The sequence below is a fragment of the Chiloscyllium plagiosum genome, unplaced genomic scaffold (genome assembly GCF_037043375.1).
Source record: "Chiloscyllium plagiosum isolate Xiang-an unplaced genomic scaffold, Cpla_swu_hap1 HiC_scaffold_15, whole genome shotgun sequence".
Taxonomy (NCBI): domain Eukaryota; kingdom Metazoa; phylum Chordata; class Chondrichthyes; order Orectolobiformes; family Hemiscylliidae; genus Chiloscyllium; species Chiloscyllium plagiosum.
Genome location: NW_028270153.1, coordinates 52,478,699 through 52,724,032, shown reverse-complemented (window position 1 = coordinate 52,724,032; position 245,334 = coordinate 52,478,699). Strand labels below are relative to the sequence as shown.

Here is a 245,334-nt window from a genome sequence, read left to right as displayed (position 1 = left end):
CAAATTCCAAGAATTCATTGTTGTTTCATAGAAGTCTGTCAATTGCAAGGAAAGTTACGTCGAATCTACAAAGTGTTGTCAATCAGAAAATTTGTCAGTGAACCACATAGATGTGTAAATTAGTTCAGATTACAAGGATTGAATTAACCTTTAAGGTATGTATCTAACTAAAACAATTTCCTAAAAACTTTTTAGGTATTCTATGACAGAATTGAAGTAGGATTCAATTCATTCACTCCTTAAAGCAATGTTTAATGATAAAATCTTCCATATATAAATTGCTATAAATGGAACTGTCGTGATTAATTGAAGCATGAAGATTTATTAGATGGAAATACAAGAGTTCTGACATTTCTAAGCAGTATTCCTTCAATGATTACGTTATCTAACTAAGGGAATGAGAGAAACATAATGTAAGTGAAAATCCCACAATATATAGAGTGATTTATCTCATGCAAATTAAGGTTCTGTGTGTTGTGTGTGTAAAACAAGGAAATGAGAAGCCAGATGATAAGTGCATGTCACATTGACAGGTACTTCAGTAGAAGTGAAAGCTGCATGTACCTTTCACAGCATTTACTTCACTGCTAGAGCATCTTTCTCTTTTACATTTTAATTTGGTTAAGAGCACACTTTAACAACATAAGAATCAGAGTGGACCACTCAACGCTGGGAGCCAGTTTTGCTATTTTATTAAATCAAGGCTAATTAGTACATCTAGTAAATTTAAACTTGTTTTCTTTATCCCTTGTAACTTTTACTGACAAAATTAAATCTTAAAATTTCAATCAACCTAATTCTGATTGTGAATGTGGGAAAATTATGAATGATGCATTCCTTAATATATGTTTAATTTGAATAAAAATTATTAACAATTTAAAAAGAAACCTTATTCAAAATAGATATTTTAGAGAAGAAATCACAAAGATAAGATCCAAACGTTAAGTCAGCTTCTGATTGCAGTAACAGATTAATCACAGTAGTCCTCAGATTTTCCCAACTAATCAAATAGCTATGTGTAGATTGGTTGCAGATATTTCTCATGACAACAATACCACTCATCACTTTAAACCTGAATTAATCTCATAACCGTGAGTTGATATGAAAGGAATCCTAAGACTCATTGATATGAAACCAATAATTAACTCCATTCGCAATCCCTTTATCTTTTGCTCTGGGCTTTCTCACCATCTGTTCCACTCGGTCCTTCTCCACCTCGTCACCAGCATAAAGGACACCTTTCTCCAGCTCCCTTCAGTTCCAAAGAAGAGTCTTTGAACTTACAACATTAGCATTGTTTCTCTCTGCCTAGATGCTGCAAGACCACTTGACACAAATTGAAACCACCACTTTTGTTTTGCACCAGATGTAAATGCACAGGCCTTAAATGCTAATAGTTTCTCTCTCCATAAATATTACCAGAGCTGCCGAGCGTTTTTTATTATTTCAGATCTTTAGCTTCTGCAGTATTTTGTTTTTTGTGGTGGTTCCACTTTACTTTTCCTTATCACACTTAAAAGCAACTCATAGTCTTTCTTGAGTCATCCATGAGATGTAGGCATCACTGGCTAGGCTGGTATTTTGTTCCTCATTCATAGTTGCTGTTGAGAACATTGTGATGAGTTGTTTTGTTGAACAGCCACAGTCCATTTGGTTTAGGTAGATCCACAAAGCTATTGAGGAAAGTGTTCCAAGGCTTTAACCCAGTGAAACTGAAGGAATAACCATATATTTCCAAGTCTGAATGGTGAGTAGCTTGGAGGGAAAACTGCAGCTGGTGCTGTTCACATATATCTGCTATACTTGTTCTTAAAGATGGTAGTGGTTATAGGTTTAGAAGATGCTGTTAAAGCATCGTTGGTGAATTTTTGCAATGGATCTTACTGCACACTGCTGCTACTCAATGTGAGTGGTGGGGGGAGTAAAGGTTTGTGGATGTGGTGTCAATCAAGCGGGCAGGTTTGCCCAGAATGGTGATAAACGTCTTGAATATTAGATTAGATTAGATTCCCTACAGTGTGGAAACAGGCTCTTCGGCCCAACAGATCCACACCGACCCTCCGAAGAGCAACCCACCCAAACCCATTCCCCCACATTTAACCCCTGACTAATGCACCTAACGCTACAGGCAATTTCGCATAGCCAGTTCACCTGACCTGCACATCTTTGGACTGTGGGAGGAAACCAGAGCACCCGGAGGAAACCCACGCAGACACGGGGAGAATGTGCAAACTACACACAGACAGTTGCCTGAGGCGGGAACTGAACCCGGGTTCCTGGTGCTGTGAGGCAGCAGTGCTAACCACTGAGCCACCGTGCTGCTTGTTGGAGCTAACTCATCAAGGCAAGTGTGTATTATTCCATCACATTCGTGACTTGTGCCTGGTAGATTTTGGACAGGCTTTGGGGAGTTAGAAGATGAGTTACTCACTGTAGGATCTCTGTCTCATGTGCTCTTGTAGCCACAATGTGTATATAACTTGTTCAGTTTAGTTTCTGGGGGAAAGTGAGGACTGCAGATGCTGGAGATTAGAGTCGAGAATGTGGTGCTGGAAAAGCACAGCAGGTCAGGCAGCACCTGAGGAGCAGGAAAATTGAAATTTCGGGCAAAAGCCAAACATCAATTCTGCTGCTTCTTGGATGCTGCCTGAGCAGCTGTGCTTTACCAGCACCACACTCTCGACTCTAATCTCCAGCATTTGCAGTCCTCACTTTCCTCCAGAAACTGAACTGTACAAGTTATATACATACTGTGGCCACACCCTCGGCCGCAGTACAATTTCTGGTCAACCGTAACCTCCAGGATGTTGATGTAGGTATTTCAGTAATGATCATGCCATCGAATATCAAGGAATGATGTTTAGATTCTCTGCTCTTGCTAGGGCCATTGGTTAGTATTTTTGCAGCACAAATATTACTTGCCACTTGTCAGCCCAAATCTGAATACTGTCCATACTTTGCTGCATTCGGGCATAGACTGCTTCAGTACCTGAGGAGTTACAAAAGGTGCTGATATTGCGCAAACATCAGTCAATATGCTCACTTCTGTCATTATGTTGGGAGGGAAGGTCATTGAAGGAGCAGCAGAAGATGCTTGGTCCAGGACACTATCTCAATGAACACGTGCAAAGATGTCCTGGAGCTGATGTGACTGTCCTCTGACCATGACAATCATCTTCCTCTGTGAGAGATATGATTCTAACCAGTGAAGACTTTTCTACTTGATACCCTTGGACTCTAGTTTTGCTATGTCTCCTTGATGGAAATCTTTGAGGAGAAAGTGAGGTCTGCAGATGCTGGAGATCAGAGCTGGAAATGTGTTGCTGGAAAAGCGCAGCAGGTCAGGCAGCATCCAGGGAACAGGAGAATCGACGTTTCGGGCATAAGCCCTTCTTCATTCCTGAAGAAGGGCTTATGCCCGAAACGTCGATTCTCCTGTTCCATGGATGCTGCCTGACCTGCTGCGCTTTTCCAGCAACACATTTCCAGCTATGTCTCCTTGATGCCACACTTGGTCAAATTCAGCCTTGATATCATGTGCAGTCACACTCGCCTAACATTTGGAATTCTGTTCTTTCATCCATGTTTGAACCAAAGCTGTAATGAGATCAGGGGTTGATGACCCTGGGGACCCAGACCAAGTGTGGAATTAACAGCATTTGTTTTAATTTGCTGCTGGAAATCAAGGTCATTTAATGGACATTTAGAAATAGGTGCAGCAGTTCCTGCTGGAAGAAATGGAACATATCTGGTGAGAATTTCTCACCCATTGAAATCAGATTAATTCAGCAAGTGGGTAGCTAACAATATCTGTTTTACAGGTTGTGTTATCAATGATAGGGAGAGGGTGACCTGAAAATGTGTGTTCAACTAGAGACTAAGCATCTACTCTATTTAATTCATTGCCATTAGATTCCTGCACTATGTTCACTGACATTTTAATTAACTGAACAATTCTCTGGCACTTTACTTAAAAGCCCTAATGTGGTACTTATTTTCTGTTCTCATAATTAAAAATATTCAAGTTTCAATATTTAAATACACCTTTACAAGTACAAAGAAAACTGTAACCAACTAAGGAGTTAAATTCAATAACATTTTAAAACAACTCACACAAATAAACCCATTTTAAACTTGAATCATTTTTGGTTTCAATACTTAGTTTGATGACACATGTAAAGTTAGGCTTGACTTTGTACAATAAATCAAACTGAGCAAGTATTTCATGTCCATTAGTTTTGCTGAAAATAAAAATTAGGAAAGATGTAAAATGGGCAGTGAATTGGGTTTTACCAGTTTTAAGATTGCATGCTCTCAGAATTGACCCATAAAGGAATAATTAATTTGGTGCAACTATATAAGCCATCCTATCAACATATAGAAATGGCCAAGTCAGTGAGTTGAACTGTCAAAATTCAGCCTGCTGCTGCAATTTACCTACATGGCAACTAAGCCATCTGAGAAACACAAAATTTCTTTAAACTTAGGATAAATCTGATTAGTCAGATTTTTACATGTTCCAGAATCATAGAACTGTTAAACAAAAACAGAAATTGCTGAAAAACTCAACAGGTCAGGCAGGATCTGTGCAGGGAAAGCAGAGTCAATGATTCAGGTCCAGAGATCATCCTCATAGACTTCTCTAATAGGAAGAACAGTCTCATCCTTTCCAATCTATTATCATAACTGAAGTTTCTCATCCTTGGGACCATTCTTGGAAACCTTTTCTGCATCTCTCTGTAGTGTGTGCACACTCTTCCTACAGTATCGTGCTCAGAACTGTAGTCCAGCTGGGGTCTAACATGTGTCTTTTTATGTTCAGAATCCCGCCCCTGCTCTTGTACTCTGTGTCCCTTTTGATGTAGCCCAGAATACAGCATTAATAATCGCATTCTTGTGGCAGAGCAGTAGTGTCCCTACCTCTGAGGCAGAAGGCCCAGATTCAAGTCCCAACTGTTCTACAGGTATGTCATAAAGTATCTAAGTAGGTTATTTAAAGTATCTACAACTTTGTTAACTGCTCTCTCCAACTGTCCTAAAGTAGAACTAGCAAAATCCTATACAATAAATTCACTCACTGGATGGTAGAATTAATTAACATCTTCATCTTTCAAAGTACAATAACCAAAACAGTACCATCACCATTTCTAAAACCCGAATTCCTGACCTATACTCAGTTTATTCATCAATTTCCTTCAAATATTACAAGGTAAAAGGTTTGATTTCTATCCCTCCTCTGAGATTTTGAGAAGCTGTCCCTTTTTGAACTTCTTCATAATTTGATTTCTGGATCAAGAAGTTGTATTTAGCCATTCCATTTCCTCTCATAGGTCATTCTATTGTGGAATCTATTAGAGTAGTTCTGGTCCTGAATATCACAGTGGGAATTAACTGTTATTTCTTGGCTTTCATTTTACAGTTGCTGTTTTGCTAAGTTGGTATTATTGCTGTACAGTATTATAATTTGTAAGGATCAGAAGTCTAATTTCTAATTAATTGATCTCCTTAAAACAGTTGTCAGACTCATGTTTCCATTTAAAGTTTGAAAATACCTTCAGTAAATAGCAGGCATAGTAAATTCAAATGATTAACTGATTACTGTGTATAATTACTGTCCAAATAGATACTATTTCAACATAAATAATAATTCCAGCTAATAATTTTATTTAATGGTAGTATGACAATCATTTGCTCCAAACAACCTTTCCTCCAAATAATTTAGATGTCATTCAGTTGATGGTTATTCGGTGTTTGATGATACAATCAGAAAGCTCTATTATGTTGGTAGATTTAAATATCCCGTCAAAGCATTTCTGGTGCATGGAGCTTGTATTTATTCATATGGGAAGCTGGATTTGTGACAACAGAATGGCAAATAAAAAATCCATTTTCTGATCATAATTCAACATGTGCATCTTAGGTCACTAAGGGTTTTTTCTACTCTTAATAGCAAGTGAACAGGTGTCTCATTATCTAGCAGATTTCTTGCTGTAGATTTCACATTAGATTTAAATTCTGGAGAGATGACTGTTAATCTTCCATTTAGGTCAGTGCTCGCACTCAACTGTATATTTGTTTTAATGCAGTATACAGAAGATACACCAGGACTGTTGTTGCACAGTGGTAATGTCACTACTTCTGAGCTATGAGGCCTCAGTTCACATCCCAGAGGTGTATAAAAACATCTCTGAACAGTTTGATTAGAAAATACCTCCAGAAGACTCACCAACCAATAGAGGATTGCTAGGCTTGTCGCTATTTTTCCTTGCCTGACCTCTGTCTTTGCAGCTTGAAGAGATCTACTATTTTAAGCAGTGTAAAGAATGCAGACCTTTGACCAGTACCTTGAGGAACCCATAGTTGAAACACTCCAGTTACAGGAGTAAGCCTGGATTTATAGATTGATTGAATAACTCATCCTGACTTGTAATCATTTTGCTGGATGATGTGTTCAGCTTTTTATAGCAAAAGATGCCTCCAGTCAATTTAATTGGATTGGAAAGTAAGGTGAAACACTTTTAGTATAAAAATCTTACAATTAGAGACGAAATATTAGATTTTCATAATATAAGTGCATACAATGTAGAAATTATAATTAGAAATGCTGTCCTGCACTGTTACCCAAGAGCCCTTCAAAGGATTTATAGTTGATCCCTTCCTACTTCTCATCTATTTATCTGAGGTCCTATGCAGAAACTCGCTACAATTAAACACCAGAAAGACCAAAGCCACGATCATGAACTCAATCCCTCTTCCTGTTATTATCTGAAAATGAGCTGGTCTAACTGCATGCTTAACCCAGGATGTTAAGGAATCTCTCTTCAATTTTGTAATGGAGGCTTGTACAATTCCCACCATTGCCATCGTGCTGCCCTCCTGCTGGCCTGCCCTGGGTGCCATTTTACAGGCCATCCTTTTACAAGGAGTAGGAAGCTGTAGCACAGCCACACTGCTAAACGGTTCCTGCAAGAGATTACCCCCTACATAGCTCGTGCTAAGCTTATGCCCCTCAGACTTATGGGACTGCATGCAGTCCTCTCAATGTACCCATTCACCTTTGGTACAAGGTAGTTAGCAGTTAGTCTGATTGGCCAGCAGCTCCCTGAGGGGGAGGTTCTTCTCCAGAAAGGGAATCCAGCCAATTACATTTCTACAGTGAATAGCAGAGGGGCTACCATGAGCATCAGGGTGAGTACCCTGTCAACTTTGGCGGTAGCAGATTAGATGCCATCCAAATATTCTGCTCTTCAGAATATGTATTTGATCCTGAGTTGAATTTCTGACACAATTAAATCTTATATTTATTAAGACCTCCCTTTTACATCAGTGAGACATTACCTGGCACGTTGCCCTGCTGCTGAAATTTTCATCCATGCTCTTGCTAAGACTGGATGTAAAAACAATGACTGCAGATGCTGGAAACCAGATTCTGGATTAGTGGTGCTGGAAGAGCACAGCAGTTCAGGCAGCATCCAAGGAGCAGTGAAATCGACGTTACGGGCAAAAGCCCTTAATCAGGAATAAAGGCAGTGAGCCTGAAGCGTGGAGAGATAAGCTGGAGGAGGGTGGGGGTGGGGAGAAAGTAGCATTGAGTACAATGGGTGAATGGGGGAGGGGATGAAGGTGATAGGTCAGGGAGGAGAGGGTGGAGTGGATAGGTGGAAAAGGAGATAGGCAGGTAGGAAGAGCTTCAGGGCAGAGGAAATGATCTGGGAGTTGCAGTGGGAGAGGGACTCCCTGAGATTCTTGTAGAGAGAGGAGGAAAACTTCTTCAAGGCAGGCATCCTTGCAAGAGGATTCGCAGTAGGGTTAAAATCAATGAAGTGATGACTCTCGCAGACCTTTAGTTGGCCTTCAGATGTACCCTCTCTTAAATCTGAGGTCATTCAAACTTTGCTTCTATGACCTAACTCTCCGAAAATCCTATTTGCTATTGACTTTATTCCGCATCACAAAATTTATCTGAATGTCACCAACTCCATTCACTTTCCTGAAGCTGTATGATGCTGAGTCGGACTATTGACCACCTTGGTTTCCTATAATCTGACATGTAACAAGCATACTGGTGTTTATGCCCAAAAATGTAAAAAAAATCCGTATATTGCCATAGGTGTATGTTGTGTAGTCTTGAGGGAATGAGTTGGTTGATAAAGTTTATGGAATGGTAAAGGTACAATTAGATCCAATGGATTTATTTTAATGGATGCGGAAAATTATCAGTAACATTTGTATGGAGTGATGTCACAGTGTGAAGTTAGGCAGTCCATCTACAGGATATTCTAAGAAAGAAAGGGCTCTTGTGGTAGTATTGCTATCTCTGAGTCAGGAGATCTGAGTTCAAATCCATTCTACTCCAGTGATGACATCTTTGTGCAATTTGATTGGATATTACTTACTCTGAGAAAGATTATGCAAGTACCTACCACTCACAAGTGAGAAATAGTACTCACCATGCAACTGAATGTAAAAAAGACATTTGGAAAATTATAGAAGTAAGCAATATAAATTGGAGCGCAGTCTTTGCAGGTCTGTCATCCATACAAAAGTACCAGCTCTGACTTTCAATACTGGCTAAAATGTAACAGAAAATCAGAAATCTAAAGTCAATAGTGATCTGACAAGGATATGTCATACAATTATCTGTGTATTCTTTTACCACTTGTGATAGATCTTTCAGTGGGGTATGTTTCACATGGTCCAATGGTAGACCAAATGGATCCATTAATACCACAAGAAATGACTAAACAAGTGGTATTAGACAGGTGAGAGAGAGTGAAGCCTGAGCGGTATAATTGGAAGGCTCCTTCCCCTGAGCTCGATGTCCCAAGTTTGTCTTCTACTCAAAGACTTGTTAGGCACTGAAGAATCCAACCCCTGGACTAAGTGAGCTAGTAAATATCAATGGAATTCCAAACACCAGATAAATGATGAGGATTAATAACAGGAAGGACATCAGACTGTAAAACCTCTTCCCAAGTTCAAAAAAATGAGTGGGTTCTTTTTTGATTACATGTGTTTTATTGGGATCTGTTTCTTGAATAAACTTTAAAAATATAAGACATAGATGCTAAGTTAGCCTGGTGCAGTGTTTTTTTAGAGCAGTAAGCGTGCGCTAATTTACTGGGTCTGTAGATTATTAAGGTGCAGAGAAGACATTTAGTAGAGTGATGTGTTCTTCCTGTCAAATGTGGGAGATTAGCAAGAGGTTCCATGTTACTGATGACTATGTTATTTGTCTGCAGGAAGTGTGTTTGGTTACATATCCTATTGAATCACATGGATCAGTTGGAGCAGAAGTTAAAGGTGATGAGGAATTTACAGGAGCTGGGAATTGTGATGGATGGTAGTTGCAGGAAGGGAGAAAACCCATGGAGACAGTAAGAAAAAAGATCCGCCTGAGACTGGTGCAGTTGGAAAATTGGGCAAGTCAAACAGCCAGAACAAGCTGGAGCAAAGCAGAGAACATAGTAGGACTAACAAATTAAACCACATTTATTTCAATACAAGAGCCCCGATAAGTGAGGCAAATGAAGTCAGGGCAAGGAACATGGGACTGGGATATCATAGTGATTACAAAGGCATAGCTCAGCGATGGACATGATTGGCAGCTTAATGTTCCAGGGTGTACATGCTATAGGAAGGATCAAAAGGGGAGGCAGAGTGGCATTTTTGATTTGGGATAACATTACGGCTGTACTTAGGGACGATATTCCTGGGAATACAACCAGAGGGGTTATTTGTGTGGAACTGAGAAATAAGAAAGAGATGATCACTTTATTGGGATTGTATTGTAGACCCCACAATAATCAGTGGGAAATTGAGAAACAAATTTGTACAGAGATTTTAATTATCTGTAAGAATAATAGGGTGGTTATGGTAGGGGATTTTAACTTTCCAAACATAGAATGGGACTACCATAGTATTAAGGATGTGAATGGAGATGATTTTTTAAAAAATGCGTCAAGAAAATTTTCTGATTCGGTATGCAGATGTACCTATGAGAAAAGGTGCAAATTTGACCTTCTTTTGGGAAATATGGCAGAGAAGGTGATTGAGGTGTCAGTGGGGGAGCACTTTGGGGCCATTGACCATAATTCTGTTCATTTTATGATAGTAAGGGGAAAAGATAAACCAGAACTAAAAGTTAAATTTTTAAATTGGAGGAAGGCCAATTTTGGTGGTATTAGGCAAGAACTTTCCAAAGTTGTTCGCAGGTAAAGGGACAGCTGGAAAATGGGAAGCCTTCAAAAATGAGATAATAAGAGTCCAGAAACAGTATGAACAGGGTGTAAGGCAAGGCTGATAGGTACAAGGAATGCTGGATGACTAGAGAAATTGAGATTTTGGTCAAGAAAAGGAAGGAATCATTCATCAGATATAGACAGCAAGGATGAAGTGAATCCCTACAATGCCAATAGGAGTGTACTTAAGAGGAAAATCAGGAGGGCAAAAAGGGGAAATGAGATTCCTTTGACAAATAAGATTAAGAAGATTCCAAAGGGATTCTAAAAATACATTAAGGACAAAAGTGTAACAAGGGAGGGAATAGGACCCCTTAAAGATAAGCAAGGCCCCCAATGTTAGAACCACAGGAGATGGTGGAGATATTGAATGAGTATTTTGAATCATTGTTTACTGTGGAGAAGGATATGGAAGATAAAGAATGTGGGGAAATAAATAGCGACATCTTGAAAATGTCCATATTATGGTGGAGGAGGTGCTGGACGTCTTAAAACACATAAAGGTTGATAAATCCCCAGGATCTAATCAGGTGGACCTTAGAGCTTTGTGGGAGGCTAGGGAAGTGATTGCTGGGCTCTTTGCTGAGATATCTGTATCATTGATAGCCACAGGTGAGATGCCAGAAGACTGGAGGTTTGCTCATGTGGTGCGACTATTTTAAGAAAGGTGGTAAGGAAAAGCCAGGGAACAATAGATCAGTGAGCCTGACATCAGTGGTGGGCAAGTTGTTGGAGGGAATCCTGAGGGACAGGATTTACATGTATTTGGAAAGGCAAGGACTGATTATGAAGAATCAACATGGCTTTATGCATGAGAAATCATGTGTCACTAATTTGAATTTTTTGAAGGGGTAACAAAGAGGATTGATGAGGGCAGAGCAGTGGACGTGATCTTTATGGGCTTCAGTCAGGCGTTCAACAAGGTTTCTCATGGAAGAGTGGTTGGCAAGGTTAGATCACATGCAAAAGAGGGAGAAGTAGCCATTTGGATATAGAACTGGCTAAAACATAGAAGACAGAGGGGAGAAGTGAAGGGTTTCGGACTGGAGACCTGTGACCAGTGGAGTGCCACAAGGATTGGTGCTGGATCCACTGCTTTTCATCATTTATATAAATGATTTGGATGTGAACATAAGAGGTTTGGTTCCTTAGTTGCAGATAACACCAAAATTAGAGGTGTAGTGGACAACAAAGAAGGTTATGTCAGAGTACAACGGAATGTTGATCAGATGGGCCTATGGGCTGAGGAGTGGCAGATAGAGTTTAATTTAGATAAACATGAGGTATTGCATGGTAAGGTCTTGGGGAGTGTTGCTGAACAAAGAGACTTTGGAGTACAGGTTTGTAGTTCCTTGAAAATGGCATAGCAGGTATATAGGATAGCATTTGGTATGCTTGCCTTTATTAGTCAGTGCATAAAATATAGGAGTTGGGAGGTCATGTGCAGCTGTATAGGACATTGGTTTTGCCATTTTTGGAATACTGCATGCAATTCTGGTCTCCCTGTTGTAGGAAGGATATGGTAAAACCTGAAAGGGTTCAGAAAAGATTTACAAGGATGTTGGCAGTGTTGGAGGATTTGAGCTATGGGGAGAGGCTGAATAGACTGGGGCTGTTTTATCTGGAGTGTTCGGGGGCTGGGGCATGACCTTGTAGAGGTTTATAGAAGCATAAGGAGCATGGATATGCCAGTTAGACAAGGTCTTTTCTCTTGGGTGGGACAGTCCAAAACTAAAGGGCATAGGTTTAAGGTGAGAGGGGAAAGATTTAAAAGGGAACTAAGGGGCAATTCTTTCAAGCAGAGGGTGATGCATGTATGAAATGAGCTGCCAGAGGAAGTGGTGGAGGCTGGTAAAATTACAACATTTAAAAGACTATCCGAATGAGCATAGAAATAGGAAGGGTTTAGAGGGATATGGACCAAATGCTGGCAAATAGGACTAGATTAGGTTAGGATATCTGGCCGGCATGGATGAGTTGGACCAAAGGGTCTGTTTCCGTGCTGCACAGTTCTAAATGATTAGTGAGCAGAAGGCTGTTTAACTAGCATTGCTGGGACAACATTGATAAAGCCAAGACAGCAAGATTGGAGAGGGACAGAAGTAACAAACTGATTATGTTGAAGTCCTTGAACTGAAGGCTTCAACTTCCTTGAACTGTTGCTTGATCATATTGCTTCTCTGCTCTGATATATGCAGTCATCCTTATATATATGCAGATTTAATATCAGAGTGGAATGAAAGCATATTTTTGTCAAGATTCATTTTTTAAAATATGCTTGAATATTGTAATCATATGCAGTATTATTCAACTGTTAATTACAATGGGAAACAAAAGCATGCTCTGAATTACATGACGTGAGATGTAAAACTTGTTGAATCAATGCCGAAGTACCCATAGCCCATAAACTTCAGATTCCTGTGAGAGGAATTGTCTGTGTAAAATGTAACCAGTGGGTGCTATGAATCTACAATAGTTGTATACACCTTTTTTTTAAACACGGAACAGATTTTCCATAACCCAACAATTTAATTCTTAATTTACCATATTATAACATTGTTATGCTTAATAGCATTGAATACATATTAGGAACAATGGTCTGATATTTTAATGCAGGTTTGAGAATTGATAATTTTGAAAATGATCTAAACTGGTGGTGATATTACCTTTGTCTTTGCCTTATGCTTAACAACAATATGTTCAAGTGTCTTTAACATATCAAAGCATCACAAGGCCCTTCTGAAGAATTCTATCAAATGAAATTGACACCAAGTCACATGATGAGATTTCCTTTTAATAAAAGCAATAAAATCGTCTCTGGGTTCTTTCATTTCTTTGGAGGAGGCACAAGACAATTGGTACATTACTTGAGTCTTTGAGTTACTTTGAGTTTACAGGCAAGAACTGACTGCAACAAATGGGGGAAAATAATTGGCTTTCTTCATAGAAACTGAAACACAGAACTTTCTCCTTCAGCAGTCCAGAGGTTTCTTACTCTCTCTCTATTGTAAACTGCATCTACGATTGCACAAACTAATCAACAATCTATTGCTGGACAGATCTCTGTCTGCACACACCACAGAACCATGGTTTCTTATCTCTCCTCAATCTTTGTCTTGGCTTTATCAATGTTGAGTGGTGCTGGAAAAACACAGCAGGTCAGGCAGCATCCAAGGAGCAGGAAAATTGACGTTTCAGGCAAAAGCCCTTTATCAATGTTGTCCCAGCATTGCGGGTTAAACACCCTTCCTCTCACCATATAAATAATAGTATAAATACAGTTCAAATGCTTTCCAGTAGCTTGTTTTTATAAGTGCAGCAATTCCTCTTGGAGTACTTGCTGTTATTTCACAATTTAGTACACAGTCAAGAATAAAGAAAAATAAAACATCCATTCTTAGGAGGGTGAAACCATTGAGTGTGTTTTAAAGGATTGGAGGACAGCTATTCATTGACTTAAAACAACACCAATTAAAATGATTGAACATTCAAGAAGGTCCCTAACTGGCCACACACTCTTTCTCTCTCTCTATCCATCCATCTTGCAAGCTTTATTCCTGTCTGTTGTTTGACTAGCTAAATGCCACGGGCCATGTCTAAACATGAATCCAATCACTGTTGACTCCAAAAAGATAAATGGAAATCATCAATCAATATCTATATATGTTTGAGACAGATCTCTTGAAGGCATTTGTTGTGAGTTGGGGCAATTTCGTAACTTTCATTTAGATTGAGTGCTACATACAATTATCAATATTCTCTTTTTTTTAAAGAAAGGGCTCTGTCTCCTGACACCTCTGAGGTTTGGAGTGTGCACATGTTGTGATATGCCCTGCACTAAGACAAAAGGCTGCACTCACATAGACACAATAAATATGAGTGAATAGAATGACACAGTTTGCACATGCACACCAAGAACACTTTGAGGATGTCAGCAGATATTCTCCTTTTAAAATGTCTTTTACAGCCACTGCACTTAAACAGTTAGACATTCACTAAACTCACAAAGGCCGTCTTTTAAAAAAAAACTGTGCAGGAGTCGGGAAAGGAAGGAATCAATCTACTGCTTTTAACCTGATCATGTCGATACATCCATTCTCCAGTCCACTGGGAAACTACAGGAGCAATGTTCCCCTCTCTGGCTTGCTGTTGGCAATAGCAAGAGTGTTGGGAAAATATAGTGAAAATGAAAAACATTACAACCTCAAACTTGAGTTGAGGTTTTTCAATTTTCCACATAAGCTGCGAATGATGGCTTTTGAATCTCATGATTGAACAGCAACAATCCTATTTCCATGCATTAGCATCTTATTTCTATGCCACTTTGAATTCTCCGCTTCTTCCAAAAGAAACTAAATGGTGCAACTTCCCGACATGTAAAGCAGGCCGGGTATCTGCTGGTTGCAGTGCATCCATTTCTTGTCCCATCCATCATTTAAATATGTCTTCACCACAACATCGCTGATGCTCCATTCTTCTTGAGCTGTTTTGTTAGTGACATCATTAAAAGACTCGAAAAAGTTTGTCAAACACAACTTCCATTCACAGATCCATTCTCATTATGCCCAATCTGATCATTTTAATCCAAGTGTCCATTTATCACATTCTTTATGATAGATTCATTCTCCCTACTGCTGATGTCATGTTAATGGGCCTGTAGTTCACTTTTTTTTACCTTGCTCCTTTCCTAAAATGTTGGATGAAATTTGCAGATTTTCTCATCCGGACTGAGAATCTGAATGACGACCTTGTGTTCTGGTTGGGAACAATACCCCCAGGAGAGAGTGGGAGGAGCCGAAAGGGTTAATAACCTGGGCGAATAAGATGGGTGAGAGCCATTAACTGAACATGATGGTTGCAATAGTCAGAATTATAGTCCATTAGCCTCGGTAAAATGTGTGGGTAGAATTAGAGAGAGCTATGGTCTTGGGAGTCCTGTGATGTAGAGGAGAAAAGATAATGGAACTTAATCCTTGCTGAACGCATAAGATTAAGTTTCTTGGTTTGACGTGCGTTCCTTTAAATTTGCAAGACAGTCCTGACCTGGGCCATATCTGTGTCCAGACTGGTGTGTCTGGTAGTTTACCTCATTTAGAGAAAGAATGGGCCTCCTCTACATCACCCCATCCACCAGTACCTTCAGCTTCCTTTCATCAGAACAAGGAGCTGACGACTTTCTGGACCATTTCCTTAGGAATAACATGACCCTATTGTAAGGGCCAAGGCAAGCACATCTGCCTCTGCTGCCTCGCATTTCCCTAACAAGAGTGTCAAAGAGCATAAAGCTGCGTTGGTAATGAAGTGAAGAGTGGAGGAAAATCATCCTGAGCCACTTGTTGGCTCACTCAGAAAAACACTTAACTGAAAATGAGAGAATTCAACTCTATGTGACCTTCTGAAAGACGTGAGGGGCCACATTAAAACCCTTAGTCAAAAAGAGACAACGAATAGTCTGCAAGATTGCTCTTATTGCTCTTGAGGCAATGAAAATGAGTCCAGGATATGATTAGATTCCCTACAGTGTGGAAACAGGCCCTTTAGCCCAACCTGACCCTCCAAAGAGTAACCCACCCAGACCCATTTCCCTCAGACTAATGCACCTAGCACTACAGGCAATTTAGCATGGCCAATTTACCTGACCTGCACATCTTTGGATTGTGGGTGGGAACCAGAGCACCTGGAGGAAACCCACACAAACGCAGGGAGAACGTGCAAACTCCACACAGACAGTTGCCTCAGGCTGGACTCGAACCTGGGACCCTAAGGCAGCAGTGCTAACCACTGAGCCACCGTATTAATCTATGACAATTAGTGTGATGCTGAGTATTTTATATCTCCTTTGCAGAAGATGATATTTGTGCCAGCCAGAAATGAGTCTCACTTGCAGGAATTGAACAAATCAGCATTCTTTTTTTTCTTTTTTGTGCTACAAGAGCCTGTATCAATCTCATTTTTTTTTGGCCACTGCTACTGTGCTGCAAGGGGACCCAACAGTAATTCTTTTTTCTATTTTTCCCCCATGTCGCCCATGGTGATATATATTTTTATGCATAGTGAGACAGAAAAGAAGACACCATTGTGAATTAACTTTATAACACTTTTTATCCACCATCAGGCCCATTATAAGTTTACAAGAAAAGCGTGTTAAGGCAATGCCAAATCAGCATTCTTGCTTAAAAGTGTACCCCTGCTCTGAGTTTGTATGCTTCTCATGAGTTATTAGCTTTTTCTATAAAGACATTAGAACAAATTATTTGTGAAGTTTTGAATCTTAATTCAAAGTTTTGAAGCATTCATTTGCCATCAATACAGTTATACCATTGAGCTGAAGTCATGTGTCATTGCTTGCTAAGAATTGACTTATAGCCATGATTATTGAGGCAGAATGATGGGTAGGATCTTGTCGGAGTTTGAGCAATGTGAGCCAAGGTGTGATGTGGTAGAATTGGGCAACAGGTGCAGCAAGGCACATTTCAGTGCTGAGATCATCTTTTATGTTTATTACAAGTGGCAAGATGCCAATTGATAGGGAGTAGAGTTGTTAAATGCTTTGTTAGCACCACAAATCACTTTGTTAGTATAGAGAGTCCCACCATATCAAACTTACCAAACAAGCCTGACATGGGAAAATCTCAGCAAGGAAACCAGAGTGTGTACCTGGCAGATTCCATGCACAACTTGCTCTAAATAATTTCCATGTTGGACACCAGAGAACTCAGGGTGCAATCCATAGGCACCAGCTGAATGCACTCTTCCTCCACAGACATTGGCACCTAGGACCAGCCAACCTATCATGATCATTCTGGCACTTCTACATTGCATTGGCAGAACAGTCTGGAAGCACAGACACGCAATGCCCGTTGCACCTGCAACTTGCATTGAAAGGCTGCAGCAGGAGCACATTGCATACAGAGGCAGGTATCCAGCTCGCACACTGGACTGGACTACATCTCAGGGCTGCTCATTGCTCTTTTAACACTCACTCACTTGCTCTGCTTGCTTGCTCAGAGGTTCCCTTCCCTGCCTTGCCTTGCCTTGCTGATTAGGACAGGCACCTAACAAGGCAGGTTGCAGTGTGGCTAAGCAGTGTTCAGTCAAGGGATTCACAACCCCTTGAACAGAAACATGCTACATCAATTTCATGGCTGCTCCAAGTGACCACACGTTGTGCTCAGCAAGCAGCCAAATATCCAACACTTGTAGGAGTAATCTTCACTGAAGTCAAGGAGCCCAACATAGTATGTCAGAGGCAGCCTTCTATATCTTCCAAGGGAATTGGCTAGTTGAGGGGATGTCTCAGTGAGGGGTCCGTGCCTCTGCAGTCTAGAGATGGGCCATGACCAGTTTGTTGGCTCCACAACAACAATTCCAGGGGCGAGCGCTAATGTGGTTGGAGAGATTTAAAGACATCAAACAGGGAAATTGAGCTCGTTTTGTATGGGGCTGACTGATCATATGCGTTGAGGAGATATGTTGAGGAGAAGGCAGCCTGTTGGGTCCATCTATAGAAACAAATGGAGAAGGTGAAAAATAGAAGGCAGGAGATGTAGAAGCAGCTATAGCCACAGCATTGAGCCTCAGCAGTTTAGTTATTGGAACTAGGGGATGCTGGCTCTGGGTAAGGGGGCTGTATAATTATGAAAGGGGACAGAGGAATTGTAAGGGCAGAGGGGATTGGATACTGTAAGGCATTACCTTGAAGGATGTAATGCAGTAGGGGGTGTTCTTCTCCTCAATCAGGAGCACCCAGACTTCTAGAAGGTGGAGAGGGGTGCAGAATAGAACGCTGGTTACGCCACAGTTAGAATATTGTGTGCGGTTTGGAAACCACATTATAGGAGGGATGTGTCAGCATTGGAGAGGGTGCAGAAAAGATTAACAGGGACGTTGTCAGTGCTGGAGACTTCCACTTACAATGACAGAATGGGGTTCTTTTCCTTACAACAGGGGAGATTTAGAGGGAACATGATTGAGATGTGTAAAATAATGAACAGCAATAGATATGGTAGGTAGGAAGTAACATTTCCCCTTGTTGGAGAGATCAACGGCCAGGGGCATGATTGAAGGTAAGGAGCAGGAGATTAAGAAGGATGTGAGGAGAAATGTTTTCACCCAGAGGGTGGTAGGAATCTGGAACTTACTGGCTGTTAAGAGACAGAAATCCTCATAACATTTAGGAAGTATTTAGATGTGCACATGTGATGCCAAGACATACAAGACTATAGGCCAAGTGCTGGAACATGGGATGATAACAGTTAGGTGGTTGTTTTCAAACAGTCGAGATGTGATAGGCTGAAGGACCTTTTCCTATGCTGTAGATCTCTATGACCATGTGCCTCCAAATGACCACACCACGTATAGTCACCTCATATACCAGAGTGTGAATGGCAAGTGTAGAGTGGTGTTGGTGCATGTAGGTGGTTTAGGTAAAGACTTGATGATGTGTGAATCCCATAGGGTTGATGGGTTTACCTGCCAGGAAGGCAAGGTGAATACTTTGGGGCTCGGTAACACATTTAGGCTGAGGCCGGAACCAACTGGAAGAGGAACGCTCATTGTCACCTTCCATCGTGCTGGTAATCAAAACTGCATAATTGGAAGAAAATAGCTGTGATCATAGTGGGAGTGGGTGGGGTAAGTAATACCAGTCTAGAGTTGAGACGGTAGCACAAACCATTCATCGGGCTTTGAAAATATTGGCTGCAGGCCCATAAAAGGTAGTGGCACACATGCATAGAGGCTGCCTCCATCCTGGTCAGCATTAATTCCCTCTTTAGGTTGCACCTCCCTGCCACAGCCATTGCTGGGCAACTCTTTGGGAGCTGCACTTTTGTGCACAGATGAAGTCAAACGTTAAAGATGTTGAACAAGAAGGGGCAAAGGATTTCATGACAACCCAGTGCCAAGTGTACGCACTGTTCCCCCTACTGTCAGATAGTGCAGTACGCCCTCAGTGCAGACCTCCATTCATTGAGTATGTGTGTGGGCATGAACTGCTGTCAGATGGTGTGAAAATGCTCTTAACGCATAAACAGAGAGATTCACAAACAGATAAAAGAAGGTTAATATCGTCAGCATTTCTGGAGAAACTGCTTTTTTATGAAAAGACCATCTTTACCCATTCTATTGAAATGTCCTTAATAGGCTTCCTTCTTTCTCTCCCACTTTCCCAGTAGTTCTCAGTGTCCTCCCTGGTTCCACAGCCGGAGGTTTGGTGGGGTAATCCTGAAGGGTTTGAAGGATGGATAGACCAGATTTCTCAGGGGTCTTTTTTCCAGCAACAAGTTGATCCTGCTCTGTGTTGACTTCCAAGTCCCTGATTGCCAACCTCACTGGGTCATCTTCTATCTGGAGTTGAACATATGGCTGGTGTCTGGCAGTCCTCTGAGTGCCAGTGAGGCAGCTGTCACTGTGAGGTGCTCACCAGCTTGTGTGCCTATGCCTGTGGTTCCCAAGTGTATGTCTATACCCATGGTTCCCATCCAGGTGCAGCAGGGAGTCTGAGTGATGCTCCTAATGTCTCAGAGGTTTACAAGGGTAAACAACAACCTGCTTCCCCTGCAAATGTTGTGGGTAGGTTTACATGCAAGTCAAAAGAGAGAGAAAGCATTATAGCCACTAGTTAGAAGTGGTGTGCAATGCCTGAGATCAACATTAGGGTTAATAGAAGTCTTGGAGTGGCATGCAGAATAATACTTCGTTGTTTGGCAGAAAATGGATATTTCTGTGACCCCACAGATGACTCCAGAAGAAGCACTTGAAAAGTTGACTCTACCTCTTTCTTCAGAGATCTGGCCACACTTGCTGAGTCTCTCACTTTCTGTTTTTTATTTCAGATTTCTGGCATCCAGAGTACTTTGTTTTATGTGAGATTCACTCACATGTTTCTATTGCTGGTTTCCTGCCTGGCTGGAAGCATAACTCTATTGTTTAAGAAAAGAGTGTCTCAATCCTGGCAAAATCACAGCTGTCACCTAACAGGTAGAAATGCAAATATTCGAATCACGGAAATAAGCGTCTTCTCATTCTCTGAGCAGTCTAGTTTGAAATAGCTAGCTTTGAAAGATGCTCAAGAGATTGTACAAATCTACTGCACGTCTTTAAACCAATATTGACAAGGTTTGGGTTTAGGGATTCTGGTCAATTTCAATCTGGAGTATTTGAATCCTGGGTCCAGATTTACATTGTGTAGCACCAGTACTAAACCCACAATGTAAATGTTAGATTTTGCAACAGTGGCAAAATAAAAACAGTTGCATTCAGGTGCAGTGAGTGATTTTCAAATATCAGATCACGCGTTCTCACTCCTTGCCTGATAACATAGTATCGTGCCGAATCCATTTTCTTGGTTAGGCTTTATTTCAAGAAATGTGTGAGTTGTCATTGTTGGATGATTGTTGATGAACAATTTTCTGGTTAAATGAAGGTAGGAAATTCAGTGGCACCTCTTGGCTACAAAGAAATAATTGGAATGAGTGTTGCTTCTCTTATTTTAAACAGAGTCTAGATCTGCCCTGTCATAAAGCATTTTCTGACCTCTATTTAAACATTCTAATGGAATTCCCACCTTTTTAATTGGGATCATTACCTAACTCTTTTGAAAATTATATTAGATTACAAATGTAAGATCACTGCAAACCTTTTTTTAAAAATTCAATCTCCAACGGTTCATGCTGGAAAATGGATGATATTCCTCTGAAATTCAAAAATTTATATCTTCATAATTTACATATTTTGTCCTTTTATCCCCACGTATAATTAAGTAAAACAATCATCAATCCACTGATAAACTACATCTTTGACATGATTCCAACATTGTCCTTGTGTTGTCGAGACAATGCTTGTTGATTTTTGAAAATAAATAGGCAGACAAACAAAGAGATGTGATTCAATATAACTAAGATATTGTATGGTAAATAGCTGGGGGAGCTTCTTCATGTGCATATATTAGCCTTAACCTTACAGGCAATCATATTCCATTGTATATTTCATTGCAGCTATCCGATAATGAATACCTGAGAAAGCAAAAATAACCCGATAGGACAATTTTCATGCCTATTGAAGATTCATGTTTTCTGGGATTGACATGTTTAATAGTAATTTGAGATAATCAATGTTTATAAATAGACAGACATTTCTGTATATGAGTCTCAACTGGAAAATTCCAAAACCTGTGTACATCTTTTGTTTTACATATTGGCAGGTAGATAAAGTGTTGACATGCAATTGATGTTTGCCTTTGTTTAAAGCTGCATTTTTGCTCATGAATTTATCACTGGTGCAAATTTTCAGTACACAACAAGATAATTTTAACAAGCCATGATTGTGTCTCTGCAGCATGTTCTTTTATTCTGCGGTAATTGTTGTTTCTATATCCTGGTACGAATGGGTTTCTCAGAATTTTTCATTGCAACAGTTGCAATATTAATCGCACTTGTTATGAACAATTTTATAGTGTTATATGTGTTTTAAAAATCAGTCATTAATTTAATGGTAGGTATTTTGTTTTGTTTATACTGCATTTACATTAGAGTCTTGCTTTCAAAGGTGGCCTTTGTTCGCTAGCAGTGTTGAATTGTAAATGAGCTGGCCTCAAGGGCTGATTTCTCACTTGGTGCTGGATGGATGTTGCTGTCATTGGCAAACGTAACCAAACATTGCTGTTAACATTGGTGAAAGCTTACAGTCAAGAGTAAAGATGACTAATATGAATTGGAGATGATACATATCAATAACTGTGTCCTCACAGAAACCCCATTGCTCCGAAGCACATTTGAAGTTTCACATTTCAAATCCCAACAATTTTACATACAGCTCAAATACTGATAATAACATGCCTGATATCAATAGCTAAAACAGTGTTTGTAAATCTATGCAATTAGATTTTCAAATTGATGTAAAATGTGCCTCCTCCATACCTTTTCAATATATGGTTAATTTCTTTAACATGATCCATTTTGCCCAGGTGTACTTTTTAAATTGATAAAACTTTACTACAATATGTGATACTGTGGGTTCCATGGGTCATGGCTATATAACCCAACAGACAACAAGATAGCATGCAGGAGCAAGAACTCGCTGCTAATTCTTTTTAACCTACTGGACGAAAGACAAACCTTTCTAGTATATTTTCTGATCAGTTATCTTGGACTAACAGGCAAAAATGTGTGGATCCAATGTCTGCCCTGTTTTAAGCACAGTCAGTGTTCTGCTTAGCATTTGTATTGATTAGAAAATTTCCCATCGATTAATATTGAAATTGGATCCTGATGACATCATTAAGCATTCACATTATTTCCTACAATTTATACCAAAGAAGCGTAGTCATCACCTGCTGATTTAAAAGGGGACTCAAAAATTAACACAACATGCTATGCATAGAATGCATTTGAAGAACTTTGTATTAAGCTTTAGTGTAGGCTTTTAATGCTATTTGTAAATTATTTTTCTTTCAATTATTTTCAGATTTTGTGCAAAGCAATGTGGTTGCACTGTTTTCTGTAATTTCCATGACTCTTGAACAATGTTGGCCAACGAGAATCTCTCTTTGGAGAATCCTATAATCCTTTGGAGACAAAGATCTGTGGTGGCAGGCAGGTTGACTGCACCAGAGACAGGAGGCAGGACATGGACACGAGCCAGATATCAGGATAGCTTCCAATTCCTGGACACAGCCCCAGGGAGGAAGCAATCAGCAAGACTGGGTTTCCCCTATAATTTGCTTGGGGACAAGATAGATGACTGTTAGCTTGTCATTGAAATGGAAATGGAGATATCTGATTTGACTAGACCATGGCACCATTGTGGATGCCATACCATTACATTAACAATTCTTAAAAAAATAATCTCAGGAGAGACAGATAACTGGATGCTTTCTTCTGCAGAGGTATAACCCCAGCTGGGTGGCACAGTGGTTAGCACTGCTACCTCACAGTGCCAGAGACCTGGATTCAATTCCTGCCTCAGGCAGTTGTCTGTGTGGAGTTTGCACATTCTCCCTGTGTCTGCGTGGGTTTCCTCTGGGTACTCCAGTTTCCTCCCACAGTCCAAAAATGTGCTAAATTGCCTGTAGTTTTAGCTGAAGGGGTAGATGTAGGGGAATGGGACTGGGTGGATTGCTCTTCGGAAGATCAGTGTGGACTTGTTGGGCTGAAGGGCCTGTTTCCACACTGTAAGTAATCTATTCTTTATCCAAAATAATACTTGGAAGCCTTGTTCCCCTTTATTTGGCCTCACAGCTTCAGTAGGGTGAAGACTCCCTGCACTGACTGATACTTCAGTGCTCACTGTCCAAGCAACATCCACTACTCTGATGGTATGTGTGAGCCAATGGCTGAGTCCTCCTCTGCAGCATTCATTCTTACATTTTTTTTAAGTCTGCAGCTATTTTCCCATTTAAAGCACTGTACGTGGGCAGAGCTGAGAGCTAAACCCAGCTAAAATCATAAAGAGCTCAGCAGCACCATTGTAGTGGTCAGGCGGTAATCTGTGTCCAACACAGAGCTAAATTAATTTGAGAAGGACTGGAAGAAACCTGAATAGCTACCAAAACCTTCAATAGCAGTAAAGAGTCTGCAAAAAAATAAAATATGACAAAAACATTTCCAACAGAAAATGGATTTCCTATCTGAGCTTATTTTGTTTCAGCAATGCATTGAGCTATGTTTTCTGGACTACAATATTTTCAAACCAGATTAACAAGCTATTCAAATTGAAATTGCTCTAGGCAATGAAGATCTCCACAGACTGAACACAGGTCTGGCCAATGTTAATAATCTGGAAGAAAATATGGTCAACACTCAAAAGTCAATTGAAGTTAGTCTCATCTTCAGAATATGCTGTCTGGAAATTTTATCTTTCAGAATGCAACCAACAGGGATCATTGACCAATACATAGGTAAGTACAGTAATAGCAGTTGATTGTAGCTGAGCCAGCTGACTGAATAATCATGCATGTGACAGCATCCAGCGAGCAAAAGAGATCCAAAAGACCTCTTAGCTCAAGCCAAACATGGATGCACTAATCCTAACGGATACAAGTAAAAAGCCATACTAAAGCCTTACTATGTGCAATTAATCTATCATCCGCTCATTTGGCAATACAAGCAAAGCTAGTATGCACTGCAGGTAGTGCAGCCACTTGCATGTACCCGGTAAATTAAATGCCCAGCCTTTATACTTTACACAGGGCATGTGGCACCCTGAGCACACCGGAAGCAATGATGCAGGAAGCAAATGGTGGAATAAGTGATTCCATACTTTAGAAGCCAAAAAATGAAGCCAGAGAGGTACAACATTCAAACCAATCAACAACGTAAAGACAAGGTCTACAAAATGTTGAACCACTGTACACAGTCAAATGATGAGCATGACAAGCATATTACAAGGAGTGAGCAGCCATTCAGCACAGTGAACATCAATGAATATAATAATGTAGTGGTACCAATAGAAATCTTTACCATAATCTATATTAATTGTCTACAGAAGTAAGATCAGTTGGGTTATATGTGTAAGTATTGGTTTTTTCCAGTTTGCACATTGAAATGTATATCCTCACAGAAGGAGAACTGATGATTTGCCAAACAAACACCAACTTACCACATAAAGCAACATTATGATTCCTTTCTTGGAATCCATCATATTGTGTCATTGCAAAAACTTGTCATCGTCACCCAGCTATTTTATGTTAATAATCACTGTGTAATAGAGAACTTAAGAGTGCTGAATGAAAGACATTTTGTTGAAGCTTTTTGTCTTGCCGTCATCTCTTGATCACTTCTAGGCTGATCAAGCTTTTCAGTTCATTTCCTTGTCCGGTGGTTTGTAATGTTGTTAGCTGAATGCTGCTGAGCACTTTAAAAGAAAATAAATCCCAGCATTGATATGTTTGGTCCACTATGTGACTTCATTTCAGCATCATTGATTTCAATAGATCACTACTAGATATGAGGTGATGACTGAATGAACATTTTAAAAACATTTTTATGAGTATGGTAAATAATGTTGAGTGCAGAATGCTGTCAATTATTTTCACAATAATGTAACCCATCTAGAAAAAGGAGCCATTTCCACTTTTATTAAACATAACTTGGAGGTGAACCCTTCCTCATTTATCTAAACTTTTACCTTACGATTCAAAATGTCAGTTCTTCTTGAAAAATGAAAATGCTGTACTAAAAAGGGAAACATTGTTATAATTTGATTTAGTTTTAAAATGTAAATTGGAACAGAAATAAATTAGATATTCCCTCAACTTAAAAATCATGCCTCAAATCTTTAAACCATCTAAAGGGCATAATTACTGTTTTGTAATAAATTTGCTAATAAATTGGACACAATTAGAGTCACTTTTATTGGCGGTACCAATGTGAGGAGTTTGGGCCTAAGGGATTTCAAGTTTAATTTATATTATGCCATTAATATAAAGTCAGGTTTAACTGACTAAAGGTTAAATCCCAGAGACACAGAAGGCATTGAGATTGTTAATTAGGACATTCAGGTGGATAGCAGACTGGAAAGCCACCACTTGTGCACATTGTGTTGGTTTTGTGACAATGGATATCTCAGAGCATTTCCCATCAAAGTATTAGAATAGATTTTAATTGAATACATTTGACAGGGTTGGTTGGGGTTTCCAAATCAAGGGGATAATATTTAATCCAAAGTATTAGCTCTGGAGCAGAGATGAGAAGTCAGAGGGCATGTGATTTAAAGTTTTGTTCCTTTCTCTCACTCAAGAAATGAGTATCAGACAATCTAGAACAGATAGAAAGGGATCTTACTTTCCAATCGGTGTGAGAGACTTGAGACTAAGGCCTGACATTGAAAGAGCGAGTCTTAGTTTGATCATGGACTGCTAACTTATCAGTCTAGGTAGGAAATAAAATGTACAAAAATGGAAAATTGTGTTCTGTTCATTCTGTGTATTCTATATGAAAATGCTGTTGGTTTACAATCAGTTCCATCTGTCTTGAATGCTTCTCACTCTGTCTCTGAGAGAACAGTAACAAGTTTCAGCGGTTCACAGTTTGTTATATCTGATCATTTTATTTACATAACAGGAATTTCTTCACTCAAAAGATAACACTACCTGAAACATGTTGAAACATGATTAGTATAAAAGCTTGAACAAATGTAAATGTAAACTGCAAAAAAAACTGAAGCTATGAGATGCATAACATCTACTCCCCTGGAATTTCTTAAGATTTTCTCCTAGTCTATGGCTGCTACTTCAAAATAAATGGCAGAACCCTGGCAAAAACAAAATTACCAGCCAAATTTAGCCATGTCTGCCACTTAACTAAGGGTGTCTCTTGAATTGTTGTAGACCATCTGTAAAACCATGTAAAAATTCACTGCCACTGTATTATTAGCAACTTCCAGGATATTTACCACTTGGAGCAGTGTGAAATGGTGGAGTGGAACCCTTTTTTTAAGCCTCTTCAAAGAGAATTTATGGATGATGCAGTAGCATTATTGTTGCTGTGCTCTGACTGGCCATTTAATCAACTGTGAGTTGTAATATGGTACATTGATCTCCAGGAGAGCACAATCAGTTAATTAAAGAGCAAATGCAACCTGAGGAATACAGTTTTACTGCCAGATTGTATTTACCATGGTCTGTTAGTGGACATTGAATAAAATCTGACAAGTACACTTTTATGTTTTCCAGCTTATGAGATACTATGTAATTTTTAATTGACTCATTTATATTACTTTATTCAAATGATCTGCAAGGATCAATACAGGGTCCTGGAAAGCTACAGCCATGCCAAATTTAATATTGAATTTCATCAATTAGAAATTCCTATCTTATGTAATCAGGGAATGTCAATAGTCTCGATAGACTTAGTAGCATAATCATTCATATGTTCAAATATTATGTACATGTCTTGTGCTGCTAATGGAAATGGAGAATTATTTACTCTGCTATTAATTACATTCTTTTCCAATTCTACACCAATATTTGCTTTGCTACATGTGCAAAGCAAAAAGAATCCTTTCTTTTCAAAGATTTATCAATTTTAACTTTTAAACAGATATCCAATCTTTAGAGTTTATTTATGCATAAAAAATATAATTTTCCTGCTATTTCACAAGTGTACTCAGTTTATACTGTCACAACTGACAGGGAAGGAATAGGAGAAATTATCCCAACTCCCAGCCTGTCACAGCTGCTCCCACTGCTTGTTCATGAATAGTTTATACTACTTAAGCAACACAAATGTCTTTAATGGGTCCCAACAAGCTAATTCTGGTTTGAATCTGCTCATTTGATGTTCTTTCTATCTTGGAAGGATTCTGTCTGAAACTTAAAAAGAAATATGATAGCTGTAAAATTTTAAAAAATGGAGAAATGTATAGGTTTCAATGTGAACATTCTTAACTTTGCTGAAGAACTGCTTAGTCTACAATGTAAAGACAGTTGAAACTGGTGAGCAAATGAGTCAAAAGCTCAAGGAGGTTAGGAGAGTTAACTGTGATGAAGAGAATGTTCTCAGGCATTTATTATAAAATAATCCATGTATTTTATTATGCTTCCTCTCTATTGCTATCTTCAAATCCAAAATGCAAATTGTTAGGATGTAGCATGAGCAAAGGCAATCATGACGCACAAAAGATTGGAGATACAGCTAGCACCAGATTAAGGAATAGCAGGGTGTTAGGCAATGCCAAACTATGAGAGAATGAAGTAAAGACTACATTAGGTTAATAGTACATGTATATAAACACTTGAAATGAAATAAATACTGTTGATACACTACATGTGCAAATAGGCACACAGTGATGTGATGTTGTAGCAATAACAGAGGTCTGGCTCAAAACAAAATGCAGTAATGGGTATTAAATGTCCTGGGTACATGGTGTACAGGAATGATAAGGATGGAAAATAAAGGAAAGGAGGGATGCCAGTAATAGTTAAGGAAAATAGTGCTGCAGGAAGAGGGTAGTCTCGAGAAGTCAAGCACACAACTTATTTGGTTAGAGTTAAAGCAAAGAGTTGCTTCTCAGTACATATTGTATACCCTCAACTAGTTACAAGATATGTAGAAGCAAATGTATGAGCAAGTTATAGCTGACTGCAGAAACTATGGAGTAGTGAAGGTTGGTTATCTTAATATACTATGGTTGTAGTAAAGGGGAAAGAAATTGGTAAGAGTTTTCTAAGAGTGTTTCAGCGAATTTTCTTGAGAGCCAATGAGATTTCCAGAGATTGACATGGGAAAGCTCATTCTTCTGGATGTTAATTGATGATTTACATGGTGTACATGATATAATTTCCAACTTTTCAGATGAAACAAAGCTTGATGCAAGGTTTGTGAAGGTTTGTAGCTCAGGTTGAGGTTTAGGGTGTAGGTTTGCTCGTTGAGCTGTAGGTTTGATATCCAGACGTTTCATTACCTGGCTAGGTAACACCATCAGTGGCGACCTCCAAGTAAAGCGAAGCTGTTATCTCCTGCTTTCTATTTATATGTTTGTCCTGGATGGGGTTCCTGAGGTTTGTGGTGATGTCATTTCCTGTTTGTTTTCTGAGGGGTTGATAGATGGCATCTAGATCTATGTGTTTGTTTAAGGCATGCCAGAGAATTCCTAGAGGCCTGGCATTCCAACACAATGCAATAAACAAACACATATATCAACCCCTCAGAAAATGAACAGGAAATGGCATCACCACAAACCCCAGGAACCCCATCCAGGAGAAAGATATAAATAGAAAGCAGGAGACAACAGCTTCGCTTCACTTGGAGGTCGCCACTGATGATGTTACCTAGCCAGGTAACAAAACGTCTGGATATCAAACCTACAGCTCAGCGAGCAAACCTACACCCTAAAGTTTGATGATATTCTGAACTATGAAGTAGGTTGTGGTACACTTCAAGAGGATGATAGACAAGCTGGTGGACTAGGCCGACACTAGCTGACAAACTTAATGAGCAAGTATATGACTTAATGACTTTTGATCAAAAGAACAAGGAGTGATAAAATGAATTAATTGTACAAGTGTAAAAGTGGTGAGGAACATAGATACCTGTGGGTATATGTGCATGAATCATTGAAAGTGGCTGGGCAATTGAGAGAGCAATTAAAATGTCATTGAGGATCTTGGGCTTTACCAAACCAATAAAAAGCAAGAAATAATAATTACATTTTATAACCATCAGTTTGACTTCATCTGGTGTGTTGTTTTGATTCTGGGCATTGCATTTTAGGAAGAATATAATAAATTTAAAGAAGAATCAGCAAAGGTTTATAGGAATGGTTTCAATGATGGGAGACTTCAGCTTTGTGAATATAATTCAGCAGTTTGCGTGGTTATCCTTAGACAACGGATGTTGAAGAGGAGATTTGAGAAAACACACATACACAATCTGAGATAGATTAGATATAGAGAAATTCTTTCTTTTGGCAAAAAATATAAATAATTATGGATACAAATTGAAGGTGCTTCACAGTAGAAGCATGAGCAAGAATCATTTTTATGAAACAATTAGTTATGAATGCACTCCCAGAGAGTGTAGTGATGGCGGGTTCATTGTGACTTTCAAATAGGAATTAGATAAGCACACGAAGAAAAAACATTTGCGCTTTTACATGGAAGGGTTCTCGAGTGGGACCAGCTGAGTTGCTGTTGCATAGAGCTGGCATGGACACAAATGGCAAAATGACACTGTAGCTGTTTCATGATTCCATGCCAAATTTACAAACAGTCGTGCACAAAGTACTGAAAACGTGTAATTTGAAAATGTTAATGGAATATTTGGCTGGTGCCAATGATCTTTTAATATGAACGTATGACAGTGATATCTTGCCTATATTGAGTTTTGGTCACACTATCGTCTGGGGTATTTCATTCAGTTTTAGGTGCAGTTTTTAAGGAAAGTTACACTAACCTTGGAATTAGTAATATTTCTATTTGCAAGATGATAGCAAAGTGTGATAGCAAGTGTCATAAACTTGGTTTGTTAACTGTGGAATTATGAAAGTTGGAAAGTGATCAAATTGAATTAACTCAATAAAATTGCAAAGAATTTTATTTGGTTTATAGCGAGAAAGCATTGTGGAGGAATCCAGAATTATATGACACCATATTAAAATTAGAATTATGTTATTTGGAAGCAAGTCAGAGAATGCCATTTTATGCAAAGGGTGATAGAATATATTGTTAAGCACCAGATTTTGGATGCTGGTCAATTTAAACTTTGAAGAACAAATTGATTAATGCTTTACTCAACAAAAATCTAAGAATGTGAGATTGAGTTATAGATCAGCCATGATCTCATTAATTAGCTGATTGATGTTCAGATGTCCCTTTATTTCTAATTGTCTTTAACCATTAATCTAGGAGATCAACAACCACAGTAAAATATGACTGAATATTTCAGGCTTTAAAATTACATTTTGTCTTAGTTTTGTGGTGATCAAATGTTGGCTGGGATATTTAGTTGTTGTTAGGGTTAACAGGTGAGTTAGAGACGTGACATAAATTGTCTTGGGTTTGGAATGTGAACACGGATTTCAGCCAATGGCTCTCAATTATTAGTAGACTGCACCACAGTTATTTGAACAGTTGATATTGATATGCTCGATGAAAGGGACCAATGTATTGGGCATTCCCGGTGAGAGGTATAATGAGAGCTACCACACGGCGGCGCAGTTGAGAATTAAATCCAGGGGTGTGATTGGAAGCAGCACTGAGCTGAGAAAGGGTGACATTTTCTTGCGGCTGAACGATTAGATTAATATTATTTTAAAACAACACAATTTAAACTTGCTTAAATTTTCCATCCAAGAAACAAACATATCTGCAGAGCAATGGGATGCATGTTCAGTCGCAACTGAACTTTCTACCCATTTATAGATGTTTTTTGAAGATACCTTTCTAGTTCCCGAGCTTTCATTGCACAAAAGCGCTCGATTTTTGAAACAATCAGAACTTTTTTCGCTGCTTAGAAGCAAATTCGTTCGCAATTTTTTAAATTATAAATTATGGACAGCTAAACTTGGATAATGAGCACATGTGTAGCAAACTGTGAGACATATCTGGATATAAAATATGGGGACAACGAGGTAATTTTAGGGTAGGCACTGCCTGGCTGTTCCATTCCTAGGCTGATTGTTGCGTGCTTATGTCTTTTTCTTTCTTTATCGTGACGTCTTACTGGCAAAGATCATTTACATTCAGGCAGGATTTTTAACAAGATAAAGCAGAGCGTTCATTTGCAGTACTCTTCCCAAGCTTTCAAAGTGCAGTCGGTGAGTGACACAAAACCGGAGGGACTGTCTCTGACACACAGATCAGAGAAGGGAGCTCGTGAGCAGGACCAGGAGTGAACCTCTGGAATAAATAGATCGCCTGAAAACCCCGTCCAGACGAACTGATATGGCAGCGTCAAATAATGTTTTGTTTGGCTGTGGTCTTCTCCATCAATAATTCACACCGGGATTTATAGATCAAGAAGGGTTTGTTTTTTTTTGTGTGTGTGTGTGTCACACATTCCGGGGAGAGAGGTTTGCAAGGGACGGGGGACTTTCAGGTGCAGTGCCATGTTTCCTGGAGGGGGTTCTGCCGATTCGTACTGGGATAGCCAGGTGTAGAGCAGGTTAAGAGGAGCAGCTATCGTTCGTCCAGCTGAAATCTAGGAAGAGGGAAAGGAGGAAGACACGAGAGTGGAGAGGCTTGTTTCTGGTTGCTTGGTGTTGCCGCGAGGGTTGGTGGTGGCTGCAGTCGACAATGGTGCTGTCCATGGTGCTGACGGCGCTGGCTGGCCTGGCGCTGACCACGGTGCCGGTGCTGACACAGAATGACACGGAGCCCATCGTCCTGGAGGGGAAGTGCCTGGTGGTGTGCGACTCCAATCCGACGGGAGACTCCAAGGGCTCATCCTCCTCCTCCCCGCTTGGGATCTCGGTCCGCGCCGCTAACTCCAAGGTGGCTTTCTCCACTGTGAGGAGCACCAACCATGAGCCATCGGAGATGAGCAACAAAACTCGGATCATTTACTTTGATCAGGTAATCTCGGAGAATTGGAAACAAGAACAGCCAGTGGGAGATCTCACTTCCAAAGCCAGCGCTTATATCAAGGACTGGCTGAAAGATGGCCAGGTGTGAGTCAGTGTTAACCCTAACGTGGAAATGCAATGACATTGTTTTAAAAAATGGCTAAATGTTCAGTCAGTGTGTCACTCCACAAATCGATTTATTTGCGTGACTATCTGAAACTAGGAGAAAGTGAGGACTGCAGATGCTGGAGATCAGAGCTGAAAAATGTGTTGCTGGAAAAGCGCAGCAGGTCAGGCAGCATCCAAGGAGCAGGAGAATCGACGTTCCTGAAGAAGGGGTTATGCCCGAAACGTCGATTCTCCTGCTCCTTGGATGCTGCCTGACCTATCTGAAACTAGACCCGTATTATAAAACAAGGAGGATTGACAGTGTAGAGTGGTGCAACAAGTGTTAATGGGCAAAAAGGGAATCTCAGTTGAATAGAACTATCTTGTATTACTGACTCTAAATGTACTAGGATGTAGCTATAAACGTTTTGATGAAATGACATTGGATTAATTCAGGATTAATTGTAAATGAGAAGAAAAGGAACGGATGCGTTCAGAATGTATAATTACATAATCATTGCCAATAAATAGCAGTGGATGCATAGCCGCTGGCTCTCAATAAAATTAAAAGAAGCTAAATATAAAATAATTCATTCAAACTGTACATTATCTGCGCTTTAACATTCATAGGATCCAGTAAGTGAGAGATATTACAGTCATGAACTCAGTTTGATAATGTCGCGCAGTTTCGATTTTAAAACTGCCCGTGAGGGATATATATTTCAGTAGATAAATAAAGTTGCTGGAGAGAAGCGGATTATGATTCAGGTTTCAGATAATAGGATCTTACTTCGGAAAAGTTAGCTCAATGTGCATTTTCTAAAGTTGCATAGGGAATCACAGGCAAACATTGCGTTAATTGTTTCCCTCTCCTTAGTTAAAATGTCTCAGGGTTATTGTTATCGGATTGTGACACAGAATACGTGGCAACTACTAGAGGGGGAAACTAGCAGCCTCAATCAGATAACTCCAATATTGCTTTCCCCACAGAAATTATAATTTTAAAAATCTCAACTTTTCTTGATTTATTTTCAGCTAGTCGCCTTCTTCAGTGTGTTATTAAAAATGGCCAGTAATTGTGAGTTGTGACTTCCTTAGTATCACTCGACATGTCGGAATGTCGATTGACGAGAAATATATTGATCAGTTCAGCCCACCTTAAAGTTGAATTAATACAGCTGCCATCTATACCAGCTGCCAGATTCACATGGAGTAATGATTGGAAAGAGGGCATTTTATTCTACATTTGGTCAGTTTGGATTCGCATCAGCTGCGTATGTAAATATATATATCTCCTATGATTTGCCAATGTCTGTGAACGCAATGATTTCTCCTCCAGGCTGACAACACAGACTGATCAAATTATCCCCCTCTCTCTCTCTCTTTATTGCAGATCTTAGTAAATGTGGGCAATTGCTTTACCCTGGAGTCGGTCTTTGTTGCCCCAAGAAAAGGCATTTACAGTTTCAACTTTCATGTTATCAAAGTGTACCAGAGTCAAACTATTCAGGTTTGTATGTGAGTGTTTATAGCTATTGAAATTCCCATTGCAGCAATGTGGTCAGTTAACCCTATCCAACGCTATCCAAATACAAGCAGGATGATGTGTATGATTCATCCTGTAAACATGACAAGGGCTTTTACACATGGAAACTCATGACTTTGTACAGGTATTTTCTTGGGACAAATCTGCCACACAATCACTGAGAGATATGTCATCATTGCATTGTTTCTCTACATTGATTGTGATACCATTAGTGATGTAGTTTAAAAAAAAGAAATTAAATTTGTTACTTTCAACCTCAAATAAAAAGAAATAACTTCAAAAGCCATAATTGACACTTTGCATTTGCTTTGACAACTATCTCTTGCACTGGATAAGGAAACTGTGTTGAGATAAGCTAAAGGAAAATTCACTGCTCAGAGTATATCTGATTACAGATACAATGTGAGAGAGGAGACCCAGACCTCTCTTGCTATAGAAAATTTATAAGAAGCTTTTCAGTCAGCTGCAGTTCTTTTAACGTAATGGCTTCTACCCTGCAGCACCGTCTAACTCTAGCATTCAGTTCATCAGCTAACACTGATCTTAAGGCTGGACTTTAGATATCTGTCAGTTTGAAATGCACCAAGTGAAGTATTCCATTGACGTTTGCAATGAGACTTATTCAAACCCTCCATTTGAAGTCTGTTTATTTATGATTTTTTTGTTAATATTTGGTATGTATTGTGATCATTGCTGTAGGGCAGTTCACTTACTGTCATCATCAAATATTCAGGTATAGTTAGTGAATTTCATATCCATTTCTCTTGGATGAATCCCAAAAATATTAGCAACATTTTTCCCTTTACCACTGCATAAATTAAGTTTCCATTTTACAGAGTCTACCAATTTAAAACCATTCATAACAGAATCTGAATTGTTTAGATCTTTGAAATCTAGATGGATGAAGTCATGTCTTCCAATAATATGGTAAAAGAAATAAGAAGGACAAAAGATATTGAAGTCAATGGTGTGAATAAATGGGATGGGAATTATCAGACTAGCAGAGTTTACAGTGTTGTAGAAAGCTAGGCTATTGGAGCATTTAAACAACGTTGGTGTGTCTTTAAATGTTTTATCTTGTCTTACCAATGTTACTGTTCAATGCACTGATTTGGAATTAACTTCAATAGCCTTTGTCAATGCCAAACACCCACCCACAAATAGCTGCTATGCTCTGCTAACAGATCAATTTTGGTTTCCCAAATGGATTTCCCTCCACAACAGTTTTTCATTGGTGAATAAGGCCCATGCTATTCATGACCATATTGTGATTTACTATATTGCTAATCATTGTATAACCTACATATTTTACATTCTATGCAGTTTGACTTTGAATTGAATTTTAAAAAAACTAGAGGTATATATGTACGGCTCATTCAATCCTGTTAGGTTCCCATCAGAAGATGGGAAATGAGAGTTGTGCAACATCATTGAGAACTTTTAATTGTATTCAAATGTGTGTGATACATTTTTGCAATTCCAAATCTTAGTTGACGCTAAAGCTTAGTTAAATGACCAAAGTTTTGATCATAAGTTTGATATCTCCTTGGTTTGGCATCAAAAACATTTTTATTGTTAAAGTTTTTCCAAACACACTATGTTCAAAGTGTCATGCAAATTCATGTTATTATTGTCAAACATAATAACCATGTTCCAGACCACAAGCTCCTCATGGACAGTACCATAAGAAATATGATAATTGTTTAAAAATTAGAAAGAAAACTTAATATTTCAGTCTTGAGAAATTGAAGCAGTTGAATGTCAACTTTCTATAGTTCATGGAAATAACCAATAGTGAAGGTCACAACAAGATTGATAGGGAGCAGTGAAGAAAATTCAGCTAGACTGGTTTTGAAGTTTTAGTTTAGCATTGATGTCACAGGAATCATAATCAACCATAGCGTGGGACATTACATGCTGCATTAACTCCATAACATCATCAGCAGCACCAGCACTATGTTTTTATTATGTACAGATGTTGTCTCATTGTTATCTGTAAGTTGTTTTGATCTATTGTCATCTGCACTTGTTTTCTTAAAGTAGTATTTTCTGATGCTCTCAGCTCTTTTGTAATTCTGAAATGGAAAGAGTAATATTGATCTGATTCTGACCCACAGCATAAAACATGCTTTGTGAAGGACAATTAAATCTTTTACTTTTTTCACTTTAAAATCTGGGCATTGTTAGACTTCATTTCAATTGCATTATATTTCGCTTTGCTTTTCCAATGGTACATTGCTAAATTTTCTTAATTTTATTGACACTGTCCTCAGCTTGGGATATTCTTCCATTTCTTCTCAGTCAGTCATCCTATTTGTTTTTTTGTTCATCTCTCTTAATTTTCTCATAATTTCATTTCCTTGTGAATATCTTCATTCTTAGCAAATCTTCCCCTCCCTTTTCACATTCAGCACTTTCCTGATATTATTTCTGCTTCCTGTGTATGATGCACGACATCATCTGGTAATAATGTTACCTCTATTTCCTCAGTGCATTGCAGTTTTTCCTTCATTCTTGCTGAATTTTCTTCACTACTTTTTCTGTCAATCTTAATGTGACCTACGCCATTGGCTACCTCACAGTGCAAGGGATCTGAGTTCAATTTGAGTTTTGGGAGATTATCTGTGCGGAGTCTGCACATTCTCCCTGTGTCTCCGTGCGTTTCCTCTGGGTGCTCTGGTTTCCTTTCAAAATCCAAAGATGTGCAGGTTTGGTGAATTGGCAATGGGAAATGCAAGGTTCAGGGATGGAGTAGGGAATGGGTCAGGCTAAGGTGCTCTTCTGAAGGTTGGTGTGGACTAGATGGATTGAATGGCTTGCTTCCACATTGTAGGAATTCTATGATTCTATGATTGACTGCATCATCATGAATCACAAAACAAATATATTTGTTTCTCAGGACTACAAAACTAAGTTTTGCTTCTTTTTTTAAGCAATTCTCACATTTTCTGTGGTATTTTTCCCTGAGTAGCCTATGGTCTGGGACATGGTTGTCACCTTCGACAACAATAACATTAATTTGCATGAAAGTTTTAATATAGAACTCTTGTAAAAGCTTTATCAATAAAAATGTTTTTGATGTCAAGCCAAAGAAATTATCAAACTTATGATTGAAAGCTTGGTCAATGAACTAAGTTTTAAGGATCAACTTAATTTGAGAAAAAGGAGTGAAAAGTGAAAAGTAGAAAGAGGGCATTCCAGAGCTTGGGGCCAAGATAGCTTAAATATGGCCACCAATGGCAAAGCAATTGAAATTGGAAATATACAACAGTCTGGATTTAACAAGTGCTGTGATGTACTAGACTTGGATGTCTGAAGAGGGTTGTAAAGTTAGGGAAGGGTGAGCTCATGAAGGGCTCTGAAAAGGAGAATGAGAAGGCATGGCTGTGATTATTAAGGGATGAGTTAGGATCTAAAGATGTGCAGCTTGGGTGAATTGGCCATTCTAACTTGTCCATTGTGTTCAGAGATATATAGGTTAGATGCATTAGTTAGGGGAAATGTGGGGTAATAGGGTAGGGGAATGAGTCCGGGTGGATTACTCTTCGGAGGGTTGGTGTAGACTTGTTGGGCCAAATAGCCTGTTTCCATACAGTAGGGATTCTATGATTCTATGATATGTTTGAATGCATGTAGGAGAGACATAAATTATCAGTGGTGGTCAGCATCAGTCTGATGGTGGTTGGGAGTCTGGTGATGGTAAAGGGTTTTGAATTCTTATGGTGGTGCAGGTGGTGTTGATGGAAGAGGAGTTTATAGATGATAGCATTGAGGTAGGGGGCATGTGGTGGTAAGCTTTAATGTTTATATTGCTAGAATAAAGGCTATCATTGGGATACAGCCAGTATGCCATAAAGGTTGAAATTCCAGGTTATTGGACAACACAAATAATTGTGTTGCACAGAAATCATTGTCTCAGATATTATACTTCCTTGTATGGAGTGATATTCAGTTTTATGAGGAAAACCAGAAACATTTGATTGGGCTGGAAATGCAAGCAGCATACTCTGAGTAGATTCATCGTTTTTCCTCCAGGTTCCAATTATCCCAACCCCAAACTGTTTGCCTTTCGTGACCTAATGCAATATCTTGTGAGGCAATAGTTTGTACTCCTGCACCCACTGGTCTACAAGCTGTTTTGAAGTCATTAAAATAGAAATAAAAGGGATCTAAAAATGCAATACAATATCTATTAAAATAAAGGCATGATATTTTAAAATGACCACATTCCCTCCTGCAATTAAGAGGCATTTGGATGGGTATATGAATAGGAAGGGTTTGGAGGGATATGGGCCGGGTGCTGGCAAGTGGGACTAGATTGGGTTGGGATATCTGGTCGGCATGGACGGGTTGGACTGAAGGGTCTGTTTCCATGCTGTACATCTCTATGACTCTAGGAGTGCCTACTCCTCTTTCCCCAACTCTGTTCAAATCAGAAGTGAGTAGACTGTTTAAATTTTTATTTTGAATTCCAACTGCTAACTTGATCCAAAGTTGCCCATTTTGTGAATGAAAATTCATGTCAATCATCTCAATCTTCCTAATATTTACCTCATGAGTGACACGTTTGGAGTGGAAAGGTGGTTCAGTGATTATCAGTAGTTAGTGTCAGGGACCCAGGTTCAATTCCACCCTTCGGCGACTGTCTGTGTGGAGTTTGCCCATTCTCTGTATGTTTGCTGCAGGTGCTGCAGATTCCTTCTGCAGTCCAAAGATGTACAGGTTAGTTAATTTAGCCATGCTAAATTGCCCACAGTATCCAGGGATATGCAGGCCAGGTGGGTTACCCATAGGAAATGCAGGGTTACAGGGATGGGATTGGTCTGGGTGGGATGCTCTGCAGAGGGTCAGTGTGGACTCGATGTGCTGAATGGCCTGCTTCCACACAATGGAGATTCTATGCATTCTATGATCTGGAAAATGGTTGTGATGTTAATACATAGCCTGGAGATCATTGCAGTGAAGATTGGGAGAAATAGATAACAGACTGAGGATCTGGTATCTTGTCTTGTACATTATCATCCAGTATAAAAGTTGACAACAATCTTGATCCCACTCCTACTCTGCACCCATCCACCTTTGTAAAAAAATCAGCTGCTTACTTTATTTCTTTCCTTGCCTTATGGTAGTGACCATATTTTCAAAGTATATCATTGGCAACATAACACTTTGGGATAACGTGAAATATGAATTACACTGTATAAAAGTGGATCTTTTACTTTTCATTTTAATTTATTATTCAATCAATAAATATTGATTAATGAATATGTTAAATGTATTTTTTGCAGATGATTACATTAATAAATATTTACGAAATGAAATTTAAAGATTGAAAGAAAATAAAGGCTTGAGAATCATATTCTAAAAAAAGAAATCAATTATAGGGATAAAATGGCATCTTTAGATGTTTTATTGATATGGGGAGATGCCAGAAATCCATGAGAGTTTGCTCAGGATCTCTGAGGTGCTTCGGGGAGACTTAGAGTTTACATGTGGCATGATGATCCTGGAGGCTCAGTCTTAGAAAAGGTAAACTGCAAAAGATTTTCTATAAATTTATTGCAGAGAGGAATATCACTTTGTTGTAGTAGTCAAAATCCTTGGCGTTTTGTTTTGTAGAGACAACTGGACTGGGACTAAGAGTTACTCTGCGTTATTGCAAGCATGGAGAAAGAGGGGAAATTCCATGCTGACCAGCCACAAAAATAAATGTGTTGGGGAGAAATAATTTTCTGAGAAGGCATCCTTCTTTGTGTTGAATAGTATTTGGTCTTATAAGGAAAATAATGCTGAATTGGGTTGAGATTGATTTGAGGAGCATATTCCAAGTAAATTCATCATATAAGTACTTGCCTTCAACCATCCCGACTCCCTTTATTTTGCCTTTCATTGCCTAACATGTTGATCCATGTATTGTCGGTTAATAATGGTGAAGACAATATTCTCAGTTCTTGGATTACACTAGTGAGACCACATATTCACCAGGGCTGCTTTGTATTGTGGATTCCTTCCAGGCCTGCTATTTGTTGTGCATATGGTCAGAATGATTTTTGCTTCAGATTGCTTGCAGTAATGCCCAGTAAATTAATCGTTATCTCTGGGAGACTTCATGGCAATCTGAGAAGGCTAATGGTCCTAATGTTAGAACATGGGTGTGTTTTTTTTTAATGTCCATGGCATATGGGCATGGCTGACCAGGCCAGCAATCATTGCTTATTCCAAATGACACCAGAGAAGCTGGTGGTAGGCCGCATTCTTGAATTGCTGCAGTGCTTATAGGGTAGGAACATCCAAAATACAGTTAGGAAAGGTGTTACTGGAATTTAATCCAGTAACATTGATGAAATGACGGTATGGTTCCACGTTAGCACCATGGGTGACTTGGAGGGAAAACTACTGTTGATGGTGTTCCCAATTGTCTGCTACCATTGTCCTTCCAGGTGATAAAAGTCATACGTTTCTGTGCTGTCATAGCATTGTCGAGTCATAGAGTCATTCAGCATGGAAGAAGACTCTTAAGTCCAACCAGTCCATGCCGAACACAATCCCAAACTAAACTAGCCCCACCTGCCTGCTTCCGGCCCATATCCCTCCAAACCTTTCCTATTCATGTATCTATCCAAATGTCTGGTAACTTGTTGTAATTGTACCCACATCCACCACTTCCTCAGGAAGTTCATTCCACACGCAAACCACCCTGTATGTGAAAGAAATTGCCTCTTATGTCTTTTTAAACCTCTCCTCTCTCACCTTAAAAAGTGCCCACTCGCTTTGAAATCCCCCACCCTAAGGAAAAGACAGCTACCATTAACTCAACCTATACCTCTCATTATTTTATAAACTTCTACTAGATTGCATCTCAACCTTCTACATCCCACTGAAAAAGTCCCAGCCTATCCAGCCTTTTTTCATAATTCGAACCTTCCATACCCAGCAACATCCTAATAAATCTCTTCTGCACCCCCTCCTGCATAATAATATCCTTCCTATAACTGAGTGACCAAAACTGGAGACAGTATTCCAGAATAGGCCTCATTAATGCTCTTAACATTGATGACTTAGCTTTAACCTTAACATGACTTCTCAACAGCTATATTCAAACGGCTGAGCAATGAAAGCAAGTGTGCCAAACACTGTTTCCACCATCCTGTCTAGATATATACGCAAACCTGAAAGAATTACATACCTGCATCCCTAGGTCCCTCTGTCGAAAGGGTTTAGGTGAGTTACGTTTAGATGGTACACAGTGATGCCACTGTGTATTTGTAGTGAACATTGAATATGCTGGATGAAATTTCAATTACGTGCGCTGCTTTGTCCTGGATGATGTCAAGCATCTTGAGTGCTTTTAGAACTGAACTCACCCAGGCAAGTGTCGAATATTACATCTTATTCCTGCCTTGTGCCCTGTCGGCTTTGATGGATCACTCTGTGCAGAATTCTCAGCCTTAGACCTGCTCTTTTGTAACTATGTATATGGTTGGTCCAGTTCAGTTTTTGGACAAAGGTTACCAACCAGAATATTGATAGTGGGTGCAGTCAGTGTTGGTAATGCCATTTAATGTCAAGGGAAATTGGTTGGATTCTCTTTCATTGGATGTGGTCACTACCTGGCACTTGCAAGGCATAAATGTTATTTGCCATTTATTGGTCTAAGCTGAATGTGTAAAGGTTTTGCTACAGATATTGATACAGATTGCATTAGTATCTGGAGAGACATGAAATATATCGGACACCATGCAATTATTAGTATATATTCCCATTTCTGACCTGACAATGAAAAGAAGGCCATTGATGAAGCAGCAGAAGATGGTTGGGCACAAGGCACTATTCTAAGGAACTGCAGCAGAGATACCCTGGCATTGAGTTAATTGACCTCCAGCAAGCTTTTTCTTTTGTTCTTGGTATGACTTCAAACAATGGAATGTTTTCCCCAATTCACATTCACTTCAGTTTTGCCAGGGATCCTTGACAAATATTTGTCAAATAGTTATAAATAGTTATCCCAGGATAACTCTTATCCTGATCTCACCTCACTTCCTGAGTTCAGATCTTTTGTTCATGTTTGGAACAAAGTGTAATGGAATTAGGAGCTGACTTACCCTAGCAAAATCTAAACTGGGCATCAGTGAGCAGATCATTGGTCAGTCACTGCCTGCTTGCTAGTGACTCCATTCAACACTTTCAGGATGATTGAGAGTAGCCTCAGGGGTTAGTAATTGACCAGGTTGGGTTTGTTCTGCTTTTTACGGGCAGGACACGCCTGGGTAGTTTTGTACATTGCCAAGTAAATGCCATTGTTCTGGATACTAGCTGAGAACTGCTTGCCATAATGTAAATTCAGATGTGTCCCTTTAAGATCATAAAATATAATACTGTCATCTGAGGTCTAACAGGATTTACAAATTCTGAGGGAGGGTCACTTGACCCAAAATGTTAACTCTGATTTCTCTGTACATTTGCTGGCAGACCTGTTGAGCTTTTCCATCAATTTCTGTGTGTGTTAAGGTTTATTGCTATTTGATATAAATGGACACGAATATTTATAGCTTTAACTTTGATCTGTATTTATACATTCCATGTTTTAAAAAGGGAAATCATTTGTTCTGTTTGATTTCTGTATGTGATCCCAAATAGTCTAGAAAGTTGTTCCCATGCATTTACATGAGGCCTTTAAATATCCTTAAGATGAATAGCTCAGTGCTGTGGAAAACAAAGAGTAGAAGAGAGAAAAATTAATGTGCCTTTGTTTAACAACAACTTTTTTGCTTACCTAATGAGACAGAAATAGAGAAAAAGCTATTTTAAAAAGTCAAAACTAATCAGAAGATCAGTGAGTGGACAGGTCTTCTTCACAGAGAAACACATCATTCAGAGAGGAATTGGCCTGTAAAATCAGACGTGCAGTTTAACAGTCTCTAAAGCAGACACGACAGAAGCAAAGGAAACCTGAGTCGCTTGGAAGTTAGTGAGAGAAAATGATCCAGAAATAGAAGGCATTGGGTGTCAGAGAGGAAACATCCAACAAGGCTGTTGAATGTATTGGTTTAAGGAATTGACATGAAGAAGTGAATGAGCTGTGTTACCAATTTGTTTTAGGGTTTCATGAAGAGACATTAAATAAATAAGATAGCATAGAGTGGTTCCAAATGATTGTTAGAAATAAATCACAACAGCATTGTCAACTGGGCAAGAATATTTCAACTGAAAACAGAATGACTGTTCACTGATGTTTCAGAATCTATAAGGTTGTGGTTGAGGAAAGAAGAGTTAATTTTTTATTGTTGATATAGTACAGTTTCACATAATTTTTATAATGATGTTTTGTGAATGAGTACTTTAACAACAAGTGGCAAACAAATTATGGTTATCAAGTCAAGTTTCACTCTTTGACCTTACTTGTTCAGTATTAGCAATAGCTGAGATCAAAACAACTAAAAATCTTAAGTTTGTTTTGCAATATAATGTGTAACATTTGAATGGTGTTAGCTGCACATTATATGCATGCCACCTCCAAAATGTCATTTGTGTTACTCTACTGGTGAAGGCAACCTGACAGAAATAGTTCAGGTGTCATTCAGATTTACAAGAATAGAGCCGTATTGATATTCTGAGCGCCAGTAAAGATGCCTGAACACACCGCCCAAGTCGGGGTCTGGAACATTGTAGCAACAACTATGGAATACAATGGGGAAAGAAGACATGGGAAGGGTCCATTGCAGAAGAAAGGATGCAAATCTTCAGATTCTTAGAAGATGCGTTTTTATTGATGATTAATTCCATTCAAGGTCAATTGTTCAGATTGCTAAATTTCAGTGACTATGGTAGATCTCACACCACTACTTTTTTCAAAAGACTTCTAAGCATGTTCTGGGCAAACAATATTTCAGACAATTAAGTAGCCTTCATGGTAGCCAAGTGATCAAATACTTCTCTCTGTCTTTCACAAAATTATTCTTTAAGTTAACATTGTGGATTTCTTTGTAAAATTAAATTCTATTTACTTGTGAAAGAGTCATGGAGTTATACAGCATAGAATCAGGCCCTTCGGTCTACCATGTCTATGCTGACCAACAGACACCAAACCACACTAATTCCATTTACCTGCACTTGGTCCATAGCCTATGTCCTGGCATTTTAAGTGCTCGTCCAGATGCTTCTTAAATATTGGGAGAATTTTTGCCTCCACCACCCTCTCAAAAGCAGCATTCTCCATATTTCTATCACCATCTTGGCAGAAAAGTTATTTCTCAGATCTCCACTAAACCACCTACCCTTTACCATATACTAAGGCCACTAGTCTTATGCAAGTCTGCCATGAGGAGAAACATTCTCATGATCTACTCTGTCTATGCCTCTCAACATTTTGTATTTTTCAAAATATGTCCTCCCTCAGCTTCCTCTGCTCCAGGGAAAACAAACTCAACCTATCCAGTCTCTCCTCATAACTGAGACTTCTTGTCCCAGGCAACATCCTGGTGAATCTCCTCTGCCCTCTCTCCAATCCTTCTGATAGTATAGCAACCAGAATTTCACAAAGTATTCAGTCAGTAGCCTAGCTAATGTTGCATGACATTGTAACAAGACTTCCTCGCTTCTATATTCAATACCCCAGCTAATGAAGGTAAACATTCTGTACACCTTCTTCACCACCCTGCCCACCTATGCTGATACTTTCAGGTGACTATGGCATTGTACATCAACCTATTCCTGCTATTTAATTTTGTTAAATGCATATAATTAAACAATTATTTATGACTTCCAACAAACAAAAAGCAAATTCAGTCCCCAAAATGCTGTTATAAATCTCAGAATTGCATTATAAAATTGCATTAAATGTCTTGAGGCACTTCTGAGCCCTAACGTTATTCTGTTATGGCATAAATACAATTATTGTTATATATCGACAACTTTATTCACACACCGTGAGTAAAATCATGGGATATCTTTTAGTAGTTACAAAAGACTGAGTATATTCTGCTGAAATTCCCTCATCAGGCAAACCAATAAAATTTGGTGCTAACAAAGATCACTGCTTGGAAAATAATGAGCCTTCAGATTTTATCTTCCCATTTATTAAATCAATAGATGGAGATCCAAGGCCCAGTCTGTAATTTCCCAAATATTGCTGGTTACTAATACTGCTCCTCACCAGGGACGTCTGTTTGGTAAATCTGCTCTCATATGTGCTTTTAGTTGACTTGAGTATTCCTTTAGTTTGACAGTTAAATTCCCAATTGTCAAGTAAAAGCCTTGTCACCAACAATGTGGTATTTTGCATAATTTGAAAGTGATATTGCCTGAGAAATACAAGTAAAGTACTGCTGATACTGGGGATCTGAAATATAATAAATGCTAAAGAAACTCAACAGGTCTGGTAGCATATGTGGAATGAGTAACAAAGTTAATGTTTTGAGCCCAGCTTCAAAGAAGAGTCATTTCGGACTCAAAATGTTAATCCTGATTCTCCCTTCACAACAGTGTCAGAACTGCTGTGTCTGACCAGTACCTTTTGCAAAGTTTGTGAAAATTTTGTAGCTCAGGTTGAGGTTTAGGTTGTAGGTTTGCTCGCTGAGCTATAGGTTTGATATCCAGACGTTTCATTACCTGGCTCGATAACATCATCAGTGGCGACCTCCAAGTGAAGCGAAGCTGTTGTCTCCTGCTTTCTATTTATATCTTTCTCCTGGATGGGGTTCCTGGGGTTTGTGCTGATGTCATTTCCTATTCGTTTTCTGAGGGGTTGATAGATGGTATGCAGATCTATGTGTTTGTTTATGGCATTGTGGTTGGAGTGCCCGGCCTCTAGAAATTCTCTGGCCTGTCTTTGCTTAGCCTGTCCCAGGATAGATGTGTTGTCCCAGTCGAAATGGTGTTTTTTTTCATCCGTGTGTAGGGCTACGAGGGAGAGAGGGTGTGTAGGGCTACCAACCATCAAACCAAAAATCTGGGTCCGCTACATAGATGACACCTTTGTCATCACAAAAGGAAACAAGATAGAAGAGACATTTAACATCATCAACAACACCCCCACAGGCATAAAGTTCACCAAGGAGGAAGAAACCGACAACAAACTCGCATTCCTGGACGTCACAGTCGAAAAAAAGGACAACGGACAACTACAAACCAGCGTATACAGAAAACCGACAAACACTGAACAAATACTTAACTACACCAGCAACCATCCCAACACACACAAACGAAGCTGTATCAGAACACTATTCCAACGAGCCACCACACACTGCAGCACAGACGAACTTCGAAAAACAGAGGAGAACCACCTATACAACGTATTCAAGGAGAACGGATACTCAAAAAATACAGTCAGCAGATTCCTCAAGAACAAACCACGCCAAGCAGACCAAACACAACCAGAAACCCTAACCACCTTACCGTACATCAAAGAAGTTTCAGAAATGACAGCCAGACTACTAAGACCCCTCGGAATCCTAATAGCACACAAACCCACCAACACTCTCAAACAAAACTAACAAACTTAAAAGACTCAGTACAACCCATGGACAAAACCAACATCATCTACAAAATTCCATGCAAGGACTGCCACAAACACTACGTAGGACAAACAGGAAGAATGTTAGCCACCAGGATACACGAACACCAGCTAGCCACATCAAGACACGACCCTCTCTCCCTCGTAGCCCTACATACGGATGAAACACCACCATTTCGACTGGGACAACACATCTATCCTGGGACAGGCTAAGCAAAGACATGCCAGAGAATTCCTAGAGGCCTGGCACTCCAACCACAATGCCATAAACAAACACATAGATCTAGATACCATCTATCAACCCCTCAGAAAACGAATAGGAAATGACATCACCACAAAACCCCAGGAACCCCATCCAGGAGAAAAATATAAATAGATGCCAGGAGACAACAGCTTCGCTTCACTTGGAGGCCGCCACTGATGATGTTACCGAGCCAGGTAATGAAACGTCTGGATATCAAACCTACAGCTCAGCGAGCAAACCTACACCCTGACCAGTACTTTCTGACACAAGGAGGAAAAACCTGGCAAATTTCAAATTTACTGCTGTCTTTGAAATGTATGCACCTTGTGTACATGGCTTCTGTCTTACAAGTAGTAAAATCCTGATAAAACCATTTTAATGAACCATAATTATAATTGCATAAGATTAAATGGTTCTGTCCAATTATACTAAATATCCCGGTGGGAAAAGTTCCCGAGTAAGATTTCCAGCAATACTGAAATCATTTTTCACTGTAATTATTCATTCCAGTTCAGAACAATTGTCTTTGAAGTAACCTGTTTCTAAATTGTTCTTTAAGCAATCAAACTTTATACATTGTAAAGACAGTGATCACATTACAAATTGAAGCACTTTTGCTGTTCTATTATATGTGATCTATGCATGGCTCTAAATGCTGTTCTGTTTTGCATATTAACATAAGAAAGAAGGAGTATCATTGGTGTTGTTTTGATATACACTATCCAATGTCTTTATTTTACATATCATTTCCTGCAATGTAAGTGAGGACAGGCCAGTACTATGGTAAGGAAAAAATAATCTACTTATGTCCACATTGGTGCTTCTATTTTTAATATTTTAGGCACGGACAACTATTGTTTCTCTGAAAATATTGTTACAGTTTAGCTGTAACGGTTTGAAATTTCCAGTTTGTGGACTGACCCCTTTTAATTCCTTGTATGCTCTTCCTGCATCTTTGTGTGTACTACCTTTTTCTTTACTTAATTCAATCTTTTATTGATGACGATATTTGGTCCAGTGTCACAGTTTCTCCTGCACTTTGTTACAAAGCCACTAGAGATTCCCACACATCACTTTACTGACTGAATTTGCTTTTTTTCTGTAAGTTGGATTGTTGGTACATTGCAACTCCCCAATTAGCAGATGGGAATTGAATCTCTGTCAATCTCTCATTGCATGAAGATAATTTTGTTAGATCTCCAGGGTACAGTATAACAAGAAATACCACAATCTTTAGTTTTCTTCCATTATTTGATTTGAGAAGGATTGGCTAGTGTCAATATTCTGACTTCTGTAGTATCTGCTGCCTCATATGCTTTTGGAAGAAACTATAAGTTTACCCTGTGGACTTTATGCTCATACTTGCATGACATATGGAAAAATGTTCTGCTTTGTGGATCACAGGTGCTGCTTCAAAGCATTTTATCAGGATTAAAGTCAGCTCCATTCATTGCATTAAAATGAATTAGTTTCAATCCACTATTTAATATAGTTCCTGTTGGAGTTGCACAAATTTATTTGAATATCTGAATAGCAGGTTTCTGGTATGTTTAAAATTCATTCCATTTGAAGTTAGGTTTAAGGTTTCAAAACAACGGGGATCACATTGTCTCTGATAACAGGTGAGACTGTGTGAGGTAAGAAGTGATTTTTTTTTAAATCCCAAAGTTGGCACCAACTTCCTTCAAGATGACTGAAATAACTCCACAGCGGCTACCATCCTGTCACCCGTTATTTACACATGGAAAATCCTTGACTCTGGCACAGCCTCGTTAGAGTCAGCATCCAGGGTGTCAGGATCTCAGATACTCCTCTCTTTGTCTGTCAGACCAAATTAACAGTCCAGTCAGGGAGCTCACATTCTGTGGTGTCTAGCTGGCTGACTTCATCACAATCACAGTCTGAGGACAGGAGTTAGTCTTTTTTTTCCTTTGAGAGCCTTCTGGGGCGTTTTAGCAGTGGAACAGGTTCCTCCAACTCAGTGTCCAAAATGGCCGGCGTGTAACGCACTGGAGCTCACCTCTTGCACCAGGACTGCCCAGGTAGAAATTCACTCTCTTCTTCTGCTGGCAAAGGCATCAATGCAGCTACACTCATTATATCCATCTCAAATTCATAAGTCTTGAGAACACTTATTGGAGAGAGTTGCGGCTGCCTTTCTGACTGTTCCAAGGAGAAGGGCACATTTTGCTCCGTCACTGTTCATGAGTTCTCAGCTTTTATATAGTCCGCATGCTTGTTCAGGACTGTCGCACCAACCCAAACTTTATACATCATTGGTCCTGACCATGCCCTTTACCTATGCAGGACCATTACTGTGATTCTTACACCAAACTTTGTCTCCTGTAGCAAACTGTTTCTCTCACTTGATGGAGTCTTGAGTTCGACACTGGTATTCCTGATACCATTACACCCTCCACCCCCAGGTCTGGGATGACAAGATTTAACCTGGTGCAGAGTCTTCTACCCATTAACAATTCTGCCAGTTGCATGATGGGTGGTCCTATAATCAAATAAGAATCAGGACAATTTGATATCTAAGAAGCTGCAGGCTGCTTCTTCAAGTCTGCCTTCAAAGTTTGGTCTGCAGTTTCTGCCAGGCCATTGGATAACAGATGGAATGGAGCTGTCCTTATATTGAATCAAATTCGAATTTAGGAAATAATCAGAGTCCCTGATGATAAACGATGGTCTGTTATCTGTGACCAAGACTTCCAGGAATCCATGTATTGAGAAAAGATGCATGTAGTTTTTCTATTATTGTTCCCATATTTAACAAATGAACTCCATGCATATCCAACCACGTTGAGAGGGCATCCACAATGACTAAGAACATTGAACCCATGAAAGGAACTGCATAGTTGACGTGTAACCAAGTCCAAGGTTTTCCTGGCCATTCCCACAAATGCAGGGGAGTTGCTGGAGGTAGTTTTTGTCCTTTTTGGCGCTCTGGGCACTGCCTCACCAATATGGCTATGTCTGCATTCAAGCCACCAAACATAACTTCTTGCTAACAACTTCATTTTGGAAACCCCTAGATGACCCTGGTTGAGTTCAGAAAGTATCTGACCATGACTTTGTTTGGGACAATCACTCTTGCTCCCCATAACAATACGCCAACCTCTCCTATGATCTGGTCTCTCTGGGTCCAATAAGGTTTTAATTCTGATTGTGATGGGCCTTCAGTTTCCCCAATCACCATCAGCTGTTTCAGTTTTGCCAGAGTTGAATCTTTCTGCTTCCAAAATCTAATATTGTCAGCTGTAATGGGAAGTGTGACCAGAAAATTCAAAACCATTCAGATTTTTCTAGTGTATCTGGCAGTGAGTAGTGGCTCAATGCTTCCGCATTTGTTACTTGGCCTCCCAGATGCTGTTCCAACTTATAATTATAGGCAGAGAAAGTGGGGGCTGCAGATGCTGGAGATCAGAGCTGAAAATGTGTTGCTGGAAAAGCGCAGCAGGTCAGGCAGCATCCAAGGAACAGGAGAATCGACGTTTCGGGCATAAGCCTGAAGAAGGGCTTATGCCCGAAACGTTGATTCTCCTGTTCCTTGGATGCTGCCTGACCTGCTGTGCTTTTCCAGCAACACATTTTCAGCTATAATTATAGGCAGTTAGTATTAGAGCCCATTGCTGAATTCAACCGGAAGCCATGAGTGGCACTGCTTTGTTCTCTTTAAACAGACCTAGCAGGAGTTTGTGGTCTGTTGTAATTACAGAGTTTCACCCATTAGGTATTAGTGAAACTTCCTGGCTCCAAATATGATCGCCAATCCTTCTTTCTCTAATTGGGCAAATTTACCCTCTGCATTAGCCAAAGTCCTGAATGCAAGGGCTATCGAACGTTTGTTTCCATTGAGCCACCATGAGCTAATATCACCCCGATGTTATATGAGGAGGCATCATATGCCAGTATCAACTTGGGATTGTAGTGTGCCAACACCTTAGAGGATGATAGCTGTTCTTCACTTCCTATTATTTCCAAACATTTTCAAGGCTGACTCTGTTTTAGAAATTGATGCAAACGTACTAGGATGGAGGCCAGGTTGTGTATGAACTCTCCATAATAATTTACCAGCCAAAGAAATAACCTAAGTTCCTGGACATACGTGGGAGTCGGGACACCTTGGATCGCCCTCACTTTATCTTTCAACAAGTGTGACCTGGTCTTGTTGACACTTTAGCCAAAGTAGGTCATTTAGGATGTCTGAATTATGCATGTATCCCTTCTTAGGTGTATGCCTAAGTTTTCTATTAGTCTTCTCTGATATTAGCACTTCATCTAAATGAATGATGACCTAAGGTATATGTTACAAAATGTTCTCCATCATCCACTGAAACATTGAACAGGCTGATGATAACCCAAATGGCAGTCTCATATATTGTTACAAACCGATACAGGGATTAATTGTAGCATGAATACAGCATGTATCTGACAATCCTGAACTCCATTCTCCTGCCTTTTCCCCTAACTCTCAATTCCCTCATTGACATGTCTATCTCAGACTTGAATATAATTAATGACACAGCTGTATAGCCCTCTTTGGTAAAGAATTTCACAGATTCACTATGCTATGAAACAGTAAATTCTTCTTCATTGCTGTTTTAAATAGGTGACCACTTACTCTGAGATTATGCCATCTCATCCTAAATTCTCTCACAAGTGGTAACACACTCTCAGTGTCTACCCTGTCAAGTCATCTACCATACTTATATGTTGCAATAGGTCACCTATTATTCTTCAGAAGTCCAGTGAGTACAGACCCAACCTACTCACTCTCTCCTCATAAGAAGATATCTCCATACTCAGTTTCAACTTAATGAACCTGTCTGGACTCTTTCCAAAGCCAGCATAACTTTCCTTAGATAAAGGAATTAAAACTGTTCACAATATTCCAGATGTAGCCTGACCAATCCCTTGTATTAGTTTAGCCAAGACTTCTCTACTTTTATAATCCATTCCCATTGAAAGAAAGATCAACTTTCCAGTTTCTTTCTCTTTTACCTGCTGAACTAGTATGCTAACTTTTTTCTGATTTACACATAAGGACTCCCAAATCCTTCTCTGTTATAGCTTTCTGCAATCTTTCCATATGTAAATAATATTCAACTCCTCCATTCTTCCTGCCAAGGTTCATAACTTTACACCTTTCCACATTATATTTAATCAGTCAAGTTTTTGCTCACTCCCTTAAGCTGTTTATATCCCTCTGCAGACTCTGTGTGATTTTCACCACTTGCCTTCCCATATAATTTTGTGTCATTTGCAGACTTGGCTGTAGTACAGTTATAGTCCCTCATCATGATTACTAATATACATTATAAATAACTATAGCCCCCTGACACACTCTGTTAGTTACAGGTTACCTTCCTGAAATGCCTCTAAATCCCAACTCTCTGTCTTCCATGAGTTAACCAATCCACTAGGTGTGTGAACATATTACCTCCAACATCATAGGTTCTTACTTTATTAAGTGGCCTTATGACTGGTACGTCAAGGAAAGCCTTTTGGAATTCCAAATATGTTATCTACTGGTTCCCCTTTATCTACTCTGCTAGTTACCTCAAAGAATTATAATATATTATTCAAGCATAATTTCCCCTTCCTTTTAGCCATGCTGACTGTTTTGCATGAATGGCCAGGACTTTATGAAGCCCAAGGAGCTAAGTGGGATGTGGGGCGAGGCTGTAAAATTCAATAAAATGATAGAGGTGCTCTGCTCAATAGGCAAAAGTCAGGACTGCAGATGCTGGAAACCAGAGTTTAGATCAGAGTGGCACTGGAAAAGCACAGCAGGTCAGGCAGCATCCAAGGAACAGGAAAATCGACGTTTCGGGCAAAAACCATTCATCGTCGATTTTCCTGCTCCCCAATGCTCTGCTCATTGCCTTTCTGCTGAGGCTGGCATTGTGAACAGTGGGATATATAATGGATGGCCTATCCTTAGGCCAACTGAGGCTTTTGAGGGGCCAATAAGGGGTTAGTTCTGGGCCTCATTCTTCATTTGCTGGACAACCTTTCCAGTTTTTGCTTTGAAGTGAGGATGATGACATTCATCATTTACCATGTTCAGTATGGTTCCTGTAAATGTGTGGCTGATTGTTAAGATGAATCATTGCCCATGTTGCTAATAACATAAGATACCTTGTCTACAAAGGGGCCATACTATTATTTAATTGTGTTAGATACAGCAATCCTGGAAGAGCTTCTCCCTGGTCTCGAAGGTGATCTCAAAATTCCTACATGAAGGCTGCAAAGCATTTTTATCTACTCTAGGGATGTGGACATCTTTGACTGGACCAGCATTTATTGCCCTTCACTTGTTGCCTTTGAGAAGGTGGTGGTGAGCTGCCTTCTTAACCTGCTGTAGGCCATGGGCTGTAGGTAGACCCACAATACCCTGAGGCAGGGAATTCCAGCATTTTGACCCTGCAACAGGAGAAGAATGGTGATATAATTCCAAGTCAAGATGGTGAGTGACTAGGAGGGGAACTTAGAGGATGAAGTGTTCCCATGTACCTGCTGCCCTTGGCCTTTGAGATGGAATTGGTCATGGATTTGGAAGATGCCGTCTAAACAATCCTTGGTGAATTTTGGCAGTGCACCTTGTAAATATTACACACTGCTCCTACTGGGTATCGGTGGCAGAGAGTTTTGCTGTTTGTGGATATGGTGCCAGTTATGCTTTAACCTGGATTGTATCAAACATCTTGAATGTTGTTAGAGTTGCACCAATCCAGGCAAGTGGGATGGGTTCCACCATGCCCCTGACTTGTGCTTTGTAGATGATGGACAAGCTTTGGGGAGTCAGGAGGTCAGTTACTCACTGCAGTATTCCTAGCTTCTGACCTACTCTTATAGCCACTCTAGTAATATGGTGAGTCCAGTTGAGTCTCTGGTCAATGATAACCCTCAGGTTATTGATATTGGGGGATTCAGTGTCAGTAAGTGGTGGTAAGATTGTCTCTTATTGGAGATGATATTTGTCTAATATTCATATGGTGCGAATGTTACTTGCCACTTGTCAGCCCAAGTCTGGCTATTATCCAGATCTTGTAGCATTTTGGCACGGGCTGCTTCCGTATCTGAGGAATCACTAATGTGCTGAACATAGTGCAATCATTGGCAAACACCCCCTCTTCAGACCTTATGATGTTGGGGACAGTCATTGATGAAGCAGCTGAAGATGGTTAGGCTTAGGGCACCAACCTGAGGAATTCTTGCAGAGATATTCTGGAACTGAGGTAACTGACTTCCAACAATCACAGCCATCTTCCTATGTGCCAGATATGACTCCAAACAGTAGAGAGTTTGCCCCCGATTATCATTGATTCCAGTTTTTCTAGGGGTCCCTGATGCCACACTTGTTCGAATGCTGCCTTGATGTCAATGCTGTCACTCTCACTTCCCTCTTGTTCAGCCTTTTGTCCATGTTTGAAACAAGGTGTAATGAGGTCAGCAGCTGACTGGCCTTAGTGGAACCTGAACAGGACATAGTTGAGCAGGTTATTACTGAGCAGGTGCTGTTTGACAGCATGTTAATTATACCTTCCATCACTTTACTGATGATCGAGAGTAGACTGACGGAGTGGTAGTTGGCAGGGTTGCATTTGTCCTGCTTTTATGTACAGGACAAACCTGAGCAATTTACCTCATTTTTGGATAGATGCCAATGTTGTAACTGCATTAAAAAAGCTTGGCTAAGGAAGCAGCAAGTTCTGGTCCACATGTCTTCAGTACAGTTACCGGAGTGTCGTCAGGGCTTATCATCTTTGCACTATCCATTGCCTCCAACTGTCTTTTGATATCATGTGGAGTAAATCAAATTGGTTGAAGACTGGCATCTGTAATGCTGGAGACCACCGGAGGAGGCTGTAAAGGAATTATCTGCTCGGCACTTCTGGCTGAAGATTGCCGCAAATACTTCTGCCTTATCTTGTATGCTGATATGTTGGGATCTTCCATCATTAAGGTTGGGGATGTCTGTGCAGTACTTTCTGTGACTGGCATGAGAACACAGCCCTAACTCAAGCTTAGAGTTTATCTGGAGTTGTCTCAGGTTGAGCAGCTTCCCATCCAGAATATATCTGATTTTGGGACTAGCATCATGATCATAGAAGCATTGAAGAGCATGGCAGAGAAAAATATGCTGAAACGTGTTGGTGGTAGTGCATAATCCTGTTTAAGTCAAGAGTGACAGGAGATTCGCCAGCATCCAAGTCATGTATGAACACATGATCATCAAAATGTCATACCATTGTAATGAATTTCTCAAAGCAGTTGAGTTTCTCTGTTACTTTCCAAAGGCCTTCATGGCTGGCTACATCAAAAATCTTGGTAAAATCAGCAAACATGGTGCAAATATCCATGTTCAGTTCTCGCTGTTGCTCCTGGAGCTAACTGTAAGCACCATACCAATAGTTCCTCAAACATTTCTGAAGCCAGCCTGATGCTGGCAGCCCATCCTGCTCAAAATGTTGCACTAAATGACTCAGAAAGATTCTGGTGAACATTTTGGTGATGAGTGAGATTCCTCTCTGTCTGTTCCAAGACCGGTGAGATTATTTTCATGTGTTCATGTAAATAATGAGGCATCTTTGCATTTTTGCATTTTCTTGATTCCATGTAGACTGAAAGAGTTCAATGAGCTAAAACAAAAACAGAAACTGCAGGAGAAATTCAGCAGATCTGGAAGCATTCATAGGGAGAAAGCAGAGTTAACATTTTAAGTCTGATGACTCTTCATCAGAATGGATAGCAGCTAGGAAAACGTGGCATTTATACTGAAGACAGGGTAGGGGGACATTGGGGAAGAGGTGAGCGGATAGGTGGAGATGGAGTCCAGAGAGAAACAGATGTTAAAGGGGTAGGCAGATGAGAGACTACACATAGTAGGTCAGGACAGAAGAAAAGCTGAATAAGTGATAATGAGAGCTGAGAGTGGTAGGCTGTGCTGAAAGTGATAATAGGAGAACGAGTGGGTGACAAGGAGTTGTGTGTTCTGGAACTGACAGATGGCATGACAGGACCAGGGTGTGGAGATTGATAAAAACATGAAAGGATGGAATCAGACTCAAAATATATTCTACTGAACAGTAAGTCCTAGAGGCTGCAGGGTCCCCAATTGTTCATTTTTGCATACAGAACGTAGGTGTTTTGCAAAGTGGTCACCCTAGTGTAGAGCAGACCATACTATGAACAGTGAATACAGTAGACTATATTGAATGAAATTAAAATTCCCTTCCCGCCAGCCCTCAACCTCAAGCCCTCTCCTCCCTCCAGATCTAACCCCCACCCCACCTTGTCCCACTCCATAGCTGACCCACGTTATACCAGGAGCCTTCTCCTGCTCCAGACCTGACCTCCCATTATACCACTCCATAACCGAACAACTACCAGGAACTGACTAGACCCACTCTGGACCCAATAAGACTGATCACCACATTGATCACCTGCTCCACACCCAAAACCCATTCCCTTCAGTGAGACTGACCCCCTTTACTCTCCAGGACCCAATTCCCCCTCACCCCACTCCACACACTGCACCACCTTGTCCCAATCCAGACCCAAACCCCTGCTTCCAACACACCCCAGGGCCTGAAAAGCCCGAGCACCAGACATATCCCCACCCTATCCCAACCTGATACCCACCCTCCTAATCCACTCCAGACCCAATTATCTTCTCTGAGATGTGGATGTTACATACTTGAGGATTAATTTTTGCAATTACTCTAACAGTTGGATTGTTAAGTCTGATCTTTAAATTGGCATCAGACAGGGTGGGAGTGAAATAATAATAATATGTATCCCTAAAGGGGCTTTGCTCATTTGAACTGCAGTTTGAAGGATCAGACACATCAGATAACATGTTTGATTCATATCATTTCTAATTTTCCAGTGATTTGAAAGAATTGGAAAACATGTTTACTTTCAGGAAGTAGCATTTGAAGGTGTGAAACTGTTTAATTTAGAAATAGAGTACATTTAAGATCTCCCTGTTACTGGATCCAGCATCGTTTTCCAGCCCCTGTTGTGCACCAGCAATCTTAAATATTTCTATGCTAAATGAAATGTCCTTACTAGGGCGATTTGAGATTATATGCGTTAAACTACTAACTTTGTATAATGTAAGCAAACACCTGAAGCAGTATTCTTGCCTCCTGTTTCTGCAAATATAAATTCCCCTTTCCCAATAGGGAAGCCATGCTATAAGTAAGCATACATCAGACAAAGGACAATAACACATTAGCCTGATTCCTATGAGCATGCTTGCTCTAATAGCACTTGAGTACTGAACTTCCCTTGCAATGTGATCCAAATTAATTTTTAAGAAGAATTGTGATAATGTAACTTTTGAGTTTGAATTGCCTTTCAAGCCTTTGTAACCCAAGTTCATTTCATTTTCATTTGATTCAGTTTGATACTTACCATCAAAAGATATGGGGCAGTGATGTCCAGAGCTTAGGTACAATGTAGCATCCAGACCTTCTTCTGCCCAAGCTTGGTGTATCTCAGGCAGCAAGAAGATTAAATAGGATTAACAAGGTTTGAGGCTAAATCTCCACTCCTAATAAGTTTTCACGGTAATGTCAATGGCTGAAAGGGCCTAGGAATTGACTAAACACCACAAACTAAAGTACCATAATCCTACCAAAACCTCAGCAGTAGTAATACTTCAGAAGACTATGCTTGCTTATATAAGTTGCCAGCTTCATTTATATTCAGATAACACCCTAAATGTAATGAAACCTGACAAGGTGTTCCACAGAAGTACATTAGTGAAGTATGACGGAGAGCCATGCAAGGAGCTAATAAATCAGATGATGAAAAGAAGTAGGTTTTAAAGAGCATTGTAAGGAGGAAAGAGCGATGGCACGGTGAGGTGTAGGGAGTGACTTCCTTGAGTTTTATGCAATTGAAGGCACAGCCTCTTATGATTGTGTTGCACATGGGATTAAAATTGGAAGAGTGTGGATATCTCAGAGGATTGCAGGGCTAAATGTAATTACAGAAAAACTGAGCAAGTTGTGAGTTGTCATGATCTACACTGCCATTGCCCTTCACGAAGGCTATCAACTTATTCAGTAAGAAAGATTTTCAGCCAATGAATAGCAGCTGTCTATATTTAACAAATAATGCATGCCACAATTCTTCTATTTTTAAGGTTGTCAACTATACCACCATTGTATTCACCTTAACCCCAGGTATTTGAGTAGTCCTCTGCCGTGGTGGCTAACAATATCAGTTTAATTCCCTGTTGAGAAATTTTTCCAATGAAGTTGATGCCGCCTCCAGAGTCATAACAGAAAAGATCATTGATTTTCTGAGGGTATGTTCAGGTTCCTTGAGAAATCTGGGGGAAGCTCTCAAATAATATTTATCCTGGTATTGTCAAATGTAATTTGCTGCATGCTACAGCATTTTGCAATTCCAAGAGAATAGGTAAGTGCCCTGCAGTGACAAACTAAATTGCGAAAGTTCAACATGATGAGCAGGTAGCCAAGATCCCCTTCACGAGAGATTGCATATTTATAGCACAACTCACGAAATACGTCTTTCTGAAAACTACACTTGCAACTACTGTGGATAAAATATCCAGACGTCGTATCCTACCTTTTCTACAAATGCCATGTTGTTTATATGTGGACATCTTGTCCCCTCACTGCAGCACCCCCCCCCAACCCCCACCAACCTAATAATACTGCCTTCTGTTAGGGGGTATTCATCAATTGCATTTTTTAAGCTATTCATAGAGTCATAGAATCGTAGAGGTATACAGCATGGAAATAGGCCCTTCAGCCCAACTCTTCCATGCTGAACGGGTTTCCTAAACTGATCTCCCATCTTGTTCTAAAGCAATTCTGCACATACCAAAAAAAACTTTGGACTTGCAGCTGCTAAAGTGCATGATGCTGTATCTCAAACAAGAAACTGAAGATTTTCCCTATATTGAAGTTCAGAACAAGGTGGATATTAACTGAGTTAGCTATTGCACCTTTGTAAGGAGATCTACCATTTACTAATGTTGAATTTTGAGCTGCTTGTATTGCTGATGGAAAAAGACTAACCAGGAGGGCCAATAGACTGGCAATGGTAGAAATGATGAGTCTATGTAGTGTCGCCTTGAGAGTTGGAAAGGCAAAATTGGAAAATTTTTCTTTATACTGTTCTGCCACATGGGACAATTGTATACATGAAATCTTGTCTATTCCTTTTAGCTGTGATCCAAACTGTCAAAGTTTCTATTCACAAAAAAAGAGGATTGCATCTAAACAATGTGAGGAAAAGAGTCACGGATTAGCTGAAGAAGTGCTTAAACTGGAATTAAGTTATTTTAGAAACATAGTCTAGGGAAGAACTGGGCTGATAAGTGGCAGATGGATTTCAACCTGGAAAGGCGTGAAGTGTTTCATTTTGGAAGGTCGAATCTGAATACAGAATATAGGGTTAAAGGCAAGGTTCTTGGCAGTACAGTGTGGAGGAATAGAGGGATCGTAGGGTCTATGTCCATAGTTTCCTCAAAGTTGCCACTCAAGTTGATAGGATTGTTAGGAAGACATATGGTGTGTTGGCTTTCATTAGCAGGATTGAGTTTAAGAGCCGTGAGGCTATGCTGCAGCTCAATACAGCTCTCTTTAGACCATACTAGGAATATTGTTTTCAGTTCTGGTTGCCTCATTATAGGAAGATGTAAAAGCTTTAGAGAGGGTGCAGAGGAAATTTACCAGGATGCTGCCCAGACTGCAGGGCATGTCTTATGAAGAAAGTCTGAGGAAGTGAAGGCTTTTCTCATTGGAGCGAAGAAGGAAGAGAGGCGACTTGATAGAGGTGTGCAAGATGATAAGAGGAATAGATAGAGTGAAAAGTCAAAACTTTTTCCCAGGGCAGAAATGTCTATCACGAAGAGGCATAATCTTAAGGTGATTGGAGGAACGTTTAGGGGAGATGTCAGAGGAAGGTTCTTTACACAGAGAGTGTTGGGTGCATGGAATGCACTGCCGGCGGTGGTAGTAGAGTCAGATAAACTAGGGACATTTAAGCAACACTTGGATAAGCACATGGATGATAGTAAAATGAAGAGTATGCATGTTAGAATGCTCTTAGATCCGGATTAAAGATCAGCACAACAGCGAGGGCCAAAGGGCCTGTACTGTGCTGTCCTGTTTTCTATGTTCTATGTTCTAAGATTTTACAAATATCAGTATTTAATATTTCTATGGCTTCTTTTAACTGTATTTTAATCATGCATCTGTGATATAACATGATCAGAATGAACTTAGCCTCTCACCATTGAACACAATCAATGATGGATCATTTAACTGCAGAAGAAAATACTGGCATTAAGATCGAAAAGTCAAAAAAGCAGTCTCAAAAAGTATTGTCGCAATGCAATTGATCAGTATTCAAAGCTGGAATAATTAGTTACAATCAAGATGAATCATCAGTTCATTTCAAAAGCAGCAGCTGCCATTTGGTGGAATGAATAAGTCAAGTGAATTCTGTTGCACTGCTTCCTTGTCACACTGTACGTAACTGTAATGTGTGAAGAACTGCTCGTTCATAATCCTTTGGCTTATCTTTGTCGAGAATACTGGAAGAATCTTACATTTTTAAAGTTCTCTCCATTTGGGCAGCACCTCATAATTATGAGCAAAGTGCACCACTCTTTCTACCTCCCACTGACCGGCGATGTATTCAGAATTAATCTGTGAAAGCAGCAGCAAGTTCTGCACCCACACATCAACTATGCAAGTGTCAAAAATTTTACTTTAACTGTAGTGGTTGTTTACATTTTAGTCGGTTCAGAAGCATTTGATTAGCATCAACATGAACTCATTGACATATTATTAAATTTATATACTACTGCATACAAATGAAACTATTATTAAGTGACTTTACCTTATTTTTGATGGCTGATTTGTGCCCACATAGCATTACTGGATTTTCTTTTTACTTATTTGCAGAGAGATTTATCACAGAGCTTTTCAGGGGAGTGATCTGAGTACAAACTGAGCAGAAGTGTGCAGGGAGAGGAGAACTAGGTTGATATAGATAAATGCAAATTCCATACTCCCAATTAGGTATTAAAGGACAGGGAATAAGGTGCAGGTGGTGGTGACATGGAGGATTTAAGAGCCAAGTAGTGGGAGTCCATTACTGATGGGAAACAAGTGATTGGCAGATTTGATGACAAATGAATATGACTGGGGTTGGGGGTGTTGGGGTGGGTGATGAGTGGAAAGGGGTGACCATAAGAATTTGAGGAGCTTCAGTACTGCACTGAGGTCTTGGGCTTAATCCTGCTGGTATGGCTGCTAATCGAGTCAAGGCCAGTCAGATGTAGATGCTTTCAGGAGCAAAAAGAATTCTGAACATCCTTATATTTTTTCTGGAAGGTGTTTCAGCTCATCCAAATCTTGGGACTGAATTTTCAGCTTCGAGATGGAAATCAGTAATCAAGAGTTTTTTTCAACTGTGCAATCCTGCCTCCATTCTGGCAGTGGCTAACTTCCACAGTTTCATCTTCACAGTGGCTGGAATGGGGTCTGCTGCATTCTGAAATGGCCCTGAGATGGGCAAATGCCGAGGTGGACAACTTACAAGGCCCACCTCAATCTGCTGAGACCTCAGTACTGTTATAAAAAACATAGAACATAGAAAAATACAGCACAGAACAGGCTCTTTGGCCCACGATGTTGTACCAAGGTTTAATCCTAATGTAAAATATAGTAACTTAACCTATGCACCCCTCAACTCACTGCTATTCATGTGCATGTCCAGCAGTCACTTAAATGTCCCCAATGACTTTGCTTCCACCACCACCACAACTGGCAATGCATTCCATGCATTCACAATTCTCTGCGTAAAGAACCTACCTCTGACGTCTCCTTGATACCTTCCTCCTAATATCTTCAAACTATGACTTCTCATACCAGTCAATCCTACCCTGGGAAAAAGTCTCTTGCTATTGACTCTATCTATTCCTCTCATTATTTTGTACACCTCGATCAAGCCTCCTCTCTTCCTCCTTCTCTCCAGAGAGAAAAGTGCGAGGTTATTTAACCTTTCTTCATAAGGCAAGCCACCCAGTCCAGGCAGCATTCTGGTAAACCTTCTTCATCCCCTGTTAATGAAAGCCAAAACACCATATGCTTTCTTAACAACCCTATCCACTTGGGTGTCAACTTTGAGGGATCTATGCACTTGCACACCGAGATCCCTCTGTTCCTCCAAATTGCCAAGAATCCTGTCTTTAATCCTATATTCAGCATTCAAGTTCAACCTTCCAAATGCATCACTTCACATTTATCCAGGTTGAACTTCATCAGTCATTTTTTCTTCCCAGCTCTGCATCCTGTCTATGTTGCACTGCAGCCTGCAGTAGCCCTCTATACTATTGATGACACCTTTAACCTTTGTGTAATTTGCAAATTTATGAACCCACCCCTCAACCTCCTCATTCAAGTCATTCATAAAAACTACAAAGAGCAGAGGCCCAAGAACAGAGCCCTGCGGGACCCCACTCAACACTGACCTCCAGGCAGAATACTTTCCATCTACAACCGCTCTCTGCCTTCTGTCAGCCAGCCAATTCTGAATCCAGATAGCCAAATCTCCCTGTATCCCATACTTCCTGACTTTACGAATGAGCCTACCATGGGGAACCCCATCAAATGCCTTGCTGAAGTCCATATACACCACATCCACTGCTCTACCATCGTCGACCTGTCTTGACACCTCCTCAAAGAACTCAATAAAATTTGTGAGGCATGACCTGCCCCTCACAAAGCCATGCTGACTGCCTTTAATCATACTATGCTTTAACAAATAGTCATAAATCCTAACCCTCAGAATTCTTTCCAAAACTTTGCTGACCACAGATGTAAGACTGACTGGTCTGTAATGGCCAGGGATTTCCCTATTACCCTTCTTGAAAAGAGGAACAACATTCGCCTTCTTCCAATCCTCTGGTACGACTCTCGTGGAGAGAGAGGGGACAAATATCCTGGCCAGCAGCTTAGCAACGTCCTTTCTCACTTCCCGGAGCTGCCTAGAATAAATCTGGTCTGGCCCTGGGGACTTATCAATCTTAATGTTTTTCAAAATTTCTAGCACATCAACTTCATCGATCTTCATCTGGTCAAGACTGTATCCCAGCTTGTCTAAGTTTTCATTTACAACAAGTTCCCTTTCCTTGGTGGAAACTGAAGCAAAAAACTCATTTAGGGCTTCCCTATCTGCTCAGACTCCACGCACAAGTTCCCTACACTATCCCTGATTGGCCCTACCTTCTCCCGGATCATTCTCTTATTCCTCACGTATGAGTAAAATGCCTTTCCCAAATCTTTCTTGCCAAGTCTTTTTTGTGTCCCCTCCTGGCTCTCCTCAGTCCATTTCTGATCTCCTTTCTAGCAAGCTTGTATTCCTCTAAAGCTGTGCTAGATCCTTGCTTCCTCCACCTTACGTAAGCTGCCTTCTTCCTTTTGATGAGAAGCTCCTCTCTTCTCGTCATCCAAGGTTCCTTAATCTTACCCCTTCTTACCTGTCTCAGAGTAACAAATTTGTGCATCACTTGCAACAACTGCTCCTTAAATAGTCTGCTGTGCCCTTTCTGTAGAACAATTGCTCCTAGTCTGTACTTCCCAACTCCTGGGAGAAAGTGAGGACTGCAGTTGCTGGTGATCAGAGCTGAAAAATGTGTTGCTGGAAAAGCGCAGCAGGTCAGGCAGCATCCAAGGAGCAGGAGAATCGACGTTTCGGGCATAAGCCCTTCTTCAGGGATCATGTCTCTGCCGACTACATCTGCGTGAAGAGCACCCAACTTCCCAACTCCTGTCTGATAGTGTCATAATTTCCTTTTCTCCAGTTAAAGAGCTTCCCTCGGTAACTGCTCCTTTCAGTCTCCAAGGCTATGCTAACTGTGAGCAGTTATGATCACTTTTGCTGAAGTGCTCTCCCACCGCAGGATCTGACACCTGTCCTGGCTCGTTGCTGAGCACCAAATCCAAAATGGCCACTCCTCTCGTCAGTCTGTCTACATACTGAGTAAGGAAACCCTCCTGAACACTCCTGACAAAAACGGCTCCATCCAAACCATCTGCAATTAGGAAGTTCCAGTCGATATTGTGAAAGTTGAAATCACCCATAACAACAACCCTGCTACTTCTGCATTTTTCCAGAATCTGCCTGCCCATGAAATCTTCAATCTCTCCACTGCATGATGGCTCAGTGGTTAGCACGGCTGCCTCACAGTGCCAGGGACCCGGGTTCGAGTCCCACCTCGGGCGTCTGTCTGTCTGGAGTTTGTACATTCTCCCCATGTCTGCGTGGGTTTCCTCCGGGTGCTCCAGTTTCCTCCCACAATCCAAAGATGTGCAGGCCAGGTGAATTGGCTATGCTCAATTGCCCATATTGTTAGGTGCGTTAGTCAGGGATAAATATAGGGTTAGGAAATGGGTCTTGGTGGGCTACTCTTCGAAAGGTCGGTGTGGACTTGTTGGGCCGAAAGGCCTGTTTCCATACTGTAGCTAATCTAATCTAATCTATTCTAATGTAATCTAATCTGCTTTTAGGTGATCTGTAGAAAACCCCCAATGCGGTGGCTGTTCCCTTGTTGCTCCTAACTTCCACCCATACTGACTCAGTAGACAAACCTTCCTCAACAACCTTCGTTTCTGTAGCTGTGATGCACTCTCTGATTAGCAATGCTACGCCCCCTCCTCTTTTTCCACCCTCCCTGTTCTTTTTAAACGTTCTAAACTCTGGAACATCAAGAAACCATTCCTGCCCCTGTCAAACCCACGACTCCATTATGGCCACAACATTGTAGCCCCAAGTACTGATTCACGTTCTAAGTTTGTCACTCTTATTTTGGACACTCCTTGCATTAAAGCAGACACACTTTAACCAATCCCTTTGTTTCATCATGTGAGAAACCTTCCTGATAGATTCAGTATATCCTGTCACTGTCCTGTCTGCAACAGACCCCCTCTCAGACATGTGGCTCTGATTCCCACCCCCCTGCTAAACTAGTCTAAACCCTCCCAAATCACACGAGCAAATCTCCCACCCAGGACATTTGTGCCCCTCCAGTTCAGGTGTAACCAGTCCTTCATGTACAGGTCCCACCTTTCCCAGAAGGTATCCCAGTCGTCTATTTATCTGAAGTCCTCCCTCCTGCACCAGCCTCGCAGCCACATATTAAGTTGTATTCGCTGTCTGTTCCTCATCTCACTATCTCGTGGCACCAGTCGCAAATCTGAGATCACAACTCTATTCGTCCTGCTCTTCAGCTTCCAACCTAGCTCTTTGTAGTCACTTTTCAGATCCTCAATCCCTTTCCTGGCTACATTCCTGAAGAAGGGCTCATGCCCGAAACGTCGATTCTCCTGCTCCTTGGATGCTGCCTGACCTGCTGTGCTTTTCCAGCAACACATTTTCAGCTCTGATCTCCAGCATCTGCTGTCCTCACTTTCTCCTACATCATTTGTACCAATATGTACCATGATTTCTGGCTGCTCCCCCTCCCCCTTCAGAATCTTGTAATCCCGATCAGCAACATCCCGGACCCTGGCACCGGGGAGGCAACATCCCTTCCGGGAGTCCCGTTCCTGACCACAAAATCATCTGTCAATCTGTCTCACTATTGAGTCCCCTACCACTAGCGCTTTTCTATTTCCCCCCTTCCGTTCTGAGCCACAGTGCCAGGCTCAGTGCCAGAGACCTGACAACTATGGCTTTCCCCTGGTAGGCTGTCCGCACCAGCAGTATCCAAAATGGTATACTTATTGCTGAGGGGAACGGCCACAGGGGATCCCTGCTTTGACCGTCAGTTCCCTTCTCTCCCCCTGACAGTAACCCAGCTGTCCTTATCCTGTGTCTGGGCAGTGACCACCTCCTTGTACATCCTCTCAATTTCCCCCTCAGCCTCCTGGATAATCCATAGTTGATTCAGCTCCAGCTCCAGTTCCCTTACTCTGTTTTCAAGGAGCTGGAGTTGGGTGCACTTCCCGCAGATGTAGTCGGCAGAGACATGTACAGTGCCTCTCACCTGCCAAATTCTGCAGGAGGAACATGCAATTACCCTAACATCCATATCCCTCTACTCTGAAAGCCCGCACAGAACTAAACAAAGGAAGAGAAGAAAAAAAAAAGAAATCTGAAAACTTATCTAGTTTACAGACTCTTAGTAAGTTTAGAGGAGGTGGATGGAAGGGAGGCCCACCGATGTAGTGTCTCGGGTTTAGATCTCAGCCACTTAAAACCTTCCCAGAGGTCCTTCGCTCCTCTCTTGCACCTCTTGGCAAATGGAGGCCCCAACGCCTGAAGTAAGTGTTTTAAACAGTTAGATTCACCTTTCCAGCGGTCCTTTGTTCCTCCCTCGCACCTCTCGGTGCTGGACCAATACTGGGACATAGGTGGTAAACAGACAGATGCACTGGAAAGGGCTCTAACCAAACCATTGAAATAACTTTCCTGTTGTACTGGATGACAGGGAGAGAGTGGTGGGTGTGAGTTATAGTAGAGTCAAATACATTCGGGACATTTAAGCGACTCTTGGATAGGCTCATGGATGATAGTACAATGAAGGGTATGTATGTTACTTTGATCTTAGAGCAGGATAAAAGATTGACCCAACTTAGAGGGCTGAAGGGCCTACTCTGCTGTACTGATCTATGTTCTGTGATTAATTATTACACAATGTTTAGGTCAAAAAGGTGAAACCCTTGTATCAATCATAAACTTTGTTAAACATTGTTACTAGCACTATGCTTAATTGTTCTTTTAATAGAGGAAGAGAAATTGACTCAACTTTTATTATTTAAACTTTCATTAGCAACCTGCCACCACAGGTAATTTACTTTAAAAAAACTAAAATAAAATTCTTAAATTTGCCACAGATTTTTTTTTCTGAGTAATTATTAAAAACATGAATTCTGAATGTCGAAACTAAGTTATAACACAGTTAAAACAGTAGTCAGAAATCAACTATTCATTTAAATATAGCACCAGGTGGCAATAAATGAACCGCTGTTATTCCAATTCAAAGTTCAATTTAAAAATTAAATATTAGCTAATCACAATAAATATTTTTATGTCTAACTGCGCTGATAGATGAAGGTATAAATATTTTACTAATCTTTCAGAGCTAATTAATTTCTGTTTCGTTCAGTATTTTCTTGTCCTATCCATTTCAATTTTTTTCCATCGTACATTGGTTGCTACTTGGCTCCATAACTTTTAGATCTTCTCCTTAGCTTTGTTTTTAGCTACATTGTGTTTCTATGTGTTTTCTTTTTCAATCCATGTGTGTTAATGACATTTTTAGCAATCTAGATGCAGGGCGATTAAATAGGTTCCAACTACTTAGTAGGTACGTAACTCACCTCCTGACTCTTCAGAGCCTGTCCACCATCTATAAGGCACAAGTCAGGAGTGTAATGGAACATGCCCCAGTTACTTGGTTGAGTGTAATTTCAGTAACTGCCAAGAAACTTGACACCATTCAGAACACAGCAAAACATTGAATTGGCAAGTCATCCATAATCTTAAACATTCACACAATGATGCACAGTGGGAACATTGTGAACTACAAGTTCCACTCCAAGTCACATACCATCACTGGAACCACAGTACCATTTCTTCACTGTGCCTGGATCAAAATCCTGGAACTCTCTTCCTAAAGGTAACTTAAACAACAAAGACGACAGCATTCCTCGAAAGTGTCTCTCTACCATTATATCAAAAACAAATTAGGAATGTTCAACAAATTCTGGCCTGGGCATTGAGGCGCAGAGTAATAGAGCCATAGAGTCCTACAGCCCGTCAGCCCAAACTGGTCCATACCCAACCAAAATGTCCACCCATACTAACCCCATTTCCCAGCTTGGCCCATATCCTCTAAACCTTTCCTATCTATGTATTTGTTCAAATGCCTTTTAAATGTTGTTAATGTACCCAACTCAACCACGTCCACTGGCTGCTCATTCCATATGTGTGCTACCCTCTGCATAAAAAAGTTGCCCCTCAGGTTCCCTTTTATTCTTTCCCCTCTACCTTAAACTAATGCCCACTATTCCTCCATTCCCCAACCTGGGAAAAAGACTGAGTGCATTCACCCTATCCATGCCTCTCATGATATTATACATCTCTGTAAGATGGCCCCTCAGTCTCCGACGTTAGAAAGAAAAAAGTCCTAGCTTGTCCAAACTCTCAGATCCTGAAAAATAATTTTTAAAATAGATTTAAGCATTTCTGTAATTTAGACAAAGCAAAACAGCCTGCAAATAAGAAAGACTTCCAGATTAACATCTAGTTAAATGCATAATAAGTATATTTTGCTTAAAGTATTAAAAAAATCTATATTTCTGCAGATGTCATAGAGGACAGACTGGTGCAAAATGACTGCTATAGTTCAAACATATATATATTTCGCATACATTGTCATATCTTAACTACTTGAAGTTAGTAAAAACTTGACATAAGCAATCCCCTGGCTTTGTAAACCTTTCATTGAAAGAATTAGATTTACCACACAAAAGAAGACCATTTAATCCATTGAGTTTGTTCAGTTCTGAAATCTCAAGTTTAATAGTGAACAAAATAATCAATATTTGTGGTTATAGCCAGTTAACATTGGAGATATTTGGTACAGGTACATGAATATTATTCAATGTAACTTTGGTATGACACCTCTGCAGATAATTGTTTTGTTGTAAATTGCTATGAATTTCAGAATATTATTTAAACTATTTGTAAACCCATTAATAAAACAAATATCACTGTTAAGATCAAAGTTTTAAACAATACATATCCTCCAACATTGTCTATGGGACTATTATATATTACCATCTCCAGGAAAATAGTTGAACATCAGTGCTCTGGAAAGTGTGCTATAATACATCTATAAGTACTGGAGAATAATAATAAATGCTGGCCTTGCCAGCAACGTCCACATGGCATGAGTCAATAAACAAGTCCAGAAAAAGAACACTCATTCATTAGTTCTTGTAATATAGATTTGTAGAAAAATATGCTAATGTAATGATTAACTAGAGAGTATGCTGTCTTATTAAATCTCTTTGGTTAACGCTGTAATATATTTGAAGTCTGGAGGTAGTGCTGTAGCAAATTAGTGATCAAGACATACTGCTGGAATGCATTCATGTGATAACATGAATTATTAGTACAGATAGTGCTGTAATGTTTAATGCGCTGGAGATATGTATTCTCTGGGAATGGTGCTAAAATGTCTTAATGCTCTTTAGAAGGTGCTGGATAATGTTATCAGGTATCAGCACTTTGTAAGTGGTATTGTAAACCTGTGGAGAAGAACTATAACATTTCACCACTTTGGAATTCATGTTCCAGAGATTGTTGTTAATTACATAGTTATTTTAATTAACCTGTTTGGCCATGTTGGGTGACACACCTCCAGGGCAGATTGAGCTTGAGCCCTGGTCTCCTGACTTAGAGGTAAGCGTGTCACCACTGCACTACAAGAGCCCAATTTAATTGTGCCTATATTTTCTAATCAGCCTGTACTCACACACTCAGGAGCAGCTGGGACTTGAACCTGGGCATCTGGCTCAAAGGTAGAGATGCTACCACTGTGCCACAATACCCATTGTTAACTGAGTATCTATTGGCTGTTAATTGTGTCCAGGTAGTGACTATTAATTGCAAACACACCTGTGCGGATAGGTGCAGAATGAACGCAGGTTAATTTGAAGGTCTACAAAATATAACACATGATGACTCCAAGTGCAAGCTTGTAACTCAATCAAGACAAGGCTCCAGTATTGTATTCCTCAAGCCTAGTTATTGAGTTTTGACAATAGTGTTGAAACATAGAGGTGGTCCTGAGATTATACTGTAATATGTGAAGAAATAGCTTTCTGTTATATTAGCATTTTGCAGTTAATGTTTGGGTAGTATTAATGATCTGGGGATAGGGGCAACTATTATTAGTGGTGTGAGGAAACTGGTTGGTGTTACTAATGCTCTGGGGATGGTGGTCCATATCATTACTGCTCTGGAAATAAAGTTTTGTATTGTTCATGCTCTACAGGTAGTGTTTTGATATTATTAGTGCCCTGAGGATTGTAGCTGGTATTAATAGTCCTCTGGGGATACTGGTCAGGGTTATTAGTCTTCTGGAGACAATGGTCAATGTTATTCTTGCTCTGGGGTTAGTTTTGGATATTAGATTAGATTAATTACAGTGTGGAAACAGGCCCTTTGGCCCAACAGGTCCACACTAACCCTCCGAAGAGCAACCCACCCAGATCCATTCCCCTACGTTTACCCCTTCTCCTAACACTGCGGACAATTTTAGCATGGCCAATTCACCTAACCTGCACATTTTTGGACTGTGGGAGGAAACCGGAGCACCCGGAGGAAATCCATGCAGACATGGGGAGAATGTGCAGACAGTTGCCTGAGGCGGGAATTGAACCCGGATCTCTGGAACCCTGAGGCAGCAGTGCTAACCACTGTGCCACCGTGTTGCCCATGTGCCACTGTGCTGCCCATATTATTAGTGGTCTGAGGATTGTATTTGATATTATCAGTGTTTTGGGGATTATTGCCAGTATTATTACTGCTCAGGGTGCAGTGTGCAATATTATTAATGTTCTGGGGATATTGGTCAGTGTCTTTAGAGCTCTGGGCATAGTGTTCAATGTTACTAATGCTCTGGGTATTGTAATCAGGGATATAAGTGCTCTGGGAATAATATTAAAGCCATTGAGTATCTATTTTTCTAATTACTGGAAGAGTGAAATTTCAACCTGCCTATAAAGACATGGTTGGTTATCATTTAAGCTATCATTGAAAGTGCAACAGTTTTACATAAAAAATTGCACCATATTGCAGTAGGGATATGATTTAGTGGTGACAACATTGACTTAAAATAAACCATTTAAATCTTTGGACCAACATAATGAGTGATGGAAATTCTTGTGAACATATTAGTGTTCTGTCACTATTATTCTACAATGTGTTTTCAGGAACTAAAGTTATGAGAGTGATTTTTACACTAGCACATTTATTTAATCACTTACACTTATACTCATAACAATAGCTTTCCAATCAATGGAGTGCTTTCCAAGTGCGGTCACTATTACTAAAGGAACAAACTTTGCAATTTGTACAAGGCAAGTTTTCACTTAGATCAGATGAATGATGCAAATGTGTTGGGTGTCCAAATGGAGAGAGATACAGGGTTAACATTTCAAGTTGATGATCTTACAACAGAACTGGAAAAAGTTGGAGATGTAACTAATTAAATCAAATACAAAGTAAAGCATATTTCCTCTTGGAGGAGAATCTAAAACTAGGGTGAGCTATTTCAGAATAATGGCTGACCCATTTAAGAGACATAAGAAGAAATGTATTTTATGACTCTTTGGACCTTGCTTTCTCAAGAGTCAATGGAAGCAGAGTTCTTTTTTTTAAGACAGTGTTAGATAGACTCTGGATAAGCAAGGGGATAAAAGGTTATTGGGAAGAAATGCAAATTTCGAGTAATTAGATCAGCCATAATTTTATTGAATGGTGTAGCAGAGTCAAGAAACGAAATGTCCTTCTCCTGCTCCTAATTTGGATGATTGTGTGCAAGCAGTGTGAAGAAAATCAATGATCTCTGTTAGGGAGGGAGGCAGGAGAAATCAAGAAAATGATGATTCAAATAGAGGTGGTAATGGGACAAATGAGGGAAAAAAAAATGATAAGTATGGAGGATCAGTGAATTACAGAGGTGGAATCATTATCAACCTTTGCTGACCAAATAAATGAAGATAGTGGTACAACCTGAAATTGTTGAAAATAATGCTGAGTTAATAGAGCTGAAAAATATCTAATTAAAAGATGTAATGACATTACTTGACCCTATATTAAGTATCATAGGGACAATGTCCGAAAATGTAAATTAACTGGATGGTGGAATTGGTTCAGGGAGGAATGCTGGGCAAGACACCAAGAGAATTTTATGATCTTCAGAAGAGAAACAGGGATTCCAAACTGGATTAGCTCAAAGCATCCTGTAAAGCTGCTGAGATGCCAAGTTTTTATCACATTAAAAGATCTCAAGTCAATAAAATCATAAAGCTTCGAATTTTCTCATAACGTACAGAGCTTTGGACTACACTGAACTAAATCCCACTGGATAAATCATTTCCCTGTTATTAGTTTAAAATAGAATATATTTCCATAAAACAAAATGGTGAAAAAAAAAGATTTCAAAATGGCTTTGGTGTTGCAGCCACATACCTAATTGAGCTGTATGTGCAATCCAAGTTAACATTAGCAGCTTTACTACAATGGACCTCAAGCCAATCAATCTTTGATCATTATGGCTCATAGTTATGAAAGGAACCAAGTTCTCCTTGTCAGTCAAGGAAGCTATAAGCTGCTTGATTTCTGAAAACTTATTTCATGCTAAAGCAGCCAACGGCAATTTGTAGATCAAACAAAAGGTACTGAGTCACCTCCTTCAACAGAGCAGGCCATCATTTTTGTGGAGATTAACTTTTGGAAATGCTGCCGATTAGAAGCCCACATGCTGCTGAGCAGCTTTACCTTTCCAAATCAGAATAAATCATTTGTAGTTATGAAGGTTTAGATAAATGAATATTAAAATATCTGCATATGATTTGCTCTTAAGTAGCAGTGTTAATGTTGATATGTATCATAACAAATCAGATTTGTGCCTGATTTAATCTCTTAAGAGCTACAGCAGTCTAATTGATCATAAAGCATTAATGTAAGACTTGAATAAAATACAGTTTTCAAACCTTGCAGAAGTTGCAGTTACTATTTATATAGCTGTAACAGAAAATATTACCATGAATTTTCATATTTAATGTATATGTGTTATTTCAATCACCATATGTTATGATAGAATTCCAGGATCAAGACCGAGAATAATTTTAAAAATATATGCCGTTGGGTTATAGCAGAAACATCCACAAGAAAGGTTGATGTAATAATACTGTGCTATTTACAAGTGCAAGACTTTCAAAATCTACTCAAGCCTAAAAGTTAGAAGTTCTGTTTTAATTATAAGTTCATTGCACTAAATGTTCCACCTTTCCCTCTCCATCTCTTCCCTCAGCAGTTTCATTGCAATTGCCACTCGCTAGCTTTGTTCCTCTTTATATTGGATGTCTTTATTTTCCCTTGCTGCTAATTAGTTTTCTGTCGCTTGAGGGAAGTGGCTGTGACAGACAAAACATTATTCGAGATGTGCTATTGGTCTCAACGCTCCATTGTTACACTCAGCCCATCTCATTGAATAAAAGAGATTGAAACCAGTAGGACTTGTTGATAATAGACTAGGAATCGATGGTTACCAGTCACTAAACTATGTATTTGTGCTAGCACAGTGATTTTCATTCAAAAAGTAATCCATTACACCATTACAGACTGCACCAAGCATCCTATATAACAGAATGGAATATAGTGCGCAGCTGATTCAAAACCATGGTGGTAAATCCAGTGTCTGAAGTGAATGATTCTAGGTTTGTTGCCTCCTCTTATCTCAAGAGGGATTGAGAGAGTTAAACCATTATGATTGCTCATTGAAAGAACCATTGTGTTCCCAAATCATTCAGTGAACAAACCGTTTGATTGCAGTGTTCAGGAACCCTTATATTGCAATGGAATGTCAACACTCATTCATTTACTTGAGAATACAAGGAAAATCAATTATTTTTTTCAATCCAAGCACAGGCAATGAGTCACAGAAACAAAATAGTTTGCATTTAACCCTGCATTAATTATTCATCTGACTGTAATCTCAGGTACTCAAAATCAGCAAAGTAAGAAGAAACTTTCATATATATTGCTCCTTAACATATCCACTGATTACTCTGCTAATAAATAGCATTTTGAAAATTTATAGCCAAGTTGCACACAGTAAGATCCCAAGATCAGCAGTAGGATTACCAGTTTGTATTGGTGTTGTATAGAGAGTAAATTTGTTTAAGCTGCCGAAATAGTAGGCAGAATGTTGAAAGTGCCCTAAAGGGGGAGTGGAGGTGGACTACCTGGAATTGCCAGGTGCCAAACAGTAGGTTAGTGAGCTGGCCTGGTCCTGCCTCTAAGGCCTTTTTTAGGAAAAAGGATCAGGACAAACTGCGCACAATCAACTAATGATAGGTCGCTAAGTGAGACCATTTTGGGAGATGGTCATGCCCCTCGAACACCTTGAGGAAGGTTTCTCCATCCACAAAGTCTGTCTGATACCTATGGTCTTTTCTGCTCAAAGTGCTGAGAGGGTACTTCCATCGTGATGAGCTTTCTGCTCTTTAAGTGCTGCATTGCCTCCAAATGGCCATCTAGTGACAGATGACTGCCTGCTGGTCTGATTAGAACACAGCTGTTCAGGTCATTACTTTGTCCATCCAACAAAAATAATATTGTGCATGATATATGTATTCTGTAGGCTCAGGACCTGAGAAATAAAGAACTTTAGACCTACAGAGCCCCCAAGAAAAGAAACTGACAATGTATTTGGTTGAATACTGCATGTACTGCAAGTGTATGAGGCCCACAAAATCCTGAAACAGTTCTTAGCAAACTTTTGTTTTTTGCAAATTCAAACGTTAAGCAGCTAAACCTATAAAAGACCACGCAACAGTTTGGAACCATACTTGGCTTTCAAAAATGATACCTTTTCTTCCTTCTGGGATCACTGATGTAAAATAGGAAATAAGATGTTGCACTGGGGTGAATTTTAACCCCACTGGGTGGGTTTCAAAGCACATGAAGGTTTGAATCTAGCAACATTGATGAAATGTTAGAAACTGGCACCAACATACTGACTTCTGTGTTTCACTTGAGTGCATGAGGATTTCTGTTTATTGGCCTGTTTATGCAGAGAGATTTGTTCACAATATGTGCACTGAAAGCTTACTCTGAAAACTTACACTACACGCTTAGAAGAATTCTTAAATTCACTTTGAAGGCATGGTATGCACATTGGAAGTCATATCTATCAAATCAGTATGAACACTTTTCACACTGACTTATATTGGACCTCAAATGAGAACAAGGTGTTCAGCAGCAATATTAGGAGCAGCAATTAGCTCAGAATGAGAGAAGTAGCAGAGGAGGTGCAGTTTAAGTGTAATAATCATATCCAGCACACATCCAACATTTCTTCAATTGTAGGTGTTGGACTAATTACCCTATAATTTTCTACTTTTTGACTCCATCATTTCTTGAACAAGGTGTTTTATTTTCAGTCTGCTGGATACTATCTGAATCTAGCTAATTTTGGAAGATTACAACCAATGTAGATACTATCTGTGCAGAGACTTATTTAACACCTTACGATGGAGGTCATCAGATCCACAGGACTTATATGTCTTTAGTTCCATTTGTTTTCTGAGTACTTTTCTTTCTCCAGTAATACTGATGGTTTTAAGTTCCTCCTTTTTTTCCATTGCCTTTTTATTGCCTTTGGGATACTTTATGTATCTTCTTGCCGAAGAACAGATATAAAATACATCGGCAAAATCTCTACCATATGTTTTCTTTCTGTTATTAATTTTCATTGCCCATACCAATGTTAACATTGGTTATCCGCTTTTCATTTACTGGTAGGAGTTCCTACTGTATGTTTTATATTTCTTGTTAGTCTATTATCATGTTGTAAATTGTCCCTTTTCAACATCATCTTTTGCTGGTTTCCAAAATGTTCTCAGTCTTTTTGTGCACAAATCTTCAAACCTTGCATGTTTTTTTTTTCAATTTGATATGATCTTAAATTCTTTAGTTAGTTATGAACATAGGACATTAATTATATCATGCGTGATAAAGCTAATTCTAAAAACACATGGAATTTCACCGTTCCATAATGGGCTCAATCCAGTTAGGTTTATAAGCAATTTCCTTCTTAATGCAAAGGCTTTGGTTAGATATTGATAAATAGACATCAATGTGGATTTGAAGTATATACCTGTTTTGATTTATAAGGGTGAGTTTCAGTTGACAAATATTCATGTCTTATCAGACTATAATATAAATGAATGTGCTTTCTTCATTAATGATTTTCTCTGCCAGTATATTGCATCATCCCTGTTGTACCTGCTGTTGTCCACAGAAGTTGCATAGACATAGGACTGAATGCTATATGGGATATGAAAAGACATATGGCAGAATCAGCCAAGAAGTCTAGTGAGGTCATTCTTGATGGTGGAAGCAATTCATTGCACCTTCTAATTTAACATTTTGGAGGAGAAGGTGAGATTCTCATTGCCCAGCAGTCAGTTGCTTATTGAGAAGGGGTATTGCTTGTTAATGAGTTTATAAGCTGCAAATCTTGCCTTGTTGATATGCAGCTTTCTATCCTCACTTCCTCCATGAAAAAACTAGACATCAACTATTCTCGAAATGGAAATCAAAGCAGCTATCTGGTGACTCCAGCTGGCTGCTTGCTCCATCTTAGATAGCAGGCACCAACATCAATTCTATGGGTACTGGCCACATGCCCCACACTTGGACAAACGTTAGCATCCAATGTGCGTCAGTACCTAAGAACCCTCATGGTATATTTCTGATCCACACACAGGACACTTCTGACTTCAATGCTGCACTCTGTGCTGCACAGATAATTATCACTGTAATGCTGCAGCAAGGAACCATTGTGCTAGGTGAGACACACCTACTTCATGGTCTAGAACAACTTACATCTCCAAGCTATTTTCTTGCTCTTTTAGTGGTCTCTGAATTTACCTGGATGCTCACAACTTACTAGACACGTTATGCTTTTGTGTGTCTTGCCTTTTTGCCCCTTGGCCCTCAGCCAATTATATTTGGCTTACAGTACTGCTGTATTACTGTGTCATTTGGCATAGGCACACAGCCATGGTTGACCGCAGGCTTCAGTCAAGTCAAGAGAGCTAGGTCTTGGTCAAGTTCTATCTTGGTAAATAAAGAGGGATATCTGATACCACAGTTCATGGACTTGGATACAGTCACTCAGCCACTCGGGGTGGTCAGAATCAGGATCTCCACCTCATTAGGTGCAAGGAGTTGGATGGCAGGAGCACCCCATGTAGCTTGACTCTTTCTGCCCTTATGTGGGTTGCCTTCCTCCTGGAATAAGAGAAAGAGACAGAGATTAAGAAAGATAAAAATGGGGAAGTGTCCTGAGCAGGTGAGTAAACTGCATAGAGGGCATGTAGGATTAGTGTTGTTGGACATTCGGGTGGATGAGAATGAGTTAAGAAATTGTAAGCGTTGGGATCGTGATTCTTGGCAGGTGGTGGGTACAGTAGCATTGATGGAGTGAGTATGGTGGTGACATGAGAGAAAAGATGGTGACACTTATTTTGGCAGAGTGGAGATGATCATTGACCTTCTTCCTACATTACTGTGGAATCCTCTAGACAGCTGAGATTGCACTGACCCAGATGGGAGCCTTAACTCAGGTTAGTGCGGTTTGGTGTTGTGGTGTCCTCTGCCAGTCTTGGAGAAGGTGGAAGTGCTGCTTCTATACCACCTATCCAATAGGATGTCCAGGTCCTTGCCTACACAACAGAAAGTTGCAATATCTTAAATTCTTTAGTTAGTTAGTCTCTGCAATATCCAGGGCAAATATCAGGATCCATACAGGGCAGCTCCAGGTGAACAGTGCTTGTCCAGATGTGATTTGGAATAACTGGGGTGGACAGAAGTCACATGAAACCAGGTTACAGTCCAATAGTGGGTCAGGCAGCATCCAAGGAGAAGCCAGCACCACACTCTTGAGTCTGATCTCCAGTTTCTGCAGTTCTCACTTTCTCCTATAGTTCAACAGGTTTATTTGAAATCACAAGCTTTTGAAGTGCTGCTCCTCCACTATTATAATTTGCTCACTTGTGAAATGCAAAGTAACATGTATATACCCAACTATTTAACCAGTCCCACCAAATTTGTGAGTATCTGAACTATTGGCATATGGTTTTCATGTGAAGCCTAAGAAGATGTATCTTCAAGGGAGTGGTCTTCTCTAAGAAACACTTATCATTATGGATGATCTCTTGTACCTCTTCAAGTTAAGTGAGGCCCTGTGGAAAATAACAGGATGATTATTGTTTGCAGTAAGAATGACTGAACCTATCATTGTGTTCACAATTACATTTCACCCTCTGTTGATACCAAATAAATAGAAGTTCGCTAGGACATTGCTGTCAAATTATTCTGTTATAAGGTATGTATGCATATCGTATATACATAACACATGAAAAAGTTATAGGACTAATCTTGTACTGTGAAGAATTAAGGTTGAGTGTTACATTATATTTCCCTACTCGCTGGTTGCAAGTAACAAAAACACTGAGTTGATTATGATCGATGAGGCGCTATTTAATTCTAAGTCCTTGCTTGGCATGCACTCAGTTCATATTGAAGTTAAGTAAAATAAGGTAAAACACCTGATTTAAAATGAGAAATAATAACCATTTTCAAGCTAACTTTACTTGTCTTGCTTATACATACAAATTAATAAACATAACTTGTACTTGTATCTGTAGTTTTGTAGACTTGAACTACTTCCTACTTTATTGGAGCTATACAAGTCTAAGTGTTGTTGCAAGTTTAAACAAAGGAAGAATGACTGTCAGCTAGGAAAATCACAAACCAAATTATGTATTCATTCAAATGCTCTCTGGTGGTTGAATCTGTTAGATAAGAACCTTTTTGATAAGCTTTAAACATCAGTATGCCTTTGGCTATTGAAACAATGTAGGAGCATTGTAATATAAGAGTATAACGTGAAGTCAATTCAAATGTTATGCAAGCAGTTCCAAAGTGATGGAGACTCAACAATGACTAGTTGCTTAAGCATTTATGTTAAGAAAGTTCAAAGTTAACAAAACGAGAGTTCTTTGCAAATGTTAAATCATCCCTTTTGGAACTTAATGAAATTTTGGGGTGCAGAAGAATTCCATCACCTTTAAGTTTCCATTCAGCTCGTCGAATATCTTGATTTGGGCAATATATCACTGCTATGTCAAAATTGTGGAACTCCTTGTACACCAGCTGAGTCTAGGATCCTTCAGCATGCCAATTCCAATACTTTAAGAAGGTGAACTACTATATGGGCAACTAAGGATGGAAATAAATATTGGCCTCCCCAGTGATAGTCACATCCTGAATGTAAGTTAAGACAAAAAAATCCTTGAGCCTTGAACAGCTAGAAAGGAAAATTTATACACACTTTGGATCAAGTGAGAGAACAAAATAAATTAAAGCTAAATAAAAAAGTCACTGATTAAATATTTGCTTTCGGCAGGGTAATTTACATTCATAAATACGTTCATACATTCATCTGGTTATAAAAATACTAAATAGGGGAAGAAAATGTATATTGAATTGATGCCCTAATCAATCCTGCCAAAGGATTCAAAGAGCTCAAAGAAGTGACAAGCTGCTGCATGGTTTACTGAACACATCAGCCTCAGTGAAGTAATCAAATCAGCAGATCAGTAACATAGATAAACTGACTTGCAGGCGGGCTTGTAGATCCTCCTTCTGAAGCTCAAACTCTTTCTGTTATATATCATGGATTACCCATTGATCAGTAGCTATTTGCAATTACAGTACCAGCTGAAAAATAAATGAGTGATGAGAATGTTGTTGTAACTAAGATGGGACAGGTCTACTGTCTTCCCCTAGCCTCGCTTCTCCATGGTTTGCAATACAAATTTAAGTGTTCTACCATGCTTTCAATATGGTCAGTCATGTGATTTCTCTGTTATACTTAGAATAAAGAAGATTTAGGAAATAGTGTGCACTGCAGATGCTGGAGAGTCAGAGTTGATAAAGTGTGGCACTGGAAAAGGCACTGCAGGTCAGGTAGCATCTGAGGAGCATGAGAGTTGACGTTTCAGACATAATCCTTCATCAGTCCTGAAGAAGGGTTATGCCTGAAATGTCGACTCTCTTGTTTCTCTGATGCTGCCTGACCTGCTATGCCTTTTACAGAGCCATACTTTATCAACTCAGTAAAAAAGATTTGTCAACCTTTTTTCTTCAATAAACATCATATCATTAATTTATTATAAAGCAAAATTGACTCCACTAAATGCAGAATTAGTTAATTTTAAACAGTTTGCAATATGGCAAACAAATATTTATATTTCTAAACAAATCAAGACACGCACACACACATAAACCAGATAAAGGGGGAAAAAATGGATTTCACTCTGCAGATATTCATTTTGGAAAGGTGAAAAAACACTTTTGGCCAATTAGTTTTTGTACTTGAAAGCCAGAAGGACAGAGTGTGGAATGTTCAGCTGGCTCATGATCTAATTTTCTGGCATGTGTAATGTCACCGAATCTAGGCTGTTATCACTTGGCAGGTGCATCTTGCTCAAGAAACTTAATTTAAGTGAGTGTATGCTAAAGAAGCAAGGTGAAGACCCTGATGTATATCTTGTTCTGACGCATGCCATTCATTGGTGCTTGTCCCGGCTTGCAAACTGGTCTGTTGGCAATATTGTAATGGAAAATTTTAGAGTGCTCCAAAGTGTAATGGTGAAATGCTGAACTGTATTATAAGTGAGTTCAAAATCTGCCATGTTGATACAGTGAGGTTAGTGCTAGCAACCTCTGTGGACAAAGGGTGTAAGCAGTGCTGCCCATGGAGTATGCCTTGAGGAGCGGAGTATGCCTTGAAGAGATGGAGCATGCCATCCAAGGTAAATTTCCAGAGGAGACACTGGTGAGATGCAGCTGCCAGGTACTTGCTCAGACTCTCAAGTCAGGTCTTGTCATTGTTTAAGTTTCTGTCTGCTGTGAAAATTAGACTTGACAAGATTCGGTCATAATGAGAGGTTAATGCTTGCAAATAGATCCTTGGTTGCTCACCAGCAAAATTCTCATCTAGCTATTTAAATTGAGGGTGGAAAATTAAACTTTTTCTTAACATTGAGTCTCCTTTTTCTGTTCTTGCCATATTTTCTAAAAGAAAACATCATTACCTATTTAATTTAGGGCTTGGTAAAATCCAATTCTCTGTCTAAACTAAATGAATGGCTTTTGAGTGGGAGCATTTCTCATTCAAATTATTCTTTAATTTATTCATGGAATGTGGGTGCCACTGGCTGGGCCAGCGTCTATTATTCCTTGAGAGCATAGGAACATGATAGGCCATTCAACCCCTTGAACCTATTCCTCTATTCACTGAGATCATGGTTGATTTGTGGTCTAACTCCACATTCCTGTCTTAGGCACATTTCCCTTAATACCTTTACTTGTCAAAAATGTATCTATTTTAGATTTTAAATCAACAACTAATCCAACATTTACTGCATTTGGGAAAAGTATGTTCCAAACATCTACCACCATTTGTTGTAGTATTGCTTCCTAAATAGTCTGTCCCTAATTCTCAAACAATGTACCCTTGTTCTAGAATCCCCAACCAATGGCAATTGTTTATATTTCTCTACCCTCTCTTTTCCTGTTAATATCTTGAACACTTCAATCAGATCACCCCTTAACCTTTTAAAATCAAGAGAAAACAGGCCTAATTTGTGTCATCTCTCCTCCTGATTTAATCTCTGAAGTTCAGGTATTATTTTTGTAAACCTATATCGTACTCTCTCCAAGGCCAGTATATGCTTCCTAAGGTGGGTGTCCATATCTGTTTAGAGTATTCCAAGTAGGATTCACTAAGACCTTAATCAGAATGTAGTGTTGAGCTGCCCTCTTGAGCTGTTGCAGTCTATTTACTGTAGACAGACCAACAATGCCATAGGTGGGGAGTTCCAGGATTTTGGTCCAGCAACACTGAAAAAACACCAATAGATCTCTAGGCCAGGATGGTGAGTGCCTTGGAAGAAAACTTGCAATAGACTGTTATTCCCTGACCAGGAATCAAATCCCAGGCCAAATCAATGAGAATGCTAAATCCTAATTACTTAACCATGAGCAAAGTTTATATATTAAGTTTCATACATTGAAACTTGGTCATTCAGAAAGGTAGATGCAGGTTTCTATTGAGAAACAGATGTGCCAATAAATTTGTTGGATTGCCTATCAGTCATTTCATTATATTATTATCATCATGGAGATTGAGCAGTGTTTAAATCAACATCTCAGGGAATAAAAGGACAAGATTCTAAAAAGTTAAAAATCACACAACACCAGGTTATAGTCCAACAGGTTTAATTGGAAGCACACTAGCTTTTGGAGCGTTGCTCCTTCATCAGGTGGTAGTGGAGGGCTCAATCCTAACACACAGAATTTATAGCAAAAATTTACAGTGTGATGTAACTGAAATTATACATTGAAAAATTGATTGTCTGTTAAGCCTTTCATCTGTTAGAATACCGTGATAGTTTCACTTCTTTCATGTGTAAATCACAAAACCATTTTTTTAAAGAGTTGCATTCTTGGGTTAGCTGTTAACAATGGTGATAGCGAGACAATATGTTGAAGGTGTTGGCTCCCTGTGTTCTCTGTCAATGCCATGATGTTTAGATTGATTCTAATCTAAAAAGTGAGATAGCGGAGTTTTACATGAATTCATGCAGTTTTTGAGCTCAGAGTTCTACATGAATGCATGCAGTTTTTGAGCAAAGTACAATGTAACCCTGAAAGTACAAATTCACCCCACAAAATATATGTGTGCATGTGGGTCTTTGTCTGTATGTGTGTGTGTGTGTGTGTGTGTCTGTCTGGGTTGGGGGCTGTGAGTGTGAGAAAATGTATGTGTGTGTGTAGTGAGTGCAGAGTGTCTTAAGTCTGTGGGGGGGGGAGTGAGTGTGGGAGTGTGTGTGTCTGTGAGGGTGTGTGTGGGTTCTGAGTGCACGTCTGTGTAGGTGTCTATGTGCGCATCTGTGTATATGGGTGTCCGTGTGTATGTGTATATAGGAGTGCCTGTGTGTGTGAGAGTGTGTGTGTGTAGGAGTATCTGTGTGTGTGTATAGTGCAATGGTGGTCACCTATAATGTGACATGAACCCAAGGTCCCAGTTGAGGCCCTCCCTATGGGTACCGAACTTAGCTATCAGCCTCTGCTCAGCCATTTTTCTCTGTTGCCTGTCCTGAAGTCCACCTTGGAGGATGGTCACCCGAAGGTCCGAGGCTGAATGTCCTGGGCCCCAACTGGGAGGGAACACTCCTGTCTGTTGATTGTTGTGCGGTACCCATTCATCCAACACCGGCATCTCCAAATCAAGATTTAAAAGCATTGAAGGAAAATCTCTGAGCAGTTGCAGAAACGGCTATACAAAAAAATGGGCTAACATGTTTGACTATGGGGAAGTATATTGCAGCGCAGTTCAATGAACCATCATTATGTAACTGGTGATTTCTTTCAAATATTCAATGTCATACCCCCACAGAAAAAAAGTTTCACATTAATTCTGTCTGGCCCTAATAATAATTAAGCTTATTTGTACAACTATGTTTTACATAGTCATATAACATGATTTTACAGTCAATCAGTAAAAGTTTTACAGCACGACAAGGGAAAGTAATGTTAAGAATCAGTGACTTAACCCTTTAGTTTATCCTGGCATTTTGAATAAAATAGCAGCAGATCACCATGACTAGAATCCTACATCCTCTAGTAAATGCTAGTAAACTATTTATGCTGTGGAGAAAAAAGATTTGAGCCAAGGGACATATACAAGTGCATTTGCATTGAATTGAATTTATTGTCAAGTGTACCAAGGCACAGTGAAAAGCCTTGTCTTGTGAACAATACAGGCAGATCACACAGTTAGGTTGTATAGATAAGTAAATAATAGGTAAACAGTGGCAAAAACAAAAACATAGGTGCAGGTGAATGTTAAGAGTTTGTGAATCCATTTAGTATTCTAACAACAGGAGGGTAGAAACTGTTACGAAACCATCTGGTGTGTGTGTTCAGGCTTCTGTACCTTCTCCCCGATGGTAGAGGTTGTAGAAAAACATTGCCAGGGTGGGATAGATCTTTGAGAATGCTGGCGACCTTTCCTTGACAGCAGGCCTGGTAGATGGGAGGTTGACCATTGTGACTATCCAGGCTGAGTTCACCACTCTCTGTAATCATCTCCGATCTTGAATGGTACAGTTGCCATACCAGATATATCCAGACAGAATGTTTTCGATGATGCACCTACAAAAGTTGACAAATTTCCTCAGCTGCCTGAGGAAGAAAAGAAGTTGTTGGGCCTTTGTAACCAGTGAGCCACATGAAAAGTCAAAAAAAGATTGTTGTTGATGACCACTCCCAGGAGCTTGACACTCTCCACTTGTTCCATCTCTGTGCTGTTAATGTGTAGGGGAGCATGAGTAATATCCTGCCGAAAGTCCATAATGAGTTCCTTGGTTTTGCTGGCATTGAGAGCTAGGTTGTTCTCAGTGCACCATTGTTTCAGGTCTTCCACCTCCTGTCTGTATTCTGTTTCGTTGCCATCTGAGATTCAACTGACTATGGGTGGTGTCATCAGTGAACTTGTAAATGGCATTAGTCTGGTATTTGGCGACGCAGTCATGGGTATACAGTGAGTACTGTAGGGACCTGAGTTTGCACCCCTGGTGGGCTCCAGTGTTGAGTGTTAGTGAGGATGAAATATTGTTCCCAATCTTCAGTGATTGTGGCCTGTGGGTCAGGAAACTGAGGATCCAGTTGCAGAGAGTGGAGCTCAGTCTGAGATCACTAAGTTTAGTAATCAGTCTCAAGGAGATAATAGTGTTGAAGGCTGAAATGTAGTCAATGAGTAGGATTCTTGCGTAGCTGTTCTTGATGTCAAGATGTTCAAGGGAGGAGTGAAGGACAAGTGATATGGCATCTGACTTGGATCTGTTGGTCTGATAGGCAAATTGGAGTAGCTCAAGAGTAGGGGGGAAGCTGGAGTTGATTAATTCCATGCCCAACTTTTCAAAGCATTTCATGACCACCGAAGTTAGGGCCACTGGGCGGTAGTCATTGAGACATGCCGCATGAGCCTTCTTGGACACAGGGATGATGTTGGCCCTCTTGAAACAGACAGGGACAGTGACCTGCTGTAGGGAGAGGTTGAAGATGTCCGAGAAGGCCTCTGCCATTGATCTGCGCATGCTGTGAGTGCACGGCCTGGTACTCCATCTGGTTCCATCACTTTCCTTGGATTGTCACGAAGGAAAACTGATCTGACCTCTGATGCAGTGACTGTTGGGATAGGTCCGTCAGCACTTGTCAGAATAGGTGTTTCCTCTCTGACGGAATTCTGCTGAAAACGAGTATAGAAGTTGTTGAGACGATCTGGGAGGGATATGTCATCATCTGCTATCTTGCACTGTCTCTTTTTAGAAACTGTGATATCATTCAGTCCTTGCCATAGTTGCTGGGTGTCTGTCTGGCTCTCTAGTTTCGATCAGTATTGGTCCTTGTTGTCTTAATGGCTCTGCGAAGGTCATATTTGGATTCCTTATATTTGAGTGGTCTGCTGGTCTGAAGGCCTCACACCTGGTTTTTAGCAGGTTCCGTATGTCCTGATTCAGCCAGGGTTTCCTGTTGGGGAACACCCAGATTGACTTCCTCGGTATGCAGTGCTCCGCACACTTGCTGATAAAGTCTGTGACGGTGGTGGTGTACTCGTTCAAAGTACCTGCGGACTGTTTGAACATGGCCCAATCAGCCAATTCCAGACAGCATCAGAGTTGATCCTCTGCCTCCTCCAACCAGCACTGGACCTGTACCCACGAGGGGGGGTCTCCTGCTTGAGCTTTTGCCTGTAAGCCGGGAGAAGAAACATGGCACTGTGGTTGGAGTTCCTGAAATGAGGGCGGGGAATGGAGCGATAGACATCCGTCACAGTTGTGTAGCTGTGGTCTAAAATGTTCGGGCCCCTGGTGGGGCAAGTAAGTTCTGCAAGGGCAATATCTTCCTTAGATTGGCTTGATTGAAGTCACCAGTTACAATAAATAGGGCCTCGGGGTGTTCCATCTCCAGTGTGTTAGTGGTGGAGTACAGCACATCCAGAGCTTCCTCAACCTTTGCTTGTGGCGGTATGTACACAGCAGTTAGCATAGCAGCGGTAAATTCCCATGGTAGATAGAAGGGACAGCATTCGATGGTAAGGAACCCGCAGATTGGGGAGAGTTGCAATGTCAGTGCACCACAAGTTGTTGATTAAAAAGCAAATCCCTCCACCCTTTGTCTTACCTGAGGATGCTGTACGGTCCATATGATGGATAGAAAAACCATCAACCTGAAGTGCACAGTCAGGAATGGATGGGTGAGCCAGGTTTCTGTGAAGCAGAGTGCACAGCAATCCTACTGTTCATCCTGGAAGCTAAGCCATGATCTGAGCCGTGATCATATCCATAGCCTGTGTAGAAAGTTGGTTTTGTTGTGGAGTCATATGAGGATCTGCTTCCAGATAAAACTTCAGCATTGGTGCACAAAACCAAAAGTTGCCAAAATGATAACTGTAACATAATTGCAGCCCACATCTTGCACTTAATGAAATGCAGCAGGTTCTTGGTTCCTTGAAAGTAGAGTCACAGGTAGAAAGGATAGTGAAGAAGGCATTTGGTATGTTTTCCTTTATTGGTCAGAGTATTGAGTATAGGAGTTAGGAGGTCATGTTGCGGCTGTATAGGATATTGATGCGGCCACTTTTGAAATATTGCACGCAATTCTGGTCTCCTTCCTATTGGAAGGATGTTGTGAAACTTGAAAGGGTTCAGAAAAGATTTACGAGGAGGTTGCCAGTATTGGAGGATTTGAGCTATAGGGAGAGGCTGAACAGACTAGAACTGTTTTCCCTGGAGCGTCGGAGGCTGAGGGGTCACCTTATAGAGGTTTATAAAATCATTGAGGGGCATGGATTGGATAAATAGACAAAGTATTTTCCCTGGGGTTGGGGAATCCAGAACTAGAGGGCATAGGTTTAGTGTGAGAGGGGAAAGATATAAAAGGGACCTCAGGGGTAACTTTTCACGCAGAGGGTGGTGCGTGTCTGGAATGAGCTGCCAGAAGTAGTGGTGGAGGCTGGTACAATTACAGCATTTAAAAGGCATCGGGTTGGGTATATGAATAGGAAGAGTTTAGAGGGATATGGGCCAAGTGCTGGCAACAGGGACTAGATTAGGTTGGGATACCTGGTCAGCATGGACAAGTTGGGCTGAAGGGTCTGTTTCCATGCTGTACATCTCTAGGACTTTATGACTCTAACACATTTAAAAATAAATTCCTGGCACCGGTAATTTTGACTTTGGCAAAGTCAATAAGAATGTAACTCATAAGAAATGCATCATGAACAAATATCTTCTATTTTACACAATTGTCCCATACCAAAATTATGCCATATACCAACTATTGGCTCACATAACCAATGTATGGATGGTCATGGATGTACATTTCTGCCAAAGATTTCACCACTTCGTTTGTGTTTCAGTTTCATGTTTAATATTTTCATGGCATCTGCTTGATTGCAGCTCAGATAAACAACAGGCCAGTTACGTTACGCAGTGTGTGAAATGCAAATAATTCAAATTCTTTTGGAAGTTGTGCTTTTCTTCATGATTTTAGTATATTCATGAGTAAGCATCAATGTTACTGTGACTAGGAGAATGTAAGGACTGCAGATACAGGAGATCAGAGTTGAGAAGTGTGGTGCTGGAAAAGCGCAACTGGTCTGAGGAGCAGGAGAATCATTTTTTTCAGAAAAATACCCTTCATCAGGAACGGGGGGGGAGTGGGGAAGGGGCTGAGAGATAAATAGGAGACTGGGGGTTTGTGGGGAAGATAGCTGGGAAGGCCATAGGTGGATGCAAGTGGGGGTGATTGAGAGAGAGCTTCAAAGTGGTCTCTTCTACCCCGGGGAGACAGGACGCCAACTCGTGAAACATTTCAGGGAGCATCTCTGGGACACATGCACCAAACAACCCCATCACCCTTTGGCCAATCACTTCAACCCCCTCCCCTTCCATTCCACTAAGGACATGCACCATCCTAGGCCTCCTCCACCGCTAAATCCAAAGCACCCAATGAATGGAGAAAGATTGCCTCATCTTTCGCCTTAGGACCTTTCAACCACACAGCATCAACCTTGACTTTACTAGTTTCCAAATCTCTCCTCCCCTAGCCTCACACCAGATCTAACCCTCTGACTCAACACGCCCTCTTGGCCTGTCCTACCTGTCCATCTTCCGATCCATCTATTACAACCACCCCTCACCTGCATCCACCTATCATCCTCCCAGCTACTTTCCCCCCACCCCCAGCTCTACCCTCCTAGTTATCTCTCTGCTCCCTTCCCATCCAACTCCCCCACCTCCTTCATCTCAATGCTGCTGTGGTACTACATGATTGTGAGAGTGGATTAAAGTTCCCAGAATTGGTTTGCTTTGAAGGCTAAGTATTGTAATATTATTTATGATTAATTTTCTTCTCCCACAGTTATTTACAACTTTCCAACTTGCAATTTTAATTAATGTCAAAGGGGTTGTTATGCATTACTACAACATGCTGCTACTAAATACCCTACAATAATAAGAAATGTATTATCTTCTTGAAAGCCTAATGTTTGGCCTTGGTTAAAGGAGGGGAACCAAAGCGTATACTTGTGAAGAAAGAAGTAATAAAAAATGATTTTATAATGTTGTTTGGAGAAGAAAGTACATGCTGGAATGTTTCTGCTACATTTATGTTCTGCATTAATTTAATGTTTATGTTCCTTGCATATCATTTTATGACTTAACATGTAGTTAATTGTTATAATATATTATAGACATATTATTATAATTCCCAATCATCTTTCAATCAGTATTCAGAAACTTTGGGCTGCATTTCCCCAGTATTTGGCTAAATGTCAATTTTGGGCCATTTCAATGCGTTTTCCTGTCCATGAAGGCATGCAGAGTTGGTCATCTGGTGGGGATGGAGTGGGTGAGAGCCATTGAGGTAAAATGCTGCATCCCTTACTGAGAGTGGTGGACCATGAACCTTTGTGAAAGGTGGATGTAGAAGCTGGGTTAGAGTAAGCCTGAGGTCACAGAGAGAAGCATTTATCTTTTTTTTGGAGTACAAAGTCATTTACCTTTTTTCAGCTTTACTGGGCACTCCTCCAAATTGTTGACACTATGGTGATCCAGAAGGCAACTTCAGACCAGGCTGGTATGATACAGTGCTGTGTTCTCTTCTGGCAGTCCTGAGGATAGAGAACAGCTCACCTGTTCAAAAAATGTTTGCGGGACCCCTAGGTTTGTGTCAACGAAGTGAAGGGCCACTTTTGCTCTATCAACCATTTCTTATAAGTCTTCAAACACTGGAACTGTGAAAGACAAGTTATGGTCTGCAGCATTCAAACTGGTGCACAGTGAGGTTTTGAAAATGGTTGATTTTGGGGGTTTGTGATCACACCCACCTACTACAGGCAGTTGGTCATTTGTAGGCAATTTTCAGATAATTTAGGAAGAATGTTAAGAAGCATCGGTTTAGTTTGGTATATTACATAATTGGTCAAAGAAAGGAAATACATGACCCATTGGATTCACCCAAGGAGTTGGTGGCTTTTTTCCCTGGATCATATCTCTTTTTCTCTTTCTCTCTCACACACTTGTCCCACCTATTCTTGTTGATGTGCTTTATTTTGGAGTCTAGAAATCTATACTGTGTCAATCTCCTACCTAAACCCTCGTGGTCAATGACCATAGGAAGCTTCTCACCACACCAGGATGACAGTTGTCTCCGCACCAGCCTTCATCTGAGGGATAGTTTCGTAGGTACTTTTCTGTAGGTTAAGGCTTATTTTCTTCAGTAAAACATTGTGTGTACTGTATATATAGTTCCAGATATATTATTAATGTTAATTCAATAGGATATTATTACTTTAGTGATTCTTGTGAAGTTTCCTTGTGTTTTCATATGATAGAAATTTGGAAAGCTACATACTACTGTAATAGCAGTTAAATGAAGTCTCTTGCTTCACAGTAGAGATTAGGACCATTCAGGTTTCACAACAGAGTGTCAGAAGGATCCAATTTCCAACATAGTATTGAAAGGACCCAGCAGTGGTGAGTAGCTCTGCTTCTGGTGAGTGCACAATGTGTACTCGATCTGCAGGAATGATCGTGGCCATATTCCGGGAATGCAATGAGATGGATCCCCTGGACCTAAACACTCAAAATGGCCAACTGGCTGTGGACAAGGCCCTGGGCTAAGAACACACAATGCCCTTGACTGTGAATAATGGCTATCTCTGATTATTGGTTATCCCACTTGACTAGACTAAGGACTACTCCTAGGAGAAAGTGAGGACTGCAGATGCTGGAAATCAGAGTCGAGAGTGTGGTACTGGAAAAGCACAGCAGGTCAGGCAGCATCTGAGGAGCAGAAAAATCAACATTTTGGGCAGAGGCTTCCTGATGAAGTCCTTATGCTCAAAACATCGATTCTCCTGCTCCCCGAATGCTGCCTGACCTGCTGGGCTTTTCCAGCATCACACTCTTGACTTTGATCTCCAGAATCTGCAGTCCTCACTTTCTCCTAAGGATTACTCCTCTTACATTTTGAGACTTGGCCACTTGGTTGAGCCACAATCAGTGAGTTGCCTTGTAAGCTGCTGGCACATGGTGTAGGTCTGGCCTTTATGAAATATGTCAAACCCCTTGACTGATAATTGTGGGCAAACATGACAAGTTGCCAAACTTCCTGACTATGCTAAAAAACAAGGCAAATCAAAAACACTGTGAGCCTGTAAGATTGAACAAAATGGCAATGTCAGAAAAGACAAAACCAGGTAAAGATGTGGTGAACATGCAAGTAATCACAAAAGTAACTTAGCAATAAGAAAGCAAGTTGAGTCCTAATATGCACCCTGTTCTGATGCACAGGACAGATGCTTTTTCCTGTGCATAAAATGATCTAGGGCAGCACTGGATGCTCAGAGAAGACACCAGCAAGCTGCAGCCATCAGGTACCCACTCTATTTTCATGTTATGAATTGGCACTGTGTAGTTTCTCTTGGTTGCTTGATAATATGGCGACCTGTATACAGGTGTCATTAGGGAATGATAAGTTGTCAATATATGCAAAATATATGCAAAAAGGTCCCTTGTTGGTCATGAGCAAAATTGTCATCTGGCTGTTAAAAACTTATGTGGCTTTTGTTTTATTTTAAAGTTGAGAAAACTTTAGATTTTTTTCCACATGTTCTCAACTTTCTTGCTGTTGTCTATACCATTCAGGGGTTGGGAATATTCTGCCTGTTGTCTTACTCTTATTTGTATTGTTTTCATTGAAATGGTGTGATATATTAAAATGTGATTTTTAAAATGTGATGTATTAAAATGTTTACCTATTTACACATTAATTGCAAGTCAGTAATACACAAGATGCTTTGAGAAAGAATGAGAAGATCAGATAGAAGCAAAGCACAAAACTTCCTAATCTATTTTATTAACTAACCATTGGAAAGATTGGCAGTGATAGCTTTGCACCAGTCTCTGATTTCAGACGATGTAAATTTTCCAGCTGGAATCTTGTTCACAACATTGTGTTTACTCATTACATTACACTGTGTTGTAAAATGTTAGTACAAACATCGCTGCAACCTTGGAATGTTGAATAAAACATTATTTTGAAAAATCAAGGAAGTTTGCAATAATCAAAGCCTCAGCTTGTCTTTTTTTCTCATATGCAACGGTTATGTTTAGTAAGGCCAGGACTTCACTTCAGGAGTTTGTCAGGGTAGTATGCTACCTTCAACCATCTACAGTGGCTTCAGTAATGACCTTTTCTTCAATATGAAATCAAAGGGAATGTATTTGGTGATAATTGTAATATTCACACATGTTCACAATTCTTCAAATAATGAATCAATCCATGATCGCATACCAGACAACATTCAGACTTGAGTTAATAAGGATTGAGGAATATTTGTATCACAAATTTGACTATAAATGACTCCCCACCCAACTCCCCTCTGTTATCCCTCCCCATCATGAACCATCACCAGCAACAGTAATGTTTAAAGTGATCAAAAGCACTTATATATAGAACATAGAACATAGAAGAATACAGCGCAGTACAGGCCCTTTGGCCCTCGATGTTGCGCCGATCCAAGCCCACCTAACCTATACTAACCCACTATCCTCCATATACCTATCCAATGCCCGCTTAAATGCCCATAAAGAGGGAGAGTCCACCACTGCTACTGGCAGGGCATTCCATGAACTTACGACTCGCTGAGTGAAGAACCTACCCCTAACTTCAGTCCTATATCTACCCCCCCTTAATTTAAAGCTATGCCCCCTTGTAATACCCGACTCCATACGCGGGAAAAGGTTCACACTGTCAACCCTATCTAACCCCCTAATCATCTTGTACACCTCAATCAAGTCACCCCTAAACCTTCTTTTCTCTAATGAAAACAGCCCCAAGTGTCTCAGTCTTTCCTCATACGATCTTCCTTCCATACCAGGCAACATCCTGGTAAACCTCCTCTGCACCCGTTCCAGTGCCTCCACATCCTTCCTATAGTATGGCGACCAAAACTGCACACAATATTCCAGATGCGGCCGCACCAGAGTCTTATACAACTGCATCATGACCTCAGGACTCCGGAACTCAATTCCTCTACCAATAAAAGCCAGTACGCCATATGCCTTCCTCACCGCACTATTTACCTGGGTGGCAACTTTCAGAGATCTGTGTACATGGACACCAAGATCCCTCTGCTCATCCACACTACCAAGTATCCGACCATTAGCCCAGTACCCCATCTTTTTGTTATTCTTCCCAAAGTGAATCACCTCACACTTAGCTACATTGAATTCCATTTGCCACCTTTCTGCCCAGCTCTGCAGCTTCTCTATATCCTGCTGTAACCTGCCACATCCTTCCTCACTGTCAACAACTCCTCCAACTTTCGTATCATCCGCAAACTTGCTCACCCAACCTTCTAACCCCTCTTCCAGGTCATTTATAAAAATGACAAACAGCAATGGTCCCAAAACAGATCCTTGCGGAACACCGCTAGTGACGGCACTCCATGAAGAAACTTTGCCATCAACTACTACCCTCTGTCTTCTTCCATCCAGCCAATTCCTAATCCAAACCTCCAACTCACCCTCAATGCCATATCTCCGTATTTTCTGCAGTAGCCTACCATGGGGAACCTTATCAAACGCCTTACTAAAATCCATATATACCACATCTACCGCTTTCCCCTCATCAACCTCCTTCGTCACCTTTTCAAAGAATTCAATAAGGTTTGTGAGGCACGACCTGCCCTTCACAAAACCATGCTGACTATCCTTGATCACATTATTCCTATCCAGATGTGCATAAATCCTATCCCTTACAATTCTCTCTAAGACTTTGCCCACAACAGAAGTGAGACTCACCGGCCTATAGTTACTAGGGTTATCCCTACTCCCCTTTTTGAACAAGGGAACCACATTTGCTATCCTCCAGTCTTCTGGCACTACTCCTGTAGACAAAGAGGACATAAAAATCAAGGCCAATGGCTCTGCAATCTCCTCCCTTGCTTCCCAGAGAATCCTAGGATAAATGCCATCAGGCCCAGGGGACTTTTCTATTTTCACCTTTTCCAGGATTTCCAACACCTCTTCTCTACATACCTCAAAGCCATCCATTCTACTTATTTGTGACTCAGTATTCACATCGACGACAATGCCCTGTTCCTGAGTAAATACTGAAGAAAAGTATTCATTCAGTGTCTCCCCAATCTCTTCCGCCTCCACACGCAACTTCCCACTACTATCCTTGACTGGACCTATTCCTACCCTAGTCATTCTTTTATTCCTAACATACCTATAGAAAGCCTTAGGGTTTTCCCTAATCCTACCGACTAAGGACCTTTCATGTCCCCTCCTTGCTGCTCTTAGCTCTCTCTTCAGGTCCTTCCTGGCTACCCTATAACTCTCAATCGCCCCAATTGAACCTTCACGTCTCATCTTGAGATAGGCCGCCCTCTTCCATTTAACAAGGGATTCCAATTCCTTATTAAACCACGGCTCCCTCGCATGACCCTTTCCTCCCTGCCTGACAGGTACATAATTATCAAGGACACTCAATAGTTGCTCCTTGAACAAGCTCCACATATCATTTACACTCTTGCCTTGGAGTCTACTTTTCCAAGCCACACATCCTAAGTCATGCCTCACAGCATCATAATTTCCCTGACCCCAGCTATAACTCTTGCCCTGTAGTACACACTTATCCCTCTCCATCACGAGAGTAAAAATCACCGAATTATGGTCACTATCCCCAAAGTGCTCACCTACCTCTAATTCTAACACCTGGCCTGGTTCGTTACCCAGAACCAAATCCAGTATGGCCTCACCTCTTGTTGGCCTGTCTACATATTGTGTCAGGAAACTCTCCTGCACACATTGAACAAACACTGACCCATCTAACGAACTTGAGCTATAGCTTTCCCAATCAATATCAGGAAAGTTAAAGTCCCCCATAACAACCACCCTATTACTGTCACTCATCTCCTGAATCACCTTCCCTATCCTTTCTTCAATGATTCTAGGACTATTAGGAGGCCTGTAAAAGACTCCTGACAGGGTGAGCTCACCTTTCCTATTCCTAACCTCAGCCCAAACTACCTCAGATGGCGAGTCTTCATCCATCGTCCTTTCCACCGCTGTAATACTATCTTTGACAAGCAATGCCACACCTCCCCCTCTTTTACCCCCACCTCTGACCCTACTAAAACATTTAAATCCTGGAACCTGCAACAGCCAATCCTGTCCCTGTTCTAGCCATGTCTCCGTAATAGCCACAACATCGAAGTCCCATGGTTGTTGGTTTAGTATTTCTGGCTACTGGTCAAATTGTACACATTGTTGGCGTTCTCATATACTGAAATACAGTTGAATATTTTACAAAATGCACTCCCATTAGTCTTGATCCAGTTTTTTGATCACACGAAATATTGTACTGATATAACATGCTTTCTTGAGGTGTATTGCCCGTTGAGGTTTTATCCTGGTGACTGTGAGAATGAGCTGGCAGAGAACACGACAAGCTGCTAAAAGGGGGAAGAGGAGATGGGCTCTCAACGCGGGTTTATAGCCAGCAAGGGACTTCAGTGAGCAATTACCCATAGTCTTCTTCAGCCAAGTTCAATATATAATGTTGATAAGTCCAGTTCAAAATTTATATGTTTTAGAATAAGACTTTTAGTTTCAGTAACTAAGTTGTAATTGTGGAAAAATGGGAGCACCTGCTTGAAAAAGTAGTAAACTCAGCAGGGATGTAAAGGCAATTGAAAAAGGCTTGGGTTTATTGAAAGCAAAGCTTATAGTATTTATACAATATGGGCAAAGTTGACAGTGGTAAAACTTGAACATTGGATGATCTATCATTAGACTTTAAACAGCCTTTCGTTAACTTCAACAAAATATTTAAATGATTTATGTAGTTCCTCGGTGAAATAAAATCCAAAGGCTATTGGTTAAAAAAGAGTTTCTGGTAGAAAGTCATAACTTCATTAGTGATTGTTCATTTGGATTACAAAATCAAAATGTTGTGGTGAAGGTAAAAATTATCAGCTTGCAGTTCTGTTCGAGTCATTCAAAGCACTTCATGTTATCCTGGAATGGATTGTGGGGGCTTAGAAGATTCTTTAGGTTCTCTGATTTTTGATGATAGAAAAGAATCAAGTACCAAATAAAAAAGCTAAGTCATAGTGTTTTGCGCAAGCTGTAGCTTAGTGAATTGGGAGAAACAAAGGAAATAAATATTAATCAAATCTGCATCTTAGGCAAAAGGGAGTGCTATCTTTGTCATTCAGAGTAAGGAATGCAGCTGAACTTACAAGAGCTATTGTTGTATCATTAAAAATGCTTGGCTGGATCTCAAAAACCACTGTCATCTCAATAAAATGTTCACAGTTTGATTGAGAGGAACTGAGTAAAGTATCAAGTCAAAAATGATTCTCTTTCACTGAATGAAATGAAGTCTTATTCAACACAAAACATTAATTCTGCTTCTCTTTTCACTGATGTTGCCAAACTCACTGAGTATTTCCAGGAGCTTCTGATTTACTGCAGAAATCTATGGCAGATCTGAATTCCAATGCTTTTTCACCTCTTTATGCCTTTGCCAGAGCAGATTAGGAATGTATTTGGAAACCTCATTGGCTGGGGCATGCAGCGTAATACTGCATTAGAACGACTATTAGAAGCAACTTTTTCCTCGCAATACTTCTTCCCCAAAGCCAACATATTATACCTATCTCAGCAATTCTGCAGTTTTGAGATGGCACATTCAATCAGGAAGTCAGTGAGGTTTGAAGCTAACATGACCTCAGCAGTATAAAGGGAGATGCTGAAAGGAGCTTGTGATAAAAGAAGCGGCTACTGAAAGCTAATCTCAGTGACATTCTTTTAGGGAGAAAGCAACTGGGTCCCATTTCTGTCAAATAACTTGGAGAGTTCTACAAAACCCTTTTTTAAAACCTGTAAACCAGCTCAGCAGCAACAGTGGCAGGAGGAATAGCTTTAAGAAGAGCATTGGATACAGCAGGCAACACAATCATGTGCATCTGGATGTAACAAGATGGAATGGCTACTGAGCAGCACCTGGAATAAAGCTGTAATCATCTGAATGTGATCTCTTCTTCGAGAATCTGGTTTCTTGATGTAATATTAAATCTGCGATCAAGTGATTTTGAGGTCTGTATGTGGAGATTTTGGTGGAAGATTTAAGGCTTTTTGCAGTAGGTAGTTGACTATTTCCAAATGGCATTGAGTCTGTCAACATTACTCCATGACTTCCATCTGTGACACATACCCATCAAGGCAAATGTCACTGTGGTTGTGGACGTTTTTATGACAGTGCATTATCAGATTGATGTTCCTCCACTGAGTGTGACACTGCCTCCTCTCTCATCTCTTGATGTATCCCTGGCAATGCCCATGCAGGTGATGCAAGATACTCATTAGTGCTTCATGCATGGGGAGAATGGTTTAATTCTTGCACTGTGCTGCCAATCAGATTTGATACATAGCTGTAATGAATCAACAGGGATAACAGGTCTGTGCCAAGTGTGATTTGTGATGCTTTCACCAATCCTTGGCTACTCCCATTTCTCTATCAGAAATAGCCTGTTCAGGTTTGTCACCTTTCTGATTTCAATCCCTTCCTCCTTTGTTGGTCCCAAGGATGCAATTCTGCTCCCACTCCTCCACCTTTCCTACCATTGTGGGCTCCCTTCTGTGCAAATGAGCCGAGGCAGACAGTTAAGACCATGAAGGACAAGTATGTAAGGCAGCTCACTGAGCTGGAAGGTTTGATTTCAGAAGTTTTGTCTCCATACTAGGTAACATCATCAGTGACAGTCTCTGGTGAAGTGCTGGTGGTATGTCCCTCCTCTCTATTTATTGGTCTTAGTTCCTTAAGGTGGGTGATGTTATTTCTGTTTTTTTTCGAGGGAAGGTAGATAAGATTTAAATCGATACGTTTATTGATGGAATTCTGGTTAGAATGCCATGCCTCTAAGAATTCTTGCGTGTATGGCTTGCATGAAGGACAATTGAAGGGGTCACTATGCTCCAATTCCACAAATCCCAACCGAATTGAAATCACATGTTGAGACAGTGTCTAATGGACTGGCACTCTACTCACTCAGATCAGACCCTGAATCTGTATTTTGTTTGTACTCTCACTGTATCTGAAGCTTGAGTGGGAAGAGAAACAGTGTCACGTCTACAGTACATTTACAAATAAATACACATTTACAATTTAGGCATTTATAGTATATTTCAATGTGTTGGCTTACTTCATTTATAGCCTATGATTGTGGACAAGCTATGAGATTTCGAGAAGAATTTAGAATCCTACAGCATGCTTCATTTTCCAACTTTGGAACCTTTAACTTGGAAGTTAATTTAATTTTAAGTGTCTTCTCCATTTCTCCTCATATTTCAAATGGGACCAACTATAAATTTAGACAATTGGTCGATATTGATGTTTTGCACAAATATGACATTTAGTTTGTGCATATCTCATAAATGTTTGAAACAACTAAATGGCTCACCAACTGCTGATTGGAATGTAAAACCAGCTTGAACAAATACCTAAATAGAGAGCAATAATTTGGAAATTGCCTCCATAAATTCATTCAATCAGTGCAATCGTTTTTTTAATCAAAGTAACCTTTGTCATATCTAAACTGGAAAAGTATATTGATTACTGAATCAAATAAAGCTGTATTTGTCTTTATTACAGCTATGGCCAGCTTGGTGCTACAGGCGTATTGAAGCTTAAAGTCTCTGGCCTTAGGAATTTTAATGGACTATCAATCAGCCTCAATTCCTTACGGTAGTGTTCCAGGCTGGCAGCCCTCTGCTGAAATTTCTAAGTACATGCTGTCTGTCAGCAATTCAGCTGAGGCCATGAACGTCTTTAAATACCTTAAACTGGAAGGATTTATTAAAAATATTACAGATACAATAACAAGTTGCAAATGCCACATTGTGAAATTATTTTGAAAGGTCCCAACCAAAATGCAGGTGGTCTTTTGTCATTTACCCATTACATTTTCAGCACTTTGTGCTAAAATATTGTTCCTTTTTTTACTTCAGCCAGACACAGTTTCATGAGAGAGAAATGTGTCATAAAACTAAAGGTTAGCCTATCTAAATTAGTCCAGGAGAGAGTTTGAAGCCCTTTTTAAGATGTCACCCTGCTAACCTCAAATCTCTTGATGTATCTTCACTATAAATTATAAATATTGTGATGAATTCCCATTGATGAAACAATGGGCAGAATCTAACTGCCTCAGTCTCTTGTGCAATATTGGGGTCATTTGCAGGTTGGGAACCTGAACACTCCAACACAGCCTTCTTGCTGATGTTTCTGTGAGGCAGGCACCAGCAGCCTTCCTTTAGAATCACTGTCCAAGTCAGGATAAGAGTTGGAATACGGGATCAGAAGAACAGATGAAGGAGCTGCATTTAAAGAGACACTGGTAGCACATACAGTTAAAGCAGATTGGCACAAAAAAGGCTAAGAACAGACGAGAGACATGAAGGAGCTGCCCTCTACTTCATGGACAGTTCCCTGGAGGTGATTTTGGAAGTAAAAGAGTTAACAAGGGTAGGTATTTTTCCCAGAGGATATTAGAAGGCAGACAGCCTGTATCATCAAACAGGCTTGGCTGAAGATTCAGAGGAGGTGAGCAGCAAAAGAGTGATGAAAATGACACAGATCTAAAGCTTTGTTGACTACATGAGATTCAGCTAGGTGAATGGCAAAAAAATCTCAACTGGCAGCCATTACTCTTGTCATCTCCTTAACAGACATCAGCACCATGTCTTTTGAGGTGCATAATTTTCAGTCACACAGAATAACGTTTCCCTGGAATCCTCCCTAATGCTCCAATTCCACAAATTCTGCCTAGGAACTTGAAATCTAACGTGCACAAGTGATTAAAACACAAGTAAGAAAACAAAACAAGTGTGAATGCACCCTTAACTGATAGTTTAAAAAATAGGTGAATAGCACAACATTTTTGATATCTGTGATATTAGGAAATTGATTTACTTCACATTAGTTGTAAGCATGAAGAGACCATTGTTACAATGGTGAAATTTACTTATTTCTTACCACAACTTGTAATATCAAAAGCAATAAATTATGAAAATTATGCCAAAATGACTGACTTTACAAGCTAGAAACACTGAAATGGCAAACACTACCTTACAAAATTAGTTTCTTTCCAGCCTCAAGTTTGCTGCAAATATCCCCCTTTCAGGAAAAGATAGACCTAAATTTATCCCTCTCCAATGCAAATTTGGAGATGTGCTTCATAAAAATAGTAAGAACAAGATTTTCAATGGTCACACAGAGGTCCTGAAAGCAGATCACCAACAAACCTGGTGAAGATATAATGTAATGTTGGTTATAATGGACTAACTGCTGAAAATGTGTTGCTGGAAAAGCGCAGCAGGTCAGGCAGCATCCAAGGAGCAGGAGAATCGACGTTTTGGGCATGAGCCCTTCTTCAGGAATGTGGAAAGTGTGTCCAGCAGGCTAAGATAAAAGGTAGGGAGGAGGAACTTGGGGGAGGGGCATTGGAAATGCGATAGGTGGAAGGAGGTCAAGGTGAGGGTGATGGGCCAGAGTGGGGATGGGGGCGGAGATGTCAGGAAGAAGATTGCAGGTTAGAAAGGCGGTGCTGAGTTTGAGGGATTTGACTGAGACAAGGTGGGAGGAGAGGAAATGAGGAAACTGGAGAAATCTGAGTTCATCCCTTGTGGTTGGTGGGTTCCTAGGCGGAAGATGAGGCGTTCTTCCTCCAACCGTCGTGTTGCTATGGTCTGGCGATGGAGGAGTCCAAGGACCTGCATATCCTTGGTGAAGTGGGAGGGGGAGTTGAAGTGTTGAGCCACGGGGTGGTTGGGTTGGTTGTCCAACCAACCTAACCAACCCAACCACCCCGTGGCTCAACACTTCAACTCCCCCTCCCACTCCACCAAGGACATGCAGGTCCTTGGACTCCTCCATTGCCAGACCATAGCAACACGACGGTTGGAGGAAGAACACCTCATCTTCCACCTAGGAACCTTCCAACCACAAGGGATGAACTCAGATTTCTCCAGTTTCCTCATTTCCCCTCCTCCCACCTTGTCTCAGTCAAATCCCTCGAACTCAGCACCGCCTTCCTAACCTGCAATCTTCTTCCTGACATCTCCGCCCCCATCCCCACTCTGGCCTATCACCCTCACCTTGACCTCCTTCCACCTATCGCATTTCCAACGCCCCTCCCCCAAGTCCCTCCTCCCTACCTTTTATCTTAGCCTGCTGGACACACTTTCCTCATTCCTGAAGAAGGGCTCATGCCCGAAACGTCGATTCTCCTGCTCCTTGGATGCTGCCTGACCTGCTGCGCTTTTCTAGCAACACATTTTCAGCTCTGATCTCCAGCACCTGCAGTCCTCACTTTCTCCTATAAAGGACTAACAACAACTTATATTAATATACATAGTTGCAGTACAGAAAAAGACCTCAAGACATTTTATAAGAATATCATCAGACAACATTTGACTCTAAACCACTCAAGGAGTATTAAGACTGAATAGAGGGAGAGAGATAGAGAGATTTCTTGAGAGACTTCCAGGCTTGGACCTAGCCAGCCAATGGCACAGCCACTAATGGTGGAGGGACTATAGTGAAGAGATTATGCTCAAGAGGTCAGAAGTGAAAAGAAACAAGATCTTGTTCTGTGAAGGACTGAAGAGATGGAATTGGGGGGAATGAGACAATGAAGGGATTTGAAATAAAGATGAGTATGTTAAAATTAAGTTAAATGTTACACAACACCAGGTTATAGGTGTGTGAATTTTAACTTTGTCCACCCCAGAACAATACTGGCATCTCTACATCATGTTACAATTAAGACATTGCAGGAACATGAGTCAATCTATTGAGGAAGTACAGTGATGATTGCAGAGGGGCTTGGAGGTGAGAACTTGACTGTACTGCAATTTCCTCTCTTGCTTCCCACATAATCCTAGGATATATCCCGTCAGGCCCGGGGAACTTGTCTATCCTCAAGTTGTTCAAAATGTCCAACACATCTTCCTTCCTAACAAATATCTCCTCTAGCTTACCAGTCCGTTTCACACTCTCCTCTTCAACAATACGGTCCCTCTTCAGTAAATACTGAAGAAAAATACTCATTCAAGACCTCTCCTATCTCTTCCGACTCAATACACAGTCTCCCACTACTGTCCTTGATCGGACCTACCCTCGTTCTCGTCATTCTCATATTTCTCACATACACATAAAATGCCTTTGGGTTATCCTTGATCCTATCCGCCAAAGATTTTTCATGCCCTCTCTTAGCTCTCCTAATCCCTTTCTTCCCTGTGGGAAAAGGAAAAAAAATCAATACTGGGTAAAGAAAAAAAATAATAAACAGGAGTGTTGTTTGACCACACAGCATTGCTCTTTGATGTGAAGGACACTGCTTGTCACTGCCCACTTGGGTGTTTCTTTCCTTCCTGGTGGTGGAAACTGAATAAAGATTCGTGCACCTTGAAAAAAAAAGGGAGTGTCAGAGATTCTATTCCATCTGAGGGAGCTGGATTAGTGTCAAGGACTCTCCATGTGCAAATAAAGGGTGACTTGGTGATGGGTTACCGGCTTCCGTGGTGTGATTTCACTGCCGTCAATGGATTAAAAAATAGCTATGAGGAATTTGAAATTGGAGCATTAAGGGATATGATTTAAGAGCTCTTCAATTTGATTTACAAAGCACAAAAGGTGTGGTAACGTGATTTAAAGATTCTTCAGAAGATCAGGGTACTTAGCGCAATAGGTAGAGTATTTACAAGAGGCAATTGAACGGCAGGCATGACAAAAGTGAGATTCCAAATCACTCAGAAGAAGATTAAGACATGAAACTTACATGCAGACTGTAACAATATAAGCGTAGACATGGGAAGGTAGGAAGCAATTACCTGCATTTGGAGTGGTAGCTTTTAGTTCTTGTTGAAAGACAATTCTGAGCTCGCTTCCATTTGTTCCAAACGATATTCTTCAATCTTTTTAAAAACAATTTAAACCTGCTGATTTTCATTTTGTTTACTTCAGCTGAGTGAGTAATGCTATAGCAGCTGAAAACCTTGATAATAACACAATGGCATTTACAAGGAGCAAGTTTCAAATAGTGAATTGATATTTCTGTCACTAGTAATAGACAAGGAAATCTTCTCTGGGATTGCTAATTGTGATGCTGCTTATCTTGTGCTCAAGTTGAAATTTTATCCTGCCTTTTTTTCTTTGTTAGAACATGTCTTACATGATGATGTAAAAAGGTTTTCCCCATCTATAATAAGTAAAGGATTTTTTAAAAATCAGATAACCCAGTGACATAGAACTCAGGGTCATTCTTGTGTTTTGCAATGATTGTAATAACATCATGGCCAAAATGTTGGGCTCTATGGAGGTTGGTTTTCTGGTAGCACAAGTGCTTCTCTCTCTCTCTGATATGGTGCATGCCTCATTTTAACAACACTGGATGCCAATTTGGTGACAGTATTAACACAGGGAGCATTGACCAGAAATATACGCAGTAGGCAGAATATGGCATCAGCAGAGTGTGTAATTCGGTGCCATCCTGGCAGTTGATCATCCTGCTTATCCTTTCTCTATCTGAGTGGCATGATAGCACTGCTGCCTCACGGAGGGATTGATAACGTTTCTAAGGTCGAAAATGCAGTAGACCTGTGACTGAAGGGCGTTTTCCTGACTTCAAGGATTCAACACAAACCATTTGCTCCAAGAGATGGGCACAATAGTGCACCTTCTCCTTTGTCTGCAGTATGACAAGGGGAATGAGCAGAGGGAACACTGAGCAGAAAGGCTGCTGGGAGAGGCAGGATGTGGACGAGGGGAAGCAGGACTTTTCAGTGGGTGCCATATAAATGCAGGATATTCAGGGATACATTCATCGCCCTGGAGCTTAGTGAGGAATGGGTATGAGGCACTATTGTCAAGAGTGTGGTGCTGCAAAAGCACAGCTGGTCAGGCAGCCCCGGTGAACAGGAAAATTGGTGCTTTGAGCAAAAGCTCTTCAACAGGAAGATGAAGGGCTTATGCTCGAAACATCGATTCTCCTGCTCCTTGGATGCTGCATGACCGGCTGTGCTTTTCCAGCATCATACTCTCGACTCTGATCTCCAGCATTTGCAGTCCTCACTTTCTTCAATGAGAGACCAGCACTTCACTGAGGATGTTCTCACTGAATCTGCCATCACTCTGTTACTGACCATCAGAGTCACCACAAAATAAAATATTTCAAAACAAATTGATAAATCAAACCTTGCCATGTTGCACATATATGGTATCCTTGTACATTTCCTTTGCTCCTGTCTTGTTTAGCCTGCCTTTCAGAAGGTGTTAATGCAGATAGCCTTGGAGGATGATGTCGAGCAGTTCCACCCTTCAAACATCTGGCTTTATTGCACCACTTCAGCACAAATGACAGCAGTCCACTTTGTCTACCTGATGAGCAAAAGCAAGGGTGTTGATGGAGTGGCAGTAGTAGGAGGATGAATACTGGTTTCCTGAGAAAGGGTAACAGTCATTTACTTTGATAAGCCAGAGCCTTTCTCAAGAGAGGAGCACTTCAGCAAAATTAAAGCTAATAGAGGACAGATTGATGGACATCTGTGACAGCCTACAAATGTATCTGAGCAGTGGTATCTGCAGCTACTTTGGCAGCAGTCTGAGTGCCTGTGGCAGCAGGCCGAGTTGGCATGACTCAAATTGAGCTTCCACTGCAGCACCCGGTGATCTGGTGATTCTTCTGGAAGTATGATGGAACAAATCCTAATTGATTGTCTGCCACTTAATGGTGTAAAGGATGGACAACACACTGCTCAAAGTCAGGTGAAAGGATAGGCTGGTAAGTATCGGGAATGTTGGATGACGAAAAAAACTGAGGGATTGGTTAAGAAAAAGAAGAAAGCATATGTCAGTATAGACAGGATAGATCGAATGAATCCTGGGATGAGTATAAAGCAGTAGGAGTGTACTTAAGAGGGAAATGAGGAGGGCGAAAAGGGGACATGAGATAGCTTTGGCAAATAGAATTAAGGAGAATCCAAAGGGTTTTTACAAATACATTAAGGCCAAAAAGGTAATGTGGGAGAGAATAGGGCCCCTCAAAGATCAGCAAGGCAGCCTTTGTGTGGAGCCGCAGGAGATACTAAATGAGTATTTTGCATCAGTAATTACTGTGAAAAGGACATGGAAGATATAGAGTGTAAGGAAATAGATGGTGATATCTTGAAAAATGTCCATATTACAGAGAAAGAAGTGCTAGATGTCTTGCAAAGCATAAAGATGGATAACTCCCCAGGACCTGATCAGGTGTACCCTAGAATTCTGTGGGAAGCTAGGGAAGTGCTGGGCCTCTTGCTGAGATATTGTATCAACAATAGTCACAGGTGAGGTGCCAGAAGACTGGAGGTTGGCTAACGTGGTGCCACTGTTTAAGGAGGTGGTAAGGACAAGCCAGGGAACTATAGACCAGTGAGCCTGATGTCGGTAGTGGGCAAGTTTTTGAAGGGAATCTTGAGGGACAGGATGTACAAGCATTTGGAAAGGCAAGGACTGATTGGGGCTAGTCACCATGGCTTTGTGCATGGGAAATCATGTCTCACAAACTTAATTGAGCTTTTTGAAGAAGTAACAAAGAGGATTGATCAGGCCAAAGCAGTAGATGTGATCTATATGGACTTCAGTAAGGTGTTCAACAAGGTTTACCAAAGGAGACTGGTTAGCAAGGTTAGATCTCATGGAGAACAGGGTGAACTAGCCATTTGGATATAGAACTGACTCAAAGGTAGAAGACAGAGGGTGGTTGTGGAAGGTAGTTTTTCAGGCCGGAGGCTTGTGATCAGTGGGGACCACAAGGGTCAGTGCTGGGTCCACTACTTTTCGTCATTTATATAAATGATTTGAATGTGAGTATAAGAGTTATAGTTAGTAAGTTTGCAGATGACTTTAAAATTGGAGATGTAATGGACAGCGAAGAAGTTTATGTCAGATTACAATGGGATCTTGATCAGATGGGCCAATGGACTGAGACATGGCAGATGGAGTTTAATTTAGATAAATGTGAGGTGCTGCATTTTGGGAAAGTAAATCAGAGCAGGACTTATACACTTAATGGTAAGGTTCTAGGGAGTGTTGCTGAACAAAGAGACCTTGGAGTGCAGGTTCATAGCTCCTTGAAAATGGAGTCGCGGGTAGATAGGATAGTGAAAAAGATGTTTGGTATGCTTTCCTTTATTGTCAGAGTATTGAGTACAAGAGTTGAGAGGTCATTTTGCGGCTCTACAGGACATTGGTTAGACCACTGTTGGAATATTGTGTGCAATTCTTGTCTCCTTCCTCTCAGAAAGACGTTCTGAACCTTGAAAAGGTTCAGAAAAGGTTTACAAGGATGTTACCAGGTTTGGAGGATTTGAGCTATAGGGAGAGGCTGAACAGGCTGAAGCTGTTTTCCCTGGAGCATCGGAGCCTGAGAGGTGACCTTATAGAGGTTTATAAAATCATGAGGGGCATGGATAGGATAAATAGACAAAGTCTTTTCCCTAGGGTGGGGGAGACCAGAACTAGAGGGCATAGGTTTAGGGTGACAGGGGAAAGATATAAAAGAGACCTAAAGGGGCAACATTTTCACACAGAGGGTGGCATGTGTATGGAATGAGCTGCCAGAGGATGTGGTGGAGGCTAGTATAATTGCAACATTTAAGAGGCATTTGGATGAGTATATGATTAGGAAGGGTTTGGAGGGACATGGGCCGGGTGCTGGCAGGTGGGACTAGATTGTGTTGGGAAATCTGGTCGGCATGGACAAGTTGGACCAAAGGGTCTGTTTTTATGTTGTACACCTCTATGACTGTATGTGCTAGATGTTGCCAGACTCCCCAACATTTGTTGTCCATACCCCTGAACATTCTTCTGTAGATTGTTGAGGTTTTCATCTGATTTCTTTTTTGCAAAACCCATGGAGTCATTTAGAACAGAAACATACCCTTTGGTCTAACCAGTCCATGCCAAGCATAATCCAAAACTAAACTAGTCCCACTTGCCTGTGTTTGGACTGTATCTCTCCAATAATTTCTTACTGGAATCATCGAGTTACAGAGTAATGCAGCAATGGAACAGGCCCTTCAGCCCAATCTGGTCTATGCTGACCATGGTGCACACTCAGCTAGTTCCAATTGCCCACATTTGGTCCATATCCCTATAATCCCATCCATGTACCTCTTTGAATGTTTTTAAAATATTGCTATTGTATCAGCCTCAACTACTGTCCCATATATGCACCACTCTCTGCGTGAAGACCTTACCCCTCAGGTTCTTCTTAAATCTTTCCCCTTTCACCTTAACCCTATGCCCACTAATTTTCAATTCCCCAATCCTGGGAAAAAGAACTGTATCCATTCATCCTATCTATATACCTAATGATTTTATACAACTCATTAAGGTCTCATTCTCCTACATTCCAAGGAATAAAGTCCTATCCCGATTAACCTCTCCCTATAACTCAGGCCTACTAGTTCTGGCAACATCCTCGTAAATCTTCTTTGCACCCTTTCCAGTTTAACTATGTCTTTCCTATAACAGGGTGATCAAAGCTGTACACAATACTCCAAGTGTGGCCTGACCAATGACTTATAAACTCTAACATAACGTCTCAACTCTCCTATATTGAATGTCTTGACCAATGAAGGCTCACACACTAAAGGCATTCTTCACCATTCTGTCTACCTGTGATGCTGCTTTCAAACAACTGCGTACTTGTACTCCTAGGTCCCTCTGTTCCACAGCACTCCTCAGGCCCTTACCATTAATTGTATAGGTCTTACTTTGGTTTGACTTTGCAAAATGCAATACCTCACCAATCCGCATTGAATTGTATTTGCCAATTCTTAGCCCACTTCCCCATCTGACCAAGATCTCTCTGTAACTTTTGATAACATTCGTCTCTATCAATGATACCTCCTAATTTTATATCATCCACAAACTTACTAATCATGCCTTGTACATTCACATCCAGATCATTTATATAAATAACAAATAACAAAGGATCCAGCACTGACCCCGTGACACGCCATTAGTCATAGGCCTCCAGACTGAGAAACAGCCTTCAACCATCACCCTCTACTACCTACCATCAAGCCAATTTTGAATCAAATTAGCTAGCTCTCCCTGGATCCCATAACCTTCATGACTAGCCTGCCGTGCAGCATCTTGTCAAAGGCCTTACTAAAGTCCATACACAACATCCACTGCCCTACCTTTATGTATCCTCTTGGTTACCTCTTTGAACAATTTTAAAAGATTTGCCAGACATGATTTTCCATGCACATATCCATGCTGATTACCCTAATCACACCTTGACTATCCAAAGGTTAGTTGATCCTATCCTTGAGTATCCTATCCTTGAGTATCCTCTCCAACAACTTGCCTACTACTGACGTCAGGCTCATTGGCCTGTAGTTTCCCGACTTATCTTTGTTACTTTTCTTAAACAATGGAAGCATATAAGCCACCTTCCAGGTTTCCGAAATTTGTAGCTAAAGGTGAATCAAAAATTTCTGTGAGGACCTCTGCGATTTCTTCCCGATTCTCCCACAAAATCAGAGAGTGGACCTGTTCAGGCCCGGGGATTTATCCACCTTAATGTGCTTTAAGGCTGTAAACACCTCCTCTCTGGTAATATGTACATGGTCCAAAACATTCCTGCTTGTTCTCATTATTGCCTTAGCTTCCATGATTCTCTCCCCAATAAACACTGAGGAGAAATGTTTTATAAAAATCTCCCCCATCTCCTATGGCTTCACACATAGACAACCATGTTGATCTTTAAGGGGACCTATTCTCTTCCTAGCTCCCTTTTACTCCTAATATAGCTGTGGAAACTCTTGGGATTATCTTTAACCTTATCTGCCAGATCCATCTCATACCCTCTTTTTGCTCTTCTGATTTTGCTCTTAAGTGTGCTCTTGTACTTTTTATAGTCTTGAGCCTGATAGCTTAAACCCATTGTATGGCTTCTTCTATTTCCTGACCAGAGCCTCAATATCCCTCATCAGCCAGGGCTCTGTAAACCTGCCAGCTTTTCCCTTCAGCCTAACAAGGACCACTGTCCCTGGACTCTTGATATCACACTTTTAAAACCTCCCATTTGCCACTCGTTCCTTTTCTTTCAAACAGACTCACCCAACCGATATCTGCTAGGTCCTGCCTAATGGCCCTGTTCCAGTTTAGCACCTTAACCTGTGGATCTGTCCTATCTTTATTCATAACCATGTTAAAACAAAGACACTTTAGTTGTTTGCCCGACCTTTTTTCCAATTCATGTACATATGCAAATGTATTTTAAATATTGTAGCTGTATCCACATCTACCACTTCCTCTGCAGGTTCATTCCACACATGAACTACTTCAGTGTAAAACAATTGCCATTCATGTCTTTTTAAAATCTTTCTTGTCTCGCCTTAAAATATGCCCCCTAGTCTTGAAATAACCCCACCCTCAGGAAAAAAGACACATGCCATTTACCTTATCTATACTCCTCATGGGTTTGTAAACCTCAGTAAGGTCAACCTTCAACCTCCTACACTCCAATGAAGAGTCCCAGCCTACCCATGGGGCGGCACAATGCCTCAGTGGTTAGCACTGCTGCCTCACAGTGCCAGGGAGACGTATTCAATTCCACGCTCGGGCGACTGTCTGTATGAAGTTTGCATATTCTCTACATGTCTGCCTAGGTTTCCTTTGGGTGCTGCAGTTTCCTCCCATAATCCAAAGATGTGAGGTTAGGTGGATTGGCCATGCTAAATTGCCCATAGTGTTTAGGGCTGTGTAGGTTAAATGCATTAGTCAGGGGAAATGTGGAGTAATAGGGTAAGGGAATGGGTCTGAGTGGGTTACTCTTTGGAAGGTTGGTGTCAACTTGTTGGACCAAATGGCCTGTTTCCATGCTGTAGGGATTCTATGATTCTATGATTTATTTGAGTGCATGTAGGAGAGACATGAATTATCAGTGGTGGTCAGTATCAGTCTGATGGTGACTGGGAGTCTGGTGATGGTTATGGTGGTGGAGGTGGTGTTGAAGAAGGAGGAGTTTACAGATGATAGCATTGAGGTATGGGGAATGTGGTGGTAAGATTTAATGGTTGGGATACTCCTCAGAGGGTCCTTGTGGACTTGTTGGGCCGAAGGGCCTGTTTCCACACTGTAGGGATTCTATGATTCTAAACCTAGCATCTCCTTATATCTCAAACCCTTCATTCCTGGCAACATCCTGGGAAATTTCTTTTGAATCCTCTGCAGTTTGATAATATCCTTCATAGAACAGGGTGACCAGAATTGGATACAGTATCCCAGAAGAGGCATCACTAGTGTCCTGTACAACCTCATCACAACACCTCAACTCCTATACTCAAAGGTATGAGCGATGAAGGACACCATGCCAAATGCCTTCTTAATTATCTTTTCGATATGTGATGCAAACTTCAAAGAATTATGTACCTGAACCTCTGTGTCTCTCTGTTCTACAACACTAACCAAGGCCCTACTTTTACTTGTATAAGTCCTGCCCTTTTTTGTTTTACCAAAATGCAATATCTTGCATTTATCCAAATTAAACTCTGCTAATCTTTCGCCCATTGACACAAATGATCAACATCTCTTTGTAGTCTTAGATATCCTTATTCACTGTCCATTGTCTCATAATTTTTGGCGTCATCTGAACTATGCCTTCTATATTCTCATCTAAGTCATTAATTAAAATGACAAAACAAAAGTGGACCCAGCACCGATCCCTGTGGTACATCACTGATCACAGACTTCAAGTTCAAAGAATAACTCTCTACCATCACTTTCTGTCTTCTGCCATTGAGCCAATTTTGTATTCCATTGGCAAGCTCACCCTGAATCCCATGTGATCTAACTTAACTAATTAATCAACCATGTGGAACCTTATCAAAGGCTTACTAAAGTCCAAGTCAACAATGTCTATCTCTAGGCCCTCATCAATCTTTTTTGTTTCACTTCGACAAAAAACTTAATCAAGTTTGTGAGATACAATTTCCCTCATACAAAACTTTGCTGACTATCCCTAATCAGACCTTGCCTTTCCAATGCATATAAATCTTATCTTTCAGAATCAATTCCAACAACCTACCCATCACTGAAGTCAGATTCACAGATCTACAGCTCCCAGGTTTCTACTAACAAAGGTAGAACATTAGTCACTCTCCAGTTATCCAGCACCTCACCCATGGTTATAGATGATACAAATATTTCTGCAAGAAGCCCCGCAATTTCTTCCCTAACTGCCTACACAGTACTCAGATACATTAACTCAGGTCCCAGAGATTTATCCACTTTAACGTTTTCTAAGACTTCAGCACTTCCTCTTTTGTAATGTGCAAAGTTAAAAATCACACAACACCAGGTTTTCATCCAGCAGGCTTATTTGGAAGCACTAGCTTTCGGAGCGCTGCTCCTTCATCAGGTGGTTGTGGAACATAAGACCACAAAACACAGAATTTATAGCAAAAGATTACAGTGTCATGCAACTGAAATGATATATAGAACAAATCTAGATTGTTGTTGTCTTTCATCTTTTAGAATGGGTTGCAGGTTTCGATTCATTAATATGTAAATCCGAGAACTTCTTTTAAGTCGCCTTCTCGAGATAATTTTAAGTTTTATAACAAAAGGTGAAATCTCAGCTCAGACAATGCATTAAAGGTGTGAGGTTAGAGTTGTCTGTATCCCAGTCTTGAGTCAGACTGGTTCTATTTCCAAAATGGAATTTACAAAATATGACATGGATTGACTATAGGCAGTCAATAGAAACAGTCATCATTCTGTAATGTGAACTGTTTTCAAAACATTGATATTTATTTCCCTGCATTCTCTCGCCTCCAGTTCTTTCTCAACAGTAAAAACTATTCATTAGTATCTCTCCCATCTCATGAGGTTCAACACAAAGATGACTTCTTTGATCTTTAATGAGTTCCACTCTCTCTTTAGTTGCTCAGACATAACATTGTCCTCCAGCAAGCTGGCATTGGCAATATCCTTGTCCCCTGACCTTGCTGTATCTCATCTGCTTGATGTCTCACCAGTTGCATACTATGGCTTTAATTTATCCTTCAAAGTATATGCAATATCTGAGTTGAGGTCATGAATATGAGAGTGGGCTTTTTTCTTCATCACCATTTTCCTGTTCTGCCATTGCCTTGCCAGTTTCTGTGCCTGGGCATTCTAGGAAAGGAGAAAGCCACAATATAATGAATCATGGATGAGGGAAGTGACAGATCCATGTTTAGTTCATCTGCAGTTTGTAAATAAGAAGAGATTTTCAGATGTGGTCAAAGTGGGATTCGTGATGTATGGAAACTCCACTGATAGCAACACCTTCTCCATTAGGGTCAAAACATGTAACTCTGTCAGTGCTGCTTCTGGTTAGTCACTGCTGCCTCTGGTTAAATGCCTTCTTGACCTGTAACAGTGTCATTTAACATCATGCAATGTATTTGGTTGTTGTGTCTGACATGTTTGAATAACTAGCAGTATGTGTGAGTTGTTATGTGTATATGTTAGGTTTGCGGCAATGCTGAATGTGAATGGGAGACCTGAAGCTTTGGTGCAAAGGATGAATTCAAATTGACAAGAGATTGTTATTAAGCAGTGATGGAGGTGGTCTGCATTAATTATGTGTGAAGCTAGTGGTACAGTTGGTGAGAAATAGCATTCACTGACCTTAACCTTTCACATGAAATTTTGTGGCTCTGAATTCAGGTCATTTGGATAAGGTTCCTAGCATTGACTTTTATAGCTACTTGGCCCCTCTGTCTTTAGAAAATTTGTCTGGAGGGCCTTTCATACCTTTTTGATTCAGCATAGCTTTCCTCCTCTTCACCGTATGTAAGAAAAACTCAAATAAGCATTAAACATACTTTTGAATCATGCTTCTGCCACTATGTGCTATTCTTGTGTCTTTTGCACAACAGAAGTCTCATTTATTCTGTCTTGTAGACCACGCTTCAGCCATAAAGCAGGCTGAATTTAAATAAACCAGCTAGAACTTGTCATCGCAACTCATGAATTTGCAACTCCTGCTCAGCCATGCACCCAGTCCGTTGTCTGGTGAGCATTAGTTGGACATTTCAAGCATTTAAATGAACAGGCAGCACAATGTTTATGTACTGCCTGCACTAGTGTGGTTTGCACTGAAGGAACAGGCTGGAGTTTTTGTGCATTGAGGTCTTTGTCCCTGTTTTGTGGTTTATCAGACTTAGCCATCGTGGTTCATAGATTTTGTTTTGCACAAGAATTTATGTATGAGCTTTATACACCAAGGGTATAATATGCTATGAGCCCATTTTGCTGTTGAAATTGTTGCCTTGATACTTTTAGTGCATTGCAATTATTTCAGAAAGTGCTATATATTTAATCAATTTGTTCAGACCAGTATGCCACACATTTGGAGCAAGTGGAGCATGAACTTGGGCCGTTTGACAAAGAACCTCAGCCCAGAGTTTGGGGGAGGGGAGGTGGTGGTGGGGGGGATGGGGGGTGGGGGGGGGGGGAGGAGGGGGAGGCAGTGGGCAGCTGCGAAACATGACACAAGATTTTAAATAGACATTTTCTACTCAACATGTCCAGAGATGTTATTACAAATCTCTGGAGCGGGTGGGATTTGAACCCAGGGCAATTGGATATTGAGTAGAGACACCAGCAGTGTACCACAAGAGCTGAATTATATTTTGTCAAATTAGTTCACAATTGCTGAACTGCATTATTGCTGGTTTGTGTGAATAGAACAATTAGATTTTAACAACCTCAGAGGCACTGCGTGTTGTGGTTCATTCACATCCTATTTTCTCAATCCTTCCTATTGTCATTCTCCTATTTCAATGATTTGGAGGTGCTGGTGTTGGCCTGGGGTGTACAAAGAAAAAAATCACACAACACCAGGTTGTAGTCCATCAGGTTTATTTGGAAGCGCTAGCTTTCAGAGCACTGCTCCTTCATCAGGTGGTTGTAGAGTATAAGGTCGTACCCATGAGGATGGCCTTAGCCGGGACCTTGGGTTCATGTCACACTACGCGTGACCCCACTGCACAACACACACATACACACACACACACACCTACAGACCCTCTTCATAGACAAGCTCTCTCTCATTAGTTCACACATACACTCCCACAGTCACCCTCTCACAGACTAGTTACTCTCTCACAGACTAGTCACCCTCTCACAGACTTACACCCCTTTACACTCACACTCACACACACGTACTCTCTCTCACAGCCACTCACAATGCATTCGCCCCCCCCCCCCTCCCCCCCACCATACACACACCCACATGCACACACACATACATAAATGTTTGTGGGCTGAATTTGTACTTGCAGAGTTTCATTTTATTTTGCTCAAAATTTGTATGAATCCATGTAAAATTCTGTAAATCCCTTTTTTAGATGAATATCAGTCTGAACATTGGGGCACAGACAGATTCACACAGGGCACCTCACACATTCAATGCATCATCTGGGCCAACATGGCACCTATTGTCTAAGTTCAGTTGAAAATGTAACTTTAAAAAAGTTCAGGGATTTACTTACAAAAGAACTGAAAGAAACATGGTCATTCTAAAAGATAAGAGACTTAACAAACAATCCGGTCTTTTTCAATATATAATTTCAGTTACATCACACTGTAAACCTTTGCTATACATTCTGTGTCTTACCATCTTATACTCCACAACCAACTGATGAAGGAGCAGTGTTCCAGAAGTTAGTGCTTCCAAATAAACCTGTTCAACTATTTATAGAGTCATAGAGTCATAGAGATGTACAGCATGGAAACAGACCCTTCGGTCCAACCCGTCCATGCCGACCAGATATCCCAACACAATCTAGTCCCACCTGCCAGCACCCGGCCCATATCCCTCCAAACCCTTCCTTTTCATATACCCATCCAAAAGCCTCTTAAATGTTGCAATTGTAACAGCCTCCACCACTTCCTCTGGCAGCTCATTCCATACATGTACCACCCTCTGTGTGAAAAGGTTGCCCCATAGGTTTCTTTTATATCCTTCCCCTCTCACCCTAAACCTATGCCCTCTAGTTCTGGACTCCCCCAACCCAGGGAAAAGACTTTGCCTATTTACCCTATCCATGCCCCTCATAATTTTGTAAACCTCTATAAGGTCACCCCTCAGCCTCCGACGCTCCAAGGAAAACAGCCCCAGCCTGTTCAGCCTCTCCCTATAGCTCAAATCCTCCAACCCTGGCAACATTCTTGTAAATCTTTTCTGAACCCATTCAAGTTTCACAATATCTTTCCGATAGGAAGGAGACATTTGGTGTTGTGTGAGTTTTGACTTCCTATTTCAATGTTACACTGTCAATTTTAAGTGTCAAGAGTGTGGTGCTAGAAATGCGCAACAGGTCAGGCAGCATCCAAGGAGCAGGAGAATCGACATTTCGGGCATGAGCCCTTCTTCATTTTCAGCTAGTTACTCAGTGTCTCTTGGTTTTATTTTGGAGATTAAAAGTCTTGGATTAGATTACCAATTACCTAATGTCCGCCCTTCTGTGTAATATTCAAATTTAAACAGTGTGACTAATAAGACAGTCGTAAGTAAAAATAACAAAATAGTTTCTATTAACTTCATTGTATCACCCAATGAAGTGCAAGTGTAACAGAAGTGATGATAGCAATTGCAGCACCTATTTTACAACAAAGTCTAAACAGCAAACAACAAAAAAGATCTATCTAAATTGTGTACTACAGCAATAAGTTTGATATTTACAGCAGAGTCCATTTAAAAGTGTCTGTATGAGCTGCAGTGAACAGAATGCATGAGCAAAATTACATCATGTCTTCCGACAAAATCAGGATTCTTTCTTGGGTAAGAATCAGTAAGTCGGGAGCAATTCCATATTGCAAATTATGTGTGTAAAATCAATTCCAGTTGCTTACAGTAGTGCAAGTTCCAGATATGATTGGGAAAGAAATTCCAAATTATTTCCATTTTGGCTGAGATTAATTATGCTGGAATATTGCACTCATTCATGGGCAATTGTTCATTTCTTTAAAAAACGTTGACTTCAGCTTGTCTTCTATCATTGAAGTAAATAGCTGTCCAATATATTGTAGATTGTTTATTTGGTATGTTAATACCTTGATAATTAGTCCTGATAAAGAAATCTTGATAAAATGGTTTTTGAAATTAAAGATGAAAAACTGCAATTGTCTACCTTTCTATTTCCAAATCACTCTTATTTATAAGACAGAATGGAACCAATGGAACACCCATGGGATATCCATTATCAGGGTTCTTAGCAGAGGCAGTAATGCAGAGACTTGAGCAAACACCTCTGCCAACCATCCAACCCAAATTCTGGGTCCACTACATGGATGAAACTTTTGTCATCACTAAACGAAACAAGTTAGAGGAAACCTTCAAGACCATCAATTATACCCTTACTGGCATAAAATTCACTAAAGAGGAGGAAAACAACAACAAACTGCCATTCCTAGATGTCACAGTAGAGCGAACAGCCAATGGGGAGCTTCAAACCAGCGTCTACAGAAAAACAACACATACAGACCAAATATTGAACTACAGAAGCAATCATCCCAAAACCCACAAATGAAGCTGCATCAGAACATTATTTCATTGAGCCAACACACACTGCAGCACAGAAGAACTATGCAGAGCAGAGGAAAATCACCTATACCATGTATTCAAAAAGAATGGGTACCCAATGAACACAGTCCGCCGATTTCTCAGCAACAAACCCAAACAAGCAGATAAAACATGGCCAGAAACCCTAGCCATTCTCCCCTACATCAAAGACATCTCAGAAATGACTGTCAGACTACTCAGACCTCTTGGCATCATGGTATCCCACAAACCCACTAACACACTAAAACAGCAGCTAATGAACTTGAAAGACCCTATACAGACAATGAGCAAAACTAATGTCATTTACAAAATACCATGCAAGGACTGTAACAAACACTACATTGGACAAACAGGCAGAAACTAGCCACCAGGATACATGAACACCAACTAGCCACAAAAAGACATGACCCTTTCTCACTAGTATCCTCACATAAGGATGAGGACGGACACCACTTCGACTGGGACAACACATCCATCCTAGGACAAGCCAAACAAAGACATGCACAAGAATTCGAAGAAGCATGGCATTCCAACCGGAACTCTATCAACAAACACATCGAGTTAGACCCCATCTACTACCCCTGAGAAAAGGAACAGGAAGTGACTTCACCACCGGAAATAACATCACCACAGGAAATGACATCACCAGCCCAAAGAAACCCAAACATATAAATAGAAAGCAGGAATTTTCAGCATTGCTTCGCGTGAGGTCCACTGAAGATGTTACCTAGTAAGGTAATGAAATGTCTGGAAATAAACCTTTCAGCTCAGCGAGCAAACCTCCATTCATAGGACAGAACTCACTTTTCACCCTTGTTGACTTACATACAAATTTCACGAGATTTTCTTGCACTGCTTTCTTTAATTATAAACTTTGCATGTATTCTCATTGCATATATCAAACCAACAATTTGGATCAACAGTTTTAAGGATTATGTACAATTTCTATTGAAGTATTTCTTAGTGTAGAATTTTTCAATCCCTGTAGGTAGTGAGTGAGAAGAAGAAATACTTGGCTGAATTGGAACGAAAGAGATACTCACATCTTCTTGCCACCTACCAGTTAACATCTAAAATAGAAGGTCCATTTGGGACTTTGTGGACCACCATCAATTAAGAGCTTTAAGTGGTCAATTAATGACCACTCAGAGATATCAACACACCATCTCCCTGATTACTTGTCTTCCTGACCAACCAGAAAAGGGATTAGTTTCCTAACCAAGGATGAGCTGCCTGTCAGGTTGGAGAAGTCTGCAATTGTCCCACTCTGGAGGTAATCAAGGCATAACAAGGAGTAGAGTGTACATCAGAAATCCACCTCTGTACTTGGCTCCAAACACTCACCATCCGGTGAGAAAATGTCATGCTTTCTCACCATTGTATGTCATGCAGAGTAGGCTCATCCAATATTATCAGGCCCAATAATAAGCCAAAATACTTGCTAAAGCTTGCCACTCAGGTCTTAACCAATTGATTCATGTATGATCTGTTGCATTTTCTCAGTGGTATGAAGATCTTATGTTTGATAGTTGTATTTTTCTTGGAGTTTGATGCAATCTCCCCACTGTTTTAGTTGCTGGATTGGGAATATTCCAGATGTGTTATGATAGTAAACTGTAAAAGCTTTCTTTTTATTTTTCTTCAGTTTAAATTGTGAACTCAAATAGGGAAAGAACTGTTTTTAAAAAAGGATAGGGGAAAGAATTGCTGCACTTTTGAAAACAAATTACCGTAACTCATTGTAAGGTTAATTTCAATTGCTGGTTTTCAAGCAGTAGGCCAGGTGAGATCAGAGGGCATGGTGCTGGGGAATGTGTGTAGAGTGAGATTTAACCAGCAAGAAGTAGCTGAATGGTTTGTGTAATTATGACCAGATGGGAGGAGTGTGCAACAAGTCAGTATCACTGTAAATCAGACTGGGAGAAGTGTGCAATGCAAATCAGACTGGGAGGTGTGTATAAAAGGTCAATATCACTGTGAATCAGACTGGGAAGACTATAAAAAATGTCAGCATCACTGTGAATCAGACCATAAGAGCAGAACTGTGAGAAGGCCAGCAGTAGTGCGAGATAAGGACCAATGGTAGAGAGCTTGCAACATATTTCAACCTATCAGAGTCAAACTGTGTTGTCACAGGAAAACAAGAAGATGATTGGTGGCTTTTTTTTTGTTTCTGTTTTAATTGGCCAAGTGACTTAAACAATGAGACTTTGTTAACACTGAAAAGTACAATTGGGAAACACATATTTAAAATTTATCGTATCCAAATGAATGAATTAAACCGAATAGAGATGACTGGAGAGGTGATGTGTTGCAGCTGTATTATTTAGAGCTGGTGGATCCTACCACAATCCACAGTGACTATATCTGCAGCAAGTGTTAGCTGTACAAGGAAGGTCAGCTGATGAGTGGAGTTGAAGCTGTGGATGCTGTGACTCATTAAGGTGGGAGAGAGTTACTTGGGGACTGTGCTTCATGAGGTAGTCACGCTCTTTACATTAATTACATCAAATTTGATTCATGGCCAGTGATAGAATGTTGTGACTATTGAATAAAACAGATCTGGGGATGCCAAATTTATCTTTGGAGGAAGTTCAGTCATTGATAAGGTACTTGCTCCTAGTGTGGATAAGGATACAGATTGCAGACAGGATGAGCAAATTGACCAAAACATCATGGTGGGGAGAAGAAATAGGAATAACATAGCAGGGGGCAGTATAATTAGACGGATAGATACCATTCATTGCAAAATTAAGTGAGCGTCCCAAAGACTGTGTTGTCTGCACGGTTCCAAGGTTTAGCATATCTTCACAAGTCTGTAAGTTAGCTCGCTGAGCTTGAAGGTTTTTTTCAGACATTTCGTCACTATACTCGGTAACATCATCAGTGAGAGTCTCTGGTGAAGTACTATTGCTATGTCCCGCCTCTCTATTATTAGATCTTGGTATCTTAAGGTGCGTGATGCCAATTCTGGTTCTTTTTTTAAAGAAAGGTAGGTAGGATCTAAGTTGATGTGTTTTTTGATGGAGTTATGGTTAGAATGCCATGCCTCTAAGAATTCTCGCACACGTCTTTGTTTCACCTGTCCAAGGATGTGTGTGTTGTCCCAGTCAAAGTGGTGTCCTTCTTTGTTTACTTGAGCTACAAATCTTCTCAAAAATCACTAATATCTTCACAAGGTTGGAGAATAACTTAGGGAAGAAAGTGAGGTCTGCAGATGCTGGAGATCAGAGATGGAAATGTGTTGCTGGAAAAGCGCAGCAGGTCAGGCAGCATCTAGGGAACAGGAGAATCGACGTTTCGGGCATTAGCCCTTCTTCAGGAATGAGGAAAGTTGGTCCAGCAGGCTAAGATAAAAGATAGGGAGGAGGGACTTGGGAGAGGGGCGTCGGAAATGTGATAGGTGGAAAGAGGTCAAGGTGAGGGTGATAGGTCAGACTGGGATGGGGGCGGAGAGGTCGGGAAGAAGATTGCAGGTTAGGAAGGCGGTGCTGAATTTGATGGATTTGACTGAGACAGGCTGGGGGGAGGGGAAATGAGGAAACTGGTGAAATCCGAGTTCATCCCTTGTGGTTGGAGGGTTCCTAGCCGGAAGATGAGGCGTTCTTGCGGAGCGTTTCAGGGAACACCTCTGGGACACCCGGACCAACCAACCCAACCACCCTCTAGCTCAACATTTCAATTCCCCCTCCCACTCCACCAAGGATATGCAGGTCTTTGGACTCCTCCATCGTCAGACCACAGCGAAACGACGGTTGGAGGAAGAACGCCTCATCTTCCGGCTAGGAACCCTCCAACCACAAGGGATGAACTCGGATTTCACCAGTTTCCTCATTTCCCCTCCCCCCAGCCTGTCTCAGTCAAATCCATCAAATTCAGCACCGCCTTCCTAACCTGCAATCTTCTTCCCGACCTCTCCGCCCCCACCCCAGTCTTTCCACCTATCACATTTCCGACGCCCCTCCCCCAAGTCCCTCCTCCCTATCTTTTATCTTAGCCTGCTGGACCAACTTTCCTTATTCCTGAAGAAGGGCTAATGCCCGAAACGTCGATTCTCCTGTTCCCTAGATGCTGCCTGAATAACTTAGGGAGGCATGAGAGGAATTCTGTTGTCATTCCTCCACATTGGTTCCAGTGACTTTAGTAGGACTAAAAAGGAGTTTCTGCTGAAAGAGTTTGAACAGTTAGCAGCTAAATTATAAAGCAGACCCTCTAAGCTAACAATCTCTGCACTTCTACCTGAGTACAGGTAAATTGGTAAAGGATAAATGATGTTAAGTCGTTTAATGCTTGTCTTACAATTTGATGTAGGTGAAAAGGGTTTCAGTTTGTGGGGCACTGGCACCAGTGCTGGAGTAGAAGGAAGCTGTTCTGGTGGGACTAGCTTCACCTGAACCATGCGGGGACTAGAATGAAAGGGTGATGGGTTAGCTTTATTGGTGTGAGATGGAGTAAGTACAATAGCACGAAATAATCTTGGATTGGAAGACATAGAATCCATAGGACTGAAGGCAAAAAATAAAAATTGAAAGAAGACACTGATCAGAGTAGACTGTAGGCCACCAAACAGAAACTATATGGTAGGACAGAAAATAAATCAGGAGAAAATGAGGGCACGAGAGAAAAGTAATGCATTTGTCATGGCTGACTTCAATTTTCATGATTGGTAAACTCAAATGGATGCAGGAAGCCAAGAGGAAGAATTCATACTGTGCATTTGGGACAGTTACTGTTCCAAAGCTTACATCCCTTGGAAGGTACTTGGAGAGATAAAATGCTGAGAAGATCTTCTTGAGCGCATGTTGGGTATTACCCCAACCATTACCATTTGATCAGATTGATGATGCAAGAAGAGAATGCTGCCTCTGAACTAGACTGGAATATCCTAGCCATCCTGGCACAATTGAATTTGTTATCATGAAACTGCTGTGCAAGTGGACACTGTGTGCTAAATATAGTTGCCAGGACAGATAATTTCAAACAGGGCAGTGTGTATTGAGACCTCCAGCAGCAGGTGGCAACAATGAGGGAGGGTGCTGAGGAAGAGCCCCAGTAGTTGTCCTGGACCTTGAGGTGATGATGATGATAATGATGACGAGAGATAACATAGTTTAATGGACTCTTATTTGGAAAAAGGATATCTTTAGAGGAAGGAGGCCTTATGGTTAGAAGGAGCTGATAGATAAAGCATTACTCAATCTCATGAATTATTCCATGCACATACTCTTTTCTTTGACTTTAATTTCCTTTCATGTTTGTAATGACCTCTTGCCAGTAGAATAAAGAATCCCTGCTTTATGGTCTTTAGGCCGTCCGTGTATTTAAATTTCATGTTACATTTCAATAAACAAAATTTTAACTTTTTGGATTTGTCACTTGAACCTAATTTATAATCACAAGTGAGATAAAAAGAATAAAGTCGATCTAATTTCATATAAAATTAAAATGTTAAGCTGTTGATGATATTTCAGTGAATTATATTAAATAGAATTAAACAACTATATTCCTTTGATATCTCTGAATAGAAAATATAATGTATGAAAATGAATGCATTTACTTGGTATGCAATTATTGAATTATATAATGATAACAACAGACATATCTAGTTCTAAAATTAACATTGAATTTTGATTAAGTAGTCTCTGCTGTCCTTGTTCTTTTGGATGGAAGTGGTTGTGGGTTTGTCAAAAGAGCCTTTGTGAACTTCTGAAATTCTTCTTGCAGATGGTACACACTACTGCTACTGAGCATTGATGGTGAAGGGAGTGAATGCTTATGATGTAGCCCTAATCAAAGAACTGTCTTATTCTGGTTGGTGTCAAGCTTCTTGAGTGCTGTTGGAGCTGAATTCATCCAGGCAAGTGGGCAGTATTCCATCACACTCCTGACTTGTGCCTTCTTGATGACCACCAAGCTTTGGGCAGTCAGGAGGTGACTTATTTGTTGCAGGATGCATAGTTTCCTGAGTTGTTTTTGCAGCTACAGAATTTATATGGCTGGTCTTGTTCAGTTTCTAGTTAATGGAAACCCCCAGGATTTTGATATTTGGGGAATTCAGTGATGGTAATGCCATTGCATTTCAAAGAGTGATGGCTAATTTCTCTCTTGTTGAGATAATCAATGCCTGGCATTTGCATGCTGAAAATATTACCTGTCATTTGTCAGCCCAAACCTGGATATTGTCCAGATCTTGCTGCATTTGGATATGGACCACTTTAGTATATGAAAAAATCTCAAAACGTTATGCAATTAAAAGTGAACACCTCCACCTTTGACAATATGATGGAGGGAATATTATTTTGATAAAGAAGCTTGAAGATATTTGTGCTGAGGACACTACCTCAAGGATTTCCTGTGATGTCCTGAGCTGAGGTAACTAACTTCCAATAACCATAACCATTTTCCTTTGTGTTAGCAGAGAGGTTTCTTTCTGATTTCCTTTGATCTAGTTTTTCTAGTTTGCTCTTTAATGCCACATGCAGTCAAATGTGGTCTTAATGTCAAAGATAGTGGCATTCACTCACTTCTGAATCTAGCTCCTTTGTCAATGATCTCTCTTACTTTTTTACAGATTTTAATTGATTTGCTATCAGATAGACTGGCTTGAATTTTGTGATGGAAGCAATAGAAAGGGAAACAGTATTCACTGTTATTAAAAAGCAACATGCAGAGACAGCACGTGCACAGTTCAAGGGGAAAAACAAGACATTGCTGGCTGTACGCTTTGTATCTCCAAAGGTTACTCTTGAATCATATCTTGCTGAGATTGAGAGCTCTGGAACAGAGTGTGAAGCTGGAGTATGTATCCACTAGAAACTCTTAAACAAAGCAGAAAAGTTAAGATCTGTTGCAATATATCTTAATTACTTCCAAACATCCTGCATGGAAAATTAACTTTTCTAAGTGTGGGATATGTGTTTTCATTTTTAAATTCTTGAGCAACTTTCAAGAATGTATTTTTAAACTCCTACCCTTATTTAAATTGCCTCTCATTTTTTTTTTAGAAATTGTCCTTTCTTCCTTCTGTCTTGAGTTTGGCCTCCAATGAAATATCCAAAGTGAGACATCTTGCTTCCAACCCGGTTATTACTGCACTGGGGTTCTGGACACAGATAAAAAAAATTCAAGGTCAGGAACTATATGGGATTTTAACTCAATGGTGCACATTTTTTTTATTTCATGGCTTGGCTGCCTGTCACTCAGACTGCACCAAATAAGGCTGTAACTAGGTGCAGATAGGTCTTGTGGTGATTGAACATTGGAATCATGTTGGTACAGGTAGCAAGGTGATTAGGGAGGCAAGGAAGATCATGAGAGTTTGGAGAGATTGATGGCATTCAGATCAGATCTTAGAGGTGATAATGTATTACGTTTATTGGCTGAACAAAGAAGGATGTGGACCAGAAGGTCTACAAGCTCCTGCATGCAAATTTGTGTTTTTTTATATTCATGGGATATGGCAAGGCCAGCAATAGCACTTCTGAAGGTGGTCCTGAGTCACCTTCTGGAGCTGCACATGCAGCACATTTGATCACAGAGCTAAGAAGGAGGGAATTCCCTGTTTTTGATCCAGTGACATTGAAGAATTGGTGATAGAGTTTCACGTCAGGATAGTGTGCAACTTGGAGGAGAACTTGCAATTGGTGGTGCTGTCGATACCTTTGGCCCTTTTCTGCTCAGTGGTAGAATTTACAGGTTTAGAAGGTTCAGTTGGAGGGGTGGCAATTAGCTGCTGCAGGGCATGTTGTAGATGATGGACACTGTAGCCACAGTGTACAGTGATGGAGGAAATAAATGTTTAAACCCTTTTAGCTCAGGCTCTGGTAAAGTATTCCTGGAAACCATTTAAAATTGGCTTTTGAATGGCCTCTTAGACTTCCAAATGATAGATTTAATGTCCCCTTCAATTTGAAAATGTATTTACTCTGCAAGCTGCAGATGCTGTCTTTCTGCCTGTGGGACTAATAGATTATACATGTTTCTTAACTAGTTATGATTAAAGGGACTGCTGAGACTGCTGCCAAAGTACTGATTTTTAACTGGTTGTGGAGCCAGTATGAGCAGGACTGGTGTCTTAGAACTATAATAAAAAAATATATTCCTCCCTCCAAGTATCTACCATTCATGTTACATTGTCAGCTACCATCCTGATCATCTGATCTTTCTGCTCTTCCTTGACTGAACTGCCTCTAGGATGGTGATAACCATCAATGGCTCACTGTGGACAAGCTATTGTCATAAACAAAAGAAGCACTGGAGCATTTTCCTTTGGTATTAACTCCTGCCATTTTAACCAGATACAACATGAATTACGCCTGCATCCATCTTAGTGTAAACACAATCAACTTTCTTGGCCATCATCTCAGTGTTATTGCGCCAACTTTACATTTCGATGTCAAATTTGTTTGATGGTTAGTCATTTAATTTCCTCCAATTCACCAAAATTTATGTTTTTTTTATATTTCATTGGGGCCTTTCTACTATGGTTATTTACCATTGATACACAGTTCTGCAAGTTGTGTTTGAGATTGCTTACAGCATGCTTGAGGTTGCATCTGTGAATGTTCCAGCTTATCATCAATCATTAATTCTTCTTGAAGTGGGCATACTGATATCTTTTTGAGTCCTTCCAGTTGAGACAAGTAGCTCAGGACTTAGGCTGAGATCTCAATTGGCGGAAATTTTAAAAGGCATGAATCCCACTTCGTGACATAGACATGTTCAATAATTTTCTAATAAATGATACCATTTTTAATGTCTTTTTATTACCACAAAATGCAAGATGAGTTTTCAGAAATGAAGAATAGAGTCATGGAGGCTTACAGCATTGAAAAAGGCCCTTTGCCCTCCAGTTTTCACAATTAATCTAATGGTGGTTCCCTGCGTTTGGTCCATGTGCTTCCATGTCAAAAGCACAGCAGCTCAGGCAGCATACAAGGAGCAGGAGAATCAATATTTTGGACACAAGCACTTCATCGGGAATGATGAAGGGCTTATGCATGAAATATTGATTCTCCTGCTCCTCAGATGCTGCCTGATCTGCCATGTTTTTTCAACACCACACTCTTGACTCTGATCTCCAGCATCTGCAGTCCTCACTTCCTCCCACATCCTTCCATACCTATTCCATCCATGTACCTGCCTAAATGTTCCTTAAAAGACAAATTGTCCTCACCTCCAACACTATACTGGCAACTTGTTCCAGACACTCACCACTCTCTATGGTAAAAATTGCCCTGCTGGACTCTTTCATATCTTGCCCCTCTCACCTTAAATCTATGCTGTCTAGTTTTAGACTCCCCTACTATGGGGAAAATCTGTTGGCTATCTGCCTTATCCATGCCTTTCATGATTTTATAGATCTCTATAAGGTCACCCCTCAGTCTCCTCTGCTCCAAGGAAGGAAGTCCCACTTTTTACAATCTCTCCTTATAATTCATTCCTTCCAGTCCAGGTAGCATCCTAGCACTCTTTCTAGTTTAATAACAGTTGAAATGAAATAAGAAACATTTACAGTACATAGCTGTGTGTCACCACCTGTGTGACTATCAGTTGAGCAGATTTAATTGAACAGCAAAGCATCTCACAAATAAAACATGTTTATTTTCTCATTGGAAAGTATGCATCAATCTGAACACACATTAGACATAAAGAAACATGGATCAGGAAACATTCCATGAAGTTATGAACTATTGAAGAAAATTTGACATCAGGTAAATTATTAATGTTATTTATGCTTCAAACACTGAATAATGTATTATATTGTGTTTTATTAATTATATGCAAATATGTAACCAAATTCATTTAAGCAATTACTAGTAATTCAGTCCCTACTAACATTTTGGATAAAAACAGGGTTCAATAAATTTTTGAGCTTACAATCCGGTGAATGGAAGAATGCATGAAACCCTTATTCATCTATCATTGTTTGGATCATCTCATTTATATTAATGATCGTTACCAATGAAAGTAAGATAATTATTTTACACTTGACGCTCTACTTATGTCAAAAGGATTCAAAATTAACTTAATGATATTTTTTTGAAAATTATTATAGAAGCAGTACATTGAACTCAATTGTCACATTATTCTAAATGTCTCTTCTGTTTAAGGGACAAGATCTCATTCCCTTTTATCAGTATTTTTCATGTTTTAGGTCTATTGCTCAGAGGCCAATCAAGAGCTAATATTTGTACATAATGATGACTGCTGTTCATGGGCAGAGGGATGTGCTTCAATTAATTAATAAAACTAAGCCTAAATCTGTGCTCTTCATCTTAGCTAAAATGGTGCCTGAAGCACATATCCTGTTCTCTCTTCACTTGTCCCCTCCCTTTCCTATTTGTATAGCTGTGCATCATGGAGACAACAACACAAGTTAAAGTGCAATAACCCCAAGCTGATCTGAATTTCACTGGCAGTCTGCTCTTGTGCTCTTTAGCTGTGACTGGAAAATGTTTGCGCTTGTCAGATTTCTTTGACGTGATAGGGTCCTCTTTTAGAGAGGTAGTGTACCCTCTAGATATTGCCTCAGGATGCCTTTGGAGGGGGTCAAGTATTATTTGAGAGAGGTGAGTTTTGTTTTGATTGTTGAAATTAGACAGGAATGTGCATAAAACATTTCAAAAATATATTAGAACTCTCAGGCTCATCGGATCTGTCAAGAGATCTGTAAAGCTGACAAGTCATTTAAATCACTTGCCCTTTAAAAAAAACTGCAGTGTTTAAAAAGTGCTCATCATTATAGGATTAATGCTACATGACATATTCCACAATGTATTATTTGCAGTGAGGTGCCAGTCAGTTCACAGTTTGATTCACATCTCTAAGTGCTTGTTAGCTGGAAGTGTTTGGTCTTTTGAAATTATGAATTTATCAATAGACATTTAAGTTAGTTTTATTTTATCTCGGCATTGAACTTGAGATCTTCACATGATTAGTTGGTATGTCAGGTGTAAAGGCAAAGAGTGGATCGTGTGGGTTGATATGAATTTTTATTACGTTAGCTATTGAATACCAAGTGGGAGGTGTTGGTAATATGTTGGCATGAAAACATGAAGGGTCGTGGACAGTTGATGAGGTAGTGTGGGCAGGCATAAATGGAGCATGGGGATTGTGTGGGTGTGTGTGTATATGGGGGGAGGGCAAGGGTATGGGCTGAAGGGATGTTTTCTGTATATTTCTTTCTTTCTTAGATAAAATGTGCCAATGTGAATGCCAGCCTTTCGGCCTTCCTGCTTCCACAACTGATACAACCCGTGGCTACCTGCAATCCGTTTGCTGGGTGAGGCCATAACTGCCAGTTTCCATCCCCTGGATTGGCAACTAAAACTATTGAGGTATTTTCTTCTCAGTTGGATATGCAGAGCCAGGAATTATCCAGCACACCCAATCAGAGAGAGAAAAAAATGTTGGGCCTCAGTCTCAATAATGATAACTGTACAGAAATTTGTCTATGGCCATCAAGACACATCCATTCACCAATGTCTTTCAGGGAGGGAAGTGTCTCCTCCTTAGCCTCTGTGGCTCATATATGATTCCAAACTCCCAACAGTGTGGTCAACATTTCATTGTTCTCTGAAAGGGCCTAAAAAGCCATCCAATTCAAGATCAAGAAGAGATGGTCAACAAATGCTGTCCTTGTTAGCAATGCACATATTCCATTAAAAAATAAAATGTTTGTCATTATCAGTGTTGCACTGCATAGCCAAAACAGTCAGAGAGGCCATACCACACACACAGTCATCAACACACAGAATTATGCAGAAGCTGCGTTGAGAATGCAGAAAATAGATAATTACAGAGAGTTGGAGAATTCAATGAAGATCAAACATCTACTAAAGGGAAATGTTTCTATCCAATTAAATCCAGCTTGATGCATTCTCTGAGAATATTCTCCAGGTTGTCAGATGAAGTTAATTGTGTTGATAATCCTGGCAGAGGGGAGTATAGGTGCCACTATATATCTGACTTATCCTGAGAAGACAATTCTTTAGTGTCTGTTTCTCTGTCTGTCACTTCTCCTCCCTGTCCATGCACAATTGTTACCTCCTCCACCGCTTAATAGATTGGGGCTGTTGGAGTGAAGTTCAGGTTTACAATGCCCCTCTCAGTGGAGTTAAGGTCAGAGTGTATATCCAGCAGATGCCAACTGCTCTGCTGGACCTGACTGTCCCCAACAACATCACTCAGTCCATAGAGGCAGCCATATTCTCAAATGCTGGAGCCACAACATCAGACAGGATGTGGCATACCCTTCTGCCCTTTGCTCCTGTCTAAACATGACCTCTACCATCTCTGCTGACAATCCCTGTTGTCTATGCTTCTGTGTCAGATTATTAATGGAAAAATCCAGAGGCTCATTATTTGCACTGGATTCAGCAGGGGTCCATTATCTAATACTCCTCAAGTGTCAGACTGCTTAGCCATATCATCATCCTTTCACACTGGACCATGTCAGTGCTGAGCTCCCCAACATGTGACAGAGCGCCTTCTCTAGTTGCAATGCCCACCAGGTGTACCTCCAATGCTGAAGGGTGGAGTGCAAGACCTTGACAGGGCTTTGTCTGAGGATTCTGGCTCTTCTTCCTGAGGGTTGTATTCTGTGATCTCAGAGAGATAGGACTGTGGGCTGGGACACTTCCTTACTCTTCTAGCTCTGAATTACAAGTGGGAACCAAACATTATGGGCACGAACGTAAAGATTTGTTCATGTTACATGGCACTACCATTACTGAAGGTTTTAATAAGACTTGGATGTTTGATGTGTATCTGGAGTAGCTGCTTGGGGGATTTCTGAGTAGATGCTCTCCTGAAGCTCCTGAAATATTGTGAGCATGCTGTTCCCTGTGTGCACACACACAACTGGTTATTCTGCAGAGTTGTAGAAGAATTAAGAGATGTTTACATTGCTCAGCTCAAAACGTGCTTTTGTGGTCTCATTTTATTCCATGCGAGGCTTTAGTGATTAACTATGTGATGTTCTCTAAGTTAAGATGAAAGGTCAGTGAGCTTGCGGTATATGAACGACATAGGGTTATATCTTCTCATTTGCTTTAAGTTTGGCAAATGGGGGAGAGACAGAAACACTGTTATATGTAACTATGAACAGAAATGCTAGATTAAAATAGTATATTGAATAAGGACAGCAGATGCAATTTTGAACTAATGTTGTGTATATGTACTTCTTTATATCTTATTAAAATTATATATTTACACTCACCCCACTGTTTAACTGCACTTCACTGAGAAATTCCATACGTTCACACCAGGAAAGAAATAGTTGTGAGGTGATATAACTGATAGCTTTCGGAATTCTAAAGAGAATGCAAACATATCGTGACATGATTTTTTATTCTGCACAGAATAGTAGAACCAAAGGACATAACTACTATTTGAAGTAGGTCAAATATTTCAGTAATTAAGTAGTCAACCTATGGGACAAGTTCCCTGGGAAAATGCTGGGAGAAGTTAGTACTGATTTTTTTCAAAGACTAATTGGTTAGATTTGTTTCAGAAAATCAAACTTTGAGAACAAGAATATCAATGGAGTGACTTCATGGGCTGTTGAATGGTCAGAAGGGAAGGATGCACCTCCATTTCAGGAAGGGACTGGCTGACCACTTTCATGTACTTGGTGGTCTCTTTATGAGGTGGAATCTTCCTGCTGCTTGTAAAATAGCCATTAAAATGTCGATTAATTGGCTGCCTTCATTAGGTCAACTTGTGGCTGAACCACTTACATTCTTGCACTTGGCAATATCCTGTGGGAGAGAAAACAGGTTGGACTTTCCTCCTCATCTCTCTCTCGTCTTCAGTTTGAGCCTCCCACCTCCAACTCTTTCCCAGTGGGTTTTGACTGTTTAATTATGCAGCATTGCTCTTTGAGAAGGGCACTGTTTGTCACTGGCCACTCGGATGTTTCTTTTCTTCCTGGTGGTGGGATATAAACAAAGATATACACACTTGTTGTTCTTCACTGTTTCCGACACCTGCACACACCCGACATGGGTGCTGTGGAAAAATAAGCACTATTGCTGCTTGGCAGTAGTGTGGGGACAAGGAAGAGAAAAAAACACAGCCTTTTCTTTCATGCGATGGCAGTTTAACTACCACAAACGTAGTGAATTATAGAGTCATACAGCACAGAAACAGACTCTTCGGTCCAACTCATCCATGCTGATCAGACATCTAAATCTGACCTCGTCCCATTTGCCAGCATTTGGCCCATATCCCTCTAAACTCTTCCAATTTATATACCCATCCAGATGCCTTTGAAATGTAGTAATTGTATCCGCCTCCACCACTTCCTCTGGCAGCTCATTCTATACACACATCACTCTCTGGAGGTGAAAAGTTACCCCTCAGATCCTCTTTTGAATCCTTCCCATATTATCTTAAACTTATCTCCTCCAGTTTTATACTCTCCCACACCTTGGCTATTCACATTCTCCCTGCCTCTCATGATCTTATAAATCTCTGTAAGGTTTCCCCTCAGCCTCCAGGGGAGAAAAAGCCTGGGCCCATTCATACCTCTCCCTATAACTCAAACCATCCAGTCTTAGCAACATCCTTGTATATTTCCTCTGCACCCTTTCAAGTTTAACAGCATCAAAACTCATTGCAAAAGTTACAGACCACTCAGAATTAAGATGTGTTCTGAAATTTATTAAACAAGAATATTTAGAAACCAAGGCAGTGCTGAGCTCTTTTATTGAATGTGTCTGCTAGAGAGTTAGATGTCAGTCAGACTTGACAATAATGACAAAATCTCCAACCAGGAAAACATATTACATTTTGAGAATGTCTGTCAACACAACTTGCAGCCATTCTAAGTGGAGCAATGTGCATGATGGATTACAGTGAAATGTGAGTTTCCAATGCTGTTCATAGTAAATCCAAGAGTTGACACTATTTTCACCATTATTACTGTTATGGATGAGCTTAACATTGAAGGATACATTTCTCTATATTGATCAACAATGTAAAGGCAATTGATGTTCCAAAAATATTACTGGCAATTAAATTCCTATTAGCAGAATTACTACATTTTAAGTCCCATCATGACAATGTTTGTCTAGGAACTCTCCATGCAGAGAACAAAAAGACTAGAGGGCATTATGAAGCAGTACTAAGAAGATGATAATTCAGCGTTACCCATTAGAGTCATCTCATTGCTTAGTGAGTTTTGAGAAGATTTGTAGTTCACGATGTAAGAAATGTTTACTTCTGAGTCAGGAAGCAAGTTTGGATATAAATTTGCTCACTGAACTGGAAGGTTTGTTTTCAGATGTTTCATCACCATACCAGGTAACATCATCAGTGAGCCTCAGATGAAGTGGTGGTGGTATGGCTCGCTGTTTATTTATCTGTTTAACTTTCCTTGCATTAGTGATGTCATGTCCAGTGGTGATATCATTTCCTGCGGTGATGTAATTTTCTGTTCCTTTTCTCAGGGGTAGTAAATGGGATCCAAGTCAATGTGTTTGTTGATATGTGTTCCACTGAACCACCTGATGAAGGAGCAGCACTCTGAAAGCTAGTGCTTCCAAGTAAACCTGTTGGACTATGACCTGGTGTAGTGTGATTTTTAACTATTTAACAACAAGTTTTATCTTTATTTTCCTTAGCATTCTTTTTCACATAAAATGAAGACTGGGTGTTTTCCTACTTTAAATGCCCTCTCCCTGTCTTTATCTATTTGATCCTCTCTAATTGATCTCCTCCCCCTTACCTTGCAACACCTAAAGTCCATCTGAATATTCTTCAATGATTGCTGTAAGAATGTGCAGGTATGTTGATATTGAGATGGTTTAAGTGTGATATGCCCATTATTGAAATGTTTATCGGTCCTTGTTATCAGCTTGCTGTGCAAAATCTAGACAGTTTAGAGGAAACATAACACAGGAAATGGTTCAAAGAGGGAGCGTGATAATACATTTCTGTGTGGCACACAAGTGGATTCTAAAGTCACTTATACAAAGAACCAAAGGATAATCTTAAAGAAAGGTGGGTCAATATAGGACAAGATAAGACATTTATTTTCTAAAGATGGAGGCATGACTAAAGTACTAAATGAGTACTTTGAATGTAAATCAATTGTAAAGGAGGCAATGGATTGCAAATTAGGATAAAATGGTTAATGTTGGAGGATGGCCATTTAAATCAGAAAAGCAGCCTAGACTGGATCTTTACGCAACAGAAGTTCAAATTTACTATATCCACTGGTTCCCCTTTAGCTACGTTACCAGTTATATTCTGAAACAATCTCTAATATGTTTGTCAAATATAATTTCTCTTTTTTAAAACCATGTTAACTGTGTATGATCATACTATAATTTTTAATGTGCATTATTATTTTTAAGTGATTATAACGCTTTCATGAAGACTGAATTGAATTAGCTTTTATTGTCACATGTACTCGCTCACATGAGTACAGTAAAAAGTGTACAAGCTGCCACTTATGGCACCATCATTGGTACAAATGTACCTCGGCACAGAATTTTGCTACAAAGCAGTGAACTAAAAGAAAGCAAGTTAAGAACTTAAACATTGTACTCCTTACTGAAACATCGAAAAACAAAGAAACACAGTTAATAGTTCAACATCACAGTCCATAAGCACTTGGGCTCACTGGGCTCACCTGCTGGGCTCGCACTCCTCACAAGGGCTTGACCTTGACCCCACTGCTGCCTCAATCTCCTTCTTCCCTCTCTTGCTGCCAGCTCCAAGGTGCTGCCTATTCCCTCTCTCGCTGCTGGCCCCCAGGGCCCCCTGTTCCCCTCTCACTGTTGGCCCCAGGGCTGCCTGTTTCCCCTCTCACTGTTGGCCCCAGGTCTGCCTGTTCTCCCTCTCATTGTTAGTCCCAGGGCTGCCTGTTCCCTCTCTCGCTGCCAGCCACCCGCTGCTGCCTGTTCTCTCTCTCACTGTTGGCCTCAGAGCTGCCTGTTCCCCCTCTCACTCTTGGCCCCAGGACTCCATGTTCCCCTCTCACTGTTGGCCCCAGAGCTGCCAGTTCCCTCTCTCGCTGTTGGCCTCAGAGCTGCCTGTTCCCCCTCTCACTGTTGGCCCCAGGGCTGCCAGTTCCCTCTCTCACTGTTGGCCCCAGGGCCGCCTGTTCCCCCTCTCACTGTTGGCCCCAGGGCTCCATGTTCCCCTCCTCACTGTTGGCCCCAGAGCTGCCTGTTCCCTCTCTCACTTCTGGCTTCCAAGGTTCCCTGTTCCCCCACTCACTGTTAGCCCCAGGGCTGCCTGTTCCCTCTCTCGCTGCTGGCCTCTAGGGCTGCCTCAGCCTCCTCTTACTGTCGCCTGGAATGACTGACATCGACCTGTCTTGCCACGGGCTCGTACCTGACATAAAGTACATAGATTAGACTAAGGAAAGAAAGTAGTGAAAGAACAAAAAAAAAGTAAAATAATAAAGTGGACAGAGCAGATGAGCTACATGTGAGCAGGAGCCCACTGCTTTACTATTCTGCCATCTTGAATTTACAGGCTAACTGGAACATAGTTCCCTTTTTCTTTCTCACCTTTCTTGAAAAGCTGTTCCATTTCCTACATGCATTTCCACTAGGACCATTCTAGAATCTGGGGAAAGTTTGAATGTCATAATCATCTGGGATGCACTACCTCAGCAGCTACCTATTTTAGGGCCTTAAGATGAAGACCATCAAATCCTGGGCATGTGTCAGATTTTAATCAATTGTTGACATTCCTCCATGAAGAACTTACAAAGTTCCTCAATTTTTGTAACCTTGTGGTTATCCTCTATTTTGGTTTACTATTGATTATCTGTTATAATTGTTGGTGTGGGGTAAATCTAAATGAAAGCAATGTCTGCCTCAGTAGTCCAAAGTTCATGAGTAAGAGCGCAAACTCCTAATGTTTGTTTCAATCAGAGCCTTAGGGAAGGCAAAAATATAAGAATGACTGAAATTAGTTGTACACGTTAATTATTGATCCAAAATGATGTGTAAAATATACTGAAAGTTTCTTCAAGTTTTCTTTCTACTTTAATTATATTTGAATAGTGGGGCAGAGAAGAGGGAAGAATAATAAATAATTTCACATGGATAGAAAGATTATGGAGAAGGAGAAGACTGTTCTGAATATGTCAGATGGTTAGAATTAGAGGCAAGTAGCAAAACCAGAGAAGACACGCATAAATGGCAAGGGGAAGGATTAAATCAGATTAACCTTATTTTTTAAAATCTGCAATAAACAGAAGTGTGCAAGTAGTGTGAGGGGATAACACTAGGTCTTGCGACAAATACAATAAGGATCAAAACTTTTAGATCACATTACCTTAGTTGTGTAGTCAGGGGAAATGAAAGACAGAGAATGACAAATGGGGAGAGTGCCACAGAAAACATATAGGAAGGATGGAAAGAAGGAATTTTTTTTAGAATCCCTACGGTGTGGGAACAGGCCATTTGGGCCAACAAGTCCACACTGATTTTCTGAAGAGCATTCCACCCAGACATGTTCCACTACCCTATTCCTTTAACCTTGTCAATTCATCTAACTGGAACATCTTTGAACTGTGGGAGGAAACCCACGCAGAGATTGGGAGAATGTGCAAACTCCACACAGTCACCCATAATGAAACCACAGTGAGACAGGCACCAATAGAAAGAGCGAACACAGAAATTTGAATTAGCGAGTCTTGAAAAAGAAATAGAGTAACAACAGAGAAGATATGTTATAAGTTGAAAAATATAAATCAGTCAATGGCAGATTCTATTGAAAAAGTGAGAAATGGATTGTTCTTCAATGGGTTAGTGAGGGGATTGTGTGATGAAACTGAGGTTTTAATAGGAGTATTTTGTCCTAGTCTATTTTTATGAAAAAAAAGTTAAGGCAGAGGTGGCAATCGGTCTGCTCCAAAGCTAATAAAGTAAACAGCCCTTATGAGGCTTTGGGTTTTGTTTTTTAAAGTTGGAACACTAGAAGCAGCCTGGATGGGTGGGGTCAAGCTGCAACTGAACCAGGTTTTTTTTTAGTTTTAACCTTCAGTAGCAGATGCTGGGGTCTTGAAGCTGGATGTGGAAGCTCTTATTCCTCACTCTTCCTGCTGCTGGAATTGCACGTGAGACAATCTGTTTCCCTGAATTTGCCTTTGCCAAGGGTGCGTTTATGGCCAATTACGATATTGGAACAGTTAATTAGTAATAGTTAATTCATGTGTTATTTTGTTAAGCATTTGGTAGAGTTATTGTTAAGCCAATTATTTTCTTTTCATTTTATTTTGTCTGTATTTTAATTATGGTGTTCGAATAAAGTGTGTTTTGCTTCAAGCCTGGTAGTTTGACCAATTGAATTGCATCAGAACCACAAAACCTCACACTTCCCTTTAAAATAAGAAAAGGTTAGGACCTAAGGTTGTCTTCTTAATATATTTTGAGAGGGTTTGGTCTGGTCCATAACAAATTGTGATCAGACAAATGAGAAAATTCTTATTATGGACATGGGGAATTTTCAGATTTACTGAGAGCCTGTTGCAGCATAATGGGCTTATGCAGTAAAGCAGTCAATTCTGCAACTCTCCTGGGAAATGTCACAGGAGATTGACTATTAACAGAAATGCTTTCCAATAGGCATTATGTGCTTTTTTTAACTTTTTTGTTTTAGTGCTTTGAATTTCTGTGTAAAGATCTTTGCTGTCTATCACATCAAGTTGATAGGCAGCATGTCTTACAACAGAAGCTCAGTGTATTTCTTCAAAATGTCACTGTTGAGCTTAATGCTTGTCTTGTAACTCAATGTGGATTAGAGTTGGCTCCAAAAGATTTAATGCAGGACAAACTTTATGAGGGAAAATGATTTGTCCCTGAGGGAGATAAATTACAATTTCTTATGTTAACTGACAAGCTCAGAATATTTATTTTTTTCCACTTTCTGGACAATTTCCGTTAATATTGGACAGACTAAGTTGGATAGCTGTGAAAATGGATCAGTATGCACAATTATCCTGTGTCATTCATTGTAGAAAACAAGCAAACGTCGTGCTGCTTGCTGATTTTGAATGATTTCAGTGTTCTGTCAGCATTAAATAGATGGCTGATTGATTGGCAATATCAAGAAGGTGGTCAATATTATAAAAACATTGAAGCTAAATAGCCCTGCTTAAAACTAGACATTGTAGTTCAAGCAGATATTGGTAGTTGTGTTGGAGGTGACCTGAGAAATATTGAAGAAATGACATGAGATGGAGTAGGATCCAAGGTCTTCAAATGCTGTACCAGAAATCTTGGCAGAAGGGATGAAAAGAGGGAGTAACCTCATGGATTCTTATGAGTCAGGAAACCATATGAAAATATGCTCACAACACAATGGAAGTGAATAGCTATGGAGGCCAATGCTCGGAGTTAGGGACCTGGATGTAATGTTGCAAGAAGTTCAATGACCTCCGCTAAGTGGTCATGGTCAGTGAATGTATCTTCAATGCCATTTCCCTTCAACTGCACTTGTTCACCAACCAACCAATAAGTTTTATCAATCACCACTCATGCCTAACCTTCAGTAACTCCATCACATCCTCTCACCCACAACCTCATAGTTTCACGTAGCCAGCTATGCAGTCATGACAGCAACATCACCCAATACATTACACATCACTCATTGACAGCTTTCTCTCTCTTATGCAGGCAAAAGCTGGATATAGCAGTTTTTAAAGTACAGCGCCATCTTCGTTTCCAACAACTACCCCCCCCAGCAACACATCTAGACACACATGCGCGCTCGCACACACACACGTGTGGATGCACTCACACACACGGACACACCCATATGCAGACACATGGTAAACACACCCAAACACACCTAGAGCAGGGACGCATGCACGCACACGCACACTTGTTCTCCCTCTCTAATGGTATTCTAAAACTAAACATTTTCTCAATCTACTTCCCTGGTCATCCAAATATACACTCCAATATAACATCAGGATTGGGCATGTTTGCTGATTATTGCAGGGTTCAATATAATTCTCAATTTCTCAAATATAGAAATAGTCCATGTCTGCTTGCAGCATGATCTGGGCAACATTTCACCATGGGCTGATGAATGCCATGTAACATTCACATCACGCATGTGGCAGGACATGATTATCTATTGGTGTTACCAATCAAAAAAACTGAACAGGGCCAATCACACAAAACAAATGACAATCAAGACAAGTCAGATTTTGGGAATTCTGCAGTGAGTGATGAATCTTCTGACTGGCCAGAGCTGTCGAGCATCTACGGCTACTGGAGTATTTTGGAATATTTTCTAAATGGCCGAATGAGTGAGTCCATCTTCAACAACAGTCAAGAGGCTTGATACAACTCATGAAAGAACAGTCTGCTTGACTGGCACCACATCCATCAAGTTAAATGTCTCCACCACCTGTGCGGAGTAATAGTAATGTGCACCATCTATACATCATAAGGCACACTGTAACAACTCACCAAGGATCCTTCTACAGCACCTTCTCCTTCAACAGCATCTTCCAAGCCTATGACCTTACCAACTAAGATAAAATCAGAAGTTACATGACACCAAGTTATAGTCCCACAGGTTTATTTGAAATCACAAGCTTTCAGAGTGCTGCTCCTTTGTCAGAAAGACTCGTGTGCTTTCTGATTTTGATCATCCCAGTCCAACACTGGTACCACAACACCATGGCATCTTAGACAAGGGTAGAGTGTACATTGGAAGGTGCATGTGGTGCACTGGGCGTGTCCCTAACTCTGGACCAGAAGGCCCAGGTTCATGTCCCACCTGTTCTACGAGATATGTTGATTCAAAATATCTGGAACATACAATGGAATAATCGCACCTGCAAGACACATCCCATTCTAACTTGGAACTACATCACTGCTCCTTTGTTGAGTGAAAATCCTGGAACCCCTCACAAATGGTACAGAGCAGCTGTTTAACCACAGCATCAGCAACTGTTCAGTGACAATAAAATATGGACTATTATTGGCTTGTCAGTGTCACTTATATTTCAAGCACCGCTAAAAAAAACACACTCAGCTGCAATGACATAAGCATGTACCCTTTCTTTTACTCCTTCAGCACTCAGTTGTGCAGGTGCCTATTCTCCGGAGGGCAGGATTGACAAGTCTCTAGCTGCAGAGGACTCAGATAAGCACTGGATATGGTAAAGTTTGCACAACTACATGCTTACGATGCCTGCCAGAAAACCTGAAAGAGCACGGAAGAGTGTAGCACCAAAGTGGTACTGAGTTTTGCACAGAGCTTGGGGCACATCTGTTACAGCATGGATATGGTGGGCAATGCATCAGCACATTTGTGGGCCTAATCATCTCTCATTGGCTGATGTCACAGCTTCCAGTGCAGCAGAAGTAGAAGTCACTAAATAACCGAGTGTGGGCACAGAAGCTCAGACAGCTGTCACACAGGACCAGGTTGTACACAAGCGTGCTAGTCATGGCTATAGATTACAGTGTTGAAATAGGTTTTGCAGACTGTCACATGAAATTCGTTCTCCAATCGTAGAGCTGTTGAGACACCATCCCAGGGGATTGGCAATTCTTCAGTGGATCACATTCCTGCTCTCCTCTCTCAGGATGACAATGTTCATCTTCAAACACCTGCTACTTCATCAATTTCCTTTCTGTAGCTTGTCAACAAATCAGTTCAGGTTACTGCTGTCCAAGACTGAAATAATTCAATCCAGATCTGGGTCCTGCAGTCCCAAAACTGCTCAAGGTTGTCTTCCAAATCCATTTGGAATCAATTGGTTTGGTGTACTGAAAACAAAAATTCCTAATGCTTTTATATGGACTGTTCTGACATCAAGCCCTTTTCAACACCCTTGAATATCAAAATACCAATTTATTATGTATATGAACAGTATCCTTTGCTATTTTGCAAATAGTTGTAGCCTTTGGGCATACCTTCATTTTTATCCCCCAGTGTTGTCTTGCATTCAAAGATTTTAGAAACTGTGGATGACTAATTATAGGGTACATGGTATTTTTCAAGATGACCACTTCTGAATATCTTGTTGTATTTGCCACTTCCGTCAGTAGTACTGTGTAAAGCTTATTTACTCGGTTACTTAAAGTTTGTTTAGAGCAGTTCCTCAGTGGGGGTGGAAGGTTTAAAAAAAGAAGGTAGAGAATATTCAATTGTAGTGTATGTAAAGTGATAGCCATAGAGTTGTACAGCAGAGAAACAGATCCTTTATTCCAATACATCCATGCTGACCAGATATCCTAAATTAATTTAGTCCCATTTGCCAGCATTTGACCTGTATCCCTCTAAAACCTTTCTATTCACATTCCCATCCAGATTCCTTGAAATGTTGTAATTGTGCCAGTCTCTACCACTTCCTTTGGTAGCACATTCCATACATACACACAGCTTCTCCTTGAAAAAAGTAGCCCTTAGATCCATTTCAAGTCTTCCCCCTTTCATCTTAAACCTATGCCCTCTAGTTTTGGATTCCCCATCCTGTCTATTTACCCTATCCATGCTCCTTACAAGGCCCTTTCACAAGAAATTTCTTTCAATTTCTTCATTTTCTTCTAAAACAAAAGCTGAAATCTTCAAAATTCGATAGCCCTAATCTAAATTTCTTCCCTGGCCCTTTCACGGTCCCCTGCAGTTGTGCCTCATTGAACCTGATGTTGCTCATGGCAGTGCTTGTTGCTGACCCTGTTTTACACTCCCTTTTTGGTCTTTTTGCAATATTTCATCAACTTCTTGCATTTTCCCTTGAGGATCATTAACTTCATCTCCTCAAAATTCTGCTTCCATTAGTCTGTACAGTGCTTTCTTCTTTAATGGCTTTTTCTTCTCTATTTGTGCCTGGCTTTGGAGTACTGAGTTTGCCTTTTTTTTCTGTGCCCACAGGCGCTGCTATCTCCCCTTGTCAGTGGTTGCCCTTCAACTACTGACCAACTAAATGTTTCTTCTTACAGCAGTACTGTTCTTAAAGTGGTAAACTTCTTTGCTTGATTTTTTTCCTTCCTTTTCTTTGGCACTTCTAGATTTCTTTTCACAATGCTGCTAGTCAAATCCAAACCATGAGAATCATGTCATATTTTTCCAAATGACCACTCTTGGTACTTTGTAATATTTGCTAGTATGTGCTCCCGGGTCAGGATTGTTTGAGGTGTTTTGTTGCCACCAAATTTGCTTCACCTTTGTTTAGTCTTTGGCCTATCATGTGATTAATAGCAGAAGATGCCCCACTGTAAACTATCTGCAGAAGAGGTACTGTTGTTCAACAGTATGAAGGTTTATTGCGTGATAACAATAACTGCAAGCACATTTGGTCAGAAATAATTGCTAGGACCTTTGGAAGTTGCTATAGATACATCTACAAGCGAAGGTAGAACGTATTGTGTCCACTTTACAGATTGTGATGCATCAACGTAATGAATGGATCCACTATAACAAGACGAGTTAACCTCTTCAGAACCATTACCTTATATAGCAAAACAAACATTGAGGAAGGTCCTATTCATCTCTAGCTCTGATCTCTTTTGATGGATCAATGCTGTACATGTTTTATTTTTCTTCAAGCAAGTTTTGGTATCGATCTCATCCAAATTCTTTTGAACAGAGGTACCTCTCAATAAGAATAACCTAAAAATATTGTAAATGTTGTTTCTTTATTCTCATTTTGTGCATTAATCTCAAGAAATCAATATCTGAGTTCTTCATCTGGTAGCATTCATCGCATTTTATGAGCTGACTTGAATCTTTTACTGATTTGCTGAGGGCGAAGCATAGTCTGAAACTGCCTTGATCTCATCTGTACCATTGAGATTACCTATATCCACAGAAATAGCATTTGCAAGTATCTACCATTGAGTCTTGTAGGATTTCCTATAGTATGGTTTCAGTAACAAGAAAAGAAAGAGCAGGCAACCAATGAAATAAAATTTTATTTCAAATGGGAAAAGGAAAGCATTTGTTTTTAATTGTACAATAGCGATGCAGCAAAACAAAATATACAATATTTGTGGTAACTGAACTAGAAAATCATGTGAAAAATAATTTAAACTTTGCAATATCATTGGCTGTGCACACACTTTACTGTATGAAAAGTATGAGCAAACTGCCAGACGCATTGCTTGAACTGAGCAATTTAAAAATGAGGATGGTTCATATGCATAATAAACCAAAAGAAAGCATGAAAATTGTGTTAGAAAAGAGTTTTACATCATACAGATGCCAAGCGGAAGGATAAACATTCAATGATAGTGTTTTTGTGTGAAACTGATGAGGCATGATCACCTATCATTTTAGTGTACTGTTGTGTTAGTGCTGATCCTTTGAATTTAATACTGCATCAAAATTTCTGACTCACTGTACGCATTATCAATGTTTATTTAGAATGAAAGTTTCAACTGTGTTTTTTATAAATATCAGTTTTGCTGAAGGCATCCTTAATTTGAACTGAAATTCATTTTGGATTTACTTGCTTAAGCAGCAGCATTCCAGCTCCTAACTAATTCATAAACCATGTAACAAAACAACCAAACTTGCAGGAACACAACTGTGCTATTTACTTCACATGCATGAGCATTGTTGCAACTAAGCAATGAGATATGTTCATTAATTAATTATTAGACTTTGTCATTTTGTAATTTCACTTAAAAAATACGTTCAGCAACATAACTTACAGCAAGTGCAGAGTGAAGTTCATTACACTCCACTGGACATTTCTGTCCAGAGTTGACAATTTGACGTAACAAACTAAAATACCAAGTAGACTCCATGTGACTTAGTCGTATCACCTGTCTTTGCTAATTTCTGTTTCATGGACTTTTGTTTGTTATTGATAAATGAGATCAGAAATTACAGAATTGCATTAAAAATAAAGAAGAAATATTGAATACAGCAATTAAACCATTAGTAGATCAAACCCCGGCCTTGTCAGGTTATATTTGTACATTTGTACATGTGAAAAAAGAAAAAGATTAAGTAAGACAAATTCATCACTGTCTGAAACAGGAGAATTAATAATGGAGAGCAAGGCAAGGCAGAGAAATTAAACAACTTACTTTAGTTTTGTCTCTACAGAAGGGCATACAAATAACTTTAAAAGGAAGGATGAATTGAAGGATGTTAATATTAGTTAACAGCTTAAAATTGATGACTTGGTTTTGTATTTATGTTATGAAGGACAATGGAATCCCTACTAAAGAGGAAAGTGGAAAATTTGAAACAATCTGAAACATAAATGTGAATGATCAGCATTGATTTCAAAAGGCACATTCTTGTTTGAACAAGATTAAAGAATTTTTTTAAGAGACACATGAGAGAATGATGTTGTGTTGCAGTTCACTCGGACAGTCTGTTGTTGTGGTAAAATGTATGTTGTAGACTGGAGTTGTGAATAGTCATTTCAGTGGCTCTAACACTCTTTCCATCATTACAGTGCTCAAAATACACGGGGTGGCAGGCAAGATTAACCCTCAAATCACACAGGAAAATGAGCTCAAGGGGGCAACCAATAAGTGAAATTGCCCCCATAACCACAGAAGTATTACAATGTGGAAAGAGGCAATTTGGTCCTTTGTGCCTGCACCAACCCATTACATGAACATTGTTACTAAATGCCAATGTTCTGTTAACCATCCAATGCCCAGTTGATTGCCTGAATTGAATCCATGTTCACCATGTTTCCATACAGTGCATTCCATTACCTGAAGTACTCGCTGTGTGAAAGAATGGGAACATATTCTCCAAATGTACTCTATCCAGACTGCTCATGATTTTGAAAACCTCTATCAGATCTCTTAGCCTTCTTTTCTCCAAGGAGAACAGCCTAAAGAGAATTAATAGAAATGATGAGGAGAAGCTCATCCAATCATGGGCTGAGTCTCTCCAGTGCTGGCTGCTTATAGGTTAACTATAAAGCAATAAACACAGGACAAAAGCAATCTGTGACTGGTGACTGAGAACCAAAGGCCAGATGCTATCAACCAGAAGTGGGAGGACAAGGATGGGCCTGGGAGCTCATGTCTGGGGATAGGCAGACAGGTCAGTGAGAGGAGCCAGTTGTCATTTTCCGGAGGATGTGAGAGGGAACCGGAGCTGGAAGTATACTTGTTTAGCTGAGGTGGAATTATGAGGAGAGATTGGGGAGAATGAGGGAGGTTAAAGATAGCAAGGCTGCAAGGAGACTCAGAAAGATAAGGAAACTGAATATTTCCACAGTTGGAACTCTACCTGGAGCCCTGATGCAATGTGGCACTGCACCCCATGCCACGATCCAGGGGATGTTAATGGCCTGCTGTGAACAGAGCAGTCTCCTTCTGTATTTTTGAATGTAGTTATCATCACTTGCACAAAAATAAAAGAGAAAAGTCAGATTACTCCAAATACTGTGGGAACACCCTCCTTTCTAGAATAGATCTAGTCAGCTTGTGCTTACTATTTCAGAAGAAAACCCTTCAGGTAGTCAGTTTGGTTTTAGAGCAAACTGAGGCCCCACAACTATGATATTTGTACTGAGGCAAATGCAAGGAAAGTGTCATGAGCTGAACAAGGCCATTATGCCACTTTTGTAATCAGTACTGTGTATAGAGATGGACTTTGGAAAATCTTTGATAAACTGGGGAACCAACCAGGTTTTTGATTTGGTGAAGCAACTTTATGAACATCAGTATGAGCAACTCAGGCAAGACAATTACCTCTTTAAAATGACATGACTCTGCAGTAGCATAAAGCAGGGATGTGTGCTGGCCCTGATCTTATTCACCATTTTCTTTAGAATACCGTTGCAATAGACAGCAGAAGATCTTATGGAGGACATTTACTTATACTTTCAAACAGAGAAGTCTTCTCAACCTCTGGTATTTACATATTCACAAATAAAAAGAGAAATATCTCATCTGTGGACTTCTTTTTGCTGATAATTGGATTCTCCTAGACTAAAATCAATCAGGCCTGTAATGTACAACAACACATTTTTCTGAGATGGCACAAACCCTTTGGATTAAAATGAGTTGAAAGACAACTGAAGTCCCCCATCAGCCTGCAGCACCCCCAAAAATGTAGACTTATCAATTTTTGTCATCAAGAGCTGAATGCCATCAAGTTTGGGAGTGTCATCTATTTTGTGGCATTGTAGACAAGGAAGTGGACAAATTCAGAAAATTCAGCCGATTCTGTGACTGAGTATGGAGCAACCACAGACTCAGAAAACTGACTAAAATCAAAGTGGACAAAGCCATAGTACTTCCTATGTTCCTGTGCATCACTAAGTCTTGGGTCTTGTATTGGCATCATATATGCCTTCCGGAACAGTTTCAGCAGTGCTGCCTCCACAGCATCCTCAGGATCTGCTGGCAGAACCGCATCACAATTATTTAAATTCTGGAAACAGCCAACGTTACTAGCATCGAAACTGTCCCCCTGAGAAGCCAATTGCGTTACATGGGTGACATTGCACAATAGATGATGGTCGCTGGTTCAAGATTGTGTTGTACTGAGAGCTATTCATGAGTAAACAAAACGCAGTGCAACACACAAATTCTTCAAGGACTCTGAAGAAATTCCTCCCCGTGTGCCACGTCAACCACTGCCAGCAGGAAATGCAGGTTATAGATCACGATGCTTGGAGATGCTAATCAGGAATGCTGCATTGGGAATGCTACAGAGATCCTTGATCCTTGAAGAGCTTACACAATAGAGAGAAAGAGGAGAGGGATAGATTCAATTGTGTCCAGCATTATCTATACCTTCACTTACACTCAGTGCAGGTGGGAGTATTTGTTAGTCATGGAGAAGGCTGAATAGCCAGTGATGAGCTTGCACCAACTTCCTAAAATCTTTGCCGCATAGAAATACCAAGAAGACTGGAATGATTTAGAATTTGCAATCGAAAGCATAGAAACTGGAAAACATAATTAATGCTGACATGGGTTGCAAAAAATTAAAAGAAAGAAGACATTACTGACCTTATAAAATGCATATGTTTTATAATTGGCAAATTAATTTCAATGTAGTTAAGTATATGATACTACTTTTTGAGAAATATATGGTGGTCATATAATAGGCAGGAAATATGAACAACTGCATGAGAATACACACACAAGTATTAAATGTATTAGCACAGGTTAGTTTCACCACTGAAAAATGCCAAAACAAATGCAAGCATTTACATTTAGGTGGGAGAGTTAAAATGTAGGGAGACAAATTTATATTGAATCTTCTTTAGACCACGCTTTCAGTATGTATATACCATATCACCAGATAATAATAAAATATAGAGTGCAAATAAGATTTACATGATGATAACAAAAATCTGGGGATTGTATCTATTAGGAAGGGGTGAAATGATTGGCCATTATTTCTGTTGAAAGAGAAGGTAGATGAATGACCAGATCTTTAGCTTTCTAACCAAAGATAAATCCAACCCACAATGCTGTGCTCTTCACCACAGATAGGGAAGAGAGTCAGGTCCCAAATCCTGCATTTGTATTTATCCCAAATTGCCCTTGAACTGAGTCAATCATGTTATTGAGAGTTTGGAGTCACAAGTAAACCAGACCAGGTAAGGAAGGTGTAGTGATTGTAATGAGGTTGGCCAGGTGGACCTCATAGAATACGAGCTCTCTGGTGGAGCTATTAATCTGGTCCAATCAGGAAGCCCTGGCTGACAGATATAAACAGGAGTTTTGGAGGTTCTGGTCACTCTGAGAGCTGGCTGTGAGGGAGCTGGATCAGTATTAAGGGCTCTCCAAGAGTAAATAAAGGTTACTTTGGTGATGGGATATCGATTTCTGTGGAGTTATTTCAGAAAATAGATTTTCTTGTAAAAGGGATGATAGTGTTTTCACAATTGTTGATTGTGGCTGTTATCATTATGAACTTTCTAATAGAGATTTAAGTTTCCAGTAGCCATCAAAGCAAGATTTTGAACCCATTCCCCTATAGCATCTACCTTTGATTACTAATCCAGCAATATTGCCACTGTGCCACAATTCCCCCAATGGCATTTCAGCTTTTACTTTTATCTCATGTAATTTACCTTGTTCTCTCGTCAGTTGAATGAAAAATGATGAAAGATCAATACTTTTTAATTTCTTGGTTTGCTATTTGTGAAAAGCATTTAATGTGATTGGCTAAAGTAAAGAAAAAGAACTGTGGATACCAGGGATCTAAAATAAAAGCAGAAATTGCTGGTGAAACACAAGAAGTCTGGCAGCATCAGTGGGAAGAGAGCAGAGTTAACGTTTCAAGTGTGGTAACTTTTCATCAGCACTGATAGCAGTTATGAAAGAAAGTGGTATTTATGCTGAAGCTGAAATGCCTGTGATGGGGAAGTGAGCAGATAGGTGGAGATGGAGTCCAGAGAGAGAGAGAAATATGAAAGTGGTAGGTAGTCAAGGAGATTACTCATAGAAGGCTAGGACAAAAGAGAAACCGAACAAATGATAATGAGAGCAGAGTGTAGGAGAGAGTGGGTTGACTGTGCTGAAAATAACACATGAAAAGACAGGATGAGGGTGTGGGGTGGGTCAAAAGCATGGATGGATGGAATAAGGCTTTAAAGTTATTGAACTCGATGTTGAGAGCTCGAGGCTGCAGGGTTCCCAAGTAGAAAATGAGATGTTGTCTCTCAAGTTTGCATTGATGTTCACTGGAATGCTGCAGCAGGCCTGTGAGAAATGTTAGCATGGGAAGACAGTGGTGTGTTGAAGAGGCATGTGACTGGAAGCTCAGTTTTGTTTTTACAAAGAGAACGTTGGTGTTCTGCAAAGTGGTCACCAATCCACATTTTGTCTTCCCAGTGTAGAGGAGACCACACTGTGAAGAGCAAATACAGTAGACTAGATTGAGTGAAATCCAGGTAAATTGCTGCTTCACCTGCGGCATGTGTCTGAGGTCTTGGATAGTGAGGAGGACTGGTTATGCGCTGTCTGTGATTGCTTCACAAGGTAAGATATGCCTGTGGGAAGGTAAAGGGGATAGAGGAGGAGTAAACCAGAGTGTCCCAGAGGGAATGGTCTCAGCAGAATGCCAACAAGGGAAGACTGGGGAGAATGTATCCTGTGGCCTCTGCTGGAGGTGGCAGAAATCACGGTTATAATGCTTTAGGGAGGCTGGTAAGGGTCAAGGGGACTATATTGTTATTGTGGAAGGGAAGAGAAAGAGTGAGGCAAAAGTGCAGGAGATGGATCAGACCCACTTAAGGGCTCTGTCAACCAAGATAGTGAGAATTCTATTTTGAGGAAAAAGATGGACATTTCTGAAGTCCCCTTGCAGAAGGTGACATTATCAGAACAAATGCAACTGAGACAAAAAATTGGGAGAATGGAATGGTCTTTACAGGAGGCAAGGTGTGAGGATAAAAAGTCCAGGTAATTGTGGGAGTCACTGAGGTTATAGTGGATATTAGTGGCCTTCCTATCCCCAGAAATGGAAACAGAGATGTCAAGGAAGGAAAGGGAAGAGTCAGAGATGGACCAGCTGAAGGTGACAGCAGGGTGGAAATTGGCAGCAAAATTGATAAACTTTCCAATTCCACCAATGAAGTAGCAATGACTATGCCATTGATATACTGGAGAAAATTGTGGGGAGGGACCAGATTAGGATTGGAAAAAGGAATACTCCACGTACCCCAAAAAGATACAGACTAACCTGGGGCTCATGTGAATACCCATGGCCACACATTTGACCTGAAGAAAGTGAGTGGGAGTTAAAGGAAAAATTGTTCAAAATGAAGAAGCGCTCAGGCAGGCAGAAGAGGGGAGTGGATGGGGATGGTTCAGGCTATTTGTCCAGAAAGAAGCACAGAGCCCTAAGACCATCTTGATGGGAGATGGACACAGAAAGGACTGCACATCCACGATGAAGACAAGGTGGCTAGAGTCTGTGAAATGGAAATTTTGAATTCAATGGAAAGCATCAGCAGATCCAAGTAGGGAGAGACTGGAAAGAGGGAGAAAAAAATTGAGTTGCGATAGGAAGAAATAATTTCTGCTTGGGGCAGGTACAGGCAGAAACAATGTGTCTACCTCACAGTCCTGTTTGTGGATTTTGGGGAGAAGATAGAAGTGGGCTTTGCGAGGTTGAGGAACTATAAGCTGGGAGGCTGTTGTGGGGAGATTCCCAGATGAGATGAGGTTGATGACAGTCATGGACAAAATGGCATGATGTTCAATGGTGAGGTCATGATTCAGGAGGAGACAGGAGGAGATATCCGAGAGCTGGCACTCAGCATTGAAATGAAGAAGTCAGTCTACTATATTCGCTGTTTACAGTGTGGTCTCCTCTACAATGGGGAAATGAAACACAGACTGGGTGACCACTTTGCAGAACACCTACATTCCGAGCATAAAAACAATCCTGGGTTTCCAGTCATCTGCCACTTCAACGCACCACCCTGTTGCCATGCCAATATTTCTGTCCTAGGCCTGCTGCAGGGTTCTAGTGAGCCTCAACGCAAACTCAAGAACAACATCTCCTTTTCCACTTGGAGATCCTGCAGCCACTAGAACTCAACATCAAGTGCAATAACTTTAGAGCCTGATTTTGACCTTCCAAATTTATTTTCCCCAGACGCTGGTCCTGTCACGACATGGATTACTTTCAGCAATGCCAACCCCTTCTCATACATTCTTGTCCTATTATCATTTGCATGGGTGGCCTTCAGCACAGCCGACCCATTCTCTCCTCCTCTCAGCTGTCATTATCACTTATTTAGCTTCTCTTTTGTCCTGGCTTACAATGAGTAATCTCATCTGCCTATTCCTTTCATATGTGTGTATGTCTCTCTCTCTGGGCTCCACCTCCACCCATTTGCTCACCTCTCCTCCCATGCTCCCCAACCTCGCTTTCAGCTTAAGTGTCACTTTTTTCTCCTTGTTGCTGTCAGTTCTGATGAATAGTCTCTGGACTCAAAGCTTTAACTCACCTTTCTCCCCTTTGATGCTGCCTGACCTGCTATGCTTCACCATGTGATGTGATTCTGGATTAGTGGTGCTGGAAGAGCACAGCAGTTCAGGCAGCATCCAAGTAGCAGTAAAATCGACGTTTTGGGCAAAAGCCCTTCATCAGGAATAAAGGCAGAGAGCCTGAAGCATGGAGAGATAAGCTAGAGGAGGGTGGGGGTGGGGAGAGAGTAGCATAGAGTACAATAGGTGAGTGGGGGAGGGGATGAAGGTGATAGGTCGGGGGTGGAGAGGGTGGAGTGGATAGGTGGAAAAGAAGATAGGCAGGTAGGATAAGTCATGGGGACAGTGCTGAGCTGGAAGTTTGGAACTAGGGTGAGGTGGGGGAAGGGGAAATGAGGAAACTGTTGAAGTCCACATTGATGTCCTGGGGTTGAAGTGTTCCGAGGCAGAAGATGAGGTGTTCTTCCTCCAGGCATCTGGTGGTGAGGGAGCGGCGGTGAAGGAGGCCCAGGACCTCCATGTCCTCGGCAGAGTGGGAGGAGGAGTTGAAATGTTGGGCCACAGGGTGGTGTGGTTGATTGGTGTGGGTGTCCCGGAGATATTCCCTAAAGTGCTCTGCTAGGACCCCAAGATGTTTGACTACTTCCCCTGCCTGATGACATCACTGTTGTTAGGTTTCTAAAGAACCCCTTGACTTGCAGCCAGGTTGAAACTAAAACTAAGAAGAGGAAATCCATGTCAAAGAGATGGCCTGAGTTTGTAGACAGCAATTTTAATGTCAGCAGCATATCTAGACCTTTGCTGTTTATTGTTAGCATATGACTAACAGAAATTAAGTTAGTAAACTGCTATTATTGATACTCACTATGTATAATTTGCCACATTTTTGAGAGATTTTCACCGCTTTCTACACAGCAGAGTTAAAGAAAAGTTACATATTAAGTTTATTAAATGCAATGCATTTATGCACATTTTAAAAAAAGTGACTAAACCTAAGAAAAATGCTAAGGTAGCAGACAACCTTCAAGACTGAAAGTAAAAATTTAATTGTTAGACTATTTTTTAAATAATTGTTAAAGACTCACATCCTCTATAATCCTGTGCAGATTTGTTTGGCAAAAACACTCCTGTCTGATTGTGAATATAAATGCTATCGCAGTGCAAGACCTGAATTTATTACGTTCTGATTGCCACTAGGCAGGATTCATAAAGTATTATGAGCACACTTCAAAGATTTGTTAATGGAAAAATGGAGAGTGTAAAATGATTAAAGTATAATTTATTCCCTCAGAATATCAGTTACTTTTTTAAAGTAACATGTCAGCACTTTGTGACATTATTTCCTTGCTGAATTATTGCTCATCTGACATCTTAATGGACATAGCCCTTACAATTTAAAGAAGAGAGTGATTGGATTAAAATAAATTATAACAGGTGAACAGGAAACTGTGATGGAATCTGTTAATATTGAATATAAAGCCCTCCATGTGATAGGGGAAACTAGTATGCAAGAGAAATATGAACCAAAATAAACAAACCCTTTCAACCTTCGAGACTGAAAATAAAGTACAAATGCCAAAGTCGAATAGATATGTACAATCCATAAGCAGTAAATATTAGATGCCTTGGAATAAGAGCCACAACATTACCGAGCAGATGTGTTCTTATTTTATGTTTTCTTGTTTTTATCTTGTCTGTGCAGAGCAGAAGTAATAAATAATTAATCACTTGAATTTGATTGGTCATTTGAGCAGTTGCGGTTAATGTCATGTTAAACAATTTTGACCTTGCTTCACACAAAGCATTCCTCAGCACTTGACTCATAAATGTATCACTGATTAAATTATTTCCACTTTCATCTACCTTAAGAGTGAAATTAATTTTATAATTGCATACTAAGAGAGAATCTGTATTTTTAAAACATCAGACAGACCCTAACTCGAAATAAAAACTGAACTGAAAAAAAAATGAAAAGGGAAGCAGCAAAGATAAATCTTGCAATGAAGAATGAATTCTCATTTTCTGCTGATTGTAAGCCACTTTCTTGAACTGCTTGTGCAATGAACCAGATTTGATCACAGACCTCGAAGTAAAGGAACCATTAGGAGGTAGTGACCATAATATGATAAGTTTTAATCTGCAATTTGAGAGGGAGAAGGGAGAATCGGAAGTGTCAGTATTGCAGGTGAACAAAGGGAACTATGGAGCTACGAGGGCGGGCTGGCCAAAGTTCAATGGTTCAATACCCTAGCAGGGATGGCAGTGGAACAACAATGGCAGATCTTTCTGGATATAATGCAGAAGGTGCAGGATCAGCTCAGTCCAAAGAGGAAGAAAGATCGTAACGGGAGGCAAGGGCGACCATAGCTGACAAGGGAAGTTAAGGACTGGATAAAGATAAAAGAGAAGTATAACATAGCAACGATGAGTGGAAAACCAGAGAACTGGGAAACTTTTAAAGAGCACCAGAGGATAACTAAAAAGGCAATACATGGAGAAAAAAATGAGGTACGAAGGCAGAAAACTGGCCAAAAATATAAAGGAGGACAATAAACGCTTTTTTATGTATGTGAAAAGAAAAACAAAATGGTTGAGACTAAAATTGGGCCTTTGAAGACAGAAATGGGTGAATTTATTATGGGGAACAAGGAAATGGCAGAAGAGTTGAATTGGTACTTTGGATCTGTCTTCACTGGGGAAAACACAAGCAATCTCTCAGATGTAATAGTGGCTGAAGGACCTAGGGTAATGAATGAACTGAAGGGAATTTATATTAGGGAGGAAATGGTGTTGGAGAGACTGTTAGGTCTAAAGGCTGATAAGTCCCTGGGACCTGATGGTCTGTATCCCAGGGTACTTAAGGAGGTGGCTGTAGAAATCATGGACACATTGTTAATCATTTTCCAATGTTCTATAGATTTAGGTTCAGCTCCTGTAGATTGGAGGGTGGCTAATGTTGTCCCACTTTTCAAGAAAGGAGGTAGAGAGAAAAGAGGGAATTATAGACCAGTTAGCTTGATGTCAGTAGTGGGAAAGATGCTGGAGTCAATTATAAATGATGAGATTATGACTCATTGGGTAGTAGTAATAGGATAGGTCAGAGTCAGCATCGATTTACCAAGGGGAAATCATGCTTGACTAATCTTCTGGAATTGTTTGAGGATGTAACTATGAAGATAGACAAGGGAGAGCCACTGGATGTAGCCAGTGGATAACTGGACTTTCAGAAAGCCTTTGATAAAGTCCCACATAGGAGATTAGTGACCAAAATTAGGGCACATGGTATTGGGGGCAAAATACTGAAGGATTGACAATTGGCTGACTGACAGGAAGCAAAGTGCAGTGATAAACGGGTCTCTTTCGGAATGGCAGGTGGTGACTAATGGGGTACCATAAGGTTCGGTGCTGGGACCGCAGCTGTTTACAATGTACATCAATGATATAGATGAAGATATTAAAGATAATATTAGCAAATTTGCTGATGACACAAAGCTGGGTGGCGGGGTGAAATGTGAGGAGGATGTTATGAGAATACAGGATGACTTGGGCAGGCCAGGTGAGTGGACGGATGCATGGCAGATGTAGTTTAATGTGGATAAATGTGTGGTTATCCACTTTGATGGCAAGAACAGGAAGGCAGATTACTCTCTAAATGGAGTTAAGATAGGTAAAGGGAAAGTACAATGAGGTGTTATTGTACATCAGTCAATGAAAGCTAGCATGCAGGTACAGCAGGCAGTGAAGAAAGCTAATAGCACGCTGGCCTTGATAACAAGAGGAATTGAGTATAGGAGCAAAGAGGTCCTTCTGCAACTGTACAGGGCCCTGGTTAGACCGCACCTGGAATATTGTGTGCAGGTTTGAGGAAGGACATTCTGGTTATTGAGTGAGTGCAGCATAGGTTCACAAGGTCAATTCCTGGAATGGCAGGACTATCATATGTTGAAAGATTGGAGCGACTGGGCTTGTATACACTTGAGTTTAGAAGGATGAGAGGGGATCTGATTGAGATGTATAAGATTATTAATGGATTGGACACTCTGGAGGCAGGAAGCATGTTTCCACTGATGGGTGAGTCCAGAACCAGAGGACACAGTTTAAAAATAAGAGGTAGGCCATGTAGAATAGAGTTGAGGAGAAACTTGTTCACCCAGAGAGTGGTGGATATATGGAATGCTCTGCCCCAGAAGGCAGTAGAGGTCAAGTGTCTGGATACTTTCAAAAAGAGATGGATAGAACTCTTAAAAATAGTGGAATCAAGGGTTATGGGATAAGGCAGGAACAGGATTGTGGATGATCAGCCATGATCATAATGAATGGTGGTGTTGGCTCGAAGGGCCAAATGGCCTACTCCTACACCTATTGTCTATTGTCTATTGTTTGCTGCAGACCAAATGGTTTAGATACATACACAGTACTGTTAGGAATTTTCAGGAATTTGGCCCATTGGCAGTGAAGGAACAGCAATATATTCCAAGTCAGGAGCTTGGTGGGAAACTTGAAGGTGGTGGTGTTCCCATGTTCAAATGTTTCTGTAACTGGAAGACAACATTGGTGAGTCTACTCCATCCAGACCAAGTTGAAAAGGTTCTGTAGGTGTGTGACATTCATAGTGAAGATTGTACCCATGGAACTCAAATTGGCTATATCCTGCTGTTGACTGGGGATCAGACTACCTTCCAGAAGAGATGAAATTAAGTTCTTTATGATGAAGTCCAGATTATGAAGAATATTTTAATTGAGTGTGATCATTACAATCTTAGTGGAGAGCTGATCCAATTTATAAGTTCTGTCTCTAAATCGCTACTCTTTTCATGTATTTTGTATAAAGGTTGACTCATTAGTTTTGGTCAAAAAATCCTTGATTTTCATATACCTCAATTCTTAATTAACTAAAACAACATTTACAAATGCCAATACAGTTAAAGGTCCCAGTATGGAATTTTGTTTTCATTGCAATTGCCATTCAAGGTGTAATATAACTCATAAAAAGTTTGGACTGTAATTTGCATATTCATTTATGTTTAACTTATTGATTCTGAATGTAAGAGCAAATGTTGATATTATTTAACATTTTTGATATTGACCCTGTATTGTAAAAGCTCTTCTTTTAAACTTCAGAATCTTGCAGATTTATTCTTTCAGTAAATTATCAGGATTTTAAATTTTACCTACCATGTTATACTTACAGAAAAGATGAATTTTAGAGATCCAGTTTTAGATGAAAGGATAGAGAGTTAATGTTTCTATAGGGTACAATTTCAAGGGATTTAATTTCAAGCGAAAGTTACAGGGGGAAGCCATCACAAGATGAATGGAAACACTCTGCTAGAATTTTCATCATTTGTGTATTTATCGATGAACAGTTTTAAACCATGAAACTTATCTTTGTTTCAAAAAATATGTCAGGACCCAATAGTACTTTGTGTACCAGATAGCTAACCCATTACCATGAAGATATTTTTAGCCTCATCAACATTGAATTACAAATAGAGTTCCCATGGCATCTGGTTTCAGAATGATCCAATGTTACTGTGTTCAACACAATGGTCTGTTACTCTCACCAAGACGTCATAGAAGCATCAAACTCAAGTCCATTTCTACATACGCTTTCAGCAAACTGTGGTGTTGCACCAGGGAGCCCTTCAAGCTCTTCCTTGAATCCCATTGACTCTGACCTTCGCTATCAGTCTCCCATGCGGAACCTTCTCAAAAACCTTGCTGAAGTCTAAGTCAAAGATGCTGAAAACAAGCATCCCTATCTGTTCCGAGAGTTGAACACAGCTTCTGTTTGTTTATTGTTTGCTTTTGCTGTTACCTCATAAAAGTGAACATTTGGAATACTTGGAAGGCTTTCCAATATATGATAGTCATATATTGAACAGTGAGAAGATGTTGGACTACATTGGGCATTGGGGAAAGGAGACCACTCCCTTAGGGTTCTAAGATGGGATAATACTAAGGATGGGTAAGCTAAGTAGTCTGTTTCTTAAATAGTAATAGACTTATGAGTGTGAACTTGTATGTGCAATGACATATCAGCAGGGTGAGCCTTTATTTTTGTGTTCCCCTTACAATATATGCCCAGTGAAGGGCAGATCCTGGCTGGCAATGCTTGACCAAGTGCACTGCTGGGCTTTAAAGATGGTACGAGCACCAGCGATCCCAGGAGGTCCTGGCAGTGGTGAGTTCTTCTGCCTGTGGCAAGAGGGAGGGTACAATGATTGGGATGCTATAGATTGCAGTGTATTGGTCCTGAGGAATCTCACTAGGTTTTGTGCAGAGAAACCTTCCATGAAATTAAGCAATATTGACACTTTGTGATTTCTGGTAAGATTCAGCCCATTGTTGTTGTGTGCGGCAACAATTATTGATGTTCTCTGTACTTCCTCACATCTTAGCCTCACAGGTAATGTTAACGCTAATTCTCAGTTTAAAATGTGCCTTTTTTAAATACTTCAAGCTACTGATAGGAGATGTTGCATATGTTTATTTTGTTTACCACCGCTCACCATGTTGTATGATGTCATTGTAATAATGCACACTATAAGGTAGATTTGCTGCTACCACTCTCTTTCTGGTAGGGATCTACAGGGCTGGTTTGGTCTGGTGTGGTAGAGTCATAGAGATGTAGAGTGTGGAAGCATACCTTTTGGTCCAACTTGACTATGGCGACCAAATATCCAATGTAAGTCTAATCCCATTTGCCAGCATTTGGCCCATATCCTTCTAATCCTTCCTATTCATATACATTCCTGATGAAGAGCTTATGCCCGAAATATCGATTCTCCTGCTCCTCGGATGCTGCCTGACCTGCTGTGCTTTTCCAGCTTCACACTCTTGACTCTGATCTCATCTGCATCTGCAGTCCTCACTTTTTACTGTTCACATACTTATCCAGATGCCTTTTAAACACTGCAATTGTACCAGCCTCCACCACTTCCTCTGACAACTCATTCTGTACATGCATCACCCTCTGCATGAAAAGGTTGCCCCTTAGGTCCCTTTCCCCTCTCACCTTAAACCTATATCATCTAGTGCTGGACTCCCCACCCCAGGGAAAAGACCTTGTTTATTTATCCTATCCATGCCACTCATGATTTTATCAACCTCTATAAGGTCACCCCTCAGCCTCTGATGCTGCAGGGAAAGTAGCCCCGGCCTGTTCAGCCTCTCCCTTTTGGTCAACCACTCCTATCCTGGCAACATCCTTGTAAATCTTTTCTGAACCCTTTCAAGTTTCACAACATCCTTCTGAAAATGAGGGAGACCAGAATTTAATGCAATATTCCAAAACTGGACTTACCAATGTCTTGTACAGCTGCAATATGACTGGGAAACCACTTGATAGGTTAATAAGAAGAGACTCTCATCATAAATAAGATGTACTTCATTACAGGATAGCAACTTAACTTATATTAACATGATAGATATTTTCAGAGACTAGAGGAAGACCCAAATGATTGGTCTAACTCCTTCAAAATCCTCAGATATTATCCACTCAAACCCATGTATCATCATCGTAGTTGGCAATATTTAGGGTAGTCATCCTTCCTGATTCTTGCACCCAGTGTACAAAAAACATTTACTACAGTGAAGGATGCATATCCAATCATTCAGCCTGTACTTCTGTAGCTTTGGTTTTATCTTCAAACCTTGCGTGCTGCTGCATATTTATTGAAAAGCAGAAATCATTACTTTAAGTTGGTAAATGTTGTTCACCATTTTCCAATAATGATCATAGCTCCCATGATAACATGACCTCTGCATTTCTTAGGTTGATATCCTTTCGTTCCTGTCAACATGAAGAGGAATGGTTAAGTGACTGTGGTCAGCAACAGGGGCATGAATATTAACAATCTAAGCTAGTTAGTGCAGATGCAGAGGTCTGATCTCATGGTTTTTTTAATGGTTCTACTGATTTATTCTATCCTCTTTAGATTATTTTCTGATTTTGAATTTTATGGAGAGAGGGTTTTATGTGACATTGAATTGTACCACACCAGAAGCAACGTGATCACTGGGACATTGTGGTGAGAAGCCAAACATTTTTGATTGCCAGTTCTCACATTAGTATTGATGATTGGCAGCTTACACCTTAGAAGGATCAGATATCTCTTGTGACTGATATCCATTTGAAATGGGCTTGCAGGCCTGAAAGTGAAATGCGTAATTTTTTTAATTTAAAATTATGCACTGTTTTGAACATGCATTGATTAGTATCTTTAGTATTGAAGTTTACCTTTGGACCTAAGATGTAAGGGAAATCTCATAACTTAAAGGGGTGAATCAGAACCAGGATAAATACCTTTACAAACCCTAGCTTGTGAGAGGATGCCTTGGAGTTCATTGGGACAGGGAACAGAAGTTTTAGAGATAGATTGACTGCTGCAGAGTGCCTGCTTTTTGCTCTTTCCCCATTTTCCTTTCTAAAGAAATCCCATATGCATTTAACATGGCAATCTGACAAGAAAGTTGCTGCTTAGCCTCTGCTGCATAAATTTTCTATTACTTGGTACCATTGTCTCTCACATTTTTCTAATGTTAATTCCATGGTTTGAACATTGTTACACAAATAGAACAACATCATTTGCTCCATTAATATCAGCACTCAAAATCAGCTTTCCAGTTGGAATAAAGTGAATGCGAGCTGCCTGCTCATGATCAATTATTTAAGACTGGAGCACTTCTATAGGTGAGACTGCTGACTGGTCACAAGTTTGGATCTTAGTCATAGAGTTGTATGGCATGGAGAGAGACCCTTCAGTCCAACTCATCCATGCAGACCAGATTTTCTAAATTAATCTACTCCCATTTGACAGCATTTGGCCTATATCCCTCTAATCTTTCCTATTCATAGACCTATCCAGATGCCTTTTAAATATTGTCATTACACCAGCCTCCACCACTTCCTCTGGCAGCTTGGTCAATACATGCACCACCCTCTGCATGAAAAGGTTGTCCCTTAGGACCCTTTTACATCTTTCCCCTCTCACCTTAAACCTCCGCCCTCTAGTTTTGAACTTCCTTACTCTGGGAAGAAGATCTTGACTAATCATTGTATCCCTGCCCCACATGATTTTATAAACCTCCATAAGGTCGCCCCTCAGCCTCCAGTGCTCCAGCAAAAGTAATAATCCAAGCCTATTCAACCTCTCCCAATAGCTCAAACCTTCTGACCATTACAACATCTTTGTAAATCTTTTCTACAAAGTTTCAATTCTGCTGAAGAGGACGGGGATACTCACTTTAACAACCCAACCTTTTTGTAAATAATTGTCTGTGCATGCAGGACATTGGCTATCTGCTTAAGAGTTGTCATACCTTGCTGGCAAGTATAGATATGTTCACTTCCAGCTCCATGACATGCTGTTATCTGACTGAGCAATTTTGTTATGTACTGTGATGTACTATGTGGTCAGCTCTTTAGAAGCAATATTTATTGCTGCTGCCCAGGTGATTGTGACACCGATTCTTCTTGGATCAAAGCCCAGCCTGGTGTCTGAGCACCAATAACATTGAGAAGCTGGGGGAATACATTGATGTGAACTTCACTGTCGCTGATATCATGGATCTCCTCCTGTGCACTGTTCACCCTCATCTGTGGAAGTACTGAGGTACAGCCTCATCAAAGTGACAATGGAACAATGGACATGGTATGCTTTGACCTTGTTCATGATTGCAGCTGTCATCTCTGTCACAATTCCTACAATGATCTTGGCTACTGTGCCAAAAACCAAGGTCAGCTCTTCCTTGCTGAAGTGTCAATGTAGAGCTCCTGAACAGGGTAAATCTGAGCTATGCCTCTCTTTGGGGGTCCTGCAGAGCCAGAGCTGCTCCTTAAGCTCCCATACCTGTTATTGCTGATACTGTTTCTCCCGCTTTCCTTCCTGCAGTTAAAATGGGATGACCAGTATTCCTCCCAGTCTTCAGTGAAGCAAATAGCCTTCTGTGCCAATGCTCCAAATGGCAGTATATAACATGAAACATTAAAGTACTACATCTGTTAGAAAACGCTCTCAGTAAATCTTCTTCAATTGGATGAATGTTTCTTTTCAATTGTTTTTGTGAGTGAGTATCGCTGGCAATTAAGATCAGTTTTAGTTTCTAATCCCTAATTGCACTTGAGGGATTGATGGTGAACTACCTTCTAAGCCACTGCAGTTCATGTGGTGTGGTAGATATTCAATGTTGTTGATAAGTGAATTCCAGGATTTTGACAGAATGATAATGGATAACAATATATGTCCGAATCAGATGACATGTGGAAATGAGTGGCCCTTCAAATGCTATCAGAAGTGATGATTTCTAACCTCTACTCCTGGGCAAATCATTTGCTGAATGTTCATAATTAAAGTAATACTGATATCATGGGAAACTGATTTGCATGTATATGGAGACTCCCACCACTTTCAGTCATAGAGCTGGTGTCTAGGTTTTGCTGCAAATAGCAGTTTTTAGATCAGCAGCAGGAACAGGGAGGGAAGTTTTGTGCTTTTATTTTTGGAGTGTTCCTGCTTCTTTCTGGCACAAGCAGGGTCAAGCTGGTCCCACAGCACTTCCAAAGACATCACACAATTTGGATTTCTCGTGATTGATTAGAGCCTTTCATGGTGTACAGATAAATTATGGAGAGGGGAGTGCATAAGAACTGCTGCCTATGTGATTTGCAGATATTATTGTTTTAATTTCATTGTCACAATATAATGACAGTGAAGAAGATGGAAATAACATTCATTTAGTTCTATAATAAATGTCTTTCTCATTTCTTTCAGGAAAGTCTTCTTTGACTGCCACACTTTCCATCATCCCTTCCACTTTAATTTGCTTATACAAACTATCTTACTGACAAATGTGCATTTTGTCGAACGTATTTTGGCAAGTTAATGATATATTTCTTTGAGTACAGTAAACTATTGATGTATGTGTTTTAGAAGAATTATATCAAAATTTAAATACCAATTCTTATATGATTTATTAACTTAACCCTTAACAGTTAAAAATTATCACCAAGGGCTTCTGATTTCATTAATGAAAGTTAATATTTATCTAAGTCACAGAATCGCTACAGTATGGAAACAGGTCATTCAGCCTAGACCAACCCTCTGAAAAGCATCCCACCCAGACCCATGCCCTACCTTTTCCCATTGCTAATCCATCTAGCCTGCACATCGTTGTACTATGGGAGGAAACTGAAGCACCCAGAGGTGATCCACACAGACACAGCGAGAATGTTCAAATTCCACACAGATAGTCACCTGAGGGGGAATTGAACCCAGGTCCCTGGTGCTGTGAGATATAAGTGTTTACTACTGAGCCACCATGCCACCCTAAGTCATTGAGCTGTGGAGAGCAGTTTTCTAGGAAGCATGTCTTCCCTCAGCGATTGCTTAACAGATGATTGGCAACTTCTTCCCTGCCGTTACCTTCGCTTCATTCACTCCCCTTCAGCTGCTGTTCCCAAATGTCAGTCTTCACCATCTTGCTGTGATGATGGGCAAGAGGAGAGGTTATATCAACACCATCAGCTCCAGCAACAAGATAGAAAACACCCAGCTGTCTCTCCCCCAAAGAGGGATGGACACAGAGATCTTGTTGGGAAAGAGGTGAATCTCCCAACACAGTTTCCAGAGGTCAACTTTCCCTTGACCTGTCGGAGCACCAGTAGCTCAGGAAGCTCACACTTCCATGACAGGTTGTTGTTTACATCTGCAGCCTTGGAATGGGGCTTCTTTCTCAGTGACACTCATGAACATGGATGGAGGATAGCAGAAGGGTGCTTCGCATTGGAGGGCTAATTTCTCTCCTTAAATCCCTAGCTATTGCCAGGTTGTGTGGTCATTTCTCATGCAAACAGAGAATACAAAGGTGTGAGCCTTCATAATGACTTGTGTGAAGAGGAAAAAAAAGACCCTGCTTGTGAAGTGTTGTCAAGGATAAGCTCAAGAGAGCATTGGGCAACAGTAAGTGTGACTGTCAGATGTTCAGACAGGAATGCACAGAGAGGAATGAAGGGAGGTATAAAGTATGTTTGTGCTTTGCTGGAGAATGATGGACAAATTAGCCTTGGACGTGTATATGTTAGGCCACTCACCTGTCAGGTTCGTATTGGGTTCTAAATCCACTTGGGTCATAGTCTCTAGGTTGGAGGGACCACATTCCTGCTACTGACTTCTTCAATCACTTACATCCAAACCTGTTTAGTACAGACTTCTTCAATCACTTACATCCATACTTGTTTGGTACAGGAGACTGCTCTTCTTTCCATCTTTGGCAGAGTTCAGAGTTCACTGAGGCCATACAGAATTCAGAGCAGGATGTTCAGGAAAGAGTGAGAGACCTGGAAAGCAGCCACCTTGGACCTCCTCTCTTTTACTGCGGGTGCTGTTGATGTGTCCCTCAAACTAATTTTGTTGTTCCTTTAGTTAGCAGCCTTTCCCTGACGTAATAAGTCTCCCACTATTTGGTTAGGAAGTAGGTCCACAAAATTCCTCTGTTCCCTCTGTAAGTGATGTATCAGTTATTGTTTCAAGAGATTTGATTGTTGCTGACTAGTCCATCTCTCATTGCCTCTAAGAAGGTAATAATGAGCTATTTCCTTGAGCTACCATATGATGTAGGTATGTCCACAGTGCTGTTCGGCGTAGTATTGATGGAATGGTGATATCATTCTAAGTCAGAATGGTGTGTGGCTTGGAGGGGAATGTGCAGGTGGTGCCATTTCTGTACATCTGTTAAATTTCTCCTAGGTGGTCATGATGGATTTGGAAATAATACTGTGGAAGTCTTGGTTCATTGCTGCAGTGCATCTGATCAATGGTACACACTGCTACCATTGGGAGCCAGTTGAGGAGATAATGAATGTTGAATGTGGTGTATGAGGTGCAAATCAAATGTGCTGCTTTATCCTGGATCATAGCAAGTATGTTGAGTGTTGTTGAGGCTGCACACATCCTGGAAAATGATGAGTATTCCATCAAACTCCTGACTTGTGCTTTTGAGATTGTTGGATAGCTTTGGCAAGTCACAAAATGAGTTAATGTCCACAGAGCTCCCAACCTCTTACCTACCAACCTGTTTAGGCCATGATACTTGCATAATTAGACCAATTTCCAGTCAACGGAAATGCTTAGGATCTTGATAGTAGAGGATTCAGTGTTGGAGAGGCCATTGAATATCAATGGGAGATGTTCAGATTGTTTTTTGTTGGAGATTGTCAATGCTTGGCACCCATGTGTAAATGTTACATCTTACTTGTTAGCCCAAGGCCGGACAATGAACCACTTCAGTGTCTGATGAGTCAAGGAAGATTCTGGACAATGCACAACTACTTGTGAACATCCCCACATCTGATATTATGTTGGAGGGATAGCCATTAGTAAAGTAGCTGGAAATGGTTTGACCGAGGACACTATCCTGAGGAACTCATGTAGAAATGTCCTAGATCAGAGCTGATTGATCTCTAACAACCACAACATCTTCTTTGGGCTAGGCATTGGCTCCAGCTGTGAAGAATTCTCCCCTTGATTCTCATTGACTTCACTTTTACGAGGCATCCTTGCTGCAACAGTCAGTTACCTTTATCACCTCTTGTGTTCAGCTCTTTTATCTGCATTTAGCAAAAGGTTGTATTGAGGTCATGAGGAGAATAAGACTTGCAGAACACAGATTGAGCTTCAACAGGTTGCTGCTAAATAATTGTCATTGGAAAACACTGTTGACGATCCTATCCATAACATTGCTGATAATCGCTAGTAATTGACCACATTTGATTTGTCCTGTTTTTTGGAGTCATAATTTACTTGGACAATTTGCCACCTTGCAGTGTAAATGCCACTGTTCTAGCAGTACTGGATGGAATGGGTGGTGTCATTACTTAGAACTACTTGAATAAAATCAGAATTTTGTGTTACTATTATATCTGGGCACCTCACAGTTCAAGCCAAGCGAACTGTTAGAAATGAAGCTATCAATACAATCCTTGAGCAGCTAACATTCTTCAGATTATGCTTCTCACAGGAAACTGGCAAAGAAAAAAGCATCACTGTACAATCCCATGAATTTGATAAGATTTTGGAGTTTGCATTTATAAAATATATTAGCCAGAAGTACTGTGCCATCATCTTGTAGAAAAATTTTCATGTTTAAAAACTGCTATTGTCATTCATTAGTGTGGTGATGCTGCCCTTTTAACAAGGTATTTCTGTCTGTGGTTCTTTGTCAAAAGGGGTTGTAAGGTCAGTGGTGACGAAATGGCTAACAGACACTGCCGAAGTCAACAATCAGAGGTGGCCTTCAGGTTTTTTTAAAACAGTTGTATAATGAAAGGGGAGTGGCTAGTTCTCCCAGTTCAGCTTTTTTCTAGTTTGGTTTAGTTTTTAGCAGGTAGTCAGAAGCTACGGGTAGCAGAGAAGCAGCTACAGCGAAAAGAGGTTCAGTGTTTCAACAGCAGTCTTGCCTGAACTTTCTCTCTGAAATCTCTCCTGCCTGTAAGACCCTACGTTTGAATTTACCATTTGCCAAGGGGTGTGTTTAGGGGGTGTTGCAGGGATTGGAACAGTTCCTTTGTTAAGTTGCGATAGAGTCGGTCAGGTTTTCAAATAGGTTATTCTAAATTTGGTTCTCTTTTGATTTTGTTTTATCCGTAGTGTGTGAATGAATCCTGTATTGCTTAAAGCCGAGTGGTTTGACCAGCTGCATCACTCCTGGAATATCCACTTTAGATTTGCCTTTAAAAAAATAAAAGTTAGGGTCTGGGCTACCTTCTTAAAATATCTTGAGGGGTCTGGTCTGGTCCAAAACAGACAGGGGGCTCTAAGTGGGATTAATTCTATATTTCCAATTTGGGATTAGGATTGTTGGACTCAAAGGCAGTGAGTGGTAGGTGCTAGTGTCTTTTGTTCTGGGTGTTGAATTCAGTTGGTTTAAACAATGCTCTGTGTAATAAAGGCTCTTTCAGTCACTACTAGTTTTCCGGGGGTGGAAGAATTGACTTTGGGGGCTTTACAAAAGATGAACAAGACAAGCTGCTGGAATTAGCAGACAAGCTGGAGTTGGAGCCTGTCAGGAAAGGAGAGATAATTACAGCAATAGCTCAGCATTTAAATTTGCTGGAAACACCATCAGATTCTTTGGAAATGGCTATAATTCAATTGAAAATGAAGCAGCATGAGGCAAAAGAAAATGAAAAGAGAAAAATAAAGTAAACAGTTTGAATTCTGATTAAAAGCAGAGCAAAAAGTAAAAAGACAGAATCGCTTTAGCAGAACAAAATGTAGAGAGAAGAAAGGGAGAAAGAGAGAGAGTTTAAACTTCATGAATTGGCACTTAGACAGGAAAGTTGGCTTAAAAGGATGGAAGTGAAGGCAGTTGGTAAGCTTAGTGAGGATGGACAAACCATGGTAGCCAAAGGCCTGGTGAGGATCTGTTTAAATATATCCAACCATTGCCTAAATTTGATGAGAAGGATGTAAAAGGCTTTTTCATCTCATTTCAGAGGGTGGCTAAAGAAATGAAGTGACCAGTGACCATGTGGGTTTTGTTGATCCAAACAAAGCTGGTAGGTAGAGCTAGTGAGGTATTTGCATCACTATCAGAGGAGGTAGCTGGGGCATACAAGGAGGTGAAGAAAGCCATTTTAAGTGCATATGAGCTTGTGCCAGAAGCCTCTAGACAGTGCTTCAGGAAATGAAGGAAGGACCCTGGTCAAACAGATATTGAGTTTGAAAGGAACAAACAAAATAATTTTGGTCAGTGGATAAGGGCATTAAAAATAAAGCAAACGTATGATGCTTTTTGAGAGATGATTATTTTGGAGGAGTTCAAAAATTCACTTCCTGAGGTAGTGAGAACTCATGTGGAAGAGTAAAGAGTTAAGATGGTAAGATTAGCAGCATTAGAGTATGATTTGGTCCAAAAATCAAAGTTTGGCTTCCAACATCAATTTCAATCCGTGGGGAATAGAAATTGAGGAAAAGGGAAATCCTCACGTGGAAAGGGAAAGGTAGATCTCAGTGAAGATCATAAGGATAACTTATCACGGTAAAAAGGAAACCAATGAAAGGGAAAAAGAAGTTAAAAAGCTCCAGTGTTTTCACTACAATAAAGTGGGCCACGTGAGATCACAGTGTTGGTGGGTTAGGAAAAGCACTGGGAAGATGAATGAAGGAAAACAGGATTAAACCAGTGAATTTTGTTGGAGTGATAAAGGAAAGCACAGTGGAGGCTGAAAAGCTGCACCAGAATGTACAACCTGGTCAGGAGTTGGTTAAGGAGGAAGTGCCAGATCTTCTCAAATCATTTACATGTGAAGGTAGGCCAGGAGCAACAGATAAAGAGGTTACAGTAGCAATAGATATGGCATCATGTCAATCTTTGATGTTGAGAGATGAGGAGATATGTAACTCAGATGGACTATTGCCAGAAGAAGTGTTAGTATTGAGACAACAAGTGCTCAATTCTGCAGAGAGAGGTTAGAGTGTCCTGTGAAAAGTGAAAAAGTGGTGGTAGGCGTACTGGAAGAACTCTCAGCTCCAGGAATACAATTTGTCCTTGGTAACGATATAGCTGGGTCACAGTAGCAGTGCTGCCTAAGGTGGTTGAAAAGCCAATGGAAAACCAAGCAAATGTGGTATTACAGAAAGCATAGCTGAAGATTTTTCCTGACTGTGTGGTAATGAGGTCACAAAGTCACCAGTTGAAACAGAACAGATAAGAAAGTTGAGGCAGACTTATCAGAGACCATATTTGATCAAATGATCAAGATAAAGGACAATGTGGATATCTTTAGCTCAGAGAAGATAACTGAGTTACAACAGAGAAATGAAAAATTGAAGCAAGTGTATCAAAAAACATATGTGGAAGAGGAATTTGAGTATATTCCTGCTTGCTACTATCTTAAAAATTATGTCTTAATGAGGAAACGGAGACCATCACATATTCTGGCAGATGAGAAATGGGAAGTATTGTTGTATTGCTAGTGGATTATAGAAAGCTTATGAACTCCCAGTAGGAGGTCATTTAGGGGTAAGAAAAGCTCAAGCCAAAATACGATTTTACTGGCCTGGAATGCACAAGGGTGTAGTTAAATTTTGCCAGACATGTCATACACGCCAGGTAATTGGAAAACCGAATGGAGTAATAAAACCCGCACTTTTAATACTCATTCCTGCATTTGAGGAATGTTTTTACAAGAATCTTAATTGATTGCATAGGACCCCTACATAAAACAAAATGTGGGAATTAATATTTGTTAACAATAATGGATGTGTCCAGTAGATTTCCAGAGGCCATTCTATTACACCATATCACAGCTAAAAGGATTGTAGAAGAATTACTCAAATTTTTCACTAGATACGGACTACCCACAGAGACACAATCAGATCAAAAGTCAAACTCTACATCAAAATTATTCAAGGAAGTTACGGATAGCTTAGGAATAAAGTAATTCAAATCCATTGTGTACCATCCAGAATCGCAGGGAGTGCTACAAAGGTGGCAACAACCATTAAAGACCATGTTAAGGGCTTATAGAATATAGAAAACAGTCCAGCACAGTACAGGCCTTTGGCCCTCGATGATGTGCCAACCTTTTATCCTACTCTAAGATCAGACTAACCTACATACTCTTCATTGTCCTAACTTCCATGTGCCTATCCAAGAGTTGCTTAAATGCCCTAATGTATCTGACTCTACCAGCACTGCTGCAGTGCATTCTATGCACCCACCACTCTAAATAAAGAACCTACCTCTGACATTTCCTCTAAACCTTCCTCCAATTACTTTAAAATTATGCCCCTTCATGCTCGACATTTCTGCCATAGTTAAAAAGTCTCTGGCTAGCCACTCTATCTGTGCCTCTCAACATCTTGTATACCTCAATCAAGTCACCTCTCATCCTTCTTTGCTCCAATGAGAAAAGTCCTAGCTCCTGGTAAATTTCCTCTGCACACTCTCTAAAGCTTCCATGTCTTTCTTATAATGAGGCAACCAGACTGAACACAATATTCCAAGTGTGATCTAACCAGGACTCTATAGAGCTGCAGCATAACCTCGTGGCTCTTAAAGTTAATCCTCCTACTCATGAAACCAACACACCATACACCTTCTTAACAACCCTATCAACCTGAGTGGCAACTTTGAGAGATCTATGGACATGGATTCCAAGATCCTTCTGTTCCTCCACACTTTAATCCTGTATTCTGTATTTAAATTCGACCTTCCAAAGTGAAGGGTTTCACACCTTTCCAGGTTGATTGGGATTAGGAATTCCATTTGTACTTTTTGTCATCAGAGATGCATCAAAAGAATCGACCAAATTCAGTCCATTTTAATTAGTTTTTTAGGCGTGAAGTGAAAGGCCCAAGAAAATTGATTAAGGAGAAATCTGGTGAGTCAGAATTCGGAACCACATATTTGGACTATGTGTCAAATTTCAGGAAATGATTAAATAAAGAGGGGGAGTTGGCTAGACAGCATTTAAAAATATCACCGCATATGATGAAACAGGAAGCAGACAAGAAATCAAAAACTCACTATTTTGCTAACGGAGATAACGTGATAATGTTACTTCCAGAGACAAGTGAACTTTTAAAAGCAAGGTTTAGTGGACCTTATCAAATTGAAAGGAGACTGAGGGAGCTGAACTATTTGATAAGGACTCCAGACAGAAAGAAATCTCAATTAGTGTGTCATACGAATATGCTCAAAAGGGATTTTGATGGAAAAATGAGAATGTGTTCCTAGTTACAACACAAAAAAAAAACAAATTCAGAGGATTCTGATTTAGACATTCCTCAAATTAAATTGGACAATGAAGAAATTGTCAAAAGTTGGAATAAAGTATTGAGGTGCCTTTCAGAGAAAAATTGAAATGACCTGAAGGAGTTATTGCTAGTTGGAAAGATGGAAAGGAGATCTATGGAAATAAAGCTGGGAAGTACTAATCTAATTCTGCAAAATGTAGATATCGGAAATGTTTTTCCAATTAAGCAACATCCTTATAGACTTAACCCTCTAAAGTTGACACAGGTTCAAAAAGAGGTTGAATGCATACTCCAAGATGACATAATCGAAGTGAGTTGAAATGACTGGATCTCACTCATAGCAATAGTGCCAAAACCAAATGGTACTTAACGGTTATGTGTGGACTATCGCAAAGTCAATGCAGTTACAAAGTCTGATTCGCATCTGATTCCATGTTTGAAAGATTGTATTGAAAAGGTGTGACAAGCAACGTATGTTTCTAAGTTGGACTTACTCAGAGGATACTGGCAAGTCCCTTTATCTGAAAGAGCTGGGACAATTTCAGCTTTCATAACATCAGATAGACTGTATCAATTTAAAGTCATACCCTTTGGCATGAAAAATATACCAGCCACATTTCAAAGATGAATCAATAAAGTCATTTCTGGATTACCCATTTGTGCGGTTTACATCAATGACCTGGTGATTTTTAGTCACACATGGAAGGAATATTTGCAACATTTATCCGAATAATTTGATCAACTTTAGAAGGCAGGCTTAGTGATAAAGCTGGCTAAGAGTGGGCAGCACGGTGGCACAGTGGTTAGCACTGTTGCCTCACGGTGCCAGAGACCCAGGTTCAAATCCCGCCTCAGGCAAATGCCTGTGTGGAGTTTGCACACTCTCCCCGTGTCTGCGTGGGTTTCCTCCGGGTGCTCCGGTTTCCTCCCACAGTCCAAAACTGTGCAGGTTAGGTGAATTGGCCATGCTAAAATTGCCCGTAGTGTTAGGTGAAGGGGTAAATGTAGGGGAATGGGTCAGGGTGGGTTGCTCTTTGGAGGGTCGGTGTGGACTTGTTGGGCCGAAGGGCCTGTTTCCACACTGTAAGTAATCTAATCTAAAAGAGTGAACTTGTCAAAGCCCAAGTCACCTTCCTGGGCCATGTTGTTGGACACGGACAGATGGCCCCATGGAATGTAAAACAATGGTAGTTGGGGAGTTTCCCATACCATCAACGAACACAGCAGTACTACAATTCCTGGGATTGAGTGGATTTTATCAGAAATTTGTACCGAATTTTAACAGTGTGCCTGTTCCATTCACTGAATTGTTAAAGAAAGGCAAGAAGTTTCAGGGGACATCAGACTGTCAGAAGGCATTTGACAGCCTGAAAGCTGTGTTAACCACTGCCACACCGAATTACACAAAGCCATTCAAGATGGCTATTGGTGCGAGTAATGTGGGTATTGGTGCTGTTCTCATACAGGAAGATGACGACTAGATAGAAAGACCGAGTGGATATTTCTCCAGGAAATTGAAAATTCATCAACAGAAGTATTCAACAATTGAGAAGGAGACTTTGAGCTTGGTATTGGCGTTACAACTCTTCAACATGTATCTGAGACAATCATAATACTAATCATAACTCATTAAAGTTTTGGGCGAAATTTAAGGACAAACATTCTAGACTGTTTAGATGGAGCTTATTATTGCAGCCATTCAGTTTGAAAATTGTGCATGTAGCAGGGCAAGGAAATATGTTTGCTGATGCATTGTTGAGACTTGGTGAGAAACAGAGGTGTTCAGTGGCAGGAGTATCAGACAGAAATGGAATGTAGTAGTTCATGTTTGCATGGTTATAGTCAATGTAATCAATGCGATGTATATTTATTGTAGTGTACGAACAGTGTAAGGCTAAGGGGTTTTAAAATGAAGCATCTTTGTATATTGATGGGTTTTTTTTAGGGGGAGGTGTGTTACTGCTCTTTTAACAAGATTATTCTGTCCTTGTGTTTTTTTAAAGAAGGGTTATAAAGTCAATGGTGCCGAATTGGCTAACAGACACTGCCTAAGTCAACAATCAGATGTGGCCTTTAGGTTTTTTTTAAGAGACAGTTATATAATGAAGGGGAAGTAACTAGTTCTCCCAGTTCAGGTTTTTTCTACTTTGGTTTAGCTTTTAGCAGGCAGTCAGAAGCTACTGGCAGCAGGGAAAAGATGTTCAGTGTTTCAACAGCGGTCTTGCCTGAACTTTCTCTCTGAAATCTCTTCTACCTGTAAGACTCTATGCTTGAATTTACCATTTACCAGGGATATGTTTAGGATATGTTGTGAGGATTGGAACAGCTCCTTCATTAAGTTGCAATAGAATGGGTCAGGTTTTCAAATAGTTAAAGTACTTTAAATTCTGTTTTCTTTTATTCATGTTTCAACCGTATTGTGTAAATAAATCCTGTATTGCTTAAAGCTGAGTGGTTTGACTAATTGCATCACTCCTGGAATATTCACTTTACATCTGCCTTTTAAAAGAAAAGTAAAAGTTAGGGTCTGGGCTACCTTCTTAAAATATTTTGAGGGGGTCTGGCCTGGTCCATAGCATTAGCATTGCTTTAACAATGAGAAATACCGTCTGCAACTGGAAATCAAAGTCCATGAGGAATTACTAAATTACCATTTAACCATTAACAGCTGTCATGGATTTTGCTTGATATAACATTTTGCAATGACTTGAGTCTGAATTTAATGGATGCAGCAGTATTCCTATCAACTAAGCTGCCTCGTGTCTGCTGTGCCAAAAGCTGTTTGCAACTCCAACACTGCCAATTCCTGACAAGACTGAAGGTTTTCAGGGAGTCTTTGAATGAAAAGAGCTTGCCTCTCAAAACTGCCGGACAATCAGTGAGTCAGCATATCTTGAGTCCCAGCAGCACAAAGAGAGCCATTGCTGAGACTGCAGAAATGCATCAATGACGAGAAACTGTCTCTGGAAGAGAAGTGAGTTTGGCAGGCTCACCGAGGCTGGTCAGGGGAATCCGAGCAAAGAAGGTTGGAGGCTTAGGTGGACAAGGAGTATTCCTGCAGGGCCAACACCATACTTCCCCAACCCCTAATACCCAATCCACCGTTAAGATGCCGGTAATAGGGGAATAATATCTTAAGTGGCCATTCATTTTCCACTTGAGTCCTAATTGGCCTCGGGGTGAGAAGGCAGCATCCGAGGAGCAGGAGAATCGACGTTTCAGGCATAAGCACTTCTTCAGGAATGAGGCTGGTGTGCCAATCGGCATGAGATAAAAGGTGGGGGGGGGGGGATGAATGTAGATTTCTGCAGCTTCCTCATTCCCCTCACCCCAACCTTATCTCAGTCCCAACCCCCGAATTCAGCACCGCCCTCTTGACCTGCAATCTTCTTCCCGACCTCTCCGCACCCACCCCCTCTCCGGCCTATCACCCTCACCCTCACCTCCTTCCACTTATCGTATTCCCAGCGGCCCTCCCCCAAATTTCCCTCCCCCCCTACCTTTTATCTCATACTGCTTAGCACACTAGCCTCATTCCTGAAGAAGGGCTTATGCCCGAAATGTCGATTCTCCTGCTCCTCGGATGCCGCCTGCTGCGCTTTTCCATCATGACACTTTTCAACTCTGGTCTCCAGCATCTGCAGTCCTCACTTTCTCCTAGGGGTGAGAAGACCAATTCAAGCGGTGGGAAGTGATGGCCTAGTGGTATTATCACTGTTTTTTAAATCCAGAGACCTATCTCATGTTCGGGGGACCCAGGTTTGAATCCTACCATGGCAGATGGTGGAATTTGAATGTGATAAAAATCTGAAATTAAGAGTCGAATGATAATCATGAATCCATTGCTGATTGTCAGGGAAAAACCCGTCTGGTTCACTAGTATCCTTTAGGGAAGGAAACTGCCATCGTTACCTGGTCTGGCCTACATGTGACTCCAGGCCCACAGCAATATGGTGGACTCTTAACTGCCCTCTGGGCAATTATGGATCGGCAAAAATCGCTGGCTGAGCCAGAGACACCCTCATCCTGTAAATGAATAAAAGGAAGTTAATTGGCGAGGATCTGGAAGGGAATAGTCTCTTATTCTCACACTTTCTTGCCTGATTCATGCTCATTCCCCCAAAGCTCCAGGCTACTCTGAGGGTGAAGCAAATTAAAGAGAGTCTACTCCTGAGATGCACCAGAGCAAAAAAAAATAAAGTTGTTTGGTTCAGGATCCTTTGAAAGGAAAAGCATTTAGTATAAATATTAACACAAGTTTGATGAGTCCATTTGTAAAGTACATGTTTGTTGCTTTGGAATTGGATCTGCCTCAGGTGGAGTTCACCTCTTGAATTGTTGAGTTGTACAATGAATGGTTCCTTATAGCAACTTGTTATACCCTTTGGCTGAATCTTGCTTGTAGTAATAACTGATCTTGCAATTTTTAATATAACAAATGTTTCTTTTTTAATCATAGGTCAATCTTATGCTTAATGGTAAACCAGTAATTTCTGCTTTTGCTGGGGACAAGGATGTGACTCGTGAAGCTGCCACTAATGGAGTCCTGCTCTATTTAGATAAAGAAGACAAAGCATACCTGAAACTGGAGAAAGGTAACCTGGTTGGCGGATGGCAATATTCAACATTTTCTGGTTTCTTGGTTTTCCCTCTGTAAATCCCAACAAAATATCTTTGAATCAACATGCATAATTTTCTTGATTATAAACTGATTGTCCTATGTGTTGGTTTTGAAGATCATTTAAAAAGTGTGGATCATTTGTCCCAAATATTAATCTGGACTATACTTGGTCGTATGATACAAATACTCTCAGTGGATGTGAATTGTCTGGTTTATTTGAACCGCTTTAAAGACTTCTGGAGGGAAAGAAAAGTTTACAACATCTTAGCTAATCTGCACAAATGAGAAAGGACATAAAGTGGAAAATCATAAATGAGAGGAAGACACCCTAACTGCAGTTGACGTTAAGATGGAACAGTTTGCCTGCAAAATTAGTGACAAAATGTCTGGACTGGATACATCTGTGTACATTCACAAATATGTTTTGCCTTTAAAAAGCCTGTCAATGAGGTTAGATGCATTTAATAATGGCTTAAATTAAAGTTGCATTATTAATACACCATTCAAAGGAGGAAAAAAAACCTGGTTTACCATAGTATAATGGTGGATTTGGGATATGTATGTAAGTTCATTACCATGCTTCATTTGCTTACATTGCCTTAAAATACATAGACTTATATGTACAATTCTGCTTTGTCATTATTTACCTTTAATATTTAAAACAAGGTGTTGCTTTAGGTTTGCAATGCACTTTACCTGAACACACTTTTCATTTTTAATGGAATAATTTTTCAATGAAATGAGCTTTCATGGGCTAATGGTGATGTTGTGCTGCCTTCAGGGTGCTGTATAATCAAAACTGATTTCATAACAATTTAGTTGGATGGCGACGTCATTCTGAAAACTAGCCCCAGCTGCTGGCATTGTTTCCGACACCTAACCCCATTTGTGGAACAGCGAACCACCAAACTAACACTTGGGAAAGTGTTCACTCTGTCTCAAACCTGTAATCATTTCACCTTTGCTTCAGTTCATAATCCATCTGCTATTAAGAACTAGGCAATTGACCAAATTCTTATCAAAGCTACAAGAATGCTGTTAGATTCCATACATATTTTACTTGAAGTTTATTTTAATTTAATGTTATTATCTCTGTCTCACTGAGCTGAAATTTGTGGCATGGGTTTGGAATATAGACATTGACTATCTTAATAATGGAGTACCAACAGTTTCAAAGCTGACTTAGCCGGAGAGTTGAATTCAAAAATTTTGTTGAAACATCCACCTAACATTACTTCCAATCTGATCTGTTTCCAGCCAAATGAACATCAAGCAAAATATTGTAACTGAGATCAACATGTCTTACACAGTTTGCACCTCTAAATTTAACAGGAATGAGTTAATTGCTGTCTCACATCAAGTATAAGCCATACTTTACAATGTAACATTCCTGAACAATCAACCAAACTTTGATAAGAAAACTGCAACAATCAGTGTTGAAGTTCCGGGATATGAATATACTCATTAAAGTCTGTGCTGAAAATATATTAACTCAAATAATCTATTATTTATATTCTAAAATTGTGGTTGGAGTTAATACTTTCTTTTATAGAAGACATCCAGTTTGGGTGTATTATAGGAAAACCATTATGACAGCAGACCTATTGAAAACTCAGTTTATTAACCACTGGAATTGCAAACTTGAAGCTGAGGGAATAAAATTTAAAAAACTCTTGCCACATGCTGCTGGTTGATAAGGCTCATGAGAGAATTAGTTTCATTTTTGGAACTACTTTTGCCTTATTGAATAATAAACAAAATAACATTGCTCAAGGTGACATGTGTAATGGTTGCATCATAAAGTGACCTATGTGTCTATGAAGTAGCTTTACTTAAATATGACAGCCCTGACAATTTTCCACAGTTAAAGCATCATTTCCATACATTTGTGTAGAATTCCACTCTATTGTAGAAAAGAACTTAAAACAAATATTGTTTGGTGTGGTTAAAAAGTCAAGCCTTCCAAGTGTCCTCATGATTTAACAAAATGTGTACAAGTGACATTTTCTCATGGGTATTTAGTGTCTTACTTTGATAAGCCTCACTGTATTTGCAGGCATAGTTTCTATGAATAAAGGCTTTTTGATTCAAGTATATATGACAATGAACTAAATTGATTTTATGGAGTACAAGTTCATGTCAATAGAATTCCAATGTTCAGGAAGCAATCTTCCTGTGACTGAACATTTTTGGTGGTAGTCTGGAAAGCAGTGAAAATAAAATAATATAAAATGGTGTATATGATTTCGGACAGCACTCTAAATTATACATGTATTCAACTCATGATTCAGTTTCACAATCAACTTAATGACAAAGGATATTGTGGTCAAGCCATCCACTGAGATGTTTTTGATAGTTGCATTCGTGATTTAACATTTCCACAATTGGTCTTTGAGAGACCTGGCTCTCACAGAAAGTAAGAATAGAAATGGAAAGATAGTGGATTCTTTCGCTTTACTTTACCAATTTTTCCTCATGTCTTGACCAGAGTTGTTCATGCCCCATAGTTGTTGACTGACTTGTCATATAGTTATCCAATTCCTACTTTAAATTTGCAAATACAGCCCCTGTGACAGACTATGAAACTCTAAAGGTCAGCAGTTTTTTCCTAACCACTAGATGCTTGCGTGTCTGTTCAGGTCAATTGATAGTTCTGGAAAATGCATGGGGGCACCATGGATCTTTTGTTCTGGTCTCTAATGAAGTGACTTATCAAAGTGCCACCACTGTCACCCAAGTTGAGATTGACTAATTATTTCCTGGTCTCCATGGGCTAGGTCAAGAGAAAGAATGATTTCTCACTATTTTATTGTTTCCTCCTAATTTCTGATCCTGTTATTTATGGAAATAAATAGATTTGGTGAGGGGTGGTGAGGTGAAGGTAAGTTCAAACTTCAAGTGATATCATTCCCCATTTTAATAAGAATTTTTAAAAAGCATTACAAAAGAAGAGACATTCAGCATTTGTCTCACCTCTTTGCTGAGCTGTCTTTTAACTTAAAGCCTTGACAATATTATTACAGTGCCACCACTGTTGTGAGAAAATGCTACTTGTATATTCTGACAGTAATAGTGGTCTTTTAAGAAAATACATTGCTGTTTAAATTAGCCTGTGACTTTTCTGTAAATCAATATAGTTTGCTGTCACAAAGCTTACGGAAAGATTTGGAATAGTATAACAGCCAAACTCAGTGTGTGCCTGCGTGTGTAATATGCAGTACTGAAGAAATAGAGTTGATCAGATTGAATGGTAAATATTTTCAAGTTTGTATCCATTATTAGCAGATACACATCAATTATTGCTCAATTCAGGATAAAGTTCATTTAATAAAGGCAAATGAAAAGATTTCTTCCATGCTACTATCAACCAGACAAACTTATTCAATTCCATAACATGGCTAAGAACTCTTAACCAAACCTCTGTCTAATATTACACAGTAAGTGGCCCTACTTTGATTCTGATAGGGAACAGGGTTTTCGTTAAAGATTATTTAATATTCGTAATATAACTCAATCAATTATTCACTACACAATCCTACCAATTTGTCTAAAATTGTAGGGGTTTTCTATTTTTCTTCTCAAATTCTGAGAATCACACAAGACTGGAAATTATCAGAAGCCAATTTATTTCAATTCTACTTGATACAAGTCTGAGTTTAGAGACATTTGTGATGTTTGAAATAAATCTTCTTAAAATTAATCGTTACCACTATAGATCGATGCGGAGGTACTTGTGTGACAGAATATCTTCTCATGTTAGACCAACAATGCATTGATTGACATATATATATATATATATTTAAAATAATACAAATAAATAATGGATAAACTGCATCCATGCATATTTCTTTTTTAACTAACACACAAATTTCTATACAGAGCTATAGAGATATACAGGACGGAAACAGACCCTTAGGTCCAAATGTGTGTCTGTATATATGGTATATTGCTGTTCTTATTCCCCAGTCTTTCTTCTATAATCCTTTTATCATCTCTTTCTAACTCCTCCTACCTGAGCTATTTCCCTTTTGGCATGTTTCTCTGTTTTGGTATTGTCCCATTCTTACCTAAAGTACATGTAGGGATAGTTGGCCTTATAAATCAACATGATAGGTAGGACCTGTAGATGGTTTGCAACTGTGCAATGTGTTCAAAGCACACAAAAATTTAGATGGAAATACAAATTCTCAATGCTTTGTTTTAAAGAAACTACATCATCAAATTCTCACAGTTGACTCACTTTGACTGCCAACTGAATCGCCATTATCCAGTAGCCCAGGATGTCAGATACATTACTTATGCTGTCCCCTTTTTAAACAACAAACATGTTGTCAATTTTTCCACTCTTCCTGAATATGCAGTCCCATTACTGAGGGAGCAGGTAGAGATCCATGGGAGTTAATTAACTTTCAGTACCGTATTCAATGAGTAATTTAGCCGATTGCTTTTTGGAAGACTATTTGACCATCAGAGGCCAAACCATTCTTATCCTTAGCCAACATCAGCATGTGTGAAGTTGCTGTAAAATAAGAATTTGCTATGCTAACCTCGGAAGCAATGAGGCCCTTTGGCACACAATTTTGTCTTTCAAGCATGCAAGTTATATAAAACATCTTACCCCCAATAAAATTTTGAATAGACCAACATGTTTGTGGCTCATGGTATCTTTGTGGGAGATGGCTCTGATGATGCCTGTCCTCCAGTTCCTTTGGAGCTGTGGTATTCATATTGTGTAGCTCTCAGAGATATTCTTACAAAGGATTCTAATAAGTAATATGTCTGTGTGCGGGTCGTACTTGAAAACAGTACTGAAATATTCATAGAATATGACATTTGGAATTTGAAAAAAACAAATTATCTCTGTTTCTTTTTGGATCTATAAAAAATTCAATTACGTTTTCAATAATGTGTCTAAAAAAGATAGATAACATTTTCTGTCCATATCTGTTTAGGTGGAGATAACTGTGGAACTGTTGAAACTTGTTAAAGGATCCTTCTAATGAACAGTCTCCTGAGAACATTTTTAATCCTTTTGGGCTGTCTTTCACTCCAAGCCAAGTGCAGAACTTAATCAGAATTGAGAATACAGCTTGATTTGTATTCTTTACCACCATTGTTGCCTTGTCCTTTTGTGTAATCATACCCTATCTAAAGTAAAAAGAATATGGACTGAATTTAGTGACTACAGTGGTGACCCTGAAACCCAGTATGGCCATCTCCAGAAGCTCTGACACGTTACTAGGCAGTTCAGGCTTCTGTTTCTCTAAGTGTACAAATCCCACTTTTAAGAACGACTAACATTCAGAGAACTGGCACCTCTTACAGCTCCAGCAACTAAGACCAATGGCCATTATTAACATTGCAGCGATCTGGAAACACCAACAAGAGAGCAGACCCTAGAATGGAGATAAGAGTATTGCACTTGTTGGGGCCAGTCAGGCAGGTCATGATAGGAGGTGCAGTGTGGGTCTTTGTTGAAGGAAAAGGAGTTGTGCTGTCTGACAGGGTGGTTCCTTGCTGCTAGTGTCCATGCATGGACCCCAGCATATGTGATCAGGACTGCCCACCCGCTGATCCTACAGGGATGCTGCCAGTCTTCCCATGTGGCTTAACTCCCATTCTCAACCAACCCCTTCCAAACATTGACAGAGTATAAGCAATGATAAGATGAGGCCTTTAAGTGGGTTCATTTTGCCACTTAAGCCCTCAGTTGGTCTCTGTGTGGAAAGATCCTTTACAGCTTTTGGTAACCCTGAGTGCATTGCAAGGTATTAGGAAGGTGATAGATATTCCGTTTCATGCCTTCCCTTCTGCCCTGAGTCCCCGTTCCCAGTCTGCTGCAAGCAAGGAGATGAAATTCCTTCCAGCATGTGGAAGCAGGGCCATTGTTGTTAAAAATGCCAGTAAATGGCTTTTTTAATCAACAATCCCATCTCCATGTTGACTAGAGATCCATGGTTGAAATCATGACAATCCTTGGAAATCTCTGAAGTTGCAAATCACAAAAGAAAGAGGCATTGAGTGTTGGAACTTAAAGGTATTCACACATCAAGTTATTTGAATTCTATTTCTGAATGTCATCATTCAATTTGAATTTAGAAATGCTGAGCAGAGACCTACTCAAATGGTAGGAAATTGCCCTTACAGTTTACGCCTTCAAAGCAATAAAGGTTCATTTTCATAGCGGGAAGAGGCATAGACCATACTTCCTAATCTGATTCTTCAGCTTTGAATGGATACAGTACTAGGACAGCCTTTAAAATGGTGAAGAAAGCAAATTAATGCTGCCTTAAAAGAAAGAAGGGAAAAGGAAGTCAAAATCATTTGCCTTTGAATATGCAAAGAGAGATATGAAACCAGTATTTGGTAATTTGGATGATATTTACAAAGTGTGAAAAGGTTCATGTGAATCCTAGACTTCAGCATGAACCCATTCCATTGAGTATTTAACTTCTGTGTTGTATAATTTACCTCCTACCATATTAGTAAGGTATCTGTTTGGCTGCTTGCAGCTTGCTGAGAAAAGTTAGAGAACAGTTTAGACATCTTGCCTATAGCATTGGACACACTCCAAGGACAGGCTGCCAATATCTTGACTATCAAGTTCCCAGAAAATCACTGCCCTCTTCTCCAACTCCGCTGAAGTTGGCTCAGAATTCTTAGGTATGACAAGAAATTGTTGACATGAAACGTGCTGTTGAATGAAACTATCTTCAAAAAAAATGTTCTTTAGCATCATCCTTCCCCTTAATGAGAAATTGGAATAAAAAAAGAAAAGTAATTGCTTATTTATGGTTGATGTAGAAATAAAAGATTGGACAGAATGGGGAAGGTCCTCTGTGATTACATTTTGATGCATGAGGTTAATGTATGCTGCCTGCCTGCCCATATTTCTGAGTTAAACTGCAAATCCATTTTTTTTCATTTTGCTTTACATTACTTTTATTAAATATGAATAAAGATTGGGCTCATTCAATAAGCAGGTATTTTTCCTTAAATGTCTTGACTTGTTTCTGCCTAAAGGCTTGACAATGCCTAGCCAAACAGATTGCTAATTTTAAAAATATTTTCTTTGTTGTTTCAGACAGTTTGTTTTCATATTATTGTAATAATTTACTAAATGCTGATGGCAACTTCACACTGTTTTGCCGTCCAATTTGAATAAGTTTTGGTCAATAGAAATACCTGCAAAGAAGTTGAATATCAAATATTAAGTGTACTAAAAGTGGTGCACAGAAGAACTGTTTGCATAAATAAAACTTGAATTCTCTTGTGTATAGAAGGCTGATGGATGGTTTAATCTTATTGTTCAAGATGATTAAAGGAGTTGGATAAGTAAAGGGAAATTATTTTGCTTAGTGGGGAATTCTGAATGAGAGGGCAGAAATCTTAATAATAGTGGTAGATCATTGATTGCATTCACAATACTAAGTCACAAAGGGGAGGTGGAAACCTGAAACGTTTGTCAAACAGCAATTAAGATCAAATTTATTGGGAATTTCAAAAGTAAAATTGATAAATGTTTTAAACAATTTTAGCAAAAGTGAAAGGTTTATGGTACCAAAATGGCTGGATACAGTTAAGGTAGAAATTGCCCATGGTTTATGGTAATTAAATGACGCAACAGGATTGAGAGGCTATACAGCCTACTTTGTTCCAATTGTGGAAGTGGAGCTTCAACAATGTAGGAACTTATACTTAATTACACTTCTATGAAGCATTCTAGGATAATGTTGTGGGAATACTTTCAGCATTGTGACTTCTATCTACTGCCTTTAGCAGCTTAACATAAAACTATTAATGTATCTATTTAAGTTTTGAAAAGCCTTTGGTTGAAAATGACAGTTCCACATCAGTGTCATCAGTAAGATTGGCAAACTGCATTGGGTTGTGTTTCTTGTTATGTATAAACCTATTAACCTTGGGTGCAAAGTGTTAAACCCACCCAAAAATCATGTGAAATTATTGTTATCTTCCTGTTGCAAGTCCAAATGATGAATACCTTCTGACTTACCATTACTTGCATAAAAGTCCAAAGATCTCGGTCAAGTGTGATAACACTTAGAATGAAAAGTAGTTCCAGTCTAATTGCTACTCAGGTCTGACACAAACCCATTAACAGTTTCACCAGCTCAGTGCAAGAAAGCAATTCCCTGGCAGATGCTCTATTGCTTTTGTTTTAACAATGATCTACTGAAATGAAAAAATGGATCAGGTATAAAAGAGAGCTTTAAATTGCAAGCTTGTCTCTGTTTTTAATCTGTCACTTGATCGGTCTATCTCAAGCTTCCTACAATGTCAATACTTCTTTGTTTAAAGTGATATAGCCTTTGTCCATCCTTTGGGTTAATAATGGAGCATAGTCTGGAGTTCAGCATGGCAGTTAGTATCTGCATCAGAACAGCCTAATTTGATTTTACCAGTACAAAAATGTATCCTCTAAGCTTAAAGCTGAGAACCATGTTAAAAATCTCTGAAATATAACTCATTTCCAGGTGATAATTTTTTCCTTTGGTTTGCCAGAATGTTTAACCCTGCTGAGTGCTGTTAAGTGCTAACCACTTTGTACCACTTGCCAAACTCAAAAATCAAACTAATCTTAATGGTCATTAAATGATCTTGCCAACACCAACCCCTGACCGTTTGTTTTAACCTGGCTACAATGTACAATTATGACAGATAAAACTGCACCTCTCTGTTTAAACATCAATACTGTCAACAGCTGCCATTCCAATGCTATTACTTATTCAAAGTTGTTACCACTGTTCAATTATAATCACAAGATAAGTAAATGAAATGTCTGACATGACAGATGGAGAATTTCTCCAAATCAGATGTGTTTATCTATGAAATAAGTGGAGGTTAATGTGCCAGTTCTTCCTTAAGTGTGTAAGACCTGTAATTTACAATCACCACAGGTGTGAGTGACTTCAGATCTTTATTCTGCATGAAAGAATGCTGTTATGTATGATCATTGGTATGGCATTTTTGATACACTTTTTAAAGACGTTTTGCAATGCAACACGTAAAAGATATTATTAAAGGATAATTCACTGCAATTGTTACTTTAAAAATAATTGTGCTTAAATTTTAAATGTTAAAAGTATTTGCTAAGAACGTGCGGCAGATGGGAATGTGGATTGAGACCAATTTAAAAAATATATCATTTCAAACTTTTAATAGAGATTAGAATGCTGAGACCTTCTTTGTTACTGTCCTGAATTTGAATCTAATTCTTGAAATGATGTGGTTCTCAGTCCTTGTTTCACTTTTCACAGCAGTGAAGCATCACATCTATTCACAGTGAAAATGTACCATTATCATTTGAGAATTGTACAATATATATCAACTGCAATGTTAGTTTTATAAGTCTTCTGATACTCATGGTGTATCCTAATTTGTCTGTTTATTACATATCCGGTGCATAATGTTTTTTAGCTTGCTTAACAGTAAATAAAAATATATATGGTTAAAGATGGATTGGTCTCGTAATATTTAACTGTTGGCAATCTCAGTGACTAAAGTGTGCAAAATTGATACAAGAATTTGATTATTAAATTCTTTATGTTTAGATCAGAATGCTGATTATATTGAGAAACATTGTGCTCCTGCTTCAATTTAAAGGTAATGTTTCATGATACAAAATCTTCCCCTAATCTATAAAAATAAAATTATGGAATAATTCTTGAAACAGTTCTGGATGAACAGGAAAATGTTTCTCAAGTATGGGATGGCTTACCAATGCATCAGATTTGCCAAGTTGACAGCACTCTTGCTTTAAATCAGCAGGTACATGTTCCAGGCCCAGCACGAAGCTCAGCACATAATTTAGGTTCAGCGTTTCCATGTAGGACTCAGGGTAATGCTACTTCTCAAAGGTGTCATCTTACAAATAAGTTTTTAAATTGAAGATGTACCTCCCTGTGAAGGTGGATGTAAAAATTTTTGTTCGCTTTGAAGGAGACAAAGAAACTCCGAGTGCCCTGTCCAACAATTGTCTATCATTGAACACCAAAAACAGTTCAAATTTTGATTGATTTGGTGCCTGTGGGATCTGTTGATATCATCAGATTCATTGGTTGTAGCACTGAACAAGCGGAGAGAGTGAACGTCAGTAAATAAGTACATTATTTTTTCCTTTGCAGGTGCACAATTGAGTAGTGGCAACAATTTGTTTGCACCAGTGGAGTTATGTGCCAGCAGGCGTTTTGTTTCATTGGTGCAGAATGGATTTGTTCAAAATAACATAAATCTATCCAAATCAAGTTTTAAAGCCATGCTTCAATTATTTAAATACAAAGCATAATCAATGATATAGTTACAAAGTCATACTTTTAAAAATACATTATCAACACTTTGATTGTGAATGTAGATTTTGTTGTTTATCTGTTGTGGTTCTTTTATATAGATCACACCCTTGCATTTGATTGATACACGTTTATTGCTTTCTGCAATTTCTTTCACTAGTTTTAGTGCATGATACATTATCACACTTTTTGCAGATGGATCATGTTTAATTCTCTCCAATGTTTATAACTTAAATGCCACTGCATATGTTCCCATTATGGCACCGATATTTGTTTTTAATTATGATAATTAGAATGTGCAAGGCTTTTGTTTGTGTTAAACTCTACATTATTTTAGTGTAAATCACAAAATATTTGGAGACTAGCATCCTCCATCTGGCCAATTGGGGAATTCATGTTATTGCTTGATTTGCCTGAAATAACTCCAGATTATGTATAATGGTAACATATCATTTTGGTGGCACATTATGAGTTTGTATTAAGAGATGAACTGGAAAAGCACACACAATAAAAGTGAAATGTTCACTAAGATCTCATAAAATTAGCAAGCAAAAGCTATATTCCATCTGTATATTGAAGAACAACAGAAATACCTCAAATGGCCAGATGGAAGATGTAGCTTTTCATAGCTAATTTAGTGAGATATTTCTGAATACATTTTTTAACTTTAAGTGAATACAAATAAATGCTAGCAATAATCTTGGTACAATGGCCTGTTACATCCTGAAATCAAGTGATCATAATGCACTAAAAGGTTCATTTTCTAGCAGAGTCTATTCATGAGGAGTAAGATAAAATGACCTTTCTCCAGTTGGAAATATAATTTTCCAAACTAATCATGCTTTACTGTAAAACAGGGACATTTAAAACTGATACCAATCTCAACATTCTTAAAAGAATTGTTCTGGTGATTGAGAAAAATACCAGGGTTAAAAGCTGCAGGGAGGGCGAAATGAGTTCACAGTGGATCAGAAAAGCTGGACTTCCATTGCAGAGAGAGCAGCTTTAACCCTATCTTACCAAGTTAAAAAGATAAGTAAACTTTGAGCTAAACCAAATTTAAGGAACACTTTATTTATTTATTTATGAAATGAATTGCAATCTAGAAAGTGAGTCATTGTTTTTGAATTGTTTAGATGATGGAACAATATTATTGAATATAAAGATGCATAGACCTGGAACAAAAACTGGAGGAGAAGAAAATACTTTGTGTGTGTCCATCTGGATCAAAAATCAAGATTACCTGGCAAGCCAGATGGCGCTGTCTCCCTATGTGTGCTCTTATTGACACCATATATTTGAATAAAGATAGTCAGGATAGCTATAACTTGGATGATCTGGCGCAAATAAAGGAATAGTGTTACTAAAATGCTTAAAAATGCTGAATGACTTTATTTGGGAACCAGGACCTTGATCTGACCTCTTTTCCAGAATTAGTGATTTCTACCAATCAGCTATGCTAGTGTTAGTATCTCACTATATGATGTTGTTTGAATCATGTACAGGATAACAACTGAGTAACTTTGTAGTATGCAATTCTCTTCAGAAAACCTGGTGATATCTTGTGTATATTTGTGCAAAAGATGTTAATGTCAAGAAATAGTTCAGGTAGAGGAGTGTGTTATTGTGGATGATGAGAATTACTGTCAAGGTTGAGGATGTCCATAGTTTTTATAAAGTGAAAGAAGCTTTTATGTCAGTAAAGGATTGATACAGTTGCCAAAGAAATGTGTAGACAGGATTTGTTTTCATTTACCTTGCAATGTTGCTGAAAGCTGCCTGAATGTTCTTATATCTTGTGGTTCTATTCCCCACATCTGAAAGTCGAGTTCAAGACAGACTGGTTGAGAAGAAGGCACAACCAAGAACTGATTGCAGAATTAGACAAATTTAGAACTCCACTTATTGCATATTCATGCTAAATGCAATTATACATGGTAGTCTGGTATAGCCAGGCTCAAATTTTAATAATTGTGAAGACACCAAATCATGAACTATATCTACGTTCAATCTAACTAACTCTGCCCAGACTGTGCTATTTATATTGAATGGAGGGTACATCCATGACTTCATTGCAAGATGTCTCCAGATTCCTAAAACCCTTACAGAGCAGCTATTAAAACCAGTGAAGATATTTTTGCAGTTTTATGGAGACATGATTTGCCTGTAAGAGCTAGTGTAAAGAAGAGTGAAAAACATACATAATATAACAACCCAAATGACCTAACTTAGATCTGCATGCAAACAAAAGAGTGATTTGTTACCTTTCCATGCAACACCATATTGTTTAGTTAACCATGGCAACATGTCAAAAAAGTCTAAATTGGGGTGACGTCAAAACTGGAGAGCCTGAGGTCGCCCATTTGAAATTTGGTCAATATGCTCTGCTCAACCTGATCAACTCAAAGAAATCTGAATTGGAACAAGGGCCAGTATAAATCTGAAGCTGCTCTGGTCACACGGCCCAAATTGTATGGGATTAAACATGTGCAACAAGAACATCTGATTTACATACTTGTCCACATACTGGAACTGTAGTACTGGATTTGCAAATCAGCAGAAATTAATGAAAAATGTGATAATGCTTGATCATTTTCACACATAATGGTTCAAGCATTGAAAATAAATATAAATGAAGAAAACTTCAAATCAATTTGAATATTGATTAGTTGTAGCTGAGTCTGAAAATAGGGCTTATAACTTTTCTGGGGCAACCTATTTTAAACTGAATATTACATTCATAATTAATTAGCTGGTAGGTCCTTAAAGGTTTCCTTATAAAAGTATTAGACAATAAACTGGTATAGAATTTATTTGATTGATCAGATCATATCTAGATTTTGTATATGCAGATTAGACAATAGACAATAGGTGCAGGAGTAGGCCATTCTGCCCTTCGAGCCTGCACCACCATTCAATATGATCATGGCTGATCATCCTTAATCAGTATCCTGTTCCTGCCTTATCTCCATAACCCTTGATTCCACAATCCTTGAGACCTCTATCCAACTCTTTCTTAAATGAATCCAGAGACTGGGCCTCCACCGCCCTCTGGGACAGAGCATTCCACATAACCACCACTCTCTGGGTGAAGAAGTTTCTCCTCATCTCTGTCCTAAATGGTCTACCCCGTATTTTTAAGCTGTGTCCTCTGGCTCCACTCACCCATCAGCAGAAACATGTTTCCTGCCTCCAGAGTTCCAATCCTTTAATAATCTTATATGTCTCAATCATATCCTCTCTCAGTCTTCTAACTCAAGGGTATACAAGCCCAGTCGCCCCAGTCTTTCAGTGTAAGGCAATCCCGCATTCCAGGAATTGACCTCGTGAACCTACACTGCACTCCCTCAATAGCCAGAATGTCTTTCCTCAAATTTGGAGACCAGAACTGCACACATTATTCCAGGTGTAGTCTCACCAGGGCCATGTACAGCTGCAGAAGAACCTCTTTGCTTCTATACTCAATCCCTCTTGTTATGAAGGCCAGCATGCTATTAGCCTTCTTCACTATCTGCTGCACCTGCATGCTTACCTTCATTGACTGGTGTACAAGAACACACAGATCTCTCTGTACTGCCCCTTTACCTAAATTGATTCCATGAGGTAAAACACTTTGTTATATTTATCAGCTTTTTATATGTGTCACTTTCCCCTTTCCGAACCTGTCATACCCATTATAATTATGTTTGCCTTGAAAACTATCTTTGTTTGGGTGAAGCTGTTTCTTCTCAGTTCCATCCAACTTTTTAAATGAAGTAGGACAATTGGAGAAAAGATGGTAACAGATGTATTTAGATACCACATCCTCAATGGTCAAGGGATGGTCTATTTTCAGAATTGCAGTGATTTAAGAATTGCGCAGCAGTGAGAATGGGAGCATCAGACATAATCGTTGTCAACTGAATATTGTTAGTATAACTAAAATAAACTATAGAAATACTGAAGAAGGACTTATGCCCGATAAGTCGATTCTCCTGCTCCTTGGGTGCTGCTTGGCCTGCTGTGTTTTTCCGGCACCACATTTTTCAACTCTGGTCTCCAGCATCTGCAGTCCTCACTTTCTCCTATAGAAATACTTCCTCAGAATAGACAATGGATAATAGACAATAAGTGCAGCTGTAGGCCAGTCTGCCCTTCGAGCCAGCACCACCATTCATTATGATCATGGCTGATCATCCTCAATCAGTATCCTGACCCTGCCTTATCCCCGTAACCCTTGATTCCACTATCCTTAAGAATGGTTTCAATGTTTCATTTTTAAAAATGTTTGATAAGTAATTAAGAATTCAGCTGGAAGGTTATTCTTTATTTCCTCATCAATTTAGCAATGTTTAATTTAAAATCCAATATTAAATTTCCTATTATGTTGTAATTCTTCAATTTTCATATATTCTATTCAATTGAAGATAGTATGGAAAAGTTGCATGATTATATATGGAATCATTTTTAATACTAATTCACCAGAATAATGGTATCATTGAAGTATTAATTTTTCTTCCAATTGCTCAGACCTACTTAGTCAAAATAATTAGCTGAGGTATGTTTCAGGTAATTATCTTGAATATCAATGTAAATATTGTAATTCTTAATTACATTTAACATAAATTCAAAGTCATCAAATTACGTACAGATATCTGCTTAGGTCAAAAGCCAGGCTGGCAAGGTATACCAGGTGACCAATTCTGCCCTCTTGGCATTTTACTATTTTCAAGTTACAATTCCTTATTTGCCTAAGTCTTAAATTGGAATGGATATCCGGATAGCAAAGAACATTAACAATTGTGTTCTTTGCAACCATTGAAGTTTACTTAATCGTTTGGTTGCCCTTTGCTGAGATATTGTATCATCGTTAGCCGCAGGTGAGGTGCCAGAAGACTCAAGGTTGGCTAATGTGTTGCCACTATTTAAGAAAGATAGTAAGGAAAAACCAGGGAACTATAGACCGGTGAGCCTGACACTGATGGTGGGCATATCGTTAGAGTGAATTCTGAGGGACAGGATTTACATATATTTGGAAAGGCAAGGACTGATTAGGAATATTCAGCATGGCTTTGTGCATGGGAAATCATGTCTCATTAACTTGATTGAGTTTTTTTTGAAGAAGTAATGCAGAAGGTTGATGAGGGTAGAGCAGTTAACACAGTCTATATGGACTTCAGTAAGGTGTTTGATAAAATTCCTCATGGGAGACTGGTTAGCAATGTTAGATACAGGGAGAACTATCCATTTGGATACAGAACTGGCTCAAAGATAGAAGATAGAGGGTGGTGGTGGAAGGTTGCTTTTCAGACTGGTGGCCTGTGACCATTCATATGCCACAAGAATTGGTGCTGGGTCCATTGCTTTTCAACATTTATGTAAATTATTTGCATGTGAACATAGTAAGTTTGCAGATGACACCAAAATTAGAGGTGTAATGGACAGTGAAGAAGGTTATCTCAGAGTACAACAGGATCTTGTTCAGATGGACCAATGGGTAAAGGAATGGCAGACAGAGTTTAATTTAGATAAATTTGAGGTGATGCATTTTGGAAAAGCAAAACTGGGCAGGAGTTATACACTTAGCAGTAAGGTCTTGGAGAGTGTTGCTGGACAAAGAGACCTTGGCATGAAGGTACATATTTCCTTGAAAGTGGACTTGCAAATAGATAAAATAGTGAATAAGGCATTTGGTATGCTTACCTATATTACAGACCATTGAGTACAGAAGTTGGGAGGTCATGTTGCGGCTGTTTGGGACATTGGTTAGACCACTTTTGGAATACTGTGTGCAATTCTGGTCTCCTTCCTATTGGAAGGATGTTGTGAAACCTGAAAGGATTCGGAAAAGATTTACAAGGATGTTGCCAGGGTTGGAAGATTTGAGCTGTAGGGAGAGGTTGAATACACTGGGGCTTTTTCCCTGGAGCATGGGAGGCTGAGGGGTGACATTATAGATGCTTATAAAGTCATGAGGGACTTGGTAGGGTAAATAGACAAGGTCTTTTCCCTGTAGTGTGGGAGTCCAAAACTCGAAGGCATAAATTTAAGGTGAAAAGGGAAAGATTTAAAGGGACCTGAGGGGCAACTTTTTCACACAGAGGGTGATGTGTGTTTGGAATGAGCTGCCAATGGAAGTGGTGAAGGCTGGTACAATGACAACATTTAAAAGGCATCTGGAGGGGTACATGAGGATTAAGAGGGATATGGGCCAAATTCTGGCAAATGGGGCTAAATTAAGTTAGGATATCTGGTCGGCATGTGCGAGTTGGATGGAAGAGTCTGTTTCTGTGCTGTACATCTCTAAGACACTGATTAATCAGTCTGAGCTGATTCTAAAGATGGGAGTTTTCCCTTTCCTAGAAGTGGTGGGCAAGGTGATGGTTAGGTAAATAAGTGGCATCTGGCAGATAACTTTCCTCTTTCTGCAACCTGCACAATTAAGTTCTGAGTAGGAAGGTCCCTGATTGACCTTCCCAAACTGCCACCAATTAAGGCCCTTAAGTCGTCAGATAATGCCCAGCCTAATTACCTACCTTTGTGGTATGTGACAACAGTGCTGCCTTCTGATTTGAGGAAACTAGGCAGCCAACTGGTTGTGGTGGAGGTTCAGTACATCCCAGACCAAGGCCCTTCACACAAACCTGTAAATGCACACAATATGGCCTGAAGATTAAGTGTTTAGGAACAATAGATAGTTAAATGTACATTAGTAATTGTGAGGTAGCTTATTACATTTAATAAGAATGAGTGGTTATGATTCTCACGATGTATTGGCTAAATGTGCAGAAAAGCTATCCAACCTGTGAGAGTGAAGAGCATTTCACTGATCCTAGAGGACCAATAATGGTTGGCACAGATAGTGATCACAGCATTCTGCTCTCCAGCCAAAGTGTTCAGAAATTTCATCTTCCTCACTCTTCCATGCTCTTCTCCCACCTGAAAAAGTCATCTACCTGTTAAGGATTGCCTCCACACCTCAAGCATCTCTTTATATATTTTACTTCCAGAGCCTGGTAGCTTCCCTCTGTCAATTTCTTTCTCAGACTGGATTAACCAATGAAGATGAGCCAGTTAAGATGTCAAGTGGTTTCCTCCCATCTTGTTCATCACATTAATTCATGGTCACCTTTTAGTTCACCTCCTATCGAGGATCTTTTTTTTTCTGGGCCTTACTTGTTACTCGTATAGATAAAAGAACAACACACTGTCCTACTGAGCTGGCAATGGCAACACATAGAAGTCTGAAAAAGGCACCTGGACATTTCTTGGAAATGGTTGTGTTTTTCCAGTGAGAAAATAAAATTATTTTTCTACCTAAATGGCTTTGTGCTATGCCTACTCATTTTGCAGGAATTCTATATTTATTCACAGATGGATCATTGAATAAAGTTTCCTTTTTTTTCAGTCTAACTCATTCCCATGGTAGATCTGAATCTTTGCTCTTTGATACATCTAACCCCTCTCCTGCAATATGACCCATCTCTCCCCTATGGTAAATCCTTGGACTGTCCCCACTGATTACCAATCCAACACTGATCCACTCACAGAAGCTTAAAACTTAGGAGTATCCTGTTTAAAACTGAGTAGGGGATGTTGTTTTTTGAGTTGATAGGTTATTAGTCTGTGGAATTTTTAGCAGAGCGCAGTGGAGGCTGGATCATTGAAAATATTCAAGGCTGAGTTATGTAATAACTAACTTAGCTTTGGTATTATATACACAAGACGTGAACAACTTGATACTGAAAGATTCAGCACAGATTTATGAATATTCCTAATATATGCAATTATTACAGTTGCAGGCATTTCAGTGTCTGGACTAATATTAAGCTATTTGGTTACAAAGAGTAACATGTTTTCAGCAATGTATCATGCTTCCAATGGTCCTCATTACGATGGAGTCTGAGACCATTATATACCAGGTCAAATGCTATGATACAGCATTTCAGCAAGGAAGCAGAATTCTTCAAATAATTCTGACCTTTCCAATATTTCAGCTGGACTCACAGAAAGCTTAACATTCACATTTCCATTGTTAATCTAACCCTTACCATTCCCTGCACCCTTCTGTATGGAGTATTGCACTATTTAGATCTGTAGCATACAGAAACTGTCAATTCAGAAAGTCTTGGATATGAAATGATCATGAGCAAGGCTAATGAATGATGGAATACTGTTTGTCTACCGCAGCCACTGTGAACTTCGGTCCATTGTATCAGAAATAATAATCAAAATAGATGATACAAACGACATGTTAAAAGGACGGCAAGAATTCCTAACGTTTGAACAGTTCCAGCTGTAAACTGGAAGCCTAAAACAGAACAGGATAGTGTTCGAATGAAGGTGGGTGAATTATGAACCAGCTGCAGATGTTGCTGAGAAAGCAAAGGATTTGAGGGTCACTGCATTCTTTAATGTGATAAATGAGAAAATTACTGATCTGGAAGGTACATATATAAGCAGACTAATGAAAAGAAAGTGCAGGAAATGTAATAGCAGTTATAAGTCCTCTTTGCAGGCAAAAAAAAAATTGATCTGAGAGAAATCTATTAAATTCAAGAATTCCAAGGGGCTTGAAGTAAACAATGGAATATGAGATGATTGCTATGTTATGCTGTTAAATAATCCTGCATGTATTTGTGTCTTTTATAAAGTGCAAGTGGAAGGAAATGGCTATATTGTGGTGTGGGAAGGGCTAGGGTGGGGAGGAAGCTGGAGGTATAAATATTAGTGACTGTAGTTACAGCCCTGCTCGTTTGTAACAAATCTGCATGTTTAATGTATAGTGGCAAGGATAAACCCACTGACAGGAAATCCAGAAAACAGAAGCCAAGCCAGATTGGACAGAAATTGATTGACAACCTGTTCTGTGGAAAGAAATAGCTTGAGCACATGAATCATGGCTGAGTATTGATTTCTCTGTGTAATCCCAGGATTGAAAATCTCATGCTCAAATAAAGAGAGATGGAGGGGAACAACAGTGCCGCATCGAGGCAATTGAAGAAATGGTAGGCACACACAAATCCATTAGTTTTGATATTAAAGTGTAATAAAGAGTGGATAGACTATAGTTGATGCTTTATAACATGTTGGAGTTGATACAAAAGAACCCTGTGGTTAAGCTTATCATGACACCAGAAGAGATTGAGCACATTGGCATGGTGCAAAGTCATGATATGTCCAAGCTGCAACTTACTGAAACACAGCTAAATACTGAAAATTAAAGCTCCAGTAAATATTGAACACATTGGGCTAACTTTTTCCAAAAACCAGCTCTGTATCAATTTTGGTCATAAAAATTTTCTCTCTGTCAGCGTTAGTGAGATTTCTCACACTATTCATTGTAACTTGCCCTTTTACATTTGAATACACCTCTATGGTACCCTGCTTAACACATCTTCCCTCTCAGAGGCACTTACTATAGCCAGGACTTCCAGGATTGCCTGGCTCAGTACCATCTCTAAGGCCTAGCCACATACCAGGTAAAGTGCTGCCAGCTAGGAGTTGCCCTTCACTGTGCATGTAGTGAATTCAAATCCAAGTACTTGTCGGGGAAAATCAGTGGCATGGTTGACAATTCATTACAAATACACATTCACAGAGTGTTGCTATTGAGGAACCAAGTTATACAAGTTGCCTATCGTTAGCATCATCCCATCTTAGCACTTTCTAAGGGAATGCTATACTTGGCTCAGCAAAGACTCTTTCTCATCATCTTATTGTGTGGGAGCATCTCATTAAAAAGAAGCCTTCAAATGGATGAAAATGTTCACTTTTATTTCCCAACAACTGAAGCAAAGGCAAAACAAAAAAAAATCCGAAATTGCATTTACTCCTGTTGTCTTTTGAGCAGCAACAAATTTACAGTTAGTAAGTGACTCCTGCATCCAGCTCACATCGATTCGAATCAGCCGTCAATTAAGGAAAATACTGCGAATGCGGAATTCTGAATTAAAAATAGAAAATGCTCTTGGAAATGAAACAGAAGACAGAATCTTATAGAGAGCCTATAAGAATCGGTTGAGAAGACCAACAAGACTCATCTTGGTGGTAGGAGCGACTCTCGCCATCGCTTATCACTCATTAATATTCTGTCTCCCTATGTACCAAACTTGTCAAATAAGCTCAACGTTGAGAATATTCAACAGGGAAATCAGAGCAGGTACTTGGTGGATTCAGATCGCCACTTGCTCTGAACGACCTCCATGTTGGACACCAGGCACTATCATGTCACATCAAACTCCATGGGTACTGGCCGTCGGGACCCCATGTTAGTGAAGATTAGCAGCTGATGTTTGCCAGCCTTTCAGAATCCTCATGACACAACTCCATGTACAGTAAGCTTCTGCACTTCAATGCTACACCTTCGCTGCACTAGCATTTATTATAATACTACAGTAAGGACACTCTGTGCTCATGGACTGGACCAGGCTATATCTCCAGGCTCTTTACTCACTGTCATAGCACTCATGCACTCTGAGCCTACCTGAATGGTTACAGCATCCCTGCCTTGGATTTCCTTGCCCTTTATGCATTTTGCCTTCTCAGTCAAATATACCATATTACCTCTGTTTAGTTCTGCTGTTTAACAAAGGCACAAAGCCAGGAAACTTGTCATTCATGTCAGCAGAGTCAAGTCAGTAAAGTCAAGGGGGATAGCCTTCGCTCAAGGATCCCAGCACAGTAAGTCAAGCGCACCTTCACATACAGTCTAGGGCTTTGAAAACATTCCATTTGACACTCAGAGCTCTTAGAGTCCGGATGTTGTCCACATAAGGAGTAAGGAATAGAATGTCAGGCAACCTACCTCCCATCTTGAGACTTTCTGCCAAGTGCTCAGGGAGATGAAACTAGGTGGCACTGTCATTATGTTTACTGCACCTGGGGAGGTGTCACTGGTAAGTGAGTGGATACACTGAGGATATACAGGGTTAGTGTTGTCAGGGTTGGAGTGGCGAACAGTGGGTGAGGGAAAATATTGCAGGCATTCATGAGGCTAGGTGTGGGGTGGCAGAGATAAAGTGAATGTGAGGTATCAGAAAGAAGATGGTGTCACTCATGCTGGCACAATGGAGAAGGTCATTGATCTTCCTACAATGTTGGTCACTTCTCCATGTAGCTGATATTGCTCTAACTTGGGTGAGAGTCTCTTACCAGTCTGACATGGTCCACTGTTGTGGCCTTTTCTATTGGTCCTGGGGGAACAGGAAGTCCTGTGTCAACACAGGTTTGTCCAGCAGGACCTCTGAGACCCTGCTTGCAAAGTACTTCTGTCTGCCTGTGACTCACTGTACCAATCTGCAGAACTGAGTTTCTCAACTTTCCAGCAAAGCTCTGGTTCCTGATAACTCCTTGGACTTTCATTGAGTTGACCCCTAAGACTGCTTGTGGCCCATCTCTATAACTGGCTTCAATGGACAGCCTTGGTGGATGACTGACCATATCCTGACTGATACCCATGTTGCTCCCCGCATCTCCATTGATTGGTTGATTGCATTGGACCTTCCAGATTGACCATGACCCATTCTTAAAGTTGTAGTGGTAGGAACCACCTGACCCTGGACATCCCTCATGACTAACTGACCTCCTGCAAGCCCCGGGAATGATATTAGATACTGTTTTTATTTTATTGTGCTGGGACACCCTGACCTAAGTCTGTCTCTCTTGGTGTGACTAAATCCTACACCTCTTAGGCTTTGAGAGATGGCCATTTGACTGAAGCGCATGTAGTGTGTTTGCTGTGTATACTTCTGGTACATGGTGCAAGTATGAGACTAGTGCCACACACTGACATGCAGCAACCTGTCCGTGCCCTAGATGGTCACTGTTGACAAAGATGACAAGTTGTCTGGCTTTGTGTCTGCACTAAAACACAAGACAAGCCAGAAATACTGTGACTCGTTAAGCTCTGACTGAGAGCCAAAGCACAAAAAAGCAAGGCAGAGCAAGGATGTTATGAACAGCCAAGTAGACTCAAAAATGTGTGAGCACTAACAGAATGTGGGAGGAGCTCTGTGATGCACCATGGTCCAATCCTTGAAATGAAGAATTGTCCCTTCTGCAAAAAAAAAAAGTCCTTACAGCAGGGTAAGTGCTGATGCACTCCAAAGTGCAGTTTTTGATGTGTAGAAACATAACGTAAATGGGTCCAAGATGTGCTGTAAAGGTGCGGTGAGACTGGTGTCTGATCCAACATCCAATGAATGGAGGTTTGCAAGTGTCAATACATATTGACAGTGCCCTGAGATGTTGGTGCCTGCTGTCCTCTGGAGTCTGATGAACTGGACTTGTCAGGTACTTGTTCTGGCTTCCATGTCAGCAATTGTCACTGTCTAGTTTCTATCTGACAATGTGCGAGAATAGTGAACAACAGATCAATGCGGTCAGACTAGATAATAATGGCATGTTGTTGCAAGCAAATGGATGCAAATAAGCTTCCGGCCATTCATTACTGAGATTCACATGTTGCCATTCAAAACATGGCTGGAGAATCAAATTTTATTTTCTTGATGTTGGCAGTATTATTTCTGCCAATCTCCCCCTATTTTCCCACTGACTCACCAACATTCACATCATCAGGGCTGGGTAGATCCTGCTCATTGTTTTGACTGAGTGATCAAACAGAATATGAAAAGAAGGGAATAATTATAGTTTTCTTCCAAAGGCAAAGATTTTAGAATTAACTTTCTGCTCAAGTGTAAATAATCATCAAAGAAAACAAAAGTATTTTTCTGAGAGATGTGGGATCACAGAATATTTGATCAAATCTGCTCCAGTCACATTGCGATCAAACACACATGCTGACATGTAACACAAAGCCCTGACTTGAATGCAGAAATCAATGATTATATTCCATTCGTCAACTACATACCAAAGAACCACAGAGACAGCACCTGAAAAATTCTCAAATTAAAAAGTGTCAGTCTGCTCTCTTTGTTTTAATTCAAGATTAAGTCAAGCAACTGTTCTAGTCTACAAGATGGAAAACTAGGCAGGATGTTTGGTGGACAATTGATACATTGCTGCTCATTTTCAGTCACTGTTCAGAATTAGAATCAGCCAGATGGGAGTCACAGTTTCACTTAATATCTGGATATCCAATTGACCTAATTTAGGAGGGGACGGAATTTGGAATGGATTTTAAATAGATGATAAAGCACAGACCAATGTCGAAGAAAAATCAAGCCAGCACAAAAGACGGATCACATGGACTTATTAAGGCACAAGAGAGCACAAATGTCTTCTTTTAATGCAAGGAGTCTTGCAAGTAATGACTTGAGGGTGCTGATTAAGACACAGGAGTATGACATTGTTTTCATGGAAAGATTGTTGAGGAAGTGACAGGTCTGGGAGCTCCATATTTCAGGGGATGCCTCTTCAGGTGATATAAGCAAAGCTGCTGTAAAAGAGGAGGTGGTGTGGTCATATTAATCAAAAAGTGAAGTATCCCTCCTACAACAAGGAGGGATAATTTCTTGACAGGTTGTGTAATTGAGGCCTTAGGGGGAGAATGTAAAACCAAAAATAGTGTAATAACATTATTGGGAGTGGAGAACAGAAAGTGTCAGGGAGACATAGAAGGACAGATATGTAGGCAGATATCAGAGAAGTGTTAAAATAATAGGTAATTTCAACTTCCCCAATAGTAACAAGAAGAGGCAAAGTGTGAAAGGCTAAGAGGGAACAGAGTTTTAAATTTATACAGGAAAGCTTTTTAAGCCATGTTGTAGAAACTTTTCCAAGTGGGAGTGGTACTGGATATAATTCTAGGGAACAAGTCATAGAGTCATAGAGATGTACAACATGGAAACAGACCCTATGGTCCAACCCGTGCTGACCAGATATCCCAACTCAATCTAGTCCCACCTACCAGCACCTGGCCCATACCCCTCCAAACCCTTCCTATTCATATACCCATCCAAATGCCTTTTAAATGTTGCAATTGTACTAGCCTCCATGACTTCCTCTAGCAGCTCATTCCATACACGTACCACAATCTGTGTGGAAAAAGTTGCCCCTTAGGTCTCTTTTATATCTTTCCCCTCTCACCTTAAACCTATGCCCTCTAGTTCTGGACTCCTCCACCCTATGCCCCTCATAATTTTGTAAACCCCTATAAGGTCACCCCTCAGCCTCTGACGCTCCAGGGAAGACAGCCCCAGCCTGTTCAGCCTCTCCCTATATCTCAAATCCTCCATCCCTGGCAACATCCTTGTAAATCTTTTCTGAATCCTTTCAAATTTCACAACATCTTTCTGATAGGAAGGCGACCACAATTGCACACAATATTCCAACAGTGGCCTAATCAATGTCCTGTACAGACACAACATGACCCCCCAACTCCTGTACTCAATACTCTGACCAATAAAGGAAAGCATACTAAACGCCTTCTTCACTATACTATCTATCTGCGACTCAACTTTCAAGGAGCTATGAACCTGCACTCCAAGGTTTCTTTGTTCAGCAACACTCATTATGACCTTACCATTAAGTGTATAAGTCCAGCTAAGATTTGCTTTTCCAAAATTCAGCACCACCTATTTATCTGAATTAAACTCCATCTACCACGTCTCTGCCCATTGGCCCATCTGGTCAAGATCATGTACATTCTGCCCCTCAGTATTCCCTCCAACAACTTGCCCACCACCGATGTCGGGCTCACTGGTCTGTAGTTCCACGGCTTGTCCTTACCACCCTTCTTAAACATTGGCACCACTTTAGCCATACTCCAGTCAACAGAAACATTAAAACTAAAGTGGGTAGCGGGTAGCGTACTCTATATGGACAGAAAGCCGGTTGGCAGATAGGAAACAAAATGTAAGAATAAATGGGTCTTTTTCTAAGTGACAGCTAGTGATGTAGCACAGGGCTCAGGGCTTGGGCCCCAGCTAATCACAACACATATATTAATGATTTTGATGAGTGAACCAAATGTAATACCTTTAAGTTTGCAGATGACACAAAGCTGGGTGAAAGAGTAAGCTGTAAGAAAGAGACAGTTTTGCTTCAATGTGATGTGGGACAAAAGCATGCCAGATGAAGTATAATGTGGATAAATGTGTGATTATCCACATAGCTGGCAAATACAGGAAGACAAATTGTTATCTGAATAGCAATAAATTAGAAACGGGGAAGGCGAGACTTGGATGTCCTGGTACATGAAACACTGAAAATAAGTGTGCAGATGCAGCAGGCAGTGAAGAAGGAAAATGATATATTAGTCTTTATAGCAAGAAGATTGCAGTACAGAGGCAGAGATATTCTTGCAGCAGTTTCACAGGACCTTAGTGATACCACATCTGGAGGATTATATACAGCTCTGATTGCCTTATCTGGGGAAGGATGTTCTGATTGTGGAGGGAGTGCAACAAAGATTTACCAGACTAATTCTTGGGTTGGCAAGATTGACGTATCAAGAGATTTTGGATCTGTTAGGTCAATACTCCCTGGAGTTCAGAAAAATGAGGGAGTATCTCATAGAAGCCGATAAAATTAAAACAGGACAAGACAGGGTAAATGCAGAAAGGATGTTTCTGATTATAGGAGAGCTCAGAACCAGGAATCAAAGTCAAAGGAAAAGGGCTAGGCCATTTATGACTGAGACAAGGAGAAATTTCTTCATCCAGAGAATGGTTAACCTATTGAATTCGGTGCTACAGGAAACAGTTGAGGCAAGAATATTCAAGAAGGAGATAGATATACTTCTTACGGCTAAAGGGATCAAAGGGTATAGGGCAAAAGCAGGAACAGGATACAGAGTTAGTTGATCAGCCATAAGGATATTGAATGGTAGAGCTGTTTCAAATATCTTAATGGCTGAATTTTGCTCCTACTTTCTAGCTTTCTATGTTTGAAGATAGCCTGCTTAGAATTGCATTGTCAGACTTAGTTGGTATTCCCTTGTTCACCACTATTTGCTCTATTTTCATGCCACACGCAAGCAATCCTTTTTAAAAAATGCTTGTGATTTGACATTCTTCCAGAATCACAGATGCAGAGAGCAGAGAGCTGTCTAATTCCTGTCTTGTTGCTGCATAAAGATATCTGCTGTTATCACATTGAGTTTCTATGGAAGCCCAAAGTGAACTATGTTGCTGAGACAAGCATGCAACAACAAGTCACCCTAAGGTTTAGAGTGATTTTTGAGTGCTGGAAAGAAAGATTATGCCAGAATTATTAATAAAATACACAGCATTTTAATACTTCTTATACAACAACGCATTGAAAATCAAATTCCTGTTGTGAATTCCCTTTTATTTTCAATGTAACAGCATAATATACATAATCGTTTCTTCTATCTTGTTGTCAAACTTGATCACGTTTGTAAGGAGGAGCAGGTTGTATTTTAGCTCATGTTTGCTTTATTTCAAGTTGGAAAATAATAAAAGCCAACCTTACTGGAACAAGGCATTGTGTTTTGATGCAGTTAAATGAAAGCATAGTCAATGGAAATGAAGTGCTGAAAACCTAATGCGGATTTCGTTTAGAATATGCAAACTGAGCTGGCAGTATGTTTCCTGTGCATTCTAAAAGCTGAATAGTCTATCAACACAATTGGAATTTGACAAAATATTCGAGGAATGAACTGACTTACAAAATATCAGGAGAATTGTTTAACAGACTACAGGATGTAGTCACTCATTTAAGAAAACATCCCACTGGTAGCTTCACCAGTTTGACACTTCATCTTTAGGTATATCTGATGCTGCTCCTGGCATGCCTTCCTGCACTCTCTATTGTTCTAGGGTTGATCCACTGGCTGGATGGTAGTGGTTGAGTGGGAGATCTGCCAGACCATGAGGTTACAGGTTGTGCCAGAGTACAATTCTGCTATTGTTGATGGCCCACAGTGCCTTATGAATGCCCAGTCTTGAGTTGCTAGATTTGTTCTAGCAGGAGGGATAGACAGTTCATCGGGCAAAGTTGCAGTCAGTGTGATGGGTTGATGTGTGTCTATTTTGATCAGGAATAAAGGTGATGAACTTAAAGCATGGATCAATACTTGGAACTATGATATTGTGGTCATTACGGAGACTTGGGTATCACGGGGCAGGAATGGTTGTTGGATGTTCCAGGGTTTAGATGTTTCAAGAGGAATGGGGGAGAAGTAAAAGCGGTGGAGGAGTGGCATTGTTAATATTGGATAGTATCACAGCTGCAGAAAGGGAGTTCGTTGAGGAGGGTGCATCTACAATGTCAGTATGAGTGAAAGTGAGAACCAGGAAAGGAGTAGTCACTTTATTTGAAGTTTTCTACCGAAGCAACAGAGGAGGAGCAGATTGGGAGGCAGATTTTGTAAAGGTGCAGAAGTAACAGCGTTGTTATCATGGGTGATTTTAACTTCCCTACTATTGATTAGAGCTTCCTTATTTCAAATAGTTTGGATTGAGCAGTTTTTGTCAGGTGTGACCAGGAAGGATTCCTGACTCAATATGTAGATAGGCCGACTAGAGGGGAGGCCATATTGGATTTGGTGCTTAGCAACAAGCCAGGTCAGGTGTCAGATCTCTTGGAGGGAGAACATTTCGGTGATAGTGATCACAACTCCCTGACCTTTATTGATGGGAAAATATTTAATTGGGAGAGGGGGAATTATAATGCTATTAGGCAGGAACTGAGGGGCTGAAACTGAGAACAGATGTTCTCAGGAAAATGCATGACAGAAATGTGGAGATTGTTTAGGGAGCATTTGCTGATAATGCTGAATAGGTTTGTCCTACTGAGACAAGGAAAGGATGGTAAGGTGAAGGAACCTTGGGTGACAAGGGATGTAGAACATCTAGTCAAGAGAAAAAAGGAACCATACTTAAGATTGAGAAAGCAAGGAGCAGAGAGGACTCTAGACGGTTACAAGGTAGCTGGGAAGGAACTGAACAATGAACTTAGGAGAGCTAGAAGGGGGCATAATAAAGCTTTTGCAGTTTGGATTAACGAAAACCCTAAGGCATTCCACATTTACGTGAGGAACAAGAGGATGGCCAGAGTGAGGCTAGGGCTGATCAGGGATAGTGGAGGGAATTTGTGCCTGGAGTCAGAAGAGGTAGAGGAGGTCCTTAAAGAATACTTTGCTTCAATATTCACTACTGAGAGGGACCTTGTCGTTTATGAGGACAGCATGAACCAGGCTGGTATGCTCAAACCGGACTTTAAGAAGGAGAATGTGTTGAAAATTTTAAAAACATATGAATAGATAAATCCCCTGGGCCAAATGGGATATATCCAAGGTGTCTACAGGAAGTGAAGGAAGAGTTTTCTGTGTCTTTGGCAATGAGTTTTGCTTCCTCACTGTCCATTGGAGTAGTGCCAAATGATTGAAGGGTGGCAAGTGTTATTCCTTTGTTCAAGAAATGGAATAGGGATAATCCTTTGAATTATAGATCAGTCAATCTTATGTCTGTGATAGTCAAATTATTGGAGACGATTGTGAGAGACAGGATTTATGTTTACTTAGAATACCATAGAGTGATTAGAAATAGTCAGCATGGCTTTGTGAGGGGCAGGTCATGCCTCACAAACCTTATTGTATTCTTTGAAGGTGTGAAAAAACACATTGATGAAGGAAGAGCAGTGGATGTGATACACATGGATTTTAGCAAGGCATTTGAGAAAGTTCCCCATGATTGGCTCATTCAGAGAGTGGAGTCTAGATTAGAGTGGTGCTGGAAAAGCACAGCAGTTCAGGCAGCATCCAAGGAGCAGTAAAATTGACGTTTTGGGCAAAAGCCCTTCATCAGGAATACAGGCAGAGTGCCTGAAGGGTGGAGAGATAAATGAGAGGAGGATGGGGGTGGGGAGAAAGTAGCATAGAGTACAATAGGTGAGTGGGGGAGGGGATGAAGGTGATAGGTTGGGGGTGGGGAGGGTGGAGTGGATAGGTGGAAAAGAAGATAGGCAGGTAGGACAAGTCATGGGGACAGTGCTGAGCTGAAAGTTTGGAACTAGGGTGAGGTGGGGAAGGGGAAATGAGGAAACTGTTGAAGTCCACATTAATGCCCTGGGGTTGAAGTGTTCCGAGGCGGAAGTTGAGGCGTTCTTCCTCCAGGCGTCTGGTGGTGAGGGAGCTGCAGTGAAGGAGACCCAGGACTTCCATGTCCTCGGTAGAGTGGGAGGGTGGGGAGAGTTGAAATGTTGGGCCACAGGGCGATGTGGTTGATTGGTGCGGGTGTCCCAGAGATGTTCCCTAAAGCACTCTGCTAGGAGGCATCCAGTCTCCCCAATGTAGAGGAGACCGCATTGGGAGCAACAGATACAATAAATGATATTGGTGGATGTGCAGGTAAAACTTTAATGGATGTGGATGGCTCCTTTAGGGCCTTGGATTGTCCCCATGACTTGTCCTACCTGCCTATCTTCTTTTCCACCTATCCACTCCACCCTCCCCCCGACCTATCGCCTTCATCCCCTACCCCACTCACCTATTGTACTCTATGCTACTTTCTCCCCATCCCCACCCTCCTCTCATTTATCTCTCCACCCTTCAGGCACTCTGTCTGTATTCCTGATGAAGGGCTTTTGCCCGAAACATCGATTTTACTGCTCCTCGGATGCTGCTTGAACTGCTTTGCTTTTCCAGCACCACTCTAATCTAGACTCTGGTTTCCAGCATCTGCAGTCATTGTTTTTACCTCATTCAGAAAGTAAGGAGGCCTGGGATACAGGGAATTTTGGCTGTCTAGCTATAGAATTTGCTTGCCCATGGAAGACAGAGAGTGGTAGTAGATGGGAAGTACTCAGCCTGGAGCTCGGTGACCAGTGGTGTTCCACAGGGATCTGTTCTGGAATCCTTGATCTTCGTGATTTTTATAAATGACTTGGATGAGGAAGTGGAAGGGTGGGGGGCTTAGTAAGTTTGCTGTTGACATGAAGGTTGGTGGAGTGGTGGATGGTGTGGAGGGCTGTTGTAGGTTGCAACAGGACAATTGCAGGATGCATATCTGGGCTGATAAGTGACAAATGGAGTTCAACCTGGATAAGTGTGAAATGATTCATTTTGGAAGGTTGAATTTGAATGCAGAATACAGAATGCATATTCTTGCCAATATAGAGGAACAGTGGGACCTTGGGTTCCATGTCGATAGATCCCTCAAAGTTGTCACCCAAGTTGATAGAGTTGTTAAAATGGTGTATAGTGTGTAGTTTTCATTAACAGGGGGATTGAATTTAAGAGCCGCAAGGTTATGCTGCAGCTCTACAGAGGCATGCTTAGATCACACTTGGAATATCGTCTTCAGTTCTCGTCATCTCATTATAGGAAGGATGTGGAAGGTTTAGAAAGGATGCAGATGAGATTTATTGGGATTCTGCCTGGACTGCAGGACATATCTTATGAAGAAAGACTGAGGGGGCTAGGGCTTTTCTCATTGGAGCAAAGAAGAGTGACAAATGACTTGATGGAGGTGTACAAGATGATGAGGGGCATAGCTACAGTGAGTAGTCAGAGACTTTTTCCGAGGGCAGAAAGGGCTATCATGAGCGGGCATAATTTTAAGGTGATTGGAGGAAGGATCAGGGGAGATGTCAGAGGTTGGTTCTTTACACAGTGAGTGCTGGGTGCCTGGAATGCACTGCCAGCAGTGCTTCTAGAGACAGATACATTAGGGACATTTAAGCAACGTTTTGGATAGGCACATGGATGATAGTAAAATGAAGGATATGAAGGTATGTTTGATTTTAGAGTAGCTAAAAGGTCAGCACAACATTGAGGGCCGAAGGGCCTATACTGTACTGTTCTATCATCTTTTCAAAGTCTGTCCATTTAACATGGCGATAGTACCACACAACACGATAGATGTTATTCTCAATGTGTAGGCAGTACTTTGTCGCAACAAGGACAGTGTGGTTGACACTCTTACTGATACTGTTATGGACAGATGCATGTGTAAACTGGCAGATTAGTAAAGATGAGGTCAAGTATGTTTTTCCCTCCTGTTGGTTCTCTCACCATTTGTTGCAGACCCAATCTACTAGCTATGTCCTTTGGGACTCAACCAGCTTGATCAGCTGAGCCACTGTTAGTGGTGGACATTGAAATCCCCTACCCACTGTATATTTTGTGCCCTTGGTGCTTCCTCCACATATTGTTCAACATGGAAGAATACAAATTCATCAGCTGAGGGAGGACAGTATGTGGTAATCTGCAAGAGGTTTCCTTGCCCATGTTTAACCTGAATCCATGAGACTTCATGGTGCCTGGAGTCAATGTTGGGGGCTATATATCAGTGTGCCACCATATCTGAATATGGTGATCGTGGTGTCTGGTACATTGCCTGTAAGGTAGGATTCCATGAGTATGACGACATCAGGCTGTTGCTTGACCAGTCTGTGAGCCAGATCTCCAAATTTTGGCATTTGCTCCCAGATATTATTCAGGATGACTTTGCAGGGTTAACAGGGCGGCTTCTGCCATTGTCTAGTCCAGTGCCTTGGTCGATGCCAGGTGATCCATATGGTTCCATTTCTATGAGATGTTGATTGGTATAATTGAATGGCACATTAAGCCATGTCAGAGGGTGATTGAGATTCAACCACATTTCTGTGGTTCAGGAGTCACAGGTAGGCCAGACCAACTGAGGATGGCCGATTTCCTTCCCTATAGGACATTAGTGAACCAGATGGGTTTTCTGACAATCAACAGTGGTCTCATGGTCATTAGTTGATTCTTAATTCCAGATATTTTTATTGAATTCAAATTCCAACATCTGCTGCAGTGGGATTCGAACCCGTGTCCCCAAATAGTTATCTGAGTTTTTGGATTAATAGTTTAACAATAATATCACTAGGCCATCACCTCCCATTGTCACCCCTGTCAAACATCTCCAAAATCTCAACACAATTTTAGTTCAATTCCAGCATGTTCCCTCAGAGGTGGGGCTTCTTGAGTCATTTTAATACGCTACAATTAAACAGATCTTCTGTTGTATAAGAAATTAGTGCCATGAAATGACATGACTGAAATGTAACTTTTACAAATTTTACACAAATATCTCCATAGCGTTTAGGATTATTGTTAAAAACTTCTGGAACATGTTAATATGTTTCAAAATATTCTGCGAGAGAAGTAGCTAACTCAATCCTTTTGCCAAATTGGTCAGTTTAATTAACACAAAGGAAGACTGTGACAAATTACAAGAAGACATTAATAAATTTGCAGAATGAGGTGTAATTGGCAAATTAATTTCAATAGAGATAAGTGTTAGATCATGCATTTTAATACATAGAATAAAGAGCTCCAATGCTAATTACAAAATAAGAGTCTAAGTGGAATAGAGCAGGAAAGGGATCTAGGGGTAGTGATACACAGAGTAACACTTTTGGTTTTATATTTATAATAAGGACATGGATGCACTGGACAAGACTCAAAATAAGTTCGACAATGATAACGCACAAATAGAAATGTGACACCCGGTAAGACAGATTAAATCGCCTCGGGCTCCTTTCCTTCTAGAATACAGGAGGCTGAAGTATAACTAGGCGGAGAGTTTTAAGATTATGGAAGTGTTTGATTGGATAGACATTGAGAGGATGTTCATGGCAGGAAGTAGAACCATAAAATAACACAGCCATTAATGTTACTTGTATTGTTATTAATTGTGTTTAATTATGGCACAAGTGCAAGATAGGGGCATACACTTTTGTTTCTCTAAATAGATATGGATTGAAACTATGATTGCTGACTTAGAAGGTTCATATTTGTTAAGTGTATATCTATACAAGAGAAGCTTACATATTGTTCACCATTGTCCACTAACTGACCTTTTCGAATGCAAAATGCGATCAGTCCAATTCAGAGAATAATGAGAATGTGAAACCTGTGACTTGTAATTATTCACTCGGGGGTTGTGGTTAATGCTGGCAAGGCCAGTGTTTTTTTCCCATCAAATGTTGCTTTTGAGAAGGTGGCAGTGAGCGATTGTCTTGAGCGATTGCAGTCCTCGCCTTGCTAAGGTTTAGAAATGACTACCTTTGATGCCAGCTTGTTCCTTACCTAGATTTAACTGTCTCTATTATGTCACATCACCGCTCTGTTCATGTTCCTTGGCAGTTCCAGATCTTTCCATTACATAAATAGCCATTGTAAGAAAAATCCATTTCAAACATTGTTGACAATAAGAAGAACCTTAATATGAAATAAGATACTATAGATGTTATCTTAATAACACGTTGTTAGAGAAAAAAACTGATAACCAAATCACATTAAACTGCAATTCAAGAAATAGGAACATTCACAGAGAAACTAAATCAGTAACCAAGGACAAATCCGGGGTTGCTATGTGATCAGCAGAACAGAGTGGTACAATCTTGACATAAAACGCCTTTAAACTGGAACAAGCTAGAAGCACGTTGAAGGAACCCCACTGAACTTTGAGTCACTTGTGAACAACAAAGTATAAGCTTAACGGCCTGAAGAGCCAATTATTAAGATAGACATGAAAGAATCACAAAGGGAATGTGGATAGAAAGAATATAAGAACTAGTACAATATCTAACATTTTTTATTGCAGTGCACTCAGACAAATTGGCCCCAGTTTTATTGGAAAAAAAGATCGACGAATTCAGCAGATTTTGAGTGATTTTCAATTTAGTCAGACAAGCTCTTAAACATTCCAGATTGGGTGTGTTTTCATTTTTTAATTTAATATATATTTGCCATTAACCAAAGATAACTTTTACAGAACATTAACTGATAAGGGGAGATGGGACCAGGAGCATGCAGATCATTAGATCCCCTAAAAGCGGTATTAGGACAGAAATTCAAATATGATTGTGCCCATTTTCATAACACCCTGGAACTGTCAGGTAAGAGTAGGTCATTAATTACAATTTAAAATGACTATTCTGACATGAATAGCCAGAACATCTATTTTTGTCATCTGGTTGTTGTCAGCGAATTCCCTGTGTCAACAAAGTGAGTTCACAGTAGACAGTTCCATCCCAGTCAAACTGATAGGCTTGGCAGGCTTTAAACACTGGAGAAAGTGAGGACTGCAGATGCTGGAGGTCAGAGTCAAGAGTGTGGTGCTGGAAAGGTGCAGCAGGGCAGGCAGCATCCGAAGAGCAGCAGAATCGGTGTTTCAGGCATAGGCCCTTCATCAGCAATGAGGCTTGTCGACCGGGGGGGATGAGAGATAAATGAGAGTGAGGTGGTGTTGGGGGGAAGGTAGCTGAGAAATCGATAGGTAGATGAAGGTGAGGCAGAAGGTGATAGGTCGTGGGGTGGGGCGGGGGGGGTGGGGGAAGTGGTGTGGAGTGGATACATGGGAAAAGCACTGGACAGATCAGGAGGGCAGTACTGAGTTGGAGTCTTGGGACTGGGATAATGTGGGGGGGGGGGGGGGGGAATGAGGAAACTGTTGAAATCCACATTCATCCTGTGTGGTTGCGGATCCCAAGGCCTTCCACCAGGTGTCGGGTGGTAACGGTTTGCTGGTGGAGGAGACCCAGGACCTGCATGTCCTTGACAGAGTGGGAGAGGCAGTTGAAGTGTTCATGGGACGATGGGGTTGGTGGTTGCGGATGTCCCGGATATGTTCTTTGAAACGATCCGCAAGAAGGCGTCCTGTCTCTCTGATGTAGAGGAGACCACATTGGGTGCAACGGGATACAGTAAATGGTATTGGTAGAGGTACAGCTAAATTCCTGTCGAATGTGGAAGGATCCTTTGGGGCCTTGGATGGAGGTGAGGGGTAGGTGTAGGCGGAGGCTTTGCAATTCCTGCTGTGGCATGGAAAGATGCCAGGAGTGGGGTGTGGACTGGTGGGGGGCACGGACTTGATGAATGTGTCCTGGAGGGAATGATCTCTCTGGAACTCTGATAGGTGTGAGAGGGAAATATATCTCTGTTGGTGGGGTCCTTTTGGAGGTGGCAGAAGTGGTGGAGGATGATGCAATGTATGTGGAGATTGATGGGTGGAAGGTGAGGACTGGGGGAGGGTTCTGTTGTTGTTGCGTGGGAGGGGTGGGGTTCAAGGATGGTGGTGTGGGTCGTGGAGGAAATATGCTGGAGGGCATCATCAACCACATGGGAAGGAAAATTGTGATCTTGGAAGAAGGAGGCCATCTGGGATTTTCTAAGGTGGAATTGGTCATCCTGGGAACAGATGCAGCAGAGGTGGTGGAATTGGGAATAAGAGATGGCATTTTTACAGGAGGTAGGGTGGGAAGAGGTGTAGTCTAGGTAGCTGAGGGAGTTAGTGGGCTTTTAGTAGATGTCTGTGGTTAGTCAGTTGCTGGAGATGGTGATGGAGAGGTCTAAGAAGGATAGGGACATGTCTGAGATTGTGAATTTGAGGTTAAGATGGAAGGTGTTGGTAAAGTTGATGAACTGTTCAACCTCCTCGTGGGAGCATGAGGTGGCGCTGATACAATCATTGATATAGTGGACGAACAGGAGGGGGTGGTGCTGGTGTAACTGCAGAAAATGGACTGTTCCACTTACCCAACAAAGAGACAGGCATAGCTGCGTCCCAAGCGGGTGCCCATGGCTACCCCTTTGGTTTGGAGGAAGTTGTTGAGGGTAAGGACCAGTTCAGCCAGGCGGATGAGGGTGTCAGTGGAAGAGTACTGGTTGGGATGATGTGAGAGGAAGAAATGGAGAGCTTGGAGACCATCGTTGTGGTAGATCAATGTATGCAGGGACTGGATTTCCATGGTGAAGATGAGGCACTGGGGGCTGGGGAAATGAAAATCTTGAAGGCCGTGGGTGGTGTCCTGAAAGTAGGTGGGGACTTCCTGAACTAAGGGGGACAGGTAGGCAGAGATGAGTTCAGTGACAGGACGGTGTCAAGGTAGGCTTTAAACAGTGGGACAGAAGAGCTGCAGCCATGTCCAGGTAAGATGTTGCTGGTTTGCAAGACTTTTTTCTGAGACAGTCTTTTTACTGCTGGCAGTTTCTTGGAAGATAGTTTACCTCACCTGTTTTCCACTGTCAACCTTCACCACGACGGTCTAACTTGCACTTCTGATGAGAAAGAAAGGGAGTAGCGACAGCAACACCAAAAGCACTCAGAGAAGTGGAGATGTTTGCTGATAGTTGCACGATGTTCAGCACTATTCACAACTCCTCTAATTATGAAGCATTCTACACCCCCACGCAACAAGGCTTAGACAACACTCAGACTTGGGATGATATGTTGTAAATGACATTCACGCAATACAAATGCCAGATAATTACATTATTGAATAAGAGTATCATCTTGACATTCATTGCTACAGTATGCTGCTACATGTATAACAAGCTGATGGAGCAGCACATGATATAAGAAATCAGATTTACGTTCTGTAGAAGAGTTTTACTGGACTTGAGACATCCGAGTTCTGAGGAAGGGTCAATGGACACGAAGCGTTAACTCTGCTTTCTCTCCACAGATACTGTGAAATCTGCTGAGTTTCTTCTGCAATTTCTGCTTTTGTTTCAGACTTTCAGCTTCCACAGTTCTTTGTTTTATTGTACTTGCAGCATTAGTTATTTTCTTTCTCCACAAATGACCCCAGACTTGATGGGTTTCTTTACCACTTCCTGGTGTAAGTTCAAATGTAAACTCTACAGTGTGAATAGATTTAAACATGAGCAACAGTGGAAATTGAACAATTAATCAAAGCTCGACAAACATCCCAGTCTCACATTCCCATACGAAAGGAATTGGAAACAAAATTTACCTTGGTCTTTTCCTAAACTTCCTATTGTCATGGATACCAATTTTCAGTCAATTTGATTCATTTCATGAGATTTAACAAAATAGCTAAAGTACTGGAACATTCAAAGACTATGGCCAAAATCTATACTCCATTCACCAACCTAACTTTCACTCTGCTCATCATCGGCACACAGCAGCCATAGTGTATACCATCAACAAGTTGTGTTGCAGCAACTCACTGATTTTCTTCAACAGTATCTCTTATCCTGTGACTTGCACCACTTAGAAGGATAAGAGCAGCAAATACATGGAAGCACCATCATCTGCATGTTTCCTTTCAAGCAATAAACCATCCTTACTTCAAACTATGACACCATCCCTTTGCTGTTACTGGATTAAATACCTAGGATACTCTTCCAAACAGCATTGAAGATTTAAAAGTTTGCAACTGTTTGTAAGTAATCAAGAAGGCAACTCATCACAACCTTCTCATGGTCAATTTGTGATAGTAATGAATACTAACCTTTCTAGGGATGCCCATTTCCCAGTCCCTCCCACAGCTCTCAAGTCTCACTCTAACAGCCAGGAAAGTTCTATCACAGTGTCCCAGGATAGACTGACCCTACACTGACACTGCACCTTGCTGAACTCCAGGAAATGGATTCAAGGGCAAAAGAATTTGGTCCGTCTGTGGACCTGACATCCTGAAGGACCCCTGGGATGGGGGGGGGAGATGAAACCAGAAGCATCTGCTCAGGTGGGAACAAGGATAGTGACGAGGAGAAAATCAAGGTAAATTGTATAGACTAGGAGAGCATGGAGGTTTATGGGAGCAGGTGTTATTGCAGAGGTCATCACCATTACCTCCACAGGGAGAGGGACAGGACCAGGTTGGCCATCATTAAAGCTAAATTTCTGGACTTAGAAGGAAAGGAGGAAAGTTGGAGGTGAAGTATTACATGGTGAGTTTGGGGTGTGGCGGTGGATATCAGTGGAAATGAGCTGTCTGCGTAGAACAAGCTCAAAGAATATATAAATACTAGAGGGACTGTGCCTGGCTAGCAGGCTTAATCTGTTGCAATTGCATTCTCTGACATCACTTATTGTTTGTTAAAGTGACATTGCTCTAGTAAATACCCAGGCAATGTCAAGGATGGGCATAGTCCATGTGAGTCTGATGGACAAAAACGCAGGCTTCATTTCTGCTGGGCAGGAATCCATCAAACAATCAAATGGATCAATCATATACTCGCAAAATATAGCTACACATTTTGCAAACAACAAATAATATAGGCATATGGAAGGAAAATGCTGTTGAGAATGATCAGGTCAGCCATGATCTCATTGAAAGGTGGAGTGCACCTGATGGGCTGAATGGCCTCCTTCTGCCCCTATTCCTAATGATTTTACAGAACTATATCATCATGCCTATGAAATACCTGGAGGGTATATTTGAGATTCAAATACTGATCGTAGAGCAAGGTCCACTTGTTTACCTTGCAGATTGCACATAGAAATCTCAATAAAGCAGAAGTTATTGTCATTGACTTTGAAAGAGGCAGATGCAACCAATATAGAACTTGTATTATCCACAAGAATGCAATGGGGCATGGAACAAATAATCTCTATAATTGTGCTGTGAAATGATAGAGGCTACCGCGTGTAATAATAAGTTGCATGATTGATGAGGGATGGAGATAAGAAGGGTTCAGAGCTCATGGAACAATCCCAGTAGAGTGTTATGTGTTAGCCATTCAGCTGGTGCAGACGTCCACCATGTAGGTGACTATGCCAAAGAACCATGAGAACTCAATACCTGCTCAACTGCTGCATGTTTCACTTTTTGGAGGAGTTTGTGCAACGACCATCTGCAGCCTATGACAGCACTGGCCTTCCTTTAAGCCAAGAACTTGTTCTGTTCCTTATTTTCCAATCTAAGCTGTTGCCAGCAGGAGTCAGGATCCAGTCAGAGATGAGCTCTGGCCACAGTGATTGCCTGGCGAAGGCAGTGACGGCAGATTCATGAGGAGCAGGTTAGATAGCAAACCACCACCAAGCCAAAGAGTACCCAGCTCAGGCAGACCCGGCAGATACAAGGGCCCTTCAGATTTATCAAGGCCAAAGGAGGATCAGAGTCTTTCATCCTGGAATCTCTCTCCTGGGGATGACCAATGTGTGGTATTTATGCGGGCTGTATATGTCCCAGGACACCGTGATGAAACTATGCCTGCTCCTAGACTAGGGACCTAAGGGCTGAAGGAGCAGGACCAGGAGTGTGGGACCATCCTCACTTCGGGGCTGTGAAGCTGCTTTGAACTTCTACATGACTGGCACCTTGCAACGAATGATGGGTGATTTGCGTGGGTTCTCTGTCATCCATCCACAAATGCATCAGGACAGTGACCGATGCCATCCGTGTAGGATCACAATGGTTCTTAATGTTTCCTGATTATGAGGTCAGTGCTGTAGGAACGTAGCTGGGCTCCCCCATGTACAGTGTACCATCAACTGTCCACAAATGGCACTGAGAGGACTGTATCACACTGCTACAAAATTCATCAACAGGGAAGAGTTCCATTCCATTAATATCTAGATGACCTGTGATCGCTGTTTTCAATCCCTAGGAGGTGTGCCCACTACCCTTGAGCACTTTTGTGTATCTGCTGTGGTTGAAGGTCCAGGTGTCTTACAAGGTTGGGTATTGGGACAAGGACTACTGACTGGGACCATAGCTCATAGCATTATTTCACAACTTCCTAACTTTGGAAAACACATACAATGCCAACAGAACTTTGACAGGGCCTTGGTGGAGCAGATGACAAGACTGCTGAAGATGTTGAAGATGTTGTGTTGCATCTTCCTAGCATGTTGTGCTCTACACAATTGTAACAGGTAACAAGGTGATGGTCCAGATATTGAGAAACTAGGAGAATGGAAGCTGTCTTCTCTGAGGAGGAGAATGAGGACATTGAGAAGGAGGAAGTTCTTCCTGTGCTCAGCAGCTTTGGATGCCTGAAGCCAGACAGGATCTGATTGACATCCACTTCCAGTAGAGGACATTTGGCTGCAGCAGACAATTGTAGATTGCAAAATAGTCATTGGTCATCTTGCCAGCATTTAGCTGGCATTGTGGGGGAGAACTGCACCCTGTGTTTGTTTTGTTTGTGTTTGCTTTTGATGGCAAACTAAATACTTACCTTTGAAATTGACTAAACACTAGCTTGTCTGTGATGGTTCTCCACTGGAAATTGAAAAGTTGCTGGTCTACAATGGACATTAAGGACAGATGAACAATGTTGTAGAGAGGATGATAGGCTATGATATGGCTAAAAACAGTCAAGCTGTGTGATCCAGTGGTTAGACAGCAACCGGGGCAAGAAAGTGGAATAGTATATGTGAAGAAGTATCAGCCATGTGTTTGTGACTGCAGTGCCATTACATTACCGTTGATGGGAAACTCTGGAATGCCAACACTAGGATTTAACCAGGGTTTAAAGATGGTGAGGATGCTGGGATTGCTGGTTTATTCCAGGGTTTCTGGTGAATGGTGAGTTCTTCTAGCAATGGCGAGTGAGAGAAACATGTTAGCATTGGACAAAGAGGGCACCATAGTAGCAGTGTTGTTGGTTAATGAGATAAGTTTGGACAACGTGCTGAGAGATAAAATAACTATTTTATTTTATAGCGAGAAACCCTCCATCAAACTCAACAAAATTTGACTCTTAAGCAAAATGTCATAAGATGCAGCCCACTATAATGACAGCAATCACTACTCCAATCACCCAGCCATTAAAATGTTATTGTGCTGCTTTTCCAGTCTGCTAATCTTGAAATTCCCAGTATCATCATATAATGATCCTAATGATTTCACCTCCAGAAGAGAACACATTTAATTAACATTGTTTTAAAGGTAGGGTGCCATTTAAAATATATCGAAACAGCAGGTGACTTCATGGCAAGTGACAATAATAGAAATAAATGTACCTTTTTTAATGGAGCTGTGGTGAGTGGCTATAAACTAATGTGGTTCTAATTAAAATTCATTAATTTTACCACTATGGGTCTTTGATATTTTCCTGTATTCCCTGCCATTCTGTCAGCAGAGCAAGTTGGATGCTTTGTCTTCACCACCTGCACTCAGTACCATAAATGTCTAAATGAGAATCCAGCAATGCAATGATACATCTTTAGTCTGTCAAAGCTTGTTTGCACCTGGAGTATTTTTAGATACCAGATGTTCTTTTCCTAATATATCCAACGATAATGTAGTCACCCAAATGGATTAATGCGAACATGTACTGACTGCAACAACCAAACTTCTCATTACTCTTTCACCTGAACTGATGTAACTATTTTACGTCTTATTTCCTTCATTGAGTATTATAAATAGGAATCTGTTCCAGCTAGACTGTTGTTTTGTTTATTTGTTGTTTTTTAATATGACTCACCATTATAGATTGGTGCCATTGATTTCATCTGGTGTGAACTGAAAGTCCATTGCAGCTTTCAAAACACATACTATTTCATATGTTGTTTTCGCAAAACTATTTTATTTTTCCAAAACATTTATAGCAGATGATTTTGAATTGCATTTATGAAACAAAAAGCTTACAGAGGCAATTTCTTGATTGAGATATGACCTTTAAATGAGCAGAAAGAGCATCAGCTTGTATTATTTTTAATTCTGGTAGCATAGTAGAATGCAGAGAAGTATAATTTTCAAGGGAATTAGTTTGTTTAGAAGATCCCGCTACTGTCATATCTCTCGATTCAAGTACAAACTGTGTAATAGGATACAAATATCTCCTTACTTCCAATGGTATCAGGGATGTAATTGTGGAGTTTCATCCTTACACTGGTCACAGGTGGACAATATAAAACATAATTTATAGTGTTCCAGTACAAACTTGGGCTTGAACTTCACACAGAAATTCATACACACAAGGGTGAGTCCACTTTCATTTGGTTGAATCGCCTTCTGTTTTAACAGCCCTCAAAACAGCTGCTAGGTCTTTGGTCTGACAATACCAAGAAGAGTAGCAAATACTCTGGAACTACAGGCAGTCCCTATTAGAAGTAGACAGGCTGGCAGTTCCAAAAAGGGGTTGAGAGGCAAGGTTTGGCAGGGCAGAAAGGGGTTAAGACACTGGGAAAGGACAAATTGCCCATCTATGGTCCTGGTTTTTATCTTGGCTTTAAACCCAGAGTGACATCTGCAATTGATTTTTATAATTATAAAAGGAGCTATTATATACAGCTAAAACAATTCAACCTATACTACAGATTATAATGAAAAAAACACTGAAGAGTTTGAAAATGGAGTTTCATGCAAACATTTATCCAGAAATTCAATAATTAGTTTGGATAATAAATGCCACTAAGGCAAATATTTTATTATAAAAGCTTATTACTTATGTTATATACCAAAGACGGGAATGAAACACTGTGGCAGCATATTAAGAACTTGAACAATCTAATTAGGTGGCTGATGGGTTGGATTGGTTAATGGTTGGTGTTCTAGGATGTCAGGTGTGTGGGTGTTTGATGTACCAGGTGAGTAAGGATTGGTGTGCCAGGTGGGAGAGAGAGTAGGATACTAGTGCCCAGAGTAGATTGAGAGTTGTGTTACGTGGGCAATTGGGTCAGATTGTATGAGGAAATTGGGAGTTTGGGGAGAGAGGGAATGGAGGGGGAATGACCCAAGGACAAGGTAGAGTTTGTCAAGTCCAGGGTTGGGGATTCAAAGGTGAGTCAGTTGGGGTCAGATCATGCATGGTTGTGGTGCAGTCAGAAATCAGGGGGATTCAGGTCAGGTTGGATTTGATTTGGATGTGGGGTCTGGTGTCTATGGGATATTGAAGAGGGATCAATGGTGCATCTGTAGTCACTTTACCAGGTACTCAGTAATCATAACAAGATTTAATCCCTCTAAATTGTCAAAGCAAAGTCGATTGGAATCCTTCAAAGTCTCCTACACTAACTCAGAGTCTGGGGCATCTTCAGTGGGCTCCAAATGCCAGGTGATGCCCATTGGAAGTTACAACTTCCAGAATAAATCTTATGAAATCAGCTGTATTGGAGCTTCTATATGGCCCAATGTACAACTCTTACCTACATCACGACAACAACTATCTTCCCATTGGAAAATCTGGGCTATTATATCCTTTAATGCAGTTCCACAATGTGAAATGTTAGCCAATCTCAGTTGTGACTGAAGTGAATCCTTCCTGTGTTTAGGCTGAACTAGATTGTATCAGTTAACCAATTCAGGGGGATTCTGTGCATACCATAAACGGGAAAAAAAAAGTCACAAGTTCATCCAAACAAACAAGTGACTTTACACAAGAGGTTAAGTACATAAACTTGCTGAATGTGGAAAATGTTTTTTCGAAGCTCGTTATACTCTTGAGAACCTAAGTTACCAATTCTTCTAATTAAGAACCTTGAGTACTTTTGAATGTTAAGATGATATTAATAAAGCTTAGTAATGAAAAAAATCTGAGCTACTCTTTCAATCACTCAAATAAAATATTCTGTAAAAAGGATCTGATCCGTGTAAATGTTAATATTGTTGGTGATAATTTAAGATGCTTCAAGAAAGCAAAGTTTAAGAAATGCAATAAATATTCAATGTAAACAGTAAACCACTAAATGATATTTGGTGAAGTGTTAAAATGAAAGGGGTAATAGTTTCCCCTGAGCAACTTTGAAGCCTACTGAAGTAAAAACTTAATATAATCCCCAAATTCAGAGCAATCTCAATTTTGTTGGAAGTGGCCATTTTCAGGTGTTTAGTGTCAGTGAGAACACATATGCACCAATATAGAGAACGGTCAGCAGACAACATATTTATCTATCTCAGCTTTGACAAAGGGTCAGTTAGACTCGAAACGTCAGCTCTTTTCTCTCCTTACAGATGCTGCCAGACCTGCTGAAATTTTCCAGCATTTTCTCTTTTGGTAACATATTTATCTAAGTGACTCTGTACCTATGTGCCTTTGGTAAGACTGGCTTTTGCTATTCTTTCTTATTGCCTTGAGAAGGTGGTGTTTGGCTTTTTTGGTTGATATTTCATGCAACTTTGTGATTTGCCAAGCTATATTTCAAGGAGAATTTTAAAATTAATAAGACTGATATGGGATTGGAAATTTGTTGCATCTGGTTCCATTTGGAAAATTGATGTAATGATATCTAATTTCAGCCTCACATTCCTAATGACACAGGCGTGGGCATTATATTCAATCAAACGTGCTTGGGACAATTTAATCAAATGAGTTTTTTTTATGGACACATAGTTTAATTTTATGTTTACTCTTTTCTAATTTAAATTAAGCCTAAAGCTGAATTTGGTTGAACACTCCAATTGGTATTGACCATCTCATTTCAGTGCAAGTTGAATTTTATATATCTCGATTAACTGCAGGATTTTTCCTAGTAAGGAGAGAGAAGTAGTATTTAAGAAAGAATAGCAAAGTTCACTCCAAGCAGAAACAAAGACAGCAGGTATTGAGAACTGGGCTCTGAACGAGCAGATACTGAGAATTAGGCTCGGTGTGTGCAGATACTGAGAGCCAGAAATTGTGTGCACCATGAGGATAACCAATTTCTGCATCTGAGCAGGGAGAGGAACTTTATTTCTTAACTTCATTATGTACCTCTTTCCTAGGAGTTATTAAACATGATAATTGTCATGTTTTAATAATCCCAGTCAACTGAATGTTTTAATGGAAGGATCTAAGATCATAAGATTTCCTGGATGGAAGATGACCTATTTCTGTGCAGTTCATCTTCGACATTCCTGCTAATTGTCAGATGCAACAGTAACCAAGTTGACGTTGACTGATCAAGTATATTTAAATTTTTTACTGAGTGACATGACGTCAGTACCAGTTAAGTTATTTAGTAAACACTTAGACATGACAGCAACTATTTTGCTCCCATTGCAACAAGCTCTAGGGTGAATTAAGCATCAAATTGATTTTGGAGGTACTGTTCCAGAGGTGCTTGTAAAATTGGAATTGAATTCAAATTAAGCATGGTGACATCGAAAAATCAGTAAATCAGTTTATGTTTTAAAAAAATATTTTAACTAACAACAACTTCAATCTGATTTTTGTTCTTGTACTAACAATATGAGTGAAGCAAGTATTTGATCATTATTAAACTTTAAAAAAACAGAAAGTCAAGCATTAAACCTGTACTCATATCCTATAAAGCCAAAATGCAAATTTATTAAGAAAGGTAATTTACATCCAATTCTATTTACTGTATTTTTCTAAAATGTAAATGCAGTTCCTTTGATTTTTAGTTACATTTGCGTAATTATATTCTCATGGCAAATGAGACTTTATGTTCTTTTTTCTGTAAGAATAGCTGCTTTTGGTTCTCTCATTTTTTTTTCTTTCAAAAATCTATAAAGTTCTTAGAATTCACAGGTGGTCGGCAAGAATTTTATAGAAACCAATAAGGCTAGAATATTTAACAGAGGCTGAAAATAAATTAAACACTGCTTGTATGGCAGATCTTAATGTCAAAGGTTAATGGAATTATTGCTAATTAAGATTACATTCTTCCACTCAAGCTACTATTTGTTTTATTAAACTTGCTGGTTGTGTTTCTCCACCTGTTAAGAAACAAGGTCACTCTGACAACTATTACCATGACAAATTGTCTTAATTATACCCTTGAGATGCAATCCTCAATGCAAGCCTGGTTAAAATACAATTTAGTGACACATGACATTATTAAACCCTGAAGGTAAGTTGTTGGTACGGTCTCATAAGACAATCACATGCCGAACTCATTAAGAACTATGGTGTCATTTAAGACAATTAAAAGGCAAGGTAATTTTTTTTAACTTTTAACATTTTTAACATTTAAATCTCAATAAACAAAATGTTCTGCTTCATGAGGGTCCAACATCATTTATACATTTAACAATACATAAAAGTATTCAACACTATTCCTATAGACTATACTTGAATTAATAGGTTCTGTTGAACTTGCAGTAAAACATAAAATAGTCATTGTTTTTAATGTAACTAACACTTGCTACAGTCAGATTAATTTTGCAAATTAATTTCAATGTTGGCAGCAAAAAGTGTGCATGCATGATTGCAAAAATTTATTTGGTACTGGGTAACATTAAGTACTAATGTGCACAGTATTGTTTCGTCTGGTATCTTTAAAGATAGTATAACATTATGGTCTATCATTCATGGGCACGTTTTACAGAGCAGTTTATTAGTTATTACAATGGTTTGTGCAGCTTTTTCCAAATCCGTCAAATTTCAGAAAAAAATAGATGCCTCAAGCTTATCCAATTTCATAGAATCATAGAATTTCTACAGTGTGGAAACAGGCCTTTCGGCCCAACAAGTCCACACTGACTCTCAGAAGACTAATCCACCCAGACCGATTCCCCTACCTTATTATCCAACATTTACCACTGACTAATGCACCTAACCTACACATCCCTGAACACTATGGGCAATTTAGCATTGCCAATTCACCTAACCTGCACATCTTTGGATTGTGGGAGGAAACAAGAACACCTGGAGGAAACCCAGCCAGACATGGGGGGAATGTGCAAACTTGGTTTTACTAATGTACAAATTGTTATTTGTTACTGAGGAAGATTTTGGTTCCCAAAAAATAGTTTTTAAATTGCTTAATATTCTTCCACATTGCTTCATTCCAATCTTTCTGTTGGTATATTACCCAAATTATAAGTACCTATAATACAATACGTGCCTTAGTGACAATGTATAGTCCTGAATTATCATCTAATTTCTGGATAATATGTTGACTTCAAACCTCCTTCTTCAAATTCTTTAATGGCTTTTAAAAAAAAATTGTAGCCTATACTATAGGCTGGATTCTTCGAATGAGCAGAAGTTTATTTTATGGTTATGAACATTGCTTTCAGTTGTCACTGTTTAAATGTAGTGTCAGAAATAGATACAAACCAAACAATAGAGACATGAGCACATCCTCTGTGCTGTCAAAGTCGCACTGGTTAGTTCAGTAGGCTGGACAGCTTGTTTGCGATGCAAAGTGATGACAACAGCGTAGGTTCAGTTACTGTACCATCTGAGATTATCAAGAAGGTCCCTCCTTCTCAACCATTTCCCTTCACTGAAGTGTAATGACACTCAGATTAAGCCACCACCAGTCATTTCCCTCTTATGGGACTATGGCAACTTTATTTTTTACTGTCAGAGGTGCCCATCACGGATATGCCATATAATGAGGCATATATGTCTGTACAGATGGATGTAAAAGATTATGGTACCACTCAAAACAGAATAGAATGGCGTCATGGTTAACATTCATGCCTCAATCAACAAGACAGTTTATCTACTCCTTTCTGTGTACAATATGGTAGTATAGTGCATTACACTGAAACAATGATGAGATCTCAAGAGTACTTTTTTTACCCATGGTACACATTGTGATATAATATGCTGTAAGAGGCAATATATCAAGGAAAGATTTTTCCTGTTTCATGACCTGCAATTGCAAATGACTTATTGCTATATTTCTTTGCATACTTATTCTTCTAAATACCATTTATATTTTCTGAATGTTCAATTTCTATCCTTTCAAGTTCTTTGCATGTCTATTATTGTTCATTTCAACTTGTTTGACACTGTATTGTCAGTTACATAGAATAACATTCGACACTTTAACTGGTAAACCATGAATCTAAGAATGCATTACTTTCAAGTCTAAATGTCAAAGTTTGACTGCGTGGTTATGCTTCTAGTGGCTCTAGTGTAATAAAGGAATAGAAATGCTCAATGACATATGAGTGCAACTCAGGAATCTACTGCAAAGAAATCCTAAATACAGTACTCAGTCAACAGACCAAAATTCATGGTGGTTTTGAACCCCTATATATCCTGCCCTGTGAGAAGAACAATCAACAATCTGGACCACCTCATTTGTCCTTTATTTTACAAGTGACCACGTCAATACTCCCTGACCCATGAACATTCTGTCCCCACCACTCCCTCACCATGGCCTACCTTGAACCTTGCATTAAGTTTTATTTCTGAGTGTTTTGGCTAAGTGTAATGGGTGAGACCAAATAAAGCTGCTGCCATTTGAGCATGTTCAAAACTAATTAAATCCTCCACAGAAATTAAACTGGGATAAAAAAAGACAGAAGTAACATTTATATAGTGCCTCAGGATGATCCAATTCATGGTGCAGATAATTGATTGCTTTTGAAATATAATCACTGTTCTTCTCAGGTTGTGTCCCACTAAAAATCAATAAGACAATGCGACAATTAATCTATTTCTGGATATCTTAACTGAGGGATAAAAATTGAATTGGACACTGGGAAGTCTCCCCTGTTCACTTTGATCAGAACCACATGGATCTTTTATGTCAACTTGAAGAATGGAATCAATGTAAAATGAAAGAATAACTTGTATGGATTAACTGATCACTTTTAACAGATTTGATCATTCATAACATTTTACACCTTTGTCAAAAACAATTCAATCTACCTTCTTCTTGAGAACAATTTTCAAAAGCAGAAAGCAGAATCAAATCATGGACAATTGGGTTTCACGTTGGCGCTAAGATTGATATCAAAAAGTCAAAAGGTATATCTTGCTCTTATGTCAAGAATCATGACATATATACACATGGAACAGTGAACCTATAACTTCTTTAATATATCTCAATCAATATTTTTGCACTAAATCTTTTTCAGGGCATTTCATTTTCATTTTTCCTGAACTTCAATTGTCCGTGCAAATGTCAGCACATAATAATGAAGCCAGTGAGCTATGTTACACGCTTGTTTTCAGATTGTCATAAATTACTCTCATCCTTTTGCAGAGATATCAACATGCATGCAATTGTATTACAACTACATACATAGCACACTGTGCAAAATAAAAATCAATGACCATCAGTTTATTTGCAAGGTTATGGTAGCTAATGGACATGGCGTTTGTCATAGGGTCACAGAGAGTCATAGAGTCATACAGCACGAAGACAGGCCTGTCAGCCCAAACTCATCCATACCGACCTAAATGTCCATCCATGCTAACCCTGTTTCCCTGCACTTGGCCCATATCCTCCTAATCCTTTCCTATCCATGTGTTTGTCCAAATGCCTTTTAAATGTTGTTAATGTACCCACTTCTGCTGGCAGCTCATTCCATATGCATACCACCCTCTCTATAAAAAACATTGCCCCTCATGTTTCCTTCTTATTCCTTCCCCTCTTAAACTGATGACTTCTAGTCCTTGATTCCCCAATTCTGGGGAAAAAAAAACCTGAGTACATTCACTCTATCCATACCTCTCATGATTTTATGCACTTCGATAAGATCCACCCTCAGTCTCCTATGCTCTACAGAAAAAAGTCCGAGCTTGTCCAACCTCTTGCTATAGCTCAGACCACTGACCTCCAGCAACATCCTTGTAAAAGTTTTCTGTACTCTTTCCAGTATAATATCATCCTTCCTATAACGAGGTGAACAAAACTGAACACAATACTCCAAGTGTGGCCTCACCGACATCCTGTATAACTGCAACATCACTTCCCAACTTCTATACTCATTGCCCTGACTGATGAAGGCCAGTGTGCCAAAAGTCTTTTTCACTTCCCTGTCTACCTGTGACTCCACTTTCAGACAGCTGTGAATCTGAACTCCAAGGTCCCTCTGTTCCACTACACTCTTAAGGTCCTACCATTAACAGTGAAACACCTTACTTAAAACTACAAGACCTCACACTTATCTATATTAAACCCCATTTGCTATTTCTCTGCCCACTTCCCCGGCTGATCAAGGTCCTGCTGCATTTTCTGATACCCTTCTTCACTGTATACAACACCACTTATTTTAGTGTGATCAGTAAACTTACTAATCACGCCTTGTACGTTCTCATCTAAATCATTAATAGAGATGATAATCAGTATGGACCCAGCACCAACCCCTGAGGCACTCTATTAGTCACAGACCCCCAATCTGACAAGCATCCTTCCAGTCATACCCTCTGCTTCCTATTATCAAGCCAATTTTGTATCCAATTTGCCAGCTCGCCCTGGATTCCATGCAACCTACCCTTCCAAACCAGTCTACCATGTGGAACCTATATACTGAAATCTATATAGTCTATGTCTACCACTCTGCCCTCATCAACCTTTCTATCACTTCATCAAAGAACTGAAACAAATTCGTGAGGCACAATCTTCCTCTCACAACGCCAAACTGACTAATCAAACCCTGACTTTCCAAATGAGACATAGAGAAGTACAGCATGGAAACAGATCCTTCAGTCCAACCCGGCCATGCTGACCAGATATCCCAATCCAATCTAGTCCCACCTGCCAACACCTGGCCCATATCCCTCCAAACCCTTCCGATTCATATACCCATCCAAATGTCTTTTAAATGTTGCAATTTTACCAGCCTCCATCACTTCCCCTGGCAGCTCATTCCATACCCGTACCACCCTTTGCATGAAACAGTTGCCCCTTAGGTCTCTTTTATATCTTTCCCCTCTCAACCTAAACCTATGCCCTCTAGTTCTGGACTCCCCAACCCCAGGGAAAAGACTTTGCCTATTTGCCTTATCCATGCCCCTCATAATTTTGTAAACCTCTATAAGGTTACCTCTCAGCCAGGGAAAACTGCCCCAGCCTGTTCAGCCTCTCCCTATAGCCAAATGCTCTGACCCTGGCAACATCCTTGTCAATCTTTTTTGAACCCTTTCAAGTTTCACAACATCTTTCTGAAAGGAAGGATACCAGAATTAGACACAATATTCCAACAGTGGTCGATCTAATGTCCTCTTCAGCCCAACATGACTTCCCAGCTCCTGTACTCAATACTCTGGTCAATAAAGGAAAGCATACCAAACGCCTTCTTCACTATCCTATCTACCTGTGACTCCAATTTCAAGTAGTTATAAACCTGCACTCCATGGTCTCTTTGTTCAGCAACACCATTAAGTGTAAAAGTCCTGCTATGATTTGCTTTCCCAAAATGCAGCACCTTGCATTTATCTGAATTAAACTCCATCTGCCACTTCTCAGCCCATTGGCCCATCTGGTCAAGATCCTGTTATAATCTGAGGTAACCCTATTCACTGTCCACTATATCTCCAATTTTGTAGTCATCTGCAAACATATTAACTGTACCTCTTATGCTCACATCCAATTCATTTATGTAAATGACAAAAAATAGAGGACCCAGCACCGATCCTTGTGGCATTCCACTGGTCACAGGCCTAAAGTCTGAAAAACTACCCTCCAGGACCACCCTCTGTCTTCTACCTTTGAGCCAGTTCTGTATCCAAATGGCTAGTTCTCCCTGTATTCCATGAGATCTAACCTTGCTAATCAGTCTCCCATGGGGAACCTTGTCACATGCCTTATGAAGTCCATATAGATCACATCTACCAATCTGCCCTCATCAATCCTCTTTGTTACTTCTTCAACAAACTCAATCATATTTGAGACATGATTTCCCATGCACAAAGCCATGTTGACTATCCCGAATCAGTCCTTGCCTTTCCAAATACATGTACATCCTGCCCCTCAGGATTCCCTCTAAACAATTGCCCATCACCAACGTCAGGCTCACTGGTCTATTGTTCCCTGGCTTGTCCTTACCACCCTCCTTAAACAGTGGCACCACGTTAGCCAACCTCCAGTCTTCTAGCACCTCACATGTGACTATCAATGATACAAATATCTCAGCAAGAGGCCCAGCAATCACTTCTCTAGCTTCCCACAGAGTTCTCGGGTACACCTGATCAGGTCGTGGGGATTTATCCACCTTTACCCGTTTCAAGACAACCAGCACTTCCTCCTCTGTAATATGGACATTTTTCAAGATGTCACCATCTATTTCCCTACAGTCTATATCTTCCATATCCTTTTCCACAGTAAATACTGATGTAAAATACTCATTTAGTATCTCCCCCATTTTCTGTGGCTCCACACAAAGGCCACCTTGCTGATGTTTGAGGGGCCCTATTCTCTCCCTAGTTACCCTTTTGTCCTTAATATATTTGTAAAAACCCTTTGGATTCTCCTTAATTCTATTTGCCAAAGCTATCTCATGTCCCTGTTTTGCCCTCCTGATTTGCCTCTTAAGTATACTCCTACTTTCTTTAAGGAGAAAGTGAGGTCTGCAGATGCTGGAGATCAAAGTTGAAACTTTATTGCTGGAACAGCACAGCAGGTCAGGCAGCATCCAGGGAACAGGAGATTCGACGTTTCGGGCACAGGCCCTTCTTCAGGAATGAGCAGAGAGTGTTCAGCAGGAGAAGATAAAAGGTAGGGAGGAGGGACTTGGAGGAGGGGCGTTGGAAATGTGATAGGTGGAAAGAGGTCAAGGTGAGGGTGATAGGTCGGAGTAGGATGGAGGCGGAGAGGTCAAGAAGAAGACTGCAGGTCAGGAAGGCGGTGCCGGGCTGGAGGGATCCGGCTGAGACAAGGTGGGGGAGGGGGGATGAAGAAACTGGTGAAGTCCAAGTTCATCCCCTGCGGTTGGAGGGTTCCCAGTCGGAAGATAAGACGCTCCTCCTCCGACCGTCGGGTTGTTGTGGTTTGGCGGTGGATGAGTCCAATGACCTGCATATCCTCGGTGGAGTGGGAGGGGGAGTTGAAATGCTGTGCTACAGGTTGGTTGGGTTGGTTCGTCCGGGTGGCCCAGAGGTGCTCTCTGAATCGCTCCGCAAGTAGGCGGCCTGTCTCCCCAATATAGAGGAGGCCACACCGGCTGCAGCGGATGCAGTAGATGATGTGGGTGGAGGTGCAGGTGAATCTGTGGCGGATATGGAAGTTTCCTTTGGGGCCTTGGAGAGATGTGAGGGGGGAGGTGTGGGCGCAAGTGTTGCACCTCCTGCAGTTGCAAGGGAAGGTGCCGGGAGTGGAGGTTTGGTCAGTGGGGGGTGTGGATCTGACAAGGGAGTCGCGGAGGGAGTGGTCTCTACGGAAAGCTGATAGGGGAGGGGAGGGAAATATATCCTTGGTGCTGGGGTCTGTTTGGAGGTGGCGGAAGTGACGGCGGATGATGCGCTGTACATGGAGATTGGTGGGGTGGTAGGTGAGGACCAGTGGGGTTCTGTCCTGGTGGCGGTTGGAGGGGCGGGGCTCAAGGGCGGAGGAGCGGGAAGTGGAGGAGATGCGGTGGAGGGCACCGTCGACCACGTCGGGGGGGAAATTGCGGTCCTTGAAGAAGGAGGCCATCTGTGTTGTACGTATTTTGAACTGGTCCTCCTGGGAGCAGATGCGGCGGAGACGAAGGAATTGGGAGAATGGGATGGCGTTTTTACAGGGGGCAGGATGGGAGGAGGTGTAGTCCAGGTAGCTGTGGGAGTCGGTTGGTTTGTAGTAGATGTCCGTGTTGATTCGGTCGCCTGAGATAGAAACAGAAAGGTCTAGGAAGGGGAGGGAGGAGTCCGAGACTGTCCAGGTGAATTTGAGGTTGGGGTGGAAGGTGTTAGTGTAGTGGATGAACTGTTCAACCTCCTCGTGGGAGCACGAGGTAGCGCCGATACAGTCATCAATGTAGCGAAGGAAAAGATGGGGGGTGGGGCCAGTGTAGTTGCGGAAGATGGATTGTTCCACATACCCTACGAAGAGGCAGGCATAGCTGGGGCCCATGCGGGTGCCCATGGCTACTCCTTTTGTTTGGAGAAAGTGGGAGGATTGGAAAGAAAAGTTGTTCAGGGTGAGGACCAGTTCGGTCAGTCGAAGGAGGGTGTCGGTGGAAGGGTACTGGGTGGTACGGCGGGAAAGGAAGAAGCGGAGTGCTTTGAGTCCTTCGTGATGGGGGATGGAGGTGTACAGGGACTGGATGTCCATGGTGAAGATGAGGCGTTGGGGACCGGGGAAGCGGAAATCCTGGAGGAGGTGGAGGGCGTGGGTGGTGTCACGAACGTAGGTGGGGAGTTCTTGGACTAATGGGGACAGGACCGTGTCGAGGTATGCCGAGATGAGTTCGGTTGGGCAGGAGCAGGCTGAGACGATGGGTCGTCCGGGGCAGTCAGGTTTGTGGATTTTGGGCAGGAGGTAGAAACGGGCGGTGCGGGGTTGTGGGACTATGAGGTTGGAGGCGGTGGATGGGAGGTCCCCTGAGGTGATGAGGTTATGGATGGTCTGGGAGATGATGGTTTGGTGGTGGGGGGTGGGGTCATGGTCAAGGGGACGGTAGGAGGAGGTATCTGCAAGCTGGCGTTTGGCCTCAGCGGTGTAAAGGTCAGTGCGCCAAACTACTACTGCGCCTCCCTTGTCAGCTGGTTTGATGGTGAGGTTGGGGTTGGAACGGAGGGAGTGGAGGGCTGCGCGTTCCGAGGGTGAGAGGTTGGAGTGGGTGGGAGGGGTGGGGGAGTTCAGGTAGCGGTTAATATCGCGGCGGCAGTTTGCTATGAAGAGGTCGAGGGCAGGTAGGAGGCCAGCACGGGGTGTCCAGGTGGACGGGGTGTGTTGGAGGTGGGAGAAGGGGTCGTCAGAGGGTGGGCGAGAGTCTTGATTGAAGAAGAAGGAACGGAGGCGAAGGCGGCGGAAGAATTGTTCGGTGTCACTCCGTGTATTGAATTCATTGACCCGAGAATGTGTGGGAACGAAGGTGAGACCTCTGCTGAGGACTGATCTTTCATCCTCAGAGAGGGGCAAGTCTGGAGGGATGGTGAACACACGGCAGGGCGGGGAGCTTGGACCTGGTGTGGGGCTGGAGCTGGATGTTACAGGGACTGGATGTCCATGGTGAAGATGAGGTTACAGGGACTGGATGTCCATGGTAAAGAAGCACTCCGCTTCTTCCTTTCCCGCCGTACTCAAAGCGCTCCGCTTCTTCCTTTCCCGCCGTACTCAAAGCACTCCGCTTCTTCCTTTCCCGCCGTACCACCCAGTACCCTTCCACCGACACCCTCCTTCGACTGACCGAACTGGTCCTCACCCTGAACAACTTTTCTTTCCAATCCTCCCACTTTCTCCAAACAAAAGGAGTAGCCATGGGCACCCGCATGGGCCCCAGCTATGCCTGCCTCTTCGTAGGGTATGTGGAACAATCCATCTTCCGCAACTACACTGGCCCCACCCCCCATCTTTTCCTTCGCTACATTGATGACTGTATCGGCGCTACCTCGTGCTCCCACGAGGAGGTTGAACAGTTCATCCACTACACTAACACCTTCCACCCCAACCTCAAATTCACCTGGACAGTCTCGGACTCCTCCCTCCCCTTCCTAGACCTTTCTGTTTCTATCTCAGGCGACCGAATCAACACGGACATCTACTACAAACCAACCGACTCCCACAGCTACCTGGACTACACCTCCTCCCATCCTGCCCCCTGTAAAAACGCCATCCCATTCTCCCAATTCCTTCGTCTCCGCCGCATCTGCTCCCAGGAGGACCAGTTCAAAATACGTACAACACAGATGGCCTCCTTCTTCAAGGACCGCAATTTCCCCCCCGACGTGGTCGACGGTGCCCTCCACCGCATCTCCTCCACTTCCCGCTCCTCCGCCCTTGAGCCCCGCCCCTCCAACCGCCACCAGGACAGAACCCCACTGGTCCTCACCTACCACCCCACCAATCTCCATGTACAGCGCATCATCCGCCGTCACTTCCGCCACCTCCAAACAGACCCCAGCACCAAGGATATATTTCCCTCCCCTCCCCTATCAGCTTTCCGTAGAGACCACTCCCTCCGCGACTCCCTTGTCAGATCCACACCCCCCACTGACCAAACCTCCACTCCCGGCACCTTCCCTTGCAACTGCAGGAGGTGCAACACTTGCGCCCACACCTCCCCCCTCACATCTCTCCAAGGCCCCAAAGGAAACTTCCATATCCGCCACAGATTCACCTGCACCTCCACCCACATCATCTACTGCATCCGCTGCAGCCGGTGTGGCCTCCTCTATATTGGGGAGACAGGCCGCCTACTTGCGGAGCGATTCAGAGAGCACCTCTGGGCCACCCGGACGAACCAACCCAACCAACCTGTAGCACAGCATTTCAACTCCCCCTCCCACTCCACCGAGGATATGCAGGTCATTGGACTCATCCACCGCCAAACCACAACAACCCGACGGTCGGAGGAGGAGCGTCTTATCTTCCGACTGGGAACCCTCCAACCGCAGGGGATGAACTTGGACTTCACCAGTTTCTTCATCCCCCCTCCCCCCACCTTGTCTCAGCCGGATCCCTCCAGCCCGGCACCGCCTTCCTGACCTGCAGTCTTCTTCTTGACCTCTCCGCCTCCATCCTACTCCGACCTATCACCCTCACCTTGACCTCTTTCCACCTATCACATTTCCAACGCCCCTCCTCCAAGTCCCTCCTCCCTACCTTTTATCTTCTCCTGCTGAACACTCTCTGCTCATTCCTGAAGAAGGGCCTGTGCCCGAAACGTCGAATCTCCTGTTCCCTGGATGCTGCCTGACCTGCTGTGCTGTTCCAGCAATAAAGTTTCTACTTTCTTTATACTCATCTAAGGATTCGCTCGATCTATCCTGCCTATACCTTACATATGCTTCCTTCTTTTTCTTAACCAAACCCTCAAGTTCTTTAGTCATCCAGCATTCCCTATACCTACCAGCCTTTCCTTTCACCCTGACAGGAATATACATTCTCTGGAATCTTGTTATCTCATTTCTGAAGGCTTTCCATTTTCCAGCCGTCCCTTTAACTGTGAACATCTGCCCCCAATCAACTTTCAAAAGGTCTTGCCCAAAATTGGCCTTTCTCCAATTTAGAACTTCAACTTTTAGATCAGGTCTATCCTTTTCCATCACTATTTTAAAACGAATAGAATTATGGTCACTGGCCCCAAAGTGCTCCCCCACTGACACCTGCCATGCCTTTTGTCCCAAGACTAGGTCAAGTTTTGCACCTTCTCTAGTAGGTACTTCCACATACTGAATCAGAAAATTGTCTTGTACTCACTTAACAAATTCCTCTCCATCTAAACCTTTAACACTATGGCAGTCCCAGTCTATGTTTGGCAAGTTAGAATCTCCTACCATAACCATGCTATTATTCTTGCAAATAGCTGAGATCGCCTTACAAGTTTGTTTCTCAATTTCCTTTGACTATTAGGGGGTCTATAATACAATCCTAATAAGGTGATCATCCCTTTCTTATTTCTCAGTTCCACCCAAATAACTTCCCTGGATGTATTTCCGGGAATATTCTCCCTCAGCTTAGCTGTAATGCTATCCCTTGTCAAAAATGCCACTCCCCCTCCTCTCTTGCCTCCCTTTCTATCCTTCCTGTAGCATTTGTATCCTGGAACATTAAGCTGCCAGTCCTGCCCATCCCTGAGCCATGTTTCTGTAATTGCTGTGATATCCCAGTCCCATGTTCCTAACCATGCCCTGAGTTCATCTGCCTTCCCTGTTAGGCCCCTTGCATTGAAATAAATGCAGTTTAATTTATTAGTCCTACCTTGTCCCTGCCTGTCCTGACTGTTTGACTCGCTTCTGTTCTCAACTGTACCAAAATGTCTATCTTATCCCTCAGATTCTTCTCAAGTAACTTACCTACCACAGATATTAAGCTTACTGATCTGTAGTTCCCAGGCTTTTCTTTGCAGCCCTTCTTAAATAAAGGCATAACATTCGCCTCCCTCCAGTCTTCTGTGACCTCACATGTGGCTAACATTGAAGCAAAAATATCAGCCAGGGCCCTCGCAATTTCTTTTCTAGCCTCTTGTAGTGTTCTTGGATGTATCTGGTCAGGACTAGGAGTTTTATCCATCTTCATACATTCTAATACATCCAACACCTCCTCTACTGTGATATAGACTGTCCACAAAGTATCACCACTAACTTTTCCAAGTTCCCAAGTCATGTTGATTAAAATAGCCTTTCTTTTGTTCTACCGAATTTAATGATTTCCAGAAACCTAAAATTAAAGCAGAAAATTATGGAAATATTCAATGTGTCAGAATCATCTCTCGTGAGAGAGAAACATGGGAAGCATCACCTCAGTTCAGTTCCGAAGCATTATCTTGATTTTCTGATTGCATCTCATTGTAAGTCTCCATTTTTCTATCATCTTTACCACTCTCTCCTTGGTATTCAGTATTGTCCAATGAAGTCCAATGTCAGCTTGATGAACAACACCTTATCTTCTGATTAGACACTTTACACTCTCCCAGGGATAAAGTGAGTTCAATAATTACAGACCAAATTGCAAGATCTGAATCTTCCTAATGAATACTGACTACCTTATTTTTGTTTTTGCATTTTGTTTTTGACCAGATCAGACCCCCTCAAGATATCTTAAGAAGATAGCCTACACTATAACTTTTTCTTATTTTACAGGTGGATGTGAAGTGCATGTTCCAGATGTGATGTGACTGGTCAAACAACTCAATGTTAGTCAGAACACAATTTATTTAAACATTATTTTTAAAATACAAACAAAGGAAAGAGGAATTTAGAATAACTTAGCTGTTGGAAAATGTAACCGATTAATAGATACAGTACCCATTACTAATAAACTGCTCCCATAAACTCACCCCTTGGCAAAAAGGTAAATTCAGACACAGATTCTTACATGCAGTTGTTCAATCCAGGAGGAAACGGTCTCAAGAGAGATTGCAGCGAAAGTAACAGCCAGGAATTATTTATTGAAGCTTCCAGACTCCAAACAGCTTCTGACTGGTGAAGCTAAAAAAAATCTAGAAAGCCTGTTCTGTGAGAGCTGGCCACTCCCCTTCCATTGCTACAACTGTGATCTTTGAGAACATTTGTAGCTCAGATTGCGGTTCAGGTAGTAAGTTTGCTCGCTGAGCTAGAAGGTTTGTTTTCAGACATTTCGTCACCATGCTACGTAATATCATCAGTGAGCCTCCATGGAAGAGTTGGTGATATGTCTCGCTTTCTATTTCTGTGTCTTGATCTGTAAAGGTGGGTGATATTATTTCTGGTTCTTTTTCTCAGGGGTTGTACATAGGGTCCAAATCAATGTGCTTATTAATGGAGTTCTGGTTCAAGCCGTTTTCAGTAGCCAGCTTGATACCTCTGTTGTTAATGTTTCTCTTCAAAATAAAAATTTGGAACAAAACAAGCTTTTTTAAAATGACAGCATTGTCATAATTTCATTAAGAGACAATCTAATCTCATTTCTCAGCAGGTCCTTATTTTCTTCTCCTTCCATGAGAAACTAGATGACTCCAACTTCTGAGAGAAAAGTCAGAGCCTTTGCCTGGGACAGCAACTCACTGTTTGCCTTCAGCTAGTTACACCATCACCACCAAATCCCTGTATGCTCATTGGACGTTGTTCGCTCATACTCCTCCTACTCTAACTATGCATCACCATGCCACCAGCCTAACCACATCGGCATGGATCATTTTGGAACAACACTACTTCAGCCCTTCAAGACTTTCTTTAGAGCTCATGGACACTTATGCCTTGCTCTGTCAATGTCACATTTACAGCAGGTGCTGCAACATACTGCACATGCTTTAAGCAAATTGCCACTTCTGAAAGTCGAAGGAGATCAGTCCTTAATGGAGTACGGGAAGTCAGTGCTCATTCGAAATGCCACTGCACTCATTTACAGGGTTTATCCTATCTCAGCCCAGGGGGTTTACCACAGTGGGTTAGGATTCTGGTCAGACCAGAGTTTGGAACTCAGTGTCCTTGTGGTCCTGGATTGAGCTATGGGCAGATCTGCAGGTTGAGTGCAACTGCACTAGCTAGCACAATCACCATAACTTCAATATGAAAAGGGTGAATGACCAACTAGAGCAATTTGCAAAGGCATTAAATTAAATGAGAACCTAAATGGTAAGGTGTAAGGGTTGAATGGAAACTGGGCAAGGCTGAAAGGTCATTTGGCACATTGGAACCATAACACAAATGGAAACATGAAGGATGGAGGGGGAGTCATTGTTCATCTCAAGTAGGACCTGCCTGTCTTTGACAAGGACACACAGTTGAAGTCTTGCCATGTTTACACTAATTTCAACATTGCAATAATGGATAACATTGTATGCAGAGTCTGAAGAATACTTTACTGCTTTCTTTTCAGGGCCACATTACTGTTATTTGCATATGAGGCCCTGCTAGTGGCAATTGTATTAAGTGTGCATCCATCTGATTCTATAATGCCACCCATTCGCTATCAAGTCATTCCTTTCACAGCCACAAAAATAACTCATCAGGTCTTCAGCAATCACAACCAATGCACACTTTGCATCGACTAACTTCCTGTCTTATTAGATATGCAAAGCTATGCAGACATACACTCAAAAAAATTTTACCTTGCTTTCCTATTTCGCATTGTTTTTCATGCCTGACAATTGAATTAGATTACTTACAGTGTGGAAACAGGTCCTTCGGCCCAACAAGTCCACACCGACCCGCTGAAGCGCAACCCACCCATACCCCTACATTTACCCCTTACCACTGTGGGCAATTTAGCATGGCCAATTCACCTGACCTGCACATCTTTGGACTGTGGGAGGAAACCGGAGCACCCGGAGGAAACCCACGCAGACACGGGGAGAACGTGCAAACTCCACACAGTCAGTCGCCTGAGGCGGGAATTGAACCCGGGTCTCTGGCGCTGTGAGGCAGCAGTGCTAACCACTGTGCCACCATGCCGCCCACTTGTTCATAGATCTGTTGCATAGATCAATTGAATGCAATGCTAACTGAAAGTGTGCAAAGATATGGTCTGTGAAGTTAAAGAGTACCTTATCTTAGGGAGGGGTGCTACCACAATGGAGAACTGCCTGCGTTTAACCACCAATGTTGTATTTACACTTGGATCCTGCAATATACACCTCTATAAGATTACAGTGCTCAAAACTTCTTAACTAGACAGGAAATTGGCCTCCTCGTGAAGGGGAAGTCTCCATGACACAATCTCGAAGGCCATAGATGATGTTTTACAGTGAATGATGTGAGGAGTCAGGAGTAGTTACAGACATCCTACGTTATTTCTGGCATTCCCCATAGATTATCGGATCACTCATTTGAGATGGAAACATCCCCGTTAAAAGTCTGCATTGTAGAAGATAGCAATGAGAATATCATCACCAAGCCCTGAAACAATAATAACTGGCAGCAGTTACTGCATAGCCTTTAGGAGGAGAAAGAGCAGCTGGTGACTGGTCAAAGAGCCTGAATCTACTGAACTCACTCTCATTGTCTACAGCTGCTGGAAACGCAGTGTGAGTGTAGACTAAGGACATGCTGGGCCAAGATAACTGCACTGTCTCATCTCTGGAGCAGGACTTGCATTTAGACGTAAAGCATGGCCATCCTGTCCCAGTCATGTTAATACCACAACTGCCCTGAAATTTTCTGGTAGCAGAGCGTCCCAAGGTGCAGTTGGGAACCCATGCGGCATCTTCCAGTCCTTGGTCTACAAATACAGCTGGGGTGTCACAGATTCCTTTTTAAAAAGATTATTTATGATGAATTATCACCCATGCCACATACATGTCCCGAGCATGTTTTATTTTCCTTCACTTCCCTCTGACTGCATCTAAGTATTGACCTGGAGTCTGCAGTTGTAGGTAGCCTGATTGGCCTTGAAGAGTTGACTGTCAATCATCTGTGGGCATTTGGGTCAAGAGGATCCAGGTTTGCTGCGAATCCTTGCTTGATGCAGACTCACCTTCCTCTACTTGGTCATCTAAAGGCTTTGGCATCACCAATGGGGGTGAAGATGCAGGGGTTGGACATCTCTGGAGTCTCTGAGGAGGATTCCTACTTTATCCGGGGGCCTACTGGCACCAGCCTGTCTCCCTGAGATGAAGGGATACCTAGAGAATTACCTTTATCCCTCTCTCATCTTGCCATTGATACTGAGCACAAGAAGTACAGCAATGGAGTTCAAGTCTGCTCACAATCCAGCAGACACTGAGAGTACTGCACCCAGGTTTCCATAGCAATTTCTAGCCTGTCCACAGAAGCAGCCAGGGGCAGCATGGTGGCTCAGTGGTTAGCACTGCTGCCTCACTACACACGGACCTGGGTTTGATTCCAACCTCAGGCGACTGTCTATGTGGAGTTTGCACATTCTCCCCATGTCTGCGTGGGTTTCCTCCGGGTGCTCTGGCTTCCTCCCAGAATCCAAAGATGTGCAGGTCAGGTGAATTGGCCATGCTAAATTGCCCATAGTGTTCAGGACTCTGTAGGTTAGTTGCATTAGTCAGAGGTAAATGTAGTGGAATGGGTCTGGGTGGGATACTCTTCGGAGGGTCATTGTGGACTTGTTGGGGCGAGGGGCCCGTTTCCACACTGTAGGTCCTAAACACTCTAGTTCTAAACAGTCTCAAGTTCTGAGGAAGGGTCACTGGACTCAAAACCTGAACTCTGATTTCTCTCTAGAGATTCTCTGGGAAGCCAGGGAGAATATTGCCGAGTCTTTGGCTTGGACCTTTCCATTATCATTGTCTACAGGAACAATACCAGCAGACTGGAGGATAGCAAGGAGAATACAGACAATGCTGGAAATTATAGACATCTGAGCCTTACTTCTGTTGTGGGTAATGTGTTGGAAAGGTTATAAGAGATAGGATTTATAATCATCTAGAAAGGAATAAGTTGATTAGTGATAGCCAAAATGTCTTGTGAAGAGTAGGTCATGCCTCACAAACCTTATTGCGTTCTTTGAGAAGGTGACCAAACAGGTGGATGAGGGTAAAGCAGTTGATGTGATGTATGTGGATTTCAGTAATGCATTTGATAAGGTTCACTATGATAAGCTATTTCACAAAATACGGAGGCATGGGATTGAGGGTGATTTAGCAGTTTGGATCAGAAATTGGCTAGCTGGAAGAAGACAGAGGGTGATGGTTGATGAGAATTATTGAACCTGGAGTTCAGTTACTCATGGAGTACAGAGGAACCTCGATTATCCGAATACCAATTATCCGAAAATCGGATTATCCGAAGGAGATCTCGAGGTCCTGATGGAAAGGTTACATCAAAGACATTTTTAGAACAGTGATCGCGTCTTTTGTTTACAATAATTAAACAGGCACCATCTCCAAATGACTGTCTGCCTGCCCTCTCTCTGTCCTTACACTTTCCCTGGAGTTCTACACAGGTGTGTACCCTAAACACCCCTTCCCCAGATAATCTCTCCAACATTGTACTGTACAGGGCTAAGGTGGAACCTGTCAAAAATTTGCAGTAAAAAGTTGTGTGTGTGGCTGTGGCTGCGTGTGTGCTTGCGCTATTTGGAGACTTACCCCACAAAGGCAACTGCAGCAAACAGTCTTGTCGTTGGTGTCCAGTCCGGCTGCCCCAGAGAAGGGCGGGGGGTGAACGGGTGTGTATGGGGTTGGGGGGGTTGGGCGGAGGGCAGTGTTGGATGGGTTGGGGGCAGGGGGTGTTGTGGGCGGGGCGTGGCGTTGGAAAGTGTTGAGGGTGTTGCACGGGGTTGGGCGCAGGGGGCCGGTGTTGGAATGGGGGGGCGGTGTTGCACGGTGTTGGGGGCAGAGGTCAGTGTTGCACGATGTTGGGGGCGGGGGCAGGGGGGTGGGGTCTTGTGCGCTGTGTGCTGCTGCAGTCTCCTGAATGGGGAGCCGACTTTAGAAACTCCAAGCCCCAGAGGAAAGGCATTTAATCGATTAACCAAATAATTGATTATCTGAACGAAATATTGCCCACCCATCACGTTCGGAAAATCAAGGTTGCTCTGTACTACAAGGATCTGTTTTGGGTTGCTTGTCATTTTTATAAATGACCTGGATGAGGGTATTGAAGGATGGGTTAGTAACATTGTGGATGACAATGTTGTAGAGTTGTGGATAGTGACGAAGGATGTTATAGGTTACAGAGAGACATAGATAAGCTGCAGAGCTGGGCTGAGAGGTGGCAAATGGAGTTTAATGCAGAAAAATGTGAGGTGATTCATTTGGAAGGAGTAACAGTAATGGTAAGATTCTTGGTAGTGCAGATGAGCAGAGAGATCTCTGTGTCCATGTACATAGATCCCTGAAAGTTGCCACCCAGGTTGATAGTGTTGTTAAGAAGACATACAGTGTATTAGCTTTTATTGGTCGAGGGATTGAGTTTCGGAACCATGAGGTCATGCTGCAGCTGTACAAAACTCTGGTGTGGCTGCGGTTGGAGTATTGTGTACAGTTCTGGTCACCGCATTACAGGAAGGATGTGGAAGCTTTGGAAAGGGTTCAGAGAAGATTTACTAGGATATTGCCTGGTATGGAGGGAAGTTCTTACGAGGAAAGGCTGAGGGACTTGAGACTGTTTTTGTTAGAGAGAAGAAGGTTGAGAGGGGACTTAATTTAGACATATAAGATAATCAGAGGGCTAGGTAGGTTGGATAGTGAGAACCTTTTTCCTCAGATGGCAATGGCTAACACAAGTGTCAACAGCTTTAAATTGAGGGGTGATGGATATAGGACAGATGTCCAAGGTAATTTCTTTACTCAGAGAATAGTAGGGGTGTGGAACACACTGTCTGCAACAGTAGACTCAAACTTGAGGGCATTTAAATGGCATATGAATGAGAATGGAATAGTATAGGTTAGATGGGCTTCAGATTGGTTCCACAGGTCAGCCCAACATCGAGGGCCGAAGGGCCTGTACTACGCTGTTATGTTCTATGTTCTAGATGCTGCCAGACCTGCTGAGCTTTTCCAGCAATTTCTGTTTTTATTTCTGATTTATACTAACCACAGTTCTTTCGGTTTTTATTAAGAAACTCATAATGTCTGTGAGCTTCTCCATTTTTCAATCCAGTTTACCAAGTTTGCTTTTGCGGAACATCTCTGTACATTTAAAACTTTAGGCCAAGGCCATGGGTCATCTGCTGCCTGGGGCTAACCAGCTGCCAGGCCTCTGTCAGCCCTCTGAGTGTCAGGGGCATTTCTTCTGTGACCAGCTGCAAAGACATGCAAAGGATGTACTCCCTAGACTTTGCATCTGAATCCAATCTAGACAGAATACCTACTGAGGTAAAGTCTGTGAGCTGGTGGAGGGCTCAGATGAAAGTTTTGCCAGTGCATCCTTGGAGGGTTCAGTGCTCAAAAGTGATTGTAGATCTCTTTGGGTCTGATGAAGTAAAGACCTTCTTCACTTTCCTGGCTGGTGGGTCCCATTCGTACTTGCATAAGAGAAGAAAGGGAATCTATCGTGAATGTAGAGATTAAATCTGGTTTTCGATTAGAATAATTTAACACTGAGGGTTAATAGGAGAGCAGAGCCACACAGCACAATGAAGCTCACTCAGTTGATTGGACATGAAGGTCTTCATGCTTCTACATCAATAATTAACTTTTCTCAATATTACTTTTTTCTCAGACATAATGCACACAGGAGAGAAAATAAGCAACTGATTGTTTCTTGTCTCTGTTGAGCAGCCTAATATTCAGCACCCTGCTGCCAGTCTTGGCCCAGTTATAAGAGATATTTTCCTGTAATGAAACAGAAGGAAAGGTTGTTCATAATGCAAGTAGGTGGCAATGATGTTAGTGGTGATGTAGGGGCTGTTACAGTTATGAAGAATTTTGGTAGACTGAATAGGGAAAGATTATTTCCTCTAGTTGCAGAGGTTGTTATGAGGAATGATCAATTTGAAGTTGTCACTAAGTGATTCAGGAGAGAAATTAGTTGAAATTTCTTTATGCTGAGGTTTACTGGAATTTTTAATGCTTTGCCACAGGGAATGGTAAATGTATATTTTAAGATAACATTGGATAAATATTTAAAGAACCATTGCACACAGGTTTGAGGGAAATGCAAAGGCAAGTGGGATTTAATAGCAATGTGTCCTAGAAAATAGCCTGTATAAGCCAAAAAAAAGACTCCTTCGGTGCAGTGCATCTTAAGACATATCAAGAGGTAGACATAAAGTACTGTCAATTATAGAAGGAAGGAAGCGCTGAAGGCCAAAAAGGAACCAAGCATTTTGTGGTCTGGAAAAGGATGAGCTAAGAATTGCTTATAACTTATAACTTGAATGCAGTGAAATGGAACACGGACAATAGAATATGTAGGAGAATGCACTGTGAAAAGTTCAGTAGTATTGAACTTTTAAAAATATTTTGTTCTCTAATTGTGGACAATGCTGATGAGGCCAGAGTTTTGAGTCATTGAAAATCTTCATGGTGTAGCTTTATCAAAATAGTTTTAATTAAGAAATTGCAGGATTGGAATGGTGAATTTCTGCAACGCGTCCTGCAGATTCTAAACTTTTGCTGCATAATGATGGAAATAACAGATTTTGAGCCCGTTGAAAGGAGCATCTATCAAATGAACTGCTTTGTCCTGATGTTGACTTTCTTAATTTATATTACTAACTATGTATGTTAAGCAATGATTGACTACATTCTGCTCGATAATAAACCCAGTTGCATTTAAAAAGGCTGCTTGACTGATTTTTTTTAAAAACCTAACATTTAAAGTTAAAAGTTGCACAACGCCAGGTTATAGTCCAGCAGGTTTAATTGGAAGCACTAGCTTTCGGAGCGACGCTCCTTCATCAGGTGGTTGTGGAGGACACAATTATACAATTGTACAAACGTTACCATTGTGTCCTCCACAACCACCTTGATGAAGGAGTGGCGTTCCGAAAGCTAGTGCTTCCAATTAAACCTGTTGGACTACAACCTGGTGTTGTGTGATTTTTAACTTTGTACACCCCAGTCCAACACCGGCATCTCCAAATCATAACATTTAAAGGGAATTATTTGGTCATCTTTGTAATTGGAAAAGGTATTTTTATTTCATTTTGCGATTCATGGATTGAAGAGACTGAAGCAACAGCGTACTCTTATGAGAAAGAAGTTGGAAACTACAGATGATAGAAGAATTGCCTGTCACTATCTTTTATACAAGGTCTGAAAAGGCCTCTCTGTTTTTTAAGCAACGTTTCCCCCAAAAAGACATAAGTTCGTTGGTTCTGATACTAAAATTAACTTAGCACTTGACATTTTTTATTAGTGAATTGCGATCAGGAATGATTTGAAATTAATATGTTCCCTTGCCTTCATGAAACTACAGCTATAAATCTCACTTAAAGATAAATAATATACACAGGAGAGAAAATAAGCAACTGATTGTTGCTTTTCTCTGTTCAGCTAGTTAATCAGAAGACCAATTTTCAAGATCCTAATAAATTTTCATTTTGGATGGACACAAGGGAGATAATCAACAAATCAAATTCTAAGCTGAAAAAGAATTCACAGAATTTCAGAATTGTTATTGGTGTAGAAAGAACCCATTTGGCCCATTGTGCTTGTACCAGCTTGTTAGCTGAGCATCTTCACCTTGTACCAATCTCCTGCTTTATCTCCATATTGTTTTATAATCATGTTGGGCTTAAGTATATTTTATAAGAGCTACACTTAATATGTAGATATCTACATATAGCAAAATAACAAATCTTCTACCTCTATAACAAAGATCTTATTCTTTACATCGGTTTTATTTCCTGCTAGTTTCTCCCACCTTATTTCCCTGATGATACTGACTCTTATTGGGGTACATATTTACAACTAGTCCTTTACTCAAGTGGCCATTCTTGCACAAATCCTTCTGTAAGTCATACAGCACGGAACAGGCTCTTCGGTCCAACTCATCCACGCTGACCAGACATTCCAGCATTTGGCTCATATCTCTCCAACCCTTCCTATTCATATACCCATCCAGATTCCTTTTAAATGCTGTAATTGTGCTTGTCTCCACACTTCATCTCACATACATTCACACACCACCCCTCAGATTGTTTTTAAATTTTTCCCCTTTCACCTTTAACCTATGGCCTCTATTATGGGTTCTTCCATCCGGGAAGAAAAAAACCTTGACTATTCACCCTATCCATGATTTTATAAACCTCTAAGTCCTTTCTTATCATCACCTGCAAACCTTTGGAGAAAACATTGCTGAATAAGCATCAGGATCTAGATTTCAGTTGCTCTGGCAGTCTTCCTCATGAGAGCAAGGGTGCAAAAGGTCATTGCAGGAGTGTCAGCCTCGTTGATTCTGGTGAACTTAGTCTCCTGTCAGCCATATTTCCCATTGTTGATTGAACATATTGAGGGAGATGCATCCCATCAAGACTGAGACCTACAGGTCGAACTTTATGGGGGTCATTTTGCTTACTTCCTGTTGCAGGAGTCTCCACTCAGCAATATCACACTGCCAGAGATTAGAGTGTCTGCCCTTCAGTAGTGGGAAGTCTAGGCTTCGAAATAGTCCTTGGGATTAAGTGGGCACTAGAGAAATATAAGGCTGGCGTTTTGAATGTGAATGGACTGAGGAGCCAAGGGAGGGGAAGGTGTGGTCAAGGGTTGCTGTTGATGGCTGGGCAGGAGGCACATGGTGGGTAAGATGAAATCACATGAAGCTGCTCCTGGTTTGCATTTGTCCATACCTTGAATGATATGCAACCCCTACTCCACCATTTCCAGCAAAGTTGTTTAAAAACAGTGTTCCCACACTTACCTGTCTGCCAAAAGCAGATGCAGTATCACAGGCAGTAAAATTCTTAGGTCAATAGGCTTGATAGCAAGCTGAATTACATATCAATGATTTTTGTTTTCTAGGTGGCATATTATGGGGACCAGAATGGAGATAGGCAGCAAGACAGCAAACCACCATGTCCCTCATTGCTCTCCCACCAGAGTGTGACCATAAAAGTTATCATTGAGCCACACTCAAACTTGACAATACAATAGTTTACCTTCAGGATCAGTCGAAAATAATAAGATTACAAGATTCCTCTCCCTTGGTATCTGGAGCAGCATGTGACAATATAGTTCCCCATTTAGTAGCCCTCCATTTTGGAGGTATAAAAATGAACAGAAACTACTTCTAACCATTTCTTAAGAGGTTGAAATATTACCGACCCAGGCAATAATCTAAAAGTCCGCAAAGGGGAACATTTTCAGTCAGGACTGCATACTTCCAGATGCTCACACTTGGAGTCAGGATGAAACAACAGCCAGAGAGATAAAGAAAGGAAAGTTTGGGAATTTTTTTTCGAAAAACAATTTTACCCATTCACACAGGAGCTTTAAGTGATCATGGCCAGTGATGATATTCTCTCTCCCAAAGTTGGTCAGGTGTCTGATTGCCTGTGGTAAATGTGGTGATGTTTTATGATAGGGGAAGTGGCAGGTACAATTTCAACATTCCCACCAGCTTCACAGCCTGAGAAATTTAATTGAGTGTTTTCATTCAGCCATGTAATCCAGCTCTTCATGAGTTGAGTTATTGGATCACCTTAATTAACTGTGTTTCGCAGTCAAATTAAAATGAAACCTATACTCAGGCAATCTTGCATAATGATTAATATTTTGTTTCACGTGATAATTTATCCTGCTATAATGTCATCATATAACTGCCTTAGTCACAATGTAGACTAAATTTGATTTGGGCACCAACACAATGATGAGAATAATATTAATCCAAACTCTAGCAGGAGTGTGATAACTGGATGAGGCATCAGAGGATATTAGATCATACTTCTGAAGAGGAAGTGCTTTATCACTGCAGTATCCAAGTAACATATAAGAAACATGACAATGAAAGAGTGGTGCATCTGAATATTTAATCTAAATGACCTGTAAACAACTTGATTATTTGTTAACAACACAACATTACCATTTTCTTTACCACCCATTGTTATATACATCACAAATAAATATTATTTACCTCTGCTGAAAATAATCATGTTGGAAAATAGCATTTTGCTTCATTTTACACATTTGATTACAACTATTATTGATGTAAATGGTGTCTGAAACAGAGCTGCTACTAAACATATTTTCATGATTTTGTGAACAACCCTTTATAATGTTGAATGCTATCTCAAGAATGACTCAGTTAGATTAAAACAAAACATATTATGTTGCATTGATGACTAAAGTGAATTAAAATTCAGGAAGCAATTATTTGCTTAATTTTTGAAAAGTTTTTAAATTTATACACCCATTGCTAAATGGCTGGTGCATTCATAATTGACTGTCTATTTCCAGTTATTCATGAGTGTGGTCATGAGCCTTTGGTGTGGTCAAATTACACCCAGCCTGTTGATAAGTAGGATGTTCCAGGTTTTTGATCCTGCAACAATGAAGGAACTGTGATTTATTTCCAAATCAGAAAGTGAGTGGTATGAATTGAAGAAATTTTGATGACTTTATTTCAGTGCATCTTGTATATGGTACACTCTGCTGTGATTATGTGCCAATGGTTGTGGGAATTAATGCTTAAGGAGATGAATGTGGTGTCAATCAAATGGATTGTTTTACCCTGAATGGTGCTGAGCTTACTGAGTGTTATTCAAACTGTACTCTTCCAGGTTATTTTGGAGAGTATTTCATCACAGTGCTGACTTGTGCCTTGCAGATGGTGGGAATAATTTAGGGAGTCAAGAGATGGTCACTTTTCCCGAATTCCCAATGTCTGGCTTGTTCTTGTGGTTGCTAAATTTATGTGGCTGATTCAGTTCAATTTCTGAATCCATGACCTCGGGAAGTTGGTAGTCATGAATTCAATAAGGATAGTTGCACTGAATGTCAAATGGAGACATTTAGGCTCTCTCTTGCTGGATATATCCAATGAATAGTACATGAGTGGAGTGAACATCACTCATCATGTGTCAACCCAAATCTGTATTTTGAACTTGTTTGCTGAATGCAAGAATTAATTGGTTCAGTGCCTGAGGACTTGTGAATACAAAGTATTTAGCAATGATCCTTGCTTCTGATCTTATGATACGTGACAGGTTATTGATAATGTAACTTAAGATGGATTTCATTACCATGTGATATGGTCATAGGTGCAGCTATCACCTTTAGAAGTCCGTCAATTCTGGAAATTGCTTCAGGTCTCATTATTCATGAGCTTTAGCCCTATTTTAGACCTTTAACTCCTCTGGTTGGCATTGCAGAGCTACCACTAGTAGAAGACGGAGAGGTCAGCCAAGCTGCGGTGATGAAGGTTTAGATTAGATTAGATTACATTACAGTATGGAAACAGGCCCTTCGGCCCAACAAGTCCACACCGACCCGCCGCAGTGCAACCCACCCATACCCCTACATTTACCCCTATACCTAACACTACGGGCAATTTAGCATGGCCAATTCACCTGACCTGCACATCTTTGGGCTGTGGGAGGAAACCGGAGCACCCGGAGGAAACCCACGCAGACACGGGGAGAACGTGCAAACTCCACACAGTCAGTCGCCTGAGTCGGGAATTGAACCCGGGTCTCTGGCGCTGCGAGGCAGCAGTGCTAACCACTGTGCCACCGTGCCGCCCACAAATCAGGTGTGCTGATTGAGGTGCTGGTCAATATGACAAAAGGAAAATGCCAGGTGATGATCCTCAGGAGTGCATTTCCCTAGGTAGAGAAGGAAGAGGTATCCCTGCCTAACCAAGCAATCCTGGGGAATGATCGCAGAGGATGTCAGTCCCCTCTGTTAGTGGGATCTCAAATTATCACAATGACTGCAGAGGATCCTGCATCTATGGAGCAACCTCACAGTTTAATGAAATCTTCTGAGACTCGTGCAACAAGAAGCCATCCATCAAAGTTCTCCTCTGCCATCATGGTAACTAAAGGCTCTCATGTTACTGTGCGCACATGGAGCACTCCTCAGAGAAGTATCAAATGCAGAGGCTGCCATTCCTCCTCCCTTATAAGGCTCACCTGAACCTCCCTGCTGACAGTAAAGATGGAGTAGTATAAAGAATATACGTAAAAGAATTGACAGCATATTAGATGCACTTGGCGTCACTGGTGAACAGATATTTAAACTGTCAATGCTTGTGGCTAATTGTGATTTGTTTTTGCCCAATTTACCTGTGTACTTGGGGGTCTATTAGAATGGAAAGAAGTGACCAGCACACCAAGGAGTGCTTGGAAGGGACCATACAGAAGTACCAACTGGATATGGGCATGGAATGTTCGGCTTCAACCAGGTCTGGCAAGAGTGATTTGTCAGTGCCACCATTGACCAAGCTAGCTAAGTCCTGAAGGATGTGCTGCAATATTGGGTCCTCTGCAGGTGGTGAGGGAAACAGCACAAGGGAAAAAATTACTTGTCCTCAGCCTCACCAATTTGTCTGCGCAATTGCATCTGACTGGGACAGTATTGGTAAGAATGACCACTAGACTGTCCCTGTGGAAATAAATTCCCACTTTCATATAGATCATCCTCTTCATCATATCACTGTGCTAAAAAAATAAATTTTGAACAGATCTAGCAACTTAAAACTCGACATCCATGAGACGCTGTTCTATCAGCAGCAGAGGAACATATTCCAAGACAATCTGAAACACCATGGTCTAACATATTCTCCACTCTACCATTTCAAGCAACTCAAGGAATTAACCATGGTTCAATGAAGAGATGAGGAGGGCATGCCAGTAGCAGCATTGGGTGTACCTGAAAATGTAATTTCAACCTGGTAAAGCTACCAAACCAAACTACTTGCAAGCCTATTATTGTAAGCAACAAGTGACAGAAAGGGCTAAGACATTCCACAATCAATGGATCAGATCTCAGCTCCTGCCACATCTAGTTGTCAATGTTGGGAGACAATTAAACAACTCACTGGAGAATGAAGCTGTGTAAATATCTCCATCACCAATAACTGGGGAGCCCACAACATCAGAACAAAAGAGTGAAGCAGTTCAGAAATGCTGAGCAGAAGATCCATTTTCACTTCCTTCACAGGTTCTCAGCATCATAGATGCCAATCTTCAGCCAATTCAATTCACTGTACTTGATATCAAGAAATGGCTGGAGGTGCTCGATACTGCAAAGACTCTGGGCCCTAATAATAACACCGAAGACCTGCACCAAGTACTGAAGACCTGTGCTCCAGAATATGCCATGACACCAGTCAAGTTTTCCAGCACAGCTCCAACACTGATATCTTCTCAACAAAGTAAAGAATTAGCTGAAAAATGTGTTGCTGGAAAAGAGCAGCAAGTCAGGCAGCATCCAAGGAGCAGAAGAATCGACGTTTCGGGCATAAGCCCTTCTTCAGGATTCCTGATGAAGGGCTTATGCCCGAAACGTCGATTCTCCTGCTCCTTGGATGCTGCCTGACCTGCTGCGCTTTTCCAGCAACACATTTTTCAGCTCTGATCTCCAGCATCTGCAGTCCTCACTTTCTCCAAAGTAAAGAATTACTCTGGTATGTTCTATTCACAAAAAACAAAACAAATTCAAATGCTAATTCCTGCCCCATCAGTCTATTCTCGATCATCAGTAAAGGTGCCATCAACAGTGCTGTCAGGCAGTACTTGACTAGCAATAGCCTGCTCACAGATGCTCCATTTGGACTCTGTTGG

The 245,334-nt window shown here is 40.6% G+C and overlaps 1 protein-coding gene across 1 annotated transcript; it reads left to right on the top strand.

The window, feature by feature from the left end:
• Nucleotides 1-31,531: 31,531 nt before the first annotated feature.
• cbln4 (cerebellin 4 precursor) lies at nt 31,532-181,596 on the top strand. The gene is made up of 3 exons (XM_043710210.2): nt 31,532-32,253; nt 33,745-33,861; nt 171,957-181,596. Exons 1-3 carry the CDS (start codon nt 31,975-31,977, stop codon nt 172,152-172,154), a joined length of 594 nt encoding a protein of 197 aa, XP_043566145.1. The 5' UTR covers nt 31,532-31,974; the 3' UTR covers nt 172,155-181,596.
• Nucleotides 181,597-245,334: the final 63,738 nt, after the last annotated feature.

Coding starts and splice junctions, on each gene's coding strand:
- cbln4 (XM_043710210.2), top strand. CDS start 31,975: ATGGTGCTGTCCATGGTGCTGACGGCGCTGGCTGGCCTGGCGCTGACC. Junction 32,254..33,744: donor GGATCATTTACTTTGATCAG/GTAATCTCGGAG, acceptor TCTTTATTGCAG/ATCTTAGTAAATGTGGGCAA. Junction 33,862..171,956: donor ACCAGAGTCAAACTATTCAG/GTTTGTATGTGA, acceptor TTTTAATCATAG/GTCAATCTTATGCTTAATGG.